The 215,781-nt window shown below is 42.0% G+C and overlaps 1 protein-coding gene across 4 annotated transcripts; it reads right to left on the bottom strand.

Annotated features, from left to right (window-relative positions):
• Positions 1 to 57,796: 57,796 nt before the first annotated feature.
• Positions 57,797 to 209,334, bottom strand: SIPA1 (signal-induced proliferation-associated 1). Of its 4 annotated transcripts, none has more exons than XM_089656543.1 (15): positions 209,187 to 209,334; positions 153,939 to 155,238; positions 153,700 to 153,824; positions 151,415 to 151,603; positions 125,106 to 125,280; positions 123,865 to 123,968; positions 119,929 to 120,726; positions 80,439 to 80,713; positions 80,183 to 80,353; positions 79,289 to 79,355; positions 79,001 to 79,112; positions 72,924 to 73,022; positions 70,258 to 70,318; positions 62,037 to 62,103; positions 57,797 to 58,708 (listed from the first exon to the last, which is right to left on the bottom strand). In XM_089656543.1, the coding sequence occupies exons 2-15, from the start codon at positions 154,678 to 154,680 to the stop codon at positions 58,538 to 58,540; spliced, it is 3,156 nt and encodes a 1,051-aa protein (XP_089512669.1). In that variant the 5' UTR covers positions 154,681 to 155,238; positions 209,187 to 209,334; the 3' UTR covers positions 57,797 to 58,537. The 4 variants fall into 4 exon arrangements, with proteins under 4 accessions (XP_089512669.1, XP_089512668.1, XP_089512670.1 ...); XM_089656542.1 differs by lacking the exon at positions 209,187 to 209,334 and adding an exon at positions 208,488 to 208,617; XM_089656544.1 differs by lacking the exons at positions 70,258 to 70,318; positions 209,187 to 209,334 and adding an exon at positions 208,488 to 208,617 and having other exon boundaries at positions 58,570 to 58,708.
• Positions 209,335 to 215,781: the final 6,447 nt, after the last annotated feature.

The raw sequence follows: 215,781 nt of genomic DNA, 5'->3' as shown, positions 1-215,781 counted from the left end.
TTTTTCTGGTAAAACATTGTGCATTTTCTGGGGTTTTTTTTAGCCTGGAAAGCATTCCAACAGTGATCAGCAGATCATTAATGCCATGCAGGACTCCAAACTACAAGCCAACATCCGCAAAAAATGTCAGTACTTGTAGTTAATTCATTCACAGAACTCTGTGAATGAATGATTCGACCATGTAGGTAGAGCTCCGCATGGCCGTGATGTTTTAAAAAAGTGGCAGCTAGTACAGGGAACTTTTCCTTGTACTGCTGTCACAGGGAGGGAGGGAAGCAGGTGGTGGCTGCGGCAGTGGTAATAGGTTACATGTTCCACCCTAAAAATGGGTAGAACATGTAGCATGTAGACAAAGATAAACTTATTGTTTAATACTGCTTTAATGGTTAGTTTTCTAAAAATGCACAATATTAATATTACTTTAATACAGGTCAGGCAGGACAGATAGAAGGGGGGGAGGGAACATTTTTAAGAATAGTTAGATTTAGCTTTTCTTCCACTTTAAATGTATTTTTCTAACCATGAAAGACTATTTTGCTAAAAAAAAAAATGCAATGCATACAAGGAAAAGAGTTACTAGACTGCAGCTTGGCACATCTAAGAATGACTTCCAATCACAGTGAGCAAAGTTACAAGTTGCAGAAGGAACATACAGTCAGGGCCAAAAATATTGGCACCCCTGCAAATCTGTCAGATAATGCACCACTTTGCCCAGAAAATTTATTTAGGCATTCTCATGCTTATTTATTATGTTTGTATTGCTATAACACAAAAAAGTGAAGAAACAAAAAGCCAAATCTGACACATTCTAAGCAAAACTCCAAAAATGGACTGGACAAAATTGACACCTCAAAATTGTAAGAAATAATTGCATTTCAAGTTTGTGATGCTCTTGTAATATGTAATTAAACTAACCTGTATCAATTAACAGGTACTGACAATATAGAAATCACACCACCAACCAGTTAAAATGGTGACTCAACCTTTCTGTTGTGTGTCTCTGTGTATCACATGGAGCATGGCGAAGTGAAAGAGCAGCAAAGAATTGTCTGAGGATTTGAGAACAAAAATTGTGGAAAAGCATGGACAATCTCAAGGTTACAAGTCCATCTCCAGAGATCTAAATGTTCCTGTGTCCACTGTGAGCAACATTGTCAAGAAGTTTACAGCCCATGGCACTGTAGCTAATCTCCCTAGATGCGGAGGAAAGATTAAAACTGATCAAAGACTGCAATGAAGGACTGTTTGAATGGTGGATAAAGAACCTCAATCAACTTACAGACAAATTCAAGCTGAACTTCAGGCACAATGTACAGCTCGCACTATACGTCGCCATCTGAATGAAAAGGGATGCTATGGTAGGAGACCCAGGAGGTCCTCACTGCTGAAACAGAAACATAAAAAAGCCAGGTTGGAGTTTGCCAAAACCTACTTGAGGAATGTGCTGTAGACAGCCGAAACAAATTTACAGCTTTTTCGTAAAGCCCATCATTCTACTGTTTTTAGAAAAAGCAATGAGGCCTTTAAATAAAAGAATACAGTCCCTACAGTCAAACATGGTGGAAGTTCACTGATGTTTTGGGGTTGCTTTGCTGCTTCAGGCACTGGATGTCTTGACCATGTGCATGGCATTATGAAATCTTTAGACTATCAAAGACTACTAGGGTGTAATGTAGGGCCCAGTGTCAGAAAGTTTTGTCTCCGTCTGAGGTCATGGGTCTTACAGCAGAACAATGACCCAAAGCACACGTCAAAGAAGCAACCAGAAATTGTTCAAGGCCAAGCGCTAGAGAGTACTGAGCTGGCTATCAATGAGTCCAGATCTCAATCCCATAGAGCAGCTGTAGAGAGATCTCAGAACAACAGTTAGGAAAAGGAACCCTTCCAAACTGAGAGACTTGGAGCAGTTGGTGAAAGAAGAGTGGTCATACCAATACAAACTAAAGAAATATACACAAGAATACCTAAAAATTTGTAATTACAACAATTTTCTGGGCAAAGTGGTGCATTATCTGACAGAAATGCAGGGGTGCCAATATTTTTGGTCATGACTGTACAGTGTAGCTTTGTTGATGTGGGTTGGGCAGTTATGTATTTTAAAAGAGAACTCTGAGCTATCACTGACAGTGACTTCCCTTTGAAGAAGAATACCCTTATAGTAAGGAATTCAAATATTAAATATGAGGTCATCACCACAGATATAAATAACATTGAAAAAGTCTTAATTATTTTGACAAATAGATTACCTTAGCAAGAAAAAAATAAAGCTGCCCTATAAGCCATATATGGCAAATGAATCATCGATTTTGTTGATAGGTTCTGTTCACTTTAAGCATATTTTACATTCTCATACAAGTGTATAGAAATGCGAAACCTTCTTGAAGCAGGCTAAATGCAAGTCAGGAGGAGGGCAACTGCAGGTCAATGACATCTAAATAATTTCAGAAGCATCTCAAACTGGTGTCATCGACATAAGCTCAAAGCTCAAAGACCACCAACACAGGCTTCCAACTCTTTATTTTATTGCAATATACTGTATATAGGTACATATTTTAACACAAAGAAAACAAGCAAACATTCATGCCCAGTCAGTCTGTTTAGCATGATGCACAATAACCAGAACACAGCAAGCAGATAGATGTATTTCATCTCTTTTGTGGAGGTTTATGAGAAATGGCCTTTCCCGAACAGGATATTGTGCTAAACCTGTAGGTAAATCCTTCACCCAGGACAGGTTCAATATGAACAGAGGGGATTCCCTTCCTGGGAAATTACCTATAATCTAAGCAAAGTCATTTGGAGCAGAGGAGCTACTGCAACCAGCATATAACATTAACTATAAGTATATAAAGGCATACAGTTATTGAAATATTACAAGCTTTATATAAGAAAAGATTAATATTAGTACATATATCCAATATACAAACAGGTATTATCTACGAAAGGCCCAACAAAAGCCCTGGTGGAACTGTGCACATATACCCAGAAAAATATAGTTATTAAAGTGTTAATAAATCCACAACAGTAAAATCAGTCTGTATATGCAGTAAAGCATATACTTGCTGTGGAACCTAAGGAGTTAATCCTCTGCATTTTGTAAAAAGGCCATTTGATCCTGACTGCTCTGCTCCCTCCTTGTTCAAGCGTCCACCTCTTATCTCCTGATAAGACAGACTGAACTGTAGGCATTTTGCACATGCTCAGTTTGGGGTGTATTGCTAGAGAGTTTTTTTTTTTTTTTTTTTATTGGGAGAGTGCATGTGATACACACAGGGCCAATCAGCACTGGTCAGACAAAGGTCAGGGGTTTTGTATCCTCATAGAGAATGAAAACTCCTCCTACAAGCTTTAACCAGTGCTCACATGGACACTGATAGAAGTCACAAGACTGCTCTAACTTTTGATGAGAAAAGGTATTTACCAGTTTATATTTACTAAAATGCATTTCCATGCTCTGTGTACTGTGGGAGACCAGATATAGTGGATGCAGGGTCCTGGGTTTAGTAACACTTTAATAATGATACCTCAAATTGAATGTTGCAGCAAAGTTCAGTTTCAGGGGCCCAGGAGAATGATCACAATGTGGAGTCTGTCTTTGTGTCAGATCTGAAGACAAAATCCGCAGTGATGGGGAGATCCTCCGACCTCTGTCCAACTAGGCTGGAATGCAGTTTATTACTGCAGAAACTGTGGTTAGGCACTGGACATCAGAGGGGTTGATTTACTAAAGGCAAAAACACTGTGCTCTGAAAATGTAGTTTCTCCAGAACTTTGTAAATCCATCATCCAATTACTTGCAAGAAAAAATGCTGTTAATTTTCCTTGCATGTGATTGTGTATTCTTTGCAAAGTGAAGCTTCACCTCATTTACTAATTCTGGAGCAACTGCTCTTGAAGAGTGCAACTGTACTTGCAGAGTCTATTTGCCTTTAGTAAATCAACCCCAGAATCACCCATCTAGCCTGCCTCTTAGCCCCTAGCAGTTTCTAAACTATCATGCAATCAAACCCCTAACTAACCAGAAGTGGCTGTCAGATGAGTAAACTGGCTCTAGCCTATGCTGGTTATTGAGCCTCAAGCTAAAGCTAGCTATAGAATCTCAGATCAGAAGGGACCGGGTTAAGTAAAATAACAAGAGCTACATATAAAAACTCTATTGCAATAAACAGGTACACCTACTATTACTTGTATACTAGAAGATGACCACTACACACATACAGTAGCACAGACCTAGCTATTTGGCACTGTACATGTGAGATAATAACAATAGGACAGAGATACGTCTTTCACATGGACTCATTTACACACTCAAGAAGCTATGGACAGCTGCAGGTAAACTATGAGAACATAGGAACACTTGCCTATTAACCCTTTCTAGTCTAAATTTAGCATCAGCCTATCCATGTAAAGCACGTGTCCCAGACTTTCTCTCCCTCTCCACCTCCTTCTTATGGGGTTTTAAAGCCCGCCTCCCAGAGGAAGTACTAATACATGTGTATACCACTGTGATATTAGCAGCTAACAGTAGAGGACAGCAGATACCTACATTTGCACCACCAGACCAGGGCCACATCCAGGATGGCACCCTCTGAATCACTTTCAGATAAATTACGCTTGTGGTTCTGTCTGTACTATCAAAATTTATCCACACATTTACTTATGTTTGCTGTATCATTAAAAGGTCTGAAGCTTTACTATAAGGTTTTCTAGCAGGCCCACCTGCAACTGTCACCGTCTGATTCCTTTTCTATTTCTTCTCATGGTTCTTCTCTTGTACTCTTCCTAACAGACTGTTTCTTTCTCTGTCTCTGTTCCTGACCTGCACAGCCTGCAACAGCTCCACTACTGGCCAACACTCCAGTCATTCCCAATACTATGGTATCACCACTCCAGAAATGACTGAGCTAGTTCTGTGCTTTCTCAGTGGGGATAATGTGTCATAGCACGTTTGCCACTGCTGGCCACCTCTGGTACTGCAATATCCCCTTACAGCCCTCTAAGGCCAACGGGCCAAAGCATGCTTCTGCACCTGAAGTGTATTTCCACTTTTCCAGTCCAGTTTGAATAAACCTCATGTGTTTGTTATATTTTCCCCATTTACAAACACACCTATTTTTTTTAGGTAAAATATATCTTAACTTATATATGTCTGTTCTGTACAGGTCTAGGGCCATCCCTATGGAATCCAGACCCTTAAAGTGGTAGTAAACTTAGAAAACAAACCAAAGAAATGGGCCCCCCTACAGGTTTTATCCATAATATACTAGTATGCACTGCATACCAGCGCATTATCACAGACTTAATGACAATTTGAGCCCTCCAGTGCTGTGCTCCCCGGCGCTTCTATGTTCCGGTTATTGTATGTTCCGCTGCTTGACTATCCAGGCTGGGGTGATGTCAGTCCTGTGCATGCACATGGAAGTCACATCACCACGGTAAAGAGAGCGGGCCATAAATGTGATCTGAACTTTGCATGTGCGGCTCAGATCACATTACCAGCTTTCTGGCAGGGGGAACATTTATGAAACCCTGACTGCCAGCAATGTTTCTAATATATGACTTTACTACCACTTTAAAACCCCTCTGGGGGTATACCCACTGTGACAAGTGAAGCCTGGACCCTATGTAGGAACCAGCAACATCAACAGACAGGACAGGGTCACTCTGTATCTCTGACTGTTACTGTAAAAATTGTGACTGTTTGGAATGATTTCACTTTACAGTGTAAACTTTTCAAATTTGGTACTAAAAATTCAACCACTCAGGGCTTACTCAAAGGTGGATGACCAGATGTTACATCACACTTTACTACTACGTCTGCCTCGAGCCCTTATAAAGTACTCAGGGGCTTCCTCCTGACCGTATGCTATGAGGACTTTACTAAAGGACAGTCTGTCCCCAGGTTGCTGTATACTTCTTTTTTCTTTTTGGACACACTTACCCTATATTCCATACCCAACACCATGAGCACCCCACAGGGGAATATTCTTACCTAATCATTAGCTCTGCCAAAGGCCCGAATGACACTCAACCTTAGAGTGACAAAGCTTCCCTTGCATGGAAGCAGGACATGATGGACTCTGCATTTGATTTTAGCTCTATTTTATGCATGAAACAAGTGGCCTACCTGACTAAGGAAGACTTTAATACAGCCATCTCTGTCCAGGGTTTCAAAATGCCAGGCTCTTTCTCCAGCTCTCGCCTCTACCTGAGTTGGATCCTAATATGCCTTGCCTAGAAGATGTGGACATAGAAGGGATATATATATATATATATATATATATATATATATATATATATATATAGGGAATATGGGGATTGAACCCAAAAGCAGTGTTAGAGGATACCACATAAAGTTTCTCACCCAAAGGCTCCTATACACCTGATTTTACAGCTTCAGGCAATATGCTTGCCAATGTGGAAATGCTCACTTCTGCTGTGTGCAAAAACCTTGGCATTGTTGTACTTGACTCTTGCCCATCTTGCCATGCCTCTTTCGGTACAAAGAGACCTTCTAAATCTATAAAGATATTTCTCATTCACAAACAAATAGGAACACTCGATTTTGTGTGGTTCAACGCTACTTGTTCATCTATAAAAAGTTGGATGCAGACCAGTTAGCAATTTATGATGAGTGGGTCAATCCAGAAAAGATTTTTACCCCTCCAAAAATTATTGCCGAACTCTATATAATTGAAAAAGGGTTCACAAAAAAGCGGTCTGCCTGGGTAATAGATCCTGCTGTCTCAGACTTAAATGAACAACTCACTGTATCAGTTAAAGGTGTTTCTTCATTCAAAGATTCTGCAGATAGGAAGTTTGAGATGCTCTCTTTACACTTGCAAGTCCAGCTCTGCAACCAACTATTGTGTCACGGTTAGAGGTCAGGTTCAGAGACCAGTAGCTATAGCAGCAGACCAACCAACAAGATAGGTAAACAAGCAGGTCACACTGGGAGATGATGCAGGCTCACCTGAGGTGCGGGGTCTAAGCACTATCGGTATTCACCAGAGCTCCTGATGGTGAAGATGGATTTTGCTGCGTGTTAGTACCAGGTTGCAGTTCTCAGGATCGCCCCACCAGGAAGTGAGCAGGCCAGGATCCAGTAACTGATATGGCAGGTAGGGATCTAGCAGAAGCGTGGTCAGTAAACAAGCCAGGGGTCGGTAACTAGTGGTAGCAGATTGGGATGAGGCAGAATCATAGTCAAGAAACAAGCCAAAGGTCAGTAGCGAAGGTATGGACAACAGCAAGAGAGACAAAAGCGAGATACTGGCTGGAGAAGGCACAATAATCTGGCAAACGGGAAGTGCAGAGACATGGCTAAATCATTAAGGTTATGGGAGGAGCAAGGAGTTCAAGGTTCAGCAGAAAACAAGGCATAAGGCAGGATTGTCCAATAGATCAGGCATAGTGCTGTCCAGCCTCCCAGGTAGCTCAGTTAGAAGAGTTACTGCCTGACACAGTAGAGGTCCTGGGTTCAAGTCCAGGCCCTGATAGTACTTCCCTCCACCCAGGACATCCTCTGGACATCTTAAGGCCAGGTTTGTGAGTAAACCTCTGGTGGAATTCTCTTGTTAATCTAGGGGCATGAACATTCTCCTCAGGCTCCCAAGAATTTTCTTCTGGCCCATATCCTTCCCATTGAACCAGATATTGTAATTTGTTCCTAAAGATCCTGGAATCAAGAATTTTCTCCACCACAAATTCTTCTTCACCCTGTACCTCAAAGGGTGGAGGAGGTGGAAAAATTCTTCCAGCGAAAGGATTTTCATGAAACGGTTTGGAGTAGTGATATGTGAATAACAGGGTGAATCTTCATTCTTTCTGGAAGTTTTAAACGAAAGGTGACCAGGTTGATTTAAGCAGAAATCTGAAAAGGACCCACAAACTTTTGACCCAACTTAGCAGATGGAACATGAACCTTCAAATTTTTTGTTGATAACCAAACTTTGTCACCCACATGAAAGGTAGGAAGTGATCTCTGGGGTCTGTCAGCAGCCTTTTTGTAACATTGTTGAGCTTCCCTCAAAGTCTCAATCAATTTCCCCTAAATCTCCTGTAGTTAGTCTTTTGGTAACAGCAGGAATTGGATTTGTGATATGGAGATCAGGAATAAAAACTGGATGACAACTGGTGTTTAAGTAAAAGGGACTTTGAGAAGTGGAACTATGTTTAGAATTGTTGTATGCAAACTCTGCCATGGGAAGACAGTCCACCCAGTCATCCTGAAGATAAGTGACAAAGCACCAAAGATACTGCTCCATTGTTTGATTGGTTCTCTCTTCTGACCATTAGACTGGGGATGAAAAGCAGAGGACAGATTGAGTGCAACACCTAATGCTGAGCAAAAGCTTTTCCAGAATTTTGAAGTAAACTGTACTCCTCTGTCAGACACCACATCATCAGGGATTCCATGCAATTTAAAGACTTTTCGAACCATCAGTTCTGCAGTTTGTTCATCAGTGGGTACCCCCTTAACAGGAATAAAATGGGCCATCTTTGTGAGACAGTCAACAACTACCAAGATAGTGGTCATTCCTTTTGAGGGAGGTAAATCAACCACAAAATCCATAGAAATTGACCACCATGGTCTTGATGGAACAGGGAGTGGCTGAAGCAACCCCAAAGGAGAGGCTTGGGGAGTCTTATTGCGTGCACAAGTCAGGCATGAAGCCACATAGCGTTTGACATCTTTCCTGTAACCAGGCCACCAAAAGGAACGTGATAAAAGTTCTTCAGTCTTAGAAACCCCAAAATGCCCAGCAAGTTTGGAATCATGAACCAACCTGAGTGCTCCAACCCAACCAGATTCAGGTACGTAGAGATGATGTCCTTGAATCCAAAAGCCATTCTTATAAGCCAGGTTAATGTCCTTAGGTGGATGATTGAGAAGTGGGTCATTCTCATACTCCTCTTTGAGAAGATTCAAGAATGCCTTAGAACTTGTAGCCCCTAGAAAGTTCTTTTGAGGCAGGATTGTGCATTCAGAGTTGTTTTCCTGGAGAGGCCCAGACAACATCCATGATAAGGCATCAGCTTTACCATTTCTTGACACAGGTCGATACGAGATAGTAATATTTTATGATCAGTTAGGACAGTCAAAGGATGCTTAGCCCCTTCCAACAGATGCCACATTTGAAAAAAGCTTCCTTAATTGCCAGCAACTCCTTTTTCTCAATGTCATAATTCTTTTCAGCTGATGAGAAAGCGAGAAAAATATGCACAGGGATGAATCTGCATTTTTTCTCCTCCTCGCTGAGAAAGGATAGCTCCCACGGCAGAGTCTGAGGCATCCACTTCCACAATAAAAGGTAGCTCAGGATCTGGATGTACCAATATTGGTGCAGAAGTGAAAAGAGCCTTTAGCTTACTAAAAGCAGTTTGCGCCTCAGTTGACCATGCAAAGGGCACTCCTTTCTTTGGCAGCTGTGTAATTGGTGCTATTACTTTAGAGAAATTTCTTATGAATTTCCTATAAAAAGTTGGCAAATCCAACAAATCGTATTTCCTTAACGTTTCCAGGGGCAGGCCAATCCACTACTGCTTTGATCTTTTGAGGATCCATGCTCACTCCTTCGAAAGAAATGATATATCTCAAGAACTGGATCAGGGTTTGTTCAAACTCACATTTCTCCAGTTTGATGCAAAGTTGGTTCATCCTTAACCTTTTGAATACAGTGCAAACATGCTTGCGATGCTCCTCCAGGTTGTCCGAAAAGATGATAATATCATCCAGATATGCAATAACAAACTGGTCCAACAGATCTCGAAAAACATAATTGATGAAGTGCTGAAAAGTCGCGGGAGCATTGCATAACTAGGGACTCGAAGTGTCTATATCTGGTTCTAAAGGCAGTTTTCCATTCGTCTCCTTCACGAATGCGTACAAGGTTATATTCCCCCCGTAAGTCAAGTTTTGTGAGGACTTTGGCAGAGTGGAGTCTTTCCAACATTTCAGTGATTAAAAGGGAGTGGGTAACGGTTTTTAATAGGGATTTTATTCAAGCCCCTGAAATCAATGCATGGACGCAAAGTGGAGTCCTTTTTCTCAACATAGAACAGGGCTGCCCCTGCAGGAGATGTTGAGGGTCTGATAAAGCCCTTCTCCAAATTCTCATCAAGCCATTCCCTGAGCACCTTTAATTCAGATTCTGATAGATTGAAAAGGTGGCCGAATGGTATTTCTGCTTCTGGAAGCAGTTCAATGGGACAATCATATGGATGATGAGGAGGTAATTGATCAGCATTCTTTTTATCACAGACGTATCGAAACTCATGGTATTGTGGAGGCAGGTCGTCATATGACTGTGTAGTTACCACATCAACTTGTGATTCCCTGATTGGTACAGAACTTGTACAACATAGTTTCCTACAATGTTCCTTGCAATGGGATGATGTAAAATTTATAGTCTGTGCTCCCCATTTGATGGAGGGATTATGGGTAAAAAACCAAGGAATGCCCAGGATGACAATAAATTTAGGTGATGTAATCAGCTGAAAGCCAATGTTCTGAACCCAGCTCTCCAGCCCATACCCCCACAGCTGCACCTCTCTCTCTTTCTCCCTTCCCCAGGCTCTCACATTCCCCTGGACCGGCCTCCATAGTGTGTCTCCCCACCAGAGGAAACACCAAAAACTGAGGTCGTGAGGGGAGAGGCAGGCGTTTTATTTTGGGTGGAGGTGTTTCCTCAGGTGTGGAGGAGCTGAGGTCTCTCAAGATGCTGTCCAGAAAGACGAAGAGGGGAAAAGTCTCTTATAACACCACTGTGCATTGTGTATAAGATAAATCTCTTCTTCAGTGCCAACCGTGCCACCACTATAAGGTGAAAAATCTGCTCACCTCCCTTTATGATCTCATCAGTAGGTCATTATGTGCTCAACCTATGGACAGACTTGTGTACACTCTGTGGTTTTCCTCCAGCTCCTCTCCCGGCACCACCACAGCATACACTCCTCCAGCTGACACTCTCCTATAATATGTATTATGGAAAGTGGAACCAATGTGCTCTATATTTATAAAACTATTTATTAGTGCCCAGATTAAAAACACTTACAAAATGTAAGAAATGAGCCAGCATAGTAAAATTTTGTTACATGGCTCAACACCCCGCTCTCCCGGCTGGTCATCAGTTCAAAACATCTAGGGCTCAGCTCCAGGGTGGTTTTGACAGGTACCCACTCCCACTTCTGGCTCAATTCGCTCTGGTGAACTGAGCTGGAAGTCTGGCAGTCTTCTAGAACCCTTCACAGGCTCCAGAAAACTACGGGACCAATCAGAAGGACTCTGATTGGGACCAATCAGATTGGGACCAATCAGAAGGACTCGTGTATGAGCTTCATTTCCAGTTTCCCTTACTTGTAATGCCAGTGACGGGAACCTGGAGGCTAGTGAAGAACTAGCCTGGTTGATGATGGTGCTGGACCCCTGAACAGGTAAGTGTCCCGATATTAAAAGTCAGTAGCTACAGTATTTGTAGCTGTTGACTTTTATTTTTGTGTGGGGGGGTCCTGGAACTCCTCTTTAGAGAATTGTGGCAGAACAGAGAACCCATCACAACCAAACAATTCCTCCGGGGGGGGTAAGTGATACAACTGTAGCAAATCTAGGTCATGTACTCAAACTCTATGACATCTGTTGATTGGTAAGAGCCAAATAGAGGTATCAGTGCTGGAGTCAATCCAGGAAGAGTGTTTTTATATTGAATACTCTGTATAGTGCTAGATGTACCCAATGAACACCTGTACATTCAATGGCAAACAGTTAAAGTGTTACTAAACCCACAACACTAAAATGAGTGTGTATTTGCAGTAAAGCATGCTTGTTATACTCGCTGTGCAATCCAAGGGGTTAATCCTTCGCATTGTGTAAAAAGGATGTTTGATCCTGTCTTCTCAAACTTCGCCTTCTTCTACTTTCCCCAATCCATATACTGATAGAACAGAGCCTTGGGAGCAAGCTGCACATGCTTATTTTGGTGTGTATGGCTAGAGAGTTTATTTCTTTTCTTGGGAGAGTGCATATGATCAGCACAGGGACAATCAGCACTGTCCAGGCAGAGGGTCACAGGTCCTGTAGCCTCATAGTTCAATCATGGGAGAATGAAAACTCCTCCTACAAGCTTTAACCAGTGCTCTGCTGGACACTGATTGTCACAAGACTGCTATATACTGCTGATGAGAAAAGGTGTTTAGCAGTTTAAATTTACTAAAATAATTGCATTTCTATGTTCTGTGTACTTTGGGAGACCATATATAGGGAATGCAGGGACCTGGGTTTAGTAACACTTCAAATCAGTATACTCTGGATCCGATTTTCTAAAATATGAAGTATGGCTAGAGGAGAGAGGCGCTCAGCAGCAGGAATGGTGCAAACATTCTATGGACTGTTCAAGATTTATGGTTCCCAACTCACAGGGACATACCCCCATTGACACAGCACACATGAACATAGCTGAGGATGTCAATCGCAGGCTGTGTGCTGGAGTGCCTTACCCTGTGATCTTTTAATCTTGCTCTAACAATTATGACCTGGTTCGGATGTATCTTGAGCAGGCCATCTACTTTTGGTCACCAATCTTCAGGAAGGATGTCCTTGAACTGGAGAGAGTCCAGAGAAGGGCAATGAACACAATGCACAGGGATATTGAAAATGGTAGCAACATAAACACACACACACACACTTGTTGAATAGTGTCTCTATTCAGGCTTAACAACTACGTAACGACTGTCTGTAACCTTTAGGAAATGTATGCGATGACTGACTGCCACATAGACAAAAAGGTAAAAGAGGTTAGGGTATGTTAACACTATTTGAAAAGGAAGGAATTCTTTAATTTCTGATAAGAGCAATAAGAGAATCAGCTTATCAATTTTAAAATACTGTTTCAATAAAAGTAGAAGAAAAATAATGCATGAAAAAAAAAAATTACAGGAAAGGAAATTACTAAAAACAAACAATGAGCAACAGAATAAATGAAAAAGTACTTAACAAAGTGTGCTCTTTGGTTTCAACAGAGTCCAATCTATAGTACATAAATATAGTACATATAGTACATAAAGGCCAGTGGCTCTCATGAATGACCTTTATCACTCTGGCTTGGTGTTGATTGAAAATTGAGAGCTGTCAGCTGCCAATTGCAGGAGCTTCTAGTGGACCCTCTAGTACCAATCCTCACCTAATCAAGAGAGTTGAAGGGTGGGAGGTAGAAGTGCTGATGGCCAGATTTTCTAAATGCATAATTAATTTTCTAAATGCACAGTTTTACAATACTACGACCAATTTATTTTTGGTTAGAATGACATCAAAATGTTATGAAGACCTGTTATGATATCAATCTGATGTCTAAATCACCCTGAAAATGTAATGCAACCATTTTAACGGTTTCAAATTATAGCATAGGTATGTGTGGTAATAAACAGATATTTTTTCTGATACATTAGTGTAGCTATGTTTTATAACAATATCTCAATTATAGCTGGAAATATGAACATTGTATGTGTTTTGGTAGTTTAAAAGAACACCAGACATATAATGGTAGGCAGTAAAATGCCATTGATTGGTGGTCAGCACAGTTCCTACAAATGTATATATACACACCTACTTATTTTTTCAGTTATATTAAAAAAGGTTTTACTATGCACAGAAATTTAGAAATTTGGCATGTTTAGTTATTATTTATACTTTAACAAAACTTTACATTTGGGGGTGTCAGTCCTGTGCAAAATTAACCAGCAAAGTAAAAATTGTGTTTATTGGTGAGACACCTGAAACTCAAACTACAGTTGGCGTCATTTTCAGTAACAGGGTGGATGATATATACACTGCTGCCAGTTGCCTGTGTCATTCAGTTACATTTTGGGATCACCTTTCTGAGTACAATAATAGTAATATGAAAAATGTTGCTACATCAGGTGCGAGATACAAAGTTACTGGACTCCCTCTATACCAACACCTAAATTCACTCATCAGTTATAAATGTTTACACCAATGATACAGATACATTTTCACTTTTATTTAAATATTCAAAACACAAGGATACATATCTAGATGACCTTTACTGGTGTTTAATGGGAAACACTTTAAGAGGTGAGAGGACAAATTGATTTAAGTTATACATTTGCTGCCTGAACTCATGGTCATGTATGTTAGAATAAAGTATATTATAACAATATGCACTATGCACATTATGCATAAGCATTGCCTGTGTTACACTGAAAACTTTTTTTTCGTGTTTTTGATAGAATGTGTAGGATTAGAACCTCTCAGTTTTTCACTGCTATCAATGGTTCTATTAAAGGAATTTACAGTATGCTGGCCATGCATGGTTAGTTTTTTTCATTCAGCCAGTGGGCTGCACAAAAGAAATGAGGTGTGACATCGACCCAGCATGCCCCATCGATTACATCACAAGGGGACGGGGTCATCCAGTGAGATCACTGGGTAGCCCCGCCCCCCTTAGTTTAATTAGTGGAAGCTACGAAGCGGAACTGTCAGATGATGGGAGTTAGGACAGGTGCAAAGCTCTTTTTTTTTATGCATGTTGGCAGAGCAATGTTCATTGTGATTGACAATGGATCTACACCAGGGGACACGTTTTAAATTTTTTTTTAATTAAAGGACTTGTCAATAACTGGCTGCTGTCTTTATTTACACAATTTTCTTCTTTTGTGAATGAGTAGGGGTACTTTGGATCTGGGATTTACAAGTGGGCTTCCCGATTTCAATGAGCTCCTCACCCACAGACCCCAAAACCACCACCCAGAGTTGTGGGGAAGAGGCCCTTGTCCCCATCAACATGGGTGCAAGGTGCTTTGGGAGTGGGGGCCTAATATGGTTCAGGAGGGGGGGGCGCTTGCTTGACTCCTTCCCTTTCCTGGCCTGCCGGGCTGCATGCTTGGATAAGGATCTGTATGGATTTTGGGGGGGGCTCACTTTTTTTTTTTATTTTGGAGTGGGGCTCCCCTCAAAATCCATATCAGACCTAAGAGTCTGTTACGGATTTTGGAAGGGGGAACCCATGCCATTTTTTTTAATTTTTGGCATGGGGTTCCCCTTAAAAACTTTACCAGACTTAAAGTGCCTGGTAAGGATCGGGGAGTACCCCCATGTAGTTTTCTTTTTTAACGCCGACATTTTTTTTTACATTTGGCTGTCAGTGGGGAATTCTGCTGCCAGTTGATAAGTCATCAGTTAAGGATGCGTTGACCACCTGCTCCTTTACAATTAGCTGCTTCCTAGCTCTTACCATTGGTTAGCAGCAGTTAGGATCGTGTGGGAGCGATTTGTTTTTTTTTCCTTCTGGAAAATCGCTCTCAGAAACTCAAACCAGAGAGTTTTTTTGCTGCTCCTAAACGCTGAGCTTAACCCCCCCTATTACAAAGTGTTCAGCTTTAAGGTACCATACAAATAAAATGGGTGATTGATTGCTATGTCCAGGGCAGCCTTTGGTTTTATTGTGTCCAGTAAAAAAGATGGTATGGTGCCCCCTGTGCAAAATACAAGACTTGCTCAATCTTCTCTCTTCATAACTGTTGGCACTGAAATAGCCATTTCTTTTTACAAAAGCCAGCTGACCTCCCTGAAAGCTTGTTAATCAGTGAAGCAGCTGAGTGGCAATCCTTTTCAAAGTCTCCAGGTTGAAGCAGAACCTGCAAAAAGAATGTGTACTGCTCTCTGCTTGCCTCTTATCTGCCACTACCAGCAGCATTTTACAAATATACATTGCAGAAATGGTGGATGCTTTGACTGGGACTTCTGCATAGCTGTTTCACGGTTTAAAATGTACGTGAAGCTAAAGCTGGCCTTACACTATAAGCTACATGGACTGAATTAAAGAAATCTATTAATTCCCCATCCAGGCTAAACAGCATGGATAGAAGAATCTGCACTGCTCCCTGGTATGTTCTGAAAGCAATACACAAATCTGAACCTAGCCTTGGAGAATAAAAACAATAAACTTTATTCCAGATCGGTCCCTTGTTCTCTTCCAGGTTCCCTGTGTTCTCCTCCAGGTCTACTGTTTCTAGATAATTACATTTTTTACATAAGCTTGTAGAACCTTATAATTGTCTTACACAACATGAGAATGTACACAAGTAAGCATACTAGGTTTGTACAATGGTAATAACTCAAGCTGGGGCAGCTTTATTACCTGGTACATGTATCCAAAAAAGCCATTTTTATCTCACAATTACTAAAATGTAACAGGCAGACAAATTTACTAGCTGTTTAATTTGAGCTTTTTACAGCCACAACATAAATTTAATTAGGTGGATGAACTCAGACACCATAAAATTTCTGTTCAGATTTTCCCAATCCCTTGTGCCCCATAATGGCTGGCTCTTCTGTTATTCTATTACTGCATACTCAATGCTTTGTGAAAGGATATCACCACTTGGAATAGAAACTTGGCATTCACCCAACTATAAGTTATGCACAAGCAACGTGGATAAATACTTATGTCTCTGTAAGCCTGTTGAAACCTGACAGTGTAATAATTATTACAATGCTTCATAGCGTTGTTAGTGGTTATATAAATTGTTGCTATCGTGCTTTCGTAACTAGTGTAGCACCATTGCTTGTTCCCCACTAGTCTGCTCTTTCTTAGCTAGTCTACATTAAGTGGAGATGTTCTTTTTCATTGCATGGAAACTGTTGTGCCCTGCACTGTTAAGATGTTGTACCGTTGAGCTGGAGAAGTACCTAATATTCAGATCGTAAGGTTCTTTTCTGCAAACAAGTATGCATGACTTCTCTCTTTTCTAAAAAGATAATGACTTAGCCAATGCCTGGGTTCATGAAATGTTACAGGCACTTTGGGGAACTGAGAAGTCATAGTTGGGCTGCACAAGCTGGACACTGCAGTGGACTTTAGTGGTGGGTCTCCCATTATCTTAAACAGCTACAGCATTCTAGTGTCCAGGTGGAATTCTGCCCTTATACAGCACCTTCAGCTACCTGGATTAGAGAGGCCTGTCATGATAAGGTGTTATGACAATGGAAGGTTCCATGCTGGGGAGGGGGAAGGTGAAATAGATGCATGCTTCCAAAGCCATAAGACATGAAGGCTTTGCTTTCTTTTTTTTTTTAATTATTTGATCTTTTGTAAAACAGGAGAACCTGGGGCAGGTGTAGACAGAGATTTTTGTTGGCACAAAGGAATTAAGTGCCATGGGAATCACTTTACTGGAATCCAAATTACAAGTAGTGTTGCTTGAATTTATATTTATGTGTAAATATATCAAATTCTATTTATTTGTTTTGGCTTTAATTTAAGTTGACAGAAATCACATTTCGCAGTTGACCCTTCAATTTCTAAGCTGCAATTTTTTTCAGCAGCTAACGCATATATATATATATATATATATATACAGTTGCAAGAAAAAGTATGTGAACCCCTTAGGATTATGTGGAGTTTTGCATGAATTGGGCATAAAATGTGCTCTGAACGTCATCTAAGTCACAACAATAGAAGAACACAGTCTGCTGAACATAATACTATACAAACATTAGATGTTGCCATGGTTTAATTGCACATAACATGTAAACATTCACACTGCAGGGAGGAAAAAGTATGTGAATCCCTAGCTTAATGACTTCTCCCAGAGCTAATTGGAGCCAGGAGTGAGCCAACCTTGACTCCAATCAGTGTGATGATATTGGATGTGTTGCTGACAGCTGTCCTGCCCTTAAAAAACACACACCTGTTTTGGGTTTACTGGTTTCAAGAAGCACTGTCTGATGTGAACCATGCCTCGCAGAAAAAAGCTCTCAGAAGACCTACGATCAAGAATTGTTGACTTGCATGAAGCTGGAAAGGGTTACAAAAGTATCTCCAAAAGCCTTGATGTTCATGCGTCCACGGTAAGACAGACTGTCTACAAATGGAGAAAGTTTAGCACTGTTGCTACTCTCCCTAGGCGTGGTTGTCCTATAAAAATGACTGCAAGAGCACAGCACAGAATGCTGCATGAGGTAAAGAAGAATCCCAGAGTGTCAGCTAAAGACCTACAGAAATCTCTGGCACATGCTAACATTTTTGTTGACACATCTACAATAAGGAAAACATTAAACAAGAATGGAGTACATGGGAGGACACCACGGAGGAAGCCAATGCTGTCCAAAAAGAATATTGCAGCACGTTTGAAGTTTGCAAAAGAGCACCTGGATGTTCCACAGCACTACTGGCAAAATATACTGTGGACAGATGAAACCAAGATTGAGTTGTTTGGGAAGAAAACACAACACTATGTGTGGAGAAAAAAAGGCACAGCACACCAACATCAAAACCTCATCCCCACTGTAAAACATGGCGGAGGGAGCATCATGGTTTGGGGCTGCTTTGCTGCCTCAGGGCCTGGATGAATTGTTGTCATTGATATGAAAATGAATTCCACAGTTTATCAAGACATTTTTCAGGAAAACGTAAGAAAATCTGTCCGCCAACTGAAGCTCCGCAGAGGATGGGTGATGCAACAGGACAATGACCCAAAGCATACAAGTAATTCAACAAAACAATGGCTGCAACATCACAGAATACACCTTCTGGAGTGGCCCAGTCAGAGTCCTGACCTCAACCCGATTGAAATGCTGTGGCATAACCTTAAGAGAGCGATTCACACCAGACATCCCAAGAATATTGCTACACTGAAACAGTCTTGTGAAGAGGAGTGGTCCAAAATTACTCCAGATCGTTCTGCAGGTCTGATCTGCAACTACAGGAAACGTTTGGTTGAGGTTATTGCTGCCAAAGGAGGGTCAACCAGTTATTAAGTCCAAAGGTTCACATACTTTTTCCTCCCTGCACTGTGAATGTTTACATGTTATGTGCAATTAAACCATGGCAACATCTAATGTTTGTGTAATATTATGTTCAGCAGACTGTATTCTTCTATTGTTGTGACTTAGATGACATTCAGAGCACATTTTATGCCCAATTCATGCAAAACTCCACGTAATCCCAAGGGGTTCACATACTTTTTCTTGCAACTGTATATATATATATATATATATATATATATATATATATATACACACACACACACACACACACACACACACACACACACACACACACACACACACACACACAGTAGTTCTTCCTTACCCCTTGGTGACAGATGAGGTCCCCAGGTGGCTCAGAGGACTAACATTTCAATCCCAGGGTCTTGTCTTAGCTGTATGGTGGGCAGAAAATAAGAGAGTTTAGGAGTGCAGAATACCCAAAAAAAAAAAAAAAAAAAAAGTACAGGAAATCTGAAGTAGTGATAGTAGGAATAAGGTACTTTAAGAGCAGCATCTTGGCAAATGCTGGATCGCTGGTCCTTCAGTTGTAGTAGATATCTCAAATCAATGTGTCACTAGATCTCTGGGTAATGAATCCTTCTTGTCCAGATGGCAGCTTCCAGACAGGTCCTGTGTGATACTCTAGCTAGAAGATCCTTTTCCAGTCCAACTTCCTCCAGATCATCTCCAGTTATCAATTCAAATGTAAGTGCAGCTCTAAAGCATAAGTGATAAATGCAATCATAAAGTGCTTCTGTGAATAGAAGTGTTCATACAATATTTCAGTGAAATAAATCAAATAAAATGTCTCAGATCACATAGAATCATAAAACTCTAAAATTCTGAATATAAATAGTGGTTAGTCCATGGTGCTGCAGGTCACAGAAGTGCCAAGTGATATATGTGTGCTTATTTAGCAATAATGGTGATTATACATAGTGTGAGGGATTAGCTCAGTAGCTGGTTGTGCTTGACCCCCTGGATGGGTCAGAACACCATGAAAGAGGCCAAGCACGACAGCAGGTACTTGGTAAATAAGGTTGTGCTTTATTTACAAAGTCTGGTGAACACATGGTGCATAAATCCAAAAACAGCAAAATAAATAAAAACAGAAAATAAAGCCTTGCCACACTGGGCTACTAACTACAAACACAGGTTTCTTATCTAGCTGTCTGAATACAGCCTACCGCTGCTCAGACACAGGATGTTCACACAGTCCAAGATCACACAGATTATTTCTCACCAGGATGGTTTGGTTGCTCCCCAATCTGCCCTGCACAGCCAACTGGTTCCAGGTTGGAGCCTTTTCCCTATGCAGCCCTTAACTCACTACATCTGAGCTAATTAACTCATCAGTGAGCCACACAGGCTCACTACACAGCACAACAGGAGAAGCAGTCTGTGTAGAGCAGGAACCTGGGACAAATATCTCCCATCCTAAACACATCCCCTAGTTCTTCCTGCCTTCCTGTCACATACCGCCCCCCCTCCCTCTTGTTTCAACCTTGGGGTTGGAACACAGGTTGCTAAGCAAGCGTGTACTCGGGACAGGGCATCTGCATTCCTCATTCTAGCACTGGGGCAGTGATTTATGATGAAACTGAATTCTTGAAGGGCCAGGAACCACCTATTCACGCTCCTATGACCACGCTTTGTTCTGTGCCATCCACTTCAAGGAAGCATGATCTGTTACTAATTCAAATTGTCTACCCAAGAGATAGTAGCGGAGAGAATCTAAAGCCCACTTAATTGCCAAGCATTCTTTCTCAATAGTGGCATAATTTTCTTCATGGGGTTTTAATTTCCAGCTGAGGTAAATGATGGGGTGTTCTTCCTTTTTGAAAACCTGCGACAACACAGCTCCTAACCCAACATCTGATGCATCAGTCTGGACGACAAAATCCCTTGAAAAATCCGGGGAGTACAACACTGGCTGTTTGCATAAGGCCAGTTTTAAGGACTCAAAAGTTGCTTCTGCTTCAGGGGTCCATTTGACCATGACAGACTCCTTCCCTTTTGTCAAATTGGTCAGGGGAGCAGCCCCTAATTTCCCCTCTATTTTTACTACATTCTCTCTGGCCTTTAGTAACGTGGGGTCCTTCAGTGGCAAAATTTTCCTTGTGTACTTCTAAGTCAAACACTAGGGGTGGCTGTTCCACTTCTGAGGTTGAAGGCTCCTCCCTAGGCTCGGTTTCCCCTGCTAATACTGACAAAGGAAATTCAGGTGAATCCTCACCCACAGAGGATTCCCTATGAGAACCTTCAGGCTCTGAAGGACCGGTCAATGGGAAATCTGGGCCATTCCAGAGCTCCCAGAATTTTGGGAAATCCCATCTCACAATGGCGTCATGCGGTAGTAGGGGAACCAGACCCACCTGATGACACAGGTTACCCAGGGAGGTCTCAAAGGATACTGCTGCCACAGAATACTCTCGAGTGTCCCTATGAAAGCAAATGACTGCCAGTTTTCTAGGGTGCAAGGTTTTCCCCCTTACTAGTTCAGTTTTGACTAAGGTAACCAAGCTACCTGAATCCAACAACACCACAACATTTCTACCATCAATACACATTTTGCATAAAGGCTTCTCATTCCCTTTACAGCAGTGCAAGTAATAGTTGCAAATAGGGACTGCCGTCTCTGTAAGAAAGTCACAGTGCATTGGTTCATCCGTACTTGGGCAATCCGCCGCTACATGTCCCTCTTCCCGGCAGCGGTAACAGATTATCCTTCTGCTCACCTCTGGCGGGTTTGGCCTTCCAGGCCGCTCGCACCAGGTATTGGAAATAGTCCCAAAAGTTCGTTCCCCCTTTTCCATTCTCTCCACCCCCATCCCTTAGTGCAATCTTACCCATAGCTGGGGATGGTCTGGTCTTGGGGTGGAAAGTCCGTGAGGGAAGACGTAAGATTTTCAGTCGCTAGATATCTCTCCACAAGGCCCACAAGCTTGTCTGCTGTTTCCAGATCTCCATGATTCACCCATTTCTGCAAGATAGTAGGGAGAGACCTCAGAAATTTGTCCATCACCACCCTTTCCACAATCTTTGGTCCCGACTGTGTATCTGGCTGCAGCCATTTCCTGCTCAAATGAATAAGGTCATGCATTTAGGATCGGGGTGGTTTTCCAAGTCAATAACTCCAGCTGTGTGCCCGATGAGCCCGGACAGCCAGGGTTACACCTAGCCGCACCAAAATTTCCATTTTTAAATGATCATAGTCCTTAGCTTCCTCAGGCTCAAGGTAAAAATAAGCCTTTTGGGACTCGCCAGATAGTAGGGGGGACACTAGTCCAGCCCACTGCTCTGTAGGCCAACTTTCTTTTGCAGCTGTCCTCTCAAAAGTGGTCAGAAACATCTCAGGGTCCTCATCTGCAGTCATCTTTGGCAGCAGGTGACTTACACGGACAGATGGTATGGTAGTAGAATCACTCCCAGCCTCCGTCTGCTGCCTCTGCTGAAGCTGTTTCATGATGGCCGCAATTTGCTGTTGATGTATCTGTTCCTGCTGTTCCAGTGATTCCCTATGACAGGCCTCCGCCTGTTCCAGGGCTTGCTGCTGGGCTGCAAGGCTCTGTTGCCAAACTTGCTGCTGAGCTGCAAGGCTCTGTTGCAAAACTTGCATTTGTTTGCTGCTGATTTGCATTTGCCAAAGCAAGCTGTCTCAGTATCTCTTCCATGCTGGCCTTACTTCACCTGCTCCGCAAACCTCCACCATATGTGAGGGATTAGCTCAGTAGCGGGTTGTGCTTGACCCCCTGGATGGGTCAGAACACCGTGAAAGAGGCTAAGCACGACAGCAGGTACTTGGTGAATAAGGTTGTGCTTTATTTACAAAGTCTGGTTAACACACGGTGCATAAATCCAAAAACAGCAAAACAAATAAAAACAGAAAATGAAGCCTTGCCACACTGGGCTACTAACTACAAACACAGGTTTCCTATCTAGCTGTCTAAATACAGCCTACCACTGCACAGACACAGGGTGTTCCCACAGTCCAAGATCACACAGATTATTTCTCACCACAGGATGGTTTGGTTACTCCCCAGTCTGCCCTGCACAGCCAACTGGTTCCAGGTTGGAGCCTTCTCCCTATGCAGTCTGGGAGTTTTATAGAGCCCAGAGCCCTTAACTCACTACACCTGAGCTAATTAACTCATCAGTGAGCCACACAGGCTCACTACACAGCACAACAGGAGAAACAGTCTGTGTAGAGCAGGAACCTGGGACAAATATATCTCCCATCCTGAACATCTTTTTCTTTTTTTACTTCTAGGAGCAACAAGGGTCAGGGCACCAGACAAAAGACAGTAATGCACAGGATAGAACTTCATCCCTGCCAATATCCACCCCACCCTTTTCCAATTATTTGAATGGGAAAGAAAGCTTGTCCTTAACCACTCCCATACCCAGCATTGGAAGATGACTTGGCATAGCAAAGTTCCTGGTGCTGCGGCTCTTCCCATACCATCCAGTGAAAACAGCTTCTTCAAGTTCCACAGTGGCAGATGTCCAGCCACAATTTTTATCTTCCCTTCCCTCAATGATTACATGAAGCAGAGTGTGTTTGTTTCACTGGACACACAGGGGTTGATTTACTAAAACTGGAGAGTGCAAAATCTGGTGCAGCTGTGCATGGTAGTCAATCAGCTTCTAACTTGTTCTAGCTTGTTCAAATAAACTTTGAAAATAAAACCTGGAAGCTCATTGGTTTCTCTGCAGAGTTGCACCAGATTTTGCACTCTCCAGTTTTAGTAAAACAACCCCACTCTGTCAATGACAGAGGAAACTTAATCTGCACAATGAGTGAACAGTTAAATAGTTTAAAGGCTTGAAAAAAAACACAGGTTCACCCAGTTAAACCTATGTGTGTATATGTGTGTGTGCGTGTGTGATTTTTATTCTTTAACAAACCCCATAGCCCTGTACTGATTTAGGGAAGGATGCAGCACTGGATGTTGTGGTGACTCCACATTTGGTGGGAGATGCTGCCAGTTCTGTCATCTCTAACCCCTGCACCTTGTTGTCCTGATCTTGTGATTCCTTCTTTAGGCATGACCTTCCAACCACCCAGGGCCTATGTGATCTCCAAGCCAAATATTGGCATACAGTGCTTCAGCTTGTGTGTCTTAGGGACCCAGAAGACCAGACCTGCTGGTGGCTTTGTAAATTCAGGGTGAGAGGTGGCTGACCCCATTCTGTCTGCAGTCAGCCAATATTTTGTGCGATAACAGAGTGAATTTGTTGGTCACATACAGTATGTGCTCTTCCAGGACAATGACCTCAGCATGGTGGTCTAGCACTTCTTGTACCCAGGATTAAAGGTCTTTCTACACTAAGCCAGGAAGGGGGGGAGGAGTTGGAAATATTTTGTAACTCCTTCCTGGCCACAGCTCACCTTGTGGAACTTCAGTGAAAACAAAACAGTTGTTAGCCAGCAGATTAGTGTGTGTCATCCCCACACACTGGAGTTCTTTATTGCAGAGGCTGCATTAGCAACACCAAGCTATAAATGACTACTTGTGCAAGATAGGAATTAGCTCTGGGAAGATTGAGCTTCCTTTTCTTCCCTGGCAGTGGCTGCTGACCCTAGATGCTTGCTCAATTTTGTCCCCCTGTGAGGAGGCTCCATAAATAGTAATCCATGAGCAGGGGAGGGTAATTGACACGATGTCCTTAGTCCTCCTGCTGAAAAGCACACATATGACCTTATAGACAAGGCAGTTGGGGCACAGCAGAGAAGTTGATGCCAGTCTCCCATGGCCACCAGCTACCCACCAATAGACAACCTAGAAGGAGTTAAAGACAGCAGAAAATGGAGGAGGAGTAAGTATGGCACACTTCCTTTCTGTCTACTGTCCACTGCAGATAGGGCAGGAGTCCAAGGAAGATGACTAGGTTTTGGAGGCTTGGAATTAAGAGGAAGAAAAAGACATACAGGCTTTGAAGGAGACATTTCATATATTTCAAACCCTTTTCATTATATATGTTTGGCGTGAGCAGTCGAAGGACCATGTTGTGATGCGTAACATAGAGAACTTAAGTTTCTTAGCTGCAGGCAAGCTGTGGTGTATGGGGTTCCACCTCTTTCCATATCCCAAGAGGAAGTCCAAAAAGGAAACACTTTAGGGAAAGTCTGTGAGGATCCCATGGGTGATTGGAAATGTCCACTGGCAGGTTCTGGGCCAATATTATTATTATTATTATACATTATTTATATAGCGCCAAAAGGTTTGCTCAGCGCTGTACATTATAGTGGGGGACAGTACATAAGACAATGCAGTAACAAGACAAAACACGAGGGGTTCGTGGGCCCTACTCTTTCGAGCTCACAATCTAGGAGGGAGGGGATAGTGGTACAGGAGGAAGTGGCTGTGGGGGATGGAGTAGTAGGAGGAGTGTAGAGTGTAGATCAGCAATTAGGTGAGGGTGGGGTAGGCTTCCTTGAAGAGATGGGTTTTCAGGGTGCGCCTGAAGGTGAGGAGGGAAGGTGACAGTCTGATGGATTGGGGCAGAGAGTTCCAGAGGATGGGGGAAGTCCTGGAGAAGTCCTGCAGTCAGGCGTGGGAGGTGGAGACCAGGGAGCTAGAAAGTAGAAGGTCTTGTGAGGAGCAAAGATTACGGGTAGGGTGGTATTTGGGTATCAGTACCTCACGTACTTTGGGGCAGCGTTATAAATGGCTTTGTATGTCAGTGTTAGTAGTTTGAATTTAATGTGTTGGTCAATCGGTAGCCAGTGGAGGGATTGGCAGAAGGGGGTGGCGGATACGGAGCGGTTAGTAAGGTGGATGAGTCTGGCCGCTGAGTTCAGGATAGACTGAAGCGGGGATAGTCTGTGATGAGGTAGGCCAGTGAGGAGGGAGTTGCAGTAGTCAAGTTGTGAGATAATAAGGGAGTGAACGAGTTGTTTAGTAGTGTCTGGGGTTAGGAACGTACGTATTTTGGAGATGTTGCGGAGATGGAGCCTGCATGAGTTTGCCAACGATCGGACATGGGGTTGGAAGGACAGGTTTGAGTCAAGAGTGACACCTATTACTTTGGCTTGCGGGGTGGGAGTGATGGTGGCGTTGTTGGTCGTGATGGAGAGGGTGGGGTGGGGGGCATGGGCTGAGGGGAAAATTAGGAGCTCAGTTTTGGAAAGGTTCAATTTGAGGAAATGGAGCGACATCCAGTCTGATATGTCGTTCAGTAGGTGGGTGATAAGGGCGGAGACTGAGGGGGTGAGGTGAGGGGTGGAGAGGTAAATTTGCGTGTCATCGGCGTAGAGATGGTAGTTGAAGCCGTGGGAGTGTATCAGTTTGCCAAGGGAGGAGGTGTAGATGGAGAACAGAAGGGGCCCAAGGACAGAGCCTTCGGGGACCCCAACAGAGAGGGGGAGAGGGGGGGAGGTGGTGGCGTTATAGGTAACGCTGAAGGAGCGTAGGGATAGATAGGAGGAGAGCCAGGAGAGAGTGGAGTCTCTGATGCCGAGGGAGTGTAGTTTATTAAGGAGGAGGGGGTGGTCAACTGTGTCGAAGGCCGCGGAAAGGTCGAGGAATAAGAGGACTGAGTAGCGGCCATTAGCTTTGGCAGTTAGCAGGTCATTAGTGATTTTGAGTAAGGCAGTTTCGGTGGAGTGTAGGGGACGGAAGTCAGATTGTAGTGGATCGAGGAGGTTGTTGTAAGTGAGGTGGCGCTTAGGCGATTGTAGACCAAGCGCTCAAGGAGCTTGGAAGTAAATGGCAGCAGGGAGATGGGTCTAAGGTTGTTCAGCTCGGTGGGGTCCAGGGAGGGTTTTTTGAGCATGGGAGTGATGTGCACGTGCTTTAGGGGGGAGGGGAATGCACTAGTGGAGAGGGAGAGATTGAAAATGTGGGTGAGGGAGCGTAGGATGGAGGAGGAGGGTGACCGGAGGAGTTCTGTGGGGACAGGGTCAAGGGGGCAAGTGGTGAGGCGGGCTTCTGAGAAGACCTTAGTGACCTCCTCAGTGGTAGCAGTGCTGAAGGAGCGAAGTGTTGGGGAGGATAAGGTGTGCGGGGTGTTAGGTGTGGTGGGGGCAGGGTGGTTGCGAGGTCAAAGGAGGGGAGAGTTGATGGGGTTATAGTGGGAGGTAGGCTAGGTGGGGAGCAGGGGCGGACTGACCATTTGGAAACTCGGGCACTGCCCGAGGGCCCTGGGTCAGTAGGGGGCCCCATGAGATGCCCCTGGTACCTTTTTCATAAGCTTTTTTGAGTTTGGGCAAGGACACAGTGGCCCCATGATCCCTATTGCCCGGGGCCCCATGAGTTGTCAGTCCGCCCCTGGTGGGGAGGTAGGTTGAGCATTGGCGATGTCCTTACGGATTGCATCAATCTTGTTTTGGAAGTGATTGGCAATCTCGTGGGCGGTGAGTGAGGTACTGGGTGTGGGTTGGGTGGATAGAGTAGGGAGTTGAAAGTGGAGAAGAGCCGGCGAGGACAGGTGGAGAGGGTGTTGATGAGGATAACGAAGTAGGCTTGTTTGGCGGCATGGAGGGAGGAGGTGTAGGTGAGGAAGGCAGATTTGTAGAGGGAGAAAGCTTGAGGGGATCTGGTTTTACGCCATAATCGCTCCAGCGCAGGACTGCGTTGTTTAAGATTTTTAGTGTGGTCGTTCTGCCAGGGTTGAAGCGGTCGGGGTCTAATGCTACGTGTGGTCAGGGGTGCTAAGGAGTCTAGGGCAGCTGATAGCGAGTTGTTGTACGCAGTAGTGGCCAGGTCAGGGCATGACATTGGGAGGATACTGTCGTACAGACGGTTAGCTGCAGAGTGGAGAGGAGCCGGGTTCAGGTTGCAGAGGTTACGGCTGGTGATGATTTGAGGTTCGGAGGCGGGGAGTGTTAGAGGACGGGGAGATGGAGAACGTAATGAGGTTGTGGTCAGAGAGAGGGAAAGGGGTGTTTGTGAGGTCGTGGAGCTTGAGATACTGGACTGTCCTGATGCAAGTGCCATGTTAGAGATGGCCTTCCACACAATGAAAGGAGTTGTGACTGACAAGTATATTGAAAGAGAGTATGAACTAGCTCAAAGAAATCAGGCTTGGATCACAAACAACTTCCACACATCCACTGCGATAGACATGTTTCCTACACTCACAACAGCAAATATTTATTTTGTTTAATTACCAGTGTAAGAATTAATGGTGCTGCCAAGCTCCAACTTTACTATCTCCTGATACCTCTTCTTCTCTACCCTCCTTTAGCAAAAAATATAATCCAAAAAAATTAAAAATGTGCTGAAGCTGCATATGTTAATAAAAAAACCATTTACTCATGTCTTCTGTTCCAGCATTTAGGTCCATTTGCACTGATGTTAAACTGAAGGATTTCTACTACCAAAACCAAATTGTGGTCCCAATGGCCAATTTTTACTCACCCAAAGTAGCTGTAATATGTATAAGGAGGACAGATTCCTGCATCTCTGCATTTTGGCCAGTTAGTGCTGCCAGTTAACTTTTTTGCTACTGTTCAGTATTTAAAGTGTGCCTGGATGAGTTTTCTCCAGGTACTTCAGTTTCCAGTTTAGTTGCTGTCAAAATTGACCCTAGTATATGTACGTATGAATGTGAGTTAGGGACCTTCTATGTAAGCTCCTTGAAGGCAGGGACTGATGTGAGGGTAATATATATATGTAAGGCATTGTGTAAATTGACGGTGCTATATAAGTACCTACAATAAATAAACAAACTCTGGTCCAAAAAAAAAACGAATCAAGTATGTATTCCTTACTCAGAAAAATACGTTCTATTGCTCTCAGTGGTCTCTAGATCTCCAAATTCCTTTTTTGTGAACCAGGCTCCTGTTCGAGGGTACGTATGTTCATTCTCCACGGTCCCACTGTATGTAGGAACATAGCCATTTTCTTTTTCTTCTTTCCAAGATGAACGTGGGACTATGAATATGTAGTGTGTATAGAGCGGTGCACATGACCACAACTAATATGCACTGCTCGTTCCAAACAAATAGAAGGGGAAAAGGTATGGGAGCTCACAGAGGATGTTACAAGGAGGCAAAAAAACAAAGTAAGAAATGATTTAATGAAAAATAGATTGCAGAGCAATTAAGCAGTGGATTTATATGGATTAATTTTGGAGAATAAGGATATAGTGTAGTGCCAATTTAAGCACCCAAGCCTAAAGGCTACAGTGTACGTCTAATATTTTAAAGGAAGATAGCTGTCTGTGCCTTGTATTTCTGCATTTAGGCTTGTGTGCTAGACATTTTCCACCCACCTATATCTGAGTGCTGTAGCTCTTAAATTAGGGTGTGCATATTGTGGGGAGGTGGTTTACACTTTTTTTTATTTTAAAATGTTGCAGTGCAGAACTAAAAAATTAAGCCCACAAGCTGTCATCAAATTGTACCACTGATCAATTATTGCCAGGCCATGACTGGGACAAAAAATAAGCCCGGGCATTTCAGACTGAGCAGCCAATTTTTCCAGGGGGAGAGGCATTCACGGGGCAGTTGGTGATGGAATATTCATGGAGTCAGTCCTCAAAGAGATGGCCCAATCTAGCAAAGAGACATCCCAATCCAAAAAAGAGACATCCCCATATAGCAAAGAGACAGCCCAGTCCAGCAAAGAGACATCCCCATATAGCAAAGAGACAGCCCAATCCAACAAACAGACATCCCCATAGAGCAAAGAGACATCCCAACTAGCAGAGAGACAGCCCATCCAGCAAAGAGACAGCTCATCCTACAAAGAGACAGCCCATCAAGCAAAGAGACAGCTCATCCAGAGACAGTCTGTCCAGCAAAGTGACATCCTGACCAACAAAGCAACATCCTGCCAAGCAAAGTGACAGCCCGTTTAGCAAAGAGACAGCCCTTCCAGCAAAGAAACAGCCTGTTCAGCAAAGAGACATCCTGCCGAGCAAAGAGACAGCCCATCCAGCAATGAGACAGCCCATCCAGCAATGAGACAGCCCATCTAGCAAAGAGAAATCCTACCCAGCAAAGAGTCAGCCCATGCAGTAATGAGACAGCCCATCCAGCAATGAGACAGGCCATTCAGCAAAGAGACAGCCTGTTCAGCAATGAGCCATCCTGCCCAGCAAAGAGACATCCATCCAGCAAAGAGTCAGCCCATCCAGCAAAGAGACATCCCACCCAGCAAAGAGACAGCCCATCCAGCAAAGAGACAGCCCATCCAGCAATGAGACAGCCCATCTAACAAAGAGAAATCCTACCCAGCACAGAGAAAGCCCATGCAGCAATGAGACAGCCCATCCAGCAATGAGACAGGCCATTCAGCAAAGAGACAGCCCATCCAGCAAAGAGACAGCCCATCCAGAAACGAGACAGCCCATCTAGCAAAGAGAAATCCTACCCAGCAAAGAGACAACTCATGCAACAATGAGACAGCCCATCCAGCAATGGGACAGGCCATTCAGCAAAGAGACAGCCTGTTCAGCAAAGATACATCCCGCCCAGCAAAGAGACATCCATCCAGCAAAGAGACAGCCCATCCAGAATTGAGACAGCCCATCTAGCAAAGAGAAATCCTACCCAGCAAAGAGACAGCCCATGCAACAATGAGACAGCCCATCCAGCAATGAGACAGGCCATTCAGCAAAGAGACAGCCTGTTCAGCAAAGAGACATCCTGCCCAGCAAAGAGACATCCATCTAGCAAAGAGACAGCCCATCCAGCAAAGAGACATCCCGCCCAGCAAAGAGACAGCCCATCCAGCAAAGAGACAGCCCATCCAGTAATGAGACAGCCCATCTAACAAAGAGAAATCCTACCCAGCAAAGAGATAGCCCATGCAGCAATGAGACAGCCCTTCCAGCAATGAAACAGGCCATTCAGCAAAGAGACAGCCTGTTCAGCAAAGACACATCCTGCCCAGCAAAGAGACATCCATCCAGCAAAGAGACAGCCTGTCCAGCAAAGAGACATCCCGCCCAGCAAAGAGACAGCCCATCCAGCAAAGAGACAGCCCATCCAGCAGTGAGACAGCCCATCCAGCAATAAGACAGCCCATCCAGCAATGAGACAGCCCATCCAGCAATGAGACAGCCCTTCCAGCAATAAGACAGCCCATCCAGCAATGAGACAGCCCATCCAGCAATGAGACAGCTCATCCAGCAATGAGACAGCCCATCCAGCAAAGAGACATCCTGCCCAGCAAAGGGACAGCCCATCCAGCAATGAGACAGCCCATCCAGCAAAGAGAGAGCCAGTCCAGCAAAGGGGCATCCTGCCCAGCAAAGAGACAACCCATCCAGCAATGAGTCAGCCCAAACAGCAAAGAGACATCCTGCCCAGCAAAGAGACAGTCCATCCAGCAATGAGACAGCCCATCCAGCAATGAGACAGCCCATCCAGCAAAGAGACAGCCAGTCCAGCAAAGAGACAGCCCATCCAGCAAAGAGACAGCCCATCCAGCAATGAGACAGGCCATCCAGCAATGAGACAGATCATCCAGCAAAGAGACAGCTCACCCACCAAAGAGGCAGCTCACCCAGAAAAGAGAGCCCAATCCACCGCAGAGCTGTCACGGTGTGCCGGTGGGTGACGGAGAGAGGCCGCCATTGGCCCTTCAGTGCGGCTGTGTGCAACAGCTAGCCAAGGATGTGTCTGTGTGTCCTTGGCAGCGCCTCCTGCCTGTCATTGGAGCTGTCACTGCCACTCCTCCTGTCAGCCCTGCTTTGGACATAGCTGCACAGCGGGAGGTGAGCGGTGGCCGCGGTCTGTGTTAGCTCTGTCCAGGCCACGGTCACTGCTTACCTCCTGCTGTCATCAACAGGTTGCTCTTCTTAAACCCAGCGGCCCCAGCCCCCGGCCCACTGGGCCAGGGGGTGTAGGTCTACTCACTCAGTCCTCCTTCTGTAAGCTGATGGGTCGGTCGCTGCTCTCAGGCCTTCTGCTGGGCTGCTCTTTCCCTGCTGAAAGGTGGTCCTTGCTCTTGGTGCCAATGAGGTCCTGAGCTTTCCTCCTTTCCAGCTCCACTGCCTGTAGGTGAGCCTCTTCCCAACTGGGCCCCCTCCCAGGCTCCTGCTCTACAGCCTTCCCTCTCCATCTTTCACCTGAACTCTCCTGCTGCTCAGCAGGCTCTCTCACATTCAAGGGCTTCCCCGGCCCCATGCCAAGCCTTCTGCGTGGGGATTAGCCAGGGTCTCCTAAATGTGCAGATCAGCCCTTCCTCATCCCTGCCCACTGCTTCTAGAATCTTCTCCAAGATTCTAGAGCAGGGAAGGTATTAGGGAACTGAACCGCAGAGCCTCTGAGCCTTGACCTAGAATAAACTTCTAGCTCACCCCAGGCTACTATTCAGCCTTTCTAGCTGAAAAAACCTACTCTAGCTCTCCCTAGCTATCTAGGAGGGTGCTACATTTTGTCTAAACTCCTCTTCAGCAGATCCCATAGAGTTGTAAATGTCTGTTACAGCAGGAATAGTATAAGAAATTGAGGGATTTGAAAAGAAACCTGTATGTGAACTTTTGTTTATGTAAATTAGCTTAAAGAAGTAGAACAGGATTTTGAATTGTTAGAGGCTAATTCAGCTGTTGATATACTGTAGAGCTGTGAATAATCTTTTCCGGAATATTGAGATAAATTGTACCCTTAGTCAGACAACAGGGATTTTGTACAATCTAAATAGCTGTCAATCAATAGCTAGTGGGATTGAGCTCCAAGACTACAACAAAACTTGGAGGGGCTGAAGTAAACCAAGAGAATATTACATTGTACAAGTTAAAAAAAAGAAGCAAAATACTTTTTGACATATTTCTTATAGTTTAGCCACCAAATAGAACGTGATGAAAGTTCTTCAGTCTTTATGATCCCAAGAAGCCCTGCAAGTTTGAAGTCATGAACCAGCTTGAGAGCTTCTAACTGAACAGATTCAATTACATGTAGCCAATATTGTTTAGTTCAGACTCCATTATCTTAGGGTAAGATTAACGAGGAAATAGGCTTCTGCACTCAATCCTTCCCCCCCGGCTTATTTAGTTGCTGGTGTTATGCTCAATTCATATATTCACTTGGCCAGTGGATGCAGCATTGTCCAGCCCAAATGGGAGACTTTGTAGCACTGGTGAATGGAAGAATAACATGCTTAATATGTTCCATATCCTACATAGAGTGAGCCAGCCTCATGATCTAAACTCCTTGATGTCTGTCCTAATTAGAGATGAGCGAATCGAACTAGGCGAACCGGAATTCGAGTCGAATTTCAGGAAATATTCGATTCGTGTCGAAACCGAAATTTTGCCTACTTCGGGTGCGCGAATCGAACATTTCCCGATCAGCCGGCAAAAGTGTCCCTGCAGTGAGCTCCGCTATTTCTGACAGTTCTCTGACAGAAGGAACACATGTTTAGCGGTTGAAACATTGTATCTATTAGTTTACATTTAGGATACAGATGTTTCAACCACTGTACATGTGAAGAAGTTGTGAGAGAACTGTCAGAAATAGAGGAACTCTGCACATACACTTTTTGCCGGCTTGGAATTATTCTTCTTTTCATCCTACTTCTTCTTCTTCTTCATCCTCAGAAGAAGAGGATGAGGATGAGGATGAAGAAGAAGAAGAAGAAGAAGAAGAAGAAGAAGTAGGATGAAAAGAAGAATAATTCCAAGCCGGCAAAAAGTGTATGTGCAGAGTTCCTCTATTTCTGACAGTTCTCTCACAGCTTCTTCACATGTACAGCGGTTGAAACATCTGTATCCTAAATGGAAACTAATAGATACAATTTGTATCTATTAGTTTCCATTTAGGATACAGATATTTCAACCGCTGTACATGTGAAGAAGCTGTGAGAGAACTGTCAGAAATAGAGGAACTCTGCACATACACTTTTTGCCGGCTTGGAATTATTCTTCTTTTCATTCTTCTTCTTCTTCCTCATCCTCATCCTCATCCTCATCCTCTTCTTCTGAGGATGAGGATGAAGAAGAAGAAGAAGAAGAAGTAGGATGAAAAGAAGAATAATTCCAAGCCGGCAAAAAGTGTATGTGCAGAGTTCCTCTATTCTGCAGATACACTTAGAGGAGCTCTGCAGATACACTTAGAGGAGCTCTGCACATACACTTTTTGCCGGCTTGGAATTAATCTTATTTTCATCCTACTTCTTCTTCTTCTTCTTCTTCTTCTTCTTCATCCTCATCCTCAGAAGAAGAAGAGGATGAGGATGAGGATGAAGAAGAAGAAGAAGAAGTAGGATGAAAATAAGAATAATTCCAAACCGGAAAAAAGTGTATGTGCAGAGCTCCTCTAAGTGTATCTGCAGAGCTCCTCTAAGTGTATCTGCAGAATAGAGGAACTCTGCACATACACTTTTTGCCGGAAACCGCTGTATGGAGTGAATGTCCCAGAACTGTCAGAAATAGACTATTTATGACAGTTCTGGGACATTCACTGCATACAGCTGTTTTAACCGCTGTATGGAGGGAATGTCATGGAACTGTCAGAAATAGACTATTAATGACAGTTCTGGGACTGTCCTTCAATGCAGCGGTTGAAACATTGTATGTATTTGTTTCCATAAATGGATCCATTTATGGAAACAAATACATACAATGTTTCAACCGCTGCATGGAAGGACAGTCCCAGAACTGTCATTAATAGTCTATTTCTGACAGTTCCATGACATTCCCTCCATACAGCGGTTAAAACAGCTGTATGGAGTGAATGTCCCAGATCTATCAGAAATAGACTATTTATGACAGTTCTGGGACATTCACTGCATACAGCTGTTTTAACCGCTGTATGGAGGGAATGTCATGGAACTGTCAGAAATAGACTATTAATGACAGTTCTGGGACTGTCCTTCCATGCAGCGGTTGAAACATTGTATGTATTTGTTTCCATAAATGGATCCATTTATGGAAACAAATACATACAATGTTTCAACCGCTGTATGGAAGGACAGTCCCACAACTGTCATTAATAGTCTATTTCTGACAGTTCCATGACATTCCCTCCATACAGCGGTTAAAACAGCTGTATGGAGTGAATGTCCCAGATCTATCAGAAATAGACTATTTATGACAGTTCTGGGACATTCACTGCATACAGCTGTTTTAACCGCTGTATGGAGGGAATGTCATGGAACTGTCAGAAATAGACTATTAATGACAGTTCTGGGACTGTCCTTCAATGCAGCGGTTGAAACATTGTATGTATTTGTTTCCATAAATGGATCCATTTATGGAAACAAATACATACAATGTTTCAACCGCTGCATGGAAGGACAGTCCCAGAACTGTCATTAATAGTCTATTTCTGACAGTTCCATGACATTCCCTCCATACAGCGGTTAAAACAGCTGTATGGAGTGAATGTCCCAGATCTATCAGAAATAGACTATTTATGACAGTTCTGGGACATTCACTGCATACAGCTGTTTTAACCGCTGTATGGAGGGAATGTCATGGAACTGTCAGAAATAGACTATTAATGACAGTTGTGGGACTGTCCTTCAATGCAGCGGTTGAAACATTGTATGTATTTGTTTCCATAAATGGATCCATTTATGGAAACAAATACATACAATGTTTCAACCGCTGCATGGAAGGACAGTCCCAGAACTGTCATTAATAGTCTATTTCTGACAGTTCCATGACATTCCCTCCATACAGCGGTTAAAACAGCTGTATGCAGTGAATGTCCCAGATCTATCAGAAATAGACTATTTATGACAGTTCTGGGACATTCACTGCATACAGCTGTTTTAACCGCTGTATGGAGGGAATGTCATGGAACTGTCAGAAATAGACTATTAATGACAGTTCTGGGACTGTCCTTCAATGCAGCGGTTGAAACATTGTATGTATTTGTTTCCATAAATGGATCCATTTATGGAAACAAATACATACAATGTTTCAACCGCTGTATGGAAGGACAGTCCCACAACTGTCATTAATAGTCTATTTCTGACAGTTCCATGACATTCCCTCCATACAGCGGTTAAAACAGCTGTATGGAGTGAATGTCCCAGATCTATCAGAAATAGACTATTTATGACAGTTCTGGGACATTCACTGCATACAGCTGTTTTAACCGCTGTATGGAGGGAATGTCATGGAACTGTCAGAAATAGACTATTAATGACAGTTCTGGGACTGTCCTTCAATGCAGCGGTTGAAACATTGTATGTATTTGTTTCCATAAATGGATCCATTTATGGAAACAAATACATACAATGTTTCAACCGCTGCATGGAAGGACAGTCCCAGAACTGTCATTAATAGTCTATTTCTGACAGTTCCATGACATTCCCTCCATACAGCGGTTAAAACAGCTGTATGGAGTGAATGTCCCAGATCTATCAGAAATAGACTATTTATGACAGTTCTGGGACATTCACTGCATACAGCTGTTTTAACCGCTGTATGGAGGGAATGTCATGGAACTGTCAGAAATAGACTATTAATGACAGTTCTGGGACTGTCCTTCCATGCAGCGGTTGAAACATTGTATGTATTTGTTTCCATAAATGGATCCATTTATGGAAACAAATACATACAATGTTTCAACCGCTGCATGGAAGGACAGTCGCAGAACTGTCATTAATAGTCTATTTCTGACAGTTCCATGACATTCCCTCCATACAGCGGTTAAAACAGCTGTATGGAGTGAATGTCCCAGATCTATCAGAAATAGACTATTTATGACAGTTCTGGGACATTCACTGCATACAGCTGTTTTAACCGCTGTATGGAGGGAATGTCATGGAACTGTCAGAAATAGACTATTAATGACAGTTCTGGGACTGTCCTTCCATGCAGCGGTTGAAACATTGTATGTATTTGTTTCCATAAATGGATCCATTTATGGAAACAAATACATACAATGTTTCAACCGCTGCATGGAAGGACAGTCCCAGAACTGTCATTAATAGTCTATTTCTGACAGTTCTATGACATTCCCTCCATACAGCGGTTGAAACCGCTGTATGGAGTGAATGTCCCAGAACTGTCAGAAATAGACAGAAACTGTCACAGAACTGTCCTTCTTCTCATCCTTCTCCTTCTTCTCATCCTTCTTCTCATCCTTCTTCTCATCCTTCTCCTTCTTCTCATCCTTCTCCTTCTTCTCATCCTTCTCCTTCTGCTCATCCTTCTTCTCATCCTTCTCCTTCTTCTCATCCTTCTCCTTCTCCTTCTTCTCATCCTTCTCCTTCTCCTTCTTCTCATCCTTCTCCTTCTCATCCTTCTCCTTCTCCTTCTCATCCTTCTCCTTCTTCTCATCCTTCTCCTTCTTCTCATCCTTCTCCTTCTCCTTCTTCTCATCCTTCTCCTTCTCCTTCTCATCCTTCTCCTTCTTCTCATCCTTCTCCTTCTCCTCATCCTTTTTCTTCTCATCCTTCTCCTTCTCCTTCTTCTCATCCTTCTCCTTCTTCTCATCCTTCTCCTTCTTCTCATCCTTCTCCTTCTTCTCATCCTTCTCCTTCTTCTCCTTCTTCTCATCATTCTCCTTCTTCTCATCCTTCTCCTTCTTCTCATCCTTCTCATCCTTCTTCTCATCCTTCTTCTTCTCATCCTTCTCCTTCTTCTCATCCTTCTCCTTCTCATCCTTCTCCTTCTCCTTCTTCTCTTCCTTCTCCTTCTTCTCATCCTTCTCCTTCTTCTCATCCTTCTTCTTCTCATCCTTCTCCTCCTTCTTCTCATCCTTCTTCTCATCCTTCTTCTTCTCATCCTTCTCCTTCTTCTCATCCTTCTCCTTCTCCTTCTTCTCATCCTTCTCCTTCTTCTCATCCTTCTCCTTCTTCTCATCCTTCTCCTTCTTCTCATCCTTCTCCTTCTTCTCATCCTTCTCCTTCTCCTTCTTCTCTTCCTTCTCCTTCTTATCATCCTTCTCCTTCTTCTCATCATTCTCCTTCTTCTCATCCTTCTCCTTCTTCTCATCCTTCTTCTTCTCATCCTTTTCCTTCTTCTCATCCTTCTTCTTCTCATCCTTCTTCTTCTCATCCTTCTCCTTCTCATCCTTCTCTTTCTTCTCATCCTTCTCCTTCTCCTTCTTCTCATCCTTCTCCTTCTTCTCATCCTTCTCCTTCTCCTTCTTCTCATCCTTCTCCTTATTCTCAGCCTTCTTCTTCTCATCCTTCTCCTTCTCATCCTTCTCCTTCTCATCCTTCTCCTTCTTCTCATCCTTCTCCTTCTTCTCATCCTTCTCCTTCTCCTTCTTCTCATCCTTCTCCTTCTCCTTCTTCTCATCCTTCTCCTTCTTCTCATCCTTCTCCTTCTTCTCATCCTTCTCCTTCTTCTCATCCTTCTCCTTCTCCTTCTTCTCATCCTTCTCCTTCTCCTCATCCTTTTTCTTCTCATCCTTCTCCTTCTCCTTCTTCTCATCCTTCTCCTTCTTCTCATCCTTCTCCTTCTTCTCATCCTTCTCCTTCTTCTCATCCTTCTCCTTCTTCTCATCCTTCTCCTTCTCCTTCTTCTCTTCCTTCTCCTTCTTATCATCCTTCTCCTTCTTCTCATCATTCTCCTTCTTCTCATCCTTCTTCTTCTTCTCATCCTTCTTCTTCTCATCCTTTTCCTTCTTCTCATCCTTCTTCTTCTCATCCTTCTTCTTCTCATCCTTCTCCTTCTCATCCTTCTCTTTCTTCTCATCCTTCTCCTTCTCCTTCTTCTCATCCTTCTCCTTCTTCTCATCCTTCTCCTTCTTCTCATCCTTCTCCTTATTCTCAGCCTTCTTCTTCTCATCCTTCTCCTTCTCATCCTTCTCCTTCTCATCCTTCTCCTTCTTCTCATCCTTCTCCTTCTTCTCATCCTTCTCCTTCTCCTTCTTCTCATCCTTCTCCTTCTCCTTCTTCTCATCCTTCTCCTTCTCCTTCTTCTCATCCTTCTCCTTCTTCTCATCCTTCTCCTTCTCCTTCTTCTCATCCTTCTCCTTCTCCTCATCCTTTTTCTTCTCATCCTTCTCCTTCTCCTTCTTCTCATCCTTCTCCTTCTTCTCATCCTTCTCCTTCTTCTCATCCTTCTCCTTCTTCTCATCCTTCTCCTTCTTCTCCTTCTTCTCATCATTCTCCTTCTTCTCATCCTTCTCCTTCTTCTCATCCTTCTCATCCTTCTTCTCATCCTTCTTCTTCTCATCCTTCTCCTTCTTCTCATCCTTCTCCTTCTCCTTCTTCTCATCCTTCTCCTTCTTCTCATCCTTCTCCTTCTCATCCTTCTCCTTCTCCTTCTTCTCTTCCTTCTCCTTCTTCTCATCCTTCTCCTTCTTCTCATCCTTCTTCTTCTCATCCTTCTCCTCCTTCTTCTCATCCTTCTTCTCATCCTTCTTCTTCTCATCCTTCTCCTTCTTCTCATCCTTCTCCTTCTCCTTCTTCTCATCCTTCTCCTTCTTCTCATCCTTCTCCTTCTTCTCATCCTTCTCCTTCTTCTCATCCTTCTCCTTCTTCTCATCCTTCTCCTTCTTCTCATCCTTCTCCTTCTCCTTCTTCTCTTCCTTGTCCTTCTTATCATCCTTCTCCTTCTTCTCATCATTCTCCTTCTTCTCATCCTTCTCCTTCTTCTCATCCTTCTTCTTCTCATCCTTTTCCTTCTTCTCATCCTTCTTCTTCTCATCCTTCTTCTTCTCATCCTTCTCCTTCTCATCCTTCTCTTTCTTCTCATCCTTCTCCTTCTCCTTCTTCTCATCCTTCTCCTTCTTCTCATCCTTCTCCTTCTCCTTCTTCTCATCCTTCTCCTTATTCTCAGCCTTCTTCTTATCATCCTTCTCCTTCTTCTCATCATTCTCCTTCTTCTCATCCTTCTCCTTCTTCTCATCCTTCTCCTTCTTCTCATCCTTCTCCTTCTCCTTCTTCTCATCCTTCTCCTTCTCCTTCTTCTCATCCTTCTCCTTCTCCTTCTTCTCATCCTTCTCCTTCTTCTCATCCTTCTCCTTCTTCTCACCCTTCTCCTTCTCCTTCTTCTCATCCTTCTCCTTCTCCTTCTTCTCATCCTTCTCCTTCTCCTTCTCCTTCCTCATCTCCAAGGGCATTTAAATTAAAGGTACAGTGTTCTGCACTAATTTAAAGGCTCTCTGAAGCCTAGAAACCCTTTAAATAAGTCATCTTCGTAGCGGAGAAATTCGCATCGAATCGAATTTCACACTGGAATTCGCCGAATCAGCCGAATCGAATTTTTCATTTCTTCGCTCATCTCTAGTCCTAATGTCTATCATATGCCTATCACATAATGTTATGCACATGCCTTTTACCCTGCCCCCCCATCTTCTGTTACATCAATGCAGCATCTATCTATGTTTTTGAAAGTTTTTCCCTCTTTTGTATGGTATATAATTATCCATGTTATGCTGATGATTATTCACAACATGAAGTCCCCCCTCCAGTGACTTGAATGGAAGCTGAAGCATCCTGGGATATGTGATGTGCATATCCCAAGAAATTTCACAGCATAAGAATGACCGCCAGGGTGCCGGGGGAACAAAAAAAAGAAGAAAAAACATAATTGCTATTTTAGGTTGGGGGTAGAGAGCTGTGATGCCTTGCGTATCTGGTATATCTGGTGGGGGAAGGCCTGCTTTAACATCCTTAGGTGGGTAGCTGAGAAGGGAGTCATCTTTGTAGCCATCTTTAAAGTAAATGCTTTCAAATTATGGTCTCTAGAAGAGTTGTAAGGCAGAATGGAACAATTAGGGCTAGTTCACTCTAGATGCAGTCCAGTGCGTTTTTTTCCTGCATCAAAAATGCATGCACAGTGTTTTCCATGTATTCCAATGGCCCTGGTTCACACTAGTGCAGTTTCTGGTGCAAAAAAAAAAAGTAGAACATGCTGCAATTTTTATGCACAAAACTGTACTGGAACATAGCAAAAAGCATCAAAACTGCACCGGAACGGAGTGTGATGTGAACTATAAGCAAAAACGGCTTTGTCATGCTTCTAACATAAGGTTTAAAGAGGACATTTCCCTCCTTTCACTAAAAATCCCAGCAGCATACCACTTTGCATGCTGATATGAAATTAATGTTTATTCATTAGTTAAATTAATAGTTTTTATTTTTTCCTTACAGTTTCTGTTTTTCTGCATTCTGGTTTCTTTAAGGCACTGGTGACGTCACACTGGCCTCATAGCTACATCCTGGTAAATTTCTGTTCCAGGGGGCAGACCCAGAGTTCCAGGAAGAGTTCCAGGAAGTAAAGGGAGATATATTTATCTGCCCTTAGTAAAAATGGCCACCATAATAATGGGAAGGAAAAAAATAAGGTGTATAAAGAACAAAAAGCTTGCAAATATTTATAAGTACCTGTAGATTGCCATTACTAAACATTTTTGAAAGTGCCTTTGTTGAAATGTCTATGATAGGGTGATAAGGTGGATGTGCCCTTTACAGTATATATATACAGTCAGGTCCATAAATATTGGGACATCGACACAATTCTAACATTTTTGGCTCTATACACCACCACAATGGATTTGAAATGAAACAAACAAGATGTGCTTTAACTGCAGACTGTCAGCTTTAATTTGAGGGTATTTACATCCAAATCAGGTGAACGGTGTAGGAATTACAACAGTTTGCATATGTGCTTCCCAGTTGTTAAGGAACCAAAAGTAATGGGACAGAATAATAATCATAAATCAAACTTTCACTTTTTAACACTTGGTTGCAAATCCATTGCAGTCAATTACAGCCTGAAGTCTGGAATGCATAGACATCACCAGGTGCTGGGTTTCATCCCTGGTGATGCTCTGCCAGGTCTCTACTGCAACTGTCTTCAGTTCCTGCTTGTTCTTGGGGCATTTTCCCTTCAGTTTTGTCTTCAGCAAGTGAAATGCATGCTCAATCAGATTCAGGTCAGGTGATTGACTTGGCCACTGCATAACATTCCACTTCTTTCCCTTAAAAAACTGGTTGCTTTTGCAGTATGCTTTGGGTCATTGTCCATCTGCACTGTGAAGCGGCGTCCAATGAGTTCTGAAGCATTTGGCTGAATATGAGCAGATAATATTGCCCGAAACACATCAGAATTCATCCCACTGCTTTTGTCAGCAGTCACATCATCAATAAATACAAGAGAACCAGCTCCATTGGCAGCCATACATACCCACGCCATGACATTACCACCACCATGCTTCACTGATGAGGTGGTATGCTTAGGATCATGAGCAGTTCCTTTCCTTCTCCATACTCTTCTCTTCCCATCACTCTGGTACAAGTTGATCTTGGTCTCATCTGTCCATAGGATGTTGTTCCAGAACTGTGAAGGCTTTTTAGATGTCATTTGGCAAACTCTAATCTGGCCTTCCTGTTTTTGAGGCTCACCAATGGTTTATATCTTGTGGTGAACCCTCTGTATTCACTCTGGTGAAGTCTTCTCTTGATTGTTGACTTTGACACACATACACCTACCTCCTGGAGAGTGTTCTTGATCTGGCCAACTGTTGTGAAGGGTGTTTTCTAGAGATGAGCGAATTATTCAAAAATTCGATTCGACACAGGGTTACACAGTTACACAGGGGAGTACCTTTATCCGCTTGTAACATCAGGAAATCGGTGATGGCCTTTCGCTGTTCGTAAAGGCGGTCTAACATGTGTAGGGTTGAATTCCACCTTGTTGCAACGTAGCAGATCAGGCGATGCTGTGGAATTCCGTTCTGCCGCTGCAGCTCAAGGAGGGTGTGCTTTGCGGTGTAGGAATGGCTGAAATGCATGCAAAGTTTACGTGACATTTTAAGGATGTCTTGCAGTGGGATGGTGGATTTTAGGATCCGCTTGACAACCAGATTGAACACGTGAGCCCTGCATGGCGCATGGCACAACCTTCCTTGACGCAGAGCAGACACCATGTTCTTTCCGTTGTCGGTCAACATGGTTCCGATTTTCAGTTTGCGCGGAGACAGCCATCTGTCGATTTCTCTGTTCATTACACTCAGAAGTTCCTCCCCTGTGTGACTACGTTCGCCAAGGCATACCAGGTGCAGCACAGCGTGACACCGTTGCGCCCTGCACATGTGATATGCCGGTCGGGTAATGGGACTTGGCACGGGGGTGGCGGCTGAGGACACGGCGGAAGAAGAGGTGGTAGAGGCGGACATCTTTGCCGGACCAAGGACGTGCAAACGTGGAGGCAAAAGCGGCGTGACCTGTCCAAGTTGCTGGTGCGGCTGTGACGGCACCACGTTCACCCAGTGGGCCGTAAATGACATGTACTGTCCCTGACCGTAGTTACAGCTCCACACGTCGGTGCTGCCGTGCACTTTGGCAGAGACCGACATGCTCAAAGACTGGCCCACCATCTCTTCTACATGTGAATGCAGGGCTGGCACTGCCTTTTTGGCGAAGAAATGACGGCTTGGCACTCTCCACCGCGGCGCGGCACAAGCCATCATTTCTCGGAAAGGTGCTGAGTCCACCACTTGGAAAGGGAGGGACTGCAGCACCAGCAACTTGGACAGGAGGACGTTCAGCTTTTGCACCGTCGGGTGCGTGCTCGCAAACTGTTGTCTCTTGGAAACGGATTCCAAGAAAGACTGCTGACGGAATCTGTGAAGAGGAGTAGCAGGAGAAGGAGCATCTGAACGAGCGGAAGATGCCAACGAACGACAACTCCCCTCAGCAGAGGTGTTGGAGCCTTGACTGGCTGATAGAGGGCGATTGACGTCGGGTGACGGAGCAAGTAACGGAGCGGGTGATGGAGCGGGGGCTGGGGCAGGCAGAACCGCCGTATCTTTATCACGGTTTTCCCAGGCCACCAAATGGCGACGCTGCATATGCTGACGCAACGCTGTAGTCCCAACATGGGCCCCCTGGCCACGCTTGACTTTCTGGCCACATAGTCGACATACGGCTACGTTTACTTCCTCGGGCGGCTTGACGAAAAATTGCCACACCGCCGAGTAGGAAACTTTGCCCCTGATACTCCTCACTGGCTGACTGCTGCTTCCTCCGTGCACACCGGCACCACTACTGGCCGTGGTGGTAGGCTGCAGTGGAGCTGGTGCTGTACTCCGTGGCCGTTTGCCTCCACTGACACTGCTGCGACCCTGCTGCCTCCTGGGCAACCCACCGACTGTTTTGCTCGCTGCCAAGCTGCCACCCTCTTATCCTGATGATGCGGAAGCAATAGCCTGATGACGACGAGGCTGCCAAGTGCGATCAGCCTCATGATTATCAATTAGGGTCTCCGCCTCACTACTAGCCCCCTCGGCTGCGTGTGGGTCAGGAGACAGACCTGTCTCTAGACCGGCTACCGAGCCACTCTCCTCGCCACTACTTCTTCGCCTGGCTGCTGAAGAGGCGGATGTCTCCCCCCGTTCCTGACCGCCCTCTGTTAGCTCTTCCTCACTGTACAGTGGGGCTGAGCCCACAGCATGCGATACTTCGCTTGGTGAGGGAACACCAAAGGACAGGGGCAGGTAGAGGACACGTGATTTCAGTGGGCTTGCTCCCGGGCCATGCCAACTAACGGTTGTGTCTGACGTACCCACCGACCGTTGGCTGTAGGTGTCAGAGGTGACCTGGGAAGAGGAAGACGACCGAGCCAACCAATCGATGACGGCAGGGTTGTCGGTGGAGACACGACCGCTGGATGACACCGGGAGCACTGGCCTCTGGCTGCGACTAGTGCTGCCTCGACCCCTTCCTCTGCTGCCACGTCTGCTCGCTCCTAAAACATTGCCTCCTCTGCCACTCCTCTGCATGTTGTCTGACATACTCTTTAATTAAACGATTCTGTGTCCCTGAGTAACAATTCTGTGTCTGTCCCTGAGTAACAATTCTGTGTCCCTGAGTAACAATTCTGTGTCCCTCAGTAACAATTCTGTGTCCCTGAGTAACAATTCTGTGTCCCTGAGTAACAATTCTGTGTCCCTCAGTAACAATTCTGTGTCCCTCAGTAACAATTCTGTGTCTGTCCCTGAGTAACAATTCTGTGTCTGTCACTGAGTAACAATTCTGTGTCCCTCAGTAACAATTCTGTGTCCCTCAGTAACAATTCTGTGTCTGTCCCTGAGTAACAATTCTGTGTCTGTCCGTGAGTAACAATTCTGTGTCTGTCCCTGAGTAACAATTCTGTGTCCCTCAGTAACAATTCTGTGTCCCTCAGTAACAATTCTGTGTCCCTCAGTAACAATTCTGTGTCCCTGAGTAACAATTCTGTGTCCCTCAGTAACAATTCTGTGTCCCTCAGTAACAATTCTGTGTCTGTCCCTGAGTAACAATTCTGTGTCTGTCGCTGAGTAACAATTCTGTGTCCCTCAGTAACAATTCTGTGTCCCTCAGTAACAATTCTGTGTCTGTCCCTGAGTAACAATTCTGTGTCTGTCCCTGAGTAACAATTCTGTGTCCCTCAGTAACAATTCTGGGTCCCTCAGTAACAATTCTGTGTCCCTCAGTAACAATTCTGTGTCCCTCAGTAACAATTCTGTGTCCCTCAGTAACAATTCTGTGTCTGTCCCTGAGTAACAATTCTGTGTCCCTAAGTAACATTTCTGTGGCCCTAAGTAACGGTTCTGTGGCCCTCAGTAACAAATCTGTGTCCCTCAGTAACAATTCTGTGTCTGTCCCTAAGTAACAATTCTGTGGCACTAAGTAACGTTTCTGTGGCCCTAAGTAACGTTTCTGTGGCCCTAAGTAACGATTCTGTGGCCCTAAGTAACGTTTCTGTAGCCCTAAGTAACGTTTCTGTGGCCCTAAGTAACGTTTCTGTGGCCCTAAGTAACGGTTCTGTGTCCCTGAGTAACAATTCTGTATCCCTCAGTAACAATTCTGTGTCTGTCCCTGAGTAACAATTCTGTGTCCCTAAGTAACAATTCTGTGCCTGTCCCTGAGTAACAATTCTGTGTCCCTAAGTAACGTTTCTGTGGCCCTAAGTAACGGTTCTGTGGCCCTCAGTAACAAATCTGTGTCCCTCAGTAACAATTCTGTGTCTGTCCCTAAGTAACAATTCTGTGGCCCTAAGTAACGTTTCTGTGGCCCTAAGTAACGTTTCTGTGGCCCTAAGTAACGATTCTGTGGCCCTAAGTAACGTTTCTGTAGCCCTAAGTAACGTTTCTGTGGCCCTAAGTAACGTTTCTGTGGCCCTAAGTAACAGTTCTGTGGCCCTCAGTAACAATTCTGTGTCCCTCAGTAACAATTCTGTGTCTGTCCCTGAGTAACAATTCTGTGTCCCTAAGTAACGTTTCTGTGGCCCTAAGTAACGGTTCTGTGGCTCTCAGTAACAAATCTGTGTCCCTCAGTAACAATTCTGTGTCTGTCCCTAAGTAACAATTCTGTGGCCCTAAGTAACGTTTCTGTGGCCCTAAGTAACGTTTCTGTGGCCCTAAGTAACGATTCTGTGGCCCTAAGTAACGTTTCTGTGGCCCTAAGTAACGGTTCTGTGTCCCTCAGTAACAATTCTGTATCCCTCAGTAACAATTCTGTGTCTGTCCCTGAGTAACAATTCTGTGTCCCTAAGTAACGTTTCTGTGGCCCTAAGTAACGGTTCTGTGGCCCTCAGTAACAATTCTGTGTCCCTCAGTAACTATTCTGTGTCTGTCCCTAAGTAACAATTCTGTGGCCCTAAGTAACGTTTCTGTGGCCCTAAGTAACGTTTCTGTGGCCCTAAGTAACGATTCTGTGGCCCTAAGTAACGTTTCTGTAGCCCTAAGTAACGTTTCTGTGGCCCTAAGTAACGGTTCTGTGGCCCTCAGTAACAATTCTGTGTCCCTCAGTAACAATTCTGTGTCTGTCCCTAAGTAACGTTTCTGTGGCCCTAAGTAACGTTTCTGTGGCCCTAAGTAACTTTTCTGTGGCCCTAAGTAACGTTTCTGTAGCCCGAAGTAACGTTTCTGTGGCCCTAAGTAACGGTTCTGTGTCCCTCAGTAACAATTCTGTGTCCCTCAGTAACAATTCTGTGTCTGTCCCTGAGTAACAATTCTGTGTCCCTAAGTAACGTTTCTGTGGCCCTAAGTAACAGTTCTGTGGCCCTCAGTAACAATTCTGTGTCCCTCAGTAACAATTCTGTGTCTGTCCCTAAGTAACAATTCTGTGGCCCTAAGTAACGTTTCTGTGGCCCTAAGTAACGGTTCTGTGTCCCTCAGTAACAATTCTGTGTCCCTCAGTAACAATTCTGTGTCTGTCCCTGAGTAACAATTCTGTGTCCCTAAATAACGTTTCTGTGGCCCTAAGTAACGGTTCTGTGGCCCTAAGTAACGGTTCTGTGGCCCTCAGTAACAATTCTGTGTCCCTCAGTAACAATTCTGTGTCTGTCCCTAAGTAACAATTCTGTGACCCTAAGTAACGTTTCTGTGGCCCTAAGTAACGATTCTGTGGCCCTAAGTAACTGTTCTGTGGCCCTCAGTAACAATTCTGTGTCCCTCAGTAACAATTCTGTGTCTGTCCCTAAGTAACAATTCTGTGTCCCTAAGTAACGTTTCTGTGGCCCTAAGAAACGGTTCTGTGGCCCTAAGTAACAATTCTGTGACCCTAAGTAACGTTTCTGTGGCCCTAAGTAACGATTCTGTGGCCCTAAGTAACGGTTCTGTGGCCCTCAGTAACAATTCTGTGTCCCTCAGTAACAATTCTGTGTCTGTCCCAAAGTAACAATTCTGTGGCCCTAAGTAACGTTTCTGTGGCCCTAAGTAACGATTCTGTGGCCCTAAGTAACGTTTCTGTGGCCCTAAGTAACGTTTCTGTGGCCCTAAGTAACGATTCTGTGGCCCTAAGTAACGTTTCTGTGTCCCTAAGTAACGTTTCTGTGTCCCTAAGTAACGTTTCTGTGTCCATAAGTAAAGTTTCTGTGGCCCTAAGTAACGTTTCTGTGGCCCTAAGTAACGTTTCTGTGTCCCTAACTAACGTTTCTGTGTCCCTAAGTAACGTTTCTGTGTCCCTAACTCTCTCCCTGAATACAGCCAGGTCTGCCTCTGTTGAATGACTGGTGGCAAATGGAGAATTCTAAAATGGCCGCCATTTATAGCTCGACCATTACACAGTGCTGGCTGGCTGGCTGCTGATTGGCTAATGCGATCACATGTCATGAATGAATGCATTATGGGTCAGCGCGCCTTGTCTGCGCGCCTTCCCAGACATCCCCGCTCCGTCGCCGCACATGTCGCCGCCATTTTAGGAAGAATTTCGAATCGAAATTTTCCTAATATTCGAAACGAATTCCACTTCGCCTAGTTCGATTCGCTCATCTCTAGTGTTTTCTTCACCAGGGAAAGAATTCTTCAGTCATCCACCACAGTTGTTTTCCGTGGTCTCCGATTCTTTTGGTGTTTCTGAGCTCACCGGTGCGTTCCTTCTTTTTAAGAATGTTCCAAACAGTTGTTTTGGCCACGCCTAATGTTTTTGCTATCTCTCTGATGGGTTTGTTTTGTTTTTTCAGCCTAGTGATGGCTTGCTTCACTGATAGTGACAGCTCTTTGGAGCTCATCTTGAGAGTTGACAGCAACAGATTCCAAATGCAAATAGCACACTTGAAATGAACTCTGGACCTTTTATCTGCTAATTGTAATTGGGATAATGAGGGAATAACACACACCTGGCCATTGAACAGCTGAGAAGCCAATTGTCCCATTACTTTTGGCCTCCAAACAAGTGGGAGGCACATATGCAAACTGTTTCAATTCCTACACCGTTCACCTGATTTGGATGTAAATACCCTCAAATTAAAGCCGACAGTCTGCAGTTAAAGCACATCTTGTTCGTTTCATTTGAAATCCATTGTGGTGGTGTATAGAGCCAAAAATGTTAGAATTGTGTCGATGTCCCAATATTTATGGACCTGACTGTATATATATATATATATATATATATATATACATACATACAAGGATGTCCAATTCCTATCGCCTGACGCCAAAGACATGTAGCTCCGGTCACCGGGCAGGTCGGTTTTTTTTGCCCTTAGCAAGCAGGGCTCACCTGTCAGGTGGAAGCATTTGGGCAGCAGCGCTACGGCCCGGTTGCTTCCACACAGCCCACAGTGTCAGCCTCTCCTCCACTATATGTCCCGGGCTCCGCTTGCCCATCTGCGGGCCCAATACTGGTTTGGCGGGTGCAGCGGGATGTGGCATATGGGAGGGAGGAGGAGAGCAGACACATCTGCTCCCCTTCTTCTCCTGATCCGGAAGTGATGTGACATCACTTCCGTGTCCCCGTTCAACACATTCCCAGTGTTTCCTAGACCTTTGTGATAATATCGTGCAATATGGAACTACCACCATTTTATTCTCTAGGATCTCTGCTTTCAGAAAATATGCAATGTTTGGGGGTTTGTGTAATCTTCAGGCCTAAAACAATTTTTTAACGTGTGCAAATAACGCAAAAACAGCTCTGGCAGTGAAAGGGATAAAGGATAAGTCCGACACTCCCCTTTCCTGACGAGCAGCCAATCGGTGCTCACTACACTGCAAGGTCTCTCCCCTCCCTGCTAGTCCCTGGGTGCGGTGCTAGTGACAGGCAGGGAGGGGAGGAGGAGATAAACAGTGTAATGTTATAAATATTACACGTTTAAGTCGCCATAAAGCCCTGTTTGTTTTTAAAGGCCCCAGACATTACTTAAAGCAGATCTAAGTACAGTTTTGGTAAAAAAAAATTTTTTTTTACCAAAACTCAGGACAAGTAGATTGTCACACACACATGCACGCACGCACGCACGCACGCACGCACGCACGCACACACACACACTTCTTTCAGCCTGGTCTTGAGCTACACCTAGTGGTCATACAGCAATATTCCCATGTTCATTCATAGGTCAGTTTAGCAGTGTTTAAACCTATTGTCTTTGTGCTTCCCTTGAATTCTATCTCTGAGGACAAATAAACATCTGAAAAAGCCTGTCAACCATTCTTGGCACATATAGAATTGACAGCTATCCTATTGTGCAGTGGAAGCTTTGCTGGTGAGCAGATGGACTCTGATTTACATATAGCATCTGCTACACTTTTTAGCAGCTTAGACATGCTGTTTATTGTTAAGTGTTCTAGTGTTAAGTACAAGTATTTTTTATTTCTACCCAGTTTTACCCCACCATGTTCTTGTTAATAATGTTTCACATGTAGACTGGCTTATTGATGGATATGAGGGTCTAGATCAGGGGTCACCAAACTTTTTAAATAAAGGGCTAGTTTATTGTCAGACTTTAAGGGGGCTGGATTGTGGTCAGTGGAAGAAGAAAATGACCTAGCGTCAGTGGGAGAAACAATACCTCAGCCTTGGGAGTAAAAAATGACATAGCACCTGTGGTCAGTAGGAGGAAGAACAGTAACTCATGACTGATGTTACTTGATGGAATAGCACCCTATCGTGGGTGTCTGTGGGAGAAATTGTGCCCCATCATTGGTGATTATTTGGAGGAATAGTGCCCCATAATTTGTATTAATGGGAGAAATTATGCCCCAATTTTGGTGTCAGTGGAAATGGAAGGAAATATGTGCTACTGTTGGTGTCAGTGGAAGGAATGGTGCCTCATTTTTAGTGTCAGTAGGAGAAATTGTGTCTTGTATCAGTGAGAGGAATGGTGCCCAAAGGGCTGGATAAAAGCAGGCAAATGGCCACGTCTCCCCAGGCCACAGTTTTGACGCCACTGGTCTAGATGCATGTCAGACTGCACACAGGTCTCAGGGTAAGGGCTTTCAAGGAATAAACAGTCCTTGCCATCTCGTAAATTATACCGATAACAGATAAATTGGGAGAACAAAGCCTATCATGATCTAGGGGCAATTTTTTAGCAGCATATTGAAGGTGAAAATCTTCCCCTTCTTTGTAAGCTGGGTAATTAGTGCAATTACTTTTTGTAAAATAATTACACCAATTAACCAGCTTAAAAAGAAGGGGCTATAGGACAGGTGGCCCTGTTGTTCCCAAAACATACCTCTATGTGCTGGCTGTAGCTCCATCAGCTTTTTTTGAAACCCAAACAATAAGCGCTCCTGTGCGGGTAAATACAGCCAGCACAGAAAGCCCCCCACCCCTGTGAGCTGAGTGATCTGTCATTATTAGGAATGAATAATCAGCTCTGATTATTCATTCATAATAGTAAAAGATCACTCAGCACTGCGGCTCTGTGTATGGATATGTCTGTGCTGTGCCCTGCTTTTGTAAAAGCAGCTACGGATGCATTACACAGAGCTGCAGCTATAAGTGATCCATATATAATACAGCTCGACATCGCTGATCGCTCATATATAAAACTGAAAGGTCACATCATCCAGAGTTTGTGCACTTTATTGCAGGTGGTGTGTTAGTGGCCAGTTAGTGGTGGAAACAGAGGGGAAAAAAAAATTAAAAAAAGAAAACTTATGCAGCCACCACATCTAATGGTTTTCTTAATTTTAATCTTAATTTTAGCTGCAATATAATACATTTTTGTTTTCGGGTCTAATCCCACATTATCACCCTGTTTTCCAAGATATCCACTTCAAACAGGAATTTCCAATTTTTCAAGCAAATTTTTCTTGCCTTGTGTTCAAAACCCACACCCTAACTCAAAGTCCAAAGGTACAGTATTAGTTTCTCACAAGTGTCTTTTTGCTTCAATTAAAAAATCATTTGGGACCACCAAGGAAATGTATTTTTACGCATTGGTATGTACTATAAGCCATATGTAACTGCTACTCTGTATTTTTTTTCTAATCAAGGGCCATTTTGGCATACAGACCTTTTACCATCTGCCAGAATTCACTATAGGTAGACCATTGTTGGAGACTATTTCACCATTGAACTGACTAGAGATGCCTAATCAGGTTAGCCCTCTCTCCCAGTAACAGCCCTAAAGAAACTAAAACACATTATCACCTTACTGAAACTTTTTGACTAGGTATGAGTCGAATGTACTTGGGTTTGGTTCAAAGCAGGTTTGCAGAATTTTGGGTGCTGAATCCAAACTCAAGTGCTGCCAATGGGAGCCGAATATTAAAAAAATAATAATATTGGAAGATTTTAAGGTTAATAGGCAAGGTATTGTCAAACAAATGGCATGGAGGCCTGGGTACTGCCCTGGGGAACATATACCAAAGCAATAAAATGTTTTGGCGGGAGCAGAGATTTTATTAATGCTTTTAGGTCAACATTAAAAGTGCAAATTTCCTTTAAATAACATGCCTGGTGGATAATCTTAATTTGCCTGTGAAGTGGTGCATCTGTACAACATGATCACTACAACCTGCTAGATAAAAACTGTCATTTACAAGGGAAAAAAATTGAATTGCCAGCAAATGACAGCTTTGCCTGCTTTGCTTCTGTTTATAAAAAACAGCTGGAGATTCCCTTCATTTATACCATACCCTTATCTTAAATGAGCGTCTGGTATTGCGTTGCTATGGATATTTGGTGGTTATTATAGCTTAGATATTTGTTACATTGTTAAATTTTAAGATCATGTTCTGTTTTAGATGCTAAGCCTCCTGTATTGATATGCAAATTAACAATTCGGACTGGTTTATGAGCTCAGCAGAGGATATGATGTTAGGGGGAGAGAAGACTTTTGAACAGGCATGTTGGAAACAGTGTGGTTCTGGGAGACAAAAAAGAAACCACAGATGTTTTTGTGCTGGACTCTGAAGGAAGATCCTGGAACCGTGAGAAGATGCCATTACCAGAAAGGACTAAGTTAAGTAACTTTTAGTGTATGCCTATCGCATAGATTGTCAGCTTGTGTATGTTTTAGGCACATTTTGTTATGATTTGTGTTTTCTGCAGTGGTATGTGTAGATTCTCAGTTTAGAAAAGCAAATTATTACACTACAGAGTTTTAATTGATTCCTTGGTTTGTACTGCAAAAGAACCTTGATAGACCAAGCAAAACAGGTATAGATATCAAGGGGGACCCTACACAAAAAAACAAACCCCCCCAAAAAAGATAAAAAGATGTGGGGTCCACCCAAATATATCCATACCAGACATTTATGAGCACGCAGCCTTGCAGGCCAGGAAGGGGGAGCGGCGAGTGTGTGCCCTTCCTCCTCCTCCTCCTGAACCATACCATGCCACATGCCTTCAATATGGGGGGGGGGTACCTTGCTAAGGATCCTTATCCTTAAGATAATGAGGACAAATGCCTCTTCCCCCCTCAAAAGGGGGCACCCGGATTCTGGCTCCTCCCATGTGAATGAGTAAGGGGTAAACAGTACATAAAACAACGTCAATCACGAAGAATTGCGCCGTTTAAAAAAAAAACATCCAATCCCATGGCTGACTAGTGCCAAATGACATTTTCTGGGTCCCGCTGTTAAAAGTAAACACAAAATTTTGGCATGGCCATCCCCTCCCTTTGTATACATGACTGGGGGTACGTTATGGAGCCAAGAACATCACTCATTGCTAAGGATGTGGCAGGTGCTGGCAGCCACTGCTTTCTTAGCAACCATTGACAAGTAGGAAGCTGCTATAGATAGCAGCAGCAGAAATACCATATTATATATGTGTAGCCCAGTGCTGGCTAACTTACTTGTATCATTGCAAGACATTCCTAATAAGAACTATGTTGAGCTAGCACTCCCTCCAGTATTCAGGTGTGATAGTAAAATATTGTTCAAAGGCACAGAGAAAGGAAAGAACCCTACAGATGAGCTGAGGATTGTGGGATATGTAGTTCAGAAAGCTCGATTTGCAGAGAGACCAATACTGTTGTGATCTACAAGTTCCAGCTGGCTGGCAGAGGGGGTGGAATGCTGGGAGAGGACATATAAATCAGACCCCATGAGAAGGGCTTCCTCTTGGGCATACAGGGTGAAGCTGAGAGGAGGGACCTGGCTGCTGTTAATAATGGAGTAGGCTGCATGGTCCAGACAGTGTGGAGGATCCTTGAGGGGTGAGCAGATCATTCATCCTCAACTTCCTGTCGGCAGAGTGACTAACTAGATTCGTGCACATCATCACAGCGGAATTCCAGTGTCAAAAAGTGCTAGGTTGGGTGGTACACACTGGTTGCAAATTCTGCAGGTGCCTCCCAGGACATCCTGAATCCCTTGAGCTGCGGTGTCATCAGGATTGGTGAGCTGGCTGAAGCCCACACTGTGTATGCTACTCATTGAGGGACACAGCATGCAGACACCTTTACCATGTGTCTAATAGTAAATCAGTCACCTTTACCAGGAGCCATTTACCTACATTATCAGGGATTGCTGGTCACCATTGCACAGCAACCTCTTTGGGCCCTATTGAGCTAGCTGAAGATTCAGGACTGTCTTTTCATCAAGACTCCCTTTCACCACTCTTCAAGCCAAGGACTCTGTGTCTCACTTCGGTGCTCATATTAAAGGGGAACTCTATTTAGAATTTGTTTATAGCATAGTTTATAAGTCTAGCTATCCCAAAGTGTATTGTTATTTTTGTACCTGCAGCATCAGGATTCTAAGGGAGCAGACTGACCCAGGCAGTCAGGAGGCTCGCAAGGTCAGAGCAACTTTTGAGGACAGTGGCCATCATGAGGGCAGTGCTACATATGGTAATCAGCTGCAGCAGAATGAGCTAAAAGTCTGATGTACAGACTAACTCCCAAACAGCCAAAGTTCAGTCCAAACTTGTGTTCAGACCAAACCTTGTGCTCATCCCAATTTATGACACATGGAGACATTTGAACCCAAACACAAAAGACAATAGTTACACACCAATTCACAAAAACTATAGAAGCATAGACTATGTTTTTTATAGATTGCTAGACAAATTTTGTGATCAGGCTAAGCTTTGATGTTTGCCTCTTTTAAAGCAGTATTAAATCCAAAAGCAAACATTTAATATATTGCAGCTTACCAATTCTTAGATGTGATGGCTGTATTAGTTTCCTTTTTTTTAGGCGTTCTTTCTTATATTTTCATCAGGTGATCCAGCCAGCAAGTCTGTTGTTTATCAGAAACACAAGCTCTCCAGCAGAATGTATCAGTTTACATGGATGAGACAGACAATTTAACACTGGCAGGGGTGATTAAAAAAATCAGCTTTTATTTATTCATGTAAAACCTTTATCTCAAAAGGAAAAAAAAACTGTTGCTGTAACCAATTATAAAATGTGAGCTGGAGTTTGGCTTCAGTTTGTTAGTGTTTTTAAATCTGCTGGTACATTTAACACTCTCCTCCCCCTAAACTGACAATGCTGCTGTGTGCTGTGCCTTCTGTGCTCATTCCTTCGGAGTTGTGTCTCACAAGCACAGGAGGTGTTAGTTACTGGCCAGATCACCAGGTGAGAACAGAGGGAAAAAAGCCAAAGAAGAGAAAACGGATGCAGCCGCCACATCCAATGATTGGTAAGATACAATATATTGCATTTTTGGTTTTGGGTTTAATACTGCTTTAAAATCAACTACCTGTGGCATGATTGAAACACTTAGGCTGCTTTCACACTGAGGAGTTTTTCAAGCGTTATTGCATTAAAAAAAGCGCCTGAAAAGCTCAAGCAAACTGCTTCCCTATGTATGTGAATGTATATCTATGTATGTTTTCATACTGAGGTGTTGCTCTTGCGGTGCACTGTAAAAACTCTGGTTTGCAGCATCCTTGGGGAATGTTTGGGGAGAAGAGTTTTTGGTACAGTTTAAAGTCATGTGTCTTTTTTTTTTTTACACGGTAAAAAGGCATATGCGTTTTTAAAGGTGTTTTTGCAGCAGATCAGTGTGAAAGTAGCCTTACAGTTTAGCAATCTCAGACCCCTACCACCTCTCCAAAGCTACATGCATATTCCTCCTACTGTGCCAAAGCTTCAGGAGTTCGCTGTGCTCCACTGTGCTGTGAAAAGATGATGAACAAGGTGCAAACCTGTTGTCTCTGTTCCAACATAGGTTTCAGGATGGAATAAGGGAAATTAGGGCAGTAGGAAAATGCCCTTTCTATGAGCATAAGCAATTAACAAAATCATTGGCATCAGTGATGGCACGGTCAGGAAGGACTTGCCAATATGTGTAATGCATCAAGGTAAATATGTGCACAAGCAAATCCACACAAATGCACATAGGTGTGAAACTGATCAGCTGCACATAGCCAATACTGTCTTGTCTACAGTGTACCTGTGATCTATGACTCTGTATCTGGTTACCAGTTACCAACCTGGCTTGCTTTGACCTGCTCCTGATATTTATCTGTATTGACCTCAGCTTACACTTGGACTACACTTTTGCCTGTTTCTTCTCTTTCTGACCTACTTTTCTGCCTCTTATTGTACTTGATCTGTTCACCAGTTCCTGACTCAACTTACCTAATTTTACACCACATTTGAGTCTCTGTGCCATAGTCATCCTCAACCTGCAGTCTTCCATTCACTCTCCTGCTTGCACACCTGCTCCAGATCACAGCCTACGCAATGACCTAACAACTGTCCTCTGTTCCTGTGATTGTCGCTCACTGCTGCAGAATATGGCCTCTCATCCCTGTGTTCAGTCTCCTGTCCACCATCTACGACGGAGAAGCTACTCGGTACTGACTGATTCAGATGCATCTGTCAACCTGTAGCAGCTACTGGCAAAAATTGCAAGGCAGTCATGCCACTCTGTGCCCTGTTCACTTTGAAAGGGGCCCTGAGCTGGAGGTGTAAGAGGCCATCCACATCACTTCAGGCTCCTCCTCCATATACGTGGCTGGCACTGTTATTTACACAAGAATAGAAGGCTTTTCTTTCCTGTATATTGCTACCACAAGCTCTGGTGAATGGCATCAGTGCCAGAACTGTGCAAACACTGGGTAGAATATTATTTTGCCCACATGGGTTAACCTGGGCTCTAGGTATGCCAGAAGACAAATTTACCATACAAGGCATTAAAACCCAATAAAGTCTAATTAGTTGCACAGGAATAATGAAGACAGTACTTATTAAAACACTTTGATTAAAAAGGCCTATGGAATTGATCAGAATGGAAATTAATTTTAAAGGGTAAGTTCTCCTTTGGAATATGTCACATGTTCCCATAGCCACAGCCGCGCCTGCCGCCACCCGTTCCTCTGACATAGTATGGGGAGAAGTTTCCCCGTTCTATGTCAGATTTAAAAACAGCACAGCCATGCGGGGCGCCACCCACATGGCCGCGTCACTCGGTTCTGTGAATGAATGCCTACAAGTCCCGACAGCCTTAGCAGCTGTCAGCTTGCAATTTTCAATGACCTACCACGGCGCTATAGAGCATTAAAGGATATATCCTTGAATGCTTTTTAGCTGAAAATGTCCCATAGGCTAATCGAAAGGGCTTCTTTAGGGGCAATGTCTGGAATTTAAAATTTGCAATTGCACTTATGAACCATGGAGCTCAAGGTACATAGCATATATAGCATATATTTCCCACAGGGAAAGAAAGGTCTGAAATGCTGCCACAACTAATTATTTTTTCTTTATGATACCCAACAGCAACATCTGAGATTTTGCAAGTGAATTGCTTTGTGTGCTACATTTTAAATACCACACTCCTAATTAAAAGAGAAGTATGACCAAAGCGGTTTTTGACCCAGAGTCACCTTTATAAAGGACCATTGTCCACTGTCAACTGATGTTTAAAAGCCGCTGGAGGCTCTAGAAGGCTCCTGACCATATTGACTTGATCCATCCAGCAGCTTGATTGACAGCTGGCTTGGGTTCTTAGTTTGTGGCGGAGAGACAAAACCAGCTATGCCACCTCCCTGGCCCGGTGCTTTAGTGAGTGCTGGAGGGACAGAGCGGTGAGCAGTTAATGATAGTCCCTGTTTGATGCTCCAACCAGGCCAAGAGCTGAATGATCAGTGGTCATGTGACCGCTCAGTTCTCAGTCTTCAAGCCAACATGGGATGCTTTGCACACATGAGATGCTGCAGCATAAAAGTTAGTATGTATGGCAAACTTCTCCTTTAAGTCAGAACATGCACAAAGTTTCCTTATATCCTGGGCCTTATAGCATTTTCAGAGTAAAAACAAATGTGGCAAGTAAATTACTTTGCTGGTGTACTGTATACTGTAAGTTAGCAATATCTTTTATCTTATTTGGAGAATAAGCCTTTTATTTTCATTGAAATGTTTTAGTAAATTGAGATTCATTGTTGAAAGCAATTATTAGGTCCTAGAATATCAATACATGTGTGTGGAAGTTTCTCCTCTTTTAACTGGTTATGAGTTCAGATACAGCCATGATTTTTGTTGATTCCTCTCTGGTTTATTTAAGCATTTTCAAAGAGTATCACAACGTAGAGAAATGTCACCCTTTATTGTTCTGGAAATACATTCATGATGGCAGAGACACTGAAGATGATCACTGGAAGACATTTAGATAATGTATATACAGAGTCATTAACTTGAGGTCATTCTTCATTGGTAATGTCCCACCATCACACAACATCATTTCTTCTCTAATTGAAATGAACTCATTCCTAATATTCCACTCCATTAACTGCAAATTGTCTTGGCAAATATCTTCCCTGAACAATGCTGTTTTTGTTTTACCCCTTCACAGTTTTTTAAATCTTACCTGAATATAATGCGGGTGTATAAATCAGCCCACTGTTGATCTCATCAAGCTTTGCATATGTTTCACTTACTTTCCTTTCAATAACTCAAAATTTTGTTTTGCTCTACAGTCAAGAAGTTCATTACTAGATGTCATAGTAACTTTTAGTTTACGCATCCTGAAATATTTTGCTTCCATTGCATAGGCATCTTAACAAACTGGCATAGTTCCCAAAAAATATGCCTCTTTTAGTGGTTTTTAGTCTTCCACACATTTGCCTGAATGGTTCAGTGTTTGACTTATTTGCATGTTTGCTACATTTTAGCAATAACTCTTCCTGCACTTTCACTACCTTTCAGTAAATAGTCTATCCTCTTTCTGAAGGATGTTTTGTTGGCTTCGTACTGGCTTTATGTAAAATCTTTTTGTTGACCTTTAATGACACGATTCACCCATCCCCATGTTAAAAAGAAAAAAGTTATTCAGTCCTTGGCTGTCTTTGTACAGTCACTGGCTGATCCTTCATAGTTACTGTTTCCACCCCTGAGTATTTTGGCACCACCATCACGGGGCAAAGTTCCAGTAAATGCTTCTTCCTGGGTCCTCTTTAGACTGAGCACCTCTGCCTGAAGCTTTGCTCTTCCCTCTTGTTCCTATAGAATGAAAAAATGGTTATCAAAGCTCAAGTTCATGTTTTATCTGTAACATGTTTGCTGTACATTCTCCATTATGTTTTATAGACTTTTTTATAGCCATCACATTGATGGCATTGACCAATCAAAATCCATTTGAACCATCCTGGAAGCATGGACAGAGGAGAGGAGAAGAGTGGGAATTTGGAATTCCCAGACCCCTGGAGAGGCTGTGGGGTGACAGGTCAGCAATCCCGGAGGTAGGTTTAGGGAGGTAAGTATGGGAAGGCTATCTGGTGTTAGTTCACCTTTAATTTTTTTCTGTAAAGGTGCATTAACCCTTTAAATAAAAAAGTTAAAAATGAAATTATAATAAACTTAAATAAAATTATTACAAATAAAATTAAATGCAACTTCGTTGCCCTGTGGACACTCACGAATGGTGCGCATGTGTATGTAAACGCTAATTGCACCACACATGGTATATACCGCTGTAAGCACATTGGAGTGAGAGAAAAAATTCTATAGCCATCTGTTATGGTTTACTCTTAACTGATGAGCTGTAGAGGCATTTAAAGCATCGCCTATTGATAATTTTGAGTGCCGTCATTTTTTGCCATTTAGTATCTATTTACTCTACACTACCTAATTTTGTACAAATAACTGGGGATCAAACTGTGTTTGTGTGAACTAAAATTAATTTTAGTGTGCATTTCTTAACAATATAAAGTTGACATACAGTTGTGCAAATATTGTGCAACATGAAAAATTACAACTACCATTTTTATTCTATAGGGCCTCATATATAAAATGTATAAGATTCTGGGGGTTTTAGGTAATTTTATAGCCAACAATGCCACTAAGCTTATACCCAAAATAAGTGAATAAACAGTGCAAAAATTATGAGTGCAGCGCTAATTAGTATCTAATAGAACCGTAATACAATATATACTCAATCCCCAAAATAAATCCAAGATACTCAATACATATACAGTGTCATGCATGTATTCCCTCATGGGGAATATCTCGTGCAAAACCGTGAAAATAAAGTAATATATACTATAATAACATATATACTAATAATAAACAGTGCCACACAAAAAGTGCACAAAGGAATAAACGATAGTTCAAATACGAGAAAAGTCCAAAGTTATTAATAATAATACTGATGATGCTGTGCTTAATGATGAACTTCACACTCCACTCTTCATGCAAAATTATGTGCAGTGTACGTGATTCACACGTGACAATCCTTAACAGCCAAAATGCCCCCTCACCTCCTTCCTTAGACCCCAAGGGGCCAGCACGCTTTCAGGATCACACGATCCTATCAGTATGGATCACTCTCTAGAAAATATCTTCGTCCACCAGTTTAGCAGTCAGCTCCTCCCAGGGTCATAGTAAGACACAAGCAGAGACCCTCCATAGTGCAACCAGTAATTTTATTGGTAATAGGTATAAAAAGTAGATTTCCACTCACAAAACGATGAATCTTCCAGCCTCCTACCACATGCTATGGGTGTACCATGAGGGAATACATGCATGACACTGTATATGTATTGAGTATCTTGGATTTATTTTGGGGATTGAGTACATATTGTATTACGGTTCTATTAGATACTAATTAGCACTGCACTCATAATTTTTGCACTCAGCTTGACAAGCTTACCATGCCGCTTTGTGAACAGAACCTACCCTGCCAGTTTTTAATTTAAAAAAAAAAAGAAGATAAAAAAGTGCATTCTAGCCTATTTATTTCACTGTAAAAACACCAACATATTGTAGTGAGCTTTTACAGTCTTTAACCACTTGCCTACCGGGCACTTATACCCCCTTCCTGCCCAGGTCAGTTTTCAGCTTTCAGCGCTGTCGCACTTTGAATGACAACTGCGCAGTCATGCAACACTGTGCCAATATGACATTTTTATAATTTTTTTGATAGAGCTTTCTTTTGGTGGTATTTAATCACCTCTGGGTTTTTTATTTTTTGATAAACAAACCAAAAACAACTGAAAATTTTGAAAAAAAAAAGATTTTTCTTAGTTTTTGTTATAAAATTTTGTAAATAAGTGATTTTTCTCCTTCACTGATGTGCGCTAATGAGGTTGCAGTGATGGGCACTGATAGGCTGCACTGATGGGCACTGATAGGTGGCACTGATGGGCATTGACAAGCATTACTGATGGGCACTGAAAGGCAGCACTCATATGGCACTGATAAGCGGCACTGATAGGCGGCACTGACTGGCACTGTTAGGCAGCACTGACAGGCAGCACTGACAGGCGGCAGTGACTGGCATTGATAGGTGGCACTGACTGGCACTGATAGGTGACACTGAAAGGAAGCTCAGATGGGCAATGATATGTGGCATTGATGAGGCACTGATGGGCACTGACAGGTGGCATTGATGGGCAATGGCAGCTGGCATTGATGGGCACTGACAGGTGGCACTGCTGGGGCTACACTGATCATCAGGGCACACTGATCATCTCTCTCCCCTCCGAGGAATGCAGATTTCCGGCTCTCCTCTCCTCTCGAGCTGTCAGTGTGACAGCTCGTGAGGAGAGAAATGCCAAAAACTGGCATTTCCCTATTTACATGTGATCAGCTGTGATTGGACACAGCTGATCACATGACCGAGCCGACATCTTCGGCTCTTTCCGTTGATCGGTGATTCATAGCAGAGCAATACAAATCAGCATGCTTACATAATAAAGCACAAACAGACAACATAGTAAAACAGCACTCCCTTTGATCGCCCCAGATGTTAACCCCTTCCTGCCCAGTGTCATTAGTACTAGTATAACATTTTTTTTTTATGCCAGTAAATATACCGCCATTTGTAGATGCTATAACTTTCACGTAAACCAATTAATTTACAAGTATTGGGATTTTTTTTTTTAGCAAAGACATGTAACAGAATACATTTTGGCCTAAATTTATGATGAAATTAGATTTTTTTAAAATTTTTTACTGGATATGTTTTATAGCAAAATTTTTGTTTAGAGCACAAAAAATAAAAACCACAGAGGATATCAAATACCACTGAAAGAAAACTCCATTTGTGGGAAAAAAGGACATAAATTTAATTTGGGTGCAGCATTGCATGACCGTGTAATTGTCAGTTAACGTAACGCAGTGCCGTATCGCAAAAAATGGCCTGATCAGGAAGAAGGTAAATCCTCTGGAGGGCAAGTGGTTAAACACAGTCTACACACCACATTTTTTAAAAAATGGCTTTTGTCTGCTGATCAACAACGTGTGCATTTATAGACATCATCTGAGTTGCTAGACCCATGACATCAAATCTATTCATGAGGGATCACCTTGTAAATAGATTATTTCTCACCTTCCTGAGTTCTTCCTGAAGTGTTTTCAATTTCATTTCCAGCTCTGTGACTTTGTCATTGAGATTTCTATGAAAAACAGAGAAACAATTATTTATTACCATATAAGATATGGCAGAAAGTTTTTAAAGCAAATTCCAAGCAAACAGCTAAATACCCAGTTAACGTACAGATATGTGGACTGGTTTACTTACCAAAGCATTTATAATTCTGCTCAGCCAGTTTTGCAATCTGCCGGAAAACACAGCCAGGGCTTCTCTCTACTACAGTTAAAGCAACACTACCTGCCTCGTTACCCAATTCAGCCTGCTGACTACACAGTGTGGTGTATTTACTAAAGCTGGAGATTGCAAAATCAGGTTCAGTCCTGCACAGAAACCTAAGTGTGTTCAATTAAGCTTTGGCAATAAAAGCTGGAAGCTGATTGGTTTCTATGCAGAAGTGAGCCTGATTCTGAACTCTCCAGCTTTACTAAATAAAGATAATTTCGGTGCTTTCCTATCAAGAAGGTTTGGTCAGAAGCAGGGGCCGACTGACAACTCATGGGGCCCCCGGGCAATAGGGGATCATGGGGCCCCTGTGTCCTTGCCCAAACTCAAAAAAGCCTATGAAAAAGGTATCTGGGGTATCTCATGGGGCCCCCTACTGACCCCGGGCCCTCAGGCAGTGCCTGAGTTTCCAAATGGTCAGTCCGCCCCTGGTCAGAAGGCACTGAGCAAAGTATCAGGACCATGATTATATCAGGGTTCTACCCCTTCTTCTACCAGTTTGCCTGCTGCTTCTTCAGAGGATAACAGGAAGGTATATAAAAATGTACCAGAATTTGTACTAGATTGTTTTAAAAACACATGTAATAATTTAAAGGGTAACTCCAATGTTGTGTGGAAAAAAGGCAAATAAATCAAACAAAAAAAAAAAACTTCCTGCTTGTGTGATTCACTTACTGATTTTCTCAGACGTTTACACTAAGATACAAAACAGATTTTGGGCATCCCCTGCAACACAAATATAATTTTTGGTGAGATACTCCCAAAGGGAAATCACGTCTAAAGGGATGCATTCCTTGCCACTTTCCTGAGTAAACACTGCAGGTGCAGCAGCTGATTGATAATTATATTCACTCCCATACAGATTCACTCTGCACATGGGCACAGACAAACAGCCATTTCTTCAGAATCACAAAAAACAGGAATCTGCAGCAAAGTTTGTTAAAATCCTTCCAATGTACATAGATCATTCAGAGGAGAATGTGTTTTTTTCTCATTGAAAGTGGAGATACGCTTTAATGCATGCATAATTGGACTAAATGGTGTTTTATTATTGCCAGGAGTTCAGCTTTAAACTAAAACTGTTACGAGACGCTGCCACTTTGTACCTACTTCTAAAATAATAGTTGCCTGGCTGTTATATTGATTGGCTTCAATAGTCACTAAGTCTTGGGGTCAAAGTGGAACAATGTGCAAAAAAAAAGTAATGACATATATAATACATTCTGTCAACTGCATTAACACAGCAGTCTGTTTTTCTGAGTCCTCTGTACACAGTTTTGTTCCCTGCTCCCCATTGATCCTGACAGTATGTCTCTTATTTTACTTCCTTTAACACACCTGTCCAGCAAATGTGGCAGCTATAGGTAGAGACAGACCATTAAACACTTAAAAGAGTTAAAATCCTTATCCCACAAAAAAAAAAAAATAAGCTGCTGCAATTGCTTAAAGCTACATTCCCAACTGCAATTTAGGCTTCTTCTGATTCCTGCTGCAGCTCTGAGCAGCTGCCAACCCCGATCACTATGATGACAGGTTTCCGGCTGCCACAGGTATCCATGGCTGTCCACACAACCAGGGATTACCTGAAGCAGGGGCAGACTGACCATTTGGAAACTCGGGCACTGCTCGAGGGGTCATAGGCTTTTTTGAGTTTGGGCAAGGACACAGGGGCCCCATGATCCCCTATTGTCTGGGGGCCCCATGAGTTGTCAGTCCACCCCTGACCTGAAGTAATTGCATCCAGCAGCAATCACCACAGGTAATTGCTGGCTGTGCAGAGGGCCACAAATAGCTGAGGCCAGCGGCGATTTGTCATTATAGTAAACAGGGCCAGCAGCCACATCTAGCTACACAGAAGATTCCTATCAGAAGATTCCTACTGCTACAATTTGCACCATCCTAAATCGCCGGTGAGAATGTAGCCTTAAACGTGTTATCTCTGCAAACACTTTTCAGTTAAAGGTCTAAGCATTGTAGGATTTTTTTTCAGGCACTGGGATCAAACCAAAATTAACCTCTAAAGGTTAATTTTGGTTTGATTAACCATAATACTGAAAGTGTCACCATGTCTGGCTCATGGCAGTCTGAGGAAGAGGAGACTTGTCTCTTCTCTCCAAATGTCTGCAATGGGGGTCTTCAGATAGGGCAGGGGCTGCAAATGGTCAGTACTGTGTAAATATCCAAAAGTCCATGAATAGATAGCCTGGGATCCTTCTGTGGCAAGGTGATACTAGAGCCAAATGGCAGAGAGGTTTAGCCTGCAAGAGGTTAACCAAGGAAGACGTTTGTGTATGGTCACCTCCAAATCTAATTCTGATATGCCAGATTTTGATAATGATACTCCTGGAGGACAAGTGTATGCAGCAATTCTGAATTTTTTGTCTAAGACAAAAAAGGATAATAAGTTAAAGAAAGGCAAGAGGAGGTTTATGACATATAGGAAGGTGAAAACGATCAGGGCTATGGACACTTATGCAGTGCCCTTATCACTTTCATCTTTCTAAGAAATGAGTTAAGGCGATAAGAGAGGGCAAGTATGTGTAAATATTTAATCTCACAAGGGAAGCGGTACATGCTAAGTTTCAAGGAAGAGGCACAGAGTAAGGATGTAAGAAGATTATGGAATGTAATAAGGGTTTTGTTGTATTGTTTATTGCAATTGTGGGAAAGAAACCAGAGCACCTGAGAAGGTATTTGAATGTGATCATTGATACAGAATTTGTTTCACAGGAAAAAAGGTTAGTCGGATTATGATATGAACTTTAGGCTTAAAATGGTTGGGAGCAAGGCAAGTTTTTGCTTTGGCCAGAAAGACCTTGACTTTGGTCAAGGCTGGTTCAGAGTGAGGGTCATTCAAATGAGAGGCAGTCACTCTCAGCTCTTCTGGGCCTACAATGAAAAGCATTGAAGCTGAAGGTTTGCAAGCAAGTTCAGGAACGAATGCTTTACTTGTGGGGATGGATATCATAAATTTGAGCGTAAAGCATAGAGGGTGTCAGTAATGGGTGAGAAGATGTCAGGACCTGGATCTGAACCGTTTGTGTGTCTGGCAGTAACTCTTCTTGCTGAGCCTTCTGAGATGCTAGACTGCTCCCTGTCTGATCTCTTAAGACAACCTTGCCTTGTGTCTTGTTTGTCTTGAACCCTTTGCTCCTCCCATGAACTTCCTATTAAAGCCATGCCTTTGCACTTCCTGTTTGCCAGATTATTGTGCACTCTCCAGCCATTATCTTGCTCTTGTCACTCTTGCTGCCATCCATATCTTTGCTACCACTTCTTTGACTTGTTCCTTGACTACACTTTTGCTTGATCCCAGCCTGAAATCACTTGTTACCGACCTTTGGCATGTTCACTGATTATGCTTCTGCTTTTCCCTACAGGCTATATTTGCTACTGGACCCCAGCATGCACACCCTCTAGTGGGCAATCCTGAGGACCGCAACCTAGTACTAACATGCAGAAAATCCATCTCCACCATCAGGAGCTGTGGTGAATAGGACTTTGACCCTGCAGCTTGAGTGAGCCCACGGCATCCACCAGAGTGACTTGCTTGTATATATATATCTGGTTGGTGGGAGTCTTTCTACTGCTATAACTACTGGTCTCCGTGCCTGAACCCTGACCATGATAGTTTTTTTGTGCCTTTTGGCAAAAGCAGCAACACCCACAGGATGGTCCTGTGGCTACAAAAACATCCAAATAGGGAGATAATGTAACTTAAATTTTAAGATCCCATGACACACCTACAACTAGCAATTTAAAATCAAGTGAATTTTAAATCTGCAGGAGAATTTCCAGAAGCTGCCAAAGACAATATTGCAGAGGTTAGCCTGGATAGGATGAAAATGGAAGGGGGATGATGTTGATACAGCACCTTTTACACTGCAAAAGCTGACCAGTGAATGGTGCCATAGTGGGCAAGGTGTGCAGAGTGCATTATCAGTCATTTCAGGATGCACGAATGTCCATATAAAAGAACATCTGGGTAGCAGTGACCATAACATGATTTCATTTATTGTTAGCTGTAAACAGCAAGCACATACAGGAAAAATAAAAACGCTCAATTTCAAGAGAGCTAATTTTCCAAGGCTGAGAGCTGCTCTCCAAGACTTAACATACAGTCTTCTTGAAGAACTCTAAGTCTAACACATTGCAAAATATATTCCCATGGGCAACAAGTTTAAAAGGCTAAAAATCAAACCTATGTGGCTTACGGCCAAAGTTAAAAAAGCTATAGTTAATAAGAAAAGAGCTTTTATTAAATATAAAAATGAAGGAACGCTATCATCGTTTAAACATTACAAAGAATATGACAGAATATGCAAAATGAAAATAAACAACAGATTGCAAAAGATAGCAGGACCAACCCCCAACAATTCTTCAGATATATTAATAGTAAAAAGGTCTGGTCCGAGCATGTAGGCCCTTTACAAAATAATCTAGAGTGGGTGACTGGGGACAAAGAGAAGGCAAATGTATGTAATACCTTCTTCAGCCCTGTGTATACAAAGGAGCATGGGGGGGCTCTTGTCCATAATGGGCATGGTATTGACACAGCTCCAGATGATCCACATTGGCTTACAATTGATATGATCCAGAAATATTTAGACAGAATAAAGGTGAATAAAGCACCTGGACCGGATGGACCCACCCATGGGTCCTTAAAGAATTGAGCTCTGTCAGTTCAAAGCCATTGCTTCTAATTTTTATGGACTCTTTAATGACTGGCATAGTACCACTGAACTGGCTTAAGACCAATGTGGTGCCAATATTTAAAAAGGGGTCAAAATCTTTACCAAGTAATTATAGACTTGTTAGTTTAACTTCTATAGTTGGGAAGATACTGGAGAGTTTATAAAAAGACCACATAGATGAGTTCTTGCTGGAAAGAAATATTTTAAGCAACAGACAGCATGGATTCATGAAAGACAGAAGTTGTCAAACAAATCTGATTTCTTTTTATGAGGGGGTGAGCATAACCTTGGACAGAGGGGTGGTGGTGGACGTGGTATACTTGGATTTTGCAAAAGCGTTTGACACAGTTCCCCACACATGGCTAATGTGTAAGGTAAAGTCTACGGGCTTGGAAAAATCAGTATGTAAATGAATAGAAAACTGGCTAAAAGATTGTATTCAAAGAGTAGTAGTTAATGATTCATACGCTGAATGGTCTAGGGTTGTCAGTGTTGTACCCCAAGGTTCAGTGTTGGGACCCTTACTTTTTAATATATTTATAATACTTATAAACGATATAGGGTCTGGGATTAAAAATCCCATTTCAGTCTTTGCAGATGACACCAAGCTGTGCAGTGGAATTACAGGATGTCTCCAACTTACAAGCCGACCTCAATGCACTGTTTAACTGGGTAACTATGTGGCAAATGAGGTTTAATGCTGATAAATGTAAGGTTATGCACTTGGGGGCTAAGAATATGCATGCATCATACATACTAAGGGGGGGACAACTGGGGGAGTCAATGTTGGAGAAGGATCTGGGAGTTCTGGTAAATCACAAGCTTAATAATGGCATGCAATGCCAAGCTGCGATTTCTAAAGCGAGCAAAATCATCTCTTGTAATAAAAGAGGTATAGACTCCCGAGAGAGAGATATCATATTACCCCTGTACAAATCATTAGTAAGACCTCATCTGGAAAATGCAGTTCAGTTTTGGACACCAATTCACAAAAAGAACATTGGGGAACTTGGGAAAGTACAGAGAAGGGCAACCAAACTGATACGAGGCATTGAGGAGCTCAGCTATTAGGAAAGATTAGAGGAACTGAATTTATTCAGTTGAGAAGAGGAGATTAAGGGGGGATATGATCAACAAGTATAAATACATCAGTGGTTTACATAGTGAACTCGGTGTAGAGCTATTCACCCTGAGGTCTTCACAGAGGACAAGGGGGCACTCTTTACGTCTGGAGGAAAAGAAATTTAATCTCCAAACACGGAAAGGTTTCTTCACAGTGAGAGCTGTGAAAATGTAGAATCGACTCCCTCAAGAGTTGGTTCTGGCCAGCTCAGTGGATCTGCTTCAAAAAAGGCCTGGATTCTTTCTTAGAAACACAGAATATAACTGGATACTAACATTTATAGGTAAAGTTGATCCAGGGAATATCCGATTGCCTCTTGGGGGATCAGAAAGGAATTTTTTTCCCCAGCAAATTGGATCATGCTTTGCTGGGTTTTTTTTTACTTCCTCTGGATAAACAGTAGGTATAGGATTATAATTTTTTTTTTTTTTTATGGTGTAACTGGATGGACTTTTGTCTTTTTACAGCCAGACTAACTTTGCAACTATGTAACTGGAATTGAAAGATGCAGAAAGGAATGCTGAATTTGCCAAAATAATCTATATTTAGGCTACTGGTCTTACACCAGAACATCTGGAAGTCTACAGGTTGCAAACTGGCAATGGACAATTTTCTGTGGATTTATGAGGACACAGAAACAAGGTGGATAGAGTTGTACACTTTTTAGATGATAGCCTGCTAATAAGGAAGGGGAGACAGGCAAGTGTGGCATCCTGCTAAGAACTGTCTGTATTCAAATAATTTGGGGTACCTGTGGCCCCTGAGAAAACAATATATTCAACTACCTGCTTGTCTTATTTGGGAATTAAAATTTACAACAGGGAGGGCATGTGCAACTTACCAAGAATAAAAGTAGAGAACTTGCTAGCCAAGCCAAGGTGAGGGCAGTCAGTGAAGCTACAACACAGGTGTCAAACGGACGTCCCTCCAGCTGTTGCCAAACTACAAGTCCCATGAGGCATTGCAAGACTGACAGTTACAAGCATGACTCCAAAAGGCAGAGGCATGATGGGACTTGTAGTTTCACAACAGCTGGAGGGTCACCAGTTTGACACCCCTGAGCTACAAAGTATTGTGAACAGAAATGCAGAACTGTTGGGGTCACTTAATTTGGTTAGGTTAGAATTAGGGTGATAGTAATGATCAAGGTTTTAGTCACTGGTTAGAAGTCAGCACTGGGGAGGTTAACAAGGAACATGAATGGCCTACAGGAGTGAATAGTCAAAGTGGCTCATGTTTGGAGGGATCATCAGGAATCAACTGTTAAGAGACACTACAGCACTGCCTTGGTACCCTGTGACCTGCAACAGAAGGAGAAGCTCTGTTTTGCATGATAGCAATGTATCTACAGTATATCACCAGAGGAGATTGCCTTTGCAGGCGGATCCGGTACCCTCTCAGGGCTGCAAATGGACCTGGGCTTTGACCATGAGGTGGAGTTCAACTACTGCAGGCAAGAAAAGGAGAATAAAGGCTGAGATGAAATGTCAAGCATAGTGAGCATTAGCCAAAAGGTGGTGCATCCATGGGTGGCTCATCTGCAGGATGAGACCTTATTACAATGTTTTTTACAATATTTTTTTAATCATAGCAGTGTGCAGTTAAGGTGAATTTTGTCCTACAATGCATGCATATTTAAATATGTTAGTAGCTGTTAAACATTAGAAAAGGGTTTTAATTTAGGCATGACATGATTTAACTAGTATATTTGGATGCTTGATTGTACATTCCATAGAAAATCATGTTTTCAGATAAATTATGCATATTGGTCCTGTAACCTGTGCATGTGTGTCCATGCACACATGTGTGCGCACAAACAGTAATATAATTTGGTTGTTTGTGCTTAATTGATGTGTCAGTGTATGCTCATATTCATTAGTAAATCAGATCTGTTGCCTTAAAAAAAAGCATGCAAATCAAAAAGTCAGAGAAAACTGTAAGTTGAAAGTCGTTAATTGCATTCTTGTTATAGGTTAGTGATTCAGATAATAAATGAAAATAGCTGTAATAACAGCCAATAAACCAGCATTTTTAGAAGAGGTCAGCAATTACAGCCTCTATATTTCTCTCAGGAAGGTGTACTTTACACAGGTCAAAACTACAATCCTCCTGCGACATACAGTGATTTTCTTCTTACCCAGATGCGGTTGCCACAGAGCTGGGAGGTCCAAGATCATTTTTGATTGCTTGAACCTGTTCTGTAAAAACACAAATCAAATACAAAAATATCACACTAAATATCTTGCTGGCATTTTCCCACTAATACAAGGTACAAAATATTTATTTAAGTATACTTGTTTGCATATATTTTATAATTAAAATCCGATCTAATAAAACTTGTTCATTAAATTTAATCTTGTATGGACAGGTTGTAATATGAATTAATTTGTAATATTTTGTACTGTTCTTTCCAGTATTTTTACTTTTTATTTTAGCAGTAGACCTTAGCAACTACTCAGTAGTCATCTTTCAGTCATTTCAACAAACAAAAATCTGATATATCAGTATTAATTACTGTGTTTTGTACATTTTCTTTGTACAATTCAACTTTTAGAATCCAAATATACCCGCTAGCAGAGTCAAGTTGTGTGGTATAGATATTAACAGTCTGATAGCGTATGTAATGAAAATGACTAACAGAAAAAAAAAATGTAGCAGGCTGGAATATTTCTGCTGATTTCTAGAATACAAAATCCATAGGGATGACTTATCAACCTTTTAATGCTAAACATAAAGTCCACTGTGCTATGGAAACACTTAAACAAACCTATATTTTTTTTTTAAAGTGAACTCCAGACAAAAAGCTAAAACACATTTGAAATGCATATATAGGGGAAGTTTTGTTTGCTAAAATAATTGTATTTCTGTCCATCTGTTCCTAAGATTTAGGCTCTGTGTACATGAGCCTACCCTGACCGATGCCCGTGGGAAACCGCAAATCGTGGCAAAATCACAGTTGCCACGTTTTGCATCTTTCCGCGGTCGGTGGTCAAAACGTTCCTATCCTGAACGCGATTTTTCCGTGTCCAGGAGAGGAAGGTTTAACCTCACCTAAACACGGCAGATCCTAAACTCTGCTAAAAGCCTATGTGTACATGGACACATAAGCTTTTATGGAGTTGAGTTTAGGAGCTTTGGCAAAAAAATGCCAAAAGCTCCTAAACTCGAGTTTAGGAGCGGCTCGTGTACATGAAGCCTTAGACAGCCTTAGTAGACAGCAAAACAAAACTGGTGACCTGACTTTTCGCTGCTGCAGCAATGCAATACAGTTAGGTCAGCTACCTGCCCCCAGCCTGTGATTGGGCAATGAAGGAGAAGCATCAGTCATCCCTCTGCTCACTCTCTTCTCTTCTTTAAGCATGTCCTTTGACAGTACAAGTGCCTTTCAACATACCAGATTGACTCAGAAGGCTGCCCTGTCTTCCAATGTTTGAGCTCTGATGTATAGGGGATTACAAGAGGCTAATAGCAAATTAATAAGTAAACAGTCTCTACTCTTTTATGGCTCATTCATACTTTTCTGATTTTGTCCTTGAAATTGCTGTTGTAATTTGCATTGCAAAGCACTTTGCATTACACTTTTAACATGTCATAACGTACCTCAACACATGTGAATGTGCATTCATATGCATTAATGTGAGTTCACTGGCAAAATTTTCATTGACATTGCATTTTGTAGCATTTTTGTTGATTAAATGGTAGACACATCTAGCAAAAGTGGACAAGTGTGAATTCTCCTAAGTAAATCAATCCCTTTATGTAAGGAGACACACACAGTGGGCCTGATGCATCAAGAAAGTGCTTTTCAATAAGATATAATTACATTTAGAACCTGTGTTGACAGACTTTTGTTCGTGTTCAAAGGGTTTTTCATGCACGTACAAGTCTATACCAATGCAAAACCAGCTTTAGGCAGATAAAATGCAGTTCAGAATGAGATCAACTGTGGGTCAAATGTATCTGTCAATGAATTCTGAATAATCTCACAAGTATATCAATGGTTATCAAACTGATTTAATCAACATAAGCTCAAAGCCTGTTGGCATAGGCACTTACACCAGCCTATTTCAACCAGGGCGCTGTGGAATAGGCTTCCCCCTGAGGTTACTAAGGGTTCCAAGCAATGAGCATTGGAAATTGATCTTCCACCTACACTGACCACCAAAGCAAGGAGGCAATTTTTTCACTGGCCAGCAATGCAAGGGGTATTCACTAACATAAAGGGACAATTTTCACTGTCTGCTTTCCCTCCTGTTATTATAATGCATTTAATTTCAGTTTTATTAGTGAAATATATTTGTCAGCAACAGCAAGAGTTAAAAAATATATATCTGCCTTGGATGTAAAATACTCTAGGACACCACATTGCATATTTTTCAAAATACTGTCTACAACTTACTGATCATGATATGTTATTTGGGCTGTAGTATAATCATTTCTGTCAAGGGGGTCCCTGAGATTTTAAGGTTTGACAGTTCAACAGAAATCGATCATTAGTTCGACTTCTGGAAAACAGACTGCAGCTGCTGACCATTGTATTCTGAAAGTGGAGAGTCCAGTTGTCAGAACACAATGTCCCAGCAGGGAAAATTCCTCCATCCATTTCATTTGTGTGGATGGTGGAATCTGTTCATTTTTGTTTTCGTTCGGCCCACTGACTGATTGAAACAAACAAAGAAACAAAAAAAAAAAAAAAAAAAGAGTCATGTAAGGCCAGCTTTAAAAATCGTATATCAGGTAATCAGAGTTCTCCATGTCAAATACAGCAAAGCCAACTTCACCAACATTTCCGGCAAAGGATACCTTCTTTAGACATGGCTTCCAGGATACTGTTGCAGGCTAGAGTAAGATCAGAGATGCTCTTCCATTCATCTTCAAGAGATTGGGGAGCTGGTGAAAATGCTGAAAATGAAAAAAAAAATTCAGACCAAGAGATTCTGGAATGCCAGTTTAATGCAGCTCATTAACCACTTCCCGTCCGGCCCATGTACATAAACGACTGGCCGGGAGTGCTGCCGGAGCAGGAGGATGTTTCTAATCTGTGCACACTCCCTGGGAACACCGATCGCTGTACGGAAGCTCTGTGTGAGGTTCCGATTCATGTGATCACTGATTGGCCAATCACTGATCACATGAATAGTAGTAAACAAGATGTCACTTCCTGACATCATTGTTTACTACTTGTGAATTCTGTGAATGATCACAGAGGTCACATGGTACAAGGCTATTCACAACAGCCTTGTACCATGTGACAAGCTGTGACCAATCACAGCTCTCACAGTATTTCTAAATGGCTGCAAGAATGCAGCCAGAGAGGAGAAATGATTGCTTTTACCGCCATTATGGGTGTAAAAGCATCCACTGTAAAAAAAGAAAAAAAAAAAAATCTTCATCACCTCCAAGTAGTACAGTGACACTATGGTGACACTGTACTGCTAGGGTGACAGTATATTAAAAAAAACACAAAAAACATAAATAATAATATATAAAAAAATAACAAAAAAATTTGAAACATTCTAATTTTGGTTGTAAACTAATTTGGGTTATTTTTCTTTTTACTAAAAAGATAGATGAATACATTTTGGCCAAGATTTATGAAGAAGGATTATTGATTTTCACAATTTTATATGAAAAACACTTTTTTTAAAAATTTTGGGACTTTTTCATTTATATAGCAACAAAAATTAAAATCCCAGTGGTGAATAAATACCACCAAAATAAAGTTTTACCTGTCTCAAAAAGATGCTAAAAAATTCATATGGGTACAGTGTTGCATGACCACGCAATTGTCATTCAAAGTGTGATAGCACTGTAAGCTGAAAATTGGCCTGGACTGAAAGGGGGTGAAAGTGTCCGGACTTGAAGTGGGTTAAGTTGATCTAAACCCAAACACTAGAATCTCATATATGCTTTAATGTGTTAAATTAAGTTCCTTTTTTTTTTAATTCTGTAGATTTTATTGAAAAAACACCTGGAGATCCTGTCATAAAGGTCCCTTGTTCATCCTTGTCATAAAGGTCCCTTGTATAAATAGCCAATTGTGCTCCTGTGTGAGCTCCCTGTTACGTGTGCACCGGGTAGAGACTACAAGTGGCCTCACTAACACTGCGCAGGCACCATATACTGTTGTCACTATCAGGAACTTTGTCCTCATAGTAAGGTGAACACGATGCGCTTTTTTAAAAAGGGTGAAAGAGTATTTTAATTAAAAAAAATGAGGGTTAGTGCTACACAGTTCATTCGAAAACTAAATGTCATTAGATGTTTGGGTTTACATCTACTTAAAAAAAATACATAGATGCAGCTTAATAAGGTGCAGTTTCAAAAGGTTTGGGTCAGATTTTCATTTTTGTTAATGCCAATAAAATGAAAATAGGGTTGGTGCACAATACAAAATGCATAATATACAACAATATTCTACAGTACAGGCCATACTATCCTTTAACTCCTCTTATATAACTAAATTTCATATTTAAATGTTTAAATGATCAGCTTTGCTGTATAGTACTAAAGCCTTAATGCTTGTAAATACGTCATACCTTCTGTTAGGATCCAATTACAGTAGTTAATTGTGGTATTGTGCGCTGAAATGCACTATTTTTTACATGTGTTACTACAACGTGCTGTAACACATCAAATGCAGTGCAATGAGTTGCAGTACCATATACTGTATTTTTAATTGTACTCCAACGCACTACAAATTCACCTGTGTTGTAGTACACTGCAACACACGGATATGAACAATCTGCATTGTGATGCATGTGAAATGTTCTAGCTCTGGTTTACTAAACCTAGGACCCTGCATTCACTATATTTGGTTTCCCACAGTACACAGAACATGGAAATGCAAATATTTTAGTAAATACAAACTGCTAAATACCTTTTCTCATTAGCAGTATATAGCAGTCTTGTGACCTCTATCAGTGTCCAGTAAAGCATTGGTTACAACTTGTAGGAGGATTTTCATTCTCCTGTAGGAGGATGCAGAACCCCTGACCTCTGTCTGGAGAGTGCGGATTGGCTCTGTGCACTCTTCCAAGAAAAAAAAAACATCTCTAGCAATTCGCATCAAACTGAGCATGTGCAGAGTGACTCCAATATGTCTGATCAAGAGATAAGAGAGCTGCACTGGCAGAAGGGGAGGATCAGAGAAGACAGGATCAAACAGTGTTTTTACACAATGCAGCGGATTAACCCTTTAGGTTCCACCATGAGTAAAACAAGCATGTTTTACTGCATATACAGACTGATTTTACTGTTGTAGGTTTAGTAACACTTTAAGGGAACCTGGCCCTAAGCAATGTGTTATTTTCGGGAACTTTCTTGAACTTTCTTTGGGAACTTCACTTTCTTTCTTGGTAACTGGCACTGGAATAGACAGGATGGTAAAACTCCCCAACAGGGACACAGACAGTATTAATAAACAGGTTTTTACACTAAAAGTGTAATAACATAGGATATTAAAAACAGGCATTCAGCACTGTAGCAATGATGCACACAGAGATGGAGGCGGTCATCCATTTTGCTCCAAACCCCTCCATTTTGTATCTCTCTCTCCCAAATCAGATTCCTCTGATATCCACCTTTCCTCTCTGTTGAGTGACATGTGGTCTGGATGATGACAGAGATCACAGGCAGCAAGCTCATATGGAGGGCGTCATGGCTATAGACCTTACTAGCTGGTGCCCCTATGTCTGCGAGACTCTTGCTGGAGAAGGGATCGTAAAACCATAAACCAGCTCTCAGGGAGCTTCAAAGACATTCCAGGTAGTCGTAAAAACAGACTTACATTTAAAAACTCACTTTTCCCTATAATTTTATATCTTCAAATAGGACATAATTACATAAACATGGAGCACATATTCGGATGGCTCACTTTAAGACAAGTCGCCTGGTATATTACACCCCCTAGCTGGCATATACAGGAGAGCAGAAAATTATATCTCCTTAACCATTCAAGCAGGTATCTCATATTTCATATTTAGAAGGTCAGCAGAAGATTCTGCGTATTAATCTACTCGTGGATAGAATGTTATATGTATCCAGGGTAAGTTATGAACCATAATATAAGCTAGGAGGGATTTTCGGTCATAGCTTGGGTCTCCGCCTGCCACACCCGCCCAAATGAGGCGATTGGTTCTCTGCTTCAGGGAGACACCCCGCTGAGTTCCTACATAAAGGCTGTGATACTTGAAGTTAAGTTAAGCTGAGTTGAAGTTGAAGAATCTCCCTTTTAATAGCGGAACTATTAAAAGGGAGATTAGACCCTTTTGGCTCTGAAACCTGATCTGCTTAACCCAAGGCTGACAGCAAGTACTTTATCCCTCTAAACGTCTTTCTGTTATCTCTTTGCTGTGCTATTGTTCTCTGTATATTTTTATATATATATATATATATATATATATATATATATATATATATTGGCTACATATTTTTCTGTAAATATTTTTATTGCACCCTTTTGACCTTTTAGTAATAAATCTTACTTTCTGAAAGTGTTGAACTGTTTCTAAAGCTCTTTAATGCAAACTAAGCACCCCTGCCTCTGAAGAGCGCTACTGTGTGTGTGTTTTAAACTTCGGTATATCTCTGCCTGCGGTGACAGTGGTATACCGACGATTATTCAAACATCATAGTGTTATTGCTGATATTGCAGAGTTTCCTCTTTCTCTGTACAAAAAGGAGGTGGTGGCAGTGTGAAGGGTTAATGGCGTAATTAACCTAACCCAGTAACAATCGCTCCCAGGCTGCCGGCACACAGGTTGTGGTCCATTAGCTGGGTGCAGCTGGGCGTGGCATTGTTATGCACGTGACAGCGCGGTTTTAGATTGGCTAGTCCTTCGGTCACGAGTTTAGTGAGAAGGGCTGGGGTCTGACGCCACGATCGTCACAAGCACCACCTGGGCTGACTGCACCCAGCAGCTTTATAAATGCACAATCATTTTTACTCTATATCCATAATGAAGATTGTCCATTGAAACATGTTGGCAACAGACTAGTCTTCCTGAAATCAATAAAAGCTTTACTGTGATTCTACCTGTTAATATTCCCACAGTCTCACTGCATTCACTTACACCAGATTTTTAATATAGCCTCCCTTGTTGGTATTGAGTGCGGTTGTTTAAACCATATTTCATTGCCCTCACTATTGAAACCCAGTGATGTTTTCATCTATATGAGTGCCTATACAAGAGAGTTGCAAAATTACATAGAATTAACCAAAATTACTGTTTTTCTCTTCTGATTACTTTGAAGTGTTAATTGTTCAACACTGTCATCAGAACCTTACACTAATTTGTAATGTAGCTTGGCAGTACTAGGGTCGCTGGTTCAAATCCCGACCACGGCACCACCTGCCTGGAGTTTGCATGTTCTCCCTGTGCCTGCGTGGGTTTCCTCTGGGTACTCCGGTTTCCTCCCACTCTCCAAAGACGTGCTGGTAGGTTAATTGGCTCCTGTCTAAATTGGCCCTAATATGTGTATGTATGGATGTGAGTTAGGGACCTTAGATTGTACGCCCCTTGAGGGTTAGGGACTGATGTGAATATACAATATATATGTAAAGTGCTGCGTAAATTGACGGCGCTATATAAGTACCTGAAATAAATAAATAATGTAGTACAAAGGTCACCATAGGTCACCATAACTGAGAAGAACTCGGCCTAGTACTCCTTATCACACTAGGGCTAACCAAAAAGTCAGAACAATTTAGAAGCTACAATATACAGTTTACACTCAATTTGTAATTAAATACAGCAATAGATTGTAGGTTCTTATGAGCAGGACCCTCTTAACCCACTTGTATTTTATTGTATTGTAACTGTACAGCTCTGTGCACGCTCTTGGTGCTATATAAATCCTGTATAATATTAATTATTATAATAAAAGAATCCACATTATAACAAAATAAGTACTTAGCTGAATCTTCATCTTTGTGAAGGATTAATACAAATGCCTAAACCAGATTTCTAATACAAATCCTAATAGCTCTTTAACAGCTTCATAAATTGGGCAATTTGTGCCTTGAAGGTCAGATGGCGATGACATTTTTCTTTCTTTCAGTCAATTATGGTTTGATTGATCACAGTGTAGCTGACCATCTGTCTCTTCTCCTTAACAATAAGGGACAAAGGGAAGCAACATTGCTTTGTCATGTGATTAATGCCAATAACTACAATCACCAGCTTTGAGTGTTATCTGCTGGGCTCTCAGTCCTTTGGTGTCACTACAGCCTACATCATGAGCACTGCAGTTATAAGGTACTGCAGTTTAGTATGTGTTTCCTCAAACAAGCTTGCTCACTAAGAGTCCTTGTACTCTTTCCCACTAAAGCATGTTCTGAGCAATTATGGAGCACAAAATTCTACACCCTTGTGCATTTACAATTAACACTCCAGGATGTCAGTTTTATATTGGGTGACATTAAGATGTCAAAATTAAACATCTGTAGCAAAAACAAAACAAAAAAATGCCAGCGCTCCCTGCATCCAAGGCAGTGAATCCCTCAGTCAATGTCCCAGAATTACTATGAAGTCTGCAAGCTGGACAATTGCTTTTTCTGTCAAAGCCTGCAATGTGAATGGTTGCCTTTGGCCTTTTTATATTCAAAAAGAAACTAACAAATTATGCCTATATAGTGAACTTCAATTTAATCTAAGTAGATTCACTTGTTTATGTATATCCAAGAGGAAAACAGGTTGCAATACTGTGCAATCAGGGCTTTTTATCTAATTTAAGTAATTCAAACTAAGTGTATGATAACGAAAAGTATAAGCAGAGATTGATGAATCTGCTGATCTTTTTGACATGTGGTACACTGCCTAATTAATTAGATTTTGTATTCTCACTGAGAAAAGATATGATATATAAACATATATTACTGCTAGTAACATGTTCCTGAGAAGATGCAGGTGCAATGCTTTCCTCCTCTGGAAGAACCACATCTGTTTCCAACACCTCATCTATGGACTTCTCAAAAGTGTCATACATAATCTAGGGCATATAAAAAAAACAGTTTAGTTCAGTGAAGCTGGAAATCGGAAGAAGCAATCCATTACACAACCATCACTAAGACAATGTATTTCAAGGAAACACTGGTAACAAATGCATTTACTTTAGTAACTCAGTTCATAGAACAATAATGAGAAAAAAATAGATGAGAAACTCACCACTTCATCTCTTGATGGGTCTGGCTGAGGAATAATATCAGGAGGAGCCAAATCATCATTACTGAACCTAATAAAAGTATGTGTTTTATTATTTGTACATCTTACAATGAACATCATGTTAATACATTTGAAGCTCTCAGTAATGTAAAAGTCAACCAAAGAGAGTGCAAAGGGCTGGAAAGGAGAGGCTGTGTGACGTGAAGGTAAGCCTAGGGTAGAAATCACAGATTTATGGATCATGACAAGATAAAATAAAAACACACACTTGCACACAACCAAAAATGTGTTTATCTTGTCACATCAATGCACCTTTAAAGAGGTAATTATACATAGGAACTGCATTGAAGTTTAATATGCAAGGTTTCATATGTCGTGTTTCACAATTCAGTGTGCTCTAGGACAGTGGTCTCCAAACTGCCGCCTGGGGGCTGGATGCAGTCCTTTGCTTGCTTTATTTAGCTCTTACAGCACTTTTCCTCCTACTGCTGCAACACACTATTCCTCCTATTGACATCAACAATGGGGATCATTTCAGTTACTGTGATCAACAAAGGGTACTATTTCTCCCACTGACACCCACAAGCTGGTTTTAGGATCTATGTATCCTGATGCTGTTATCAGACCTTTTGCATATATCAGCATACATTTTACTTCTCTTTCCTCATTCCAAAGGGAACCTAGAAAAGATTATTTATGTATCATTAAAGTAAAAACACTTTGACCCTACCTTCTGCTTGATGGAACTTCACTGTAGAAAAAACGCTTGATTATACGAAGTTAGTAAGATTTTCTTTAAAATTAAAAATCAAAAATACATTTCCTGAGATACTCTGACACATATATTAAATATTTTCTATTCACAATGGTGTAACAGTGATAAAAATAGTATTCTACCTAAAGTCAGTCCTTTCCTCCTGTACAGAGAGGGTCCGAAGAATGTTCTGAGCTGCTGGAGCAGAATCTGTTTTTCTTGGAATAATTTCTTCCTTCTCTTCAGCGTCTCCTTCTGATGGCCTCATGATTCTCTGTTCTTGCAGAGACCTCACATACAACTCAGAGAAACTCCTATAGATAAAACCAAGAGACATCTTAGTCAACTTAACAGATTGGCAGCCATGCTACTAACCACTTTGCTTGTATGCCGTATTACCTGCGAGGCTTCCCAGCTTCATCTGAAGGCAGAGTCGTCACAGTTACCTTCTTTGCACGAATAAACAGTGTACGAACATCCTCGGGGGTCAATGAGCAAAATGGTTGACCACAGATGGCTACCAACCTTGCCCCAGGACAAAGTCCTACAGTTTCAGCCATGCTAAATCTCTCTACTTCAGTTACAAACCCCCCTGAATCTGCGTTGAAGCCAAGCTGCCCAAGACCATTTCTTAGCAATGGGATTTCACGAGTCTCACAGCCGCCTGACACAACCTAAGATAAGAAAAACATGGAATAAGTAGTGAAAGGCTATGTTAATTTGGACACTAGACACTTGTACATTTTACATATCATTATGGTAATATTATCCTATACTATTGGGTATAGATGCATTTAAATATCAATATTTTAGAAGGGAATAATCCTGCATTTTAAAGAAAGAAGTCATGTTAGAGCCCAAAATTAGCAGAATAGTGGTGTAGATTTACTAAAATTGGTTCACTCAGAATCTGGTGCAGCTGTGCATCGTAGGCAATCAGCTTCTAACCTCAGTTTGGTCAACTAAGCTTTGGCAATAAAACCTGAAAGCTGATTGGTTACTATGCAGAAGTGCACCCAATTCTGCACTCTCCAACTTTAGTAAATAAACCCCAGTGAGACCAGGACCATAGAAAATGTAATTTTCTGCTAGTGAGGATCTACAAGTCTTATAGTCCATCTACCTCAAAAGAAAATTAAATTTTACACACAAAAGTCACAGTACTAGTTCCATTAAAAAAAGTGAAATAAAAATGACAATCTTTCATTCATTATAAGGGCCTGCTCACATTTTTACCACTTTTGCCAACAGCACCATTTCCAGCACATAGCACTGGCAGAATCCACTAAATTTTAATTGAGAGGTAAATATGAACTACCATTACTGACCTTTTTTGAAAATGATAATTATCTGGCTGTCTCTGGATTCTGTGCTTCTGAGTCAAACAGCCAGGAAAAAAAAACATGAAGCAAATGAGTGTCAGAAAGGTCAAATTCAGGCCAGACACAAGTTTGACCAAAATTTCTATAATCCAAAAGTTGTCAGTGTCAATTGAAATGATGTTCATCATATTTTTTTGCCTTCTATTAATATTTTGCACACCCTTTTGACTCTAGTAAACAGCTTCACAGCAGGAAAAAAGTAAAAAGAAAAAAAAGAAGGTATAAAATATAGCGTTTTTTCTTTTAGGGTAATAGTTTAGTGTTTTTGTATTTTTGGAGAGTCTTGTAAAAAAAAAAAAAAAAAAAAAAAAAACAGTGTATGCACCATCACTGCACATTCTTTGTGCCCCTCTATTCCCCATAGCAACAAATAAAATTAAGGGATGTATACACACAAAATGGGAAGAAGACCTAAATGCATATGCAGTGGGCATGGTAGTAGTAGGGGAAAATCATTTTTTCAAGCTGGTCCAGCGCATGTAATCAATGGTGGGGCTGCACACGACTGAGGCCTGCCATGTCTACAATTTGTTGGTCAGAGTGACTGACCTATACTGGCTTAGCAATTGTCTTGGCATAAATACCTTTAGCCTGCATCATCTACCTCCTCCCCGACTCAAAGTAGCCAATATTCAGCCAGCATTGATGATAGGCCCTCCTCTGCTAATCCCACCAGGCTCCTTCACACTGGCTAAGAAAAACCAACATAATCGCCATTCATTTCTGGCGTGTTTTAGGAGGTGATGCAAGAGGCGGCAGTGCATTATGATCATAGTGATGAGAAGATTTTGGCCTTTGTTCTCAGGGAAAGGATTGGAAGTGGCAGAAGGCAGAAGATAGAAGGCTGAGCAGAGCAGGAAAGGGGAGGTCAGTGCCTGTCAGAGTTCCTGTAGAAGTCACACTCCAGGCAGGGGTCAGCAACCATGCAAAAGCATCAGCCATGGAAGCAGATGCAGACACTTTGGACTCCAGTGAGGAAGAACCAGTTATAAAATGATGAGACTATACTTGGGTGCCATGAGGGAAGAGAAGGACAGCTCTGAGGGACAGATGGAAGTGGGAGAGTAGTGGTGTGATGGAAGAGGCAGGAGGTTGTCTCACCGGCAAGGAGTCAGCATCAATTAGTATCTTGCACCACAGACACACAAGCACAGGAGGAGGGCATTGGTAAATCCCAAAAGCCTCAGCACTTTCTCACCTACTGACAGTAGCATTGTGATCTGCATCAACTGATCTGCATCAACTGTCGGCAGCAGATAAGTTATTTCAATACTATCAGCAAATTGGGCACTGGCTGCATGCTAAACCACATGTAGTTGCATCACAGAGCTTGATGCCTCACAAATCTGTGTTTAAAAGGATTTGTGTATGTCCCATGTTGCCCTTGAAGCCATATGAAATGTCCCCCTGATATCATTTTTTTTCTCATTTTTTGTATTAGAAAACCTCCCTCACAGCTGTTGGGGAACTGTTAGACAAGCAATTGTCATCCAGTGACAATAACTTGTCTAAGAGCCCTCTAAAGGGCCAAAAGCAACCATTGATAATGGTTGCCTTTTGACTTCAGTGCAATCTAAATTTAAAATGACATTTGTTTGCAATGTTTTGTATTTTGAAAAACGAGGGTCAAATCTTGCACAACTACTTATTAGGGTCTTGAATCTTGCACATTTTTTTTTAACAGCTATATTTGAATTTTTCATAAAAGTAGAAAACAATACAAAATTCAAAAAGGTCTGCTCGGTACATAGGGCAAAAGGTACGTAAAAGTAATATGGTACATAAACAGCAGCATATGCAATTGTGGGCATAGATACTTCTCTGATACAGCAATTAAAACAGTAGAATAGTCCATGACAAGGAGCTGTATAACCTCATACAAAAACTTAGGTGCACAGCAAGGAAAACAAACACTCAATTCAAACCTCGGATAAATGAGGAGGGGAAAGGAGGAGGGGAGAGAGAGAGGACAGGGAAGGGTGTGAGCGGAGAGAGAGGAGAGTCAAGAAAACAATATCATACAGTTAAGAAAAAGTGTTCAGTGGAAATAAGGGCAAAACACCACTTGCAGAGAGGCATGGATCCCAAATACATTGCACCCATTGTTCTTGTTTAAACAAGATGTTCACACAGAGCTAGAAACACCATTCAGGAAATAGGGTAGAGGAAGGAGAATAGGCATTTAGCATCATAACGACAAGTTCCTAGCCTCCACCCAAGGACCCCAGATCTTATTAACTTTTTTAGGCCAATATATATAAATCAATTTGTACAGCGGAAGCACCTGGTTCACCATAGTTCTCCACTGCTGAATCATGGGTGGCTCAGAGGACTTCCACTTAAATCTAAGCTTTCACACATAGAATGCTGCATAAAAGAGGAAGCACCTTTGATGGAAGGAAACATCCAACTGACCTCCCATAACCAGCAGGAGCAAGTCTAAGGGTAGACGAAGATCTAGAATAGTATTAATATCTACCAACACACCCTGTTAGTAGGATTGTAGTTTAGAGCAGGACCAAATCATGTGTAGGAAAGTGCTGGGGTCAACAGGAACAAGACTGACATGTCCCAATTTACTCGTATACCAGAAAATTCTTCAAACCAATCAATGAGAGATAGGGCTGCCTCTAAGGAAGGATCCGTGTCTTTTAAAAACAGTAGAGCATTATCAGCATACAAAGACACTTTTTCGGTAACAGGGTCTACAACTATGCCCCGTACAGACTCTGAGCTACATAAAAGAATTGACATGGGCTCAAAAGCTAAAGCAAACAATCCTGGGGACAGAGGGCAACTTTGCCTTGTACCTCTAAACAGGGGGAAGAAAGGCGAGAGCAGTCCATTGGTTCGCACTCTAGCTCTAGGATGAGAAGTTTAACCCATGTCACAAAGTTAGGCCCAAATCCGAATCTCTGCAGAAACATCCATATATATTCCCATTCTGCAAAATCTAAGGCCTTTTCTACATCAAAAGAGGCCATTACCCTAGGGTGAGCATCAGAGCCGGCTCCTGCCATAACCATATACAGGCGACGAAGATTAATATCTGTCCATTTACCTGGCATAAACCCAGATTGGTCCCCAATTACCGTATTTAAAAGATTAGCTAATACCTTAGTCAGTACTTTGGCATCAACTTTAAGGAGTGAGATCGGGGACGGGTCCTCACCCGGCTTAGGGACCACCACTATTATGGCTTCCGACATAGAAGATGGAAGAGCATTTTCAACAAGCGCATATTTAAGAGTTTTGTAACAATGTGGAAGTACATTTGCATAGGTTCTCTAGAATTCTGTGGGTAATCCATCTATCCCAGGTGTTTTTCCCATGTGGAGAGCGGTCAAGGCTCTCCTAACCTCATCCAGCGTTATGGGGGCATCCAATTTGGTTCTAGCACTCGCACAAGTTCTGGGAAGTCAAGGGCCTACAGATATTGACATAATTGTTCAGGAGAGTAATGCACTCAAGAAAAAGTACAGTTGACTATAATAGGAGGCAAAGTGAGCATTAATTAAACCTGGATATGTCAGCAACCTACCATCCTCAGCTTGAATAGTTGATATATGATATACAGGGGTGTGATCCTTGGAAAGCCATGCTAATGTTTTGTTCCCCTGATCAAACACCCACTGGAACTGATGTAGAAGAATCTTACGGGAGGTCTCCACTCGAAGAAGGGATACCTCTATAAAAGCAACCACCATACTTTGATGAATAGTCCTATCTTGGGAAGATGAAGATTGGGCCTCAAGTGCCTGGGCATGGGCCTCCACAGCAATTAAAGCAGACTGGGAGTCATGATGGGCGGCGGAAATATGAAGCTGGTACTGTCCTCTATTAAAGGCTTTGAAAGCATCCCACACTATTTCAGGGGAGGCTGTCCCAAGATTGCGATTCTAGTTGTCAGAGATCTCACCAAGGAGCTGAGGTTTGACCTTCTCCTCCTCAATTCAGTACCTGGATAACCGCCATAGTGTCATCTCCTGTGGGAAATTCCTGCCACTGAAAAGTGCAAAAGCAATGAAACATGATCAGAGATATCCGTGGAAGGATAGAGACCTCCTGGATTGTAGGTAGCCTAGCAGTAATATATGAGTGAGTGTGACATAAGTAGCTGAGTGACATGTATATCTCCTACTAGCCGGGTGTTTCCAACGCCAGAGATCACATCAAAGGATTCTGCTCATCTGGATAGATTCAGAGGCCGCATCTGGCGTGAGTTTGTCCAGAATCGTGCTAGGGGGAATATTACAGTCACCAGCAAGGAGAATACGGTCTGTAGGGTACAAAGCAATAATTTGGATTATTTTAGCAAGTATGGAAACACTGGCCGAGGGAGGCAGATATAGTTCAACTATAACCATGGCAACGCTATCAATCATACCATGTATAATCACGTATTTACTCAAATGATGGTCCAGCAGCACAAAGGCCATAGTTTTATGAATTAATATACAAACAACACTAGCATAGGATGGCAGTAATGCCCCACCCAGGGTTTCTTAAGACTTAGGATCCAACTGCCCATCAAGTGGGTCTCCTGTAAAATACAGATATGAGGTTTATAGGTTTGAAGGTATTTGAATACCAATGAGCATTTAACTTTTGCATTTAGACCTCGGACATTCCAGGAAATTAACGTCATTGGCGTCATGAGAAACCACTTATATAAATAATATGGTTACTCCATCTGCTAGACCCCATAAGGAGTGAAAAATATCTGGCCCACAAATCATGTATTATACTCAAAAAGTGCCATAGAGCATCAGTACTGCACAATTGCCCATCAGGGAGCAACATACACCAGACCAAGAACAATTAACTAAAACAAAAACCAACTGTACAAAATATCCCCTCCCTCACCCACCCCGCATCACTGCCCCAAACGTTGCGTGCTTCATCCCCAAACAGTAACATGGTATAACACCGATATAACACTGAAAGGGGGCCATGAGCCAGAAGACAGCGTAGTGAGGAAAGTTGTTCAAGATGTAAGTAGAGTAGGAGATTCCACTTGTAATCCAAAAGGAGAAACTGCAAAGACTCTAGAGGTATTAGAAAGGGTTTGAGGGCACAATTCTTAGTTACAAAGAAGAAGAAAAATGGTGCCACTGAGGCCAATCCCCAAACATATTGATACAGCTAAAGAAAGTGGGAAGTCTCTTGTACAAATCGAGGGCACCATACTTAGTTGCAAACAAATACAGGTAGTGCAGTAAATCAGTGGGTAACAATGCAAAAAACTTCAAGGCAAATACGCCACCGTCTAAAGGCAGCATATTATTGTAGGCAGCGGCTTCCTGGTTATCAATGTACAGAATCTGCGATACCAGCCGAGGGCAGGATCCATGTGGCCCCCGCAACAACTGCAATCAGGTAGGTCCATGAGGGATGAACTGGCCAGGGTATGGTAAGCTGTCAACCAGTAACATCAAGCAAATACGGCCCTCATCTGCCAACGGGGTATGGAGACCGTGGATCCAGCAGGTATCTGGACAGAAGCCATATGGATTAAGGCCAGAGGCTTAGGCGGGTAGCACAAACCACCCAGGCCCCCATGCTGAAGGCTTACGGTTTGGGTAGCGTCTCAAGTCAGGGGAAGTAAAGAACTGAACAGAATTACCTTCTTGTGTCCGGAGTCTCGCAGGGAAAAGCATACTATATTTGAGCCCCTTCTGATGGATAGAGCCAGCTTCACCTGGTCAAAAGAGTGTTGCAGCCTCTGTGTCTCCACTGAACAGTCTGGGAAAATAATCAACTTAGCGATTTCATGGCAGAGTGTTTGTTGTTTCCTTGCTTGCTGAAGAGCTATATCCCACTCTCGGAAATTAAGGAGACGTAGAATGAAGATGCGGGGAGGCGCACCAGGGGGACTCCGATTTGATGGCATTCTATGGGCCCTTTTAAACTGACAAGTATGGAGAAAATTATGCTTGAGAGAGTAGAGTGCGCAGCAGCTGTTCTGACAAAGCTGCCGGATCCTGGCCCTAGGCCCCCTACGGTAGGCCAATAATACGAAGATTATTTCTCAGTTTCCAGTTTTCTGCGTCCTCAGCTCTAGACTTCAGGTATTTCACCTTAGTACAGAGGGTATAAAGTTGTGCAGAGTGCTCTCAGACCGTGTCTTCAGAATCCCCAAGGCGACGCACAGTTTCCGATAGCCAGGTACGAAGCTTCTTCAAGTTCCTCCTAATAAGGCCAATATCCATCTGGAGAGAGTCTATTTTTAGTAGTTAAGGTAGACTGGCAGCCCGTAATCGCTTGCATTAGAGCCAGAAACTGCCTGCTCGGCGGCCTCAGTTTGGGCTGCCATGTTGACCGCATAGCCTAGTTGTGAAACTGCCTCCGGAGACTCACTCACTGTATTCATTGTGCATTGGGTCCCTATCTGCTGTGTACCTCTTGTCATCATCTGGAGGAGTTCCCGGGGGTAGCAGAACAGTTAGCGCCCAGGGCTGCACCAAAATCACAGAGAAAATAATCATACAGCAGAGGAGCTCCTCTCTCACACGTCCGCTCCTGTCCCCATCTTGAACACTCCCCAAATCTTGCACATTTACTTATCCCAAATCTATACTTGATTCAGGTCAGTAACTGAAGATGAAAAAACAGCATGATATACAACTAGCTTTTTCAGGGAAGGATTGGTAATGACACTCTATTTTCTTCTGAAAGACTTCCTTTATGTTTGTGCCTGGACTACTTACATGTAATATTTTTTCTGTTTCTATAATGGATCATTTTGCAGCAAAAAGTGTAGAATTCCCATTTGAAGTAAGAATGGGTGGAAGTTTTCCTGGTAAGCTCTGGTAACCATTGTTCACCAGTAAGCCATTGATCACATACATCCTGGCTGGAGATCTAAAGAATTAGGCAGTAATTAAGGGTATTTGCTCCAGTTAAAAAATCCTAGTGTTTTTGCTTTTTATGCTTCTCCTCTATCCCCAGACCCATGACCCCTCTCATTGCCAACCCATCGTTTTACTCAGGCCTACAAGCCTCTTTTCATAAAATATGCTGGGAGACATCCTGTGTCAAAATCATGTAGCAGTAACGCTTGTTCCTACTATGCGATAATGTGAATGGGGCCTAATTGATGCAACCTCAGAAGATGAGCAAAGTGGGGGTCTGTATGTAAGGGGAGAGTGAAAACAGGGCATTGAATGTGTCACTGGAGCCTGAGGCTCCATACATTGGTGGGCATGAGGCATCAGCAACCTTGCTCCTATGCAAGCATACAAGTTTATCAGTCTCCGTAGACTGGACATAACATTTGCTCTAGATGACTGCTGGCTTTTTATAATTTGTTTTACTTCAGCTGTCTATTCATGAGGATGATAATACTATAACATAATGCGTGGGTCAACATTACAAGAAAATCCACATATCTATATACCAAATACCACCATAACTACTGCATAGCAAAAAAAATTACATAAAATATCATCTTCTAGTTTCCTTTTAAAACATGCCAACTCATATTGTGTGTGCCTAAAACCATGGCAGTTTCAAAAAAGAAAAAAAGTTGTCTTTGTGCTGCTGTGCTGGCATTACTGGCAACATTATTGGGGCCTAGAAATTAATATATAGCATATCAGTTGCAGAGACTGATTTACTGTTTTATTTTAAAATACATGCTCTAATTAGCTGAGCAGCTCATGTTCTATCACAGTAATACTCTTGCACATCAATATTATATTCCTAAAAGGAGTGTATAATATGACATTTTTTACTTCTTTCTGACAAATACTAGAATTACCAGTGTGGGAACTCGCTTCAAGTGGTAGAGCTCTTCTCGTTAAAGCACACAGCAACTCGCTTCTTTAAGGGCCTTTTTGCCCAATTTTATTTAAAAGAAAGTTCACATAACACAAATGCTTCCCACACAGGGGTATCCACGATCAAACAAATTCAGCCTTCTGGCTCTTTCAGCTACACAGCTCACTATCAGTCTCCTGCAGACTCTTCCCAAATTATGACCACTAGCACACAGCTAGTCTGGCTTCCACCTGCCTCCAAGGCAGAGACCTCCCGTCTGCCAGGCTGGAGCCCTCCTGACTCCGTTTGCCGGGTGGAGCCCTCCTGACTCCGTCTGCCGGGGTGGAGCCCTCCTGACTCCTGTCTGCCGGGGTGGAGCCCTCCCAAATCTCTAAGAAATCTCCAGGCTACAGGTCCCAAAACAGGCTTTACAAACCAAAGAGGAAACTGATAGACCAGTTTCCTCTGCATTATGAGATCTGCCTGGAGCCCCTCAACCTGTATAGTTGAGAATCCTGGATCTCCATCGTGATTTCCACCGTGGCAGGATACCGTACTGCCACATATCCCCCCCCTTTGTTTTGATCCCGTAGGGGGCAGAACACACAAGCCCAAACTCTTTAATTTGGCACCTCTGTGCCAGCCTTCACCCATATGAGCCCATTCCTGACTGACCTTGCTTTCAAAGGGAAACTTTCCTTCCTGTCTTATGAGGCGACTTTCCCTGTGTTCTCCTAGCACACGGACTTGGGCCCTATAAAGACGCTGTGCCTTTTTACGGGTACGCTTCCAAAAGCGTTGCCTCTCTATTTTCCTTGGGGCCACCCAAGTCACCTTCCCATTAAGGAATTTCCAAAACTTAGTACCTTTCTGAGGATGAGGTTGACGCCTGAGTTTTAGGTGTCGGATAACATTAAAGCTACGCTGCACTCTCAACCGCCGGTTTCCCTTTACCTTTGAAGGGGTCACGCTTTTACACACAAAAAGTGTGGGCTCTTTTATTGGGGTTCCCGTAGTCCCTCTCTGCATTCTATGTACATGCATCCTCTTACTGACCAAACTTAACTCTGCTTGTTTCCCCCCGTACACTGCATGCTTCCTTTGGTCACTGACATTCTCAGACAACTGCAATGTCCTACTCTCCTTCTGAAGGACAGACCGATTGTCTTGCACTTCAGATGTTTTTATGTCAGGGGACCTCTTTACATATTCCACTTCCTTCAAGTTTTCCCTTGGGGAAGATAAGCCATTTAAAGTTTCCCTTCCCAGACTTCCCTCCTGAAACTGTAGGAGGCCTAATTCAACTGCAGCTTTTAGCTCAGCTGTGTCTACCACATCATTACCCACCACATCCCATGTTTCAGGGTTATCAGCACGCATGTCCACATTACCTTCAGGTCCATCATTAGGCTTATGGTCACCCACAGAAACTAACTGATTGACATTTACCAGTGCCTCGCACTTTTCCTCATCATCATAAATATCAACATTTACAAGGGTCTTGCATTTTTCCTCATGGTCAGAAACATCCACACCTTTGTCAGAATTAATTTCAATGTTTGGCAGGGCAGTGTCTGGAGACCAAGTGCACAGCGTGGAGTGGTTGTCTCCCATGGCAATGTTGCTATCCACCAGCTCCACTGGCACATGAACCTCTTCCAGCTACTGTCCTGACACCTGACCGTCATAACATAATTCCACATTTGGTTTACTGATCCCAATCACTTGATTTGTGCCATCTGACACTTCCACCAACACCAGCTCATTTGGGATCACACTATTCATACCCAAACCATTGGATCCTTTGTGGTTTGTGGGCACGATCTCTGCTATGTGCTCAACCTCACTTGGCCCGTCCATATTGGGAGGGAGACCATCTGCAGCAACAGCAAGTGTGCCCTTGTCTATAAGCTGCTCTGCAGTCCCTCCATTTAGCACAGCAGAAGTCGTGTCCACTCCACGGTTGGAAGCAGAGGTCCCATTCAACAAAGCCAACAGGTTTTCAGCCCATCTGTCCCAGTCTACTTTCTCTGCGCTCCAATCAGAGGTACTACGCAGTACTCCATCAACTGCCGGAGGAGACACAGGACAGAGTGGCTCAGCAGACACATCACATAGATCACTTTTGTTCAAACAAAACTGTGGCACTAAATTTTTACCCTCAACAGGTTGCAATACCACACCCTCACCACCGTACTCTGATGGCGCTTCATTCACCTCAGGAACACTTCCATACCTATTGTCATTACTGACAGACTCCATTAACCCATTATCACCATGAGCATTTTCAAATATTTCAGTTTTAGCATTTAAATCATCATTTGATTCAAGTACTCTCTTGTCCAGAGCAGCAACATAGTTGTCCCAGGCAACCTCTGGCTCCAACAGACAGAGCTCCCAGGAAGTTTCCATGGACACCTTTGCAGCCCTGGATACGGTTGCCAAGGGCAACAACATATCTTTACTCATTTTCACATCAACACTGTTATCCTTAGTGAGCTGTGCTAGCCCATCACCAACCATAACATTACATTTACCAACAGTAACACTTTGGTCGGCATGACCATCCGCATTCTCATTGCATATAGACATGACTGTGGTTTTTGCAGGTAATTCCTGGCTATTACCCAGCTGAGCAGCCTGTGAGCCATGCTTCACAGCACTCTCTCTCTTTAAAGGGACACTATTTTCAGTTTTAGCAGCTCCATAGCTGACCTGGGAAATCCTCTGCTCCGTCACTGCGGGCTCCTGGGAGGTTTCCCTGGGCATCTCTGCAGCACCTGGCACTAGGGAACACAGTGCCATGACAGTTTTGGTCACCCCTAGTCTAACTTCCCCAGCCTTCTGCTGGATTATAGCAGGCACATGCAGAGTCCCCATGTCCTTTTCCATATTTAGTCCTGCTAATCGTTGGGCTGTTCCCTGTGCCTCCCCAACTACTCAGGGTAGCACACAGCAGCCAGTCCATGTCCATCTGTATTGTGGAACTCCCTGCAGGACACACTCTCACTTCTTTGGACTCAGTCCCACAAACAGTCTTACCATTTCCTGAAGCAGGTGTCATAGCCTTCACTTGAGTGCGTAGTCTCTCCTCTGCTTGGCTTTGGCCACCCAGTTCATCCATGCAGCTATAGGATGATACTGTGGCAGGCACTTCTGACTCCTTGGCACCCCCTGCAGGCACAACAGATACTTTTTCACTGTTGCTAGAGGTGGCTGCAAACATTTTTAAAAACGAATCTGGGCTTGCAGATGAAGACTTTTGCTCAGTAGCACCCTCATCAGTGGTATTCCACAATCTGGGGCAGGTAAAGATACCATGCCCAAACTGACCACATTCCAGGCAGGGTATGGTTCCACAGACAAGCTTCTTGGGATACGGAACCACATCTCCCTTGTAGCCCCTTCTCCTGGTTGGCAGGCTTTCTCCTGTTGCTATGGGAGATGGCACTCTCCCAGCTGAACTTTGTGGGTTCCTCCAGATGCGCTGAACTCTCATCTCTGCGTTGCCACAATCCTCTGCAGACGACACTCCTCTCACAGGGTCCGCAGGTCTGAAGTTACATGTGTTGCTATGGGCAACCACATTCTCCTTAAACGTTTGGGCAGCCTGCTGCTCCTTCCTGGAACTCCAAGCAGGCTTCTCAATTGCATACCCAGACCTTTGTCTGGTTCTGTCACCTTGTACTGGAAGCTGGGATAAAGGGCACTTGGAGACAGTGTGCCCCCATTCACTGCACCGCAAACAGCGCTCTTGCGGCAGTATCTTGGCCGGACTTCCAACACTGCATCCTCTTTCAGGCTTAGTACTCTGCACACAGAAAACTGGTTTCCTTTCACCAACATTGCCAGGGACAACAGCATGCACTTCCCACTGTGGCAAACTCTGTGCAGCCATGTATGGGGCTCGTTCTGGGGATAACAACCCCTCCAGCCACAGGGCTCGGTCTCTCATATCAGCAAATCTTGCTTCTTTTCTTTGCTTTGACCACCCCATCTTCACAGTCACTTCACAACACTTTTGCACAGTCCAACAACCAAGAAATGAAGCACTGTCTCTTTAAGGCAGGTTCTCCTCACCTGCACACACAAATTGTGCTGTCCATTGCACAGAAACACAGTTCATATAACTGATGAACTTACTTCTTTTGCAGGGATCTCCAGTTCTGCCCGCATCCTCCACCATATGTGGGAACTCGCTTCAAGTGGTAGAGCTCTTCTCGTTAAAGCACACAGCAACTCGCTTCTTTAAGGGCCTTTTTGCCCAATTTTATTTAAAAGAAAGTTCACATAACACAAATGCTTCCCACACAGGGGTATCCACGATCAAACAAATTCAGCCTTCTGGCTCTTTCAGCTACACAGCTCACTGTCTGTCTCCTGCAGACTCTTCCCAAATTATGACCACTAGCACACAGCTAGTCTGGCTTCCACCTGCCTCCAAGGCAGAGACCTCCCGTCTGCCAGGCTGGAGCCCTCCTGACTCCGTTTGCCGGGTGGAGCCCTCCTGACTCCGTCTGCCGGGGTGGAGCCCTCCTGACTCCGTCTGCCGGGGTGGAGCCCTCCTGACTCCTGTCTGCCGGGGTGGAGCCCTCCCAAATCTCTAAGAAATCTCCAGGCTACAGGTCCCAAAACAGGCTTTACAAACCAAAGAGGAAACTGATAGACCAGTTTCCTCTGCATTATGAGATCTGCCTGGAGCCCCTCAACCTGTATAGTTGAGAATCCTGGATCTCCATCGTGATTTCCACCGTGGCAGGATACCGTACTGCCACACCAGATTGAAAGATTTAATGTTTTATGTACAGATTTGTACTGTCAAACATAACCTGGAAAAATGTGATTATAATGGAGTTCAGGTAAGAACTCTGAATTAAAATTCACGGAGGCCCGGTTGGTAACATTTTCTTTCAACAGAGATCCGAGTCTCATTTTTCTTCTATTACTCGGGTCTTTCACATCACAGCCCCTAATTAATGTCCTCTGTCCCCCCTTTCCCATCACAGCCCCCTGTACATCACAACTCCCTTTCACATTAGAGCCCCCCTTACATCACAGCCCCCCTTCCAATCACAACCCCCCACATCACAGTTTCCCCCCTCCTGATATCACAGCTCCCTCCACTCACATCACAGTCCCCCATGTCACAGCTCTCCCTCTAACATCACAGTTCCCCCATATCACAGCTCTCCTTCTCACATCGCAGCCCCCCCCAGTATTACAGCTCCCCCCTCTCACATCACAACTCCCCTCATATCACAGCTCCACCCTCTCACTTCACAGCCCCCCATATCATAGCTCAACCCTCAACCCCCCCACTTCACAACCCCCCATCACAGCTCCCCCATATCACAGTTCCCGCACATCACAGCCCCCATATCACAGCTCCCCCCTCTCACAACCCCCCTGGAGGGCAGGAGGAATGGCAGGGTGGACTCCTGTTCTGCATGTACTTGCCTGTCGCTGCCATTGTCGTCACTGCTGTTGAAGTCACAGCAGGGAAGAGGGCAGGAGGAATGGAAGGAAGGACTCCTCTTCTGAATGTACTGACTTGCCGCTGCTACCGCTGAACTCAGAGAAGGGAGGAAGGCAGGAGGCACAGAAGGTCTCCACTGAGGGAGTGAGCTGCCCAACTCTTCTTGTTAAAAGGCGAGTGACCCGCTTGTTAATATAAAAGTTTGGCTCCCCTCCCCCACTACCCCTGTAGAACTGCAGTGCCTCCCGCCCTCCTCCCTGCCGGGGCTGGATCTAACCTGTCTGATGTGGGGGTGCAGTCAACAATGTCAAGTGGGCAAAGGATGGGAGGTCAGTGGGGCAGTGTACAGGGGACAGCAGGGCGGAGGACAGGGTTCAGTAGTAGATAGGGCGGAGTTCAGGGGTCAGTAGTAATTGATGCAGAGTTCAGGTGTCACTAGTGGGTGAGACAAAGTTCCGTAGTCAGTAGTACCCACAAAATATGACTACTTACTATATCACAAATGACAGTCCCACAGATACACATAAACCTCAGAATGAAGAATCATTTTTAAATATTTAAACATTTCCATCAAAAATTATTTTCTGTACAATTGTGGGGCCCAAAACTTAACCCTAAATGTAGAGTGCAGGGATCAGACGTATGTAATGTACACAGTGCAAGTGCCAGGTGTATGTATTTTCAGCAATACAGAAAATCCCTGTTGATTTTGCCACAAAATGCATTGTCCTTGTCACTTCCCAAAAGCTGGCCTGTACACATAATTCAATGTTACCTGTATAGAAGGGCAGGGTTCATGAGTGTCAGTAATGCACAGAGTGCAGAGGTCAGGAATATGTAGTGTAGAGAGTGCAGGGGTCACGGGTCTGCAGAGTACAAAATACATAGTCATCTATTTGTCTTTAAACAGTCAGCAATTGCAGACAATTTTTCCCTCTTTAGGACCGATTTGCACCATGAATCACAGAGGAACATGCTGTGCATATCCTTGTGATATACATGTGACCAAGGTACAGTGTGTGCAATACCAGTCCAATTATTTGAATGGGCTGAAATCTCACTGGACACACAGTAACTGGATTGCATGGTACTAATGTACCATGTGATCCAGTGCAGGCAAACGCACTGTGTTTGTGATCTGTGATTGGGGTGTTGTTACGTTAAACACTGACAGCCGCTGCAGATCGAACAGCAGTGAGTTTTAAATGCAGTGTGGGAAGAGCGCACAGAACATGGGTTTCCTGTACCTCAGGTGTGATCTGTCCCTTAAAACTTCATTCACATAGGCAGGTAGGGGGGTGGTAAAAATGGGTGGCTGAGCTGTAATTTCACTGCACCCTGGCCTCCCACCTAAAGTCTAAAATACAGCTGGAGGAGACGCTTCTCATGCTGCAGCAAATATAACATGGCATTGTTGGGTTTGACAGGTAGCATCACCTATAAAACTCAGTCATTCAAATCAATAGGGCTGCGATGCTACGTGAACAAAAAAACTCTTGGAGTATGAAATTTCCTTGTGAGCCACTAGAGGGTTTCAAAATATCTACTTGTGTATAAGCAATATATATGTATATATACACAATGTGTCGCAGGCGTCCTTGCTCACCCTCACGTGGTGTGCGTTAGTTAGATAAATGTGAATAAATTTGGTGCCGCGCTCTATACATTGTTTTTCTTAAGAATAAATAAATAAAAAATTATTTAAACTCATATGTGTTGTTCTCTCTCAATTATTATCATAAATACCCATTTATACACCTCGTGCCCATATTTAAACAAAACAACAAAAGAAAATTATTAAATAAATAAATGAGGATATGTGCAGAAATAATAAAAAATAAAATAAAAATTAAATAAACAAATTTAAAAAAGTGAGAAAAACTTTCTAAAAATCATATACAGAAAGCATATAAAAATAATAAAAGTCCAATTATAATTCTCGATGGTAAGTGGTACTAAATACCCTGGAATAGTATCCAGTTCCTTATAGATTCAGCAGGGAATTGTATGCCGTATACTCTCCTTTATAATGTCCCTTGCTGTATAGCTGTAATGGTTAGCAGTAGTATGAGTAGTGTACTCCTTCCCCAGCACTCTCCTTAGTTAGATACTCCTTCCATGGATCATAGGGAAAGGAAAAAAGAGGTACATAGTGTCTTATCTGGGGTAAAAGGATTTAATGTACTCAAGTAATACACTCACATTGTATAAATATCAATTGCGCTTTGTATATATACAACCGCGGGTAGCGGTGTGACCAGCCTGGTTGGTGTGCCTGCGCACGCTGTCAATACTCGCCGTATCTGACTTCGGATGCATGATGACGTCACTGCCCCTCCCCTACGCGTTACGCTACATGGACTCGTAGCTTCCTCTGGGGGATGTATAGAGCGCGGCACCAAATTTATTCACAAAAAAACTCTTGGCTTGTAGTTGCGACGCATTATCCCTATTTGTATACATTAGTGTAGCGCTCTAAGAAATATCATAAATACCATAAATACATAAAAAATATTAAATGAATGTGACTAGTGCTGTAATCTCCACAGTGTTCTTAAGCCACTAATAGCACTAAGAACGAACAAACCCAACAATATCAGAATATGCAGTATAAAGTATATAATAAAATAAATGTGACAAGTGCTGAAGTCTTCTCCGTGCTCTAATAATACTGAGTAATAAATAAGACGATAAAAAATAAAAGTGATAGTGTCACTCCAAACAATAAATAAATCAAATAGGTAACAGGTGACGGTGCCACTTCAACTTCATTCAATGTCCAATTTTTCTCATTAACATTCTTCTATTTAAAGTGTTCTTGATAACCATGCATAGTGTGTATAGGTAGTGCCACACGTGAACCAACACACTCTTATCCACTTTGGCTGAAATGCCTGCTCACCTCCTTCCTGCGACCCCAAGGGGCCCACAAGCCTTTAGGATCACCCTGGATCCTCAGGATTCCTGGTAATGGCACCTTCCTGATATTCCTCCTATCAGGTCTCCTCCACTCCTTCACTGCTATGCCTCCCAGGTTCCTCACCACCGGTTGTCTGTAAGCTCTCTCTCACAAAGACAGTGAGTAGAAAAACAGATCCTCCATTGTGTAGTATTTTCCAATCAAATAGGGTTTATTAATAAATAGTAGTAACAGGTGACTTACATTCTGTTTGTACAGTCCCAATGTATTCCTCTCAGGGTAAACTGCAACCTCTTAGTACTGACTTCCTGATAACCAGGAAAATGGCGTCCCACACCGGAAGTGCGACACTCCGGATACCGGAAGTAGCGTCTATGTTTTGCCTACGCGTTACGTCACGTACCTCGTGACTTCTTCTGGGTATCGCTATGGAGACGCTGCCTCCTTTTATAGTGCGGTGGAGCCAACTATCCCGCCCTTTAATCGCGTTCTAATTGCGGCCGCCATTTTCTTGGAGACTATTTGGCAGAGACATGCCTAGTAATCCTCTGCTAGTACGAGAAATCCTCTTGTAAATCCTAGGACCGCAAACTTACACATATAAAGGCTATCTACTATAGACTAGCCCCTATATAGCACATCTAATACAATCAACTTTAATAATATTAATATTACATAATTAAAATCCATAAGGAGTATATAAATAAAAACTATATATATACAAAATTATATATATATAAAGAATAAAAGAGACCCCCATTAGACTAAATGAGAGACCCAAAATGCACCCTGGTCTCTCTATCCTATACAATGCCCAGCTCTATATTAAAGGGTAACTCCTATACTACAAACTACACATCATGAAAAATGCATAAAAACGGTAGAATTAATAAAAAACAACTCTCTCTACATACCCTAGATAAGTAAAATAAAATATAAGTACATACTGGTGCAAAATATAGTAAAAAATCTTAAAATAACCATAAAAAATAAATATGCACAGTATACTCCTTTCACTATACAACTAATCAAAAATACATAGGGACTACCTGAGTATGCAGTAACCCCATAATTTACAATAAAAGATCAGTTACAGTCATAGCTTAAAACCTCGACAATCTAATCAATTTAATAATCATTAATAAAGGAATTAAGATCAAACTCTACATTTAGGCCTCTTGGGACTAGCGTTCTCATGTCATGTATCCAGCGTGACTCCGCCTGGCTAAGTTGTTTAATCTTGTTACTGCCTCTCCAGTGCTTTCTATATTTCTCTATACCCCAAAACTGCATTTTGGTGGGGTCCTTATTATGACACTTAGAGAAATGTTTTGAGACATTATGCTTTGGGAATCCCTTTATAATATTTCTTACATGTTCCCCTATCCTCTTCCAAAGCGGTCTTTTAGTCCTCCCAATGTATTGGTAGCCGCACTCGCACTGTAAGCAGTATACCACTCCCATAGTTTTACACGTGATGAAGTCTTTAATATTGTGTTCCTGTCCAGTAGTGTTAACTAAAAACTTTTTCCGTCTACCACTTGTCGTGGTCCTACATCCTACACACTTTTTACATGGGTAAAAACCTTCTTCATTCAGAAAGGTTACTTTATTCATTTTTGGGGGGTCCAATACACTTTTAACCACTCTGGATTTAATAGTAGAGGCTTTTCGATAGATGAACCTGGGATGTTCTGGTAATATTGTTGTTAACATAGGGTCCAACTTCAGGATATTCCAATGTTTATTGAATATCGACTCAATTTTTTTGTGATGGACATTAAAGTCCATAATAATAGGTATATTGTCCTCCTGGGTTGCTTCTCTCTTTTTTTCCCCCAGGAGTAAATCTCTGTCCATATTGCCTACCTCTTTAATTTTTTGTGTTATCATACTTTCTGAATACCCCTTTTCTATAAATCTAGTTGCCAGTCCTTCTGCTTGTTCCAGGTAATCCTCATATTTTGTACAATTTCTCCTGATTCTTACCATCTGCCCTTTTGGAATATTGTACAGCCAGGGCGGATAATGGCAACTTCCAATTGGAATATATCCATTTCTATCAACGTTTTTAAAGAATGTTTTTGTGATAAATTTGCCTTCTACTATTGCTATATTGATATCCAGGAAGTTGATCTGGTCCTTACTGTGTTCCCATGTAAACTTGATATTTTTATTATTCACATTAAGTTTATCCAAAAACCTCACTAATGATTGTTCCTCTCCTTCCCATATTAATATAACGTCATCGATGAACCTTTTGTAAACTTTCAACTCTTCTGGACGGTTATTGAATACTTCCATTTCTTCCCAACATGACATGAAAATATTTGCCACACTTGGTGCGTATCGTGCCCCCATAGCCACACCCCTTATTTGTTTGTAATATGTACCACTATACCAAAAATAGTTGTGATCAAGGGAAAAATCCAGACATTCTAATAGGTATTTCCTTTGGGTCCATGTCAAACCACTGTATTCTCTGAGTCCCCAATCCACTGCTTTCATGGCATCATCATGCCCTATAATGGTATAAAGTGATGTGACATCAGCACTAGCTATATATGTCCCCTTAGTACCTTTATATGTATCTAGAATTTGTAACAAATGCTTGGTGTCCCTCAGATATGCTTTGGTATTCTTAACCACTGGCTGTAGGAATTCATCAATGTATTCCCCCATCCTTGCTAATACTGATTCTATCCCATTTACAATGGGTCTGCCCGGTGGGTTCTCCATATTTTTGTGTATTTTCGGGACAGTGTAGATTATTGGTATCCTACATAGATCCGGTACTAGATATTTGGACTCTTTCTTATTTAGGATCTTCTTATCTACTCCTTTCTTTACCAATGATATTAATTCCTTTTTATATGCTATTGTCGGATCTTTCATTAGAATCTGGTAAGTGGATATGTCATTAAGCTGAGTGGAGAGTTCTTTAACATAGTAGTCTTTTGACAGCACCACTATTCCACCCCCTTTATCTGCTGGTCTCACGACAATATCCTCCCGTTTAGACAACCTCTTGATCCCGATTTCCACTCCTATGTTCTTCTTAACTGTGGGCACACTCAATTTCTCTAAATCTTGATTAACTAGTTTTTTAAAAACTTCAATATGACTGTTATTATTCATCTGTGGATTAAAAACTGATTTATTTCTAAGATCAGTATGGATAAAACTGCTACTCGGGGCACTGTTTAGACAATTCTTTGCCCCCGGTAATCCCAGAAAATACTTTTTCACATTTAGTCTCCTAATGAATTTTTGAGCATCAATATATACTTTAAATTTATTCATGGATGCAGGGGGGGCATACTTCAAACCTCTATCTAATGCCATGAGTTCCTCTTTCGTTAATGAGGAGCCACTGATGTTGAACACTCCTTCTCCTATTGTTCTCTTTTTCTTTTGTTTTTTATATCCTGCCCTGCATCCCCTCCTTTTCCTGGGCTTTTCCTCTTTTCTCTCTCTGGGCTCCTCTCTTCTGGGTGTCTCTCTAAAAAATCCCCTTGTCTAGGCTCCTGCCTTAATGGCTCATATCTGTTATAGGTGTATACGGGACTCCTAAATTCAAATCTTGGATAGTCCCATTGTCCATATGTATCCGGACCCTCATATCTTGGTCCATAGGGTCTAGGTACATACGGTCTGGGCTGATAGTTGTTAGGGTTAGGCCCTGGTGGATAATAAGGCCTATTATTAGGATAATAAGGTCTATTATTGTAAGGTGGGCCTTTCTTATTATTGGGTCCCCTATAACCACCGTTTCCATTTTGCTTAGGCTTGTATCCGTTTTTTGGTGTTCTATAATTCTGAGTGTTATAACGCACTTGATTTGAATCTCTATCCTGATTCTTATAGGTAGGTGTGGGATCGCTTTTGTTTACCACTTTTTCTTTGACTGGGGTTGTGTTAGCCGATGCTAGTTCAATCTCATTTTCCTCTGATTGCCATTTAAATACTTGGTTTCTTTTCATATCATTTAGATCTCTCTGATACTTTTTGGTTTTTCTGTACTTCACCTCTTGATCCACCCTTTCCAGATCTTTATTGAGTCGATTAGTTAAGTTTTGCATCTCTACTGTCTCTTTAAATGGTAGAATTTTTTCTTTTATCTCACCTATTTGTTTCTCTAAAGTTCTTAATTTCCTTTGTTTCCTTTTTAATAAGAACATGACTAGTTCAAGACCCTTTTCGTGAAAGAAATTAAACCACTCATCAACTGACTCTCCATCTGTTAATCCATCACAGATGGGTATGTCCCATCTAATTCTTCTGGGCACTAATCGATCTTTTATATACTTTTCATGTGTAACTATGTCCCACCAAAGGGACACTTTTTTCTCCATTAGGTGGCCTAATTTCCGATATTGTGTTTCCAGGTCTCCCATTGGTCCCCCATTGGGTTGACTAAATACTTCTTCTAAATTGATGGATCTGTTCTCTAAAAATCCAAAAACATCCATACTAGCTGCTTGAGGTTTAGGTAAGGTGCTAAAAAGTAAATGATAATGGATCCTCCTGCGCTTCTATGGACAGTTCCCCCTCCTAATAAGTAAGCTGCTGACACTCCAACCAATAACCTAATTAGTGTAAAAATCTGTATACATTAGTGTAGCGCTCTAAGAAATATCATAAATACCATAAATACATAAAAAATATTAAATGAATGTGACTAGTGCTGTAATCTCCACAGTGTTCTTAAGCCACTAATAGCACTAAGAACGAACAAACCCAACAATATCAGAATATGCAGTATAAAGTATATAATAAAATAAATGTGACAAGTGCTGAAGTCTTCTCCGTGCTCTAATAATACTGAGTAATAAATAAGACGATAAAAAATAAAAGTGATAGTGTCACTCCAAACAATAAATAAATCAAATAGGTAACAGGTGACGGTGCCACTTCAACTTCATTCAATGTCCAATTTTTCTCATTAACATTCTTCTATTTAAAGTGTTCTTGATAACCATGCATAGTGTGTATAGGTAGTGCCACACGTGAACCAACACACTCTTATCCACTTTGGCTGAAATGCCTGCTCACCTCCTTCCTGCGACCCCAAGGGGCCCACAAGCCTTTAGGATCACCCTGGATCCTCAGGATTCCTGGTAATGGCACCTTCCTGATATTCCTCCTATCAGGTCTCCTCCACTCCTTCACTGCTATGCCTCCCAGGTTCCTCACCACCGGTTGTCTGTAAGCTCTCTCTCACAAAGACAGTGAGTAGAAAAACAGATCCTCCATTGTGTAGTATTTTCCAATCAAATAGGGTTTATTAATAAATAGTAGTAACAGGTGACTTACATTCTGTTTGTACAGTCCCAATGTATTCCTCTCAGGGTAAACTGCAACCTCTTAGTACTGACTTCCTGATAACCAGGAAAATGGCGTCCCACACCGGAAGTGCGACACTCCGGATACCGGAAGTAGCGTCTATGTTTTGCCTACGCGTTACGTCACGTACCTCGTGACTTCTTCTGGGTATCGCTATGGAGACGCTGCCTCCTTTTATAGTGCGGTGGAGCCAACTATCCCGCCCTTTAATCGCGTTCTAATTGCGGCCGCCATTTTCTTGGAGACTATTTGGCAGAGACATGCCTAATAATCCTCTGCTAGTACGAGAAATCCTCTTGTAAATCCTAGGACCGCAAACTTACACATATAAAGGCTATCTACTATAGACTAGCCCCTATATAGCACATCTAATACAATCAACTTTAATAATATTAATATTACATAATTAAAATCCATAAGGAGTATATAAATAAAAACTATATATATACAAAATTATATATATATAAAGAATAAAAGAGACCCCCATTAGACTAAATGAGAGACCCAAAATGCACCCTGGTCTCTCTATCCTATACAATGCCCAGCTCTATATTAAAGGGTAACTCCTATACTACAAACTACACATCATGAAAAATGCATAAAAACGGTAGAATTAATAAAAAACAACTCTCTCTACATACCCTAGATAAGTAAAATAAAATATAAGTACATACTGGTGCAAAATATAGTAAAAAATCTTAAAATAACCATAAAAAATAAATATGCACAGTATACTCCTTTCACTATACAACTAATCAAAAATACATAGGGACTACCTGAGTATGCAGTAACCCCATAATTTACAATAAAAGATCAGTTACAGTCATAGCTTAAAACCTCGACAATCTAATCAATTTAATAATCATTAATAAAGGAATTAAGATCAAACTCTACATTTAGGCCTCTTGGGACTAGCGTTCTCATGTCATGTATCCAGCGTGACTCCGCCTGGCTAAGTTGTTTAATCTTGTTACTGCCTCTCCAGTGCTTTCTATATTTCTCTATACCCCAAAACTGCATTTTGGTGGGGTCCTTATTATGACACTTAGAGAAATGTTTTGAGACATTATGCTTTGGGAATCCCTTTATAATATTTCTTACATGTTCCCCTATCCTCTTCCAAAGCGGTCTTTTAGTCCTCCCAATGTATTGGTAGCCGCACTCGCACTGTAAGCAGTATACCACTCCCATAGTTTTACACGTGATGAAGTCTTTAATATTGTGTTCCTGTCCAGTAGTGTTAACTAAAAACTTTTTCCGTCTACCACTTGTCGTGGTCCTACATCCTACACACTTTTTACATGGGTAAAAACCTTCTTCATTCAGAAAGGTTACTTTATTCATTTTTGGGGGGTCCAATACACTTTTAACCACTCTGGATTTAATAGTAGAGGCTTTTCGATAGATGAACCTGGGATGTTCTGGTAATATTGTTGTTAACATAGGGTCCAACTTCAGGATATTCCAATGTTTATTGAATATCGACTCAATTTTTTTGTGATGGACATTAAAGTCCATAATAATAGGTATATTGTCCTCCTGGGTTGCTTCTCTCTTTTTTTCCCCCAGGAGTAAATCTCTGTCCATATTGCCTACCTCTTTAATTTTTTGTGTTATCATACTTTCTGAGTACCCCTTTTCTATAAATCTAGTTGCCAGTCCTTCTGCTTGTTCCAGGTAATCCTCATATTTTGTACAATTTCTCCTGATTCTTACCATCTGCCCTTTTGGAATATTGTACAGCCAGGGCGGATAATGGCAACTTCCAATTGGAATATATCCATTTCTATCAACGTTTTTAAAGAATGTTTTCGTGATAAATTTGCCTTCTACTATTGCTATATTGATATCCAGGAAGTTGATCTGGTCCTTACTGTGTTCCCATGTAAACTTGATATTTTTATTATTCACATTAAGTTTATCCAAAAACCTCACTAATGATTGTTCCTCTCCTTCCCATATTAATATAACGTCATCGATGAACCTTTTGTAAACTTTCAACTCTTCTGGACGGTTATTGAATACTTCCATTTCTTCCCAACATGACGTAACCTTTCTGAATGAAGAAGGTTTTTACCCATGTAAAAAGTGTGTAGGATGTAGGACCACGATAAGTGGTAGACGGAAAAAGTTTTTAGTTAACACTACTGGACAGGAACACAATATTAAAGACTTCATCACGTGTAAAACTATGGGAGTGGTATACTGCTTACAGTGCGAGTGCGGCTACCAATACATTGGGAGGACTAAAAGACCGCTTTGGAAGAGGATAGGGGAACATGTAAGAAATATTATAAAGGGATTCCCAAAGCATAATGTCTCAAAACATTTCTCTAAGTGTCATAATAAGGACCCCACCAAAATGCAGTTTTGGGGTATAGAGAAATATAGAAAGCACTGGAGAGGCAGTAACAAGATTAAACAACTTAGCCAGGCGGAGTCACGCTGGATACATGACATGAGAACGCTAGTCCCAAGAGGCCTAAATGTAGAGTTTGATCTTAATTCCTTTATTAATGATTATTAAATTGATTAGATTGTCGAGGTTTTAAGCTATGACTGTAACTGATCTTTTATTGTAAATTATGGGGTTACTGCATACTCAGGTAGTCCCTATGTATTTTTGATTAGTTGTATAGTGAAAGGAGTATACTGTGCATATTTATATTTTATGGTTATTTTAAGATTTTTTACTATATTTTGCACCAGTATGTACTTATATTTTATTTTACTTATCTAGGGTATGTAGAGAGAGTTGTTTTTTATTAATTCTACCGTTTTTATGCATTTTTCATGATGTGTAGTTTGTAGTATAGGAGTTACCCTTTAATATAGAGCTGGGCATTGTATAGGATAGAGAGACCAGGGTGCATTTTGGGTCTCTCATTTAGTCTAATGGGGGTCTCTTTTATTCTTTATATATATATAATTTTGTATATATATAGTTTTTATTTATATACTCCTTATGGATTTTAATTATGTAATATTAATATTATTAAAGTTGATTGTATTAGATGTGCTATATAGGGGCTAGTCTATAGTAGATAGCCTTTATATGTGTAAGTTTGCGGTCCTAGGATTTACAAGAGGATTTCTCGTACTAGCAGAGGATTACTAGGCATGTCTCTGCCAAATAGTCTCCAAGAAAATGGCGGCCGCAATTAGAACGCGATTAAAGGGCGGGATAGTTGGCTCCACCGCACTATAAAAGGAGGCAGCGTCTCCATAGCGATACCCAGAAGAAGTCACGAGGTACGTGACGTAACGCGTAGGCAAAACATAGACGCTACTTCCGGTATCCGGAGTGTCGCACTTCCGGTGTGGGACGCCATTTTCCTGGTTATCAGGAAGTCAGTACTAAGAGGTTGCAGTTTACCCTGAGAGGAATACATTGGGACTGTACAAACAGAATGTAAGTCACCTGTTACTACTATTTATTAATAAACCCTATTTGATTGGAAAATACTACACAATGGAGGATCTGTTTTTCTACTCACTGTCTTTGTGAGAGAGAGCTTACAGACAACCGGTGGTGAGGAACCTGGGAGGCATAGCAGTGAAGGAGTGGAGGAGACCTGATAGGAGGAATATCAGGAAGGTGCCATTACCAGGAATCCTGAGGATCCAGGGTGATCCTAAAGGCTTGTGGGCCCCTTGGGGTCGCAGGAAGGAGGTGAGCAGGCATTTCAGCCAAAGTGGATAAGAGTGTGTTGGTTCACGTGTGGCACTACCTATACACACTATGCATGGTTATCAAGAACACTTTAAATAGAAGAATGTTAATGAGAAAAATTGGACATTGAATGAAGTTGAAGTGGCACCGTCACCTGTTACCTATTTGATTTATTTATTGTTTGGAGTGACACTATCACTTTTATTTTTTATCGTCTTATTTATTACTCAGTATTATTAGAGCACGGAGAAGACTTCAGCACTTGTCACATTTATTTTATTATATACTTTATACTGCATATTCTGATATTGTTGGGTTTGTTCGTTCTTAGTGCTATTAGTGGCTTAAGAACACTGTGGAGATTACAGCACTAGTCACATTCATTTAATATTTTTTATGTATTTATGGTATTTATGATATTTCTTAGAGCGCTACACTAATGTATACAGATTTTTACACTAATTAGGTTATTGGTTGGAGTGTCAGCAGCTTACTTATTAGGAGGGGGAACTGTCCATAGAAGCGCAGGAGGATCCATTATCATTTACTTTTTAGCACCTTACCTAAACCTCAAGCAGCTAGTATGGATGTTTTTGGATTTTTAGAGAACAGATCCATCAATTTAGAAGAAGTATTTAGTCAACCCAATGGGGGACCAATGGGAGACCTGGAAACACAATATCGGAAATTAGGCCACCTAATGGAGAAAAAAGTGTCCCTTTGGTGGGACATAGTTACACATGAAAAGTATATAAAAGATCGATTAGTGCCCAGAAGAATTAGATGGGACATACCCATCTGTGATGGATTAACAGATGGAGAGTCAGTTGATGAGTGGTTTAATTTCTTTCACGAAAAGGGTCTTGAACTAGTCATGTTCTTATTAAAAAGGAAACAAAGGAAATTAAGAACTTTAGAGAAACAAATAGGTGAGATAAAAGAAAAAATTCTACCATTTAAAGAGACAGTAGAGATGCAAAACTTAACTAATCGACTCAATAAAGATCTGGAAAGGGTGGATCAAGAGGTGAAGTACAGAAAAACCAAAAAGTATCAGAGAGATCTAAATGATATGAAAAGAAACCAAGTATTTAAATGGCAATCAGAGGAAAATGAGATTGAACTAGCATCGGCTAACACAACCCCAGTCAAAGAAAAAGTGGTAAACAAAAGCGATCCCACACCTACCTATAAGAATCAGGATAGAGATTCAAATCAAGTGCGTTATAACACTCAGAATTATAGAACACCAAAAAACGGATACAAGCCTAAGCAAAATGGAAACGGTGGTTATAGGGGACCCAATAATAAGAAAGGCCCACCTTACAATAATAGACCTTATTATCCTAATAATAGGCCTTATTATCCACCAGGGCCTAACCCTAACAACTATCAGCCCAGACCGTATGTACCTAGACCCTATGGACCAAGATATGAGGGTCCGGATACATATGGACAATGGGACTATCCAAGATTTGAATTTAGGAGTCCCGTATACACCTATAACAGATATGAGCCATTAAGGCAGGAGCCTAGACAAGGGGATTTTTTAGAGAGACACCCAGAAGAGAGGAGCCCAGAGAGAGAAAAGAGGAAAAGCCCAGGAAAAGGAGGGGATGCAGGGCAGGATATAAAAAACAAAAGAAAAAGAGAACAATAGGAGAAGGAGTGTTCAACATCAGTGGCTCCACATTAACGAAAGAGGAACTCATGGCATTAGATAGAGGTTTGAAGTATGCCCCCCCTGCATCCATGAATAAATTTAAAGTATATATTGATGCTCAAAAATTCATTAGGAGACTAAATGTGAAAAAGTATTTTCTGGGATTACCGGGGGCAAAGAATTGTCTAAACAGTGCCCCGAGTAGCAGTTTTATCCATACTGATCTTAGAAATAAATCAGTTTTTAATCCACAGATGAATAATAACAGTCATATTGAAGTTTTTAAAAAACTAGTTAATCAAGATTTAGAGAAATTGAGTGTGCCCACAGTTAAGAAGAACATAGGAGTGGAAATCGGGATCAAGAGGTTGTCTAAACGGGAGGATATTGTCGTGAGACCAGCAGATAAAGGGGGTGGAATAGTGGTGCTGTCAAAAGACTACTATGTTAAAGAACTCTCCACTCAGCTTAATGACATATCCACTTACCAGATTCTAATGAAAGATCCGACAATAGCATATAAAAAGGAATTAATATCATTGGTAAAGAAAGGAGTAGATAAGAAGATCCTAAATAAGAAAGAGTCCAAATATCTAGTACCGGATCTATGTAGGATACCAATAATCTACACTGTCCCGAAAATACACAAAAATATGGAGAACCCACCGGGCAGACCCATTGTAAATGGGATAGAATCAGTATTAGCAAGGATGGGGGAATACATTGATGAATTCCTACAGCCAGTGGTTAAGAATACCAAAGCATATCTGAGGGACACCAAGCATTTGTTACAAATTCTAGATACATATAAAGGTACTAAGGGGACATATATAGCTAGTGCTGATGTCACATCACTTTATACCATTATAGGGCATGATGATGCCATGAAAGCAGTGGATTGGGGACTCAGAGAATACAGTGGTTTGACATGGACCCAAAGGAAATACCTATTAGAATGTCTGGATTTTTCCCTTGATCACAACTATTTTTGGTATAGTGGTACATATTACAAACAAATAAGGGGTGTGGCTATGGGGGCACGATACGCACCAAGTGTGGCAAATATTTTCATGTCATGTTGGGAAGAAATGGAAGTATTCAATAACCGTCCAGAAGAGTTGAAAGTTTACAAAAGGTTCATCGATGACGTTATATTAATATGGGAAGGAGAGGAACAATCATTAGTGAGGTTTTTGGATAAACTTAATGTGAATAATAAAAATATCAAGTTTACATGGGAACACAGTAAGGACCAGATCAACTTCCTGGATATCAATATAGCAATAGTAGAAGGCAAATTTATCACGAAAACATTCTTTAAAAACGTTGATAGAAATGGATATATTCCAATTGGAAGTTGCCATTATCCGCCCTGGCTGTACAATATTCCAAAAGGGCAGATGGTAAGAATCAGGAGAAATTGTACAAAATATGAGGATTACCTGGAACAAGCAGAAGGACTGGCAACTAGATTTATAGAAAAGGGGTACTCAGAAAGTATGATAACACAAAAAATTAAAGAGGTAGGCAATATGGACAGAGATTTACTCCTGGGGGAAAAAAAGAGAGAAGCAACCCAGGAGGACAATATACCTATTATTATGGACTTTAATGTCCATCACAAAAAAATTGAGTCGATATTCAATAAACATTGGAATATCCTGAAGTTGGACCCTATGTTAACAACAATATTACCAGAACATCCCAGGTTCATCTATCGAAAAGCCTCTACTATTAAATCCAGAGTGGTTAAAAGTGTATTGGACCCCCCAAAAATGAATAAAGTAACCTTTCTGAATGAAGAAGGTTTTTACCCATGTAAAAAGTGTGTAGGATGTAGGACCACGACAAGTGGTAGACGGAAAAAGTTTTTAGTTAACACTACTGGACAGGAACACAATATTAAAGACTTCATCACGTGTAAAACTATGGGAGTGGTATACTGCTTACAGTGCGAGTGCGGCTACCAATACATTGGGAGGACTAAAAGACCGCTTTGGAAGAGGATAGGGGAACATGTAAGAAATATTATAAAGGGATTCCCAAAGCATAATGTCTCAAAACATTTCTCTAAGTGTCATAATAAGGACCCCACCAAAATGCAGTTTTGGGGTATAGAGAAATATAGAAAGCACTGGAGAGGCAGTAACAAGATTAAACAACTTAGCCAGGCGGAGTCACGCTGGATACATGACATGAGAACGCTAGTCCCAAGAGGCCTAAATGTAGAGTTTGATCTTAATTCCTTTATTAATGATTATTAAATTGATTAGATTGTCGAGGTTTTAAGCTATGACTGTAACTGATCTTTTATTGTAAATTATGGGGTTACTGCATACTCAGGTAGTCCCTATGTATTTTTGATTAGTTGTATAGTGAAAGGAGTATACTGTGCATATTTATTTTTTATGGTTATTTTAAGATTTTTTACTATATTTTGCACCAGTATGTACTTATATTTTATTTTACTTATCTAGGGTATGTAGAGAGAGTTGTTTTTTATTAATTCTACCGTTTTTATGCATTTTTCATGATGTGTAGTTTGTAGTATAGGAGTTACCCTTTAATATAGAGCTGGGCATTGTATAGGATAGAGAGACCAGGGTGCATTTTGGGTCTCTCATTTAGTCTAATGGGGGTCTCTTTTATTCTTTATATATATATAAGTTTGTATATATATAGTTTTTATTTATATACTCCTTATGGATTTTAATTATGTAATATTAATATTATTAAAGTTGATTGTATTAGATGTGCTATATAGGGGCTAGTCTATAGTAGATAGCCTTTATATGTGTAAGTTTGCGGTCCTAGGATTTACAAGAGGATTTCTCGTACTAGCAGAGGATTACTAGGCATGTCTCTGCCAAATAGTCTCCAAGAAAATGGCGGCCGCAATTAGAACGCGATTAAAGGGCGGGATAGTTGGCTCCACCGCACTATAAAAGGAGGCAGCGTCTCCATAGCGATACCCAGAAGAAGTCACGAGGTACGTGACGTAACGCGTAGGCAAAACATAGACGCTACTTCCGGTATCCGGAGTGTCGCACTTCCGGTGTGGGACGCCATTTTCCTGGTTATCAGGAAGTCAGTACTAAGAGGTTGCAGTTTACCCTGAGAGGAATACATTGGGACTGTACAAACAGAATGTAAGTCACCTGTTACTACTATTTATTAATAAACCCTATTTGATTGGAAAATACTACACAATGGAGGATCTGTTTTTCTACTCACTGTCTTTGTGAGAGAGAGCTTACAGACAACCGGTGGTGAGGAACCTGGGAGGCATAGCAGTGAAGGAGTGGAGGAGACCTGATAGGAGGAATATCAGGAAGGTGCCATTACCAGGAATCCTGAGGATCCAGGGTGATCCTAAAGGCTTGTGGGCCCCTTGGGGTCGCAGGAAGGAGGTGAGCAGGCATTTCAGCCAAAGTGGATAAGAGTGTGTTGGTTCACGTGTGGCACTACCTATACACACTATGCATGGTTATCAAGAACACTTTAAATAGAAGAATGTTAATGAGAAAAATTGGACATTGAATGAAGTTGAAGTGGCACCGTCACCTGTTACCTATTTGATTTATTTATTGTTTGGAGTGACACTATCACTTTTATTTTTTATCGTCTTATTTATTACTCAGTATTATTAGAGCACGGAGAAGACTTCAGCACTTGTCACATTTATTTTATTATATACTTTATACTGCATATTCTGATATTGTTGGGTTTGTTCGTTCTTAGTGCTATTAGTGGCTTAAGAACACTGTGGAGATTACAGCACTAGTCACATTCATTTAATATTTAATATTTTTTATGTATTTATGGTATTTATGATATTTCTTAGAGCGCTACACTAATGTATACAGATTTTTACACTAATTAGGTTATTGGTTGGAGTGTCAGCAGCTTACTTATTAGGAGGGGGAACTGTCCATAGAAGCGCAGGAGGATCCATTATCATTTGCATTATCCCTATTATAAGCATATAAGCAGATACAGTTACCACGTGGAGAGAAGCATAACCCTAAGCCTATACAAGGCAATGTGGGTAAAAAATTGAATGAAAAAAAAATCTGCTTATATGCATAGCATGTGATATTATATACCTATGGTACAATTTTTTGAAAACACCTCCTACAGGGAGTGTAACCAATGTGCGGTGCTGCAAATACTTTAGACTATGGTTGTCATAGCCTTTGCAGCACATATATATCCAGACCGGTCTTGGTGTGATTTTAATGGTTTTAGGTCTGTGTGTATTGTCTCATACTGAGGTGATGGTAAACCAGGGCGATTGCCCGATTGTCAATCATTAATGTGTAATAAAGCATAATTTTTGGAAATTTTTCTGAGTATCGCATTCTGTCCATAATGTAGCCGCTTTCTTGTGAATCTCTTTTCACAAATCTCTTTTTTGGTCTAAGGTTACTTTCACCCTGATAAAAGGACAGCAATATAGGTGTCATTACAATGTCTGTTATTAAAAGGGGAACACAGGCTATGCATTCCACTGGCACGTCTAGCAGCTTCCAACTAATTACTGTTTGGGCAAAACACTCTTTTGACTAAATAAATATAGATAGCGCCAAACAAAAAATAAAGAAATAATAAACCCTAATTAACCACAAAACCAGCTGCAAAGTCTAACCTTTGTGAAGGTGCATACAAATGCAGAAAAATAAGACTGCGCTAGTACTAAATATAAAAACACAAAATATATATATACTGTGACATAGACAAAAAAATTATAAAATCTAAAACATATCAATCCCAAAGAAATATTCTTAAAGTCCCAAAATATAAGTCACTTATAGAAAGTCCCAAAAAATATGTGATAGTAGAAAAAAAAAAAAAGATGAAATTGAAAAATTCCTTTTTGAAATAAAATCCACCAAGTGAATCCACCACCAAATGAACTGAATAAACTCACCAGAGCAATATGCTGATTAAATTATAAACCAGCATAAGCGCTTTTTTGCTCTGGGAGCAACGATCTGAAGACAATTGAAGCAAAGCTTTGGCTTGGAAGAAACGATTTCCTGGAACAAAACTCTGCAGGAGACTCTGAAGATCCACTTTATTCACATCCTATTTTGTTTAAGAGGTATTGGAATGGCCACTCGGAATAAAAAAAGAAGCTCATGGTGCAGTACTTCTTAAAAACACTGCTTTAATATAGACAAAAACACACTTACAAAAAACGGTGCCCAAGCGACACCAGCATGATGAGCACAGACAGATGCCAAGGAATAGATCCAACCACAAAACATATGCGCTCCGTGAGGACGGTGAATGACGAAACACGTAGGGCGGGGCTTGAGTGGTGTGACGTCAGCGCTCCTAGCATCGCAAGAGCGCATATGTTTTGTGGTTGGATCTTTTTTCACACAAATAGAGCTTTCTTTTGGTGGTATTTAATCACCACTGAGTTTTTTATTTTTTGTTAAATAAAACAAAAAACACCTTAAACTTTTGAAAAAAACAAAACGCACTTTTCTTCGTTTCTGTTATAAAATTTTGCAAATAAATAACATTTCTTCTTAAATTTAAGTTAAAATGCATTCTGCTACATTTCTTTGGTGAAAATAATAAAAATAAAAATAATAATAATTTAATTTGTATTTTTTCTTCACTTTTTTCTTTTTTTACTATTTTTTTTCAAACACACTGTGATCAAAGCAATACAATGTTACCATAGTAACATTGAGCTACTCTGGGCAAGTGATCAGGATTTTTTTTTTTTAACATTATGATTGCTAATACCAATGTATTTCATTGATATTTGCAATCATTGTTACTGAATGAAACTGATTCAGTCTTTTGTTGTGATTAGCTGTGATTGGGCAAAGCTGATCATATGATACAGATGGGCGGTGAATGGCCCTGTCTAACATGTGACTGCTTTGATCAATCACAGCTAACAACGTAATTGTATACAATGGATGGCATGGCAGGGCGCGTGGGCGGCTTGTTTTGACAGGACGTCATATGGCAAGTGTCCCGCCCGGCTGAGGCAGCAGCCAAAGGTCTGCACATGCTGCCGCAGGAATAACACCCCTTGTTGCTTTTGGTAGGTGCTACAACCTGTCAGCCAAGATCCATTCAAGTAAATGGGACACTCTGCAAGTGCCCTGCAACTGCATGCTTCTGCAGGGTCCAAGGGCCTAAATCAGGTGGTGAGAAAGCAACACACTGCTTCCTGTCCCAGACCATGATCTACCAGTCAGCTGGCCAAGATCTACTGGTTGCTGACCCCCGCGCTATACCCTCTTAACCACTTGCCGTCTGGCAGCTGGACGGTGGCAGTCCAGGGGTGGGTTGGTGTTCACAAATGGTGCCTGCCATTATGGACTGTGCGCGCTCCCTGGGAGCGCGTAGCACCGCGATCCGGAGCCTGCTGTGTCCTCTGGACATGGTGGAACACCGATCATCGTACGGGACCTCTGCGCGAGGTCCCAATCATGTGATCACTGATTGGCCAATCAGTGATCATATGCAGAGTAGTAAGCAAGATGTCACTTCTGACATCATTGCTTACTACGTGTGAAATCTGTTAATGATCACAGAGGTCACATGGTACAAGGCTATTCACAACAGCCTTTTACCATGTGACAAGCTGTGACCAATCACAGCTCACACAGTAGTTCTCAATGGCTGCAAGAATGCAGCCAGAGAGAAGGAGACATGATTGGTTTACGGCCTTTATGGGTGTAAAAGCAATCAGTGTGAAAAAAAAACAAAAAAATCTTCATCACCCCCTACATGTAGTACAGTGTCACCATGGTGACATTGTACTGCTAGGGTGACAGTATGTAAAAAAAAAAAATAAATAAATAAAAAAAATAAAAATAAAAATGTAAAAAAAATAAAAAAAATTATAATTTTTGGTTATAAACTAATTTGGGTTATTTTTTTATTTACTAAAAAGATAACTGAATACATTTTGGCCAAGAATTATGATGAAAAATTTTATAAGAAAAACACTTTTTTTCAATATTTTTGGACTTTTTCATTTATATAGCAAAAAAAATAAAAATCCCAGTGGTGAATAAATACCACCAAAATAAAGCTTTATCTGTCTAAAAAAAAAATGCTAAAAAATTCATATGGGTACAGTGTTGCATGAGCGCGCAATTGTCATTCAAAGTGTGATAGCGCTGAAAGTTGAAAATTGGCCTGGAAAGGAAGGGGGTCAAAGTGTCTGGACTGGAAGTGGTTAATGAAATATAAAGATTTAGCATAAGCAGTATACTGCATGTAGACATATCATGCACTGCATTTGTAATCTTGATAGGGACTAATATTCTTGACAAGGGGCTATCCATTAAAGTATTGACATTTGGCAACTATATTATATATTCATTGGTGCACATCCTTCTCCTTATCTGGAAAACAACATGCTTTCATTAGGATCTTTGAGCCTATCCTGGCTATGCAAATATTGCCCAAAAGGTCAATGGTGGAAACTCACAAACACAATTTGTCGTTAGCATTTGTGAATTTGTGTCACAGACAAAAGATACATACTTGTATAATATTTAAAAAATATAAATATATGGCATTATACTATATTGACAATTGTCAGCACCATGTTGCCCTTTCCGTGCAGAAGACTCAGATAGCACAGTCCAGTGGTTCACTGATAGGAAAGTGTTATTTTTGTGTTTTTTCGTATCTTGAAGAGTTTGCTGCACTATTACTGATTTCCAGCTGTCTATTAGTCATCTGAAATTTGGGCATTTTAATACCCAATCTGTTGAAATATTTAATCATACAATCTTGTTATCGTCCTATAGTTTACATTCACTCATTTTTTTTTCTCTGATGGCATACCTTTAGTACATAACATACATATTTGTTATTCACCAATATTCTTACAGTATAAAGACTATTCCTGTACTTCGACAGTCTAACTTCCTGAGTTATGTGTTTCCTGCTTCAGTTAAATATATTTCCTGCATTCTTAAACCAAGCATCCTGAGCAGTAAACACAATTCCTTACAGCTGTAACAGGTAAAATACCCACACTGTTGCTGCACTCTTTTTGATTTCTGAGGAATTCTGTGTGTATCTGTAAAGTAGGGTATGTACGAAATTCTGTAATATACAGTACAGGCATAATGGTGATTTATTAAATGCATGGCTTACAGTACACATTCAAAGGCATCAAGCACACAATGGGATTGATTGACTATTAAAGTAGTATAAACTGTTCACTGGAAAGTATAATTTCACTTTGCAAATGCAATGTTAGTAAATGGGGGAATCTCACTTGGAATACCTAGTCATGTGCAAGGGAAATAACAAAAAGGAGTTTTGCTATCACCTTACTGGGCATTCAAAGTGAACACAGACCTACCTTCTTCACTAGCATTCACTTTGCAAAATGAACATATACATTCCAAAGTGAGCATTCATTTTCTAATTGCAGAGCATGTATTTCTTTGGTAAATGAACTCCACTGTCTCTTGGTCAGATATTTATTTATCTTAGCTCTGACTCTTTTTTTAACATTGTCAGATATCAGTACGGAAGCAAATGAACCATCTTTTTTCACAGCCGCACCTGCTTACGAATAATTACATTTTGCAAGATTCCAGCTACTTATTTTCTGACAAGTTGGCTACACATTGGGGAGGCCATCAAAACTGAAGCTTTTAATATTTATGTCCAAAGCTTGTTTATCTAGCTTGCAGGTCATGTGTAAGAAGTTACAACATCACTCATGCGTCTGAGGTGTGGAAAGATTGGCATATACCAAAGTTTACCAATATGTGGTCTGCAGACTAATGGCAGTCTGAAAGTTTGGGTTAAGCGGTGAAGAGTGGAATTGCCTTTTGGTACCAGATGTTAGGCCACTTGCTTATCGCTATTGCCATCTTGTATACTAAGGGGGAGATTTACTAAAACTGGAGAGTGCAAAATCTGGTACAGCTGTGCATTGCAGCCAATCAGATTCTAACTTCAGCCTGTTTAACCACCTCCTGCCCGCCATATAAGGAAATGACGGGTGCAAGGTGGTTCTCTCGTTCTGGGAGGACGTCACATGACGTCTTCCTATTCTAACCGCGCATGCGCGGTTCCGGGAGCGTGCAGCGGTGTGCTGTGTCCCTTGTACACAGCGGATCACCGATCAATGGAAAGAGCCGAAGATTTCGGCTCGGTCATGTGATCAGCTGTGTCCAATCACAGCTAATCTCATGTAAATAGGGAAATGCCAGTAATCGGCATTCCTCGGAGGGGACATGTACACTGATCATCAGGCCACCTGTCAGTGTCCATCAATGCCAGCTGTCAGTGCTCATCAGTGCCACCTGCCAGTGCCCATCAGTGCCACATCAATGCCACATATCAGTGCCAATCAGTGCACATCGATGTCACATATCAGTGCTCATCTGAGCTGCCTTTCAGTGTCACCTATCAGTGCCAGTCAGTGCCACCTATTAATGCCAGTCAGTGCCACCTATCAGTGCTGCCAATCAGTCCCACCTTATAGTGCCAGTTAGTGCCGCCTATCAGTGCTAGTCAGTGCCGCCTATCAGTGCCAGCCAGTGCCACCTATCAGTGCCATATATGAGTGCTGCCTTTCAGTGCCCATCAGTGATGCCTGTCAATGCCCATCAGTGCCACCTATCAGTGCCTCCTCATCAGTGCCCATCAGTGCCACCTATCAGTGCCTCCTCATCAGTGCCCATCAGTGTCACCTATCAGTGCCTCCTATCAGTGCCCATCACTGCAGCCTCATTAGCGCATATCAGTGATGGAGAAAAATCACTTATTTACAAAATTTTAAAACAAAAACTAAGAAAAAAACTTTTTTTTTCAAAATTTTCAGTTGTTTTTGGTTTGTATAGCAAAAAATAAAAAACCCAGAGGTGATTAAATACCACCAAAAGAAAGCTCTGTCTAAAAAAATGATAAAAATTTCATATGGGTACAGTGTTGCATGACCGCGCAATTGTCATTCAAAGTGTGACAGCGCTGAAAGCTGAAAATTGGCCTGGGCAGGAAGGGGGAATAAGTGCCCAGTAGGCAAGTGGTTAATTAAGATTAAAAAAAAAAAAAAAAAAAAAAAAAGGAAAAAAACCTAGAAGCTGATAGGTTTCTGTGCAGAGCTACACAGATTTTGCACTCTCCAGTTTTAGTAAATCAACCCCCAAGTATCCATGGTACCAAGCTCCAGATATCATTCTACCATGCCTTTGTGAAACTTGGACAAACAAAATGTTGGACAATGATATCACATGTGGGGAATGTAAATGTCTGAGAAGGAAAATCTGTTACATATACAGGTGAAAGCATATCGATACAGAAAGCAAACAGACTAGGAAAAAAAAGCAATATACAGAAAAAGTTGAGAAATGGAAGGGAGGAAAACTTCAGATAAAAACAGTATTAAAAGCAGGATAAAACATTAACATTTTCCATTAAAATAACACTGATATTTACACTACAAAAGTATTGAGACTCCCCTCCAAATCATTGGATTCAGGTGTTCCCATCACCTCCATGGCCACAGGTGTATAAAATCAAGCACCTAGGCACGCAGACTGCTTCTACAAACATTTTTTATATAATGGGTCGCTCTCAGGAGCTCAGTGAATTGAAGGGTCAGTGCACAGTGCACAGAAGTCCCCGACTGTCTGCAGAGTCAATAGCTAAACGCCTCCAAACTTTCTGTGACCTTAAGATTAGCACAAAAACAGTGCGTAGAAAAATTCATGGAATGGGCTTCCGTGGCTGAGCAGCTGCTTCCAAGCCTTGCATCACCAAGTGCAATGCAAAGTGTCGGATGCAGTGGTGTAAGGCACACTGCCATTGGACTGTAGAGCAGTGGAGATGTGCTCTCTGGAGTGACAACTCACCACTTCTCTGTCTGGCAATCTGATGGATGTGTCTGGATTTGAAAGTTGCCAGGAGAATGGTACTTGCCTGACTGCATCGTGCTAAGTGTAAAGTTTGGTGGAGGGGAGGATTTTGGTGTGGGATTGTTTTTCAGGGGTTGGGCTTGGCCCCTTTGTTCCAGTGAAGGGAATTCATAAGCCGTCAGCATACTAAGATATTTTGGACAATTTCATGCTCTCAACTTTGTGGGAACAGTTTGGGAATGGCCCCTTCCTGTTCCAACATGATTGCACACCAGTGCACAAAGTAAGGTCTATAAAGACATGCATGAGTAAATTTGGGGTGGAGGAACTTGACTGGCCTGCACGGAGTCCTGACCTCAACCCAATAGATACACTCCTAAACCTTGTGAACAGCCTTCCCAGAAGAGTTGTTATAGCTGCAAAGGGTGGGCCAACTCAATATTGAACCCTACGGATTATGACTGGCATGTCATTAAAGTTCATGTGCGTGTAAAGGCAGGCGTCCCAATACTTTTGGCAATGTAGCGTAGTTGTGTTCAGTAGGATATTAATAGGTAATAATTGTATGCCTACAATTCACAGTGTGCTACAGATTAAAAACAATGAAAAACACTGATATATATACGGGTCAATTTTCTCTGGATATAATTATTTTCCATTTTTTGGACCAGAAAACTGTTGAAATACTTAAAAATGTGTGAAATGAGATAAGCATTAACTAGATAAATAAAAACACAATCAGTTTTTTTTGTAAAACCACTTCTGGTTATTGTCTTCTCCATTACAATCTTTTATCTCACCTGCAGCCTCTTGACAATGTGGCTTACTTCTGCTTCCACCTCACTTTCACTGTTAGCAACTGGCCACAGAGACAGTCTTCCTGCCCGTCCATAGTAAAGGTCCAGTCCCCCTTTGTTGCAGTATGTCCACCCAAGTACATCACGGCATGAGCAGTGGAAGCATACAGTTCCCTCGCGCTCCTTTTTTGGATCTACTAAAACTACCATCTCAGAGGATATTCCCAGCATATAGGTACCTTCAGGAATACACACACTTGTTGCTTTAACTGTCCACACAAGAGCGCCAGAACTGTGGAATTCAGGAGGAACACTGTATGCCCAGCGAGTTCCTTTCCCGCTTTTATCTCCAGGGCCTGTGCTACCAGCTCTGTCCCTTTTCTTAGAAAGGCCCAAGATGGCTAATTTGGAGGAGCAAGAATCCAAGGTAGTTGTGGTGACATGATCACGAGCCAAGTCTCTTAAGTACTCTTCTCTTGTTCGTGTGGCCATCGCCAAAAACTTGCCACCACGCTCAGCTGCATTTTCACCATTTATGGCTTTGGAGAGAAGAAAATCTCTAAGTTCAGGTGACCTACGGAACAAAGTTGGAGGCAAAGGCGGTCCAAAAGGTGGTGTGTCAGCCGTACGAGTCACAGCAACACTGTAGATGGTGTGATCAGTACATGGATTGTGAGTTCTCACCACAATAAATACATGCTGAAAATGGGAGCGTATGGTCTGTGGAGTGAAGGGGAGGGCACCTGGTTCTTGGAAAACAATTGTCACAATGTCATTACCAATATGCCTCTTCCGAAGAAGCTGGAAAATCAAAATGACATCAGTATAGATTAAACAATGACTATCTTACCATACAAAATGCAACAGTATAAAAAAATAGTTTTAGAACTTTAAAGTGACAACAAACAATAACACTACTCTTCAAAGTTATCCATACACATCCCTTAGGTAATGGCATTTGAACAATTTTTCATGAGATATGTCCTGTTTTTTTCAGCCTGTCTGTACTGCCTGCACACCCTTCGAAAGCTCTTCTGTTCTCCCTTGCTTCTCTTGCTTTGGAAAGAGCGGTGCACATTAGTTGTAATAATGTGCACTGCTCTATGAATACTGCATAGCACCCTCTGAAATTAATTATTTTTGGTTAAAAGGTGAACATATCCTTTAATTTGACAATTAATGAATCACTTTAGGGATGTAAACAAAAAATTAGAAATTTCCATTTTGGGCATTTGCTTTTATAATAGTTTTTTCTTTCAAGCATTTCCCTCTGTTAATTTTTTGCTATAATCAATGTACACTTGAAAACACCAAACGCTCCTAAACGCCGCATTTATGTGTGCCAAGCTTTTTTTCTGCCCAAAAGCACGTTTGGAAAAAGTGATTCTTATGGGGTTTTTTTCTGCCTGAAAACGCTCCTCTGCAAATATGCCTGTACTGTATATGCCCCAATGTGCATGGGCAAATAGGCTAACAGAGTTGCTTATACAGGCTGAAAAAAAAATTCCAAAAGCCTCACTATCAGCAGCATTTTTTATGCCCAGTGTGCTTGGACCCTTAAAAGAGAAGTACAGTTATGGACTTACAGCTAATTGCCTGTGTGCTTACATAGCTTTCCTTTTGTTTAAGTAAACTTTAAATTTATCTTTTCTAAATATGCCTTGCAAAGCTACCTGTGCTAAAAGTTGCCAATTAACTCTCAGCAGGTTTTTACAAGTATCCAGTTGCTATTTGCTGTTAAAGAGTATGTAAACCCAACATTTCATATTCCTGCTATGTGTCTGCTGTACCATGTACTTGTATGAAAAAAGTATCCTGTTAATTTGTATTGCTTCCTTTGTGTGAAATCCCTGGTGTTCCTGCCAGTCCCTCTGCTTTTCTATTAAAAATTGACCACACTAGGAGAGGCAGGAGAGCACAGCGTGGTCAGTTCTCTAGCTGTGCTGGGAACTCAGTGTGCTCTCGTCCAATGATCAGATTTCTGCTGACATGCTTCCCCCTGGAGCAGCCATTCATTGGGAAGTTAAGTGTTCTTTTGTTTCTCCTTCCCCCAACTCTCTGTTCTCAGCTGCATAATGACCTTAGAGGGTATGTGATCACTTATAAAACAGGGGAAAAAAAAGGTATTTATATACTGCTTCTGAAATGCTAGTTTTATGGCTGCCATGCTGATTCAATGGTTTTTTAATACTCTCTAATATTAACCTGGAATTAACCTGATATTAACTTGGAATAACTGTGTAGAATGTGTGGAGTAGGAGTATTGCACTCACAACGGCTTTCTAAATTGTATATTTTTCCAAGTCCATGACTAAAAAAGTACTGAAACCGAAGACAACCAGGCAACAAATACTCCTAAACGTAAGTCAGCAATGGCAGCCCCCATACTACTAACAGTACAGATTTCCCTTACTGTTGCACATGTATTATTGAATGTCATGCTTTGCCTGGAATTCTCTTTTAAAACAACATACCTGGCATACATGATATACTCATTACAATGCTAGTTAAATAAAAAATAACCACTCCATCAAGTATTTAAATTCTTTTTTACACGCAATAAGACAAAACCTTAAATTCAAGCTCCAGACAAAATTTTTTACATTTTTGGATAAAGTGGGGAAAGGTTACAAAGAGCGTTTTAGATTTTGTTATTTTTTCTTCCTTGTTGGGGATATTTTCCTGGACTTGTCCTTGAGATAACCTCAAACCTTAAATCTCAACCTGTCACACAGGGTGTCACTGAGAAGGGTGTGTTTATTTTTCTGTGTCTCTATTGGAAAGATTCCTCCTCATTTGCTGTCACCACTGTTGAAAGGAAGTATCTGGAAAAGGGGCACAGACAGCAATTAAAACTCAATGGAGATTTTAACCGTACCCCACTATCCAAAGCTTTCAAAATAAGATTTCGCTGGAGTTGGATTTTAAAATGATGTCATGGCGTTTATACACTCCTAAAAAAACATGTTTTCACTCATCCAGCAAAGTGCTCAGGTAATGACATTTAAAAAAGTGCCATAATATTTGCATGTGACCTAGTAACTGGAAGAAAAAATAGCTCCATTAAGCTCCACTTCCAACAAACTCCTGGGTGACTGTGGGACAATGTATTTGCTTGTGCCACAAAGGCAGCTGGATCATTTCCCAGAACCAATCTACTCCCATATTATCATTTAGTAATATAACTATGGATGCAATTAGTAGTAAAGATGCATGTAGTCTTTTTAAAATTCTGTTAGTGATTTCCCCCTTACTGCCTCAGGCAATCCAGAATATTGCAAGTTAATGATTGTCATAAGAAGAAGCACCTTCTTCAATACTAATGCTTGCCAATTCTTTTTACAGCCTTTTTAACAAAAAGTGAATTTGCCAAAGCTGTACTTTGATTTCAAAGATACATTTATTTATATACACAATTTTCCTATTCCCTCAAGGTAGTTGACCTCCTGCTTGTTTTATTCATTTTGCTGCTGCCCTTTGTATCCCCTCCAAATCTTACTTCTTTCTTACAGTGCAATAACAAACTGTGCCCTGTGTTCAAGATTTGGTCATAAATAATATTTATATGCATTCCAGTTCCCAAGTCTCTTACTACAGGTAATCTTCAGCTTAAGGGTAAAGCCCACCATACATGGATCACAATTCAGCCAGTTCAGCAGGTACAGGATGAATTTTGATTCATGCACGGTTGCAGTAGTACAGAACTCAGTCTATAGATTGACGACCACCCTGACAAGTTTTCCCTGCTCGATCAGCATCACAGGCTATAGCCTGCAATGCTGATCAGTGCATTCTGATGGCAGGGAATAAAAACACAGAAACATGGATGTGACTCAATATATAATTATGGATTACTCTCCACGTAATGTGATTAGATGATCAATTATAACATAAATATTGAGCTATCACCTAAGATGAGTCTCATTTTTCTTTGGTTACCTGTTGACTGTTGCTTGCAGTAAACGGAAGCATTGTTGATACATGAAACATGATCTCATAATCTTGGTAACGAGTATAGAGAGAGTGAGTACCCGTACTGTCAGCTGTGAACAAGTACAAATGAAAGTGCTAGTATTTGTATACAAGTTATAAAATATTTGTATTTTTAGCATAGGATATTAAGATTTCTGTTTATACATTAGTGTGTGTAACTATAATGTTGGTTAAATGGTATCCACGTTTTACAATCATTCAAACAAAGGGGGAGTCCCTGAATTTAATAATCAAAGTTTAACATACTGGCAGCATGCTTGAAAATTCCTGTCATATAATTCATACAGAATAGAAGTGTTTTCACATGGAGAATTATAAAAGTACAATTAGACTTCTAGGCTATTTGGATACCTGATCAATTATTCAAAGTTTTCAAGCAACTCTCACACAACTTTAACCAAGAATTCACACATTTTTCTAATTGACTCCTATATGAGAAAAGTGTACATTTTTTGTGAAGATTGTGTGAGTCTTGAATGAAAACACTAACAGATAGACCCCTTTGGAGTTAAACTTATCCTGTTGATACACCAACGTTTGCTGGGGAATGAATATCTGTAAAAGGAGTGAGGGAACAGTTACCTCTTCTGCTGCCTATACTGGTGACTACTGTTCCAATCCGGAGAAATCACCTCCCTGAATTCGGCAGGGAAACTGCACTTCCAGAAGAGTTGATCTCCTTGGTCTCCCACAGCTCTTACTAGTTCCCCATGCTGACCTTAATGTCAATACAAGATAAAGTAGTGGAGTGGAGGTCAGCAGGGAAATTCCATAAGAGCTGCAGTGGAACTAGGAGATCAACACTCCCAGCAGTGTCAAACCTAGCAGACCTCGGAGGGGAAAATGGGCAATTTCTCAGGATCAATGCAGTATTCGAAAAGAGGTACTGTAGGTATACACCCTCTTCTTTACAGGTGTGCATTGCCTGCCAAACTTTTGTATATTAGCAGTGTTGATTTGATTATTAATATTCATTGTAATGAATGGGTAATGTCCAAGTCTTGTAGTCTTTCTTCCATAGGGTTGAGTAAGAGGGCTTCAACTATCAGAAATGCTTTTTATGGCATACAGAGATTTCTAAGAAGTGTGTTTCAAATACCTGTTGGTCTTGTAAAAAGGTGATTGAAGTAGACCCCAGAGACTTAAACTAGAAGACTGGCAAGCTTTAGAAAAAAACAATCACTTACTTTTATTGTCCAGCTGTGCACGATATTTCTCAAACCCCTTCAGTTTGACTTCATCCCCTAGAAGGTTCAAAAATTCCTTAAAAGCTGGTCCAGCTGTCTCATTGTTATACATTTCTTCTTCAGTAGCTTGTCCACTCTTACAGTACAGAACTCCAATTTTTCTCTGAAAACTAAGCTGAAAGTTAAAATTGAACAATTGAAATGCTGCAAAATATTGTTTGAACCTTAATGTCTCATTCACATTTTGGATTTGGAATCTTCCCACAATTCCAAATCGAACTGCAATAGTGGCAAAATACACAATGCATGTTTGGATGACATTCATTTTTATTGTGGTGTGGTTTTGCAGTGACTGTTGCATGGTAAATCATGTGGTAATCGCTGCAAACTGCATCATGTGTACCAAAAGACCCCCCAGTGGGACTTTATTGCAGCAATAAGATATTACACGTATATCCAAGAGATTATTTGTGTAAAAGAATTATTAGCTTTATTACATACACATATTTTGTATAAACTACATACATTTTAAAAGAACATTGTTCCGACAATTCTTAGAAGAGAACTTTGTTCACAAGGTCAGAGACCACTCAAGAAGGAAGAGAAAATTACCCCGACGCATTTCGATCATTCCACATTTTTTATCTTCTTCAGGGGGCATAAAGACAGGGAAAGTTTCTAGTAAACATTTAAGCACTAAAAAGTGAATATACCCAAAATAAACAACTGGTCAGTAGAATTTTGTCTCATAACCAGGGATAATACCTACAAAAACATATGTCAGAGAAATTATGGAATGGATGACATCTAGGATGAGACCACATAGATCCAGGTCCCGGCGGAATGTACCATCCGAGAAAACAAGAGTGGTCAGATGTGGGTCACCAGGGATCAACGGCAGCTAGGAAGCACCAAATAACCGCCCAATTGGACTGTAAGCAATATAAGGATATTCTGGTCTCAAGATGATAAAGTTTGAAAATATAAAATCTCTCTAGAAAAGAGAGACATATGAAAACAGATTGTTTAAAAGAAAAATCCTACCAAGAGGTAGGGATACCGGTCAGCCCAACATGATAATACATACTAATATGCCACACAAAAAACAATAATTCTTGCTCACCAATTCCACAAGGAGGCACAGGGAGCTACTGTGAGAAACAGAGCTACCAGATCCCTGGTAGGCAGAAATGTAGTGAGCCTCAGTTGATATAAATTGCATCCAAACGGTTATCTATGAGTAAGATCAGATCAAACCATGTATACACTGAAAGATTATCCATAATCACAACTAATTCTCTTTAGCAAAAACACAATGCTCACCAGGTCATAAGAGTGATACAGACCACTGCCTTAAGAACAAGAAACCAAGGATGGAATGTAATGTTATACTCCTTAAATAGGATTGAAAATGGGTGGTTATCCCATTAGAGAGTGATTGATACACATGTGTCATCAGCCTGAAAAAGAGCGGGGTGCGCCACAAATAACGCCATGTGGCTACTCTGGCATCCGTGAGGGAGGAGTCTCCCCTGGCATCCGTCGACCCCTGCCATGATGGAAATGATGTAATGACGCCACATCAGCACCTGCGCAGTGCGTCACTAGGCGGGGTGCACGCACGTCAAAACGTGACATGCTGGGCAGTCATAGGATGCCGCCGGCATGGGAAATTGCCCTGCAAGGACACGCAGTGGGAAAACATTACCCCGCATTGTCCGGGGCTGCGGATGGGTCGCAGGGAAATAATTCCCCGTATACCCAGCCATATCCTGTGCCGGATGCTGAAAAGGATGGCCATCCGACAGGACCAGAACCAAACTCATTCCGGAGGTCATCTAGAGTGGAGAAATCAAAAAAAGGAAAGAAAACAAAGAGAGAAAAATTAGGGCAACTTCTTCCAGTCTTTCCCTATGGGATCTATGACATCCTCATTTATTGAAGGAAATAGTATCTCAATCTTCCACTCTATTGCTCTGAGTTGTCATATTTATCCCAATTTATCTTGCATATTGGCCTGGTTTCAACAAGGTCAGTTCTATTTTTTATGGACCACTTTGAATATATATTTTTTACTAGGTCTATCAAATTAGTTTGATTTACTTTTTGAATCTAGCATTTCCAATTGGGGGGTTATTTGGTGATTCCTAGCTGTTGTTGGTCCCTGGTGACCCACATCTGACCACTCTTGCTTTCTTGGATGGTACATTCTGCTGGGACCTTGATCTATGTGGTCTCATCCTAGATGTCATCCATTCCATAATTGCTCTGACATATGTTTTTGTAAGTATTATCCCTGGTTATGAGACAAAATTCTATTAGCCAATTGTTTATTTTTGGTATATTCACTTTGTATTGCTTAAGTATTTACTAGAAACACTTGTCTTTATGCCCCAAAAGAAGATAAAAAATGTGGAATGATCGTAATGCGTCGGTATTTTTTTTCTGTAAGACTTGTCGGAGCAATGTTTTTAAAATGTATGTATTTTATAAAAAATATGTGTATGTAATAAAGCTGATAATTCTTGTACACAAATGTTCTCTTGGATATACGTGTAATATCTTATTGCTGCAATAAAGTCCCACTGGGGGGTCTTTTGGTACATGTACTCATTTAGGGACAAGCAGCCAAGCCAGATACTTGACCTTTTGGTTATGAACTGCATTATGTGAAGCTTCTGCTCCTTTTTGGGTGATAATCTTTGTGCAATGAGGTTTGCATCGATTGTCACACAATTTATCATGGCAAAACTGCACCACGTTTCAGGTGTGATTTGGAATGACGGACAAAATCATGAGAATTCTGCCAGGATCCCAAACCGCTAAATGTTTTTAAATGTTTCTATTTAAATATTTTTCATAATAAGCAGACATAGTTACAGTTGTGTGCTGAACTTCAAAATTTGAACCTCCAATAAATTTTGATGGTTCTGCCATTTTGTCAATAGACAATGTTTGTAAAATATGAGACGTATTCTATAGTCTGCAGGCGTTATTATTATTATTATTATTAGTAGTATTATTATACATGATCTATATAGCACCAACAGTTTGTGTAGTGCTTTACATTATAAACAGAGACAGTACAATTAGAAATACTATTTAATACAGGGTTTTAGGAGGGCCCTGCTCACGAGAGCTTACTATCTAACAGACAGACTTTTAATATAAATGAACATTGTTAAAGAGTATAAATAATAATAAGTTATGTTTTTTTGCTGCATTTTTACTTGCTGGTTAATTAATTTTGTTCCAAGTGTCCAAATTTAATATCCAGATATTGATAAACAGTGATGAGCAGAACTGCCCTTACTTTGGTTCAGCTTGCATTCTGCAAACTTCAAAGAAGTTCGCATATCGATCCCGAACTCCATTAAAATCAATGGAAGCTGAATCTGTCAAATTAAAAATGTCCATTTTCTGGGCTAATAGGCAAGGCGATGTCAAAAATAGCATGGGGGAGTCAGAAATGCCCCGAAGAACATGTACAAATCAGGGAAAAAAAAATATATTAAAATCGTCCATTCAGCCAGGATCGGTGATTTTTAAAAGGTTAAAGTGGAACATTAAAAATGTCAAATTCCATAACGTGTCTTCCTAATCCTGACCATGAAGGGGTGCATTTCTGTGATGTAGAGAAATTACTATTGCAGCCTTGACATTTACAAAGGAAAATAGTTTTGAACTGCCAGCTTGTGTGTGTTTTTTTTAAAGCACACAGACCCCTACCCCCAAGAGTCTTCTATATCTTTTTGGGGACCTTTGGGTTTATTTGTGTGCGGATTTTGTTTTCTTTTAAAGAAGCTGGCATCATATCTGGTTCTCAGACTGAACTGCTAAGCAAAGGTTGAATGTTTTGATGTCAGATTCTTACAGAGAATGGGTGATGGACTCAGTTTATATTGAGTGCCAACATGAAAGCATTTTAAAAACATTACACAAAATATAGATATGATTTCACGATCTAGTGTGGGGAGCATTCATCCTAGCAGGCTGTGAACTCGCTGTAAGACCAAATGTGGCCTGGAGGAAGTTTGAGAAAATAAAAGACAGTGTACACAGGAGAGGTAATATAGGTGGGTTACCCAAGGGTATCTTAGTCTGATCTTATCTCAATAGAAAGCAGTGGATATTTAAAAGGAGATACATGATGGGATTAGGCATTGAAGTGTATATAGACTATTGAGGGTCGCTATAAGTGCATCAGTGCCTCCAAGAAGGCAACACCTAAATATTGAGTGCATTGGCATGAGGTGTCTCCTGAGATTTGATGGCATTAAGAGTCTCTGTTCCTGCAAGGGCAAATAAACTACCACCCAGTATAGTGCAATAACTAACTGACAAGAGCAGCTCCTCCCACAATGCAGCACACACGTAGCAGCACAGTAATATTCAAACATTACTACACAAATATGATATATAAAACATTTAGGAACATTTGAATACTCTATCTGGTAAGGGGAGCTTTCTACTCTGCCTGCTTGTGAGCCCACTGAAAATACAACTTGCATAAGCCACATGATGGGTGTGAAATATGGCCTGGAAAGGATTTCAGAGGGAAATAATAGCACCCCTGGAAAGGATGACATGGGTAAAATATATAGAGGTGTCTCAGTCAATGTCAGGCAGTCCCTGCTTATATCAATAAAGTACAGGGTTCCACCCTTCATATTGAACAATTTAGTATGGGAATGTGTAATATGAAGATGCATCTAGGTTTATGAGATGTCATGAAACTACTGTCAACTACTGCTACTGAGGCAGCAACATTATTACAGTAGATGTTGTGCATGGCAGCACTGGGCACACTGCCCCATTTGATAATGCTAGTTTTTTAATTTTTCATTCCAGTGGGGGTGCAACAAGGCCACTGCCCAGCCCCAGAGCAATAGCTGTTTTACTTGCATAGTATCTCCCATGACATAGCCCATACATGATAATTTCATAACCTTCAAACTTTAATACACAATAACAATCAACTGTCAATGAACAGTTAATTAGGCATGCAAGTAGCAGAGATACTACCCTGGACCCCCCCCCCCCCCCCCAAGACCTGTTAAAGAATATCATCATAGGGGTTCCCCATGTGGTCAGTGCCCAGCACTCATATTTAGGGAAGCTTCTGAAGATGTAGTAGGTTGTCAGGGGTATTGCACCTAGAACCCCATGCAAATAAAATTAAAGTGGTTCTAAAGGCTCAAAGTGTTTTTACCCTTATGCATTCTATACACAAAGGTAAAAAACCTTCTCTGTGCAACAGCCCCCAAATACTCACCTAAGCGCCCTCTCGATCTAGCGATGTGCACTGGAGTCTCGACTATCCCGGGACTCCCTCTCCTCATTGGCTGAGACAGAAGCGGAAGCCATTGGCTCCCACTACTGTCAATCACAGCCAGTGAGACAATAAGAAGAGAGAGGGGGCGGGGCCGAGCCATGGCTCTGTGTGTGAATGGGTACATGGAACAGTGGGTGCCCCCATAGCAAGCTGCTTGCTATGGGGGCACTGGACAGGAGGGAGGGGCCATGAGCACTGGCAGGGGGACCCGAGAAGAGGAGGATCCGGGCTGCTCTGTTCAAAACCACTGTACACAGCAGGTAAGTATAGCCATGTTTGTTATTTAAAAAAAAAAAAAAGCCTTTACAATCACTTTAAGGAAGTCTTTAAAGCGGAGCTCCACCCGAAAGGGAAAGTTCCTCTTTAATGCTTTGTCCCCCACTCCCCATTAAGGATTGATACCTTTGGGGAGCGGGTACCCGAATTTGGCAGGTGTACTCGCTCCCACTTCCGCTTTGATTGCCCACGGAAGCAGAAGTTGTCCTCCCCCCTCCCTCCCCGTAGTCTTCTGGGACTCGTGACAGGTCTCAGAAGACTACAGGGCCATTCACAAAGTGCAGCGCTTCTCGCGCATGCGCAATGGGCACCCAGATGTGAAGCCGCAAGCTGTCAGATCTGGATGCCCACACTAAAGATGCCAGCGCCAGGGAGAGAAGATGGCCGGTGAAACCAGTGGTGGTGAGGACACCGCTGGACCGAGGGACAGGCAAGTGGCTGTATTTTAAAAGTCAACAGCTACAATTTTTGTAGGTGCTGACTTTTATTTATTTTTTTTCAGTTGGAAATGCACTTTAAGGAGTGTGGGGATATCAAACATACAATGCCCTTGTACAGAAAAACCTTGGAATCTTTTTGAGAGGCATTGTGGTTGAATTAATTATAGGGGAAGGTGAGTTGTCAGACATGAAAGTAACCAAGGAGGAGATTGGTAACAGGAAGTGCCCACTCAACAAAGGGTCATATCAGATGTACAGGACCAGTCGAGTCTTAGATAACTGTTGATTTAGGCTCCCTTTAGAGAGATGGAGGAGGTGTCACATTCCATGGGCCACTAGCAAGTCAATGGGTTGATTTACTAAAACTAGAGAGTGCAAAATCTGGTGCAGCTTTGCATGGTAAACAATAGGGTCCTGATTTATTAATGTGCATAGACATATTTCTGTGGGACAATGTCCACTTTTCATTAGAGTCCGTCCACTTTTAGACGGCAAAGACATTTACTAAAGAAAGAGTCTAACAAGTAGACTCGAATTTACTAACTAGGCACAATACAGGAATCAGTCTAAAAAAGCAGAAGTCCTAGAAGCACGTCTAACAAAATGAAAAATCACTGCAGAAACATGTTCACATTGAAATTTGCTTTCCCATATCTGGACTTCACTTTAAACAATATATTACATTTCAAAAAATGTTTTCAATGGGTAAAAAATTGTGTTTTAAGGGAATTCATGACAGTCAAGAACTAGACACTTTTCCAACGTCTATGCAGGGATAGAAATGAGCATGTGCAGGACACAATTTAGCCGTCTACTGTGAGCGCTTTCTTTTTAGATGCTGTTTAATAGTAAATCTCTGTGTGGAGTCCTCTGAAAGACGCCAATCGATCGCGTCTACTGTGTTTGACAAACAGTACTATTTGTAGCTAGGCATATCTTTATGTATTCTAATTTTATTAGCTTAGTTCTATTGATTCTATTTTTGTTTTTTATCCTTTATAATTATTTCTGTAATGGTTTTACATATTTCGAAGATCTAGATACCTCCCTGCCCCAAAGCACCCCCCCATGTTGAGGACACATGGCCTGGTATGGTTCAGGCGGGGGCTCGAATGTCCCCCCCTTTCCTGACCTGTCGGGCTGCATGCTCGGTTAAGGGTCTGGTATAGATTTGGGGGGGTCCATGCCATGTTTTTTTTTATTTTGGCGTGGGGTTTCCTCTCTAAATCCATAACAGGCTCAAAGGGCTTGGTATGGATGGGAGGGGGGATCCATGCGGTGATTGTATTGGGATAGATAGAACCAACATACTGTACATCTGAATTGGCAACATAGCACAACATTTGTGTCACATTTGAGATATCTGGCTAGTTACACTGACCTTGCCCAGGGACTTAGGGTTGATTCACACCACAGAAATGCAGGCTGGATGGGTGTCACAGCTCAGTGGATAAGTGATTAGCACTGCTGCCTCACAGCACTAGGATCGTCGGTTTGAATCCCAAACACGGCAATGAAGTTGCATGTTCTCCCTGGGCGGCTGCCCTAACATAGATATGCTGGTGGCAGCATCTTTGCTTTCTGTCTAAATGATCCCTAGAATGTGAATTAGAATGAGGCCTTGTCTGTTCAAACACCTTCAAGGAACACTTTATGTGAATGTCAAACGATGGGGTAAGATAAGGGTCTGGACTAGTGATTGATTTGATATTGCTGGTTTGCACTCTGCTCCCTTTTGGGAAGGTTTTGTCAACCCAAGAGCTGAGAGAGAGAAGAGCGAGCGAGAGAGAAGAGCGAGCGAGAGAGAGAGAGAGAAAAGGATTTGGAGGGGGAATCACCACTTCAAAATGTAATAAAATAATGGCGTGGAGTCCCCCCCCAAATCCATAACAGACCCTTATCGGAGCATGCATATACCGCATGCCTTCAAGGATTTATTTCCTTTGTTGAATTGCCTGCTTGGTTCACACTAGATGCGATGTAAAATTGCGATTTTTGTTGGCAACTTCACTGTGTTTTCTGTAGATTTCCCAACAAGTTATTGCGCTTTCAATTGTGTTTTACATTGCGATTTCTATTTTAGTCTATTTGTGAAATCCCTACAAAATGCAGAAAAAGTTAGATAAGAACTACCTTTGAAATTGTGCTGCAGCCAATCGTGTATGTTAAGACACTCACATTCACATTTATTAGATCCGATATCAGGTACGATTTCAATTCCCAAATCGCACCTGAAATCGCGCACCCTGGATGCGACTTGACATGCGATTTGCATGCCCTGCGACAAACCAAGAGCCCCCTATTGCACCACAAGACAATGTTATGTACCAATGAATAGGTTGTGTTCAATGTGCAGCTAGCTATTCTTTTTCTACAATCCTCTTAACAGTAATAAATTAGACCCCCAATTTATGTTGACTTTGGTCCTTTACTGGCAAACTTTTATTCGCCAATGCCAAATACACAATAGAACTGCAAACATATATTCGTGAATGTAATATACACAATGGAGCAGCGTGGAAAATTGCTATGGTGCACAAATAAATGCCAAGATGGCTGTTGGAGGAGGCGCTAGAGCGGCTGTCATACTGGAAATATGTTATCACGTTTGCGGAAGGACGTTCACGCGCACCTGGAAGTGGTAGTGGGGAGTGTAGTTAGGAGAGTTTAGTGGTAATTTGAAAATCTAAATTTTGCTTTGCGAATCGTTCTTTTGTGAAATTCCAGACCACATCTGGACATAGCGAGATCGCGGTTCTCGACCGAGGAGCTGATCCTCATTTGCAGGGGAAACATTACTAATAATTGTTGTATTTTCAGTTGAAAACATGTCCGATTCCTAGATACATTGAGATACATAGCAGAGGTTCAAGGTATTCCATAGAAGAAGTTATTGTTCTTCCTAACTATATTGGTGGCACAGACACAAGCATACACCCAGGGCCACTGTTAGCTATCACGGGGCCCCGTACAGCCTACCTGACAGCCCCCCACCAGAGAAAATATCCATTTATATTTATGGTAAAAATACACTAAAAACATTATTAATGGATACAATCCCAACCAAATTCCTGTTAAATCTAAATGATAAAACTGTACTGAGTTAATAAATAAAGCTGTGTGTGTAATTGAGGTCTTGGGGCTCATTCACATGGATGCTGTGGCCTGTAGAGTGTGAATCAGTGGTTTGTTTTTGTGGCTGTCTCCGTTTGTAGGCAACCTATGTTACACTATGAAAATGTTGCAGGTCCTAATTTGACAAGCATATGGGTGCAGGTGTACAGCCCTGAACACAGACAGTGAGCATTCAGGGCCACTTCCCCATGCCTGCACACCTGTCAGATTAAAACTTGTGTTCATACAGCTGCTGTGTCCCCATAGTGTAACAGGTGGCTCCACCCACATGAACAACCCACTCACTCATGCTGTACAGGCCAGAGGACCTGTGTGAATGTGGCATTTTTTACTTTTTTTCCTCACCTCATTAATTTTATTGGGTTGCCTAACGTGTGGGGACATGCAAAAATATTGCAGGCATATTATTTTAAAAGTGTGTTGCACCTAACCACACAGTAGTGTGGTGCCATGCGTTTTGGTTGCTGTGAGTGCATCTGTGTTTACTAGATGTGTGGAGGTGCATCATGGTACCTGCGCACATCTTCAAAGGGCATTGCATTTCTTTGCTCTGCAGGAAAATGCATGCTCTTGCATGCGTTTCTGCACCACAAATAGTGTGAACAAGTCCTAAGGGCCAGGTCACACTATAGAAACACAGTCTAGATGTGTTCCAGATGCGGTTTTGCATACACATTTTTGATGCATGTTTAGTGTGTTCCAGTGCATTTTTGTATGCATTCCAGTTAATTTTTTCCCCTCTCTTTTTCTTCAATTTAATTAGGGACATGTGCGTTTTAGTGCATTCCATGGCGTTTTACCGCATTCCAGTACAGTTCTATGCATAAACAATGCAGCCTGTTCGACTTTTTTGGTAGCACCTGCAACGCACTGGAACTACACTGGAACTGCAAGCACTGATGTGAACTATGACATTGACAACCATATAACCTTCTTTTTGTGCATTTTGGATGCAGAAAAAAGCAACTGAAACACATGTAGTGTGAACTGGCCCTAAAGGTTATTATAGGGAAGGGAACGGGACTGACCAGGAATTGTGAATTCAATCAGTGGTGAGATACAATTAGGAATCCTATAATAATGCTAAATCTGAGTGGTAGGTGATAGGAAAAGAGACACATTAACAAGATCAGTAAATAAATACAGGTGAAACTCGAAAAATTAGAATATTGTGCAAAAGTTCATTTATTTCAGTAATGCAACTTAAAAGGTGAAACTAATATATAAGATAAACTCATTACATGCAAAGCAAGATAGTTCAAGCTGTGATTTGTCATAATTGTGATGATTATGGCTTACAGCTCATGAAAACCCCAAATCCCCAATCTCGGAAAATTAGAATATTACATGCAATCAATAAAACAAGGATTGTACATAGAACAATATTGGACCTCTGAAAAGTATAAGTATGCATATGTACTCAGTACTTGGTTTGGGCCCATTTTGCAACAATTACTGCATCAATGCGACGTGGCATGGAAGCTATCAGCCTGTGGCACTGCTGAGGTATTTTGGAAGACCAGGATGCTTCAATAGCGGCCTTCAGCTCTTCTGAATTGTTCGGTCTCATGTCTCTCATCTTTCTCTTGGCAATGTCCCATAGATTCTCTATGGGGTTCAGGTCAAGCGAGTTTTCTGGCCAATCAAGCACAGTAATCCCACAGTCTATGAAACCAGGTTTTGGTGCTTTTGGCAGTGTGGGCAGGTGCCAAGTCCTGCTGGAAAATGAAGTCAGCATCCCCATAAAGCTCGTCTGCGGAAGGAAGCATGAAGTGCTCCAAAATCTCCTGGTAGACGGCTGTGTTGACCCTGGATCTAATGAAGCACAGTGGACCAACACCAGCAGATGACATGGCTCCCCAAATCAACACAGACTGTGGAAACTTCACACTGGACTTCAAGCATCTTGCAGTGTGTGCCTCTCCATTCTTCCTCCATATTCTGGGTCCTTGGTTTCCAAATGAGATACAAAAGTTGCTCTCATCAAAAAAGAGGACTTTGGACCACTGAGCAACAGACCAGGTCTTTTTTTCTTTAGCCCAGGTAAGACGCTTCTGATGTTGTTTGTTGTTCAGGAGCAGCTTGACAAGAGGAATACGACATTTGAAGCCCATGTCCAGGATCCGTGTGTGGTGGCTCTTGATGCAGTGACTCCAGCCTCAGTCCACTCCTTGTGAAAGTCCCTAACACTTTTGAATGGCCTTTTCCTGACAATCCTCTCCAGGCTGTGGTCATCCCTGCTTCTTGTGCACCTTTTTCTTCCACACTTTTTCCTTCCACATAACGTTCTATTAATGTGCTTTGATACAGCAATTTGGGAACATCAAACTTCTTTTGCAATTACCTTTTGAGGCTTTCCTTCCTTATGAAGGGAGTCAATGATGGTTTTCTGCACAACTGTCAGGTCAGCAGTCTTTCCCATGATTGTGATTCCAACTGAACCAGACTGAGAGACCATTTAAAGGCTCAGGAACCCTTTGCAGGTGTTATGGCTTAATTAGCTGATTAGAGTGGGACACTTTGAGCCGAGAATATTGCAGCTTTTCACAATATTCTAATTTTCTGAGATTGTGGATTTGGGGTTTTCATGAGCTGTAAGCCATAATCATCACAATTATGATAAATCACGGCTTGAACTATCTTGCTTTGCATGTAATGAGCCTATCTCATATATTAGTTTCACATTTTAACCACATGCCGCCCAGCCACTGTAGAAATACGTTGGCGGGCGGCACGGCTGGGCAAAACCACGTTTTTAAACGTGTGTTTTCAAAACAGGTAGGGGGCGCGCACGAGGCGCGCCGCCGCCCTACCTGTCCCACCGATCACGGCCGCGGATGTCAGTCACCGGGTCACAGCCGATCGTTACCGGCTGTGTCCCGGCGATTAGCGGCAATCACTGACAGATAGCAGGGCTGCAGTAGCTCTGCTCTCTGTCAGTTCCCTGACAGCTCCTGACATGCTGATCTGGACAGAATAGTTTATCTGTCCGGATCAGAGTGTCTCCGTGCAGTACACACCCCCGTCCCCTAGTAAAACACTCCCCTCACACAGTTACCCTTTCACTGAATAATAAAGTTAACCCCTTCCTTCCCAGTGCCATTAGTACAGTGTCAGTGTTTTTTTTTTTGCACTGATCACTGTATTGGTGCCACTGGAGATGTCAGTGACCCCAAGTCAGTTCCCCCCCAGTGTCAGAATGTCCGCCGCAGTCCCGCCATAAGTCGCTGATCGCTGCCATAAGTCACTGATCGCCGCCATTATTAGTATAAAAGAAAAATCCCAGTATCTTTCCCGCCACTTGTAAACGCTATAACTTTCACGTAAACCAATTAATTTACACGTATTGGGTTTTTTTTTAGCAAAGACATGTCGCAGAATGCATTTTGGCAGAAATTTATGACTAAATTTGATTTTTAAATGTTTTTTTACTGGACATGTTTTATAGCAAAAAGTCCAAAATATAGTTTTTGTTCCTCAAAATTGTCAGACTTTATTTTTTATAGCGCAAAAAAAAAAAAAAAAAAACGCACAGGCGATCAAATACCACCAAAAGAAAGTTCAATTTGTGGGAAAAAAAAGGATGTAAATTTCATTTATGTACCGTATTGCATGACCGCGCAATTGTCCGTTAAACTAGCGCAGCGCTGTATAGCAAAAAAATGGCGTAAATTGCAGTATCTATACCATAGTTTGTAGACGCTATAACTTTCACACAAAGCAATCAATATACACTTATTGGGATTTTTTTCACCAAAAACCTGTAGCAGAATAATTTTGGCCTAAATTTATAACTAACTTTGAGTTTACTATATATTTTTTATAGCTGAAAGTAAAAAATATCTTTTTCTTCAAAATTTTTGTTCTTTTTTTGTTTATAGCGTGAAAAATAAAAAGCGCACAGGTGATCAAATACACCGAAAGAAAGCTCTATTTGTGTAAAAAAAAGGATGTAAATTTTGTTTGGGTGCAGCATTGCATGACCGCGCAATTATCAGTTGAATTAGTGCAGCGCCGAGTAGCAAAAAGAGGCCTGGTCATTAAGGGGGGTAAATCCTCAGAAGGGCAAGTGGTTAAGTTGCATTACTGAAATAAATGAACTTTTGCACGATATTCAAATTTTTCGAGTTTCACCTGTAGTTAAATAAAGAGTGGGGGCGGTTATACATAGATTTGCAGATGAAACAGGTGATGACAGGGGGGGTGGGGGAGCACTTTGAATGACAATTGCGCAGTCATGCAACACTGTACCCATATGAAATTTTTATCATTTTTTTGAGACAGATAGAACTTTATTTTGGTGGTATTTAATCACCTCTGGGTTTTTTTTATTTTTTCTTAAACAAACCAAAAACCACTGAAAATTTTGAAAAAAAAAACGTTTTAGTTTTTGTTTTAAAATTTTGTAAATAAGTGATTTTTCTCCTTCACTGATGTGCGTTAATGAGGTTGCAGTGATGGGTACTGATAGGCTGCACTGATGGACACTGATAGGTGGCACTGATGAGGAGGCACTGGTAGGTGGCACTGATGGACATTGACAGGCATCACTGATGGGCACTGAAAGGCAGCACTCATATATGGCACTGATAGGAGGCACTGACTGGCACTGAAAGGCAGCACTGACGGGCACTGATAGGTGGCACTGATGCACACTGACAGGCGGCGCTGACTGGCACTGACAGGCGGCACTGACTGACACTGATAGGTGGCACTGAAAGGCAGCTCAGATGGGCACTGATATGTGGCATTGATGTGCACTGGTAGGCACTGAAATGTGGCACTGATGGGCACTGGCAGGTGGCATGGATGAGCACTGACAGCTGGCAATGATGGTCACTGACAGGTGGCACTGCTGGGGCTACACAGATCATCAGGGCACACTGATCATCAGTGCCCTGATGATCAGTGTACATGTCCCCTCTGAGGGATGCCGATTACCGGCTCTCCTCTCGAGCTGTCAGCTTGACAGCTCGTGACGAGAGAAATGCCGATAACCGGCATTTCCCTATTTACATGCGATCAGCTGTGATTGGACACAGCTGATCACATGACCGATCTTCGGCTCTTTTCATTGATCGGTGATCCGCTGAGGCTCCCGGAGCCACGCATGCGCGGTTAGAATGGGAGGACGTTATATGGCGTCCCCCCAGAACGAGAGAACCACCTTGCACCTGTCATTGTACTATATGGTGTGCGGGAGGCGGTTAAAGAGAATGAAGATATATGATTATATTGGCACATAGAAACGCTAATGGGACAAAGCCCATGCTTGTTCACCACCTAGCGAACATATCCAGCATTGCTCCTAGAAATGTGTCAAACCAGACTGTGTATTTACTAAGGGAATTATGCCTAGAAAGTAGACTCTTTTCCAGTCAGCTTGCTAGACTCTTTTCTGAAGACTGACAGGTCTTAATTGATTGAATTGAGTCTGCCTGAATGTTTAGCTGCTGGTAGACTCGATTCTTAGTAAATCAGGGCCTAGGCATCTAACTTCAGCTTGTTTAAGCTTTGACAAAATAAACTGGAAGCTGATTTGTTTCTATGTAAAGCTGCACCGAATTTTGCACTCTCCAGTTTTAGTAAATCAACCCAATCTGTAGCAGCTGCGGCTGTTCCTTTGGGGAGCTTAGGTGCTGTGGATCTGACATCTAAGGCTGATCTAGATGATCTATGGACAGCGAGGTAGAGCTCTGAAGAAATTGGTGGCTTCCACTTCTGTTACAATACTGCAACAATATGCTGTTTGCTCTTATACAAGAAATAATTTTGAAAGTGAAGCCCCAGCAGTTGTGAAACTGTTGAGCCTTCAGGATACGGATGGAAGGCTTAATTTCTCTTCCTTTGTGGAGCTAGTAAGTGTAGCTTTGAAAGAGGAAGGTGTATTTATCTTACATTGCTTGCTTGAGCCTGTACTTCATACAAAATCAGTGGAGTTTAATCACAATGACCCAGTGTGGCCCTTTGCTAATGCTTTCGGCTGGGTCCTGGTGGCCTATATCCTTCTTCAGCCCCTCAAAAGGGGGATTTCCAGGTAGAGTTCCTAGAAAAGGGCTGTTCCTTTGCTGTTAGGGTCAATAACAGTTTCTAGGCTACAGCTTATTCTGAGGTTGGATCTTCTGGAACTATTTACCATGTCTTCCAACTTGAAGTGGAAGGTCTGCATTTCCAATTGAAGAGAATCTATGTACTCTTCATGGCCCCCCAGCACTATTGTTACATAATCCTTACGACCCTCAAGCTGTTGGGTGCCATGGCTTGTTGCCTGAAATTCACACCTTACGTTATGTGCTTTGTAGTAGCATTCAAGACGTTGTGTAATATTATCTGGAATTTCTCCAGGAAGCCAGGTTGATCTTCTAAATCTGGGGTCTCCAAACTTTCTAAACAAAGAGCCAGTTTACTGTCCTTCAGACTTTAGGGAGGCCAGACTGTGGCCAGTGGCAGTAGAAATTGTCCTGGAGTCAGTGGGAGTAAACCATGCCCTATCTTTGATATTACGGGGAGGAATAGTGCCCTATCATTGAAATTAGGGGGAAGAATAGTGCCCCATTTTTGGTGTCAGTGAGAGGGAACAGTGTCTCGTATTAGTAACAGGATTAGTGCCCCAAGGGTCAGATAAAATCAAGCAAAGGGCCACAGTTTGGAGACCACTGTTCTAGATGTTGAGATTTTAAAATAATGGACAGTACATCTGATAAGATCCCCGAGTTGCCTGTATTAATCCCAGCTGGTGTATTGGGCTTGTCGCTGCTATTGTCAGAAGGTCTTTGGTATAAAGCTGAGAAGGTAGACATTTAGCCTTGGAAGTGGTGGTAGGCATGTCATCAACATTTGCCCTGTGATGTGGGGAAGAAGAGGGTATTGTTCAAGTGAACATTTACAGTGTGGAGGAAATTATTAGATGAAAAGAAGAAATGAAGGGAGAGTGCTGAATAAACGAAAGACATTTGGGGCTGATTAATAAGGGAAGGCTTTGAAGAGCCAACAAGCTAAAACATCAATACAGAAGAAAGAATCCATAGCCAAATGCTAGGCTTTAGGTTACAGGGTGAAGAAGAGCCAAAGAAAAAGTGAAATTAGAATGTCAATACAATATTACACTGAAACAACTTTAAAACCCTATACCCAATAATGAGATGTTACAAAAAGAAAATCTAGTGTTTATATCAAAATAACAGTGCTACAATACCATTACCCTACCTACTGTGACCCATACCAGTGACACCTATAAGAGCATGGCTTGAATAGTGGCAAAACTGAACATTATTCATGACGTTTGTGAAAAATATGATAACTAATGTGATCATGTCTCCTTTAAACTGATCTGAATTAAAACCATGTATACATTTTTAAATTAGCTATATAAGAAAATATTATGAGCTGTTGTGGCATTCCCATAGGCCTTCCAGTACTGAATCTAACGTGTTCTATATACTCATGCCCTATCCTCTGTACAGTTGATTCAGGTGCAATAATGTACCCTTGCTGGTAATTGCTCTTAATGTCTCAAACATTTATAATTTCATGTTTGTCTGTACATTATTCTCCTTTTATGAATTGTTATAAATATTCTGAACTTATTCCCTCGAGACCTAATAAAAACTAGTGAATGTATGTATGTATGTTTGTATGTATATGTATACACACACACACATCAAAAACAATGAGAACGAGATCTCCAAGTTGCAAAAATTCTCTTTACTGCAAGTGTATCTTCATACAAAAATTAGAGGGACTGTGCAGTTTCAAGCATAGCACTGCTCTTCATCAAGCTACAATTGTAATGCTAGACATCATACAATCACTCTATATACCCAAACACAGGGTGTGGTTGCAGAGGTGCATCTCATCTATACCACTATAGCTTTCCTCTCATATTAGGAAATACCATTATATAACCAAATGAAAACAAAAATAAACACATAATTTCTCATATATTGCTGCATATTATAATCAATTTACTGTAATTCCAGCTGTACAAAAACAAAACCTGAAGAATTAACCACTTGCCCTCCAGAGGATTTACCCCCTTCCTGACCAGGCCATTTTTTGTGATATGGCACTGCATTACTTTAACTGACAATTGCGCGGTCATGCAACCCTGCAGCCAAAATAAAATTTAAGTCCTTTTTTCACCACAAATAGAGCTTTCTTTTGGTGGTATTTGATCGCCTCTGCGTTTTTATGTTTTGTGCTATAAACAAAAAAAGTACCAACAATTTTGAAAAAACAAAACCCAAAAACTACTATATTTTTGACTTTTTTCTATTAAAATTTCATCATAAATTAAACGTGTGTAAATTAATTTGCGTGAAAGTTATAGCGTTTACAAATGGCAATATATACTGGATTTTTTTTTCTTTTTTACTAGTAATGGCGGAGATAAGCAACTTATAGCGGGACTGTGGCAGGTATTCTGACATAGGTGGGAACTGACTTGGTGTCACTGATATCCCCAGTGACACCAATACAGTGAGCAGTGCTAATAAATGGCACTTACACTGTACTAATGGCACTGGGCAGGAAGGGGTTAACATGTGGGGCGATCAAAGGGTTAACTGGTTGCTGTGTGTGTTTTCTATGCGGGCTGTGTATGTGTTTCACTGTAAGCACTTGGCTTTGTAGGGCTTTGCTATGCAGAGCCACACAAAGCAGTGTGCAGGATCTGACAGGGGAGATCTGTATTGTTTACATACAGGTCTCTCCCCCATCGGAAATCCTCAAAAATCGCTGGGTGCCGGCGGAGAAGCACTGGCTGGGACCCGGTGATTGACAGCCGCAGCAGTGAATGGCGGCGCGGGTATATGCAGTATATGTGATTTTGCGCACCCGTGCTGCCCTGTAGCAGTATTTCTGACATAGGGCGGTGGGGAACCAGTTAATTAACCATTGCCATAAATCCAAACAAACTGATACAGAAAATCCATTATTTCACCCTGGCCATTCCATTCCATTTCTCATGGGTCTAAAAAATAATGGAAAAAATATAAAATATATTAGATTACAAAAATAAATACAAATCATTATCCCTATTCAAACTAAAACGATGCAGAGAATTGAGCTGATTGATCCACCATATCTCCCTTTGTTTTAATGTAATACTTTTGTTTCCTCCTCTTCTGTCTTTTTCACCTCTCCCAATATCATAAATTTTAAATCAGTGTCTTTATGATTGTATTCCATAAAAATGATTAGGAAACTGCAAACCTGGCTGTTTGATATGAATGGAGGAGCGATTTTACATAGTTACATAGTTACACAGTTGGCTGAAAAAAGACAAAAGTCCATCCAGTTCGACCATAAAAAAAAAAAAAAAAAAAATTTTATAATCCTACACCCACAGTTGATCCAGAGGAAGGCAAAAAAACCCAGCAAAGCATTATCCAATTTGCTGCTGCTGGGAAAAAAATTCCTTCCTGATCCCCAGAGAGGCAATCGTATATTCCCTGGATCAATTTTATCTATAAAATGTTAGTATCCAGTTATATTCTGTGTATCTACGAAAGAATCCAGGCCTTTTTTGAAGCAATCCACTGAGCTGGCCAGAACCAAATCTTGAGGGAGTCTATTCCACATTTTCACAGCTCTCACTGTGAAGAAACCTTTCCGTGTTTGGAGATGAAATTTCTTTTCCTCCAGACACAAAGAGTGCCCCCTTGTCCTCTGTGATTACCTCAGGGTGAATAGCTCTACACCAAGTTTACTATATGAACCACTGATGTATTTATACATGTTGATCATATCCTCCTTAATCTCCTCTTCTCAAGAAAGAGTAAATTCAGTTCCTCTAATATTTCCTCATAGCTGATCTCCTCCATGCATATCAGTTTGGTTGCCCTTCTCTGTACTTTCTCAAGTTCCCCAATGTTCTTGTTGTGAATTAATGCCCAAAACTGAACTGCATATTCCAGATGAGGTCTTACTAATGATTTGTACAGGGGTAATATGATATCTCTCTCTCTCAAGTCTATACCTCTTTTAATACAAGAGAGGATTTTGCTCACTTTAGAAACCACAGCTTGGCATTGCATGCCATTATTAAGCTTGTGATCTACCAGAACTCCCAGATCCTTATCCACCATTGATTCCCCCAGCTGTACTCCCCCTAGTATGTATGATGCATGCATATTCTTAGTCTCCAAGTGCAGAACCTTACATTTATCAACATTAAACCTCATTTGCCACATATATGTCCAATTAAACAGTGCATCGTTTTCGGCTTGTAATTTGAAGACATCCTGTAAGGACGTTATTCCACTGCACAGCTTGGTGTCATCTGCAAAGACTGAAATGGGATTTTTAATCCCAGACCCTATATCATTTATAAATATACTAAAAAGTAAGGGTCCCAACACTGAACCTTGGGGTACACCACTGACAACCTTAGACCATTCAGAGCATGAATCATTAACCACTACTCTTTGAATACTATCTTTTAGCCAGTTTTCTATCCATATTCATACAGATTTTTCCAAGCCCGTAGAATTTACCTTACACATTAGTCGTGTGTGGGGAACTGTGTCAAACGCTTTTGTAAAATCCAAGTATACCACGTCCACCGCCACCCCTCTGTCCAAGGTTTTGCTCACCCCCTCATAAAAAATTCCCCTTTTGTCATCAAATTACACTGTATGCAGTTGAGACAAGGGTAACACCCATTTCTCTTACTGCCCAAAAAGGTTCTAATTACCTCACTTTTTCTTTCTGAAATCCGAATGTACCAATTCATCTCTTACTGTTTTTTTCCTGCGGTAAGCATTTAAAAAAGGTACTTTTTGAAAATATACAAACAGAGGATTCCATACATGCCAAACATCTTATGTTGTGTATGCACTATTGTCCCTCTGTAATTTAATTTATGTTGGGGAACACATATATATCTTGTGACATGGGGGATGATTAGCTCTAGTGGTAGGTGCTTTTCAAAGTAAGTTCACGTCTGTCAGGAACTCTATTTAAGGGCCTGGTAGCCCATGTTTATTAAAAAGGCAAGAAACAAAAAAAAAAGTCCAACATAAGCTTTCCCACATAGAGGTTCTTTTCCAGTTGTAAATACAAATGAAAAATACCAAGCCTTCTGGTTACTCCTCATTAGCACTGCTGGTCAGCAGTACCTCTGCTGGTATGGGTCTCCCAGACCCCTGGCTATTCTCGGCACACAGCATTGGACTTCTTTAATGCACATAGCCTCAGTCCTTTAATGCACACATCATCTGTCTCACCAAAGACTCTCAATGGCAGCCACTGCTCCAACTGCACTCCCCTCCCCCTGCAACTCTCAGCAGACCACCATTATAAGGGCTGTGAGCACTTGGACCCACACCCTGCTGGTTGACTACAAAACCTGGACACTGGATTGGAGATTTCTTCCCTCCCAAGGCATTTTGAAATCTCCAAACTACGGAGCCCCATCCAAAAATTTCAAAATCCGAAGAAACCTGCAACAGCAGTGTTCGCCACTCAAAATCTAAGCTCCGCAGTTCTGCACTCCACACGTGTGCAAACCCTGTGTACATTACCTGACCATTTCTACCTATTTTCAACTCTTCTGGGAAGGCTGTCCACAAGGCTTAGGAGTGTGTTTATGGGAATGTTTGACCATTCTTCCAGAAGCGCATTTGTGAGGTCAGGCGCTGATGTCAGATGAGAAGGCCTGGCTTACAGTCTCCGCTCCAATTCATCCCAAAGATGTGCTATTGGGTCAAAGTGCAGGCCAGTCAAGTTCCTCCACCCCAAACTCGCTTATCCATGTCTTTATGAATTTTGCTTTGTGCACTGGTGCGCAGTCATGTTGGAAAAGGAAGGGTCCATTCCGTGATTCGGCACTCCAGAGAATATGTCTCCACTGCTCTAGAGTCCACTATCGGCGTGCTTTACACCACTGCATCTGATGCTTTGCATTGCACTTGGTGATGTAAGGTTTGGATGTAGCTGCTCAGCCATGGAAACCCTTTCCATGAAGCTCTCTACGCACTGTTGTTGTGCTAATCTGAAGGCCACACAAAGTTTGAAGGTCTTTAGCTATTTACTCTGCAGACAGTTGGCAACTTCTGCGCACTGTGTGCCTCAGCGTGCGCTGACCCCACCCTGTTATGTTACGTGGCCTACCACTTCCTGGCTGAGTTGCTGTTGTTCCCAGTTGCTTTGTTATAATACCACTAAAGGTTGACTATGGAATATTTAGTAGCAAGGAAATTTCACAGATGGACTTACTGCACAGGTGGCAACCTATCACGGTACCACGCTTGAATTCACTGAGCTCCTGAGAGTGACCCATTCTTTCAAAAATGTTTGTAGAAGCAGTCTGAATTCCTAGGTGCTTGTAATTCGAACACCTGAATCCAATGATTTGGAGGGGTGTCCCAATACTTTTGGCAATATAATGTATGTATATAAATATATATATGTATATATACACACATATATATATATATATATATATATATATATATATAGTGAGCTGGGGCCAGGCAGCCGGGATATATGCTTCCTGGGGTAAGCAGTCTTTCAGGCACAGATACCAAATCCAGTGAGATTAGTGGTAATCAGTGAAGGTGTTTATTAGTGCTATTTACAAAAGACTACATACAAAGTGCTGTACAGTGTTTACCCAAAATAAACAGGGCAGGAAAATTTCAAAGGAAAAAAAACCTAGCTGTGTCCTGGCTCTCACTACACAGTAATGCAGGTCCTAACTACCAGACTGATCAAGCCTACCACTTGTCAGCCACACCATACACAGCTAGTTAGTTTCCACCAACCTTTCAGCTCTCCAGACAGGACTTGTCTGATCCCCAGGCTGAGAGCTCTGTCTACAGGTCCCAGGTGATTTAATTGCCCATGGAGAGAGGTAAACCCTGCACTGGACCTCATATCAGAGCTCCCTAAGAGTATAGGTAAGGAACCTGGGAGATCTATAAACCCTGAACAGGACTTTCCCAGGGTTCTTTTGGGACGCTCTGCCACACTATATATAAAATAAGATATACATAATCAAGGAGATGTATCTAATGCTAGTCAGAAAGAATATTTTTTCCTGTTAAAGCAAAATTAATTTTGCTTCAAAATATTTTTTAATCACCTTTTTTACTTCCTGCAACCTTTCGATTCATTGCACCCTTAGCTACTTCTGCTTCCTTTTTCTTCTAGGTGTGGGCATGTGTGCTCGATACATGACAGATGTATTTCTACTGCATCTAATGAATGCTTTTAATTTAACAATATGGCTTTCAGAAAATAACCCTCCTTGTGTGCTGATACAGAGGGAGGTCTCATTTCACCTGTCCTGAAGAAGAAAAGTGCGAGTCTTATGAACATTATGTGTCTGTTTTTTCTTGATAAAGTACAAGATCAATTTTTAATGTACCATGCCTTAAAAAATAAAGGTAATAATGTCCTTAATGTTTGAGTATATATAAAGTAGGTAAAAGCTTGGCATTTTTGTTTACGGTAGATCACTTGTTAATGTTGGTTGTAATTTTGTGACTCAATTTAATTTAGTTACACTTCATTTATAGCTTTTTTATTTTAAATTTAAATTGATGTCACCACATTTCAGAAACCACAGATACTCTAACCTTCTTCAATACTTGGTCTTTCAGAACACCAGGTTTAAGTTATAGAATCCTGTCTATTGATGGCTGGGTTTCCTCTACAGCTAATCCATACCCATATTGAGGTATTATATACAGGAATTAATGAAGAGGTTTACTGGCTTTACCATATGGCATGGACGAAGGTAAAATCTACGAATCGACATCTTCAATCTCTCCCTCTCTACTGGCGCATTCCCCTCCCCCTAAAGCACATCACCCCCATACTCAAAAAACCCTCCCTGGACCCCACCGACCTGAACAACCTTAGACTTATCTCCCTGCTGCCATTTACTTCCAAGCTCCTTGAGCGCTTAGTCTACAATCGCCTAAGCGCCCACCTCACTGACAACAACCTCCTCGATCCACTAGAGTCTGGCTTCCATCCCCTACACTCCACCGAAACCGCCCTACTCAAAATCACTAATGACCTGCTAACCGCCAAAGCTAATGGCCACTACTCAGTCCTCTTACTCCTCGACCTTTCCGCGGCCTTCGACACAGTTGACCACCCCCTCCTCCTTAATAAACTACACTCCCTCTGCATCAGAGACTCCGCTCTCTCCTGGCTCTCCTCCTATCTATCCCAACGCTCCTTCAGCGTTACCTATAACGTTGCCACCTCCCCCTCTCTGTTGGGGTCCCCCAAGGCTCTGTTCTCGGGCTCCTTCTCTTCTCCATCTACACCTCCTCCCTCAGCAAACTGATACACTTCCACAACTTCAACTATCACCTCTACGCCGATGACACGCAAATTTACCTCTCCACCCCTCGCCTCACCCCTTCAGTCTCCGCCCATATCACCCACCTACTGAACGACATATCAGACTGGATGTCGCTCCAATTCCTCAAATTGAACCTTTCCAAAACCGAGCTCCTGATTTTGCCCCCAACCCACGCCCCCCCCCTCCATCACGACCAACAACGTCACCATCAGTCCGACCCCACAAGCCAAAGTCCTAGGTGTCACTCTAGACTCAAACCTGTCCTTCCAACCCCGTGTCCATCATTGGCAAACTCATGCAGGCTCCACTTCCGCAACATCTCCAAAATATGTATGTTCCTAACCCCAGACACTACTGAGCAACTCGTTCACTCCCTTATTATCTCACGTCTGAACTACTGCAACTCCCTTCTCACCGGCCTACCTCATCACAGACTATCCCCGCTTCAGTCTATCCTGAACTCAGCGGCCAGACTCATCCACCTTACCAACCGCTCCGCTTCTGCCACCCCCCTCTGTCATTCCCTCCACTGGCTCCTGATTGCCCAACGCATTAAATTCAAACTACTAACACAGACATACAAAGCCATTCATAACGCTGCCCCAAACTACCTCAACGACCTGATACCCAAAAACCACCCAACCCATACTCTTCGCTCCTCATAAGACCTCCTACTTTCTAGCTCCCTGGTCTCCACCTCCCACGCCCAAGGGGCTTCTCCAGGACTTCCCCCATCCTCTGGAACTCACTAACCCAATCCATCAGACTGTCACCTACCCTTCTCACTTTTAGGCGCACCCTGAAAACCCATCTCTTCAGGGAAGCCTACCCCACCCTCACCTAACAGCCGATCTACTCCACTCCTCCTACCACTCCATCCCCCACAGCCACTTCCTCCTGTACCACTATCCCCTCCCTCCTAGATTGTAAGCTCGAAAGAGCAGGGCCCTTGACCTCCTCATGCTTTGTTTTGTTACTGTATTGTTTGATGTTCTGTCTCCCACTATAATGTACAGCGCTGAGCAAACCTTTTAGCGCTATATAAATACTGTATAATAATAATAATAATCCTATATGCTCATAGTATGTTCAATGCTATGGGAACCCTTTTAATTTTTTTCTCTTATTTTCCAGCATGTAAGGTCAGAAGATCGGGTCCTATTGTCAGTTCCAAAATCTGTATTAATCATGTCAGTTGCAAATGATGTAGATCAGAGTATCAGCTATTTTGCTTCTAAAAGTTCCATCCTCAGTTACATACTGTACAAGTGCAGGTCCACATTCTGCAATATTTGTTCAGACAACCACCAGACCACATTTCACTACCCACAGGAAGCATAATGTCTAAATATTTCACAAAGCAGCTGCTGCTTACAGAAACAAACTTGTAGACCTTTCAAGTAGAGCTAATTATACCATGAATAATTAACTGAAGATAATGATACAAATATTATACTTAACATGGCATAAGACTGTCACTAATAATTAGAGTAGTTTTAAACCTTTACAATTAATTACATTTCTCTTTTCTGGATTTACATTACTTACATATTAATTCTAATTGGTTGCTGTGCATTACTGAACTTTATTTTTGCCTTGTTAAATATAGCTAACAATGTCCTTAATTTTTGAGGAAAACATAGGTAAATTCTCTGTTTATGTAACAGCAAATTTGGTTCGTAACCAAATTTAAGAATAACTTATTAAATTCTTCATTTGATATATGAATGACTTTTAAACAAAGGAAAGTGCAAGATTGACAGATAAATCCAGTATATTCCAACTGAGAGAACATGCAGTGGCGTCCCTAATTCCTATTCCAACAATTTTTAGTGGGAGTGATGAACTCCATATTGGATTGCAGTTAGCCAAATGTCAGACAAAACTTTTCTTAGCACACAAAACAATGCATTTTGTGGCTCTAAAGTCACTCCCCACACAGGCATAGAAGTACAACATAAAATAACAAAAACATAAATAATTAAAGATATAATTATATGGGTGATAAAATATAACGATAAAAAAACTGTAATCAATACAATTCATATTCAAACAACATGTAAAATAAATTGGGTAAGTGTTAAAACTTAATTATTGCTATCTGTGTCACTGTTGCAGTGATCTCTTGTTTCCTTGTATAATGTATGATGACTTGTTTGTCTTTTGCTGACACTGTGTACTGACCAAAAATAATATTTAATTTTGCTATCAAATATATATAGACATAACATATATATTGTAATAAAAGCCAAAATGTTGGTTTCACTTTGGATACAGTATGGGATGGGTAAAACCCTTGTCAGGATTTTTTCTGTGTCCCACTGGGGAGATTTCCTTTCTCTTTTTGCCCTGTAATAGCTGAAAGGCAGAAAATAGTATTTAGAAGAATATACTGTAGAGCTTCCATAGTATGTAGTGAATATACTAGTGAACTAGCATAAATTGTTCTTTTATTGCTCTACTAACCATTTTTTTAACAAGTAAGTGTGCACTTCTTTTTCTTAACTGTAACAATATGAACATTTGCGTCACTTTACTTACCCTAGCAAAGTGAACATTACCTTTGTATGACTAACCATCTCACCCATCTCTTGGTAAATCAAACCTTTTCTGTTAACCTACCAAATATTGCAAGTCAAAAGCATCTTGTGCAAGAAGGACATGTATAGTTGGAAGGAGTTTTAAAAAGTATATCAGCTTCCACCTTTAAGGGTTGGATACAATGTTATGCTAAGTTCAAATAAAAAAATATTCATGTAAAGCATTATATGAGTTTAGCAGTAAACTAATTATCACTTACCCCCTGTTCATCCAGTTTTAGCAGAGTTTCCGGCACTTTGGGAGAGTTGGATGCTAAGCGCAGACATTGCAAGTTCACTTCTGGTACAATGTATTCCAAAAGTTTTTTTGGGGATATAGCTCTGGAAGAGCTAGAGCGGATGGATGAAGGAAAGGCTTCCTCTAGAATTGAACCACGAAGTGTCTTCAACTTCAAATAGACAAAGAGGGAAAGAAACGAAAAATAAATAAAGTGCAAAAAGGTGAACACCGATTTAACGAGAATGCAAAGGATTTATCAGAAAAGAAAAATGTTAAATTAGCCATTCTGATAGTTTGAATAATTAAACAGCAAAAAAGCTGAGAGTATGCTGCATTAACATTGCAGGTGTTCGATTTCATCTATGTATATAAATTAATAAATAATAAATATGCATCTTTATACAATAGTCAGTGGACCAGAGCCTTGGTGGTCAGACTGTAGGACAGAAAAGTGTGGAAAAAAGCTGGTGTAGAGTGCTGCAGAACTTGCAAGCAAAGACTGCAATTTTCCAATTTTGTCTCCAACTTTTGACATTCCACCCACCATCACACTGTTCAACTGGGCACACCAAAAGCCAATAGAGATGTACACCACTGGAAACCAGGGTTGCCAACTGTCAGTAAATTTATGGACAGTTTGTAAAAATCAGTGATTTTTACAACTGTCTGTAAATATCAGGGGCTTGTAATTTGTCATGCTGTGTAGACTTCTGTAAGTATAAACCAGTCAAAAGACTTGTTATGGGTATTGTCAGTGTTTCCATATTGTGTTGATACTGTTTAAAGAGTGATTGTCTTAGTTTTTAAAAACATTTTTGGGTTGTCAGTTAAAAATGTGCTCCGTCAGTAAATGTTCAATGTTTCGTCAGTAAAAAATGCTGCGGGAGGTTGGCAACACTGCTGGCAACTGGAATAGCAGGGATGTGCTTATGCTCTCAATCTGTACTGGAGGCAAAGATTATGTTCTTAATTTAGAGTGGAGACAAAGCCTCAAGACAAGTACGGCTTGGTCTTTCTGGAACTTTCTTTGGTTCTTGCTAAGTCTCATGGAAACTTCTTTCTCAACAATATAATGTACCTTATTTAAAAAGTAGGCCGTATTTTAATTGTCTGTCCTATGTTTTCCTATGTATTGTAATTGTGTTCTGTATATATCCCATACCATTTGCTTTTTTGCCAGTAGTAGACACCCATGTTTGTACTTGTATATTATATCTTTTACATTAGGTACAGAGAAGAAATTAAAATAATTAATTTTAAACTAAAATGCATGTATCTAGCATAACAATTATTTAGATTTAGATTTTATAAAAGCTTCCTTGTTATCCAGAAATCATAATGAGAATATAAAACAATTTTTAAGGCCATATTTCAGCTCAATCTGATTTGTAGGTGAACAGTACTGACATGTTTACATGTTGAAAAATATTCTCAAAACAGTAAAAATTGCTGTTTAAACTACATGCTACCATTTTATTATTTGTAAATACAGCTTCCTGTTTTACTGTGTACCTTAGTACCCACTATTTAGCACCTAGCCCCAAGAAACAAGGTGTGTTGTCATTTATTTTGCTGTGTTCTCAGTGCAGGAAAAATCCACAGACCTAAGAAATTACATTTTGTTTTATATAGGACATGTTTCGACCAATGCATCCTATGGTTGTGCATCGGGCAAAAGGTCCACATGGTATATTTATGCTATTTTCCTTGTTTTGTGATATTGAAATAAACTGAAATGGGATCTTTCAAAAATACAGTGCAATACATATTAATGCATGTTTTACCTTTCCTTTCCTTATTTATAATGACATTTACTAGCTGTGCAAGCCATTGCTGCACCTTTGGAGAACAATGTGCATTCACTTACACAAGCATTGCTTTACATTTGTCTGGCAGAATGAAGGTGGGTGACAATGCTAATAGCTCATTCACTCCATACATCCTCACATCCATTCACCTACAGTGAAGTTGCAGTGTGACAGTGCTGCAGCGACCTCACTGTATTAGCAACAGCACTATTGCCTTGAAAAAGTCGGGATTCAAGCGATGAACTGGAAGGAACAACAGGTATTTAAACTGTATTGCTAAAGATGCTAAAAAAATTTGATATGTATATATATATATATATATATATATATATATATATATATATATATATATATATAGTAATGATTTGCATTGACTACAGTATATATGTAATTTTGACCTTTGACCATATTTCTACTCTAATATATTAAAAAAAAGATAACAAAATGCTTTCTTTACCTCAGTTGTTCGAAATATAATTCTATAGTTATACTGTATGCCTTGTACGCCATCTCTTTCATCTCGTCTCAAACTTATGGCCACAGGCCCGAGTCTCTCATCAACCCCAAAAAAATTCTGATGTTCTGATAGAAACAAAGCAGCGAAAGGTAAGTTTCTTAAGAGAGAGAAACACAAAAGTATACTCAAAACAGTGGCCTCTGAAAAAATAAATGAGCAAAAAATAAAATATTACTAACCTTTGCCATAAAAATACTTTCGATAATATAGTGCACCCAGATCTTGATATTCAACAAAGTAACTGCAATCTCTCAACCTTTCTCTAGCTTCTTCCAACACAGAAACAGCTGCATTGGGTCCCCTGACTGGACAATTGATAAGTGGTGAATTGAATGAAAAAAGAGAACAAAAGTCCCATCCTTGATCTTTTTGGCCTTCTTTCTCTTCTCCTCCAACTTCATTGCGGAAATATGGGCAGCTAAGTAATAGCTCACTGTCTTTTCCATCACCAGAATCACCTGGATCTTCAGGGGATGACAAAGATCTCCTGGGTGATGAAGTGCAAGCTTTGAGCTGAGAGGCAGCAGAAGCACCACTTCTTACATTCTTTCTTCCTTCAGATTCTCTCCTTTTGAAGGGATCAAACAATATACTCTGAATGTCATGATGAGCAAAACTTTTAGGACGTGGGGTTACAGGATCTCCTTCAGGTGGTTTTTCTTTTACCTCCAGGGCCACTGGCCCTTGGCTGTTTCCTGCCAGCCCAAGCAGTATGAAAGGATCTTTAAAACGTGGGGCAGACGGGCTTCCAGTTCCTTTATCCCGAGGGTTGTACTCTGACTCTGAATGGGACCGTGCCCCACCGTTATGTCTGCTATTTCCTGAGGTAATTAGAGACTTAACCTCACGAGGACTCTTGTGAGGGGATGATTGGGATGGTGGTTGGCGCAGTTTACGGACAAAGAGGTCATCGGACTGCATTGCATTAGAAACACCTCATTGATGATGTGTGAAATGTACAATGTTGCGTAAAACTTGATATGTTAAATTTAGGAGTATTTTTTTATTTTGTTTTTCTTTAGGCCTGATTCAATTTCTTCCTAAGTGATTTTTTTTAAATTTAGCAACCTGATAATGATGTATGTCAACATTTGCATTTTAATTATTTTAACTTTTTTCTACCCGCAACAGTAAAATAGTTTGCGGTCATTTGGTGTTACTTCTACTTCCTTTCCCAGAAAGTATTCATATATACGTATTTTTTGCTTCTGTTTCTTTTTTTGATTTGATATTAATATTCTCTTCCACCTCTTTAGCTGCCTTGGGATTTCTTAGTGTTGTTATAGACCTTAACTATGCTTATTTTGATTGCTTGGAGTGCTGTTTTTCACATTATTTTCCTGTTAAAGATTTGCTAAATGTATCTGTCCTTATGTGCTTTATAATCCATTACGTTTTCCATGCTATAGAGATTGCAGAAAGTTATCCTTTTCACATCTAGCCACATTCAAGTAGGATGTCCGCACAGTTACTTTAGACCTGTGGAGAGAAAGAAAAAAACACATTTACAAAAACCAAAACTGTGATCCATGCAGCTACAGGCTACAGCTACAATACAAAGGCGCTGATTGGCTAATCGTTCTCTGCCACTCTCACAGCCAGTTGCAGCAGGGGGTGTGCCAGCTAAACTGACCACGATAGATACAAGCATGCCATATCAGAACAAAACAGACAACATTTAAAAGGAAGTATAAACAGAAACAAACACGTATGTGAAAAATAGAATTATACACTTTAACTACTCTTCCTGCTTGTACTGTAACGTTATCATTCTTAATAATCCTTAAAGATCACAAGAAATTATTATTATTACATCGAGTTTATATAGCGCCAAAGGGTTTGCTCAGTGCTGTACAATAGGGGGGACAATACATGGCACAGTACAACAAAAACAGACAGCGTACGAGGGGTAAGAGGGCCCTACTCTTTCAAGCTTACAATCTAGGAGGGAGGGGGTAGTGGAACAATAGGAAGTGGCTGAGGGGAATGAAGTGGCTGAGGGGGATGAAGTGGTGGGAGGAATAAGGGAGGATGGCCGTTAGGTGAGGGTGGGGTAGGCTTCCCTGAAGAGATGGGTTTTGAGGGAGCACCTGACTGTGGGGAGGGAAGGCGACAGTCGGATGGATTGGGGCAGTGAGTTCCAGAGGATAGGGGAGGACCTGGAGAAGTCCTGCAGTCGTGCATGGGAGGAGGAGACCAGGGAGCAGGATAGAAGGAGGTCCTGTGAGGAGCGAAGGGTACGGGTAGGGTGGTACTTGGGGATCAGGTTGGTGAGGTAGTCAGGGGCAGTGTTATGAACGGCTTTGTAGGTCAGGATTAGAAGTTTAAATTTGATGCGTTGGGCAATCGGGAGCCAGTGGAGGGAGAGGCAGAGGGGGGTGGCAGAGGTGGAGCGGGTGGTGAGGTGGATGAGTCTGGCCGCTGAGTTCAGGATGGTCTGGAGTGGGGAGAGCCTGCACTTGGGTAGGCCAATGAGAAGAGAGTTGCAGTAGTCAAGGCGTGAGATGATGAGGGAGTGTACAAGAAGTTTGGTGGTGTCTGGGGTGAGGAAGGCACGTATCTTGGCAATATTGCGGAGATGGAGCCTGCAGGTGTTTGCAAGTGATTTGACATGAGGGAGGAAGGAGAGGTTCGAGTCAAGAATGACGCCAAGGACTTTGGCTTGCGGGGCGGGAATGATAGTGGTGTTGGTGGTGGTGATGGATAGGCTGGGGGGGGGGGTGTGGGCAGGGGGAAAGATGAGGAGTTCGGTTTTGGAGAGGTTAAGCTTGAGGAAAGGCTCAAAAGTCAGGTTTCAGCCAATTTCTAACAGTTTAGAAATGCCTGCTCTGTGTTAGCATTAGAGGCCAAGATTCTGTTGCAATAGATAGTAGTAAGAAAAAGAGCTAAGATTTCAACCACACAGTTGTGAAAATTTAAAGATGAATTTCTGTACAATGCCTATAGCTACATGTGAATGAGAACTTGATTTCTAATGCCTCTACTGCTTGTTTAGAATATATAATATAGCTGCAAATATGCGGGGAACCCAGAAAGTTGTGGAAAGTTCTCTAACCAATGGGCTTTTTCAGGCCCTGTATTAAAGTTCACTTGTGCCTAGAATATGCATCTTAAAGCGGAATTCCAGCTGGAAAAAAAAAACAAAACAAGAGTCAGTAGCTACAAAAACTGTAGCTGCTGACTTTTAAAATACAGCCACTTAGCTGTCCCTCGGTCCAGCGGTGTCCTCACCACCGCTGGTTTCACTTGCGGTCTTCTCTCCCTGGCGCCAGCACCTTTAGTGTGGGCACCCGGCTGTGACAGCTTGCGGCTTCACAGCCAGGGTGCCCACTGCTCATGCACGAGAAGTGCAGCGCTTTGTGAATGTGAATGGCCCCGTAGTCTTCTGGGACCTGTCATGTGTCCCAGAAGACTATGGGGAGGGAGGACAACTTCCATTTCCGATTGCCTAGACGATTGCAGTGGAAGTGGGAGCAAGTACCTGTCAAATTTGGGTACCCACTCCCCCCCGCTCCCCAAAGGTGCCATCCTAATGGGGAGCGAGGGGCAAAGCATTAAAGAGGAACTTCCCCTTTTTGGTGGAACTCCGCTTTAAAGTGTTTACATATTCTTAACAAGCAGTAAAATAGCTTAAAATAAGCCCAACTGGCCTATCTAAAATATACTGATTACATCTCAAAGGTCACAATAGGGGCTTTAAAGTTGGGTTTAAATGACTTTCTAACAGCTTACCAGCACCTGCTGTTTGTTTGCATTAGAAAGCTAGAAGCTGCCGGGTCTTTGCTGCCTTAGGGAATAGGATGAATTGAGTAATGCCTTTTTTGTAATACTTAAAGATGAACTTCTCCACAATAGCTAAAGCCTCAGAGGTGGAATAGGGTGTTCATACAGCTTGTTTAGAATATATTATTATATAGTCTGGGCACAGATTCACTAATTCACTTTAAATAGGTAACATACACTGGAAAATGGGAAGATGAGACTAGTGCTCCATATGCTGGCTTTAAAAGAAAGCACAAACATTACCAAAAAAATATTGTATTTTGTTCAGATCTTAATTAATAATAAAATAAAACAGTACTAAAATAATTAAATTCCTATTATTATGAGATTTGCAGGCTTATTTTTGTTTCAACCATTTCTTACAGCAAGCATGCTATTCATACAGACATAGGTGCAACAATCATTCTCATATACTGTGATTAGTATTTATGCCATTAGGAGGTGCTGTCGTATTTGATGCTTTCATAATGTAATGTTCTTCTTAGTGAAACTACATGATTATGATGTAATTTCCTGTCTCTGTGTTCCTGTCATTTTCCAATAACACAAAAAGAGCTCTTCCATGGGTCCAGAATAATCTTGACTTGTAAGAGTCATATCTGCAGCAGCTTTTTAATATGATATGGGCCCAACTACAACCAAAGTACTAAATACTGCTGCAGATAAAGCTCAGAGTTACAACATATGATGGTTGAGAGTTTTATAAAAAAGTTCAGTCACTAATCTGACAAACCAGAACCAACAAGGTAATAATCAGTGGAAGTGTATTTATTTTTGAAATGACCTATAATCATCTCTGTCTGCAAATCAACCTAAGCAAGAAGCTCCACCAGTACTGCAGGAAAACAAAAAGAACATCAATGAAATTCAAATCAGTATTAGTGATTTATTCTCTGAGGAAGAATCTGAACTGCCTGCAACCCAAGTCATAAAATCTGTGAGATTCAATAAGGGCAGTACACTTGTCATTTATGGGTCTTTCATTGATGCAGTCTGAGCCAGTGTCATGGGAATACATGCTAAAACAACCTGTTTATGAGAAACAAATGTGGAATAAGCATGCAGGTGAAGAGGTGTCATCTCTTAATCTGCTTTTAGCTAGACTGCAGAGGTTTAAGCACATTAATGGAAGCAGTTTATATAAAGTTACAATGTGGAGATCTTCTACATAACAACAAACAGTACAGACAAGAAGTGATGGCACTTTTACATATTGCAATCGCTACACATCTAGATGTAGAGGAGCCATCATGCCACTCTGCATATGTGTGAGTACTAGAGATGAGCGAATCGAAGTAGGCGAAGTGGAATTCGAGTCGAATATTGGAACATTTTCGATTCGCGCCGAATCCGAAAAATAGCCTACTTCGGACGCGCGAATCGAAATTTTTCCTAAAATGGCGGCGGACATGTGCGGCGACGGAGCGGGGATGTCTGGGAAGGCGCGCAGACAAGGCGCGCTGACCCATAATGCATTCCTTAATGACATGTGATCGCATTAGCCAATCAGCAGCCAGGCAGCCAGCACTGTGTAATGGTCGAGCTATAAATAGCGGCCATTTTAGAATTCTTCATTTGCCTCCAGTCATTCAAGAGAGGCAGACCGCTCTGTATTAGGGACAGAGTTAGGGCCACAGAAACGTTACTTGGGGACAGAGAAACGTTACTTAGGGACAGAGAAGCATTACTCAGGGACACAGAATTGTTAATGAGGGCCACAGAATCGTTACTTAGGGCCAAAGAAACGCTAGTTAGGGCCACAGAATTGTTACTCAGGGACAGACAGAATTGTTACTGAGTGCCAGAGAATTGTTACTTAGGGCCACAGAAACGTTAGTTAAGGCCACAGAATTGTTACTCAGGGACAGACACAGAATTGTTACTGAGGGCCACAGAATTGTTACTTAGGGCCACAGAAACGTTACTCAGGGACACAGAATTGTTACTGAGGGCCACAGAACTGTTACTTAGGGCCACAGAAACGTTAGTTAGGGCCACAGAATTGTTACTCGGACAGACACAGAATTGTTACTGAGGGCCACAGAATTGTTACTGAGGGCCACAGAACCGTTACTTAGGGCCACAGAATTGTTACTCAGGGACACAGAATTGTTACTGAGGGCCACAGAACCGTTACTTAGCGCCACAGAATTGTTACTCAGGGACAGACACAGAATTGTTACTGAGGGCCACAGAATTGTTACTGAGGGCCACAGAACCGTTACTTAGGGCCATAGAATTGTTACTCAGGGACACAGAATTGTTACTGAGGGCCACAGAACCGTTATTTAGGGCCACAGAATTGTTACTCAGGGACACAGAATTGTTACTTAGGGCCACAGAAACGTTACTCAGGGACACAGAATTGTTACTGAGGGCCACAGAACTGTTACTTAGGGCCACAGAAACGTTACTCAGGGACACAGAATTGTTACTGAGGGCCACAGAACCGTTACTTAGGGCCACAGAATTGTTACTCAGGGACAGACACAGAATTGTTACTGAGGGACACAGAATTGTTACTAAGGGACACAGAACTGTTACTTAGGGCCACATAATTGTTACTCAGGGACACAGAATTGTTACTGAGGGCCACAGAACCATTACTTAGGGCCACAGAATTGTTACTCAGGGACACAGAATTGTTACTGAGGGCCACAGAACCGTTACTTAGGGCCACAGAATTGTTACTCAAAGACAGACACAGAATTGTTACTGAGGGCCACAGAATTGTTACTGAGGGACACAGAATTGTTACTGAGGGCCACAGAACCGTTACTTAGGGCCACAGAATTGTTACTCAGGGACAGACACAGAATTGTTACTGAGGGCCACAGAATTGTTACTTAGGGCCACAGAAACGTTACTCAGGGACACAGAATTATTACTCAGGGACAGACACAGAATTGTTACTCAGGGACAGACACAGAATTGTTACTGAGGGCCACAGAATTGTTACTTAGGGCCACAGAAACGTTACTCAGGGACACAGAATTGTTACTCAGGGACAGACACAGAATTGTTACTCAGGGACAGACACAGAATTGTTACTGAGGGACACAGAATTGTTACTGAGGGCCACAGAACCGTTACTTAGGGCCACAGAAACGTTACTCAGGGACAGACACAGAATTGTTACTCAGGGACAGACACAGAATTGTTATTGAGGGACACAGAATTGTTACTGAGGGACACAGAATTGTTACTCAGGAACACAGAATTGTTACTGAGGGCCACAGAACCGTTACTTAGGGCCACAGAATTGTTACTCAGGAACAGACACAGAATTGTTACTCAGGGACACAGAATTGTTACTGAGGGCCACAGAACCTTTACTTAGGGCCACAGAAACATTACTCAGGGACAGACACAGAATTCTTACTCAGGGACAGACACAGAATTGTTACTGAGGGACACAGAATTGTTACTGAGGGACACAGAATTGTTACTGAGGGCCACAGAATTGTTACTCAGGGACACAGAATTGTTACTGAGGGACACAGAATTGTTACTGAGGGACACAGAATTGTTACTGAGGGACACAGAATTGTTACTCAGGGACAGACACAGAATTGTTACTGAGGGCCACAGAACTGTTACTTAGGGCCACAGAACTGTTACTTAGGGCCACAGAAACGTTACTCAGGGACACAGAATTGTTACTCAGGGACAAAGAATCGTTTAATTAAAGAGTATGTCAGACAACATGCAGAGGAGTGGCAGAGGAGGCAATGTTTTAGGAGCGAGCAGACGTGGCAGCAGAGGAAGGGGTCGAGGCAGCACTATTCGCAGCCAGAGGCTAGTGCTCCCGGTGTCATCCAGTACAGTGAGGAAGAGCTAACAGAGGGCGGTCAGGAACGGGGGGAGACATCCGCCTCTTCAGCAGCCAGGCGAAGAAGTAGTGGCGAGGAGAGTGGCTCGGTAGCCGGTGTAGAGACAGGTCTGTCTCCTGACCCACACGCAGCCGAGGGGGCTAGTAGTGAGGCGGAGACCCTAATTGATGATGATGAGGCTGATCGCACTTGGCAGCCTCGTCGTCATCAGGCTATTGCTTCCGCATCATCAGGAGAAGAGGGTGGCAGCTTGGCAGCGAGCAAAACAGTCGGTGGGTTGTCTCCATCGCCACACTCTGCCATGTGCCACTTTCAGGTCTCCTCACACACTGCTGGTGTGTTGAATTTTTTGACATAGGGTGCTGGCAGATTACGGGCCTCCCATAGCTGCTGCCAGGCCCCTAATCTGCCATGGGCCCCTATATACCGCCTCCTCATGCTGCTGCCAAGTCCAGAGTCTCTCATGGGTCCCTGTACGGCCTCCCATTGCTGCTGTCTCCATCGCCACACTCTGCCATGTGCCACTTTCAGGTCTCCTCACACACTGCTGGTGTGTTGAATTTTTTGACATAGGGTGCTGGCAGATTACGGGCCTCCCATAGCTGCTGCCAGGCCCCTAATCTGCCAAAGGCCCCTATATACCGCCTCCTCATGCTGCTGCCAGGTCCAGAGTCTGTCATGGGTCCCTGTACGGCCTCCCATTGCTGCTGTCTCCATCGCCACACTCTGCCATGTGCCACTTTCAGGTCTCCTCACACTGCTGGTGTGTTGAATTTTTTGACATAGGGTGCTGGCAGATTACGGGCCTCCTATAGCTGCTGCCAGGCCCCTAATCTGCCATAGGCCCCTATATACCGCCTCCTCATGCTGCTGCCAAGTCCAGAGTCTGTCATGGGTCCCTGTACGGCCTCCCATTGCTGCTGTCTCCATCGCCACACTCTGCCATGTGCCACTTTCAGGTCTCCTCACACTGCTGGTGGGTTCCATTTTGTCATAGGGTGCTGGCAGATTACGGGCCTCCTATAGCTGCTGCCAGGCCCCTAATCTGCCATAGGCTCCTATATACCGCCTCCTCATGCTGCTGCCAGGTCCAGAGTCTGTCATGGGTCCCTGTACGGCCTCCCATTGCTGCTGTCTCCATCGCCACACTCTGCCATGTGCCACTTTCAGGTCTCCTCACACTGCTGGTGGGTTCCATTTTGTCATAGGGTGCTGGCAGATTACGGGCCTCCTATAGCTGCTGCCAGGCCCCTAATCTGCCATAGGCCCCTATATGCCGCCTCCTCATGCTGCTGCCAGGTCCAGAGTCTGTCATGGGTCCCTGTACGGCCTCCCATTGCTGCTGTCTCCATCGCCACACTCTGCCATGTGCCACTTTCAGGTCTCCTCACACACTGCTGGTGTGTTGAATTTTTTGACATAGGGTGCTGGCAGATTACGGGCCTCCCATAGCTGCTGCCAGGCCCCTAATCTGCCATAGGCCCCTATATACCGCCTCCTCATGCTGCTGCCAGGTCCAGAGTCTGTCATGGGTCCCTGTACGGCCTCCCATTGCTGCTGTCTCCATCGCCACACTCTACCATGTGCCACTTTCAGGTCTCCTCACACTGCTGGTGGGTTCCATTTTGTCATAGGGTGCTGGCAGATTACGGGCCTCCTATAGCTGCTGCCAGGCCCCTAATCTGCCATAGGCCCCTATATACCGCCTCCTCATGCTGCTGCCAGGTCCAGAGTCTGTCATGGGTCCCTGTACGGCCTCCCATTGCTGCTGTCTCCATCGCCACACTCTGCCATGTGCCACTTTCAGGTCTCCTCACACACTGCTGGTGTGTTCAGTTTTTTGACATAGGGTGCTGGCAGATTACGGGCCTCCCATAGCTGCTGCCAGGCCCCTAATCTGCCATAGGCCCCTATATACCGCCTCCTCATGCTGCTGCCAGGTCCAGAGTCTGTCATGGGTCCCTGTACGGCCTCCCATTGCTGCTGTCTCCATCGCCACACTCTGCCATGTGCCACTTTCAGGTCTCCTCACACACTGCTGGTGTGTTGAATTTTTTGACATAGGGTGCTGGCAGATTACGGGCCTCCCATAGCTGCTGCCAGGCCCCTAATCTGCCATAGGCCCCTATATACCGCCTCCTCATGCTGCTGCCAGGTCCAGAGTCTGTCATGGGTCCCTGTACGGCCTCCCATTGCTGCTGTCTCCATCGCCACACTCTGCCATGTGCCACTTTCAGGTCTCCTCACACACTGCTGGTGTGTTCAGTTTTTTGACATAGGGTGCTGGCAGATTACGGGCCTCCTATAGCTGCTGCCAGGCCCCTAATCTGCCATAGGCCCCTATATACCGCCTCCTCATGCTGCTGCCAAGTCCAGAGTCTCTCATGGGTCCCTGTACGGCCTCCCATTGCTGCTGTCTCCATCGCCACACTCTGCCATGTGCCACTTTCAGGTCTCCTCACACACTGCTGGTGTGTTGAATTTTTTGACATAGGGTGCTGGCAGATTACGGGCCTCCCATAGCTGCTGCCAGGCCCCTAATCTGCCATAGGCCCCTATATACCGCCTCCTCATGCTGCTGCCAAGTCCAGAGTCTGTCATGGGTCCCTGTACGGCCTCCCATTGCTGCTGTCTCCATCGCCACACTCTGCCATGTGCCACTTTCAGGTCTCCTCACACTGCTGGTGTGTTGAATTTTTTGACATAGGGTGCTGGCAGATTACGGGCCTCCCATAGCTGCTGCCAGGCCCCTAATCTGCCATGGGCCCCTATACCGCCTCCTCATGCTGCTGCCAGGTCCAGAGTCTCTCATGGGTCCCTGTACGGCCTCCCATTGCTGCTGTCTCCATCGCCACACTCTGCCATGTGCCACTTTCAGGTCTCCTCACACTGCTGGTGGGTTCCATTTTTTGTCATAGGGTGCTGGCAGATTACGGGCCTCCCATAGCTGCTGCCAGGCCCCTAATCTGCCATGGGCCCCCGTTCCGACTCCTCATGCTGCTGCCAGGCCCGTAATCTGTCATGGGCCCCTGTTGTCACTTGTTGGCATATTCCGCTCGTTCAGATGCTCCTTCTCCTGCTACTCCTCTTCACGGATTCCGTCAGCAGTCTTTCTTGGAATCCGTTTCCAAGAGACAACAGTTTGCGAGCACGCACCCGACGGTGCAGAAGCTGAACGTCCTCCTGTCCAAGTTGCTGCTGCCAGGCTCGTAATCTGTCATGCGCCCCTGTACCGCCTCCTCATGCTGCTGCCAGGTCCAGAGTGTGTCATGGGCCCCCGTACCGACTCCTCATGCTGCTGCCAGGCCCGTAATCTGTCATGGGCCCCTGTACCGCCTCCCCATGCTGCTGCCAGGTCCAGAGTGTGTCATGGGTCCCTGTACGGCCTCCCATTGCTGCTGCCAGGCCCGTAATCTGCCATGGGCCCCCGTACCGACTCCTCATGCTGCTGCCAGGCCCGTAATCTGTCATGGGCCCCTGTACCGCCTCCTCATGCTGCTGCCAGGTCCAGAGTGTGTCATGGGTCCCTGTACGGCCTCCCATTGCTGCTGTCTCTATCGCCACACTCTGCCATGTGCCACTTTCAGGTCTCCTCACACTGCTGGTGGTTTCCATTTTTGTCATAGGGTGCTGTATGGCCTCCCATTGCTGCTGCCTCCACCGCCACACTGTGGCTCCACACTCTGGTTTTGGCCCCGTGACTGCCCAAATGAGTGAAGTGTGCGGTGATTCTAAGATCGACGGCACTCATCTGCATGTCATACTGACTGACAGTATTATTTCTCTTCCCCAGCAGACTCCAAGGGCATTTAAATTAAAGGTACAGTGTTCTGCACTAATATTAAGTCTCTCTGAAGCCTAGAAACACCCTTTTTTAAGTTAAATTCACAGCGAATATATTCGACTCGAATCGAAATTTTTCCACAAATTCGCCGAATCAGTCGAATCGAATTTTTGAATACTTCGCTCATCTCTATTGAGTACCACTAACAAAGCCAAAGTTTGAAGAACTCTGAAAGAAGACAGGACTGAGATGTAGTTGTGGTTTAGTCTGGAAGGTGGTATTGGGGGGGGGGGGGTACACTCCCGTACCTCCAGACTGGCAGTGCTGCTGTTCAATAGGTACAACCTGTGCTCCTTCATCCAGAATGGGGGCTCTCTATTACAGAAAGTGTGCTACTTGCCAGATCACCAGGTGAAAAGAGGGGAAAAGCCTGAAAAAGAAAATTAATACAACCACTACATCCAATGAATGGTAAGCTGCAATATATTACAATTTTGGCTTTGGGTTTAAAACTGCTTTAAGTTCACATTTGAATATGCAGACACTTCTGATGCCCTCTTATCTGTGGGAAAACAATAGCAAACAAACAAGTTTTTGGACCTTTCTGATCACTGTTTCCCCTAAGATTTCCTAACAAGCAGTGTTTGCAAGTTCTCAAAGGCTGGTTACTACAATTAATTACTATGGTAATTTAAGTGTAGCACCCTCGTAGGTAGGTGCTAGGATTTGTATGGTTAGGTTAAGCATACAGTTGTGACCAAAATTATTCAACCCCCAATGCTGTAAAGGGGTTTAGGGACTATAGTGTACATTTGGAATTGTATTCAGAATCAAATCCTACAAGGACGTTGTAACTACCCAAATGCAACTAAAATGACATCAATTGTTTATGTAATACAGTAGTAAATGGTTCTTATGTGGTTTCTTCATTGCCACAATTATTCAACCCCTTAAAGACTACCACTCTGAAGAACAGAGGTTCATACAGGTGCTTTCCATCAGGTATTGAAAACACCTGTGGATGTCACCGAGCAGCAATCAAGCATAATAAGCACCAATTAGGCAGCTTTAAAATGACTGTGATACTCAGCTCCTTCTAGACATTTACTGGTGTGGTTACAAACATGGTGAAGGCAAGAGAATGGTCCAGGAAGACAAGAGAAGAGGTGATTTCTCTTCACAGGAAGGGCAATGGCTATAAGAAGATTGCAAAGATGTTAAACATACCAAGAGACACCTTAGGAAGCATCATTCGCAAATTCAAGGCAAAGGGCACTGTTGAAACGCTACCTGGTCGTGGCAGAAAGAAGATGCTGACTTCGACTGCTGTGCGCTACCTGAAGCGTAGAGTGGAGAGAAGTCCCCGTGTGACTGCTGAGGAACTGAGAAAAGATTTGTCAGATGTGGGTACAGAAGTTTCAGCCCAGACAATAAGACGCACACTGCGTAATGAAGGCCTCCGTGCCAGAACTCCCAGGCGTACCCCCTTGCTGTCTCCAAAGAATAAGAAGAGTCGACTGCAGTATGCCAAAAGCCATGTGGACAAACCACAAAAGTTGTGGGATAGTGTTCTGTGGACTGATGAAACAAAATTAGAACTGTTTGGGCCCATGGATCAACGCTATGTTTGGAGGAGGAAGAACAAGGCCTATGATGAAAAGAACACCTTGCCTACTGTGAAGCATGGTGGAGGGTCAATCATGCTTTGGGGCTGTTTTGCTTCTGCAGGTACAGGGAAGCTTCAGCGTGTGCAAGGTACCATGAATTCTCTTCAGTACCAGGAGATATTGGATGGAAACGTGATGCAGTCCGTCACACACCTGAGGCTTGGGAGACGTTGGATCTTTCAACAGGACAATGATCCCAAGCATACCTCCAAGTCCACTAGAGCATGGTTGCAGAGGAAAGGCTGGAACATTTTGGAGTGGCCATCGCAGTCACCAGACTTAAATCCGATTGAGAACCTCTGGTGGGACTTAAAGAAAGCAGTTGCAGTGCGCAAGCCTAAGAATGTGACTGAACTGGAGGCCTTTGCCCATGAAGAATGGGCGAAGATACCCGTAGATCGCTGCAAGACACTTGTGTCAAGCTATGCTTCACGTTTAAAAGCTGTTATAACTGTAAAAGGATGCTGTACTAAGTACTAAGATTGAATGTCACTTGGGGGTTGAATAAAACTGATAATGCTGTGAGCACAGAAAAGACATTTGTGGTTATTTCATTATAACTGTTATGTTATATTTGTCTGACCTACAAGTGCCTCTTTAATGTAAATGTAAGCAAGATGACTGAATGATCAAAAGCAATGTCAAACTGGCCAAAACACTCAATTTCAGTGGGGGTTGAATAATTTTGGTCACAACTGTAGCTGTGTTTCTTTGCTTAAGAGAGGCTGTTTGGAAAATCTACTTGGGCTCTCTGCTTAACAGAGTACTGTGATGGATTAGTCAGGTCTGCTCATTACGCTCTGGTGCTGCTGAGTTTGCCTTGAGCTCTGCCGCCTTCAGGAAGCTATGAGAGCCTTCCAGAACCTGGGAAGGAACTAGGCAAATGAGCAGCATGAATATGGATACCGTCCTGGCCAATTGCAGAGGAGGGCAGTCCCATTGCATGCTGGGATTGGCATTTATGTTCTGTGAGCACATGGGTTCAGAGTCTTTCCTGGGAGAGGATTGGACCAAACTAGGCTGGAGGCAGGCTTGCCTCACCTGGCACTGGCTGCCATGCGGCCTCAGATTGGTCGACCTGAGGTCCTGAAGTTAGAGAGAGTGACCCTGGTTCTACAGTAAGTTGACTGAGGGGAGCTGTCTGCCAAAGCTCTGTCTGGTATCACTGGAGGGTTTTGCTTGGAAGATTGGAAGGAGGCTACCATTCTGTCCTTTGGCCTTGTAAGTACAGACATTGATAAATTGGGGGACTTTGTGTGCTTGCTGCATCCCTGGTGCTTGATAGTCAGCATGGGTCTCAAAAGGAAGGGGAACACTGGCTAGTGTTCCAATTGTTGCTACTGCAAAGGACTTTGCTCAGCTATGTTACCTTTGTGCTGTCGCAGTCTGTCGAAACTGGCTTGTACCTGAGGAGCTCAGCCCTGTAACTACTACTACTACTGGAGAAAGGGACTTAGCTCACTCCTAAACTACTTGCTTCTACAATTCAAAGAGAAGTCTGCTATCTACTATCAGCCAGGACTTCAAAAATATTCAACTAAGAGATCAGCTAGATGTCCTCAGTCTGAATAGTTCTAATTTTGGAGTTTCCTACTACATTCCCCATCCCTATCCCCAGTTCGACAATAAAACTCCAAAAAAAACAAACATCCCCTAGACTGGTCATTGAAGACAATGTGCAGGTGTGTGTGTATCTGGCTGTGGAAAAATATCTTGTGCCTGGCTGCGGGACAAAGAAGGGGGAAGACCTGGGAAAAAATACAAGTGGCCCTTACGAGGGTGTCGCTACATAAGAATATTTCATAAATGAGAGGTGTTCTTAAACAAAATGGATAGCAGCTGATATTGTCTACCAAGACACACCAGAAGAGCAAAAACCCAGAGAATACTTTATGTGCACAGCATTTAATTATATATGGATGAAACCTCACAAATTTCTGTTGCCCGTCTGATTTTGTTTCTTTAAAATATTTTGCTGGGAAATGTACTGCATTTCAATGGCCTAATGTTATACATGTTAAATACTGGCTTGGTAATGAAATCATATGATCTAAGGTCACACAAGAAAACAGGCCAGCTACATAAAGCAGAAAAACACACAAAATATAACCTTGAAGTAAAAAGTCACAGACATGTCTAGAGATAGAGAGACGCTAAGGCTGTATGAGAGCACGCGACACAGGAAAACACCAAAAGCCTGTGGCTCATGACGGGCAGAGGTGGAGGGGAAATGAAATTCTAAAGAAGGACAAAGGAGGAACAAACATTTTAACATATATATGCAATATATTAAAATAACACAAAATTGCAGCAATAATTTTATGTTGCATAAGGCACATTTACCAGTTTTTTTTAACATCTGAATTATATGAATCTCCCTACACACAAGACATACAGTCATGGCCAAAAATATTGGCACCCCTGTATTTCTGTCAGATAATGCACCACTTCGCCCAGAAAATTGTTGCAATTACAAAATGTTTAGGCATTCTCATGTTTTTTTCTTTTGTTTGTATTGGCATGACACAAAAACATTAAGAAACAAAAAGCCAAATCTGACACATTCCACGCAAAACCCCAAACATGGACTGGACAAAATTATTGGAACCTTCTCAAAATTGTAAGAAATAATTGCATTCCAAGTTTATGATGGTCCTATAGTTTGTATTTAAACTCACTTATATCAATTAACATGAGTTGACAATATGGAAGTCACACCGAAAACCAGTTAAAATGGTGAACAATTGACTCAACCTTAAGCAATAATTTAAAACATGTTCAGGATAGCAAAGAGCATGAATACACTGCAGAATAATACCAAACAGAATATAAAAAATGCATACACATGGGCCCTTCACAGCAATGGGTTCTTCTGCTATTAGGCTCTTGTTCACACGACAGTTCTGACAGTGTATGGTCTTTCACTTGGCTGCAGATCACTTGCCAAGTTTCCTCTTCCTCATCATCCCTGTGCATGTCCAGGGAAAAAAAGGGAGATATAAGGGCCTGTGCCTGCATCTGTGAATGGTGAGTAAATGGGCACTCCACTACACTGATATGTATCACTAAATTATTTCCACATATTGTACTTTGAGAAAAATTCCAAAAACTCTGCATTGAATTAATTGTGTGTTCTAGAATTTATAATAGACTAATATCTAAATATAGTGGAAGATGTTATAATAAGACAAACGTTCTGCTCCAGTCATTACCCTAATGCCCTGTGATTCCCCCTCCAGAGGCTGCTGCATTAGCTCTTACTCAGTACACAAAATAAAAGATAAATCCAGGCTGCCAATTACAGCCTACAAGTGAGGGACACCTCTGCTCTTCCTGTGATAGGCATATATTGCATCTCTCTCTGCATACACCAGTGGTAAAAGGGAAGTGGTTAGAGATGGGAAAGATGGCTTGACATCTGACTTTTGAATAAATCAAAATTTGCTATTCAGTAATATTAATATTACTGTTATGTCTGTTTAGAATGAACATTTTGTGGAAAGGAGGAGTCCAACTGAACAGCTGATGGAGTGACTTATGAAGGTACCACAATGTTTACAAACCTGAGGAATAGAAAGCTTCAAAGGGCATTGTTGAAGCTCAATGAAATCCTAGTAGCAAATCAGATTTTAGTTTAATTCTATAGGCTGTAGCCAGACCTCCCTTTAGTCATAAATATGACCTAAGAACCTCTGACTGTAACGCAAAGTTAATCCCAAATATAACCTCTGCAGGATCCTTGCTTCCTCCCACAAAAAAAAAATAGTATAATAAAAAAATCAGTAATAAATTGTTACCCATAGCCACCAAATCAATTCAAATCTACTTTTGAAATTTGAATGTGACTGGTATTCAAAAAGAAAACAGTGGGTACCATGGAGCCACTCCTACAAAGGTTAAAGAAGAGTTTAGATATTGATAGCATCCATATACTTCTCAGCCATTAGATAAGATGCACACTTGCAGAGATTGGGTCGCAGCATCCATCATAAGGATTTGGATTCTGTGCCTGGTCTGAAAGGGTCACATCTATGGAGTGATAAGCTTCAATACATGTCATTTCTTGTTCTTGGGTTTAGCTATACTCTAAATGTGATGCTACTACTGGTACATAAGACAGCTTGCAGAATACAAGTGGGTGTAGATCCTTGTAACAAGAACTGGTCCATCTAATGCGTGTCACTTTAACCACCTTCCGCCGCCATATAGTACAATGACGGGCGCAAGGTGGTTCTCTCATTCTGATAGGACGTCATATGACGTCCTTCCATTCTCACCGTGCATGTGCGGCTCAGGGAGCGCGCAGCGCGGCGATCGCCAATGCGCTGTGTCCCTCGGACACAGCGGGTCACGATAAGAGCTGAAGATGTCTGCTCGGTCATGTGATCAGCTGTGTCCAATCACAGCTGATCACATGTAAACACGGAAATGCCGGTTATCGGCATTTCTCTCCTCTCGAGCTGTCACGCTGACAGCTCGAGAGGTGAGGAGAGCCGGTAATCGGCTTTCCGCGGAGGGGACATGTACACTGATCATCAGGGCACTGATGATCAGTGTGCCCTGATGATCAGTGTGGCCCCAGAAGTGCCACCTGTCAGTGTCCATCAGTGCCAGCAGTCAGTGCTCATCAGTGCCACGTGCCAGTGCCCATCAGTGCCAGATCAATGCCACATATCAGTGCATACCAGTGCACATCAATGCCACATATCAGTGCCCATCTGAGCTGCCTTTCAATGCCACCCATCAGTGCCAGTCAGTGCCACCTATCAATGCCAATCAGTGCCACCTATCAGTGCTGCCAATCAGTGCCACCTATCAGTGCCAGTCAGTGTCGCCTATCAGTGCGCATCAGTGCCGCCTATCAGTGCCAGTCAGTGCCGCCTAACAGTGCCAGTCAGTGCCACCTATCAGTGCCAGTCAGTGTCGCCTATCAGTGCGCATCAGTGCCGCCTATCAGTGCCAGTCAGTGCCGCCTAACAGTGCCAGTCAGTGCCGCCTAACAGTGTCAGTCAGTGCTGCCTAACAGTGCCAGTCAGTGCCGCCTAACAGTGCCGCCTATCAGTGTCATGTATCAGTGCTGCCTTTCAGTGCCCATCAGTGATGCCTGTCAATGCCCATCAGAGCAACCTACCAGTGCCTCCTCATCAGTGACCATCAGTGCCACCTATCAGTGTCCATCAGTGCAGCCTATCAGTGCCCATCACTGCAGCCTCATTAGCGCATATCAGTGAAGGAGAAAAATCACTTATTTACAAAATTGTATAACAAAAACTAAGAAAAAACTTTTTTTTTTCAAAATTTTCAGTGGTTTTTGGTTTGTTTAAGAAAAAATAAAAATCCCAGCTGAAAGCTGGAAATTGGCCTGGGCAGGAAGGGAGTGTAAGTGCCCTGTAGGTTAGTGGTTAAGAAAGCTTGGGTCTGGTCAAGTAGGGGCCAGTTTCCACCAGAATGCAGTGTTCCACAACACATGCCTTTTACATAACCTTTGGCCCTTAATCAAACAGAGAAAAAGGCAGACACAAGGTGTGCAAGAATTTCATGTTTGGAAACTGAGATTTGCTCAGCTAACCTGTGTGTTAAAGAAGTGCTGATACTATTGTATTTCAGGTGTCATATTCCTCGAACTCTGTATCAGCAGTTGTCAGCAATAAAATTTCAAATCCAGTAATGTGACTAGCACCCATTGTATTCAATCCACTACATGCCAAGGACCTTGCCCTGAGAGTGGTTGCAGCCAAAAGCTTCAGGAAAGTAATTAGACAGGGACATTCGAGATTTACACCTGCTAGATGTTTGCTTTATGTTTAGTATTCCAATAATCTAGACTATAAAAAGTAAATCTGTCCTCCCAACTCTTTTTCTATGTAATAAACAGAGAGTCAAAAGTTCTGCTTAAGGCTGGTTCACAAGAGATGCAGTCTAGTGCATTTGTATCCTGCATCAAAAATGCAGGGGCAGTGTTTAACATGGATTGCAATGGCACTAGTTCAAACACTGCTGAAGTCAACAAAAATAGAACATGTTAAATTTTTCTGTACAGAAAACATTTGCTACTGCTGCATTTATGAGGTGGACAAGGGAATTACAGACTACAAGTCAAAGGCAAATCCTATTTCAAATAAAAATTGTTATTGGCTTCAGCATCACTCTGCCACAGTTCTTCAAATACACATCAACACCAGCAGCAGGAAGGGCCTTATGCTGCAATATCCTTTATGATTAAATACATGGTTACCTAAAAACATCAAGTGTGAATCAAGGCCAGATCTGTACTTTTTACACACCATTAAAAGCAGAACTTCAGCCATATATGAAAATTATAATACTTAGTTAATGTTTAAAATATTTGAAAGTATTTTTTACTAAGAACTAAGATAGGTGCCTGAATGTGACCTAATTGAACATAATTTGGAATGGAGAAAGGGAAGTATTCAGTACTTGTTCCATCTCACTTGTATTTCACAACACTCTGGCCACCTAACTTCCTCAGCCACATCTCTTCCAGGCCACCTCACCTTCACTTACCCTGGTAATGTAACCTAGCACTTACAGTACGTTCCTCCCAGCCACCTCGAGTCCCACTCCCACATTCCTCCATGGCGATTGGCTCCGCCATAGTAGCCATATATCCCGATCTACTGGTGCTTACAATTCCTCTGCCACCTTGCACTCTGACAGTTATTTCCACCTCCTAAGCATCACCTCTGCTGTCGCTGTTCCCCTCCACCTGCACACCACCCCACCCAACAAATGCTTTTGAAATGGTCACACTTTTGCTGCTTGGCATAAAATGCTTTCCAGGTTATAATACTACAAAATGAGGAAAATATTAAGGGTCTGAAAACACTGTATTTTTACAAGAGAACCTATGTTCAGACATAAATTGTTACAGAAAAGAAGTGGCAAGATTCACAGGTACATACAGGGGTTGGACAAAAAAATGGAAATGCTACAATTTGCTGGTGTGAAAGTGACCACATGTTTCGCATTGAAAGAGGAAGTGATGTAACATTCTTTTGCTTTGGCTGTGTGATGAGACACCTAGCTAACAAGTGGGAAGCTTCACTTTTGTCATTTACTGTGTGCGATGCTAGTCCCATGAAGACTGAGACTGAGCTCTACAGTCATTTTTGAGGTAGTTGTTTTCTTATTCTGGGTCAAAATCCTGCACAATGTCCTTTTGTCTCTTTCAGGCAGTTGACCATGTCAACTGAGCTGATGCTTATCAGATGATGTTTTCCCAGAAACTGTTTATGCCGCCATAACCTTCGATACTGTACCTTGCAACACGGCATATAAATTGGTCACAGAGGCTCCAGCTAAGTGCGCACCAACAATTTTGCTCTGTTTGAAACTCAGTAAGCTCTGACACGACTCTGTATTAGTAGCAGCGCACGCAGTGAATGACAAAAGTGAGGCTTCCCACCTGTTAGCCAGGTGACTCATTACACAGCAAAAGCAAAATAATATTACATCACTTCCATTTTCAACTCGGAACATTTGGTCACTTTCACACCTGCAAATCATGTAGTGTTTCCATTTTTTTTTGTCTAACCCCGGTATGTATTAAAAGGCATTTCGACACCCCTATTCCCATGGATGGAACTGCATTATAAAAAGAGAAATTGTCACAACACTTTCTCCTGCAACCATCTTCCCCTTTAGAAAAAGATGTTGCAAGATTGTGTATAGATCTGCTGCCTTCTACTGTCTGAATTTGTAAATGCCTCTAAATATATTATGTGTGCATTTTCTCTCCCTAATTTTTTGACTTTTAAATCCTGGAAGGAGGAAGTGAAGAAAGAGAAATTATCAGAAATGTCCTGTCCATGCTCAAAGCCAGAAGAAACTATACACTATTGTCTCTGAGTTCCAGTGCCACACCACAGTTCCTGCCGGTGAGAAGCTCTGTTCTAAGCTGGTGGGACAACAATTGGAGCATTCCCCTGTGACTGCTGATCTCGTCTTCAGGTCTCCAACACAAAGACAAACACTGCATCATCTTCAGGGGCCCCTGCAAATGGACTTTGCTGCAACATTCATCTGGAAATATATCTATTAATAATTATATAAACCTGGGTATATGTACACAATTCCACTAGGACTCATATCATGCTCTTTGCTGATAATACCTTTTTGGATGTATGTATTGTTATTCATTTTCCAGGAGGAAAATACCCTCTGTTCACAGAGGCCCTGTCCTGGGTGGAGGCACTGCGAACTTTATTATCAAAACCACTCTTCCACTTAGCAAAGGTTCTGGTTCTCTTATTTACCTACAAGCTTAGGGCAATATCCTGTTTGGAGAGGGCCATTTGTCATAACCTCCCCCTTACCCAAAAAGAGGGCTACTTTTTTAAATATTTTTGGGAACATACAGATCCACTGGTCTACGTGTCACTGCATGTACTATGCATTTATATATTCATGTAATTTCACATATGCAAGGGAAAAGGATAGATTCATTTATTGAGTTACAAATATTAATTTTAGAAATGCACAGTGCAGACAAAAACATGAAAACTTACTGATTTATGTGTTCCCAAATATAATCATGTGTGATTAATCATGTATTCACCAATGCAATAAAGTGGAAGAAGATCAATTTGGTGAAGAGCACTGTAGTTTACTAAACAATATATATCATATATTATTTGTTTTTTGTTTAATTATGACACTTTATGTTTGCAGTGGTTGAGGCTGTGAGTTTGTGAACAGCATATTGGAAGGACAATGCTCATGCGGAGGTGGCATGGTGTATGATTATTAGTGATTCCTACCTTGTTGACAATGAGCATTTTTCCCCAAAACATTAGCTCATAATAAAGAGGTGATAGTAAGATTAGTGTTATAAAATATCATATGGATGGCCTCGGAGTAATAGTTTAATTCCAAGGCATTCATTGACAAATATTTGGTCCAGTGGCTACTATTACATAGTTGCATAGTTAGTCTGGCTGAAAAAAAGACAAAAGTCCATCTAGTTCTAGATTTTTCCAAGCCTGTAGACTTTACCTTACACATTAGCCGTGTGTGGGGAACTGTGTCAAACACTTTTGCAAAATCCAAGTATACCACATCCACCGCCAACCCTCTGTCCAAAATTTTGCTCATAAAAAGAAATCAGATTTGTTTGACAACTTCTGTCTTTCATGAATCCATGCTGACTGTTGCTTAAAATATTTTTTTCCAGCAAGAACTCATCTATGTGGTCTTTTATTAAACTTTCCAGTATCTTCCCAACTATAGAAGTTAAACTAACAGGTCTATAATTACTTGGTAAAGATTTTGACCCCTTTTTAAATATTGGCACCACATTGGCCTTACGCCAATCCAGTGGTTCTATTAAAAAGCCTCCAATAAAAGCACTGCTTTAGAGCAAAACTTCTAACAGGATAATACTGTATTTTTTCCGCACTAAGTAAAATAAAATAAGGACAATTCTCAAAGCAAGTGAAAATAGAGAATGAGTGTCACATACAGTGAGGACAGTTAGCGTCAATAAAAGTGATGTGCCTATGGTATATGAGTGAAAGTCTATAATCTTTTTACCACTTATACATAGTATATTGTCATCAGATAAACAAGATGTAGGCCTAATTTTACCATTACAAGAACTGTTGCTGTTAAAGTTCATTTCAAGGCAAAAAAACTTTTTTTTTTAGATAAAATGAAAAATTGAAAATCCAGCTTGGCTTCTGCTGCTAAAAGATGCTATGTAAGGTACATTCTGCAACAGGGACACAGATAGCAATGTAATGCTGACAGGGGTTCCAACCTTCCCTTCCCTACAAAAAAAAAATCATTATTTCTGTCTGTTTTGCTGTTGGAGAGTTCCCTTCCTTAAAACATTGTCAACAAAACAGGAAGTAAAAGAAAATCTCTTTGTCAAGTAAAGCAATATTGTTACAGAGTTGTTGATTTTGAGAAGATGTGTTAACTTTAACCCGTATCAACGTATTAACCCATACAATCGACCTACATGCATGTGAAAATGAATAATAATAATAATAATAAGCCAGGTTGCTGGTCACACTACTAAGTGGTTTCACTCCACCCCCCCCACAAGAAAATACTTCAAAGGGTGTAGCACAAGCTCAGTGTCTAAAACAAAACGTCCATAAAAATAAGAAATAATAAGTCTACTGAAAGTGATATCTTCCACCGATATTGTCCCGATGTCCCAATATCTTTTACAAATATATCACCAGTATCACCAGTGACTGGCATGCAGACACCTCCTGTGAACAATATATGCTCACCACCAGGATAGACCCTGATTCTTAATCAAGCGTCAAATACATTTTTGCTACCTGCACAAGCCACAACCTGGATGCTCCCAGTTACGCCCTGTCTGTTCATTTGCCATTTACCTATTCTTTTAACCCCCTTGGCGCCAGTACCTCCCGACCCTTTAAGGGGTTTGTGATGCTGGGAGGCTGGGCAGAGTTTAAAGTCATGTGACTGCTGTGATTGGATGTCACGGATGTCACATGATTGGAAAGCTCCCGACTGAAAGTAGCGATCAGGACCTTTCCGTGAGGTGCCACTAAATGTGCAGGGAGTGTACAGGGCACACGCTCTAGGCTCATCTGTTGTTTACATTGGGTATGCAAATATGCGGCCCCAAGGCTGCATATTTGCATGCACTCAGTGCAAAGGAGTTAAACCTTTTATCTTGGAAACTGATCTCAGAGCCACAGTTCTGCTTGATACCACTACTAACCACTAAACTATATAAGACCAATAATACGAACTACAAAACTGCAATGAATGGTAACCAGATGCACAAATAATACTAGTGCTGAAAATCTTTGAAAAAATTGAAAGTATTGTTTGAGAATGACCAGTCTTCTATAATTTATACTGTGAAAGCGTGAACTTTAATAAACTTACTGTGGATAGTTACATACCACAGCAAATGCTCAGTGCAGTTCCTTTGGGTGGGGTTTTCATGGAGAAGAACATCTAAAGTAGTGTGGTTTTATAGTGGCATTCTGCCCACAACTTGACCAATCATGAAGCGATAGAAAACGCTGCAGATGAAATTAAGTGCCCAGTGCTTTGTCCCTGATTGAGAAGTGCAAACAGAACATTTGTTGTATGCCTGCCTGCAAATGTCATTAAACTGGTAATGCCACTATTAACCAATTTTATGTTTTATTGCTTTACCCTTTCTCTGGCACACTTATATTTTTAGCTGCTGATATTAAATGTGGTAGTTGCACACCTGTTTGTCTAATCTGAATTTTCAGTGTGAAAAAAAAAATAGAATTAATGTTAGTGCACACAAATAAAATGTTTCTGTTAAATATGAAAAATGAGTCTGATTGAGTAAATAGACACCAAATGTGTCAAGCCCATAAATGACGCAAAATACAATAACAAAAAGTGTCATTAAGCAACGCTTTGAAAATCTTTACAACTCGTGATTTTTCAAGTTAGTCATAAATAAGTTAGCCATAAATAATGGCCCTAGAAGTATTATTGTCATTCTATTGTGCACAGCAATATCCATTCTGTTCATATATAACGTAACACAATTGTCACATAATCATAAATATGAACCTAAACCTGAAAATTATAACATTCCCTTAAATAAAGTGCAATACTCCAAATGAAACCAGTCGTTTGCAATTCTTTAAAGGAAAGTTGCCCTGTAACTCCATATAAAACTTATCCGAAACATAAATAAATAAATAAATAAATAAATAAATAATGTCTTCTTAAATAAAGTGCAATTCTTCAAATGAAACCAGTCCTATAACTCCACAGTAGTGTTTCGATATGTGCAAAAGGTGCTGGTGCTCTAATTATAATAAAGTGCTCCAATGGACAGTGCTCCTGTGCCCCACATAGATGTAAACTCACCCTGTATTATCGACCACCTATCTTTAGTATGGTCAACAGCGCTTGTGTCTGGTGTTAGTCTCCTGGAACCATACTGCTTGGGAAGGCATAAGTTGTCAAAAAAGAAGAGAGGGTCCCTTAGCATAAAACCGCACCAATAACTTTATTGAATAAGTATAAGGATGACGAGGATAGTGGCCATCTTGCCATCTATACACGAGCTGAATATACTGGTTGCCGGTTGATAGGGCACCATTTATGTGAGTGTTTTTTTAATACTTATTCAATAAAATTATTAGTAGATTTATTATTTACTTTACTATTTCAAGGGGGATGAAATGCTTCCTATATGATAGTAATTTGCAAGTGACAGGTCTTCTTTATGGAGACATCTGACCCCTGAGGAAAACCTTAAAGACCTGTGTTGATGGGCTTTGGGTTTGTAGCAATGGCAACAGTTTGACATTAGCTAGAGATGCTTCTGAGATCATTCAGAATTCATTAATAAGTGCATTTGCCTGCTTCAAGCAGCATTTGTATTCTCACAAATTTGTATAGTAATACAAAACTTGCAAGTTGCTAAAAACACAATCTGTCAAGAACATACCTCTTACCTTAAAGTGGTTGTAAACCTCAGACATGAAATATGAACAAAGCATATCCCTCTACAGTGTGTACTTGCCTCAATCAAGAGCACTAAGTGATATTTCTGTCTGCTGCTTTGTTCTTCTGTTATAATCATGAGTCACTTCTGACAAACTTTACTGACACCAAGAGAAAATTAGTGACAGGGGAGAGAGCTTTAGCAGATTAACAGCCTCAGCTCTGTTCCAGTGTACTGTGTGAAGGGAGGTGTGTCCCTTCCCTCCAATCAACTCTCAAAGCTCTCCTCAGTGAGCTCTGCAGTGTGTGACTTCAGCTCTCTACCCCCTTTTTTCTGAATACTCACACTAGCTTTATAAATTCTGGACTTTGAATGGTTGTAGAAAAGAGGATACTGCAGACAGACAGGTACAGCTTATGTAGGAATATTTGTTTAATCTCTGTGTATTTGTTTCCTCTCTGAGGCCAGTCACTTCAATGGGTACATGTAAGAATTTACAACCACATTAACATTTGTCCTTCTACAGTAGGAATTTCTTGTTGGTAACCATTGAACACACATCCCCGCCCCACTATGTGAAAATTTCCGGGCTTGCTGATGTTTTTTTTAGGTTTTTGTTTAGGTATTGCATTGCAATCTAGATATGAAGTACTCTATAAAAGGTCTAAATTTGTGAGTGGGGTGCCCCGGATTCTGTCCTGGGGCCAATGCTGTTCAATTTGTTTATAAATGATACAGAGTTTGGAACTAGGAGCTCAGTTTCAGTAATTGCTCATGATATCAAATTATTTCAGGAAATAAATTCAGAAAAGGATGTAGCATAATTACAGGAAGACCTTAATAAAATAGGGGGTTGGGAAGATGGCAGATGAGATTACATAATGAGAAATTTAATTTTATGTACTTAAGAGCCAAAAATACACATTTAATATACTCATTAGGAGGGGAGCCCTTAGAAGAATCATTGATGGAAAAGAATATTGGGGTGCTTGTAGATCATAGACTTAGCAATGGCATGCAATGCCAAGCCACAGCTAACAAAGTTAGCAAAATACTGTTATGCATTAAAGTGGCATACATTGCAGATAATAATTCTGCCCCTCTACTAAACACTTGTTTGGCCTCATCTTGAATATGCAGTTCAGTTTTGGTCAACAATCCTCAGGAAAGATGTTGAATTAGAAAGAGTTTCGTGAAGGGCAAAACATTTATTTAGAATCAATTGCATAGATTGCTGTTTTTCACTCTGAAGAACAGAAGCTTAGAAGGGATATTATTATAATTTGCTATTATATCAAAGATGACTACAGTAACTGTGATATATGGTTTACTTTATAGTCCCTGACAAGGACACATGAATTGAGGTTGTAAGAAAGGTGGTTTAATCTTAGATTGCAGAAAAGTTTCTTTACTGTTAGAGCAGTTAAATTGTGGAACTCCCTTCCTAAGAAGTAGTACTGGCTGAGCGTGTTGACAGTTTCAAGAAACATTTAGATGTGTCCCTCAGGAAGTAGAATATACAAGGCTATGGGAATTGTTTGACAATTAAAATCACACACACATGTGTTGGATTGAACTGGATGGACATGTGTCTTTTTTCAACCTTATAAACTATGTAAACTATAAACTATGTATTGTGATATGCAGATGGAGGGGGGGGGGTTGGGTGCATACTCTCCACTACTAGACAGTGGAGACACCCTTTAGGGTTGCCCTAGGCAGTGCTGGAGTGAGAAATGCTAAGGTAAGAGATACATACAGATAACATTTGCAGTGAGCTATCTGATCCTGATGTTGTCCCACCGGTTTGCTTAGGACTGCAATAGCTTTTTGAATCTTAGGTTAAGAGTTTTGTCACAGCAAGTTGTTGTTTTCTGAAATTCCACTGTCATGTGGTCAGTTTTGCAAGCAGTCTTTAGTGGAGTTCTTCTTTTAGTCTTTATAGCAAAGAATTTCTTCTACGAAACTAGGAAATGTCTACATTATAGAACAAATTTAAGTTGTTAAGTATTGCCATTGGACACCTTCATCTTAATAAGCTGCATTGCATCATTATTGTTTCAGTTAACTTGGAATTGAACAATTAGAAATAAAATTCTCACTCACATAAAATTCACCAATGTTTTGACCAGGGCTAGGATACTAATAATATCTGCTTTAACAACGAAAGCACAAGGAACAGAATAACTTATAAAAGGGATTTAAAATCAAACCTTCCTCTCCCTCTAGATTTACTAAAACTGGAGCACTTAGAATTTAGTGCAGCTGTGCATAGTAGACAATCAGCTTCTAACTTCAGCTTGTGCAATTAAGCTTTGACAATAAAACCTGGAAGTTTACTGGATTCTAGGCAGAGTTGCAACAGATTTTGCACTCTCCAGTTTTAGTAAATATCCCTCCCAGTGTCCCAGGCAGCCAGGAAATACAGAATGCAGCAGTGCTGCCAGTAGCCTCATTCCAACAATCACTGCATCTTAAAAAAGCCACTTAGCAAGGAAGACCCTCCCCAAGGGCACTGTGTGTAATTAATTAAATAAGCATTAGGCAGTCATCTATTTCAGCCTTATTAGTGGATGTCCTGCTAATAATGCCAAATAAACATTAATGGCTGGCTCATTCTAGAACAGGGTGCTGGAAAGGCGCTTTCTGTGCGTGTTTCCTGCACTACCGTGAACGTGCCGACCTTGCGAGATGTACACAAGTATCAATTAATCATTAATAACACCCAAATGTATCTTGCAAATGTAGAGCGTTTCTGGCCACCAAACTAAATGGTACTGCAGTGCCATGCGGTTTGCTGTGGTGTGATATGCAAATGTAGTGCTTGCACTGTTTTTTCCATGTTCCCCTACATTTAGAAGCTCATAGGAAATCCTCTTTACATCATTCATACTTAGAAACATGCTGTAGCATACACATGTAAAAGGCTGCACGCTGAGTGTCTTTCATTCTAGAAATGACAGATGTGTGGTAAAAATACTGAGGCAGATATGACAGTAGTAATATTGCAGATTATTATGTATCCAGTACATTGATGATCAAAAAATAAGTGAAATGTTTTTGCAGTGTGTATGAAGATCAAGATAGCTGCCTTAGCTCCTGCATTCACTTGCAGTAAGAGTTCTACTAGTGATGGAGCTACAATTTAAATTGTTTCATACATTGCAAGACTGAATCCATTTTAGTAATATTTAAAGACTTTAGGGAAGAAGGCAGTTCTAGAAAAATATCTGGCCATATCTGCTCAAAGCATTTTTGGACTTTTTCATTTATATAGCAAAAAAAATAAAAATCCCAGCGGTGAATAAATACCACCAAAATAAAGCGTTATCTGTCTCAAAAAAATGCCAAAAAATTCATATGGGTACAGTGTTGCATGACCGCGCAATTGGCCTTCAAAGTGTGATAGCACTGAAAGCTGAAAATTGGCCTGGACAGGAAGAGGGTGAAAGTGTCCGGACTTGAAGTGGTTAAAAAAGGCCTGGATTCTTTCTTAGATACACAGAATATAACTGGATACTAACATTTATAGGTAAAGTTGATCCAGGGAATATACAATTGCCTCTCGAGGGATCAGGAAGGATTTTTTTTCCCTGCAGGAGCAAATTAGATCATGCTTTGCTGGGTTTTTTTTTGCCTTCCTCTGGATCAACTGTGGGTATAGGATTATACCTTTTTTTTTTAATGGTTGAACTGGATGGGCTTTTGTCTTTTTTCCGCCAGGCTAACTATGTAACTATGATGCAGTACAACTAATTGTCATGGTTACTGGACTGTGTTTAAATTGCTGTTTGTTATATTCAGCGTACTCATAAATGTACAACTGAATATGTAAAAAATGGTACTTTTACTTTGTTTCTCCTTCTGCCAATTGTTTAACAAAAAATAAAAACATCATTAAACACTTTGTGAAATAAGGGTGTCACTCCATTAGAGCAAGGCACCTCACTTTTTTTATTCTAAATTACAAACTATCAGAAGACTGTGAAGCCCTTATTTGGATTTGTAATGGCCACCGCAGTTGGTAGAACTAAGAATTTTCTGTAGATATTTAATGCCATTAGTGTCAAGCAGTCGCAGTCAAAACTGGCATACAGCTTTTGAGTGGAGTTGACTTTTAATTCTGTCACTCAGCACCCATGCATAGTGTACATATATGCATGTGTGTGAACATGTGTGTGACCATGTGACAGTGAAGATAGAGAAAGAGAAGGGAAGCAAGAAAGTGGGCGAGAGAGAGAGAAGAACAGAGAGAGAGAGGTTATCAAGATATGAAGCTAACTGCTGTCTTTCATTTTTCGATAGTGGCACTAAATATTTGTCCTTAGCATCTTTTTTCATTGGCTACACATCATAGCCCTGTCATGTGTATCGTGCTATGTATGAAAGGCGTTTTATCGTCATCATGCTTCTAAATGTGGAATAAAATCATATGCAGATGCTGTTCCAAATTACTACTTTACTATTGACACAAACCATCTAACTCACTATTACCATAATGACACTTAACCCACACCAAACTGGGGATCCTCTTGGACAGCTTTATATGAGAAAGTAAGTGTGTAGGTGACAGGTCATGACTAATAGGCGGTATATTCTGTTCATGTGTTCCAGTATAGGGTGCATAGTAACAGGTGATGTGTTCCGACATAGTGACAGAAGACCTGTTATACCATACATACAGGAGACATGTTTTGCCTCATTTATAGAATACATGCTTGATCTTACTGTATCTTTCTGACATTCAAAGAGTTAATAAAGCCACTCATATACTAATATATTAAGCAAGAATATTACAGTGTGCCCTAAGGCCTCATTCTCACAGGCCACAAATCATTTCCCTCTGAAAAGCAATTTGTGGTGGTTGCTTTTAAAAAACAGTTAGGCAGTGGTTTTCCGGTGTTCTGTTGATGATGCTGCCACCTCTGAATGCCTTTTTTTCTGATTCCAAGGGGGATTTTGAATTGCAATACCATATTATTTTAATGTATTCCCTGCAGGCCTGTCACTATCAAACTACTGGTATACACCTAAAACTGAAAAATATTGACCCTACCTCCTAAGCATGCTGCTATTATTCCCTCAGTTCACTGTGGTGCAGGTGGAGACTACTGCAATGCATAGGCATAACAGAACTACTCCAAGAGAGCCTTGCGCAATAAACAAATTATGTTGGAACAGGAAATTCCACAGTTATGTTGAGTTCAAAAGAAAACATATTTAATACATCATAACCACAAGCAACAACTGTATATTTTGAGGAAGATCCTGTGCTAATCATGGGTGGAAAATGACCACTGAATTGCACCTAAATGTTGTTCTAACCTTAAGTTCCAGACAGCCAACTAACCATCTAAGGACCCAGAGGGGGTAAAACAGATACCTTTCAATTGCTGGCAAAGCTAAAACCATCAATAGGCTGATAATAGAAATTGGGAAAATGGAGGAAGTTAAAGATCAGAAATTCCCACACCCTCTCATATTTAATTGTATCCCAATACTAACCCCTTAGGTAGGGATGATAATGTCTACTCCTTTTCTCTAAATTACGTGTCCATTAAGGCTAAGAAACCTCTTCTATATATATGTCATGCTTCCATCAGCCAGGGCTCTCTTTCAAATTAGCTCGAAGGCCTCTTCAAGATTGTCTTACACATATACAATTGTGTTTGACAAAGCAGCTAAGCAGAACTCCAATTATTAGTTTCTGGAGCAGTTCTGGAATCAGAGCTGATGTTTCTGGAGATGCCTGGAGCTTGAGCTGAGGGTTTACTTGGGCTTGAGAGGAAATCTGTAGCTGGAGCCCAAATGCTGGAGTGAGAACAATACAACATGCAGTACTGCCAATCCTACCTAACAGTATTTGTTTTAATTCAAGTGAAATAAGTTGTAAACAGACTCAAGGGGTTAAGTCTGCCAAGGAATGTGTGCGACACATGTGATATACTGTAGTTAATAACTGAAAAAAGGTATTGCATACAGTCATATCTCATAGCTTAATGTGAGACATAAAAGAATGGCACATTTCTTATTACAATCTACTACCACTTTTTTAAACACCTGTAATGAAAAGGCCATTGACTTTTTAGGTGGTACAAGTAATGATAGGCCTCATATCTTCCTAAGCAATACTGCAATATATTTCTGTCAACGTTACAGTTTTTGTTCTTTCAAGATTTTTCAGCCTACCCTATAAGAAACAAAGAGAATACGCCTCTCTATATTCTAAATTACAGGAGACAGGATCAACACTATAGTAATAAAACACCATCTATGAGAAACCTAACCTCCCCCCCATCTCTCTTCTAAACCCTCCACCCCCTTCCATTCACCATTCTGTTAATAAAACGTATATTCTTTTTCTTACTTACTCTCAAAGGTTATATATTTTGGGCAATACAAGGCATATATGCTAAAGTTTATCCAATGTCATTAATCAGATACAACCAAACAGAGACCTCATTGTTGTGATAGCTTATTATTTAAAATCTGTTTAATTAACAATATACCAGATTGTTTAACAATATACCTATAATTAACAGATACCAGACTAAGGTACCAGGTGCCCCTTCCAAGGTGGGACATGATTCTAAACTTGCTAGGTGGATGATTAAGGAATCAAATATATTGTTTTATGTAAGGTGAGTAATATATATAAGTTTTTGAATAAACATGTACTGCTAGAACAGTTAGAGCGCAATCTAGGCTAGATTATTGCTTTTTCAACAACCTTGGTCAGATTTGTTGATTGATGTGCCCATCTGGTCTGATCATTCACCATTTGTGCTTGACCTCAATTGGTTTACAGGCCAGCAGCTTCTACACTAGAACTTCCGGCACCATGCTGAGACAGAAGCTTACAATGAGCTGACAATTTTTCAATTCAGAAAAAAAAATATCATATGACAGAGCCAATCCATTTTGGGACAGTGCCAATGCAGTAATGTGAGGAAGGAGTATATCCAAAATGTCTGTAAATAGAAAAAGTATATTGTTAAAAGATATGAAACTGGTTGTGAATGTTCAGTGGAACCAAAATATATAATAAACATTTATCAAATAGCCCCCAAGTGTCCTGGTGTAAGGGACCGCCCGGCGGTACCACTAGCACTCCACTGATCGGACGTTCCCAGCGTACGGAGTCTAAGCCCCAGAGTACTTGTTCACCAGGGCCCCTGATGGTGGGGATGGACTTGGAGTACCCTGGGACCAGGTCGTGACTACTGAGGACACCCGTCAGTGGTAGGGGTATTCACCAGGGGCTCCCACGGGAGAGAGCCAGGTATGAGGAGGTCTGGAGACCCCGTTGAGAGGGATGGATGGATGGCTGAGCAAGTGCAAGGTCATACAAGCCGGGTCGGTAACTATGGGGACGGTGCGGTACAGAGCAGCGGGCAAAGAATAGTCGGATCACACGCCAGGTCAGCAACAGCAGGTCAGATCCAATAGGGGGCATTCAGGAGAGAGGTCAGGCAAGCAAGGGTCAAGAACAGGAGAAACAGCAAGGTCAGGGCACAATCCGGGTCAGCAACTTACTTTCACAGGTTTCACAGGTACACAGGATTCAAAGAGACCAGAAGGCACTGAATGACAGCTCAGGGCCGTTTAAATATCCCGCCCTGCGCTGTCATTGGTGCCAGGCGCGCGCCCGTGGTCTCTACTGCGCATGCGCGAACCTGGTTGCCGCGGTCGGCCAGGTCCCGGCGCCCGCGTCCCTGCACAGGGCGGTGTACTGCACCTGTGCCGAGCCCAGTGGCGCGGCGATCCCCGACACCTGGACTCAGCAAGACTGTCCCGGAATTTCATCTGAATCCTGGGGTCCCTCGGATCTGGGCTGTGCCTCCAAACTGAGTGCTGAAACTCTGAAGTGATACCCTGTTTGATAGTAGGTGCAAAGTTTGACAGGAGAAGTAGAAAAGGAGGCAACCACCATTTTGGACACACACTACTGCAGGGTAAGTGCTCACTGAACACCTGTGTCCCCCTCTCCCCTCCAACCTCTACTGAGCACCAATGCCCCCCCCGCCTCCAACCCCCACTGAGAAACAGTGTTTCCCACCAATCCCCAATGAACACCAATAATTACCCCCAACCCCCACTTAGCACCAACATTTCCCCCACTGAGCTGCAATTCAAACACAGTTTGTTTTTGTTTTGCTTGAGCAGAGGCCATATGAGACATTAGGGATCTAATACACTCCTGATGAAATGACCCATCACCTGCACTATACTATCACATGGAAGGAGGTTGTCAGTATCTTTGTAATAGCAATAAAGTTAAGAAAAATAAATAAATATGTACAAACATAAAGTTCAATAAAAGGAATAAAAACATCCCATATTGTCTGAAATTACATGTACCGTATGTAATGTACAGTATATCTGAAGAGTGCTTTTCCACCGGAGTGTAGGTGTTTTGTATGATAATAAAGTGTTACTAAACCCATGACCCTGTACACCCACAGTACACATAAACATGGGAATGCAATTATTTTAGTAAATATAAACTGTTAAATACCTTTTCTCATCACCAGTTAGAGCAGTCCTGTGACTTCTATAAGTGTCCAACAGAGCACTGGTTACAGCTTGTAGGGGGATTTTTCATTCTCCCCTGATTGTCCTATGAAGCTGCAGAACCCCTGACCCTCTGTCTGAACAGTGCTGATTGGCCCTGTGCTGATCACATAAACTTTCCTAAGAAAAAAAACAACCTCTCTAGCAATACACACCACACTGAGCATGTGCAGCTTGCCCCCAATACTTTGTTCTATCAGCAGATGGATTGGGGACCATGGAAGAAGGGGAGGCTCAGAAAAGACAAGATCAAACATCCTTTTTACACAATGCAGAGGATTAACGCCTTAGGTTCCACAGTGAGTATAACAAGCATGCTTTACAGCATATACAGACTGATTTTACTGTTGTGGGTTTAATAACACTTTAAAGTGGAACTTCACTCGCTCAAGTAACATTGACTATTTTTAATCCATATGCGGCTAGCCTTAGTAAATAGGTAGGAAAGTATTTACTTGTTTTAAACATTTCTTCAGTTATTCCCTGGTTTCCATGCCTATGCAAATTATGACATACATCCCAGGAGTCTTCAGAAGGGAAGAAGGGGTTTTCTCAGCTAAGCACACCCTTCTGCCAGCAAATTGAGCTAAGGGCAGATGGATTCCGGAAAGTAAATGCTAAATGAATCATCTGCCCTTACTCAAGTTGGCCACAGCCAGAAATGCTAGGGTTTTTTTTTCAAAGCGATTTCTCAGCAAAATAAGGCACGGAAACCTGGATGGATAGGTGAGTTTGCTTAGAAAATTACAAATTATTTTTTTCTCTTGTGATGCTCAGATGCCTTATAGTTCCACTTTAAGTAAGCTTTAAAGATAGACATATTGCTTTAACCGACTCCTACCCGCCATATAAGGTAATGACGGGCGCAAGGCGCTTCTCTCATTCTGGGAGGACGTCATATGACATCCTCCCACTCTAGCTGCGTATGCGCGGATCCGCATGTGCGGCGATCGGTGGTGCGCTGTGTCCCTCGGACACAGCGAATCACCGATCAAAGAAAAGAGCCGTAGATGTCGGCTCGGTCATGTGATCAGCTGTGTCCAATCACAGCTGATTGCATGTAAGTAGGTAAATGCCGGTTATCGGCATTTCTCTCCTCACGAACTGTCACGCTGACAGCTAGAGAGGAGAGGAGAGCCGGTAATCGGCATCCCTCAGAGGGGACATGTACACTGATCATCAGGGCACTGATGATCAGTGTGCCCTGATGATCAGTGTAGCCCCAGCAGTGCCAGCTGTCAATGTCCATCAATGCCAGCTGTCAGTGCTCATCAATGCCACCTGCCAGTGCCCATCAGTGCCACATCAATGCCACATATCAGTGCCCATCTGAGCTGCTTTTCAGTGTCACATATCAGTGCCATTCAGTGCCGTGCCACATATCAATGCCAGTCAGTGCCACCTATCAGTGCTGCCAATCAGTGCCAGTCAGTGCCACCTATCAGTGCCAGTCAGTGCCTCCTAACAGTGCCAGTCGGTGTCGCCTATCCGTGCCAGTCAGTGCCGCCTATCAGTGCCACCTATCAGTGCTGCCTATCAGTGCCATATATGAGTGCTGCCTTTCAGTGCCCATCAGCGATGCCTGTCAATGCCCATCAGTGCCACCTATCAGTGCCCATCAGTGCAGCCTATCAGTGCCCATCACTACAGCCTCATTAGCGCACATCAGTGAAGAAGAAAAATTATTTACAAAACGTTATAACAAAAACGAAGAAAAAACTTTTTTTTTTCAAAATTTTCAGTTGTTTTTGGTTTGTTTATCAAAAAATAAAAAACCCAGAGGTGATTAAATACCACCAAAAGAAAGCTCTATCTGTCCCAAAAAAATAATACACATTTCATATGGGTACAGTGTTGCATGACCACGCAATTGTCATTCAAAGTGTGACAGCGCTGAAAGCTGAAAATTGGCCTGGGCAGGAAGGGGTATAAGTGCCCTGTAGGCAAGTGGTTAAACAGTCACTGTGTGGGTTAAAGGACTGATGTATTTTATGCCAATATTGCACTTATATTCTTTTGCACTCTTTGTATCTGTATTGATGGTGAATGCAACTTCGTTCTTGGTTTTGTATGGAGACTTTGGGGGTAGACTAAGCAGTGTACCTACACACACATTACTATTAATTATTCTGTGATGGAATATTTATATGTCTCTTAGTGATTTCATACCATCTACTCTAAAGCTGAAACAATGTATATGAGGCATGGTCAAATGTACTTCAGTTGAATGATTGAAAGGATTTCTGTCCTTTATACCTATTCATATAAATTTTATGCCTGGCTGTGGGTGAGCCACGTTTGACGTGTAGATAGAACTGGGTTTAAAATACCTGGGACAGATCTTGGATTTCTCCATAATTTCAGTTTTCAGCTTCACATTTTTCAAGCAGAGAAGGACATTTTTCATTGGTTTCTTTTTTTCATAACTACAGTTTTTCACTTATGTTAAGATGGTAACTAGAATAAATGATTATATACAGTATCTCATAGAAGTAAGTACACCCCTCACATTTTTGTAAATATTTTATTATATCTTTTCATGTGACAACACTGAAGAAATTACACTTTGCTACAATGTAAATTAGCGAGTGTACAGCTTGGATAACAGTATAAATTTGCTGTCCCTTCAAAATACTCAACACACAGCCATTAATGTCTAAACCGCTGGCAACAAAAGTGAGTACACCCCTAAGTGAAAATGTCCAAATTGGGCCCAAAGTGTGTGACCACTATTATTTTCCAGCACTGTCTTAACCCTCTTGGGCATGGAGTTCACCACAGCTTCACAGGTTGCCACTGGAGGCCTCTTCCACTCCTCCATGACGGAGCTGGTGGATGTTAGAGACCTTGCGCTCCTCCACCTTCCGTTTGAGGATGCCCCACAGATGCTGAATAGGATTTAGGTCTGGAGACATGCAGGGCCAGTCCATCACCTTTACCCTCAGCTTCTTTAGCAAGGCAGTGGTCGTCTTGGAGGTGTGTTTTGAGTCGTTATCATGTTGGAATACTGCCCTGCGGCCCAGTCTCCGAAGGGAGAGGATCATGCTCTGCTTCAGTATGTCACAGTACATGTTGGCATTCATGGTTCCCTCAATGAACTGTAGCTTTCCAGTGCTGGCAGCACTCATGCAGCCCCAGACCATGACACTCCCACCACCATGCTTGACTGTAGGCAAGACACACTTGGCTTTGTACTCCTCACCTGGTTGCCGCCACACACGCTTGACACCATCTGAACCAAGTAAGTTTCTCTTTTCTCGTCAGACCACAGGACATGGTTCCAGTAATCCATGTCCTTAGTCTGCTTGTCTTCAGCAAACTGTTTGCGGGCTTTCTTGTGCATCATCTTTAGAAGAGGCTTCCTTCTGGAATGACAGCCATGCAGACCAATTTGATGCAGTGAGCGCCGTATAGTCTGAGCACTGACAGGCTGACCCCCCCACCCCTTCAACCTCTGCAGCAATGCTGGCAGCACTAATACGTCTATTTCCCAAAGACAACCTCTGGATATGATGCTGAGCACATGCACTCAACTTCTTTGGTCGACCATGGCGAGGCCTGTTCTGAGTGAAACCTGTCCTGTTAAACCGCTGTATAGTCTTGGCCACCGTGCTGCAGCTCAGTTTCAGGGTCTTGGCAATCTTCTTATAACCTAGGCCATCTTTATGTACAGCAACAATTACATTGTAACAAAGTGTCATTTCTTCAGTGTTGTCACATGAGAAGATATAATAAAATATTTACAAAAATGTGAGGGGTGTACTCACTTCTGTGACATACTGTATGTTGTCCATGGTTCCTATTTAATACTGTGTTTTCTTGTAATATAAGAAGTATAGACTTCAGAGAGAGAGAGAGAGAGAGAGAGAGACTGACATAATTTTGCTCCTGTACAAGTAATTAGTAACACCTCATCTGGAACGTGCAGTTCAATTTTGGGCACCTGTTCACAAAAAAGATATTAGCAAACTGGAGGAAGTGCAGAGAAGGGCAACCAAACTGATAAGAGGCATGGAGGAGATCAGCTACTGTATGAAGAAAGATTAGAGGAACTGAAATTATTCTCTCTTGAGAAGAGGCAATTAGGGAGGATATGATCACCATGTATAAATATGTAAGTGGTCCATATACAGTTATTCACTTTCAGATCATTGAACATGACAAGAGTGCACTCTTTACATCTGGAGGAAATTAAATTTAACCTTCAAATACAGATAGGCTTCTTCACAATAAGGGCGGTGAAAATGTGCAATAGACTTCTTCAAGAACTGGTTCTGGCCAGCTCAGTAGATTGTGTTAAAACAGAGTTGGTGATAACATCAAGGGTAGTTGATCCAAGGAATATCTAATTGCTTGATCAACCAGGTTTTTTTTTTCCTCCACCGGAGCAAAACTGATCATGTATTGTTTTTTTTGCCTTCCTCTAGATCAGGCATGTCCAAAGTCCGGCCCGCGGGCCATTTACGGCCCGAGGGTCGGTTTAATACGGCCCTCCATGTCAGTGTGTCAGTGTGTCTTATGGAGCGAATATGGAGCGGCATTTCCACCGTGGCCGTGTCAGAATACCGGGCCGGCCGCTCAGCTCTGCAGCGGGACCTTACCTGTTCCTCTATCCAGCGGCGCGCTGTCTTCCCGGCTTCTGTAGTGTGGGCGCTGGGCATGACAGCCGGGTGCCAAGTGCGCATGCGCAAGAAGCGGTGCTTTTTGTGAATGGTAAGGCGGTACCTGGGACACATGACAGATCCCAGAAGCCGCCGGACCAATCACAAAGCGCAAGTGCTTCTCGCTCATGCGCACTGGGCACCCGGCTGTCATGCCGAGCGCCATTACAGAAGCCGGGAAGACAGCGCGCGGCTGGATCGAGGAACAGGTAAGATCAAAGAACAACTGCGGAAGTAAGAGCGGGTACCTGTCAAATTCAGGTACCCGCTCCCCACCTCCCCAAAGGTCAGCAGTCATCTGTACTGTCCGCAGTCTCTGGTCATCCCTGTGCTGTCCGCAGTCTCTGGTCATCCCTGTGCTGTCCGCAGTCTCTGATCATCCCTGTGCTGTCCGCAGTCTCTGGTCATCCCTGTGCTGTCCGCAGTCTCTGGTCATCCCTGTGCTGTCCGCAGTCTCTGGTCATCCCTGTGCTGTCCGCAGTCTCTGGTCATCCCTGTGCTGTCCACAGTCTCTGGTCATCTCCTGTACTGTGTCTGCAGTCCATTAGTTCAGAATTTTTTTTTTCCTGTTTTCTGCCTCTAAAACCTAGGTGCGTCTTATGGTCAGGTGCATCTTATACGGCGAAAAATACGGTAACTTGGCATAAAATAATTTATTTGCATTTAATTGTAATGGTTCAAAGAATGTTTGGAAAAATGTTCGGCCCTCCACCATGTTCACTTCATCCAATCTGGCCCTCTTTGAAAAAAGTTTGGACACCCCTGCTCTAGATCAACTGTGGGTGTAGGATAGTGTATATGCAGATTTTCTATTAGTGTTTTTTTTGTTGTATTGGTTTTATCCTCACTATGTAACTGTGTAATTTTGTTATAGCTATATCATTTTCATATTAGGTACTCTGTGGCTTTTCTGTAACAATTCTACTTTAAACAGCTAAGATAAACTTTTGGTTGCTCGGCAGTGAGATATTCCAGGTATCAATTTAGGTTCTGACAAATGGCCTTGCTATAACCAAGAAAATGACACTAGCTGTTAATGTGAGAGAACATTAAACCAGAATAATAAACTGTTTTATATCATCTGCTGAAGATAAAACAGGATAGATCTTGTGTTTTCCTCGCAGTAAATATAAAAATAGTTATGGTTGAGGCTAGCTGGTTCCGTTGATTATGATTGTGTCCATAAAAATATGTTGGGAGAGAGTTCTGCTAGGTATGAGAAATTAGTTTGGTCTAATCTTCATATCAATATAATTATACTATAATACTGTTTTTTTGTTATTAAGTGTTGTTTCTTTCCATCCAGTTGCAGAGCTTACACTATTATACTCTGGGAATGTGATTTTGAATTAAAATGGATAACATTAGACTTTAAACAGTTAAAGTGAGGTACAACCAAAATTATTTTGGATAGATTTGGATAGAATAAGGCTTTAAACCCAGGTTTGTACCATTTGGGAAATTTTGCTTCATCTTCTTTTCTAGAGATGAAACAGAAATCTCCCAGAGTGAAGGGAAATTCCCTCGTAGACAGTTGTCTCTGGACCTTCACAATTTGAAGGTTTCCCCTACCTTTTGTTCTGTGACAGCTCTAAATGTTGTCCTCAATGTTTTAGAGTGACAGCTGTCATCAGGACAAACAGAGAAGTGAATCTCCCCAATAAAAACTTCATAGAGGGTCTAGCCCTTCCTCACACCATACAATTAAAGTTTTGCCAAGAAATACACATTAAAGTGACTGCAAAGTCAAACTTTATTGTTTTTAAATAACAAACATGGTATACTTACCTTCCTGGGCAATGGAATTGCACAGAGTGGCCCTGAACCTCCTCTTCTCAGATCTTCCCCTCCTGACTCCTCCTTTTCTAAGCGTGCCCCCAAGGCAAGCCGCTTGTGATGGGGTCACATCGGGGGGGTTGATCCCGAGCCATGCTGCCTGTGTCCATAGACACAAAGAGCACGGGTCAACCCTGCCTCTGCCCTGACTCCCTCGTCACAGGATTTGACAGGCAGCATTGGGAGTCAATGGCTCCCGCTGCCTCAGCAGAGCTTGTGAGACCAGGTAATGGGGGGAGAGAGCTGCTGCAGATGGGCACAGCGCTGGACCGAGGGAGGACTTAGGTACTTATAAGGAGAGGTGAGGGGGCAATACAGTTACCTAAATATGTTTACCGTAATGCAGGGAATGCATTAAAGGATAGGTTCACCTTTTCTGAAAAAAATAATAAATGCACATGATTTTGCAGGCACAAAAATGTGCGTTTATTATTTTTTTTACACTGCAGCCTGGTGGGGCAGGTGCAATGCTCAGATCCTGCAGACATTCAGTACAGCTGTCTGTCTGTACCTCGTATGGACAGTTACAGAATTGCAGTAGGAATCAACAAACTATGAGAGCGCTCACCAGCACCCTTCAAGTTCATCAAGAACTACAAGCTGTTGGCTGCAGTGGCCGATGGTACTTGTAGTTCATTTATTCACAGAACTGAATGACTCAGTCATGCAGGCAGAGCTCCTCATGTCTACGCTGTTTTTAAATTGTGACAGCAGGTTCGGGGAGATCGTTGGGAGAGGAGGCAGGAGCTGGAACATGTTACATGTTCCACCCTTTAAGATGTTTAGGCTTTAGAACCACTTTAAATTTAGTTATGTGTTAGATTAGCCAGAGTCAATTTAGGGACTATATTGATTCATTTTGGAAAAAAATGTTGCTGCTTGGGGGATTGAAAAGGTGGTTGGAAGGGGTTATGGGGATTTAGTGATTACATTTCAATTCTGTGGCAACATTTTTTATTGATTCTATGTTAAAATTAATAAAACATTTATGAAAATACCTTGAATATACCTAAGACCAATGGTTCAGAGTTTCATCATTCATAGATTATCATTAACATACAGCTGGCCTTAGGGTAATTTTTGACAAGAGCTTTTCGTGCAAGCAATTTTTTTAGGTGCTGTGACCCTCTAAAAATTCCACACTGAGCTGATTATCACTGCACCATATTAATATCAAAGTCAGAAAGATTTTCTCCCACCCTGTTACACATGTAGCATTATTTAATAGTAAATCCTTGTCTCTGAATGACAAGCAGCAAAGAACTTGCAGGAAAAGCTCTTGCATGACATTGAAATTACAGACACACAATTACCAAGTATGCATTACAATTTTTAAACCTGGTATGATTACATTGTGTATTTCAGTAGAGTAAAGACATCGTGCTAATTATCATTTGCGAAATAGCAGAATTACTACCTAATAGGGTACTCTTTTCATAGTCACCTGATCAAGTTACATTTTGAAAGATATTCCAAAAAATTGTTATATACAGGCAGGTTACAGTGAAGTAGACCAATGACCCTCCACTAGACCAATGCAGAAGAGCCCTCTTAAACAGGTATCTGCAAGTCTTTCTTCCATCACAAATCCAAAAGATGAGTGTTTTGTCCGTTTAGCACACAAGCCTTACTCCACAGAACCCACATATTACAAACATTGTACTGATGATAGTCAGTCACCCTGAGACAGCTGTATGCAGTTTGGAAGAAATAACTCTATAATATTAGGTTGCTGTACGCTATACACCAACAGTTTTGGATATACAGTTGGCCCAAGGGAAAAAAGAAATGATTTAGAAGGCTCTACACACTATCCTAGGAAATCCCTTACTTTTTTACTTGGTTTTCCAATAAAGTATATATATATATATATATATATATATATATGTATATATATATATATTTTATATATATATACACAGTATATACAGGCGTACCTCGGTTTCCGAACGCCTCGGTTAACGTAATTTTCGGCCTACGAATGAAAATCCATTGAAAACAATGCCTCGGTTTACACATTTTTTTTGCAATATGAAACAAGTTTCCCCAGGATGAATTGCACCTGGGAGGTTTTTAGCACCGGCCCCGTGCATGCTGGAGTCTGTTGGTACCACGTGGTGTCGAGTGTGGAGATGTTGGAGTGGTTTTTGCATCCAGTTTTGGAGCCATTCTGGAAATTTTTTAAAATGTCCCTGTACAGTATTTATGCCTTTAACCGCCTCCCGCCCGCCATATAAGGCAATGACGGGTGCAAGGTGGCTCTCTCGTTCTGGGAGGACGTCATATGACTTCCTCCCACTCTAACAGTGAGTGCGTGCCCCCAGGGGCGTGCAGCGTTGCAATCGGTGGTGCGGTTTGTCCCTGGGACACAACGGCTCACCGATCAATGGAAAGAGCCAATGACGTCGGCTCTGTCATGTGATCAACTGTGTACAATCACAGCTGATCGCATTTAAATAAGGAAATGCCGGTTACTGGTATTCCTCTCCTCTTGAGCTATCACGCTGACAGCTCATGAGGAGAGGAGAGCCGGTAATCGGCATTACTCAGAGGGGGCATGTACACTGAACATCAGGGCACTGATGACCAGTGTGCCCTGATGATCAGTGTAGCCCGAGCAGTGCCACCTGTCAGTGTCCATCAATGCCACCTGTCAGTGCTCATCAATGCCACCTGCCAGTGCCCATCAGTGCAACATCAATGCCACATATCAATGCCTTCCAGTGCACATCAATGCCACATATCCAAAATTTTCAGTTGTTTTTGGTTTGTTTAGCAAAAAATAAAAAACCCAGAGGTGATTAAATACCACCAAAAGAAAGCTCCATCTGTCTCAAAATTATAAAAATTTCATATGGGTACAGTGTTGCATAGCCACGCAATTGTCATTCTAAGTGCAACAGCACTGAAAGCTGAAAATTGGCCTGGGCAGGAAGGGGGTATAAGTGCCCAGTAGGCAAGTGGATAAAGTGCACTTTATAAAGAGTTTTGAACAGATAAAATACTTTTTTTAAAACTTTTTTCTGACCTCCAGGACAGATTAATTGGTTTTCAACGCATTACTATGGGAAACCGTGTTTCAGTTTACAAATTTTTTGCAATACGAAACATCTCGGAGAATGCATTAAATTCGTAAACCGAGGTACGCCTGTATATATATATATATATATATATATATATATATATATATATATATGTGGTTTTTTATTTTTTATTTTTAGTACACAAACATTTTTTGTAGGATTTGGTCAGTCGGTCATGTGATGTGGGTTATCCTTGTCATCTTCACAGATGGTGGACAGTCCTCCACAGTTACAATGTCAGTGCCTCTCTGTTCAGTACTGTGCTATGGGAGCCGGCCTGACATGGCGACACACCCCCAGGGTGAATGGGTGAAATGAAGCTGAATTTATTCAGTCCCAAATAGGATTGACAGAAAGAAGCTAGAATGGCGAGTCTGCAGGGGCCAATGCTGGGGACAAGGTGAAAATTGCAATGAAAGCTGCACTTTTTTTATTTTAAATAGGTTTGGGCAATAGAATAAAACAAAGAAAGGTGCAGTTCTGCTTTAAATGTTAAGTATTTTATGGAATTTTAAATTAATCCACAGAAGACAAATTGCAGCATTGCAAGCTAGACATCAAATGCATATGAAATGAAGACCAACTCTCCTATACACACACTCTGTAACTCATTGGCTTGCACACTGCATACCTCAAACCATTTGTGTAAACATTCTTTAAGAGCAAGGGGATCAATCACACACTCCTATAACTGTATGTTGTGTTTATAAAAATGAATGTAGAATTTCTCAATGAATAGCCCCCAAACACTTAAAATAAAAGGCAAACCCACTTTTTTGTGACTTTATTTCCCTGGCTGCATCCTACCAGTTCTATACCAACTGAAATGCATCTCATTCAGCTAAAATTGCTAACCATTAGCCCGGATGATAGATCTAAGTCATCACAAAGTCATGCAGTCACAAGTCATAGTTAGCATTGAAGAAAATAGGGATGTCCACACTAATATTTAAAAATATTTATTTGCTTTGGTGGCTTTTAAATACATGAACAATTAAAATTATTTTTTTCTAATTTGCCACACTGGCACTCAATTCTTTGTTAACATCATGTACATCTAAAGGATAATCACTCAACCTAGTGTCAAAAATGATTTTCCTTTCTATGTGACAATGGGCCAGGAAGTTTTTTCTTAAACTGTGTCCAGTATCTGGATGTGTGGAGTATTTCCCGGGCCTGCCTACTCCATATTCCAGAGATAATGGCTTACCATAGTTGTGAAAAACAAAACATAGCCTCTTTTAGAGTCCCCCTATAAACAATATGGGATTGATTTACTAAAGGCAAATAGATTGTGCACTCTGCAAGTGCAGTTGCACTCATTTTCCACAGAGCCTATTAATTGTGGCAAAGCTCCGTTGATTTCCATCATCCAATCATGTGCCATCAAAAATACTTTTTTAAAAAAATTTCCTTGCACCCAATTAGATATTCTTTACAAAGTGAAGGCTTACCACATTTACATTTACTAAGAAAAAAGAGTGCAACTGCACTTGCAAAGTGCATTGTTTATTTACCTGTTGTAACGGTAAATTAACCCCTTTGTATTTTATTGATAAAATTCATTCAGCCACTTCCATTACACCTTAACAGTCTGACTTAATCTGACACCAGGATAAATTTTTCATACATAATTTCCACAATTGATTTTCAGGACCAGACTGATTTTGTGCACAATTTCGTTAGGGATCACAGCTTTGACTTACATCGATCCTCTTCAGGCCTCCTAGCCCATCAATGGCTACTTCTAATAATTTTCTAAACTTGACTAAGTGGCAAATTTAATGAGACTATAATTAACACTAGGTGACTTCCCTAAAAATACTTTCACAGTGCTTTCCACTCAATAGAGCAAAAATCATTTTAGGTTCCAAATGTCTTCTAATTGTGTACAAAACTGTCGTCAGCAGTCCTTTTTATCAGTTCCTGTTCACTCTAAATGGTACACTGACATAAAATGTAACCATCAAGTACTGCACTCCAGCTGAACTGATGCTAAAACAGCAATATCCTCTCCCTCTCACTACATTGAAGGGCTGGAACTATAAAGAAACTGCAACACATTTACAACACTTCAGTACAATATAACAAGCTTGTGTAACATGCTGTCACTATTGTTCTTGTACTGACTTGGAACAAAGGAGGATGTGCTTAGAATTTTTTTATTATGTACATTTGCCCACTGCTAATGATCCAGATCCACCCAAATCCACATTGCACTTGTGTGCTGTTTGGATGCAATAATGCCTAATTTCTATGCACAAAACTGATTGTTTTATTCTCTGATCTGTCCTTCACAATGGACGCATATCCTTGAAAATTATGGTTCCTTCACCTTCCTGAAAAAAACACCATTTTAAAAATCCTGCTGATATATATTAAAACCCAAAATTGTAATTATGAAGAGCTACTACACATTGAGTTGATTTAACAAAGTGTAGCGTGTTGTGAAGTGCAGTGAAGTGAAGTGAAACAAACTTCCAATCATAAGCAGAGGAATTTCAAAAACAGACTTTCGCTTGCCCATGATTGGATGTTTTAGGTAAACACAGGTTACTTCACTGCACTTCAGCTCACTTCATAAATCAGACCCAATGGGGTGAATTCATACAAAGTGCCTGAGACAAGTTCTATCTCAACTAATGCCACTGCCCATAGCAAACCGATCTGCTTTTATTCCATACAGCTTAGACAATGAAACTGTAAAAGCTGACTGGCTGCACACCAGTTGAGACAAAGCTGAGACACTGTTTGTCTCAGATAATGTTCAATTTCTTCCATATACACCGATCAATCATAACTTTATAACCTCTGACAGGTAAAGTGAATCATATTGATTACCTCATTACAATAGCATCTGAAATCTGATAGGATCTATTAGGCAGTAAGTAAACATGTTGTCATTGACGTTGATGTGTTGAAAGCAAAAAAATGGGCATTGCAGTTTGGCCACACTGATCCATGTCCACAGCCAACATCAACTACAATGGGCACATGAGCTTTAGATCTGGACCATGGAGCAATTCAAGAAGGTGCCCTGGTCTGATGAATGACGTATTCTTGAACATCATGTGGATGGCCGGGTGTGTGCGCATTGCTTACCTGGGGAAGAGATGATACCAGGATGCACTAGGGGAAGAAGGCAAGCCAGTAGATGCAGTGTAATGGTTTTAGCAATGTTCTGCTGGGAAACCTTGGGTCCTATCATTCCTGTGGATGTTACTTGATATGTACCACCTACCTAAACATTGTTGCTGACCAAATACATCCTTCATAAAAACAGTATTCCTTGATGGCAGTGACCTCTTTCAGAAGGTTAATGCATCCTGCCACAGTGCAAAATGGCTCAAGAATGGTTTGAGGAACACAGCAATGGGGAAGATTTACTAAAAGTGGAGCACATCGAATCTGGTGCAGCTATGCATGGTAGCCAGTGAGCTTCTAACTTCAGTTTGTTAAATTAAGCTTTGGCAATAAATCTTGGAAGCTGACTGGTTTCTTTGCAGAGCTGCACCAGAATTTGCATGCTCCAGTTTTAGTAAATAACCCCCAATGAGTTTGAGGTGATGACTTGGCCTCTGAATTCTTTAGAACTCAATACAATTCTGACTTAGAGGATCTGCTACTAATGACTGGGTGCCAGATACCACTGCATACCTTCAGAGATCTAGTGGCATCCATGCCTAGATGGGCCAGTGTTGTTTTGTAGGAAAAGAGGTTCTTTTTGTAGTAAAAGGGGAATCTAATCAACATTAGGTGGGTAGTCATAAAGTTATAGCTGTATGTTTATTAGTATAGGCTAAAAATGTACCACTAATGCTTAAACAGATAACCCAAAACAATGAGGGTAAGTATGTCACAATAAATACACTATGCACACATAGTACATGTCAAATGCACCATACAAGAAAATGGCAATGTTTCAGGTGAGGGATGGCATGGTCATCTCAGCAGCATTCTCTTACAAAATTGCACTGAGAATCCTGGAACAGAGAGTTCACATGATGTCGGCATGGAGCAGTGCAGAATCTTTCTCAGAGCTTTGAACCAGAAAGAACCAGTGCCAAGGTGCTACTGCTACAACACTGCATATTTCAAGAAGGAAAACATTTATTTTTATAAACCGTATATATATAGAAAGAGAGAGAGAAAGAGAGGATCATTCAGGGTTATTTCCTATAACACCTGTGATTACCAACAGTCCTCAAAATAATCATATAAATACTATTCAATATATTTGTATTTATTTTCATACATTTTCTTTTTTTGTTTAATTCTGCATCACTTTTCATACTGTTTCCTTTGAATTATCCCACGGAAATGAATGCTGACGATAAAATAGTAAGGCAACATGTATGCAGAAATAAAGAATCAATGCGTATTACATCAAAGAATCACAGAAGGCACTAAAATTCTGGAAGCTCAGCTACACATTTTTCTACAAATTTAAATATAAACGAAGGCCTGGAAGCAGTACATGGAATGGCTGCTAGGTCTACAAACACACAGCGGAACAATACTGCAATTCAGATTCACAGCACATGTGACATCATGCTCTCACATTTAAAGAGGCAAGCTCATACTACACTGGTGTCTTTGTGTTCTATGTACTCTATATGATCATGTGCATGCATATACATATTCTGTCTAATAAACTGAATCATGCTCGTTTAGGAGCTTATTATTGCAGTCGTCATTGGGGAAGTAAGCTGAACAGAGAATTCAGACTTCCCGTTCCTGTTATGCATTTCATTTTTTTTGGGGGGGGGGCTACTTCCAGGCCAGGTGGGAATTATATTTTAATGAAACTTTATGAATTTGAGTGTATATGGAATAAAAACAGAGAACCATTTCTACACAATGTAGTTCACAATGTCCCTTATTTGGTGGAACTTTCCCTCTTGGAACCAAATCCCTCATCCTCCTTTCCTCTACAAGTGGTCTGATATATTGACTTATAACAAAATGTAAGAAATGAGAGTTTTACTGATCCATTTTTTGTATTAGTTCTTATAGGTCTGCATACCTTGTAGTGTGGTTGGGGGTTTCAGAAAGATGGAAGATATGCACACAAGATCAATAAAAATGTAGCAAATAAACTGAAAAGTAAAATAATAGTATGTAAATGACAGTTTAACACACCCAGGCTATGCTTTGACTATTCTGCTGCAATAAAAGTGTCACTCATTTGATATTTGTACAGCTTTTACAAGGCATCTCATACTTTTGAGGACAATGCACTAAAGACATTGCATAGCGCCAGTCTGTCAGAATTCTTAAACAGTTTCAGACTGGCTATACAGAAAGGACAAGAACAATGACTTAGGAAGAGCGAATAGTAAGTGGTCTTCCTGTGCTTGTCCAGTCCAGAGCACCAAGAATGTTGTGACACTGTAAATATGTGTAAAGGAATTGTACCCTATAGATGGAGACAAGGGAATGATCAGAGACAAAAAAGATCTTCTAAGATAAGATGGAAAATAGGTGCTTGTTACCATCTAGTTAACTATAACACTGTCTAATTACCAGAAGAAATTTGAAAATTGGTCATACCTCTAGCGCCATTTGATTTGTTTGCTGCAGCCTTAAAGTAGATGTAAACCCTCACCTTATAAAACAACCCTTTCAGTTTAAAACAATTACAACCATTTATGAATACATAAAAAAAAAATCACAAATACCTTTTTCCTCCCTTTTTGTGATCACATACCCTCTGTTCTCAGCTGCATAAGGAGCTCAGGGAGGAGAAACAGCAGCATACTGAACATCCCAGTGAATGGCTGTGCAGGGGGGGGGGGTGTCAACAGAAGTCTGATCACTGAAGGAGAGCAGGTTGAGTTCCCAGCACAGCTACAAAAACTGACACCACTGTGCTCTCATGCCTAGTGTAGTCTGCTTTTAATAGGAAATAGCAGAGAGACTGGCAGGGACACACAAAGGAAGCAATACAAAAAGAACAGGATAGTTTTTTAAACAAGTACATGGTACAGCAGGCACATATCAAGAATATGAAATGTTGGGTTTCTTTATAGCTGAAGTTTTTACATTGTTACATTGGTTCAGCTTGGATTAATATAATCATGTACACTGCTCCAAAAAATTAAAGGAACACTTTGAAAACACATCAGATCTCAATGGGGAAAAATATTATGCTGTATATCTATACTGATATGAACTGGGTAATGTGTTGGGAGTGTAAAGATGCCCCATCGTTTCATGGAAATGAAAATTATCAACCTACAGAGGACTGAATTCACAGACACTCTGAAAATCAAAGTGAAAAAATGATGCAGCAGGCTCATCTATTTTACTGAAATTTCGTTGCAGCAACTTAGAATGGTACCCAGTAGTTTGTATGGCCCCCACGTGCTTGTATGCATGCCTGGCAAGGTTGGGGCATGGATCCTAATGAGATGACAGATGGTGTCTTGGGGTATTTCCTCCCAGATCTGGACCAGGGCATCACTGAGCTCCTGGACAGTCTGAGGTGCAACCTGGCAGTGTCGGATGGACTGAAACATGATATCCCAGAGGTGTTCTATTGGATTTAGGTCAGGTGAGCATGGGGGCAATTCAATGGTATTAATTCCTTCATCCTCCAGGAACTGCCTGCATACTCTCACCACACGAGGCCAGGTATTGTCGTGTACCATGAGGAACCCAGGACCCACTGCACCAGCGTAGGATCTGACAATGGGTCCAAAGATTTCATCCCAACACCTAATGGCAGTCAGGGTGCCATTGTTTCGCCTGTACAGGTCTGTGCATCCCTCCATAGATATGCTTCCCGAGACTATCACTTACCCACCACCAAAACGGTCATGCTGAACGATGTTACAGGCAGCATAACATTCTCCACGGCTTCTCCAGACCCTTTCACATCTGTCACATTTGCTCAGGGTGAATCTGCTCTCATCTGTGGAAAGCACAGGGTGCCAGTGGTGGACACGCCAATTCTGGTGTTCAATGGCAAATGCCAATCGAGTTCTATGGTGCCCAGCATTGAGCACAGGACCCATTAGAGGACGTTGCGCCCTCAGGCCACCCTCATGAAGTCTGTTTCTGATTGTTTGGTCATAGACATTCACACCAGTGGCCTGCTGGAGATCATTTTGTAGGGCTCTGGCAATGCTCCTCCTGTTCCTCCTTGCACAAGGGATCAGATACCAGTCCTGCTGATGGGTTAAGGACCTTCTACGGCCCTGTCCAGCTCTCCTAGAGTAACTGCCTGTCTCCTGGATTCTCCTCCATGCTCTTGAGACTGTGCTGGGGGACACAGCAAACCTTCTGGCAATAGCACATATTGATATGCCATCCTGGAGGATTTGGACTGCCTGTGCAACCTCCGTAGGGTCCAGGTATTGCCCCATGCTACCATTAATGACACTGACCCTAGCCAAATGCAAAACTAGTAAAAAACAGTCAGAAAAGATGAGTGGGGAAAAAAATCTCCACCTGTAAAACCATTCCTGTTTTTGGGTTGTCTCATTGTTACCCATCTAGTGCACCTGTCATTAATTTCATTAACACCAAATCAGCTGAAACTGATTAACAACCCTCTCTGCTTATTAACTGACCAGATCAATATCCCAGGAGTTTATATGACTGGATGCTGTACTCTGATTAAAAAGTGTTCCTTTAATTTCTTTGAGCAGTGTATGTGCCCTACCTGTGGGATCTGTGTGGAGGCTGGAAATCACTGTAGCAGGCACCATTAATACAGTGATCTCCACTACCTTCTGGGTCAGAAATCAAAGTGATTTCTGTTTAGACAATGTGGAGAGGCAGGGTGGTGATGTGACAGGCTCTGCCTAATCCAATCAGAGAAAATTTTGCATTTATTAAGAAATTGGAAAGTTTTCACTGAACAGCACCTCTACAAACGTGTGACCTCCTATGTTCAATAAGCAGTAGGGTAACCACTTGGCACAGGACCCAGAAACTAGTGATTTCTAGCTTTCACGGCAATCCCACAGATAAAAATTGCAATACCCAAACTTCAGGTTTAAGCTGGACAATTTTCACCTGATTCCTGATAAAGAGGCCAAAATGCAAGCTGTGAGTGGCCCTGCTGGCATGCTCCTGACCAATATTCTTTGATCTGAAAATTGAAAGCGCTGGCCAGGAAACTATTGGCCAAACAGTGGCTGCATCCAACAAGATGTTTCACGTATTCTGGCAGCTGCTGGTGCCAGCTATCAGAATAAATTGGCCGGAAGGAGATTCCCCCATCCACGCTGTTTAGCATAGATGGGCTAACTGATAGATCTCTTTCATTCAGTTTGTGGGGCTAAACAAAACAAATCTTACATTGTGTGGCTAGGTTAAGAGTTGGTCAGATCACATGAGTGATTAACTTAATCTCATACTATTTGTAAAGTCTAGAAGCTTCAGTACAGTCCCTGACCTGGAGAATGCTGATCAGGAGGTCTGACTTCACTTGCTGCATACTTAGTCAGCGTCTGTGACTTAGAAATTACTGAATGCAACCAGGAAAGTAGCATTGTTTGGAAGGGAGTCAGAAATGGCAGCCAATGTTTTCTCACCAATAAATCAGCGCCTTGCTGGCAATCATCCGGTTTCATATGTGTCAACCATACATGGTACTAGACAAGTTCAGATTCTGCTGAACTGACTGTTGTTTCACACACTAAGGCCTCGTTTACACAAACATTCTGATTGGGTCCGCCTGTCCGTATTTCCAGGTAGACCTGATCAGAACCTCCATTCTAGTCTATGGAGCGGTGGATGTAAATGGACATGTCTCCATTTACACCGTCTACATCCAATCTGATTCGATCCGCTACAAACAAACGGATGGGGATCCGTTCCCCTCTGTCTGCCGGATCAGGTGGCAGTTGGGTGTAAACAGACAGGCGGTTTGTTTACATCCAACTGCCCACAGAGGAAAGTGGTTTGTGTCCATGTCTGCTCTGTATAAGTGCAGTGGACAGACTTGTCATCCGCCTGCTCAGCGGGGATCAGAAGAGAGATCCCCTGCTGAGCAAGCAGATCGCAGGCAGAGTCTGCCCCGTGTGAAAGGGGCCTAAAGCCATTCATTTTACATTCTAACCATACAAGTTCTATACAATCAATTTAGATTTCCTAAAACTATGTAATATGAGCACTCACTTCAACTATATAATTAATAGTTATCCAATCAGACAGGTCCTAGCGCTCTATATTTGTTAGTAGATCTAAAAGACATACTCAGATTGTATCATGTATGTTGCGCCTACACAGGGAGGTGCTAAGGATAAAACATGACATTTCTTTGTAAATTCATTCAGAAGAAAGGATATTGCAAAGGAATTGCAAAGGAAACTCTTATAAAGATCTGAAATCTTTAATTAACTGGGCTTGGTTGCATTGTAGCATTTAATAAACCTACCTGCAATGGAAGTATTTTAGGAAAGGCGTTCATTTTTACCTTTGCCAACTGAACCTATATTCACTGTGAACACCCAACTGTGTCCATAGAAAAGGTAAAAAAAAAGGATCTTTTCAGAACATTATTGGGTGATTAGAACCAATACAGTTTCACAAAGCTTTGTAAAAAAAAAAAAAAAAAATTATTATTATACAGGATTTATATAGCGCCAACAGTTTGCTCAGCGCTTTACAATATAAAGGGAGACAATACAGCAACAATACAGTTCAATATAAGAGGTTTAGGAGGGCCTTGCTTGTTGGAGCTTACAATCTAAGAAGTCCTAAATCAGCCCCATTTCTTTGCAATTGTTTCACCCATTTAAACAACAATCTGCATCCCAACACCAAACAAAAGCTGAGTAAAAGGTACGGCATGGCATTGTTGAAAAGCCCATATGTACATCTGATGAATAATTGATCAGTGCGGGATGAATGGAAGAGGACAGGGAAAGTGAGCGGAGGGGGATACAGTGTAGAGGAGGCCAGAGCTGTGATTACTATTTAACCGTGAACAGAAACCTCTTTGTATGAAAGAAACATGTCTTACTATTATGTACTCTTTCATTATGTATGTATTTACATTTGTGGGATCATAGACTACATAACGCACTCCACAATCATTCATGAATGGGAAGATCTTATTACAAATCCTCCTAATAGGAAATCAACACAGCTACAAATCCTGTGCCACAATCATGATATGAACAGCTGGAAAACAGTAAGCCTTACAAATAGAGAACCATAAAAGAATAAAGAGGAACAAGATAGGATTTCATATAGAGGATCACTACTCAGAACTACATAGACCACAATGCACTGCAGGATTTGTAAAGGTTTTGACTAAATGGCCATAGTACATAGCAAGGATGAAGCTTTGCAGATGCCACTAAAAATGCCATCTTTGCTCCGTGTCCCCACCATTCACACACATCCCTCTCTGATTTTCTCTACCTCCCTTTTCTGCTCACATGTACCTCTCTTCCGCTCCTCTACACACATCTCCCCCCTTCCACATAGGTCTGTCATTTCCTCTGTCTGTTTTTGCTCCACATGCCCTTTTTCCTCTGTCATCCAAGCGGAAATTAGAGCCTGGACTAACTAGAATGACTTTTTAGAAATAAAAAAAAATAAAGTTATAGCAAGCAGTGCATACAAATATTTTCTGAAACAAAAACAAAGCTAAGCAAACACTGACATCCAAACTTTACAAATATCACTAACATTAATAAATAATAAATAGGGGTACAATGTGACACATGCGTGTCAGTCTGGAGATCAGAGGGGATCCAATACACATGATGCCTCAACAGCATGTGATCTAGAAATATACATTTACATGCCACATGTCACATGGAGAGCAAACCTCTGACATGTAAGCCCCAGGCAGGCAGTGTTTGCCTTAGAAACATGAAACAATCTGTTGGCAATGTATACAACACAGTGTATAGGAGGCTTTTATGAGCAGATTGATTATAGCTAGACATTGCATGTCAATCATGGCTAAAACTGAGCCCCATTTTACTGAAAGCACACATGCACATGTCACAGGACACATGACCAGGGTACAAATGGAGCTTCCAGACAAACACATACATATCTGGTGCAGAAGAGTGTTCCATACCTGCTTTTTCCTGTGATCTGCTTCTGTTTCTCTCTCTGCTCTCTCCCCTAACCCTTCTCTTGTTCTTTCACACAGCTGCAGGCTGCTGCTTCACTCTCTGACAGTTTCCTCCCATCAGCATCTCCTCCTCTGACCTCTCTTTTCCTCCACCCCCCTTCCACTTCCTCACTCCCTTCCTCCCATCCTCCCCCTGCAGGGTGTTAGAGTGAATAAGAGAGCCATGAACCTAGCCTTCCTTACACAGGGTGACATGCACAAAATCCAGCACACCATTGTTTTTTCCTTTTTTCATCAAAGCTGAAACATGAATCACCCGTGTAGTGGCAGCAGCACATCAATCTAGAATACAATTTAGCTCACTGGTAGAGATCTAGTTGAATTATACACGTACTGAGCTTGTGTTCTGAATCATTTTTTCAAACATTTTACAATTACAGATAGAACAGAGTGCTACGTGTGTTAAGGAGATCACATGGCAAGCACCTCTTAGAGGACATGTGCTGATACATATTGATGCGCTCTGCAAAGCACAGTTTGATATATAAGCATCACATAAATAATACTACAGATTGTAGGCATTAATTACAAAGATTAGGACATATTACAACAGTGACATAATAATACCAAAGCATAATTCAACTTGCAAAGAAAGGGATAAGAGGGAATGACAGCTGCCATTTAAATCCCACCAATATTTACCTTTTTTCCAGAGTGGAGTGCCATTGAGTACAGGTAGCTCCATTCCTCACTACATTTCTGCATCCTTTCTGTTATCTCTGTGATGCTGAGACTTTGATGTCTGCCTCTCCTTGAGCATCTGATCAATGCCTTTGCCTCACACAAAGCTGCAGCAATGATAAGGCAGTGAAAAATCAAAGACAGCAGCCTCATTCTATGAGGTACACTAGTTACACTAGTTAAAGTGGTTCTAAACCTCAGACATGAAATATGAACAAAATATATCCCTCCATAGTGTGTGCTCGTCTCAAGAACATTAATGTCATTTCTGCTGCCTCTTTGTTCTGCTATCAACATCAGGGGTGGACTGACCATTTGGAATCTTGGGCACTGCTCGAGGGCTCAGGGTCAGTAGGGGGCCCCTTGAGATGCCCCTGGTATTTTTTTCATAGGCTTTTTTGAATTTGGGCAAGGACAAAGGGGCCCCGTGATCCCCTATTGCCCGGGGGCCCCATGAGTTGTCAGTCCGCCCCTGATCAACATGAATCACTTCTGAAAAATTTTCCTGACACCAAGAGAAAAATGGTGATGGGGAGGGACCTCCAGCAAAGTGACAGCCTCAGCTCTGTTCCTGTGTACTGTATGGAATGAGGTGTGTCTCTTCCCTCCAATCAGCTTTCAGAACTCTCATCACTGAGCTCTGCAGTGTTTGATTTCAGCTCTCCGCCCCCTGTTTTCTGAACTCTCCACAAACTTTATAAATTCAGCACTTTGAACAGAAGAGGAGACTGCAGATAAACAGGTACAACTTATGCAGGAGGATTTGTTTCATCTCTGTGTATCGCTTGAGGCAAGTCAAGGATTTACAGCCACTTTATAGTTTGTGGGATGCTCTTTTTCAAATGGTGGCAGCATGGGAAAGCTGAGGACCTTAAGTTATTTTTGTCCTGAGGTCTGGTTTAGGGCTCATGCACACAGGTGGTTTGGCCCATACAGCACAAAACCACAATGTTTTGGGGGGTAAGGTAAGCACAAGTGCAGCACGTGTCAAATCAATGACAGACTGAAATAACTGGCTGGATGCTGTTGTAAGTGGTACTCACACTTAGGGTCCTATGCATTCAGGGACATATGCCCTGAATACAGGAATTCCACATTCAGACATATAGACATAATGTGAGTACCACTCAGAACAGCATCCAATCACATGTAGCGCCTGTGTATTTCAGCCTGTCATTGATTTTGATAGGCTGCTAGCAGGAGGTTGTACACTGTAACTCGCCTTCCTTGGGCCCCAAAATGCCAGCTTTTTACATTATATGGGCTAAACTGCCCGATTCATAAAATGTTTCCTCAGTGCGCCCCCTCTGTTAGGGATTCGTTCAACAGTAAAAGTCAATGCTCCACATTTTCTGGAGCTGCCTCCGGCTTCGAGACTTCTTGGATTCAATCCAAAAAATCCTTTTTAATCTCACAGATATACATTTGTGAGATAATTTGGCTGTGTTTTTTTTCCCATCTTACTCTTTTACCCGCAATTTAAGAAATCTCCCCTGATGCACCTTGTGAACGCAGCCAGAGCACGCATCCCATTGTACTGGATCCAATCTGATCCACCTTCACTTAAAATATGGTTACCAAAATTAAAGTGGTATTAAACCCAAAAGCAAGCATTTATTATATTGCATTTTACCAATTCTTAGATGTGATGGCTACATTAGATTTCTTTTTTAGGCTTTCTTCTATTTTATTTTGGTGATCCAATCTGGTTTTTTTTCAAAGAACAAGTTCTCTTGCAGTTAGAGGGATGGGACAAACCATTTACCCCTGAAAGGGGTATTTACAATGATCATCTTTTATTTATTTATGTAAAACCTTTAACCCAAAATGAAGACAAAGACTGTTTGCTGTCTCTGCTTAAAGATATTAGCTGGAGTTTGGCTTCAATGCGTTAGTGTATGAAAATTTGCTAGTACATCAAATACTCCCCTCAGACTAACAGTGCTGCTGTCCAAAGGTGCCTCTGTGCTCCTTCATCCAGAGTGGGGGCACTCTAATACAGGAGGTGTGTTACTGGCCAGGTCAACCAGTGAGAACAGACAGAAAAAAGCCTAAGAAAACTATTGTAGCCACCAAATATAATGCTTGGTAAGCTGCAATATATTAAATTTCTGGTTTGGGGTTTAATACCGCTTTAATGACATTAAAATTATAGAATATTTTACCTCTCTGCTCAGACATCCATATAGGAACATTTGGAAAACCTGGTTCCATGGGTTGACTTCACATTATTTAAAGAATACCCTACCCTTTAAGAAACCAGATGACATGATGTCCTCGTCCTCAAACACCTATCCCTCCAAACGCCAGCAGAAACCTCCGTAACTTGAACCCTACTCACTTCCACTCTGCAGCTGACCAACTTTACGACAGTATTTATCCCCTGTCCTGCCCTGACCTGGCCACTACTGTCTACAACAATTCGCTGTCAGCCGCTCTAGACTCGCTTGCACCCCCAACAACACGAGGCATTAGGCCCCGACCGCTACAACCCTGGCAGACTGACTACACCAAAAATCTCAAACGATGTAGTCGTGCGCTGGAGCGACTATGGCGTAAAACCAAATCCCAACAAGCAGTCACCCGATATAAATCTGCCTTCCTCCCTTCATGCTGCCAAACAAACCTACTTTGTTACCCTCATTAATACCTTCTCCTCCAGTCCTCGTCGGCTCTTCTCTACTTCTAACTCTCTACTTTCTCCGCCCCCACCTCCACCCAGTACCTCACTCACCGCCCACGAGATTGCTAACCACTTCAAAAACAAGATTGACGCAATTCATATGGACTTCACCACTGCTCAGACTTCCACCCCACCTAGCATTCCTCACACTAAAACCCCCTCAACACTTTGCTCCTTCGACCTTGCTACTACTGATTAGGTCACTAAGGCCTTCTCAGAAGCCTGCCTCACCACCTGCCCCCTGGACCCTGTCCTTTCACAACTCCTACAGTCACCCTCTTTTTCCATCCTACGCTCCCTCACTCACATCTTCAATCTTTCCCTCTCTACTGGCACCTTCCCCTCCCCTCTAAAGCACGCGCACATCACTCCCATACTTAAAAAACCCTCCCTAGACCTCATCAACCTGAACAACTTAAGACCCATCTCCCTACTGCCATTTACCTCTAAACTCCTAGAGCACTTAGTCTATAATCTCCTGAGCTCCCACCTCACTGACAACAACCTCCTCGATTCTCTACAGTCTGGCTTCCGCCCCCTACACTCCACTGAAACTGCCCTACGCAAACTCACCAACGACCTACTAACCGCCAAAACCAATGGCCACTATACATTACTCCTACTCCTCGACCTCTCTGCGGCTTTTGACACGGTTGACCACCCCCTCCTCCTCAAAAAACTACACTCTCTTGGCCTCAGAGACTCCGCTCTCTCATGGCTCTCCTCCTATCTATCACAGCGCTCCTTCAGTGTTACCTATAACGCTGCCACCTCCTCTTCACTCCCTCTCTCTGTTGGGGTCCCTCAAGGTTCTGTCCTCGGACCCCTTCTCTTCTCCATCTACACCTCCTTCCTTGCCAATTGATAAATTCCCAGGGCTTCAATTACCATCTCTATGCTGACGACACACAAATCTATCTCTCTACCCCTCACCTCACCCCTTCAGTCTCCACTCGTATCACAAGCCTACTAAGTGACATATCGGATTGGATGTCACTCCACTTCCTCAAACTCAAGCTTTCCAAAACTGAGCTCCTAGTATTCCCCCCAGCCCACGCCCCCCCCCCCCTGACTTCTCCATCAAAATCAACAACACTATCATCAGTCCCACCCCTCAAGCCAGGTTACTAGGTGTCATCTTAGACTCCAATCTGTCCTTTCAGCCCCAGGTCCACTCACAGACAAATTCACCTCTGCAACATCTCCACGATACGACTGTTCCTAACCTCGGAAACCACTAAGCAACTCATTCACTCCCTTAATATATCACGCCTCGACTACTGTAACTCCCTCCTCATTGGCCTACCTCATCGCAGGCTATCCCCACTTCAGACTATCATGAATGCTGCTGCCAGACTCATCCACCTTACTAAGCGTTCTGTATCTGCCACCCCTCTCTGCCAATCCCTCCACTGGCTTCCAATTGCCCAACGGATAAAATTCAAAACACTAACACTGACGTATAAAGCCATTCATAACACTGCCCCAAATTACATTACCGATCTTGTCTCCAAATATCACCCAAACTGCACTCTCCACTCCTCACAAGACTTCCTACTCTCTAGCTCCCTTGTCTCCTCCTCCCATGCTCATCTCCAGGACTTTTCCAGGGCTTCCCCCATCCTCTGGAACTCCCTACCCCAATCTATCAGACTATCACCTACTCTGCTCACTTTCAGGTGCACTCTGAAATCTCTTCAGGGAAGCCTACCCCGCCCTCAGCTAACACTGGAATCCTCTACTCTTCTAACCACTCCATCCCCCACAGTTATTACCTTTTGTAACACTATCCCCTTCCTCCTAGATTGTAAACTCCAAGGAGCAGGGCCCTCGAATCCCTCTTGTATTGAATCGTATTGTGACTGTACTGTCTCCCACCATAATGTAAAGCGCTGAGAAAACTGTCGGCACTATATATATCCTGTATAATAATAATAATGTAAATGGTGATGAATGTTTTCTCCAATCCTCCTACCATGGCAAAGTGAATGGTGCAGCTTTTTCTGTAGATCCCAAGCTGTGATGGCTTATAGTATGAGCTTCCTCCTTGGCTGGGGATCCGAAGAGCTAGAAGCATCTCTACCGAGATCCTCTCTCACCTATCCTGGCACCAACTGCCACCAAGCATTATTGGGCAATTTGGTATAATCTCCCTCTCCCCTCCCCAAAGTCTTGCGGTTCCCTGGGAAATGCAGCCTTTTTTTCTGCTCCATGCAGTATGGCAGTTCCTCCACTGGACCATGGGACCATCTCCAGCGCCCTTGAGTTTAGTAGCTGCTGCCAGATGGGAGGGAGAAGAGAAGACCTGCAATGCTCAGTTGCCAAACTGCCCCAAAAAGTCAAGGGACTAAGCCACCAGCACCTGGGTACACATATTGACAGGGCATAGTAAATATGTCTCACAAAATTCAAGAAAGTAATTGTGTGGGATTCTGTAAAGAGTAAATATTCAGACCTCAAGGTTGTTCAGATTAAGTAGTATGCTAGAAAAAAGAAGTATGCTAAAAAAACCTGAAAAACATACAGATGGTGATCCATGGCCTGTAACACAGAGTACATATTCCCAAACACTGTACTTTGTATGTTGTGCCATATAACGTATACTCGTGACCAGGGCCACATTTTGAAATCATGGAGCCCAGGACAGTCTACCTGACAACCCCCCACCCCCCACACAAACACACACAGTTGGTGTGACTGTCAGCAATGTGCAGTGCATAGCTGTAGAGTGTGAGGTATGTTGCAGTAGGAAAGTGCAGGGCAGTGAGCAGTATGTTACAGTAAAGAGGTGCGGGGCCATACACAGTACCTTGTGACAGTGCAGAGCAGGCTGTGAGCTGTACACTGTACAGGCAGTGGCAAGGCAGTGAACAGTATAAAATGGCACTGCAATGAGCTTTATGAAGTGGCCGTGTGGGGCACTAAGCAGGATGAAATCATGGCAGTGAGCAGTATGTAGTGGCAGTGCAGTGCAGTGAACTTTGTGTCAGTGAAGTAAGCTGTATAAAATGGTAGTGTCAGGAAGTGATCTATGGAGTGACACTAGTAGACACTAGTGGCAGGGCAGTGTACAGTATGTAGTGGTGGGTCAGGGCAGTATGTAATGGCAGGACAGGACAGTGGGCAGTATACAGCGGCAGGTCAGGGCAGTAGGCAGTATGTGGTGGTAGGGCAGTATGCAGTGGCAGGGCAGTGCAGTGAGCAGTTTGTGGAGGCAGGGCAGTATGTATTGGCAGGGTAGTGTAAAGAAACAGGGAAGAGCAGTATGTTGTGACAGGGCAATGCAGTGAGCAATATGTAGTATACATATTGGGCAGGGCAATATATAGAGGCGGGGCACTGGGCAGTATGTAGTGGTGGGGCAGTATGTAGAGGCAGAGCAATATATAGTGGTAGTGCAGTGTGTAGTGACAGGACGGTATTTAGAAGCAAGGCAAGGCAGTATATGTTGGCAGGGGAAATCCTGCAGGGGAAAGTGGAGATGTCAGCCCCATGACTGGAGGTTTTACCACATGACTGGGGGATGAAGCTAACTTGCCATCTATTCTCTTCCACAGTGTCACTCCATCTTCAGCACCTTCAGTCAGAGTGCATCAGCTACCTGTGTAAGGATGGTGAACAGTGGCCAAACCCCCAGCTCTATCCATCACCTCCATGTACCTAAGGAGAAGGTTCTGTTATCTGAGGTCCCACCATCAGGGAGCTCTGGACAGCGAGCATAGATAAAGGAGACTGAGGGGACACTGCAACCTGGTGAGATGAGAAAGCCACTGGAAGACCCTACTGAGCTCAGGCCCCCCTGCTGACCTAATGGGGGCTAGGCTTGTATGGAAGGACCACCTGTACCACCCTACTGGAGTACTACCTTCAGAT

The sequence above is a fragment of the Staurois parvus genome, unplaced genomic scaffold, assembly GCF_062004578.1.
Source record: "Staurois parvus isolate SC_StPar_1 unplaced genomic scaffold, SC_StPar_1.0 ptg000916l, whole genome shotgun sequence".
Taxonomy (NCBI): Eukaryota; Metazoa; Chordata; class Amphibia; order Anura; family Ranidae; genus Staurois; species Staurois parvus.
The sequence above is the reverse complement of the archived record's forward strand: the minus strand, read 5'-3'. Positions and strand labels throughout refer to the sequence as shown.

Bases quoted from the DNA above. Each gene is read 5' to 3' on its own strand.
- SIPA1 (XM_089656543.1), bottom strand. From the start codon at position 154,680: ATGCAGTCCGATGACCTCTTTGTCCGTAAACTGCGCCAACCACCATCC. The intron at 120,727-123,864 runs GTAACCAAAGAA...TTGATTTTCCAG, and splicing joins CTGCAAGCAACAGTCAACAG to CTTCTTCGGAAGAGGCATAT. The intron at 62,104-70,257 runs GTAAGAAGAAAA...TGTTTTTCATAG, and splicing joins TCTGTGGCAACCGCATCTGG to AAATCTCAATGACAAAGTCA.